Source organism: Podarcis gaigeae (assembly GCF_964106915.1).
Source record: "Podarcis gaigeae genome assembly, chromosome: 6".
NCBI lineage: Eukaryota > Metazoa > Chordata > Lepidosauria > Squamata > Lacertidae > Podarcis > Podarcis gaigeae.
The window spans coordinates 4,063,796-4,350,423 of record NC_139682.1 but is presented as its reverse complement, the minus strand read 5'-3'; the positions used below and the strand labels follow the sequence as shown (position 1 = coordinate 4,350,423).

General features: G+C 46.6%; 6 protein-coding genes across 19 annotated transcripts; 4 read left to right on the top strand and 2 right to left on the bottom strand.

The window, feature by feature from the left end:
* Positions 1 to 116,409: 116,409 nt before the first annotated feature.
* On the top strand, positions 116,410 to 136,841 carry PSMF1 (proteasome inhibitor subunit 1). The gene is made up of 8 exons (XM_083744641.1): positions 116,410 to 116,559; positions 121,871 to 122,028; positions 125,676 to 125,828; positions 127,515 to 127,597; positions 130,835 to 131,029; positions 133,160 to 133,213; positions 133,330 to 133,488; positions 134,432 to 136,841. The coding sequence occupies exons 1-8, from the start codon at positions 116,532 to 116,534 to the stop codon at positions 134,481 to 134,483; spliced, it is 882 nt and encodes a 293-aa protein (XP_083600767.1). The 5' UTR covers positions 116,410 to 116,531; the 3' UTR covers positions 134,484 to 136,841.
* A 2,441-nt stretch (positions 136,842 to 139,282) lies between these two features.
* On the bottom strand, positions 139,283 to 161,002 carry TMEM74B (transmembrane protein 74B). 5 transcript variants are annotated; one of them, XR_014565665.1, is made up of 3 exons: positions 159,793 to 160,376; positions 153,130 to 154,969; positions 139,283 to 141,537 (listed from the first exon to the last, which is right to left on the bottom strand). XR_014565665.1 is itself a non-coding variant. In XM_083744716.1 (2 exons), the coding sequence occupies exon 2, from the start codon at positions 154,933 to 154,935 to the stop codon at positions 154,228 to 154,230; it is 708 nt and encodes a 235-aa protein (XP_083600842.1). In that variant the 5' UTR covers positions 154,936 to 154,978; positions 160,693 to 161,002; the 3' UTR covers positions 152,269 to 154,227. The 5 variants fall into 5 exon arrangements, 4 of the variants coding, with proteins under 4 accessions (XP_083600842.1, XP_083600843.1, XP_083600841.1 ...); XM_083744716.1 differs by lacking the exons at positions 139,283 to 141,537; positions 159,793 to 160,376 and adding an exon at positions 160,693 to 161,002 and having other exon boundaries at positions 152,269 to 154,978; XM_083744717.1 differs by lacking the exons at positions 139,283 to 141,537; positions 159,793 to 160,376 and adding an exon at positions 160,693 to 161,002 and having other exon boundaries at positions 152,269 to 154,975.
* A 7,682-nt stretch (positions 161,003 to 168,684) lies between these two features.
* Positions 168,685 to 176,471, top strand: LOC310847212 (uncharacterized protein C20orf202). Its single transcript, XM_083744835.1, has 2 exons — positions 168,685 to 168,814; positions 174,951 to 176,471. Exons 1-2 carry the CDS (start codon positions 168,749 to 168,751, stop codon positions 175,170 to 175,172), a joined length of 288 nt encoding a protein of 95 aa, XP_083600961.1. The 5' UTR covers positions 168,685 to 168,748; the 3' UTR covers positions 175,173 to 176,471.
* Positions 176,472 to 184,448: 7,977 nt separating this feature from the next.
* On the top strand, positions 184,449 to 207,748 carry RAD21L1 (RAD21 cohesin complex component like 1). 6 transcript variants are annotated; one of them, XM_083744389.1, is made up of 15 exons: positions 184,449 to 184,867; positions 186,725 to 186,795; positions 187,961 to 188,136; positions 190,611 to 190,740; positions 191,787 to 191,886; positions 192,793 to 192,902; positions 193,978 to 194,163; positions 195,404 to 195,505; positions 197,299 to 197,403; positions 198,932 to 199,161; positions 200,118 to 200,199; positions 200,493 to 200,599; positions 202,643 to 202,738; positions 203,802 to 203,882; positions 206,551 to 207,748. In XM_083744389.1, the coding sequence occupies exons 3-15, from the start codon at positions 187,993 to 187,995 to the stop codon at positions 206,737 to 206,739; spliced, it is 1,662 nt and encodes a 553-aa protein (XP_083600515.1). In that variant the 5' UTR covers positions 184,449 to 184,867; positions 186,725 to 186,795; positions 187,961 to 187,992; the 3' UTR covers positions 206,740 to 207,748. The 6 variants fall into 6 exon arrangements, with proteins under 6 accessions (XP_083600515.1, XP_083600513.1, XP_083600512.1 ...); XM_083744387.1 differs by having other exon boundaries at positions 186,725 to 186,834; XM_083744386.1 differs by having other exon boundaries at positions 184,449 to 184,999; positions 186,725 to 186,834.
* Positions 207,749 to 216,884: 9,136 nt separating this feature from the next.
* On the top strand, positions 216,885 to 260,959 carry SNPH (syntaphilin). Of its 3 annotated transcripts, none has more exons than XM_083744392.1 (6): positions 216,885 to 217,030; positions 217,214 to 217,366; positions 246,263 to 246,353; positions 248,736 to 248,942; positions 256,412 to 256,561; positions 257,745 to 260,959. In XM_083744392.1, the coding sequence occupies exons 3-6, from the start codon at positions 246,304 to 246,306 to the stop codon at positions 259,006 to 259,008; spliced, it is 1,671 nt and encodes a 556-aa protein (XP_083600518.1). In that variant the 5' UTR covers positions 216,885 to 217,030; positions 217,214 to 217,366; positions 246,263 to 246,303; the 3' UTR covers positions 259,009 to 260,959. The 3 variants fall into 3 exon arrangements, with proteins under 3 accessions (XP_083600518.1, XP_083600519.1, XP_083600520.1); XM_083744393.1 differs by having other exon boundaries at positions 248,835 to 248,942; positions 257,745 to 260,958; XM_083744394.1 differs by lacking the exon at positions 248,736 to 248,942 and having other exon boundaries at positions 257,745 to 260,958.
* Positions 260,960 to 266,572: 5,613 nt separating this feature from the next.
* SDCBP2 (syndecan binding protein 2) lies at positions 266,573 to 282,787 on the bottom strand. Of its 3 annotated transcripts, none has more exons than XM_083744663.1 (9): positions 282,459 to 282,787; positions 279,356 to 279,424; positions 278,242 to 278,362; positions 276,616 to 276,725; positions 274,574 to 274,735; positions 273,891 to 274,066; positions 272,716 to 272,887; positions 270,436 to 270,527; positions 266,573 to 268,918 (listed from the first exon to the last, which is right to left on the bottom strand). In XM_083744663.1, the coding sequence occupies exons 2-9, from the start codon at positions 279,407 to 279,409 to the stop codon at positions 268,864 to 268,866; spliced, it is 942 nt and encodes a 313-aa protein (XP_083600789.1). In that variant the 5' UTR covers positions 279,410 to 279,424; positions 282,459 to 282,787; the 3' UTR covers positions 266,573 to 268,863. The 3 variants fall into 3 exon arrangements, with proteins under 3 accessions (XP_083600789.1, XP_083600788.1, XP_083600787.1); XM_083744662.1 differs by having other exon boundaries at positions 279,356 to 279,480; positions 282,459 to 282,786; XM_083744661.1 differs by lacking the exon at positions 282,459 to 282,787 and having other exon boundaries at positions 279,356 to 279,611.
* Between the last annotated feature and the right edge of the window lie 3,841 nt (positions 282,788 to 286,628).

Below are 286,628 nucleotides of genomic sequence, written 5' to 3'. Positions count from 1 at the left end.
AAAATCCAAAGCCACACTGGCCCTCCACATCTGGAATTCAGAATATAGACTGCCTTCGTACAAGGAAGTTCCATTTTGCTATGACAGCCAACAACCCCTGACATTTTGTTTTTATTTATGGAGCTAATCCATTTTCAAAGCCATCTGAGCAAATGCGTTCTGCCAGTTCTGTGAGGAAACACTTTCTCTTGTCAGTACTAAACCCAATGCGACTCATCTTGATGGAGTGGCCCTGAATTTTATGCTTTATTGTTATGAGAAAGAGAGAGAAAATGCCCTCTTCACTGCATCTCTCACATTTCATAAAACTCTGCTGTTGCAAAAATCTTTGGGCCGAAGGAAGACTCCATGCAGCAATGGAAACGGAAAGGTGTTTATTTACTGCTAGCTAGCAGAATGTCTCAGAGGAATTATTTCCAAGTCTGAGCCCAGAACACAGGGCTAAAATACCTTTTATTGTTCACTATGTATCAGTTGGGGACGCGGGTGGCGCTGTGGGTTAAACCACAGAGCCTAGGACTTGCTGATCGGAAGGTCGTCTGTTCGAATCCCCACGATGGGGTGAGCTCCCGTTGCTCAGTCCCTGCTCCTGCCAACCTAGCAGTTTGAAAGCACGTCAAAGTGCAAGTAGATAAATAGGTACCGCTCCGGCGGGAAGGTAAACAGCGTTTCCGTGCGCTGCTCTGGTTCGCCAGAAGCAGCTTAGTCATGCTGGCCACATGACCCGGAAGCTGTACGCCGGCTCCCTCGGCCAGTAAAGCGAGATGAGCGCCGCAACCCCAGAGTCGTCCGCAACTGGACGACTGGACCTAATGGTCAGGGGTCCCTTTACCTTCCCCAGAGTGGCTCGGGAAACCCAGCCAGATGGGCGGGGTATGTATGTATGTATGTATGTGTGTATGTATAAATAAATAAATAACCTTGCTGGTGGGGAGAAGGCCTGCCCTCTTCTGGAAGAAGCAGTGCTATTTTTCTAGAAAAAATGGTGCTGGAGCTCACCATGAGCTCACCTTTGTTCTCTGAGAATGGCAATGGCAGCCACCTGAGAGCTGTCAGAACCAAATACTGGTGAGTTCTCCTTTGTCAAGACCCATGTACTTGGCCAACTCTTTAGTTATAGAGGGAGAGGTTCCTAACTTAAGGTTACCAGATTTTTTTCAGTGAATCTAGGGGCTACCTACTAAATAGATGGATTTTGTCAGGGAACTGATTTGTAAATCTGGGGACTGTCCCTGGGAAACAGGAACGTCTGGTAACCTTTTCCTAACTGACTTGGCGAGGTCCATTAACCTAAAAAAGGGATTGGTTTCATCGTCTTCTACAGAAGCCCACAGGTTTGCACATGAACCCCAAAGATGACATACAAACAACTGCCCCACCCCAGTCCTGCAACAATATATTTGGATATTTGGCTTTAATAATAATAATAATAATAATAATAATAATAATAATAATAATAATGTATTACTTATAGTTAAAGCTATAGTTTAGTTAGCCGTATAGTTAAAGGTATGTTTTTCCCAGTAGTGATGTATGGAAGTGAGAGCTGGACCATAAAGAAGGCTGATGGCCGAAGAATGGATGCTTTTGAATTATGGTGCTGGAGGAGACTCTTGAGAGTCCCATGGACTGCAAGAAGATCAGACCTCTCCATTCTGAAGGAAATCAGCCCTGAGTGCTCACTGGAAGGACAGATCCTGAAGATGAGGCTCCGATACTTTGGCGCCCTCATGAGAAGAGAAGACTCCGTGGAAAAGACCCCGATGCTGGGAAAGATGGAGGGCACAAGGAGAAGGGGATGACAGAGATGGTGGGACAGTGTTCTCGAAGCTACCAACATGAGTTTGACCAAACTGCGGGAGGCAGTGGAAGACAGAAATCTCTGGCGTGCTCTGGTCCATTGGGTCACGAACAGTCGGACATGACTAAACGACTAAACAACAATTACTTATAGGCCCCCCATCTGACTTGTTTGCCCCTTCTGTGCAGCTTTCAAATGCAATATAAAAACAGAATGAGATAATGATGACAACAACAACAACAACAAATTATTATTTATACCCCGCCCATCTGGCTGGGTTTCCCCAGCCACTCTGGATGGACATCAAACATTAAAAACTTCCATATACAGGTCTGCCTTCAGGTGTCTTCTAAAGGTTGTATAGTTACTTATCTCCTTGACATCTGATGGGAGGGCGTTCCATGGGGGGGGCACCACCGAGAAGGCCCTCTGCCTGGTTCCCTGTAGCTTCACTTCTCGCAGGGAGGGAACCACCAGAAGGCCCTTGGAGCTGGACCTCAGTGTCCGGGCAGAACGATGGGGTAGTGATGCTCCTTCAGGTATACTGGGCTGAGACCACACAGACCTAAGAAGCCGAGGTTTAAAGTTTAGGGCTTTAGACCTAAGAGCCCAAGGCAGATTATAACTCAGAAGATGTATAAAATAGCCCTTAATGTTATCCAGTCACCAGTTTTTAACATACATGGAACGGTTCCATTCAAGGGTGTCACTCAGGTTTGGCCTAATCCTGCCGCCACTGTTGTGGTGCGACATTTTGGCAAAACCCAGAAGGAAGAAGGAGCAGCTGCACAAATCAGGAAGAGCCGTGGTATTGGACCTTTTAAAGCTTGCCTTAAAAATAATGTCAAATCTCTCTTCCCTCCCCACCCTGTCTTCCTTTTTTGTGCAATCCAGAATTCTTTCTTCTGGTTGCCATTAATAACGTGACATTTACTGGGGTTTCTCCAGATGTTTGCGCCAGCAATGTCCTTTCGAAGGAATTTCTGATTACTGAGGCTTTCATAAGGACGTCCACGTGGTCCTCTTTGCGGATGGAGACGTCGGGGGCGGAACGGAAGCGCTACCCGAAAGAGAGCCAGGAGCGAGCGCTAACCCTTCGTGACGCAGCTCATCCTCTGCTCCAGGTGACGCAGCTCTCCTGTCTGTTGGCAAGGGGTGGAAAGAAGGGAGAAGGTAGACCTTGGCTTCCCGGGTGACTCACAAAAAGAATTGCAAGGCAGTAGAGGAACAGCTGGAGCCGAGCTATTTAATAGCAACAATACCCCCGGTTCTTGGGAAAGAGACAGTGGAAATACACCACATGCGACCACAGGCATTTATAAATGAAATTCAGAAAATATGAATGAAAGCCCCTCTCTTCATTGGATAAGTATGTCTCGCATATTCAGCCCCAGTCAAAGGGAAGCGGGTTTTCTCTGATCTGCCATACAGATTTGGCCAGAGGTTCTCACTTCAACGCGTGCTCTTGTCCAAAAGCGGGGAAAGAAGAAAACACCAGGATCTTCAAAGTCAGAAGGCTGGGATTCTCAAAGATCTGCTTCATCCATTGCCTTCCAAAAGGGGTGTCTTTGGGAAGAGGGTCAAGTTCTTGTTATAAATCAGTCCGCATCTATTAACACCCACCGAGGTGTGAATTTGACACCAATTAACGCAGATTCTGTCCTCCTTAGCAGACTCCAACTATCCTTTTATGGGATTGCTTGTTAGGAATGCATCAATTTGTCCCAGGTTCCCCATCCATATTTATGGGTGTTTTTGCACAAATGTTTCCCCTCCTCTTTTAACACTGAGGCAACCAGAAGAAATGGGAATCTAATAAAATGGAGTTAACATGGGAAGCTTAAAGTCTGGGGCAGAGAACTTTCCCTACCAAATCACCCAACCCCAAACTCACCCTGAGTCTCACACCCACATCTCCTTCCTGCTCTCATCTACTAAAAATTATGTTAAAAGAAGAATTAAAACTAAGTTTTAAACCCCAGGTCATGAGCCCAATTTCCATCTCGGCCTAAGGACAATATGAGCCATTAGCCGGATCAAGCAGACTTTTCTTATGTTCTTAGAATGATGGAGAGAACTTTGTTGTTGTTGTTTAGTTGTTTAGTCATGTCTGACTCTTCGTGACCCCCTGGACCAGAGCACGCCAGGCACTCTTGTCTTCCACTGCCTCCCACAGTTTGGTCAAACTCATGTTAGTAGCTTCAAGAACACTGTCCAACCATCTGTCATCCCCTTCTCCTTGTGCCCTCAATCTTTCCCAACATCAGGGTCTTTTCCAGAGAGTCTTCTCTTCTCATGAGGTGGCCAAAGTCTTGGAGCCTCAGCTTCACGATCTGTCCTTCCAGTGAGCACTCAGGGCTGATTTCCTTCAGAAGGGAGAGGTTTGATCTTCTTGCAGTCCATGGGACTCTCAAGAGTTTCCTCCAGCACCAGAATTCAAAAGCATCAATTCTTCGGTGATCAGCTTTCTTTATGGTCCAGCTCTCACTTCCATACATCACTACTGGGAAAACCATAGCTTTAACTCTACGGACCTTTGTCGGCAAGGTGATTTCTTTCATTTGCTGCTGCACAATCAATGCAGACTCCCAGCCTTCTGGAAAGCCAGGTTTTTACAGCAGCACGACACAGATGAAGACATTGTGTGCAACACGAAAAACTGCAGCAGCAGAAGCTGGCCTGATGGGAAGTGGCGCATTTCCATCCCGTTTGGTGTGTGGCACATTCCTGGGGCAGACAGCTGCGCAAGGAGGCAAATGTCTTGAAGGAGAGATGGACAGCTTATTCAGAAACAGACACCGCAATGGGGCGATGTCGCAAGGAGGAAGGCCACAGGTCAATTTGCGCATGTTCAAACGTATGTGCTGAATAAATATAGGGACGTGTGAATCATCAGCTCAAGCCCACGGAAGCGCACAGTTGCTGACAATTGTACGGCAGTCTTTCGACAGCCCTTTAATGCTCTGTGAATGGTCAGCAGTCATCACCTCTTTGAGACCAGCCATTTGCAAATGCGCACTGATTAAGATTTTTGCTGGCATGTGGACTGTGTCAGAGACAGGACAGCTGGAGAACATGTTGCACCAGTTCCATTCCCGGGGAATGAACACCTCATCAGCAGTTCATGGTGTCAAAGTGAACTCACAGGGTGTTGCTGTCTGGTCCCTGTTCCTTCCAGCAAATGGTTTTTTTTAAAAATATATTATTAGGTAATTCAACAAAACATATTATCTTAAAACATATCATACTTAATTCCCCCCCTCATTTCCCTCCCCCCTCCCTCCCATAAACAACCTGCCCTCCCCACCCCCACCCCCCCACTTCACAATCTCTGGTTTCTCTATAAATGCTATTCTCTGCATGTTACAGAACTGTCCTTAGTTACCGTATTTTTTGCTCTATAAGACGCACTTTTTCCCCTCCAAAAATTAAGGGGAAATGTGTGTGCGTCTTATGGAGCGAATGCAGGCTCCAGCAAAAGCAATGCAAAACTCTCCTGGCTTCACTTCGCTGAAGGGGCGCTGCGCTGAGAGGGAGATAATTATTTTTTCTTGTTCTCCCCCTCTAAAACTAGGTGCGTCCTATGGTCGGGTGCGTCCCATAGAGCGGAAAATATGGTAATCTAACGAATTATTATCAATAAAAAAATTGTGAGTGTTTATTCAAAGCCTGCCAAGGAGTCCAATTCACTTTGTTGCGTCTTTAGGTACTTTGTAAAAGGTTCTCATTCCTCTTTAAAGTCACAGTTATCCTTGTCCCGTAGTTTATGTGTCAATTTCGCCAATTCCACATAGTCCATCAATTTCCCTTGCCATAGTTCTTTAGTCGGGATTTCCTCATTCTTCCATCCTTGTGCTATTAAGACTCTCGCCACTGTTGTCGCATACATGAAGATATTTTTCAACTTCCTTGGCAGGTCTTTTCCTACAATCTCAAACAGAAATGCTTCAGGTTTTTTAACAAATGTTAGATGGAACATTTTATTCAATTCATTCCAGCAAATGGTTTTAAGCACACACTTTGACCATGTGTCTCCAGGCACTGTTTGGCTGCCAGGGATTGCTGTCACCCTCCTCCTGGGTCAGTTTCCAACGCCAATTTCTGGTGGTTGTTTTCTATCATTCCCTTAGGGAAAGTGGGGCATTGTATATGCAGAGGTAGAATTTCGGCAAAGCTTCTTTTAAATCTCTTTATCCATTGCATTCATATCCCGGCTTTCCTCCAAGGAGCTCAAGGTAGCATAAAGGGCTCTCCTTCTCCTCATTTGAACCTCACAACAACCCTGTGAGGTTGGTTAGGCTGAGAACTATGAGCTGTTCTTTTTAAAGTTTCCAACTGACATCACAAAACCAAAACGCAGCAATTATTACCAGGTGCTTCTTTAAACCAGTCCAAGTTCAGATTGTATCAATTTGTTGCTCTGGTGATGGACATACTTTCCGCACTTCAGCAGATCACAGAATTAATATATAGGTTACGAAAAACCAGCTCCCTGATCCAGCTCTAATAGTGCATAGTTGTTGTTGTTTTGTTGTGTCCGCCTCTTCATGACCCCCTGGACCAGAGCACACCAGGCACTCCTGTCTTCCACTGCTTCCCGCAGTTTGGTCAAACTCATGCTGGTAGCTTCGAGAACACTGTCCCACCATCTCGTCCTCTGTCGTCCCCTTCTCCTTGTGCCCTCCATCTTTCCCAACATCAGGGTCTTTCCCAGGGAGTCTTCTCTTCTCATGAGGTGGCCAAAGTCTTGGAGCCTCAGCTTCATGATCTGTCCTTCCAGTGAGCACTCAGGGCTGATTTCCTTCAGAATGGAGAGGAAATCAGCCCTGAGTGCTCACTGGAAGGACAAATCATGAAGCTGAGGCTCCAATACTTAGTTACTCAGTTCTATTTAGCTGGTTGCAGTTTCTGGGAGCTCATGACCAGCACCTGTAAACAGGAACATTTGTAAGGGGTTTTTGAGGGGGTGGCCTGGAGCGCTGTCTCACGATGTACAAAGGACCAAGAGACAGGGACGGCGAGAGAGATGCTGCAGTCACCTGCAACATCTGTGCCATGTTTGTTTTCCTGCCTGAGAACCAAAACTACTCCTGCAGCAAGTGCAAGCTGGTTGCAAACCCTCCAAGTGTCTCTATTTTCCAGGGACATCCCTGATTTAGAGGAGCCCATTTCCGATTTGATCCCACTTTTCCTTAGAGTGTCCCCAGTTTCTCCTGGTATGCCCCGTGGAGGACCTTAAGGTCCACAAATGACAACACTTTGGAGGGTCCTAGCCTCAAGGTGGTTAGATTGGTCTCAACTAGGGCCAGGGCCTTTTCAGTACTGGCCCCAACTTGGTGGAACACTCTGTCACAAGAGACCAGGGCCCTGTGGGACTTGACATCTTTCCGCAGGGCCTGCAAGACAGAGCTGTTCCGCCTGGCCTTTGGTTTGGACTCAGTCTGACCCTTACGTTGCCCTCCCCTTATGGTTTGGATTTATAGGCTACTATTAAAACGAGGCTGCATTTTAAATTGCATTTTAACCCGTATTTTAATAAATTGGTTTTGTTTGTTTGTTTGTTTGTTTGTTTTTCCCTATTATGTTTTATTGTAATTTTATTGGTGTTAGCCGTCCCGAGCCCAGCTCTGGTGAGGTATAAATAAAAATTATTATTATTATTATTATTATTATTATTATTATTATTATTATTTCATTGGAGAAATGTTGGAGGGTATGGAGTTATCAAAACCCTTAGCCGTCTGAAGGCAATCCTGTCTAGGGAAGGTTTTTAAATGTTTTATTATGTTTTTGTATATGTTGGAAGGTGTCCCGAGTGCCTGGCGCAACCTAATAAGATGTGTGGGGTTTAAATAGTAAAATTATCATTAAGGAATGGGGCGTCCCTATCTTCATCAGAGAAATGTTGGATGGTATGTGGCTGTGTTGCTGAAATAGAAGGTACAGTAGGGGCCAGTAATAGAAGGTGGGGGCCAGTATCTTAAGGTCTGCCTATCCATACTTTGAGCTATTGTGCAAGGTAAGGAATTTCTCGATAGAGTAGACTGTCCCGGGACAGCGACACATGTGGGGGCCCCTAGTGAGGAGGAAAATCGCCCATTGCAGGGGACAAAAGGCTGGAGAAATGTGCCACGCAGACGCAAGACTGTCAGGAGCCAAGCTGGGCGACCAAAACTGCACACAGTTCGCCAAATGCATTCGCACCGCAGATTTGTAGAATGGCATTGGCATTCTGGAAGTTTTGTTTTCAATTCCTTTCCTAATCCCTTTCAACCATCAAGGGTGCATTTCTCCTGATATACACATTTCTTTGGATTCAGTTTTTTCCTAATATATACATTTCCCCCCAGGAATTTCTTTTATTTTCTAATAGCAGCCCTGTTTAACGAAGTTTTAAATGTGTGATGTTCTATTGCGTTTTTACTATTCTGCTGAGAGCCGCCCAGAGTGGCTGGGGAAACCCAGCCAGATGGGTGGCATGCAATTATTATTATTATTATTATTATTATTATTATTATTATTATTATTATTATTATCATTATCATCATCATCATCATTATCATTTGATTAGCATGTACACTTTTCACACTTGTTTGGGGTTGCAGAACTGCAAAGCACAGAGATGCAAATTTCAAATGCCGCTGTATTTCAGTTTGCAGATTGAATGGAATTCCTCCCCCTTTCCCTAAGTATACAGCAGGTCGCTATGTTCTTCCCTCCAAAGGAAGCTGAACCAGTGGCCATTGTGGGAACAGACCTCTGTACATGATGGACCACTGGCAATACAGTAAATCCAAAACTTACGTTGAAGTTATGTTCCAGAGATTGCGCCTAAAGCCAAAATCACATATAATCAAAACACAATGGGTGGAATTGCCAAAGTCTCCCCCCCCCCGCCCGACGCCTGCTCTCTTTCTGCCCTCTTATTAATTTATTTTTATTTTTTATTCTTGCCAAGTGGATAAAGCTGAATGCGCACAAATTAAATTCACGTCAGTTGCGGAATTACTGTGCAATTGTGCAACCCATTCTCATCACTTGGGGTAGCAGGGAGCAGTATACCTGCACAGAACAGTCTCTGCCATGTCCCAAAATAGTTCCCAGGCAAAGCAGAGTAATTGGGGGAAAGCTGCTGTTAATTAGCCAGGAGCCATAAATTGCCACGTCTGGGAAAGAACTGGTTAGCACAATTGCTGGTGCTCTGCTCTAATACAACCATCTATAGATTCATTTAGTTTTTTGTCCACTGTCTCATGTTTTATTGAAAAATCATATATAAACAAATAAAAACATAAATAAATGAGGACTATATATCTTCTTCTTTGGCGATCACTCGTAGCCGAGAGAAAGAGAGATGCAATGGACAGAGTGCTTATTTAAGAGTAGTAAAAAGAATAAGTACAGTGATACCTCGGGTTACAGACGCTTCAGGTTACAGACTCCGCAGGTTACAGACTCCGCTAACCCAGAAATACTTAGAACTTTGCTTCAGGATGAGAACAGAAATCATGCTCCGGCGGTGCGGCAGCGACAGCAGGAGGCCCCATTAGCTAAAGTGGTGCTTCAGGTTAAGAACAGTTTCAGGTTAAGAATGGACCTCCAGAACAAATTGTCAGGTGTGCGTGCAGGAGCCAGGCCCTGTGACCAGTGGCACAGTGTGGGGGGTGCAGGGGGGGCCGGCCGCACCGGGCGCAACATCTGGGGGTTAGGGTTAGGGGGTGCAAATCCACAGGTTTGGGGGCACAAACTACTTGCCTTGCCCCGGGTGCTGACAACCCACGCTACGCCACTGCCTGTGACTAATAGGACTCTGCAGGACTGGGGCCTTCCTAAGTTTGTTCTGAAGAGGCAAGGTGCAGCCGCACAGGTGAGGCCGATTGGTAACTCACAGCACCTGGTGGCAAGAGCCAGGAAGGGATATAAGGTCAGCATTTTCACTTCAGCTCTTTGCCACAGCAGCACTTTCCCTGCCTTGCTGTGTTTGACTTTGTGACTCCTTGATCCTCGGACCCCTGACTTTGTGACTCCTGGCTTCTCGATCCTCGGACCCCTGACTTTGTGACTCCTGGCTTCTTGATCCTCGGACCCCTGACTTCATGACTCCTTGCTTCTTGATCCTCGGACCCCTGACTTTGTGACTCCTGGCTTCTTGATGCTTAGACCCCTGACTTTGTGACTCCTTGCTTCTCGATCCTCGGACCCCTGACTTTGTGACTCCTGGCTTCTTGATCCTCAGACCCCTGACTTCGTGACTCCTTGCTTCTTGATCCTCGGACCCGTGACTTCTGGCTTTCTGACCCTCGGACTCTTGGCTTTCTCTTTCATTCTAAAATCAATTCAAAATCAATTATTATTATTATTATTATCTCCTGTTGCCAAAATTCACTATAACTGGAAGTACCAGGGGCTGAACCTGAGAGGACATCCTGGATGCAGAGCGAGTCTTTGACCACTGAGTGACGCTTCCCCCTTCTTTGAAGACCAGAGTCCTAGTTCCACCCTGAGGTGCTTCATGGAGCTTGTTCACCCAGCAGCTTTGCATCCTGATGGGCCAAAGGGAGCTGAGCCCCATCTGAGTGGGTGGGCTAGGCCAGGGAGGGGGAACTCAAGAGGGTCTGGTCCTTTGAGGGATTGACCAAGCAATTTGGGAAGCCCTGAATTAGAATTAAAAGATTAAAACAGTCCAGGGCACTTATTCCACTTTGTTTATGAAACAACCAAGGAGAGCCAGATGGTGAAATAAAGAAAGAAAAGCACTTCGTGGATCATTTTTTTTTAAACATTTATTTGACTTTGGCATTAAAACAAAAATAATCCCAGCCATTATTATTGCTTTCTGGGGGGCAGGGCACAAATGTTCCTGAAATGCTGCTACTGGGCTGACTTCAGAAATTAATGTTTTGTACAGGTATTCTGTTTTATTCAGAATAAACAAAAGTATTTCTTCACACGGCACAGAGTTAATCTCTGGAACTCACCGCCTGAGGAGGCAGGGATGGTGACCAAAGCAGATGGCTTTAAAAGAGGATAGGACCCTAGCATTCGAGGGACAAAGGAAGCAAAAGGAGGTGGATAACAATTAAGGATTTATTATGTTTTCTGAATGTAATGGAAAATTTATATAGAAAGGTTTATTGTTTTGTGTACATTCAGTTGTAAGATGAAACATATGCAATGGGACTTGACAGGAAGTCAAAATTGAAGAAAATATTTTTAAAGGTAAAAGGGGGAAAATATTTATTTTCATTATTTTCATTATTATTATTATTTTCAGTGTGTGTGTTTTGTATGGAATGTTTGGGAGGAAATAAGACAGTAAACAACAAATAGCAAACAAAACATTGATGTATGTAATTTTTATTTCTCAATTATATTTTGTGGTAATATGGTTGTAATGTTTTTTGTAACATAAAATAATTCAATAAAAATTATTTTAATAATAATAATTAAAAGAGGATGAGAAATTTCTAGTCGGAATTTCTGAATTTTGCAATGCAGTGGTGCAGCCTGGTAACATGTATATATATATATATATATATATATATTTGCTTTCGTAGATTTTCACGGGTACAGGAATGCAGGTTTTGGTGTCCTCGGGTGTCTTCCCGTGTAAAAGTTGGGGTGTCTAGGCGACGTTTCGACGAGGTCTCACTCGTCATCTTCAGGCTGGTGCTTTCGGCTTCTTGTTACTGGAACAGAGCGGGATCTCAATGTTTGAGTTCCTATAAATACTGTAGAGGGGGTGTGGTGTCTAGCCTCCAATGTTCTGGGCAGAGAGGAAGTTCCCAGGCTAGTGTGCCTTTTCTTCTTTTGTTCCTTAATTACTTGAGAGAGTAATTAAGGAACAAAAGAAGAAAAGGCACACTAGCCTGGGAACTTCCTCTCTGCCCAGAACATTGGAGGCTAGACACCACACCCCCTCTACAGTATTTATAGGAACTCAAACATTGAGATCCCGCTCTGTTCCAGTAACAAGAAGCCGAAAGCACCAGCCTGAAGATGACGAGTGAGACCTCGTCGAAACGTCGCCTAGACACCCCAACTTTTACACGGGAAGACACCCGAGGACACCAAAACCTGCATATATATATATATATATATATATATATATATATATATATACACACACACACACATATATATGTAAAGTATTTTAATGAAGGTGAAAGAGGAGAGTGTAAAATATGGTCTGAAGCTCAACATCAAAAAAAACTAAGATCATGGCCACTGGTCCCATGACCTCCTGGCAAATAGAAGGGGAATAAATGGAGGCAGTGAGAGATTTTACTTTCTTGGGCTCCATGATCACTGCAGATGGTGACAGCAGTCACAAAATTAAAAGACGCCTGCTTCTTGGGAGGAAAGCGATGACAAACCTAGACAGCATGCTAAAAAGCAGAGACATCACCTCGCTGACAAAGGTCCGTATAGTAGTTAAAGCCATGGTTTTCCCAGTAGTGATGTATGGAAGTGAGAGCTGGACCATAAAGAAGGCTGATCACCGAAGAATTGATGCTTTTGAATTCTGGTGCTGGAGAAGACTCTGGAGAGTCCCATGGACTGCAAGAAGATCAAACCTCTCCATTCTGAAGGAAATCAGCCCTGAGTACTCACTGGAAGGACAGATCCTGAAGCTGAGGCTCCAAGACTTTGGCCACCTGATGAGAAGAGAAGACTCCCTGGAAAAGACCCTGATGTTGGGAAAGATTGAGGGCACAAGGAGAAGGGGATGACAGAGGACGAGATGGTGGGACAGTGTTCTGGAAGCTACCAGCATGAGTTTGACCAAACTGTGGGAGGCAGTGGAAGACAGGAGTGCCTGGCGTGCTCTGGTCCAGGGGGTCACGAAGAGTCAGACATGACTAAATGACTAAACAACAAACGCCTAGGAGAAATTTACACTAAAATGCTGATAAAGTTGCATGGTGACTTTAAAAAAATAAATAAATCACAAACTGCTGTGGAAATGTGGAGGACCAAAATTAAGAATGGAAAAATGAGAAACTGAGATGCTCTGATCCCAGTTAACCAATTGGACACTGAGGAGTAAAAGTGTGAATTTCAGCAAGATGAGGACCCAAGTTGAGATGGAAAGGTCTAGGAAGAAATTGAGAAGGGGCCACCACAATGTATCACCAAAGGAATCATTTGGAGACAGAATTACTCAGATACAAATGCATCAAACAGGCAGAGATAGAGGAGAAATTCCTCCCCCCTTTTTTTCATTTATAGGCACACCTACCTAATTCAGAGTTTCCGAAACAACACGAGAACCAAAATACAGCCAGCCTTTGAAATTCACACCTATCTGAATTTTGCAACACCGTTCTCCAGCCAAGCAGGGGTCACACAAACATTTATATTAGGAGAAAAGGTGTATAAAGACGAATATATTAGTGAAAATAACATACAAAAATCCAGTCTATATCGGGAAATTGCTTACAAACATGAGTTTATTGGGAGAAATTCGCACTAAAATGCTTGACAAATTTTCATGAGGATTTTTTTAAAATTGCAAATTGACGCAGAAATATTGAGAAGTGAATTTAAGATTGAAAGAAATGAGAAGGAGGAAGGTCGTAAATTGTCAGAGGACAAAATTTGGCACTCCCTCTAAATATTTCTTATCTTTACCATAATTATTTTTGGTACAGCTGCTTTTTTATTGGATCTTTGCAATATTATTATTATTTTGTGTCAGTGTCCTGTGCAGGAGAACCACCAGCAGATCCCTAAATCTGGTGCAACAGCAACACACAGATGCTCCCCCCACAAACTTGGCTAAAACAACAGCAAATGACCCTATAATGAGACCCAAACCTTTGTTACTTACATTGGTGATGAAAGCAATTTACTTCATTATCATGAACCAAATAGCAAAATCTGTGATGAACACTCGTAACCTTTTAACGATGTTAGGCAATGTTTCTATAAATGCAAATGATTCAGCTTTCCTCTTTGGCTTCCATCCTGGAACACCAGGGTCAGCCGAAAGTTATCATTCTTCTCGCTCTCTTTGTTTTCAAGCGAAACTATAAAACAGAAGCAAGGCAATGGAGCGGCCGGTCTGTTTAAAAACAAAAACAGTTTAAGAGTGCCAGATCTTCAGATATCATCAACATCATCGAGGAATCGTGATCTGTGTGGTCACATGTGTAGCCAACACAGTCATAGGAGCCAGGAGGCCAAATGGATATTTCTGACACGTCCATGGACTTGCATGCTGCTGAGCTCCATTCCTGTTCATAGAATCACAGGGTAAAAGGTTAAAACAAAGAAGATAAAGACCTCTGGATAGTTAAGTCTAGCTGAATTTGACTATGGGAGTGCAGCACTCATCTCACTTTCGTGCAGAGGGAGCCGGTGTTTGTCCACAGACAGCTTTCTGGGTCATGTGGCCAGCATGGCTAAACCGCTTCTGTCACAACAGAACACTGTGACGGAAACCAGAGCGCATGGAAATGCCATTTACCTTCCCGCCACAGTGGTACCTATTTATCTACTTGGACTGGGGTGCTTTCAAACTGCTAGGTTGGCAGGAGCTGGGACAGAGCAACGGGAGCTCATTCCATTGCGGGGATTCAAACCGCCGACCTTCCAATAGGCAAGCCCAAGAGGCTCAGCGGTTTAGCCCACAGCGCCACCCGTGTCCCCCAATCACAGGGACTCCCAAAGGTCATGTAGTCCAACCCCCTGTAATGCAGGAATCACAACGAAAGAATCCATGGCAGATGGCCACCTGACCTCTGCTTAAAACCCTCCCACCTTCTGAGGGAATTGGTTCCACTGTTGAACATCTCTTGAAGGCTGACAGTGGGCAAAGGGTAGGTCTTTTGCTCTTTTAAAGCAGGAGGAGACATTTTTCAGCTTGAGGTTCAGTTTACCCCCAAGGAAACATCCAGAGACCATCTGGCAGTGGTGGGGGGAGCCAGAGGCAAACGTGCGCAAACCGACTGATGAGTCAGAAGAATCTTTATTTGCACCAGCCACTGTTGTTGTTGTTTAGTCGCTTAGTCGTGTCCGACTCTTCATGACCCCATGGACCAGAGCACGCCAGGCACTCCAGTCTTCCACTGCCTCCCGCAGTTTGGTCAAACTCATGCTGGTACCTTCAAGAACACTGTCCAACCACTTCGTCCTCTGTCATCCCCTTCTCCTTGTGCCCTCCATCTTTCCCAACATCAGGGTTTTTTCCAGGGAGTCTTCTCTTCTCATGAGGTGGCCAAAGTCTTGGAGCCTCAGCTTCAGGATCTGTCCTTCCAGTGAGCACTCAGGGCTGATTTCCTTCAGAATGGAGAGGTTTGATCTTCTTGCAGTCCATGGGACTCTCAAGAGTCTCCTCCAGCGCCAGAATTCAAAAGCATCCATTCTTCGGCGATCAGCACCGGCCACTAGCCATAGCAATAAAATAAAATAAACATTTGTGAAGATAGAGGTAAAAATTTAACTGTAAAACAGGGGTGGTCAACTCCCAAGAGACTGCGATCTACTTACAGAATTGAAAACTGGCAATCATCTACCCCGGTTGTTTTTTTGGGGGGGGCTTCAGGTCAAAGTTGTTGACGTTTTTTGCGAAGAAAAACCCTGTTTTTGGGGGGGAGGGTTGAGCTTTTTTTAGGGAGGAGAAAAGCCCCGTTTCTATGGGTTTGGGGGGAGAAAGAGGGACAGCCACTCGCCAACATCACTGGTGAAACAAGCAGCCTCACTGAGTAAACTCCATCTTTCATTCTGCAGATCTACCAAAACCTCCCGGGGATCTACCAGTAGATCGCAATCGACCTGTTGGACATCTCTGCTATAGAAAATACACCTTGGGGGTTTACATCAATCATCAAATAATAGATCTTATTCTAATTGCCCCCGCTAAAAACCCTGCAGGGTTGTTGTTTTTTTGCCACCTGATCATGATCTGTAAAAAGAAAGGACATACTAGCAATTGTTGAGTGACCCGGCATGGACAATAATAGAGAGGTAATAACCTCACTCCTCAAATCTTTATAAAGAGTGCAAGCACATGAGCCACTGACTCGATTCTGAGCAACTGTTGGAAATTTTACCTCTGCGCAGTAGGCTGGTTTCTCCACATACACAAACACACACCTTCTCTGCCCTCCATCATGAGAAAAAAGAGTTATCTGAAGAAGTGTGCATGCACATGAAAGCTTATACCAGAACAAACTTAGTTGGTCTATAAGGTGCTAGTAAAGTAAAGGGACCCCTGACCATTAGGTCCAGTCGTGGCCGACTCTGGGGTTGCGGCGCTCATCTCGCTTTATTGGCTGAGGGAGGCGGTGTACAGCTTCCAGGTCATAATAAAAACAACAATAAAAAAAAAAAATTATATCCCGCCCTCCCCAGCCGAAGCCGGGCTCAGAGCGGCTAACAACAGTAAAATGATACAACATTCTAAAATCCTTTCATTAGAAAATCAGTTCAAAATCATGTGGCCAGCATGACTACGCCGCTTCTGGCGAACCAGAGCAGCGCACGGAAACGCCGTTTACCTTCCCGCTGGAGCGGTACCTATTTATCTACTTGCACTTTGACGTGCTTTCAAACTGCTAGGTTGGCAGGAGCAACAGGAGCTCACCCCGTCACGGGGATTCAAACCGCGACCTTCTGATCGGCAAGTCCTAGGCTCTGTGGTTTAACCCACAGCGCCACCCACGTCCCTTATAAGGTGCTACTGGACAATTTTTTATTTTTCTTATTTTCATTTCGAGTGCGTCAGACCAACACGGCTACCTACCTGAATCAAGAAACAAAAGTGTCTTCAGAGTTCAAGGGCCCATTCCAGCCAGGCAAAAATATTTTCAAGGAGAATGCAAAGCAAGACCTGTAGGGGGCTATGGCCTGGAAAGAGTTTGGAAAGGCCAAATAGACAGGCTTGGGGGCCCTGAGGTCCCCCCCCCCCCGTCCTGCTTTAAAGCTTTCTGAAATGTCTGGATTTGAGAACTGCCAGAGACACGATACTGATCTCAATCGATGGGCAACCGTTCGCTCCCCAGCTGTTTCACACTTTTGTGGTCTTAGAAACATTCGCTTGCGATCTTTGGCATCGGGTAAAGAAAGAGCTTTGGCTACTTTTGAGTAAGGCAATGAAACCCTTCTATATCTTCCTAGGCTGTGTCACTCAGCCGCATGAAACAGAGGCTGGGGTTTGTGTCAGATCACCCCAGCTTTGACACGGATGGTTGAAAGCAAGGTTTGAGGAGTTTATCGCATCTCTCTCGGCTTGGCTGGACTCAGGAGTGGAAACCTTTGCTTTAAAATCCTGGCTCGCTCCCTCTCCGAAGGCCCATAAAGCTACCCAGTAAATAACATGCCTCTGACAATCTTAAGCCTGGAGAAAGCCGCCTCCAGAAACCCAGCCTTTATCTTCCTCTTCCCCCCCAGATCTGTGTCTTTTGTAACTCTAATTCAAACTGACAACAGATGCCTGAGAAACAAGAGGAACGTTGGATCTGAGAAAGAAAAAGAAGAAGCGTGTTTGTGCAAAGGGAGAATTGCCCGGGATGAAGTTTCACAAATCTAATTTGGCTTTGATATTTTTTCAAAAGTCGTTTTGAGCCCCTTCCGAGCCCAAGTCAGCTCTGCAATGTCCTTTGCTGGCAGGCAATTTGTCCCTGCATTCACTACAGCAGGAAAAGCATAGCAGAAGTATGTGTGTTTCTGTCCCCTTTGCTCTAAGGCATGCACAGAATCATTCCATGAAGAAACAAGTGGCTCATGACATTATTGTTTGTTTGTTCGTTTGTTTGTTTGTTTCATAAAATTTATGCACCATTTAACTGTATGTGGGGGACACACACCTCAAAGCAATTTACAAAAAAGAGGGATGCATTCTTGCCACCCCGCACCCAAAGAAAACCACACACACACCAGTATAGCTCCAAGGCTTCTACCAATCTTAATCTGATCTGGTTACTGCTTTCGTTTTTAAATGATTTTTGCTTAGGTGTTACTATTTTATTTTATTTTTACAGGTAAAATCATAAGGAAAAGCTTACATTCAGTATTCTTCCTAATTGCTCAGTTACATATCTATCTATATCTATCTATCTATCATCTATCTATCTGTCTGTCTGTCTATCTATCTGTCTACAGTGGTACCTCGCAAGACGAAATTAATTCGTTCTGCGAGTTTTTTCGTCTTGCGATTTTTTCGTCTTGCGAAGCACGGATTTTGGAAAAGCTTCAAAAATCACCAAAGTCTTCAAAAACCTCAAAAAAGGCTACCACACCGCGTGCTATGAGTTGCTCCTCAAAGTCAAGTCACAACTGCACCCCCTGAATGCACGGTTTTAAGAAAAAGGAAACAAACTTGCAATACAAAGGAAACAAACTTGCAAGACATTTTCGTCTTGCGAAGCAAGCCCATAGGGAAATTCGTCTTGCGAAGCAACTCAAAAAATGAAAAACTCTTTCGTCTTACAAGGCATTCGTCTTGCGAGGTACCACTCTATCTATCTATCTATCTATCATCTATCTATCTATCATCTATCTATCATCTATCTATCTATCTATCTATCTATCTATCTATCTATCATCTATCATCTATCTATCTATCATCTATCATCTATCTATCTATCTATCATCTATCTATCTATCTATCTATCTATCTATCTATCTATCTATCATCTATCTATCTATCTATCTATCTATCATCTATCTATCGATCTATATCTATCTATCTATCTATATCTATCTATCTATCTATCTATCTATCTATCTATCTATCTATCTATCATCTATTTATCTATCATCTATCATCTATCATCCATCATCTATCTATCTATCATCTATCTATCTCTATATCTATCTATCTATCTATCTATCTATCTATCTATCTATCTATCATCATCTATCTATATCTATCTATCTATCTATCTATCTATCTATCTATCTATCTATCTATATCTATCTATCTATCATCTATCTATCTATCTATCTATATCTATCATCTATCTATCTATCTAATCTATCTAATCTATCTATCATCTATCATCTATCTATCTCCACACAAACCTGCTCTCACTTTCCAATACTCTGCCCAAGATGAAGAACAGAGTTATTTAGTCCAGCCCATTGCAGGACAGGACTCACAGCTAATATATAATATATATTTTTCGCTCTATAGGACGCGCCTGACCATAAGACACACCTAGTTTTAGAGGAGAACAAGAAAAAACTTATTGTCTCCCTCTCTGCTCAGTCGCTCTCCAGCAAAGTGGAAGGAGAAACGGAAGGGGTTCCATTTCTCCTCCCACTTCACTGAAGGGGCCCTGCGCAGCTTTCCCTCTCGCAGCGCCACTCCAGCGAAGCGAAGCCAGGAGAGGAAGAGGGATCGGTGCGCACTGATCCCTCTTGCTCTCCTGACTTCAGCAAAAGCTGCACAGCCTGCATTTGCTCCATAAGACGCACAGACATTTCCCCATACTTTTTAGAAGGGGAAAAGTGCATCTTATAGAGCGAAAAATATGGTAACAGAATAACGGCTATGTTCTTAAGAATTTAATGGTTTTACAATTATTTGATTTCATACGCCTCTTTTTCAACACTGCATGGGATCGTTGCTCATGATGCAAACACTGGAACAGAGGAAGCTGCCTTATACTGAATCAAACCATGGGTCCATCTAGATCAGTATTGCCTGCACTGACTGGTAACATCTCTCCAGGTTTTCAGTCAGGGAACTCTGCCAGTCCTACCTGGAAATGCTTTTGGGGACTGAATCTGGGACCTTCTGCATGCAAGGCAGATGTCCTACCACTGAACTTTCCAGGTCTCCCTCACCACCTGGGAGCCAGGTTGGGCTGTGAAGCCGACAGAGCAAAAGAAAGTATATCTGAAGGAGTGTCTCCACCCCCATCGTTCAGCCCGGACACTGAGGTCCAGCGCCGAGGGCCTTCTGGCGATTCCCTCACTGCGAGAAGCCAAGTTACAGAGAACCAGGCAGAGGGCCTTCTCGGTGGTGGCCCCTGCCCTGTGGAACACCCTCCCAGCAGATGTCAAAGAGAACAACAACTACCAGACTTTTAGAAGACATCCGAAGGCAGCCCTGTTTAGGGAAGCTTTTAACGTTTGATATATTTGTTGTTTAGTCGTGTCCGACTCTTCGTGACCCCCTGGACCAGAGCATGCCTGGCACTCCTGTCTTCCACTGCCTCCCGCAGTTTGGTCAGACTCATGTTGGTAGCTTCGAGAACACTATCCAACCATCTCATCCTCCGTTGCCCCCTTCTCCTTGTGCCCTCCATCTTTCCCAGCATCAGGGTCTTTTCCAGGGAGTCTTCTCTTCTCATGAGGTGGCCAAAGTCTTGGAGCCTCAGCTTCACGATCTGTTCTTCCAGGGAGCACTCAGGGCTGATTTCCTTCAGAATGGAGAGGTTTGATCTTCTTGCAGTCCATGGGACTCTCAAGAGTCTCCTCCAGCACCATAATTCAAAAGCATCAATTCTTCGGTGATCAGCCTTCTTTATGGTCCAGCTCTCACTTCCATACATCACTACTGGGAAAACCATAGCTTTAACTATACGGACCTTTGTTGGTAAGGTGATATATTTGTTGGTAAGGTGATATATTTGTTGGCAGACCTTTGTTGGTAAGGTGATATAAGGTTTGATATATTATAGTATTTTAATATTTTTTGGAAGCTGCCCAGAGTGGCTGGGGAAGCCCAGCCACATGGGCGGGGTATAAATTATTATTATTATTATTATTATTATTATTATTATTATTATGAAACACACGAGGAAGATGTACCTGGGAGGCTACCTTCTGGCTTCTAAAGCCCCCCCCCCCCCAAGGAAGCAGGAAGTTGTCTGTACAACACAGCTGACTACTGGCTTGGCCACATTAAAAGATTCAGGGGCAGGAAGGCAGTTGCATCCGAAACAACAAATGTGGGTTTGATCACGGGAGTATTTGGGGTGGATAGTGGAGGATCAGAAAGAAAAATAGTCAGCATTCTTCCATCATTACAACCCCAGATGCCTTGGGTGGTGGCAGCAGCCCTGTTCCCCACAAGAATGGAAATTCACAGCTGTTGCCTTGCCAGTTTTGGCTAATGGAGGCTCATGAGTGTTTGTAGACATGCTACGCTCTTCATATGGAAATGTAAGGTTTTCAAAACTCACTTCTCGTTCCAACCGTTCGCTCTTGAGAAAGCAAACTGGAGAGCTGCAGAGCCCATGGCTGCAGCATTCAGGTTACGATTTCAAATGCACAATTATAATCTGGAGGATTATGAGATTCTCAGGGTTCAGGGCTCGTTTCTCGAAGCCACTGTCCAGCTCTCAATAACCACAGTTTCTGCAGCAGCCTGGCCAGGGGTGGCACACCTGTGGCTCTCTGGATTTTGCTGGACTACAACTCCCATCATCCTTGACCATTGGCCAGGCTGGCTTGGGATAGTGGCAACTGGATCCCCACAACATCTGGAAGACCAAAGGCCTAAGCCCAAAAGAGAGAAGTGCCAGTCAGCTGAACCCAGGATCAGCCACATGAGCCAAAATTGTGACGCGGCAGCTAAAAAAGCCAATGCAATTCTGGGCTGCATCAATAGGAGTATAGCATCTAGATCAAGGGAAGTAATAGTGCCACTGTATTCTGCTCTGGTCAGACCTCACCTGGAGTACTGTGTCCAGTTCTGGGCACCACAGTTCAAGAAGGACACTGACAAACTGGAACGTGTCCAGAGGAGGGCAACCAAAATGGTCAAAGGCCTGGAAACTATGCCTTATGAGGAACGGCTAAGGGAGCTGGGCATGTTTAGCCTGGAGAAGAGGAGGTTAAGGGGTGATAGGATAGCCATGTTCAAATATATAAAAGGATGTCACATAGAGGAGGGAGAAAGGTTGTTTTCTGCTGCTCCAGAGAAGCGGACACGGAGCAATGGCTCCAAACTACAAGAAAGAAAGAAGATTCCATTAGGAAGAACTTCCTGACAGTAAGAGCTGTTCGACAGTGAAATTTGCTGCCAAGGAGTGCGGTGGAGTCTCCTTCTTTGGAGGTCTTTAAGCAGAGGCTTGACAACCATATGTCAGGAGTGCTCTGATGGTGTTTCCTGCTTGGCAGGGGGTTGGACTCGATGGCCCTTGGGGTCTCTTCCAACTCTATGATTCTATGACATGTAGTGGGGCAACCCAGCCAGATGGGCGGGTATAAAATCATCATCATCATCTCTACCCCTGAGCTACGGCCGTTTTGCATTGAGTGTGGTTATCAGGTGACCATCAAATGATGTCCCAGCATATGTGAATCGTGTGGGATGCAAAAGTCAAGTACCACATTTTCCTGTTGCCTAGAGTGGACACAGAGGGGAATGTGGCTCTAGACAGAGAGGACTTCCTGTCACACCTGTTCTGGAGCCTCCTCCCCCTGTGTGTGACCATGTCAATGAGCATGACCCTAGCTGACCCTGCCAAAGGACTAGCCACAAAGCCATCTTCCCTTTTCAGACTTCTCTCTTGGACCTCCTCTTCTGGCTCCTAACCAGAACATGGCTCTCATCCTTAAGAGGATGGAAGCCACAGGTAGAAAATCTGAGGCAGACTTTCTTTTCTCTACAAATGTGACTGTAACCACAAGATAGAGCCTGCCTCCAGATTACTGCTGAGAACTGAATGTGAGCAAAACTTTATTCTTGCTTTTAAAGAAGACTGTCATGTTATTACAGTCATACCTCATGTTGCGAACACTGTGGGTTACGTCTTTTCAGGTTGCGTCCTGCGGCAACCTGGAAGTACCGGAAAGGGTACTTTGCCACTCGCGCATGTGCAGACGCGCAAAATGATGCCACACGCATGCGCAGAAGTGGTGAATCATGACCCGTGCATGCGCAGACGCGGGTTGCATTTCGTTCAGGTTGTGAACAGGGCTCCAGAAGGGATCCCGTTTGCAACCAGAGGTACCACTGTATTATTATTTTAAGAGGGAAATAAAGGGGAAACTGGGGCGCGGGTGGCGCTGTGGGTTAAACCACAGAGCCTAGGACTTGCCAATCAGAAGGTCGGCGGTTCGAATCCCCGCGACGGGGTGAGCTCCCGCTGCTCAGTCCCTGCTCCTGCCCACCTAGCAGTTCGGAAGCACGTCAAAGTGCAAGTAGATAAATAGGTACTGCTCCGGCGGGAAGGTAAACAGCGTTTCCGTGCGCTGCTCTGGTTCACCAGAAGCGGCTTAGTCATGCTGGCCACATGACCCAGAAGCTGTACGCCGGCTCCCTCAGCCAGTAAAGCGAGATGAGCGCCACAACCCCAGAGTCATCCGCGACTGGACCAAATGGCCAGGAGTCCTTTTACCTTTAAAGGGGAAACTTACCAGGAACAATCCAGACGGGACAAGCAAGACTGGATTGCTTAATTTAAAGGATTCTAACGAATCATCAACTTGCTTCCAAGAATGTGCTCTGCTGCTTGAGTGAGGAGGGATAATATTTAATCAATATATCCTCTCCTACCTTCCTCTACCTTCCCACAAATCGGCCCCTGGCAATGTAAGTCAAAGCCTGCATTGATTTGCTGACATGCTTCTTCATGTCTTTGCGACACTGCCTCCCTCATCTTTGTTTCCCACCAATATTTATTTCGGCTAGGTGGCCTTCAGAGGTCAGCCGGCTACGCCATGCAACAAACGAATTAAATCCCCCCCCTCCAGCTTCCCCCAAATGAGATGAGCCCAACTTGGCAGCTATTTGAAGGGAGCCGAGGATGGCTAACACCTGGAGATCAGCGCAGAGAGACCCCGACGCTCTCCCGTGGCCACAGACCAAAAAACCAAGAGATAATCAGAAGCAGAGCAGCACCTGGCAACCAGGGGGAGAGGGGAGAAGACTACAGAACCGTCCAGGTCTAATGCATCTTGGCAACCTGAAGTCACCAGCATCTCTGTGCATCGGCTCTTTTTAGAGATGGTGTGTGATGGCCTGGGAATCTGATTCTGAGGCAGAACCTGAGGAATCCCAGCCTGCACAGGAGTCCCCACCTCCAGGGCCGGCTGAGCAGGGGCAGGGGCTTGAACCTGAAGGGCCCTCACCTGTGCCGGATCCTCAGGAGCAGACACCAGATGAATCCACTCTGGCTCCAGAGGTGATCGAGGACCCATCGCCTGCAGGTGCTCCACTCTCAGCCCCATCAGGGGAAGGTGAGGTTGCCTCTGGGTCCAGTAACCCTCCAGCCTCTCCTGAGCTGGTAACCTGTTCTTGCCAGCACCCTGTCCTGCTCTTCCGGAGTTCCTGACCAGGCCCGGCTCCTTTCCTTGGACCCTGCTTCACCCTAGACAAACAGCCTCCATACCCTCGACCTAGGACCGGACTCAGACCACGCCGCACGGTGACACACACACACACCCCCCGGACCAGCACATGGTGTGTTAACTGTTCGTTTTGATGTGTGAGCAGGAGAAAGGGTTGTGGCTGAGTCGCAAAGTATGCTACACATACAGAAGGGTCAAGGTTCGATTTCTGACGTCTCCAGGTTGGTCTGAGTGGAGCCACTGTCTGAAAGCCCTGGAGAGCTGCTACCAGTCAGTGTTGACGATTCTGATTCTGATCTAGATGGACAATAAGTAATTTTAATGATTTTATAATTTAAAATGGACATGCGGTATGATGATAAATAATGGAACCAGGGAAAGGAAAAGGGGGAAGTCGACTCTATTTCCCCCCCCCCCCATGGTTAAATATGTATTGTTAATTTTTTTGTTGTTGTTTTTGGAAAATTAATAAAATTTATTAATTAATTAATATATGACAATTCTCTATTTGGGGAATTTTTCTTTCACTCATTCTTCCCGTCTTAATTTCCTTTCTCCATACTTCTGCAGCAACCCTCAGGAAAACCCATCAGCATTTTAGTGCAAAATCCTCCTAATAAACCCACCGTGGTCTGCAAGTTTCCTCACAAACTTCAAATGCACGTTTCCCCATATATTTATATTTCCCATGATAGGATGCATTTTCGTCCACACATCGCTCCTGCATATTCATTATTCCTTGGCTGGAGAACAGCCCCGCGAAATTTGGAGAAGTGCAATTTTCCACCGGTGGCCGTGTTTCAGTTTCCGTCTTGTTTTTGCAAAGTGTGCAGACAAGGTCCTTCAAATGCAAATGGAATGGGATTTCCTCCCCGTTGCTAACTGAGAGTGGATGCATTAAACACCTTGACTTCTGCGTTTTGGTGAGCAGCTGTGGGGCCCCCAGCTCTCCTATTTAGTGGATCGCTGACACATGTAGACATCGCCTTCCAATTTTCCGTGCAGCTGTCAAAATAGGAAGCACGGCAGCCGTTCACGGAGGGCAGGTTTTCAGGCCTGGGTGGCCTCCGCCAGCCGCCGGATCCTCGTGCGAATCCTGAAGCTCCACTAACCGGCCTGCATGGATGTGTCTGGTTTTAAGTGCCAATGGAAAAGCCCAAGACGCCTTTGTTGGGTTACAGACCAAGCGCGACAACTGCTGGCTGTCGGGGCTGCGATGCTACCCTGGAAGAGCCATGAAATGGGAAACTGCGTTGAAGACGTATTATCAAATTGGAATCAGGTGAGGCGCTTGGAAAACATATGGTTTTGCAAAGGGCTCCATGGCGTTCTCAAGTAACAGAGTTGGAACTGCCGTGAAGATCGACCTCCTGCTGGCATCAGGAATTTCACCTCAATATCTCTGTTTGGAAGTGGGGGAAATGGGACAGTGCTACCTCGGGTTACAGATGCTTCAGGTTACAGACGCTTCAGGTTACAGACTCTGCTAACCCAGAAATAGTACCTCGGGTTAAGAACTTTGCTTCAGGATCAGAACAGGAATCGTGCTCCGGTGGCACGGCAGCAGCTGGAGGCCCCATTAGCTAAAGTGGTGCTTCAGGTTAAGAACAGTTTCAGGTTACGTACGGACCTCCAGAACGTTTTAAGTACGTAACCAGAGGTACCACTGTATTGTGAAGCTGCCTTACAATGAGCTAGACTGTCTAGCCCAGAATTAGCGACTCTGCTTGGCAGAGACTAACCAGGGTTTGTTTCCTACCATAGAAAATAATAACAATAACAATAACAATAACAATAATAATAATAATTATACCCTGCCCATCTGACTGGGTTTCCCTAGCCACTCTGGGCAGCTCCCAACAGAATATTAAAAACACAATAAAACATCAAACATTAAAAACTTCTCTAAACAGGGCTGCCTTCAGATGTCTTCTAAAAGTCAGATAGTTGTTTATTTCCTTGACATCTGATGGGAGGGCGTTCCACAGGACAGGTGCCACCACCGAGAAGGCGCTCTGCCTGGTTCCCTGTAACTTGACTTCTCGCAGTGAGGGAACCGCCAGAAGGCCCTCGGTGCTGGACCTCAGTGTCCGGGCTGAGTCCAGGGTGGAGACGCTCCTTCAGATATACTGGGCTGAGGCCGTTTAGGGCTTTCAAGGTCAGCACCAACACTTTGAATTGTGCTCAGAAACGTACTGAGAGCCAATGTAGGTCTTTCAGGACTGGTGTTATACGGTCTTGGCGGCCGCTCCTAGTCACCAGTCTAGCTGCCGAATTGTAGCATTGGGAGGGACTCCAAAGGCCATCTAGCTCAACCCCCTGAAGGGAAATTTGGTCACATCCAGCAGGGTTCTTCTTAGATTCTCACACTTCTATAGGCATACCCATGATGCAAAGGGAGCCAAGAAAGTCAAATTCATTACGCAGATTAGTGTAATGGCTCCTAGCAGTAGCTCCCTCAGTAGAGGATGAGATCTCAGGGTGGTGGGTTTGAACCCCACGTTGGGCAAAAAATATTCCTTCATTGCAGGGGGTTGGATTAGATGACCCTCGCAATCCCTTCCAACCATAGCTGTCAACATTTCCCTTTTTTAAAGGGAAATTCCCTTATTGCGAATAGGATTTCTCGCAAGCAAAGGGAAAAGTTGACAGCTATGCTTCCAACTCTATGACTCTGTGGAGCTGCCAATCTAAACAATGTTCTTGACTGTTCAAAGCCTTTGCTCCTTGCATATCATGAAAGCAATCAAGTCTCCAGTCCTCATGGTGCATGTCATGTAACTATCCAGCTCTCTGGTGTGGATGGCAGCTTAAAAGGGTGTGGATGGCAGCTTAAAAGGGACCGAAACCAATCTAGGCTCAGTAGCGTTCTCACTCCTTCTTCGCAGTCTCACACCCGTCAACCACATACTTTAAAATCAGGTGGTAAGTCTGCTTGGAAGCCTAACTAGGAATAAACTGGAAACTGATGTGACGCTAAGCCTCCCTTCTCCAGCTTAACACGGGGGTCTGTTCCAGGCTTGTCGCTCAGGGATCCTCCTTCAAAAACCCTCTTGTTTACTATAGCACAGTAGCATATGGCTAAACAGCGAGATTCTTGTGAGCTTCTGGGCCAGGGTATAGTCAAAATAGCTCAGGAAGGCCTAATTAAAACAAGACTTCTCCTTTAAAGTGAAAATCAGATAAACATAAAAGAGGGAATTTGAAATAAATAGCTCGCTGATTACAGTGCGCCCTCCAAAAGCGCTTAAGCGAAGAGAACAAAAGCGGATTCCCTGGCAGAGGGCTGAGCTGCTGGTTTCCAAGGGTGTAAGTGTCAAATTTTCCAAGCAGGATCAACCAGGGAGACTTGGGTGGAAGCCTGCAGGCCTCCGAAGAGCTGGAGGGGAACTAAGGGGGCTGAGCCTGTCCGCAGCGAAGGGGGGACCAGATTCAGGAACTGGGACACTCTAAGAGGCCCAGATGTGGTCTTCCAGATGCTCGTGGGCTCCAGCTGCCATCATCCTTGACCAGTGGCCATGCTGGCTGGAGCGGATGGGACTTGAGAACTCAACAACAGCTGGGCTAGAATATACTGTCGCAAAAGTTGGGGGCCAGCCCCATTCTGTGCCAGATTCCAGTGGGTTCCTGGGATTCACCCGGGGTCTGGGTTCTTTGGAGACCTGAGACACAGTGGAGACTGCTGTTGCTTTAAGAAATATGGTTGATTCATCTATTTACACCTTCAGTCTGCATGGAGGGAAGCCAGATCTTACAGCATGGTCATTTCAAGAGGGGGTTGTCCCCCATAGCAGTGCATGAGTCCAAGGCATCTCTCCCAGCCAGCCTTCAGCCATCCTGCCCAAAATGGATCCCAGTCTTTCTTCTTCCCTCTGCTTCCCAGAACACCCTGCTAAAAACGCTCTTTTCCAGTCACCCCAAACCCAGTTACCCTGGCAACCCCCCAAATCCCCAGTCTCTGTTCACACTTCAGGGCAAAGGGGGGGGGGACACATTCTCTTGCATTGCCAATGTCCCTCCACGGCCCTGTTGTGTTTCATGATGGTCCTGGCTTGATCAAGTTGTTTTGCTAGCTCAGGCTGTATTTCTCCCTTCACATCCCAAATCATCAAAATCCTACCCTTTATTAATTTCTAGGGCTTAGGGTGCTCCCCCTGCCCCCCCAAATCTATAGTAATACTAACGGGGCACTGCTGTCACACTCCTTAACAACAGTCTCGGCAGATACAGGCAACAACCGATTTATGTGCATCCAATTGCTGCGCAACCACGCATGCGAACATCACAGCGACCCATAAGTGGCCCAAAAATGGGGTTGTATGTCATGCACAATGATCCAGAATACAACCCCAGCACAATTCAGGGGTTGCCTGTATATGGAATATGTGAAAAGGGTGTGATTCTGAAGGTTCATAAATAGCAACACCCTAGAGGTCCTGGGCCCCAAGGAAGTCAGATTAGCCCCAACCAGAGCCAGGGCCTTTTCAACACTGGCCCCGGCCGGTGGAACGCTCTGTCTCATGAGACCAGGGCCCTGCAGGATCTGATTTCTTTCCGCAGGGCCTGTATCACAGAATCATAGAATCATAGAATCATAGAGTTGGAAGAGACCACAAGGGCCATCGAGTCCAACCCCCTGCCAAGCAGGAAACACCATCAGAGCACTCCTGACATATGGTTGTCAAGCCTCTGCTTGAAGACCTCCAAAGGAGGAGACTCCACCACACTCCTTGGCAGCAAATTCCACTGTCAAACAGCTCTTACTGTCAGGAAGTTCCTCCTAATGTTTAGGTGGAATCTTCTTTCTTGTAGTTTGGATCCATTGCTCCGTGTCCGCTTCTCTGGAGCAGCAGAAAACAACCTTTCTCCCTCCTCTATGTGACATCCTTTTATGTATTTGAACATGGCTATCATATCACCCCTTAACCTCCTCTTCTCCAGGCTAAACATGCCCAGCTCCCTTAGCCATTCCTCATAAGGCATCGTTTCCAGGCCTTTGACCATTTTGCTTGCCCTCCTCTGGACACGTTCCAGTTTGTCAGTGTCCTTCTTGAACTGTGGTGCCCAGAACTGGACACAGTACTCCAGGTGAGGTCTGACCAGAGCAGAATACAGTGGCACTATTACTTCCCTTGATCTAGATGCTATACTCCTATTGATGCAGCCCAGAATTGCATTGGCTTTTTTAGCTGCCGCGTCACACTGTTGGCTCATAAGACAGAATTGCCTATAAGACAGAATTGTTCCACCTGGCCTTTGGCTTGGAATCTCATTTTGATTCCCTCCCCCTCTTTTGTTCACGTTGTCCTCTCTGTGTCACCAATATGCCAAAATGATGGTGTGGATCAACCTAACTCATTGGTCCTCAGACTTTTTCAGGATACTGCCCTCTTGGTTCCATCAACTTATCCCAATTGCCCCTTTCCCTATAAAAAGCATTACTCAGAATAGTGGTTTGCTTGGTCTGCTAAGGAATATAATAACAAAATTAAGACTTTTTTAAAAATAATATTTTATTAACAATTTCAACCTAACAAATTATCAAAACAAATCATCTTTATTTCCCCCCCATTTTTGCCTCCCACCTCCCCGACAAACCCTCCCTTCCTTTCCCCTAAGACTTCCCTCAACTCCTCTCTTTGATTTCTCAACCCATATTGGTATGGGTTGCATATTGTAAAATTGTCACAGTTGTCCTTACCTTGCAATTTGCATGTCAGTTTCGCCAGTTCTGCATAGTTCATCAATTTCTCTTGCCACTGTTCTTTTGTCAGGGTTTCCTCATTCTTCCATCCTTGTGCTATCAAGACTCTTGCCGCTGGTGTAGCATACATAAATAAATTCTTTATTTTCCTTGGCAGGTCCCTAACAAAAATGCTTCTGGGTTGTTGTTTTTTAAATAAATGTCATTTTAAACATTTTCTTCAACTCATTGTATATCATTTCCCAAAATGTTTTACTTTCTCTGCATTCCCACCACATATGGTAAAAGGTCCCTTCCTTTTCTCTACATTTCCAACATATGTTTGACCCAGTTTTATACATTTTTGCTATCTGTACTGGTGTTATATACCATCTATACATCATTTTCATGTAATTTTCTTTCAGAAGAGAACACTCTGTAAATTTTAAGTCTGTTTTCCACAGTTTTTCCCAATCTTCAAATTGTATGCTATGTCCTATATCCTGTGCCCATGTCATCATGACTGATTTCATAACAAAATAAAGCCTAAGGCAACAGCAATCATGTGTATTCAAAATCCATTTAAAACCATTTAGTTTAATTCATTCAGAAAAAAATGATGAGCTTGATCAATGAGACCAGTTTTTCATCATCTGGTTGTCATTTACAACTCCAACGTATCCTTGCCACCCCTTGCTCCTTAGCGACCCCCTTAGGTATGTACTGCCTACTTCGGAGATTGCTGTCCTAAACACTACAACAATCTGAGATAGAAAAGTCTCTCCGCCCACCTTGATAGTCAACCAGTTTTGGATGGGAAGCAGAGGAAATTGATTCTGCACCTTTCCCCCTCTAATTGTTTGCAGCTGTGGCCAAATATTTCATGAGACAGAGAGAGCGATTTAAAAGAAGAAGAACAGTGAGGTCAAATGTTATCTTCTCTCGTCAGCAGAGAGTCTGATATGTGAATTACTGCCTTGTTCAAAGGTGGGGTTGACTTGAGCCGACCTAATGGATGTCATTACAGAGGGAAACGTGCCTCAGCCCTTCCCCTTCCAACAGGCTGCAGAAAATATAATTTTGAAATCTGATAGCTGCTGGGAAAAGCAATTGCTGTGTACCTTAAGAAAACAAAATGTCCCTTTCAAGCAACAAGATCCATGCTCATGTGCTCATGTTTAACTAACTTTATGGGATATTCCCAGGGCTTTTTTCCAGCTCACTGGAACTGAGTTTTGCACCTCTCAGGTGGGCGCCATTGCTATTATAAGAGAATAAGGGAGGCGTTCTTGGTGAGTTCCGGCACCTCTTTTTCTAGAAAAAGATCACTGGATGAAACTCAACCGGAAAAAAGTCAACTAAGGAATCACTACAGGCAGGAGAAATATCAGCTTTAATATAAAGTGCATCTCTTTGTTCTAAGTAGGTTTGTTGGCAGGGTCTTTCCAGACCCTCCAAACATCCCTATTTTCCAGGGGCAGTCTCAGATTTACAGAAGGTGCTCCAGCTTATGAGTTGATCCTGGAATGTCTCACTTTTCCTTAGGACATCCGAAATATACTCGGTGTCGAGTGTGGATTTCATGCTCTTTATTCAACTCAGAGCAGTGAGGAATAGGAGTTCCCCCGAAATGTCTGCTTTATATACATTATTTACACAATGGGCCCCACGTGACTGGCTAATTCCGGGATTCACCTGTAGGCCAATCAGGTTGCGGATTCACTTCCACCTGGAGCTGGATTGGGTGGTTCCTGTGGACCAATCAGACTGCTGCATTCTGAATCCTATTGTTCTAGGACCAATCAGACTGCTGCATTTTGGATCCTATTCAACTCAGTACATAACAATATCCTTACTTTCATTGGAGAAATATTGGAAGGTATGGAGCTATGCAACCCCTGAGTCAAGTTGATATGTAACTATTCTTCTTCTTCTTCTATGGTGATCCCTCGTAGCTGAGTAAGATAGTCTTCCATAATCACAGTTTTAACAGCGAGTCTGTAGGTGACTGTGGAGGCCAATTCTGGACCCACACGTCCTTCCACAGTGGGGACATAAGTTTCCGGGTGGGAGTTGATCATGGGGAGGGTTTGCCAAGCGTGACTTCCTCTTAGCACGTTTCTCCCTTGCGTCCTGAGTTCGAGTGTCTTCAAAGCCCATGACACCTTTGGTAAAGGCTGTTCTCCAATTGGCACGCTTGCAGGCCAGTGTTTCCCAGTTGTCAGTGTTTATGCTACATTTTTGAAGATTTGCCTTGAGAGAGTCTTTGAACCTCTTTTGTTGACCACCGGTATTACGCTTTCCATTTTTACGTTGGAAGAGAGTAGTTGCTTTGGAAGACGATAACCAGGCATCCACACAACATGACCAGTCCAACGAAGTTGACGTTGAAGAATCATTGCTTCGACACAGGTGATCTTTGCTTCTTCCAGTACACTGACATTAGTTTGCCTGTCTTCCCAAGTGCTGTGTCAAATTTTTCGGAGACACCATTTAGGGAATATTTTGAGGAGCTGGAGATGGCGTTTATAAGTGGTCCACGTTTCACAAGCATATGGTAAGGTTGGTACAACCTTTAGAAGACATCTGTACAGCAGTACCTCTGGTTACGTACTTAATTCATTCCGGAGGTCTGTTCTTAACCTGAAACTGTTCTTAACCTGAAGCACCACTTTAGCTAATGGGGCCTCCCGCTGCTGCCGCGCCACCAGAGCACGATTTCTGTTCTCATCCTGAAGCAAAGTTCTTAACCCGTAATAATATTTCTGGGTTAGCGGAGTCTGTAACCTGAAGCGTATTTAACCTGAAGCGTATGTAACCCGAGGTACCACTGTATAAGGAAGTTTTTGAATGATTAATGTTTTACTATGGTTTCACATACTGTATGTTGGAAGCCGCCCAGAGTGGTTGGGGCAACCCAGTGCTACAGGCGGGGTATAAATAACAATGATGATGGAATAGGACATCCCTATTTTCATCAGAGAAATGTTGGAGGGTATGTCTTTCCTGTGCCCGACATAATACGCCTTTCACAACCCAGTTTGTTTGGGAAGCGTCTGGATCGAATTTCCATTTCAAGTTTCAGCTGCAAGGAACGAGGGCCTGCAGTTACCTTTCAGCTGGCTAAGGTATCTTGCAGAGCACATGAAAAGTTGCTTCAATAAATTACATCACAACGGAGGCCTCGGTTTGGCTCAGGCCCTGCACTGTAGCCTGTTTAGGATAGTGGCTAATCCCGCCTTGGCAAAGAGCAAAGACTGTCTCTGATGCTTTGCATATGGTTTGTAAGAGTGCCTTCTTAAGTCTTCTGCCAGATTGGAGCCTCGTCATAAACGGGATATATTTTTCAACGGGAAGCTGTGCTCAACCAAGGGTGTTCCATATCTTCCAAAGTCCGGTTGTTATTCCTGCTCCTTAATTAGCTGCGCATTTCTTCAAACAGCGGAAAACAAAACAAAGCAAAAAAAAAAAAAGTCTATTTCATTTATTTCTCTTTTTTTATGGTCTGAATAGCCAAGGTTCCCCCCCCCTCCTTCGTAGTATTGTTTGGGCTGCCAATTTAGCAAAGGAAAGTTTAATTAAAAATGGTTTCCAAAGGAAGCTTTAAAAAGAAAACATCTTATGGAAATATTTCCAGTGAGGCCCTTTCTTTATTTATTTAATAAAAGCTGTATTCTTACCATTGTTTTATTACTTTTTTCAGTCCTAAAATTAGCCCACAGTTTCTTTACTGCGGGGGCTGAAGATGCTTTTTTTAAAAAAAAATAGAAAACACTACATTCATATGCTTGAGTTTATTGCAACAGTGATGACTCGTTGGACATGTGCAGAACATACACAGATTTTTGCAATAGGAAGACATGTTTCATACTGAACTGGGGAAGAAGAAAAAATGCTTCCAGAAAATGATACAAAAACCTGCAAATTTTGTGTTCCAAAGGCAATAGTAGGATGTGGTGGATACATGGAATCAGAAGGCAATAGATGGTTGTTGTTGTTTAGCCGTTTAGTCGTGTCCAACTCTTCGTGACCCCCTGGACCAGAGCACGCCAGGCACTCCTGTTTTCCACTGCCTCCCGCAATTTGGTCAAACTCATGCTGGTAGCTTCGAGAACACTGTCCAACCATCTCATCCTCTGTCGTCCCCTTCTCCTTGTGCCCTCCATCTTTCCCAACATCAGGGTCTTTTCCAGGGAGTCTTCTCTTCTCATGAGGTGGCCAAAATCTTGGAGCCTCAGCTTCAGGATCTGTCTTTCCAGTGAGCACTCAGGGCTGATTTCCTTCAGAATGGATCGGTTGGATCTTCTTGCAGTCCATGGGACTCTCCAGAGTCTCCTTCAGCACCAGAATTCAAAAGCATCCATTCTTTGGCAATCAGCCTTCTTTATGGTCCAGCTCTCACTTCCATACATCACTACTGGGAAAACCATAGCTTGAACTATACGGTCCTTTGTTGGCAAGGTGATGTCTCTGCTTTTCTCCCAAGCAGCCGGTGTCTTTTAATTTTGTGGCTGCAGTGATCATGGAGCCCAAGAAACTGAAATCTCTCACTGCCTCCATTTCTTCCCCTTCTATTTGCCAGAGAACTTAAGCAGGTGTTTATCCAAATATGGACCTGAAATGCTGCATAGGAGAAGGAGAAAAAATCATGACATTTATCCTGGCCCTGATGTCCACACATTCAGTATGAATGCCTGCAGGGGGAAATTTCAAATTCCTCCCCTTCCTGGTTCCATTGTATATCAATGTATCACATGTCCATTTTAGCCATTTGAATTACTTATTGTCCATTCATAATAAAACTACAAGTAATCTTAAAACCATGCCAGTGTATTAACCTGTGCAGATTGCTTCTGTATACAGTGGAACCTCGGGTTACAGATGCTTCAGGTTACAGACTCCACTAACCCAGAAATAGTACCTTTGCTTCAGGATAAGAACAGAAATCGTGCTCTGGCGGCGCAGCAGCAGGAGGAGGCCCCATTAGCTAAAGTGGTACTTCAGGTTAAGAACAGTTTCAGGTTAAGAATGGACCTCCGGAATGAAATAAGTACTTAACCCGAGGTACCACTGTATACGCAGTAAAGTACTTCCATTCAGTGGCGGAGGAATAATAATAATAATAATAATATTTTATTTATATCCCGCCCTCCCCAGCCAAAGCCTGGCATGCGCGACGTCAGTACAGAGTGCACATGTGCGGCATCTCCTACGGAGTGCGCACGCTTAGCCGCCCATATGGTTGCCATGCGAGAGGCAGCCTGTATGGACACCACATGAGTGGCGCCCACACTGACTGTGCATGCTCCCGGCCACTCTACAGCTGGGGGGAGGCAGGGGCCATCCTGTAACACACCCCCAGAGTTGCACCTGGGGCAGACCCCCCCTCCGCCCCCCACTTTGTACACCCCCGCTTCCATTCTTCCTTAAATCCGTTGTCATCTCTTCCTCTTAATTTCAAAGTCAGTTTTGCCATTTCAGCATATTCCATTAATTTAACTTGCCAACCTTCCTTAGCTTTAACTTTCTTTTTTCCATACCAGTCTTGAGTTCTTAATACATACGAACCATAGATTCACATAGATTCACAGCTGACCAGTATATAATATGTGAAGTTATAACGAAATGGCAGGGAATGCTTTTTTTACAAGAATTATTTAGAAGATGCGTAACCCGCTCAGTCAAAGAGCTCTCACAGCACCGACTATTAAAACCGTACGTAAAACACAGCTAAAATCCACCGCAGAGCAATTAAAAGCAAACTGAGATGGAATCATCGTTTAAGACAGATCAATGAAACTTTCAAAAACCAATATAGGCAACTAAATTATATGCCTGGGTAGGGTTTGTGAAACAGAAACAAAAATTGTTCAGCAGGCATCTGAACCAATATAGGCGCCTGGCAGATTTCAATAACAGTGATTATCGCCATTCTTTTTTGCAAGCTAGAAAACACTTCTCCATTTCTCTGCCCCTTCCTTGCTGCGGGCGCTTTCAGAAACAGCAACGAAAAAGAATCTATCTCTCCCCCCCCCCCCCGCTTGCTTGTCTGATTTCCCCAACATATACTTATCAGGGAAATAAGATGATTAAATGGTTCCACTAACGATAAACATAGTCTTTTTCCCATTCCTTGCGGTAAAAAGAGCATTTCCCCCCTCCCTACTGGCTCACTTGGGTGGGGAATAGGTTGATTTCCTCCTCTGAAACCCCCACCCCAGTTTGGCCCAAAGCTACATCAATTGCACTTCTGTTGTCCAGCTATTCTGGGGAGGGGCTGGGGGGTTATTTTTATGTTATTTTTTGGTATTTATGGGGCATCAACGTGGTCAGATCTTTGATCCAATGTGTTTCATGAATCTGGAGATCTGAAACATATGTCCCGGCTGCAAGAAGATATGGGAAGTATCTAGGCCAGACCGTAACCCGTTTCACGCACCCGGTACGAGTCCATAAATTGTTTCTGCATAATGGAAACATAATGCTTTGACAAGCACGGCCGTATTCTGAACACAGCTCAGAACATGCCAGGCTAGTAATTGGGTTCATGCATGGTGTGATGGTTGGCATCCCATAGTGCCAGGGACTCTGGGTCCAGAGCCAGGAACATCACGATTTTAGCCTCAGGAGTCGGCCTGCTGAGTTTCTCAGAAAGCTGAGAGCTCACGCCGCAAAACCGTCTCCACACACATCAAGGAATATGGGTCTCCAATGCCAGGCAGTAAAAAGACTCTGGGCTATCCAGCCCTGCAATAAATGCTAAGGTCCTCTGTCTTTGCCTGGTCGGTCAACAGGAACTTCTGCCTACTGTTCTTCCCCAGCAATAGAAAATAAGGCCCGGGGGGAGCTCATCCTAGCTCCAGCTATCAAGACCTGGGCCTGGTACCTGTGGGAATGTTCAGGGATGCAGGAGAGGATATATGGTTTGATTATAGCCTTTCCAACTTGTGTTAACAAGTTCACAATTTAGCAGAGTAACATTCCCCCTTTTAAACTTGCAGCGGATGCGTTTGCTCAGGCTCGCTAAAGCCTCTATAATAACTGTTCTGGTATTCCCCCTTATTCCCTCATAAAAGGTAAGACATGACACAGTCTTCTCTAAAAGTATAAAAAGAGTTTACTCACATTCTGTTCACAATCGGATCCCAGAAGGCAGACTTAGCTTAGAACAGTTACATACATCAGGAAACTATCTCATTAGGAGATAAAGTTCCTTTGTCCTCTCTTGGCTGGAAGAGCATCTTTGGCTAAGCAGATGTTGCTTCTTCGATGCATGTAGTCAAAGAGAGAGAGATGGCTGCCCTGCCCTGTGCTTTTGTTATTACCTGCACAGGTGAGGCCACGCCCACCTCTAGTCACATGCAGAGGAAGTCTGTCCCAGAAGGAAACTGGAAGTTTACCTGCTGGCTGGACAAACATTCCTCCCCATGTGTAAACATTTTCACTCTAGGAATGTTGTACTTGACTGCTCTTGCGTTTCACAACCCACAGCACCTGGGTCCAATTCCAGGCCTTGAAGCAAGAGCTTCAAATTACAAGAAAGGAGATTCCGACTGAACATCAGGAAGAACTTTCTGAAGGTGGAGTCTCCTTCTTTGGAGGTCTTTAAGCAGACGCTTGACAGCCATATGTCAGGAGTGCTCTGATGCTGTTTCCTGCTTGGCAGGGGGTTGGACTCGATGGCCCTTGTGGTCTCTTCCAACTCTAGGATTCTATGATTCTATGACAATAAGAGATGTTTGACAGTGCAACAGTCTCCCTCAGGAGTTGGTGGACTCTCCTTCGTTGAAGGTTTTTAAGCAGAGGTTGGATGGCCCTCTGTCATGGATGCTTTAGCTGAGATTCCTGCATTGCAGGGGGTGGGACTAAATGGCTTTTGGCTGTCCCTTCCAACTCTACAATTCTATGGTTCTGTGATAGCCCTATCCTCCACGTATTTGTCTAATCCCCTTTTAAAGGCGTTTTAAAGCTACCCACCATCGTTCCATCTTGCAGGAGTGATATGTTTTGCTCCATAAGACACACCTGACCATAACACACACCTGGTTTTTAGAGGAGAAAAACAAGGGAAAAAAATATTCTGAACGAAACAGTGGATGTATGATTTTTGTGGTTCATGCTGTGGCCACAGACATGTGATCTGATGGTGAATTTGGGGTGACCCAATGCAAAAATTCTGAGGATCCATGTGGATCCATGCTTTGTAACCAGATTTGTGCACCATTGCAGCCCCTGGAAACAGTGGGTGCGTGATTTTTTTGGTGCAGGCTGTAGCCATGGAGATGCTATGTGATCTGATGGTGAATTTGGGGTGACCCAATGTAAAAATCCTGAGGATCCATGGGCTTTTACCTCCCCCCTCCCAGGCAGCCTCTGCTAGCGTCCCTTATCTCTCTTCCAATCCCACTGATCAGCTGCTTCCTTTCAACACTCCCTTCCCTCTTGTTTGCCTTACTGTTTTTTCCTTGGCTGGAGCAGTTTTTTGCTCCTCCTTTTCTTCTAATTTCTCTCCTTATTGCTTTAGTCTTCCTGTCTCCTCTCCTTGCAAGTTTGCTGTCTTTACCTCCCCCCTCCCGGGCAGCCTCCTTTATCTCTAGTGTCCCTTATCTCCCTCCCGATCGCTTGCCGATCAGCAGCTTTGTTTCAACACCTACTTCCCTCTTTCAAAAAAAAAAAAAAAAGGCATGATCTGCTTTTTGCCCCTGGGTAATTCGGCTCCAGGGACCATGCATTCACTCCATAAGACGCACAGACATTTCCCCTTACTTTTTGGAAGAAAAAGTGTGTCTTGTGGAGCGAAAAATACAGTAATTCTGTAGTTTTACTACGTGAGGCAGGCAGAAAGGAGATGAGGATCTGCTGGCAGATCCCAGAGTGATTTGCAGAATGAAAAGGCTCTCTACCTTTCTAAATTAGATTTCTGAGATGGTGAGGGAATGCAAGGCTGTGAGCTAAGTTTTGGTACTGAAAACTAATTCCTGCGTAATAATAATAATAATAATAATAATAATAATAATAATAATAATAATTTATTATGTATACCCCGCCCATCTGGCTGGGCCTCCCCAGCTTCCATAAAAACCAAAAATACAGTAAAATATCACACGTTAAAAACTTCCCTGAACAGGGCTGCCTTAAGATGTCTTCTGAATGTCAGGTAGTTGTTTATTGCTTTGACATCTGCTGGAAGGGCATTCCACAGGGTGGGCGCCACTACCGAGAAGGCCCTCTGCCTGGTTCCCTGTAGCTTTGCTTCTCGCAATGAGGGAACCGCCAGAAGGCCCTCGGTGCTGGACCTCAGCATCCGGGCAGAATGATGGGGGTGGAGACGCTCCTTCAGGTATACTTGACCGAGGCCGTTTAGGGCTTTAAAGGTCAGCACCAACACTTTGAATTGTGCTCGGAAACGTACTGGGAGCCAATGTAGGTCTTTCAAGACCGGTGTTATGTGGTCTTGGCGGCCGCTCCCAGTCACCAGTCTAGCTGCCGCATTCTGGATTAGTTGTAGTTTCCGAGTCACCTTCAAAGGTAACCCCACGTAGAGTGCATTGCAGTAATCCAAGCAGGAGATAACCAGAGCATGCACCACTCTGGCAAGACAGTCCGCAGGCAGGTAGGGTCTCATCCTGTGTACCAGATGGAGCTGGTAAACAGCTGCCCTGGACACAGATTTGATCTGTGCCTCCATGGACAGCTGTGAGTCCAAAATGACTCCCAGGCTGCGCACCTGGTCCTTCAGGGGCACAGTTACCCCATTCAGGTAGGGGACACACATTCACCGGTACCCTGGTACTTATTCTAAGGACCAGCAATTCTTTTGCACCTGGCTCTGGTTGGTGGACCTCAGGGATCTAGAATAATAGAATCATAGGGCTGTAGCGTCAAACAGCACCCAATGGATCCTCTAGTCCAACTCCCTGCAGTCGAGGAATCACAGCTCAAGAATTCCTGGCCGATGGCTTTCCAACCTTTGTTTAAAAACCTCCACCACCTTTCAGTGCAGTCCCTTCTATTGTCCAAGAGCCCTTACCATCAGACAGTTATTCCTAAATAAATAAGAAACAAGGCAGAAACGATTGGCTTGGGCTCCCTTGCACAGCCATCCCTGGACAACGCCTTCTTTGCAAGACCCAGAAAAAGAAATTGCCGCCGCAAGTTTCTTGTTTGGTAACAGTCTTGGGCTCGAGCGGAGATATTGCATGCAGACAACTTTAATAAAGCCTCTTGCCAAAAAATTTGCCTCGGAATTAATGAAACGAGAGAGACCTTCAATATCACCAGCAAAAAAACAAAGTGATAATTATTATTTGTGGAGATCCCATCCAACCCCAAAGCCCCAACAAATAGGAAACTGTCTCGTCCTTTTGCTGACGTCAAGGGGCGCCATAAAAAACCTGCGTGAATTTTGGAGGATAGATTGGTCTTGATTTTCTTCAAGGGAAAGGAATACATTCCCATGACCAAATACATTGAGTTACAACGGGGGAACTTGTTTGTTTTAATAATAATCCTTTTGAAAAGCTGTGAGATTTATTTTTATTTTTTGCCCTTGCTTTTCCTGTTTATTTGGCACAGAACTTTCCGTTTTAAAACTGTCAGCTTCTGTAACCACCAAGTTTAATAAAGGGGAGCGATGGTGACGCCCCTTTCCTCGGCTCTTCTAGCAATTTGGCCTTTAATGAAATTGCGGTGCCAAAGATTCTTCTTTTAACGATAGGGATGGCTGCAGATCCCTCGAGCTTACATTGTCGTTCTGACAGTGGCGCTGGCGAAAGGGAGGGTGCAAATGGACAGCTGTCAGATCTCTTTCAGCATCACTCCGGGAGGAATGGACCGATGCTCTCTGAAGTTTGTGTCTTGGATCGAAAAACCTGCAGTCTTGGCCACATCCAAGACGGCCCGCCAAATCCCTCTCCATCTGCCTCCTTGGATGCCACACAGCAATGCCCTGGGCTCCTGCCGCTTTTGAGCAGTGTTGAGTCATGTTGACTCACACATGATGCAGTCACTATGTGCCACAGAGTCTCTGGCCTTTGTTCCCCCACCCTCTTGGGGCTGACCTCACCTTTAGCTGATGGTTGTAGGTGGCTACGTAAACAATTATCCCCAAACTCGGCCCTCCAGATGTTTTGGGACTACAACTCCCATCATCCCTAACTAACAGGACCAGTGGTCAGGGATGATGGGAATTGTAGTCCCAAAACATCTGGAGGGCCGAGTTTGGGGATGCCAGCTCTAGCATTTCTGATACTCCAGGCCAGGCCTTTCCAAGCTGATGTCCTCCCCAGATGTCTTGGACTACAGATCTGGGGCTGGTGGGAGTTGTGGCTCAAAACGGGGGGTGGCAGTGGTTTGCAGGGACCAGGAACAGATAGGAGGCAAGAATCAAAGGCAGGGAAGAAAAGGAGGAACAGGAAGGCCAGGCCAGAGCTGGGTGTTTCCCTACCCTCTCCTGCACCACTGTCTCCCAGAACCAGGAGGGGACTGAAGAGGGATGAGCAGAGGACATTTCCATGCAGGCATAGTCTCTGGCTGTGTGTATGCAGCCCATTGGGGAAAGGTACATAAACTGGTGGAGGGGTGTGGTCCCCTGTTGCTGCAACTGCGCTATAGAGCACAGACCTGAGAATAGCTGCCTACTGGCTGGTTTGGTCTGCGTAGATATCCAGAGCTGTAGAAGCAACAATAAATAGTTAACTATCTACCATGTGCATTCCTTTGGCTGTGAAGCCCCCTTGAGACTTAGAGACTCCATTCCAGATTTGGGTAGTAATAATAATAATAACAACAACAACAACAACAATAATAATAATTTATTTATTTATACACCACCCATCTGGCTGGGTTTCCCCAGCCACTCTGGGTGGCTCCCAACAGAATATTAAAAACACAATAAAAGATCAAACATAGTTGTTTATTTCCTTGACATCTGATGGGAAGGCGTTCCACAAGGTGGGCACCACTACCGAGAAGGCCCTTTGCCTGGTTCACTGTAACCTCACTTCTCACAAGGAGGGAACCTCAGTTGAGCGATGGGGGTAGAGTCGCTCCTTCAGGCATACTGGACCGAGGCCGTTTAGGGCTTTCAAGGTCAGCACCAACACTTTGAATTGTGCTCGGAAATGTACTGGGAGCCAATGTAGGTCTTTCAAGGACTGGTGTTATATGGTCTCAGCAGGTCGGCTTCACTCCTTAGCCTGTTCTTCTCCTGAAGTTGTTCACAAAAGCAGGATTGTAGTTGAAGGATGAGCTTTAGTTTTTGCACCAAGACCAGTTTAAAAAAATCTCCCACCTTTTGCCTCTGCTTCTGCCCAACTCATTTTTGGCGACCCATCAGTGATGCAGCTTGCAACACACCTTGGAACTGCCTATTCACTTCCGGCCACTGAGTTCTCCTGGAAAGGGAAGGAGTATGAAAGCCCTTTGAGTCATTGGCTCAGCTCCTGGCTCCCGGATCCTGCCTCACCTCTGACAATAGCCCTCGGTTCCTTCGCTTTTCCTTCCTCCCCCAACTCACTATACAATCTCCCTTTCCCCGAAATTCCGTGAACTTCCAGCTCTGCGCTCCCATTGACCACAAAAGAAATAACGCTAAAATAAAATTTAACAGGCCTCCCCCCGCCCCCGACATGTTAAAGCAAACTGTGTTTCTTATTCCAACTCCTGAAAATTCAATTTGTTGTGGTATAAACAGGATATGCAATGCATTTTTTTTCCAAAAAAGAAAAAAAAAGCTCAGAGAGGATGATATTGCTCTCCCTGAAAGGCGAGGAGGCAGCAACCTGGGCGAATCGCAGCCCAACGCATTCCTATACGATATTAAAAACCCAGCAACTAATCACAAACAGATCTATGCTCCCACCCACCCATTTCCCCTACACACAGGGGTTTTTTTTGGGGGGGGGAGAAAATGAAAAGTCTCATTCAAGGAAGCGAACCTCAGTTTGAGCTCCAACAATGTGTCTCCAATATGCAGGTCAGACTGGGCCCAGTTGGATCAAAGAGGAGATTGGGCGGTCCTGAACCTAGGGGATCCTATGAGCAAAGGCTACATTTAGACCTTTTTAGCTTAGAGAAAAGGGTAAATAAGGAGGGAAAGATGACAGAGGTGTGTAAAATCATGTGCGGTGCAGGAGAGTAGATATAAATAGACATTTTTATCCCTCTCTCACAGTTCTAAGAAGCAGAATATAGTAGGAGATTTCAGGAGAAGGGAAGTCCACCCGGCAGTGTAATGATGACCAGGAACTTCAACAGCTACGCAAGCTGAAGGGCTCTCCTTCAACCTTTGTAGTTATTTGAATTTTGCAATGCCATTTTCCAACATACTTTTGTGTTTTTATATTCTAAACCACCCTTTGTCTTCAGATAAGGTAGGGTGTGCCATATTTCAAAAAGTTGAAAATCTGGACATAAAGGTTGTTGAGCTTTCTTGCCCAAAGATGTTGAGCCTTTTTAATTTTTGGAAAATCTCAAAGTTCTTGAGCCATTTTTAATGAAATTTGCCAAAATCTACATTTAAGAGATTTCTGCCCAGACACTGTTTCCGACGAAGTTAAATGTTCATGGACTGCAACTTCCATCAGTCCAAACCAGCATGTCAATGATCAAGGATGATGGGATTTGTAGTCCATGAACACCTGGAGAGCCACAATTTTCTCAGGGATTCCAAATGGCCTTAACAAATTGGAGAACTGGGCCCAAACTAACAGAATGAGCTTCAACAGGGGCAAATGTCGGGTTCTGCACTTAGGCAGGAAGAACCAGATGCACAGATATAAGATGGGAGATATCTGTCTCACCCATAGTGCATGTGAAAAGGATCTAGAAGTCTTAGAAGACCACAAGCTTAATGTGATTCAACAGGGTGATGCAGAAGCAAAAAAGAGTGGGAGTTATTCTAGGCTACATCAACAGAAGTATAGTGTCCAGGTCAAGGGAAATAATAAGGTAAAGGTAAAGGTACCCCTGCCCGTACGGGCCAGTCGTGTCCGACTCTAGGGTTGTGCGCCCATCTCACTTAAGAGGCCAGGGGCCAGCGCTGTCCGGAGACACTTCTGGGTCATGTGGCCAGCGTGACAAAGCTGCAACTGGCGAGCCAGCACCAGCGCAGCACACGGAAACGCCGTTTACCTTCCCGCTATAAAGCGGTACCTATTTATCTACTTGCACTTAGGGGTGCTTTCAAACTGCTAGGTGGGCAGGAACTGGGACCGAACGACGGGAGCTCACCCCGCCGCGGGGATTCGAACCGCCAACCATGCGATCGGCAAGGCCTAGGCGCTGAGGTTTTACCCACAGCACTACCCGTGTCCCTTTGCGGGAAATAATAGAACCACTCTATTCTGCCTTGGTTAGACCACACCTGGAATACTGTGTCCAATTCTGGGAGCCACAATTTAAGAAGGATGTTGATAAGTTGAAACGTGTGCAGAGGAAGGCAACCAAGATGATCAAGGGTATGGAAACCAAGCCTTATGAGGAGCAGTTGAAGGAGCTGGGTATGTTTAGCCTGGGAAAGAGGAGACTGAGAGGAGATAGTCATCTTCAAATATCTCAAGGGCTGTCACAGGGAAGAGGGAGCAAGCTTGTTTAATCCTGCCCTGAAAGGTAGGACTCAAACCAAGGACTCCAAGTTACAAGAGATTCCAACTAAACACCAGGAAGTACTTTCTGACAGTAAGAAGTGCTGAACAGTGGAATGGTCTCCCTTGGGAGGTTGTGGAATCTCCTTCCTTGGAGGTTTCTAAGCAGAAGTTGGGTTGCCATCTGTCATGGATGCTTTAGCTGAGATTCCTGCATGGTTGGGGCATTGTACTAGATGACCCTCAAGATCCCTTCAAACAAATTCTACCATTTTATGATGGAACTATAGGGAGATGAACCAAACTCATAGCAACAGTAGTCCAGAGAGTGGGAGCAGATACCCCAAACCTCTCTAAATAAGAATCTTATCATGTGCAAATCTGTACAGATTTAATTGATTGCTTGATCAAAGTGAATTAATCAGCTAAGGCTTCTTTGATGGATGGGTGGTGGATGAGAAGCCAACCCCCAACATTAAACTGCTGCATTATGGTGTGACAAATTGCCCCACCCTGGGACCTATTCCTTGGTCACGCCAGTGTGTGACGATGGAATGTTGGTAAACGGCTTTTCCAGGGGTGGGAAGCAGGGTTGTTGGCTACCCGGATGGTGCCCATATGTGAATTCCTTTGCTTGCTCACACATTCATTTTCTATGAGGAAATGAAGAGGGTTGTTGGGGGGGGGGGTGAGTGGGTGAAAAATGGTGACTTGTTCAAATACTATTGTGGAGATCTCCCCATATGCATGGTAGCCAGACTAGTGTCTGCTCATCTGCCTCGTTAGCTCTTGAAATGCGTCAACACTCCAAATCTGCAATTTGCAAATTTCCAAATGGATTCTTTCCTTTCCCCTCCCCCAAAACAACTACCCCCAAACTTTTCAAAATGGTACGTGGTTTTTTTTCTTCTTTTGGGGAACATCTGGCCACATCCTGCAGGACGCAAACTCTCATTTCAGCTTCGCTGCGATGGTTTCCGGCCAGAACTTCTTTCCTGAAGAGCAGTCTCCATGACGTCTCAAGGGCCCCCGATTTGGCAATCAGGATGTGAGCAGGGCTACCAAAAATTACTGACGGCGTTTAAAATAAACATAGAGACAGCTCCCACCCAGGACCCGCTGTGGGTCCAGGCAGTACGAGAAGCCAGGCAGATTGGTCCTGTAGCTACAGGCAATGTTTCCATTACCACTCGCTGGCCTTTGAGGCCAAAATGTCTTAATAGTGTAATGAAAGACTGGAGCGAAATGGTTCTAGGCAGAGGTCTCTTCTAAGTGGGCAGCAGAGATGATTAGAGGTTAGTAGTGCTCCGTCCCTTTTAATAATGTACTTTTCTAAGTCAAGGCACCCTAAGAAGACCACACAGCAGAAAGGAACTCTGTTTTTACATTCAGGACACCCACTCTAGAAGCCCCAGAAGGACATGTTCATTGTAGACATTCATGTCTGCAGCTGGCAGACGGTGTCACTCTATTCAGTCAATCCGATCGGTTTCCTTACCATCTTTCCCTCCTTCTGGCTCGAGGTGACCCCATCTAGCATGTTAACACATCCTTGTGCAGACCCTCCAAGTGTCCCTATTTTCCAGGGACAGTCCTAGATTTACAGAAGGTGTCCTGGTTTCTCATTTGATCCTGGAGTGCCCTGCTTTTTCTTAAAAGGTAAAGGTAAAGGGAACCCTGACCATTAGGTCCAGTCGCGGACGACTCTGGGGTTGCGGCGCTCATCTCGCTTTACTGGCCGAGGAAATCGGTGTACAGCTTCTGGGTCATGTGACCAGCATGACTAAGCCGCTTCTAGCAAACAAGAGCAGCGCTTGGAAACACCATTTACCTTCCTGCCGAAGTGGTGCCTGTTTATCTACTTGCACTTTGACGTGCTTTTAAACTGCTAGGTTGGCAGGAGCAGGGACCAAGCAACGGCAGCTCACCCTGTCGCGGGGATTCAAACCGCCAACCTTCTTATCAGCAAGTCCTAGGCTCTGTGGTTTAACCCACAGGGCCACCCATGTCCCTCTGTTGTTGTTTTTTAGGACGTCCCTATTTACCAGATGGATAGGGTTGACATTAGGAAGTCCCTATTTTCATTGTAGAAATGTTGGAGGATATGGATCTATGTGAACCCTGAGCCAAGGAGATAAGCAACTATACAACCTTTAGGAGAAATCTGAAGGCAGCCCTGAATAGGGAAGGTTTTGGGGTTTTTTAATGCTTAATGTGTTGTTATGTTTCTATATATGTTGGGAGCTACCCAGAGTGGCTCCAGCAACCCAGTCAGATGGGTGATGTATTATTATTATTATTATTATTAAGGCCATCCCTATTTTCATCTGAGAAATATTGGAAGATATGCTTGTGGAGTTCCAAAGTGTGAGGAAGAAAAAATCTGCAGTTCAGATGTATTTGTGGAGTTCAAATGGTTAGCATGTCTTATAAAATTACACCATATATATATGATCCAAGGGATCCAAGATGGCTAACACAAATTAAAATGACACAGATAAAATGCAGGAAGGCTTTAAAGCATGTCAGGGATAATCGCTGAAATGTAATTTAAACAATATAAAAACAAGATCTGCTAAAATAACAGCTCGTTAAAGCAGCACAGCAGTACAGTGGTACCTCGGGTTAAGAACTTAATTCATTCTGGAGGTCTGTTCTTAAGCTGAAACTGTTCTTAACCTGAAGCACCACTTCAGCTAATGGGGCCTCCCGCTGCTGCCGTCGCCACACGATTTCTGTTCTCATCCTGAAGCAAAGTTCTTAACCCGAGGTACTATTTCTGGGTTAGCGGAGTCTGTAACCTGAAGCGTATGTAACCCGAGGTACCACTGTATTTAAAAGCCCTTCCCATAAAAATATATAACAGCCAGTCCCAAAAAGCCTGCCAGAATACAACAGTCTTCACCTGCCAGGGAAAGACAGCAAGGAGGGAGGTGATCTGTCTTCTCTAAGGAAGGAGTTCTAGAGTCTGGGAGCAGCTACCAAGAAGCGCTTCTTCTGCATCCCCACCAAGGGTGCCTGTGAGCCATTCTTGAGTTAAGGGCAGGTGCAGAGGAAGGGGGGTGCGGTGGGGGTGGTGCGCCCCGGGTGTCATCACTGAGGGGGGTGACGTTTGGCACACCGCACGCCTGCGACTCCCATGACTACCCTGAGCCATCGGGGGAAGGGGCAGAGCTGTGCCGGCCTTCCCCCTTCATTTTGACAACTCGGGGGAGACTTGGGAGTTGCAGGTGGGCAGCGCGCTGTTGCCCCCCTCCTGGGCTGCTTCTGGGGGGGGGAGGGGGGCCTCCCTGTCGGGATTCACAGAATGCTGTGTGAGATAGTAAGCCTGCAGGCTTGAGTTTGCTAACTGATGCAACTGGCTGGTGCAATCAGCCTGCAATACTTTCTATGGAAGTTCTGAGTCAGAAAGACTCAGCAGTAATGTGCTGTCAGTTGATTGGCTGTCATCGGTTTCAAAGGGAAACCTGTAAATGTGGTGGTGCAGGAAAAGTGTGGTCAGAGAGAGAGAGAGAGAGAGAGAGAGAGAGAGAGAGGTAGAAAGGTCTTCCTGTTTGCCTTAAGGTGCAGCCAGGTACTCTGTTTGACTGTATGAACTGCTTGTGTATTATTGTAAGGTAAAGGGACCCCTGACCGTTAGGTCCAGTCGTGGACGACTCTGGGGTTGCGGCACTCATTTCGCTTTATTGGCCGAGGGAGCCGGCGTACAGCTTCCGGGTCATGTGGCCAGCATGACTAAGCGGCTTCTGGCGAACCAGAGCAGCGCACGGAAACACCGTTTATCTTCCTGCCAGAGCGGTACCTATTTATCAACTTGCATTTTGAGGTGCTTTTGAACTGCTAGGTTGGCAGGAGCTGGGACCGAGCAACGGGAGCTCACCCCGTCGCGGGGATTCGAACCACCGACCTTCTGATCGGCAAGTCCTAGGCTCTGTGGTTTAACCCACAGCGCCACCCGCGTCCCATTATAGCCTGTAGATTTTTGTGTATATAGCTCACAATAAATATACTGCACTGAAGAACCTGGAACTCTGAGCATTTCTGCTAAAGCGCCACGAAGAATTTGCAACACTCCCCTCAGCCAGTGGCGCAGCTTCATGCTCCAGCACGGGGGTGTGGTGAGCAGGCGGGGCTGGCATGCGTCCCGGGGGTGGGGCGCCCAGTGCGGGCAGGGGGACAGCCACGATGGAACCCCACTGGGTGCCCTTTAAACTTGGCCTGTGCACCAGGGTGAATGCTGACCAGTGACACAGCAATGCACTTATCAGGTTCACGTCTCCGAAGACCTTATAGCAAAGATAGGCTAGGCCCCTTCTCCTCGCTTAATTTCCCCCCCCGTGCGGAATTTTTAATTCATTTGATCATTCAATGGAGGATCATTCAACCACGTGAACTGCTAGTTGAGGTCAGAAGTGAGGGGTTCCAGGCACAGATTTTCTGCTGCCATGAGAAATAGGTATTGTTATTGGAGGTGAGCTTTTGCCAGGCTGGTGCCCTCCTGATACTGCTGGACCACAACTCCCATCATCCCTAGCTAGCATGACCAGAGGTCAGGGATGATGGGAGTTATCCAACAACATCTGAGGACCCATGTCAAAATAAATTAAAACAATTATTTAAAAAGATAATTTAAAAGACTCTTAAAAACCCAAAAACTCCCTTAAAAGAATCAAATCTTCCAAAAAGTTATTATGATCTAAGAAAGTCTTTAAAGGAATCCTTCCAAAAGAATTTAAAAATTATAAAGTAGCACTGTCATACAGTGGTTCCACTCCTTCCTCCTGGGCCGTGTTCAGAAAGTGGGGGGGGGGATGAGTGTTCAGACCCCTGGGCTCTCACTTGTGGGGTGCCTCAGGGTTCTGTCCTCTCCCCCATGCTTTTCAACATTTACATGCAAGTCACTGGGAGAGATCATCAGGAGGTTTGGGCTGGGTGTTCATCAGTATGCGGATGATACCCAGATCTACCTCTCTTTTAAATCTGAACCAGTGAAGGCGGTGAAGGTCCTGTGTGAGTGTCTGGAGGTGGTTGGAGGATGGATGGCGGCTAACAGATTGAGGTTGAATCCTGACAAGACAGAAGTACTGTTTTGGGGGGACAGGAGGCGGGCAGGTGTGGAGGATTCCCTGGTCCTGAATGGGGTAACTGTGCCCCTGAAGGACCAGGTGTGCAGCCTGGGAGTCATTTTGGACTCCCAGCTGTCCATGGAGGCACAGGTCAATTCTGTGTCCAGGGCAGCTGTCTACCAGCTCCACCTGGTACGCAGGATGAGGCAGCCCTGTTCAGGGAAGTTTTTAATGTGTGACATTTTAGTGTATTTTTCATCTTTTTTGGAAGCCGCCAAGAGTGGCTGGGGAAACCCAGCCAGATGGGTGGGGTACAAATAATAAATTATTATTATTATTATTATTATAAAGTGGGGAGGGAATGGGTGATTGGCTAATGGGTTTGAGGACCCATGTTTAAGGATGATTTTAGAGCATGCCTTGTACCAGGCCAAAGTGTTTCACCCATCTAGCCTGGTATTACTCTTTTCTTTCCCAATTGTCAGGGTCTTTCCAGGGTCCCAGATGTGGAAAAGTCCTTCCCATCACCTCCTGCCCAGTTCTTTTAACTGGAAATAGAGGCAGGCAAGAGATGAGCTCTCCACTGAGCTGTACTTCCTCAATGAATAGATGAATATGTCAATTCAAGTTTCTCTCGGATTCTCATTTTTCCAGTCCTGAGTTCAGTTCTCTACATTTCCACGTCACTGAATTTTTATTTTTAAACCCTCACCAAAATTCATTAATCTTTCAGTGCAAATTCCTCCTAATAGACGCATTATGTATGCAATTTGCACACACATCATTTGCAAAGCAATTTTCACCAACGTAATGCATTTAGGGGTGTGATCCCCCCCCCCCCCGTGTCTGAATGTATATCCACGTTATGGTTTGCACATTTATTTTTTGATACAGGTAACTTCCTTGGCTGGAGAGCTGCCTTGCAAAATTCAAAGAGCTGCAAACTTTGAAGAGCTTTTGTCCGCGTCTTGTTTCAGAAAATGTGAATTAAGTAAGCTCTCTTTCAAATGCAAACTGAATCTGATCTCTCCCGTATCCCTTAGCTCCCTCCCTTTAAAGAAAGACCAAGCTGGGCATGTTTCGGTGTTTCTCAGTCAACACTGACCTTCTTTTCTCCCATGGAATCCCTAAAATTTCTGAGATCCTGGCTGAAGGCCGCTATTCCAAGCCCCCTTGCCTGACGTCCCACCTTTGTCCTGATTCACCACCTTTGACTTCAGTCCTTGTTTTACAGCCGACCTCTCTCTGTATTAATAGGAAATCCAGTGGTGTAATTATTTTCCACATTAGCAGTTGGTCTGCAATCCCATCTGGATAGGATTTGACTCCATTCTCCACCAGGAGAAAGGGGGGGGTGGAATAGAAACCCCAAAGTACTCCCAGTTGTTTGAAAATCCAAACCTGCTGTCCAGAACTAGACTGCAACTCTCTTTCTCTCCCTCCCTCCCCTTCCTTTCTGAAAAACCCAAAGTCATAAGAACATATTTGCTGCCAGGTTGGGTCGGGTCAATAATCCATCAAACCTAGAACTAATTTGCAGAGTTGCCAACCTCGGAATCAAACACTATCTGGAGCAGCAGGGGGAATGAGCAGCCGGCATCAGGTTCAGTGGTTGTACAGGAATAAAAAGGTAAAGGGACCCCTGACCATTAGGTCCAGTCGCGGACGACTCTGGGGTTGCGGTGCTCATCTCACTTTCTTGGCCAAGGGAGCCGGCGTACAGCTTCCGGGTCATGTGACCAGCATGACTAACCCGCTTCTGGCGAACCAAAGCAGCACATGGAAACGCCGTTTACCTTCCCGCCGGAGCGGTACCTATTTATCTACTTGCACGTTGATGTGCTTTTGAACTGCTAGGTTGGCAGGAGCAGGGACCGATCAACGGGAGCTCACCCCGGCGCGGGGATTTGAACCGCCGACCTTCTGATCAGCAAGCCCTAGGCTCTGTGGTTTAACCCACAGCACCACCCGTGTCCCTCTGTAGAGGAATAGCATCATGTTATAAGCAATGTGGACTTTGCAGATGGTCCCCTTCTTGATATCTTACTTGCAGTCTCTCGGATCGCCCAAAAGATAGATTCTTAGTTGTTCCAGCCGCCCATCATATGCATAGGACCTCAGAGTCCTACTGGGCCAGACCAAAGAGCCATTCATTCTGCCATCTTGCTTCCCACAATGACCTTCCATGGGGAGCCCAAGCTGCACATGGGGCTCAAATCCTCTCCCTGCTGTTGCAAACCAGCAAATGGTGTTTCTTGCCCCTCAACCAGAGAATCTCACTTGCCACCTTGAGCTCCTTGGAGGAAAAGGCAGAATATAAATGCAATAATTAATAAAATATTTTTTTAAAAAAACAAAAAACATGTGCCATCTCAGCTTCAACATCACCCCTTTTTGTCCAATTAAGGCTCCCATAGCTCTTCCTTTCCGATTCCTATTAATGGAATAAAGAGGGCACATTTCGCCTGTTGCATCCCTCTTCGCCTGTCTTGCTTGCAGAGCACAGCCCACTTTGCCAATTTTACATTTTTCTTCCCTCCTCCCCCCTCCCCACGCTCCTTCCATCCCATCTCAATGTCACTGTTTCTCATTAAAGGGGACCCTGGGTAGTTTCATCTTTGCGAACATCACATTCCGCTCGCAGTTAATAGGTTCCAGTAGGGGAGGGGAAAAAGACTGTCCAGAATCAAACTGGCAGAAGGAGGGAGAGACAGACAGACAGACAGACAGACAGACAGACAGACAGACAGCACATCGGAGGGAGCGAAAGAGGAGCGAAGGGATGGTTTGGGAGGGCCTCTGGGGCATGAGGTCTGAAAAATGACAAGCACCTTTGGGTAAATAATAAACTGGGTTTATAAGCGGAGCCCGAGAGGGTGGCAGCCAGTGTTTGTTCACAAGGAAGGGTGGAAGACGACTGATGATGATAACAACAACAACAACAACAATTTATTATTTATACCCCGCCCATCTGGCTGGGCTTCCCCAGCCACTCTGGGCGGCTTCCAACAGAATATTAAAATACCACAATACATCAAACATTAAAAACTTCCCTAAACAGGGCTGCCTTCAGATGTCTTCTAAAAGTCTGGTAGTTGTTCTTATCTTTGACAACTGGTGGGAGGGCGTTCCACAGGGTGGGTGCCACCACCAAGAAGGCCCTCTTCCCATTTCCCTGTAACTTTGCTTCTTGCAGTGAGGGAAGTGACAGACGTCTCTTGGCAATGGACCTCAGTGTCCGGGTAGAATGATGGGGGTGGAGGCGCTCCTTCGGGTATACAGAACTGAGGCCGTTTAGGGCCCTAAAGCTCATCACCAACATTTTGAATTGTTCTCAGAAGCATACAGGGAGCCAATGCAGGTCCCTCAGGACTGGTGTTATGTGGTCTCGGTGGCCGCTCCTAGTCACCAGCCTAGCTGCCACATTCTGGATTAATTGTAGTTACCTTCAAAGGTAGCCCCACGTAGAACACATTGCATTAGTCCAAGCAGGAGATAACCAGAGCATGCACCACTCTGGTGAGACAGTCTGCGGGCAGAGAGGGTCTCATCCTGCGTACCAGATGGAGCTGATAAACAGATCTGGTGGGAGGGCATTCCACAAGGCGGGTGCCACCACCAAGAAGGCCCTCTGCCTGGTTTCTTACAGTGAGGGAACCACCAAAAGGCCCTTAGCACTGGACCTCAGTGTCTGGGCTGAATGATGGGGGTGGAGACGCTCCTTCGGGTATACTGGACCGAGGCTGTTTAGGGCTTTCAAGGTCAGCACCAACACTTTGAATTGTGCTCGGAAACGTACTGGGAGCCAATGCAGATCTCTCAGGACCGGTGTTATGTGGTCTCGGTGGCCGTTCCCAGTCCCCAGTCTAGCTGCCGCATTCTGGATTAATTCCAGTTTCCGGGTCACCTTCAAAGGTAGCCCCACATAGAGCGCATTGCAATAGTCCAAGCGGGAGATAACTAGAGCATGCACCACCCTGGCAAGACAGTCTGCGGACAAGTAGGGTCTCATCCTGCCTACCAGATGGAGCTGGTGGACAGCTGCCCTGAACACAGATTTGACCTGCGCCTCCATGGACAGCTGTGAGTCCAAAATGACTCCCAGGCTGCGCACGTGGTCCTTCAGGGGCACAGTTATCCCATTCAGGACCAGGGAGTCCTCCACACCCGCCCGCCTCCTGTCCCCCAAAAACAGTACTTCTATCTTGTCAGGATTCAACCTCAGTCCGTTAGCTGCCATCCATCCTCCAACCGCCTCCAGACACTCACACAGGACCTTCACTGCGCTCACTGGTTCCAATTCAGAAGAGAGGTGGAGCTGGGTAGACGGCTTCCTATGTTCCTCAGGCTTTCTAGGCGACAGGGAATAACTCTTACAGATCAGCTGGCTTGATATTCAGGCAGGCTAATATCGTGGCCTAGATGCCCTGCTTGATGGCCATATATCTGCCCATCAGGCTTTCATTCAGAGCAGAACAATTGTGGTACAATGGGTAAAGCACTATGGAGGTTAACACTTAGATGCCTCACAGTAACTTGCTTGGATAATTTGATCTGTGTGAATCAAAGAAGAAATCCTTTCAGGCTAACCTCCATCCTTTCTGGATCAGTCACCAACTTACAAGGAAATGCATCTGACTAAACACAATCCCACTTCTAACACCAGTGTTGTTTTTTAGTCGTTTAGTTGTGTTCGACTCTTTGTGACCCCCTGGACCAGAGCACGCCAGGCACTCCGGTCTTCCACTGCCTCCCTCAGTTTAGTCAAACTCATGCTGGTAGCTTCAAGAGCACTGTCCACCATCTCATCCTCTGTCGTCCCCTTCTCCTTGTGCCCGCCATCTTTCCCAGCATCAGGGTCTTTTCCAGGGAGTCTTCTCTTCTCATTAGTTGGCCAAAGTCTTGGAGCCTCAGCTTCAGGATCTGTCCTTCCAGTGAGTACTCAGGGCTGATTTCCTTCAGAATGGAGAGGTTTGATCTTCTTGCAGTCCATGGGACTCTCCAGAGTCTCCTCCAGCACAATAATTCAAAAGCATCAATTCTTTGGCGATCAGCCTTCTTGATGGTCCAGCTCTCACTTCCATACATCACTACTGGGAAAACCATAGCTTTAACTATACGGACCTTTGTCGGCAAGGTGATGTCTCTGCTTTTTAAGATGCTGTCCAATGTTTGTTTTTTTAAAGGTACCCCTGCCTGTACGGGCCAGTCGTGACCGACTCTGGGGTTGCACGCCCATCTCGCTTAAGAGGCCGGGGGCCAGCGCTGTCCGAAGACACTTCCGGGTCACGTGGCCAGCATGATGAATCTGCTCTGGTGAGCCTGCACCAGCGCAGCACACGGAAACACTGTTTACCTTCCCGCTATAAAGCGGTATCTATTTATCTACTTGCACTTAAGGGTGCTTTCAAACTGCTAGGTGGGCAGGAGCTGGGACTGAACGACGGGAGCTCACCCCGCTGAGGGGATTCGAACTGCCGACCATACGATCGGCAAGTCCTAGGCCTTGAGGTTTTACCCACAGCGCCACCCGCGTCCCAAGTTACACACACCCTAATTTTCAGAGTGTGTGTCCAATGTTACACACACCCTAATTTTCAGAACAAAAAAAATTCCTTCCAGTAGCACCTTAAAGACCAACTAAGTCAGTTCTTGGTATGAGCTTTCGTGTGCATGCACACTTCTTCAGATACTTCTTCATGCACACGAAAGCTCATACCAAGAACTGACTTAGTTGGTCTTTAAGGTCCTACTGGAAGGATTTTTTTTTGTTTTGACTATGGCAGACCAACACGGCTACCTAATTTTCAGAGTGGTGTAAAAGCCCCAGGGCACAGAATGAGCCCAGGTGTTGTTTCCTACGGAAGGAGGTCACTGGAGACTTACCAGCATGCTGTGATTTATAGTTTATTTACACATAGGTAGAGGTTGAGCCTAGGTGGAGTTTCACAGCACAGGCACCTTAAAATCCCCCGGAGCTCCATTCAGCTCTCTGCTCTGCCGCCTGCAGTCTCGTATCATTCTGACCCCCAGCTGCAACTCTTCAAGCGCTTCTTTCTTTGTTCACAGCTTAGAGAGACCATTGTACACTATTAGCACATTAAAGTGATTAAAACTAGCACATTGCACAGCTGGTGAGGAGGAAAGGGAAAGGTTAGCCCTCTTCTTACAGATGATTCCAGATAGAAAACCATCCCCAGAACCAGGGAAGGGACTCAGCCATTCAGCCAGAGCTACTGAGATTATCTCTGCCAGCACTACTGGTTCAGGAAGGGACCCTTGAGGTTATCCAGCTCAACCCACAATCCTGCTGCAATATTTTGAAAGGCTAGGCGGGGGAGGAACAGTTAACGGCAAGACCCATCTGCTAAGTAAAGAAGCATGGCTCTTTGACATTTATAAGCCCAGTGAACTGGCAATTTCTGAATGAAAAGGCCACTCACATTATTGAGTTTCACTGCTTCACGTTTCATTTCCTAGACACCATAGTGCTCAAACTGCTTTGTTGTTTCTCGTGCGTTCGTCCAGGAAGCCGTTGTGTTGTGGCTGCTCACTTAGATACCGTCCTCCACAAAACCTGCAGAGTCTGTGGCCGCAAATTGCCATTCACATCCATAAAGAAGGCTCTTGACACATAATAATGGCAGAAAATGTTCTGTTTCTTAAACTATAATTTATGGGATGTGCAAACAAACCCCAAATTAATCAGAATTAGCAAAATAAAAGAATAGTCAGAATTTCTTTAATGACGGCGTGCTCTATTTCGGGGTGAGCTCCCATTGCTGGGTCCCTGCTCCTGCCAACCTAGCAGTTCGAAACCAAGTCAAAGTGCAAGTAGATAAATAGGAAATACTCCGCCGGGAAGGTAAACGGCATTGCCGTGCGCTGCTCTGGTTTGCCAGAAGCGGCTTAGTCCTGCTGGCCACATGACCCGGAAGCTGTATGCCGGCTCCCTCGGCCAATAAAGCGAGATGAGCGCCGCAACCCCAGAGTCAGTCAAGACTGGACCTAACGGTCAGGGGTCCCTTTACCTTAACCTTTATGGGATGTGCAAACAAACCCCAAATTAATCAGAATTAGGAAAATAAAAGAATAGTCAGGAATTTCTTTAATGATGGCGGGATCTACTTCCTCCTGTCTCCTAGGGAATGTTTACAAGCACCCCCTGCAAAGTATTGCGAGGAAATTCCTTGGGATATGACCAAAGAGTGTCTTTAACCCTGGAAACTCCCTGACAATTGAGATCAGGCCCCTTCACCCTACTCATTTCAGCGCCTGATAAAAGAATTTTGCTTAGACAAGCCTATCCAGATGTTTATAAAGCTGATGTGCAATTTAATCTGTTTTCAGCCTGCTGCTATTTTAACTTAGCAAAAGTCTTAAATTTTTGGTGCTAATTCCTCTTATTGAATCTTGTATGGTTCACCTATTTTTGTAAACAGTGTTGACGTCAGTGCTTTTTTTCTAAAAAAAATATATGTTCAGGGGCACTCTCATTTTGCCTCAAGAAAATCACCATGTTATAGTTCAAATGGGTGGGGGGGGGATACAGTAAATGGACAAAAGTACAGAGATTCACAAAATGTTTAGGGGTATGCGTACCCCCAGGAAAAAAGCACTGGTTGACGTGTTTGGTGTGTCCCCCCAAAAAAATCAAGTGGTGCATAAACTTTATGAAATTAATTAATTAACCCTTTCTTAGCTTCTCCTTTTCTTGCCCGGACCAAGAGCCCATTAAATCAAATTCCAAAAGAACTCCCAAACGTGTGAAGTGGGAGAGAAAGAGGAGCCCTTCAAGGCCAATTGGGGGCTGCCCCCCCAAAAAAACTCTACTCAGCCCCCCAACAGGCAATTAGCAAGCCCCCCCCCCCGAAAAGGCAGGCAGGGATGGAGTGAGGCATAACAAAATAGAGTGGCAGGTTTCGGGCAGTGCCAATTTATAAGGTCTGAACATCTCCTCTTCCTGATTGGCCAGCTGACCATGCTGTGCCCACCCCCAGCTCCGCCCCTGGGTAAAACCACAAGTCTCTACCTTTCTTTCAAATCAGAACCAGAGAAGGCGGCGAAGGTCCTGTGTGAGTGTCTGGAGGCCGTTGGAGGATGGATGGCGGCTAATGGATTGAGGTGAATCCTGACAAGACAGAAGTACTGTTCTTGGGAGACAGGGGGCGGGCAGGTGTGGGGGATTCCCTGGTCCTGAATGAGGTAAGTGTGCTCCTGAAGGACCAGGTGCGCAGCCTGGGAGTCATTCTGGACTCACAGCTGTCCATGGAGGTGCAGGTCAATTCTGTATCCAGGGCAGCTGTCCACCAGCTCCATCTGGTAGGCAGGATGAGACCCTACTTGTCCGCAGACTGTCTTGCCAGGGTGGTGCATGCTCTAGTTATCTCCCGCTTGGACTATTGCAATGCACTCTACGTGGGGCTACCTTTGAAGGTGACCCAGAAACTACAACTAATCCAGAATGCGGCAGCTAGACTGGGGACTGGGAACGGCCACCGAGACCACATAATGTTAGGGACTTCAGAATACAGACCAGAAATGGAAAAACTCCAGGCAGCAATATTTCTTTAAGAAAAGATTTTTATTCAGTTTGATTTTGTCAGACAAAAGCAAAAAGGGGTGCATTCAGGAAGAAATGAGAGAATGCCCACGAGCACCAGGGGCATACAGTTTTTTATCCCCTCTGGCAAAACAATGGTTCAACCCCTTTAGCAATCCCTTCTATGCATATTCATTAAAGCTCTACCAATGAGAAAAATTGGTAGTGGCCTTTCGGTTCCAAACTGCTTTATCCATTAGGTGGCACTGATGGCTTAAAATCTATCTGACCTATTTACTAGTTCCAGTAAATACCACTTGACCCTCACCTGTGTCTGTGGTTTTAGCAGTTGCTAGGCTTAAGTCTGCTTTTAGAATTTTGTGGTGGGCTAGAAATCCTGCTTCTTGCTCTCTCCTCGGTGTTTACCAGAATTTTGGTCAGCAGCTAGCTATAGGTGCGAAGTGCTCTGACCACACTTGCTGCATTTGCAAAGAATGCTTTTGCAAACAGAAGAGAGATAGCTTTTAGCCTTTTTAGCTTGCTCCTTATAAAATGGCGTTTTTGGATTAGCTTGCTCTCTATAAAATGGCCTCAGTCTGGCTCTCTAGTATTACCAAGGTGGGGACTTCTGGTCTTCACTCCTTCAATAACACCGGTCCTGAGAGATCTGCATTGGCTCCCAGTACGTTTCCGAGCACAATTCAAAGTGTTGGTGCTGACCTTGAAAGCCCTAAACAGCCTCGGTCCAGTATACCTGAAGGAGCGTCTCCACCTCCATCATTCAGCCCAGACACTGAGGTCCAGTGCCAAGGGCCTTTTGGTGGTTCCCTCACTGTAAGAAACCAGGCAGAGGGCCTTCTTGGTGGTGGCACCCGCCTTGTGGAATGCCCTCCCACCAGATGTCAAAGAGAAAAACAACTACCAGACTTTTAGAAGACATCTGAAGGCAGCCCTGCTTAGGGAAGCTTTTAATGTTTAATAGGTTATTGTATTTTAATGTTCTGTTGGAAGCAGCCCAGAGTGGCTGGGGAAACCCAGCCAGATGGGTGGGGTATAAATAAATAACAGTAATAATAATAATAAATAATAATAATAATAAGGGAGAGGCAGAGTGTGGCCAAATCAACTCCAAGGATGAGAGTGGCCATCTCAGGGTTACCTAGCTTTCCTTCGAAATGTTTAGGGTGCTGGATCACAACATTATTTCATGCCTGATTTTTTCCATTTTTATTTTTAAGGGAGGCAAAAGGGAAAACAGAACAATAGAAGCAATTTCAACACAGCCTTAATTAGGACACTAAGTACTCATTTAGAACAGGATACCTGGACGTTTTCCAAGAGTCGCAGCTGGGCTCCTTGAGTGTGTTAACATTTAAGCGGCTTTAACATCTTTGCTGTCCCCCAAGGAACTCTGGGATGTGTAGTTCCCTGAGAAGGCATTGCAATCCCACGTGTGCAAGATGCCCTCTTTATCCTCTTCCACAGTTGATCCAGGATTATTACCTCCCACCAGCTCTGCATTCACAATTGCCATTATGGACTAGAGCATGGGTAGGCAAACTAAGGCCCGGAGGCTGAATCCAGCCCAATCGCCTTCCAGATCTGGCCTGTGGATGGTCCAGGAATCAGTGTGTTTTTACATGAGTAGAATGTGTGCTTTTATTTAAAACGCATCTCTGGGTTATTTGTGGGGCCTGCTTGGTGTTTTTACATGAGTAGAATGTATCTTCTTCTTCTTCTTCTTCTTCTTCTTCTTATTATTATTATTATTATTATTATGAACAACTTTTATTTATATCCCACCCTCCCCAGCAGAGGTTGGGCTCAGAGCGGCTAACATCCAATATATAACAAATATATAACATTGGTATAAATTCAAACAATAATTAAACTACCTCCTAAAAATGCATCTCTGGGTTACTTGTGGGGCCTGCCTGGTGTTTTTACATGAGTAGAATGTGTCCTTTTATTTAAAATGCATCTCTGGGTGGGACATAGGAATTCATTCATATATTTTTTTCCAAAATATAGTCCGGCCCCCACAAGGTCTGAGGGACAGTGGACCGGCCACCTGCTGAAAAAGTTTGCTGACCCTTGGGGTCTCCATGTGCCCTGCTCCACAGACAACAGTCCTCTAATGCAGTGTTTCCCAACCTTAGTTCTCCAGCTGTTTTTGGACTACAACTCCCACCATCCCTAGCTAGCAAGACCAGTGGTCAGGGATGATGGGAATTGTAGTCTGAAAACAGCTGGAGGCCCAGGGTTGGGAAACACTGCTCTAATGGAAGGTCAGTTGGAGAATACAATCTCCATGAAGGAGTCCTCTCTCTGAAGGACTGACCACTCTGACCACTCCGGTTCAAATATAAAGAATATTTCCTTGAGGGAAATTGCAATTTTCATGCAAAGCCTACTTTGGAGTGTTGTGGTCACCCAGCCATAGATTCCATGGGACTTATTCCCAAATAAATGATTGTTGCTGGCATTTGTCTGTCTCAGGAGACAATGGAGGAATGCACCTCCATGGAGGGTGAAGTCAAACTGTTGGAAAGTTGTGGCATTAGAGGCCGACATGGGAGAGACATGTTTGGTTGCAGCTGGGGCAGATGGAGGCATTTAGTTGTGCTGATGCAGATGCACCATGGCCTTTCTATATAACTTTAATGGACTAATATTAGGTCTCCTTTGGGAAGCAGGGCGGGATATAATATGAATGAATAAAACCACTTTGAAGTAGCTCAGTTGGTAGACCATGAGACTTTTAATCCCGGGGCTGCGGGTTCGAATCCCACGTTGGGTGAAAGATTCCTGCATTGCAGGGGGCTGGAGCTTCCTGCACTCAACCGGAAGCTGCGGAAGCCACGTCGGACGTTTGGCTTCCGGAAAAAATGTTTGCAAACCGCTCCACTCACTTCTGCGTTTGTGGCCAATTTGATTGGGAGCCAAGCTGTTCAACAACCAAGATACCACTGTATAAATGATACGAAATAAATTGAAGCAAACCAATAAATAAATAAATAAAATAGCAGCTCCCCCCCCCCATTTATTTATTATTTATTAAAGATTTTGTTGATTTCCAAAAGTGTGTGCAATGTCTTTGTCTTGTATTCCCCCCCCCCATGTAACATTTTTACAAATCAGTTTCATTTGTTGAGACATTAGGAAGAAAAGAGGGAAAGAGGTGGAGGGGGGGAAGATGGGTGGGGGTCGCGTTGGGTGGCGATGTTTCTATTTTACTTACTATATGTAGGGTTTGGTGTCATTGTTGTTTGTGCAGCTTCTCTGCTGTTCACTTGTGTTCCTTTGGTGGTGAGAGAGGTTGGGGTTGGCCGAGGGTGTGGTTGTTCATTTGTGGCTGGCTGTGGTGGTCTTTGTTTTCGTATGTGAGTGGGGTGGGTGGGTGGGTGTTTTGGATCAGGTTAGCCATATTGATTTGTATGCTGTTGGTACTTGGGACGCAGGTGGCGCTGTGGGTTAAAGCCTCAGTGCCTAGGACTTGCCGATCGAAAGGTTGGCGGTTCGAATCCCTGCGGCGGAGTGCGCTCCCGCTGCTCGGTCCCAGCGCCTGCCAACCTAGCAGTTCGAAAGCACCTCCGGGTGCAAGTAGATAAATAGGGACCGCTTACCAGCGGGAAGGTAAACGGCGTTTCCGTGTGCGGCTCTGGCTCGCCAGAGCAGCGATGTCACGCTGGCCACGTGACCCAGAAGTGTCTCCGGACAGCGCTGGCCCCTGGCCTCTTGAGTGAGATGGGCGCACAACCCCAGAGTCTGTCAAGACTGGCCCGTACGGGCAGGGGTACCTTTACCTTTACCTTTATGCTGTTGGTGGATTTTTGTCATTGTCTTGTTGGGCTGTGTATGTGATAAAGCGGAGCCATACCAGGGTGAAGGCGTCTTCTTCTATTTGTCCCCGTGTCAGTTTCAGTTTATTGGTTAATTTTTCTAGTAGGGCTGTTTCCCATGCTATTTGCTACCATTGGTCCATGCTTACTCCTGACAGGTCTCTCCAGTGTCTGGTTATGGTGTTTCTGGCTGCTGAAAGTAGGTGGGTTATGAGTTCTTTGTGGTGTAAGTGGTCATTATTGCCTTGGAAGCTTGGTAAGGCCAATTCTGGGGAGGTTTCTAATACTTGCTTGGTTAGTTTACTTATTTCTCACATGGTTGTTGTCCAGAATAGTTGGATTTTTGGGGCACTCCCACCACATGAAATAGCAGCTTTTCTGAGCCTGAGGCTTTCCAGACCTTGGGGACTACAAATCCCATCAGCCTCAGTCAATAAAAGGTTGTGCTAGCTGAGCCTGATGGGATTTGTATTCCGGAGTACCAGGCTGGCTGTGAACATCATTTGGCCTGCAAGCTGGAGCTCTGATTCAAGCCAGGAGGCAGTCCCCCCCCCCAAAAAAAAAGCTCCTGGGTGCAAACTAATGTGGGCAGCTCTTAGCTGACGTCAGGACAACATCTTCCTGCAATTAAGCAAGGAACCGCAATTACTCAATCGCTGACGACCCCACCACCTGCTGCCGTTTCTTCTGCGCATGATTTACAAGGCGGCAACAGCGCCAGCATCTGTTCCTGCTGGGAAGATACGAGTCTCCAGGTGCTACAAAATGAATCGCAGAAATTGAAACCAAACAAGGAGTGCGGAGCTGGTCCTCGCCAAACCCGCGTATACCGAGTGGCAGGGACAACTTGTCCATCACATTGAGTGCGGCAGGTTTCATGAGGTTTCCCTTTCGGCGCAGACAGTGCTCTATCAATAGGGCCTGAGTCAAAGGAATTAGGCTTAGGAGCAGCAAATTTGCTGTAATTTCTCTTTCGGAAATCGAAAAGGTGGGACAAAACTCACCCAAAACATTTCAATATAAAATTGTCTTCAGCTGGGGATGAAGAAAAGTCTCTTCTCTGCTCCAAATATGTATAGTTTCTCCCCCCCCCCCTTTTCAACTGATTTTTAATTTCAAGTAATGAAACAAACCCATGCAAGGAATACAAAGCTTAGCAGTTGTCCAAGAAGAAATAAAAATAGCAGCTGATGGTTGGAATTATTATTATTATTATTATTATTATTATTATTATTATTATTATTATTATTATTATTCAGCCCATCTGGCTGGGTTGCCCCGGCCACTCTGTGCAACTTCCAGCAAAATATGGAAATACAATAAAACATCAAACATTAAAAACTTCCCTATGCAGGGCTGCTATGACCAAACTGTGGGAGGCAGTGGAAGACAGGAGTGCCTGACGTGCTCTGGTCCAGGGGGTCACAAAGAGTCGGACACGACTAAATGACGAAACAACAACAAATGCAGGGCTGCCTTCAGGTGTCTTGTAAAAGTTGTGTGAGTCACCCTATATATTTGTTGTTTAGTCGTTCAGTCGTGTCCGCCTCTTCGTGACCCCCTGGACCAGAGCACGTCAGGCACTCCTTTCTTCCACTGCCTCCTGCAGTTTGGTCAAACCCATGCTGGTAGCTTCAAGAACACTGTCCAGCCATCTCGTCCTCTGTTGTCCCCTTCTCCTTGCACCCTCCATCTTTCCCAACATCAGGGTCTTTTCCAGGGAGTCTTCTCTCCTCATGAGGTGGCCAAAGTCTTGGAGCCTCAGCTTCAGGATCTGTCCTTCCAGTGAGCACTCAGGGCTGATTTCCTTAAGAATGGAGAGGTTTGATCTTCTTGCAGTCCATGGGACTCTCAAGAGTCTCCTCCAGCACCAGAATTCAAAAGCATCCATTCTTCGGCGATCAGCCTTCTTCATGGTCCAGCTCTCACTTCCATACATCACTACTGGGGAAACCATAGCTTTAACTATACGGACCTTGGTTCGCATATATAGAAATGAGTAAACCAGTGATATTTTAGGGAGCCAGCTAGCAGGCAGGGCTCATTACTTACATAATAAGAGCATACACAACACAAAACACTGTTGCTGTATGTAGGTTTTATTTTATTTTATTTTTTGTTTTGAAAATGTACATCCAGGTTTTTCCCCCCTTTAAATTTTTTTCGGGGGGCCAAGAGAGTGGGGCCCTAAGCTATAGCTTGTTTAGCTTATACGTAAATCTGGCACTGAATGGGCCTCTGAACCGCCACTGTGAGACCAGGATGACGGACTGGATGGGCCATTGGTAAAACTTCATAATGGTGTGAGGAAGACACAAGCAAGGACTCTACGAATACTGCACGAGGCTTCTTGCAGAGGCTCCCGGGTTTCCTTCTGCAGAACATTTCCTTTCCCACTCTGGGCTTGTGGGACACAGATGGGTCAGGGAGGGTCCCGTGCAAGGGACAGCCCCATTTGCAACGCATTAGAAGAGCCAATTGTGTAGCAATTCCAGAAGTCGTAACTTCTTACGTCTGCAGTTAATGAAACCTGGGGAGACAATCTAGCAGGCAGCCTCTTGCCACCAGTGGACATTTGTGATCTAAATCCCCTCACCGTCTTCCACGTCACTTTCAATCAGACTCCGCTTTCTGGGGAAATTGCCTAGGAAATGGCCTGATTTGGCACATGAAAGAGGGCTTTGCAGCAGAGTAATTTCTGTGTCAGCCCCTCTCACGCCGGCGCTGCGTAAAAGAAAACAGAGGGAGAAGGGGCAAGGAAGCCAGACAGGTAGAGCATTGTTTTCGATGTTTCAGGCATTCCTGCTTCTCCCCTGTTTGCAGCCTGAATCCTTGGATTAAGTTCAAGCTTTCTTGCCCCGGCTTTTAACAACCTGAGACTGAGGGGGGTGTCAGGATACCACCAGTGGAAACACAACCTTCCTACCTCCTTGGGATTTTCCCAGTCAAATATGTTCCAAATAAACAGAGGGGCTCTTTCATCTGGTTATTTCAGAGGCTTTTTCTAATGAATCTAATTTGGCCATTGCAAAACCAGATGGAAAAGATATTATCCCTCCATGGTATGGGGACGGAATTTCATCGTTCTATAGTCTCAAAGAGCTTGTGAAAAATGCTGCCGCTGGACCATCAGCCCGGATAGTCAACCCAGCACCCTCCAGATGCTGAAGACTACAAACACCATCAGCCCAGTGGTTGGGGATGATGGAGGTTGTAGTCTGGCAACATCTGGAGAGAACTATGTACAGTGGTACCTCGGGTTAAGAACTTAATTCGTTCTGGAGCTCCGTTTTTGACCTGAAACTGTTCTTAACCTGAAGCACCACTTTAGCTAATGGGGCCTCCTGCTGCCGCCACCGGATGATTTTTGTTCTCTTCCTGAAGCAAAGTTCTTAACCCAAGTGTTATGTCCTGAGTTGAATAGGATCCAAAATGCAGCAGTCTGATTGGTCCTAGAACAATAGGATCCAAAATGCAGCAGTCTGATTGGTCCTAGAACAATAGGATCCAAAATGCAGCAGTCTGATTGGTCCTAGAACAATAGGATCCAAAATGCAGCAGTCTGATTGGTCCTAGGACAATGCAGCAGTATGATTGGTCTGCAGGAGCCACCCAATCCAGCTCCAGATGGAAGTGAATCCACAACCTGATTGGCCTACAGGAGAATCCCGGAATTAGCGAATCATGTGGGGCCCATTGTGTAAGTAATGTATATAAAGCAGATACTTTAAGGGGACTTTCATTCCCCCTCTCACCACTATGAGCTGAATAAAGAGCATGAAATCCACTCTCGATTCTGAGTATATTTCACCAAGGTACTATTTCTGGGTTAGCGGACTCTGAAACCTGAAGCATCTGTAACCCAAGGTACCACTGTATACACTGCCTTCATCAAACTTTTTTTCTCTCTCTCCCCTTCCTCCACCCTCCATTCTCTCTCTCATGTTGGAACACCATACCTCGATCAGAGGTATATTCAAGGACTGACAAAAGATGTGCTTTTTCATGGAACTCCCATCAGCCTCAGTCAGCAAGGCTTGGCTGGCTGGGGCCCATGGATGTTGTAGTCCAGAACTTGTAGAGGGCACCGGGCTAGCTGTGTTAGAGTAAGCCTTATTTGGCCTGCAAAACTGGAGCTCTGATTCAAGCCAGGAAACATCTTTCCACAAAGTGGGCTCCGTTGCCAACTGATGTCAGCATCGCTGAGCATTGAGTCCGGAACTGATGGGTGTTGTAGTCAGCACCATGATGATGATGATGATGATGATGATTTATTGCTTGTACCCTGCCCAACTGACTGGGTTGCCCCAGCCACTCAGGGCAGCTTTCAAAAGAATATGAAAAACACATGATACAACAGACATTAAAAGCTTCCCGATATAGGGCTGCCTTCAGATGCCTACAGAAGTTCTTTGATGCACATAGTCAAAGGGAGGGAGAGATGGCTGACCTGCCCTGTGCTTTTGCCGTTACCTGCACAGGTGAGGCCACGCCCACCTCTAGTCACATGCAGAGGAAGTCTGTCCCAGCCCAGAAGGAAACAGGAAGTTTACCTGCTGGCTGGGCAAACATTCCTCCCCATGTGTAAACATGTTCACTCTAGGAATGTTGTACTTGACTGCTCTTGTGTTTCACATCCCACACTGAAGCTTTCAGGTTGCACACATAGATTTTCTAAATAATAATACAGTGGTGCCCCGCAAGACGAATGCCTCGCAAGACGGAAAACCTGCTAGATGAAAGGGTTTTCCGTTTTGGAGGTGCTTCGCAAAACAAATTTCCTATGGTCTTGCTTCGCAAGACTAAAATGTCTTGCGAATTCCTGCGGGGTTTTTTTCCTTTTTCTCCCCTTTTTCCCAAGCCGCTAAGCCGCTTATCAGCTGATCCGCTAAGCCACTTAACAGCTGATCCACTAAGCCGCTAAGCCGCTAAGCCGCTTATCAGCTGATCCGCTAAGTCGCTTAACAGCTGATCCGCTAAGCCGCTAAGCCACTTATCAGCTGATCCGCTAAGACGCTTATCAGCTGATCCGCTAAGCCGCTAATAGCACTACTCCGCTAAGCCGCTAATGGGCTTGCTTCGCAAGACGAAAAAACTGCAAGACGAAGAGACTCGCGGAACGGATTCCTTTCGTCTTGCGAGGCACCACTGTAATAAAAAACATTAAAAGAACTCTCATCCACTTGGAAATTCAAGCCCTCTCTCTGCCGAAGAACAGCTTGTCGTGGAGGCAAGCTTCCATCAGGATGCTCTGCACGTCTAATTCTGATGTAACCTCTAGGAAAAGGCAATTGGCAGCGCGTCAATTGGACATCAAGTCCAATTGGCTCAGCCCAGAAGCAGCACAGCCTTCGCCAGTTTTCTTTGCAACCTTTCAGGAGGGAAACACATTTGTGCCTTTAACAGCTTTTCATGTTAGCCCTTGATGGGCACCCTCAAGGGAGGAGGTGTTCAAATGGCCCTTTGCCTGTGTCCCATCTGATGAAGAGAGCCAGTGTGGAATAGTGGTTAGGAACCTAAGTAGAGCATGTTGGATCAGGCCAATGGACCACCTAGACCAGCATCCTGTTCTTACTAGTCGCGTGTTGAGGTCCCCAAGCCACCCCAAATAAAGCACAATTCACACTGAATTTTGGTTTAAGGGTTTTGACATAATTTTGGCCACAACTTTATTAAAATACAAAAAAATGTGAGTGGTTACTTAGGCATTGGTTGCGACTACCTGACCCCGCACGGGGACAGACAGACATTCGCACACCCGCAAAGTCCGAAAGGGAAAACATTTTGGGGAGAGAGATGAGAATGGGTACCACGCCCTCAACTCTCCCCAAATGCTCCCAGGGACTCTTGCATGGCCCTAGCCCCTTGACAGGGGTTTGGACAAAAGCATGGCGAACCCCTGGATTCCTTTAACGGAATACCCTTGCAGCAGCAGCATTGGAGGGGCAGGCACAGCCAATCCATACCCCTCCACCAACCAATTCGTAAAACCAATGCCTAACTGCAACCTTACAAGTTGTGACAATAGAGTTAATTGTATTAGAAAGAGGATTTTGGAGAACTGTTGCAAATGAGATACAATGAAATTCAGTTAGGGGGGAATCGAGGAAGTCAGACTACAATGAAAGTTAACATGGATTTTGGAAGTAATGACTGTTTATATTCTTTTTTCTTTTTATTTTTTCTTTTAGTATTGTAAGATGTTTTGTTTTGTGTTTTTTATATGTTATAATTGTTATTATTGTGGAAAATCAATAAAAAAAATTGAAGGGGGAAAAAAAGTTGTGACAATTTGCTGCGCAGTAGGCAAAAGCCAAATGGCACCAGCCAATCAGCCAAATGGACAAAATTCCTACCAGGCTCCTGCCACAAAAGCAGATGACCCCATGGTAGGCATAGCAAGGTGTGATGGGATAATGAGCTGCTTGTGCGTAAAAGCTGAATCCCTCAGAGCTTTGCATAGGTCTCAAAGCTCTGCCTTTACGGGAGCCCTCAAAGCATGACTCCCTCAATCGCTGGCAGAATCCGTCAGTGGACGCTTCCGGAATTTACTCCAACATAAGAGTTCCTTAACGGAAACTCTACTGGATTCTCTGCGTGACAGTTTCCTGCGCGGAGTGGGCGTCCCCAGCGGAGGTCCTGAGCCCTCCCTGCTGTTCTCACTGGAAGCATCTTGGAGCCATCCCTCCGCCTGAGTTTCTGCAGGAACTCTCCCTCTCCCCCTGCTGGCTCCTTCCTCAGCATCTGAGGGTCTCTTAGCCTCCTTGAGCCCTTCCACCACCTGACTCTCCGATGGCAGTTCCCTGACACAAGGTCAATGCGAACAACCCTAAAAATAGGGAGGGTAGACGGTGATCCAATGCGTGCAGCAAAAAGAGGAAGCTCAACGCTGCACGCAGGGAATATATAGGTTCTGGCTGTCAATCACAAAATGGTAACCTATAAATCTCCCTGACAACAAGAAGAGCCCAATCGTAATGGTGGCCAACACTTTCTTACCCACCCAGCAACAGTGGGGTGTGGGTGGCAGCAGAACATAGCCATTTGTAGCTGGGACCCATTGATAGCCTTTTAAAGCCATTGAACTCAGTGGCCATCTTGCAGGAGCTGATTCTGTAGTTTTACAGCAGAAAGTAGATGAGGATCTGATGGCAGGTCTCCAAGTGATCTGCAGTGGATCAGAACGAAACAGCTTTCTACCCACTTCAAAAATGGACTTCTGAGAAGTGAAATTTTTCCAGGCGCAATATTCGAAATTGATAAATCAAGAGGTGGAATGGAAAATTAAACAAATGAAACAAAGATCCTTTGAATCAACGAATAAGTGTGGGAAACTGCTAGCATGGCAGTTGAAAAAGAGACAAAAACTTAATACAGTTACAAATCTAGAGATTGAAGGGAGAATGGTTCAGAAACCATTGAAGTGTTCTCCTACTGGTTTCTCTGTCTTGTGATTCCTGATGTCCGATTTATGTCCGTTTATTCTTTGGCGTAAGGTCTGGCCTGTTTGTCCAATATAGAGAGCTGAAGGACATTGTGTATGCCATCAAATGCATCACAAGACAGAGAAACCAGTAGGAGAACACTTCAATCTCCCAGGACATTCTATACAAGATCTCAAAGTAGCTGTTTTACTACAAAGGAATTTCAGAAATAGACTGGAAAGAGAAGCTGCTGAATTACAACTTATCACCAAACTTAAAACCATTGAGAAACCTGGTCTGAACAAAGACCTTGGATTCTTATCTCATTATACATGACAAAGCCATTTTTCACCTTTTCACCCCTCGCTTCTTCCTGTAAGACCTATTGCAGTCGTTAAGAGTCATCAACAGGCTCATCACAGCTATCTGCCAATCACCCATTCCCACCACCCTTCTGAGTAATACCCCTCCCCACCTTCTCACTATATAGAAGGGTCTGGAAACTTCTGTTTCAGTGTATCTGAAGAAGTGTGCATGCACACGAAAGCTCATACCAAGAACTGACTTAGTTGGTCTTTAAGGTGCTACTGGAAGGAACTTTCTGTAACTATCCAATCACTGAACGTCACTTTCGATCCCTTATTTGCATATGTGGACCTGAACTATCTACAGTATCCCCCTGCTGGCCCAGGATGAGAACTTCAGTGCATAACAGTTCTGGAGGAGACTGTAGCCCCGTTGGTCTTGGGGAACGGTGTGCTTCAACTTGAAGTCCCTTCTAGATGGTACCATCCATTGGGTTCCTTCACGGAATGCAGCCTTGACGCAGCCTGTCCACAGATTTCAGACATCAGCAATATCAGATACATGGAACAGCGACTGCAGATAGCAAAGGAAAAGCTCTGGGATTTGAACAGCTTGGGGGAAAGTTCTATCAACAAGGCAGGAGGGGAAACTGGGGTCCCGGTCTCATGCGCCCCAACAGAAGAGTCTTTAATGGGTCCAATATGTGTGCATTTTGTCCAGGGGCAGAGTTGAAATTGGCACGGTGGTTTTGCTCTGCCCAGGAGAGCAATTTGAAAGATTACTACCAGGAAATTGTTTACAGGCTGGGCGGTTGCAGATATGCAGGCCAACGGCTTTTGTTTACCGAACGGGTTTTTCATGTCAGCAAAGGGAAAATTGCTATGTGTTAATGTGTGCGGCTTTGAGGAGATGGCGAGCGGGAAGTTCATGAATGGGGCTCTTTGGGGGTGCAAAGACGAGGGCCTCCTCTGCAAGGAGTTCCACGGAACCTAAGGCTCCCCTTTTCAGAACATGCCAACTGGTGTGCCCACTGAGCTCAAGGGTGGGTGGATAATTCAGTCATGTAGGTCTCCAGGGAAAATAACATGGGCTGGTAGGAGAAGGCTGTTTTGTAAACAATATACAGTGGTACCTCAGGTTACAGACTCCGCTAACCCTGAAATAGTACCTCGGGTTAAGAACTTTGCTTCAGGATGAGAACCGAAATCGCACGGTGGCAGCAGGAGGCCCCATTAGCTAAAGTGGTGTCTCAAGTTAAGAGCAGTTTTAGGTTAAGAACAGACCTCCAGAATGAATTAAGTTCTTAACCCGAGGTACTGCTATACCTTATTTTACCGTGTATAAAACTAAGTTTTTTTATTAAATAATTAAGCCAAAAAATTGGGGTCATCTTATACATGGATAGTGGAGAGGTTGGATGAGCGATTTGTGGCGGGTTTGGCTGTTGTGGTCCTGCAGTCCCAAAAAAGAGGGGGCGTCTTATACACGGGGGCGTCTTATATGTGGAAAAATACAGTTCATGACCTGTATTCCTGTGCCGAATATGGTGTTGATGAAGCTACTGGCATTGGTTAACAGAGCGGTTGTAAAACCATGTGAAGTAAGGCAGGGGAGCCTTAAACCAGAAAACACACGGAGAATGGAAAATACATAGGATTATATTGTAAATATGATACCATCTTAGCAGAACTGGAATGATACTTGTGAACAATACATAAATGAAATAAATATTACAGCGGAATGTAAGAAAAAAGATATGAAACAAAACTGTGCGATAACACCGTGACAACAGAAAAAGTATAACGAGAACAATTGGAAGTTTCTTGCAAAGAATTTTTATTTGATAGATATGATGATGTATAAATCTTTGGTTTTCTTTTCTCCCCCCCCCCCTTTTTCTTGTTTTTTCGAACCTTTTTGTATTTTGGGTTTTTTTACATCGTGAGGTTTTCTTTCTTTCTTTCCTTTCTTTTTTTATTTATTTCTGTATTTAACTTTCTGGTGCAACGAGACACCACGATGGAAACCAGAGCGCACGGAAACGCCATTTACCTTCCCGCCACAGTGGTACCTATTTATCTACTTGCACTGGCATGCTTTCAAACTGCTGGGTTGGCAGGAGCAGGGGCTGAGCAATGGGAGCTCACCCCATCGCGGGGATTCGAACTGCTGACCTTCTGATCGGCAAGCCCTAGGCTCGGTGGTTTAGCCCACAGTGCCACCCGCGTCCCTAGATGACCTGTGTGGTCCCTTCCAGCTCCACAATTTTATGATTCTTTTATTCTTGTGCTTGTGGGTTTCTCATACTGGGATTTGGCTGGCCACTGTGAGAACAGGATTGCTGACCAGATGGGCTCTTGGCCTAATCCAGCAGCTTCGTCTTACCTTCTTATGGTATAGTCTAAAATTGAAACCAAGAGGGATGGGGGCCCTGTGTCTCCCCAGTCTAAACTTCAGCCATCTGGCTAGACTAAGTTGGCCTGACGGAGCAAGCCCAGTTCTTCAGAAGTGGTGTTAAACAAAGGCCTGCATGTTGCCAGCAGTAAGAACTTGGTTCTTTACGGGAAAATAAGGCTTTGGGAAGCAGCGGAGGACTCTGAGGTCATGTGAGTTTCTGGGGCTTGGCAGGCAGGAAAGTTGACTTTCACACCACGCATTTAAAGCAGCATCGTAACACTTTAATTTTTTATTACACACACATACACACATTATTGGATTTTCAAAATTTACACAGAAAAAGGATAAATTAATTTTAAATTACATATTCTAAGATAAAAATAGATATTACAAAATACATAGTAGAAATATTTAAAGATCTGTCATAAATAGAATAACCTTGAAAAGAAAAAAGAGAAAAAACCGAAACTAAAAAAATACAAAAAATAATAATGCTTATCAAAAGCAAACATGAATTAGGATATTCAAACCAATACACAAAGTCCTTCATACTGGTTAATTTCACCGAAAAGGGAAAAATTTTCTTCCTGTTTGGACAAACAAACAAACAAATACAGAGTATTGAATTGCAATAGTTGAGTTGACGCCGCAAAGAGGTAGACAGAAGTCAACAAATCTGGAAGGAAAACAGTCCTGGCTTCCCCCGAAGGATTCTGGGAACTGCTGTTTGTTAGTTCCTAGGAGAAACCCCTCCATTCCCCTTCAAGAGCTGAAATTCCCAGAGTTCCCTGTGAAGAAGGATTGACTGTGTACCCACTCTAGGAAATGTTGCTCATATGACAGGCATTTACGAAATCATGCAAGGCATGGAGAAAGTGTACAGAGGAAGGTTTTGGTAATGCTAGAATTTGTGGGGATCCCATGAAGTTGAATGTTGGAGGATAAATGAAAGGACTTCTTCATGCAGCACTTTGTCAGACTGTGGAACTCCCTGCCACAAGAGGCAATGATGGCCACTGAAATATACTTGGAGTTGCATAGTGATTTCATGCTCTTTATTGCAGCTCGTAAAACAGTGAATGAATCCCCCCCCAAAAAAAATCAGGCTTTATATACATTATTTGCACAATGAGTCCCATCTGATTGGCTGATTCTGCTTCCCTGCTGGAGCCTGATTGGGCTGCTCCTGCGGGCCAATCAGTTGTTGCATTCTAGGATCCTACCAGCCTAATAGGCTGATTAACTTCCTCCTGGGGTCTGATTGGGCTGCTTCTGCCAGCCAATCAGGTTGTTGCATTCTAGGATCCTACCTGCCTGTTGTTCTAGGCTCCAAGCTTAGTACATAACAGCCACCAACATAGATGGCTTTTAAAGATGATTAAACCACCATATTTTTTCTTTGCGCAATACAATTCCCTCTCCCTCCCTCCAGCTTCTTAGTCGAAGTCAGACACAGGCTGGAGAGGCGAGGCAAGGCTGTGCCCAAAAAGTTTAATAACTTTAAAATACTGATTTCTTCGTTTCTTAATTTTGGGGTTGTGTTATATACATGGAAAAATACGGTAATTCGTGAAGGAGAGGGCAATCCATGACTACTAGACTTTTTGGCTCTGCTTTTACTCCACAGCTACAGTCAGCAACAATTCTGAATGCCAGTACAATATAAACTAATATAAACTAATGCAGATGACACAACCTTGATGGCAGAAAGTGAGGAGGAAATAAAGAACCTTTTAATGAGGCTGAAAGAGGAGAGCGCAAAATATGGTCTGAAGCTCAACATCAAAAAAAACTTAGATCATGGCCACTGGGCCCATCACCTCCTGGCATATAGAAGGGGAAGAAATGGAGGCAGTGAGAGATTTTACTTTCTTGGGCTCCATGATCACAGATGGTGACAGCAGTCACAAAATTAAAAGACGCCTGCTTCTTGGGAGAAAAGCAATGACAAACCTAGACAGCATCTTAAAAAGCAGAGACATCACCTTGCCAACAAAGGTCCGTATAGTTAAAGCTCTGGTTTTCCCAGTAGTGACGTATGGAAGTGAAAGCTGGCTCATAAAGAAGCATGATTGCCGAAGAATGGATGCTTTTGAATTCTGGTGCTGGAGGAGACTCTTGAGAGTCCCATGGACTGCAAGAAGATCAAACCTCTCCATTCTTAAGGAAATCAGCCCTGAGTGCTCACTGGAAGGACAGATCCTGAAGCTGAGGCTCCAAGACTTTGGCCACCTCATGAGAAGAGAAGACTCCCTGGAAAAGACTCTGATGTTGGGAAAGATGGAGGGCGCAAGGAGAAGGGGATGACAGAGGATGAGATGGTGGGACAGTGTTCTTGAAGCTACCAGCATGAGTTTGACCAAACTGCGGGAGGCAGTGGAAGACAGGAGTGCCTGGCGTGCTCTGGTCCACGGGGTCACGAATAGGCGGACACGACTAAACGACTAAACAACAAACAATATAAACTGAAGCTGGGGAGAGGCTCTCGTGTTTGAATCCTGCTTGTGGCTTTCCCAAGAAGCATATGACTGGCCACTGCAATGCTGGACAATATAGGCCACTCGCTTGCTCCGAAGTCTTATGTTCTCATGATTGGTCCATCAAGTTTGGTGTTGTCTACACTGACTGGCAACAACTCTCTGGGATTTCAGGCGACAGGAGCCATTTCCCAGACCTGTCTGGAGACAGCAGTGCTCAGACCTGAGACCTTTCTCCATGGAAAGCAGACAGAGAACCAGTGAGCTGCAAGAAGCTTGTGATTTTGCTGGAGCATTTTTGTCCAGGAGATGCCTGACTGTTGCCCCACCAAGCACCCTTGGGAGCCAGCCATGGCACTGGGGCGAGTGAGGACTCCATGAGAACAGGAGCTGGCACACAGCCTACTTCCATGCTCCCAGTTCCATGGATTGGGGCCTGATGAAGGGGGAAAAGCAGGTCAGGGAAGGGGAACCCTGTCCGTTCTCCTCCTCCAGTAGTAGCTGGCATGCTAAACTGGGTGGTTAGAATCCCGCCAACCCCTCGCCACATGTAAGCCATTAAGATCTGCTGAAAAGGCCTTTATTGTGATGCTTTGTTCTTTATTTCCTACAAATTAGATTTACTGAGGGAATATGTTTTGATTGGGAAATTATTTTGAAAATAGCTCCTTGGGGTTTTTTAATTTCCTTTGTATTAAAGTTTTACAACTTTTAAAAGATGACCACAAAGAAAAAGAGAGAGAGAGAGAGAGCTGGGGCAGGGGAATATCCACGCAGGACAAAAAACAATGGAGGGAGGGATAATATTTTCTTTCTTTAAGGAACATGAAGGACATAAAGGTAAAGGGACCCCTGACCATTAGGTCCCGTCGTGGCCGACTCTGGGGTTGCAGCGCTCATCTCGCTTTATTGGCCAAGGGAGCCGGCATACAGCTTCCGGGTCAAAACAACTGGGCCAAAACAAACAAGATGAATTTTAACAGGGAGAAATGTAAAGTATTGCACTTGGGCAAGAAAAATGAGAGGCACAAATACAAGATGGGTGACACCTGGCTTGAGAGCAGTACATGTGAAAAGGATCTAGGAGTCTTGGTTGACCACAAAGCTGACATGATCCAACAGTGTGACGCGGCAGCTAAAAAAGCCAATGCAATTCTGGGCTGCATCAATAGGAGTATAGCATCTAGATCAAGGGAAGTAATAGTGCCACTGTATTCTGCTCTGGTCAGACCTCACCTGGAGTACTGTGTCCAGTTCTGGGCACCACAGTTCAAGAAGGACACTGACAAACTGGAACGTGTCCAGTGGAGGGCAACCAAAATGGTCAAAGGCCTGGAAACGATGCCTTATGAGGAACGGCTAAGGGAGCTGGGCATGTTTAGCCTGGAGAAGAGGAGGTTAAGGGGTGATATGATAGCCATGTTCAAATATATAAAAGGATGTCACATAGAGGAGGGAGAAAGGTTGTTTTCTGCTGCTCCAGAGAAGCGGACACGGAGCAATGGATCCAAACTACAAGAAAGAAGATTCCACCTAAACATTAGGAAGAACTTCCTGACAGTCAGAGCTGTTCGACAGTGGAATTTGCTGCCAAGGAGCGTGGTGGAGTCTCCTTCTTTGGAGGTCTTCAAGCAGAGGCTTGACAACCATATGTCAGGAGTGCTCTGGTGGTGTTTCCTGCTTGGCAGGGGGTTGGACTTGATGGCCCTTGTGGTCTCTTCCAACTCTATGATTCTATGATTCTAAGCCCGCAGTTGTATTAAGGGAGAAAGAACGATTGTGTTTTGTTTTGCACATGAAGTGGGTGAAGTTCATTTCGCTCACAAGAGACACATAGCCAAGGTGCTTTGATGGTTTTTGAATGTGCCATATTCATCCTTCTCCTCCTCCTCCTCCTCCGTATCCCTTGCTTGGATGTCCTACTTCACAAAGGACGCCTGGTCCAAGTCCAGTTTAAAGATGCGAAACTATTAAACGGCGGGCAAGGAGGACCTCAAAGCTGCCCACCCCCCAATTCAAAGATCAAACCTCTCCATTCTGAAGGAAATCAGCCCTGAGTGCTCCCTGGAAGGACAGATCCTGAAGCTGAGGCTCCAATACTTTGGCCACCTCATGAGAAGAGAAGACTCCCTGGAAAAGACTCTGATGTTGGGAAAGATGGAGGGCACAAGGAGAAGGGGACAACAGAGGACGAGATGGTGGGACAGTGTTCGCGAAGCTACCAGCATGAGTTTGACCAAACTGCGGAAGGCAGTGGAAGACAGGAGTGCCTGGCGTGCTCTGGTCCATGGGGTGCCAAAGAGTCGGACACGACTAAATGACTAAACAACAACAACAGCAGATGGCGCACTGAGCAGACCTACCTGATCACAGCCTCCCTGTTAGGGTGAGAGAGGACATGTCTGTATAAATTATACTCATCATTTCCAGATTTGCACTTACGCATATCAGTTGTCATGTGGAAATTTTATGTGGAGCCTAAAAGAAAAAAATGTTCTCTTTTTGGGGGGGTGATGCACTGAATGGGTCACTCTGCTTGGCACCAACCAGAAAGAAGGAAGTGCTAGCATTGCTGCCTCTGACCATTGAGGCAGAGCGAGGAAAGTTAGATAGACCTCTCTGCCATGAATTTGTCTCTTTTAAAAGCACCCAGGTTGGCGGACATCACTGTGGGAGTGAGTTCCATAGTTTAACTATGAAAGACGTTGGCCGTGTGGAGGACTTTCTCTCTTCTATCCTGAATCTTCTAGCATTCAGCTTCATTGGGGTGGAGGCTGCATATAACAAATGCCGTGAAAATGCTTTTAAGAAACCGTTTTGAAAAATTTATTGAATTTGCCATAAGCTCACCATTGCCATCTAGTGTTGCATTTGCATAATGCACTTAAAACGTTATATTTGCAGGTGTGTAGCTCAGTTTTTGATGTTCTCACAGTCTAGTGTTATGAGAGAGGGAGAAAAACTGTTCTCACTCCACTTAATCCATGTCACATATCATTTTATAAACATCTATCATGTCATCATTTACTCACCTATTTCAACAACCTGTTTCCAGCAGACCCACCTGGTAAGCCCACCATAGGAGCCAACTCCTACAGGCCGAGGTCCCTTTGCCCCCTCCCCCATAAAATATTTGAGGTGGGCAAAGTTGATGGGCATTGCCATTCAAAAGGTGTGTGTATGCCATGTCATGTGATCATTTATGTGGGGTGGGGCTTACCTGGACCCTTCCAATCTTTTATTTAAGTTGGCAACCCTGAAGCCCACAAGATGGCCATAGGAAGCTGCCTTATACCGAATAAAATAATCTATACCAACACACACACACACAAATAAAGGAGCCCCCCCCCCTTGCTGGCACCTGGGCCAAAAGGAAGAAAATCAGCCAGGACTTCTCCACAAACACCTGGGTCAATTGGAGGACCCTGGGGATTATAAATTGTTTGCATTTGTTTTGGCAAATAGAGTGAAAAGAAATCTAAAAGAATTTATTCATCGTGACCAGGCTGGATTCCTTCCAAGCAGACAAATTAAAGATAATATCAGAAATGTACTGAATATTATAGAATACCTGGAAGTGAGAAATGAGGGGGGGAAAGCAGCATTAATGTTTATAGATGCTGAAAAAGCATTTGATAATGTTTCATGGAGCTTCATGAAGTGGGTGATGGAAGAGATGGGATTTGGAGTAAATTTCAACAGGGGAATGCAGGCTGTTTACTCAGACCAAAATGCAAAAATAATTGTAAATCGGGTGATTTACCTAATGGTGCCGAGTTCTGGTGCCGCCCCAAAAACTGGGAACAAGGATGTGATGACAACAGTGCGTCTGGGCAGCAGTATTGCTGCAGGGATCCACCTGCCTGCCTTTCAACTGCGCCACAAAATCAGAAAGTGATATTTTAAAAGACATCTGGCAACACCTCACTCTCCTGGGGTGATCTCACGGAGCATCCCTCACCCCATCTCCCCATCTTTGGTTAGGGGGAGACCACTGCTGGTCCCTTCCTGGGAGAGAGCAAAATTCAGACTCAGGACTCAGCCCACAAAGCAGGTGCCTGGCGATGTTGTGTCCCATAACCCTTGCTTTCTCCAAAATCCCTTCTCAGACCTGGTTCCCTTCAGTCCTCTTTCAAACACCTAGCTCTGCATTTGCAAGGCTTCTCTGAGCATTTCTTAACTAGCAAAGTGGAAAATATATTGATTGCTCCCTACCCCAAACGACAATGAATGGGACCTTCAAATACCCTTTGCGGTATATGATTGTTCAGTAGGTAAATGCCCCTTTAATAAAGGCCAGTAATATTTTCACACAGACCCCTCAGTCCTGTTTTAAGTGAAATTGTTTTTTTAAAAAAGAAAATCACCACTTTGCTGTGATTGCATTGCCTTGATGTTCCTCCTTCAAGTGGTCTGCAGGCTCCGAGGATGTGAGATTGTTTTTCCGATCTGACCACAGGGTGGTATTTCTCAAAGCCTGCGAATTTGGAGAGCCTTTTGCTGTGTAGCAGTTTTCTGGCTGATGTGAGAAGGCAAAGCTTTAAACTGAAGCAACTCCCCAAACCATTTCATAGCTTAGGGGAACCCACCCTTATGTTCTGAAGGGAAATTGCTTGTCAGAATTTTCCCGCAATTGCAACATTAATGGCGCCTGGGCTTGACAGGAAACAGCCTTTTGTCTCAAATGTGTGCCTGTCAACTTCTTAGATGTATAAAGCTGAAGACAAAATTGCCCCTCTACCCCCCATGTTTAAATTAAGGCATGGTAGGTGCTTTACGCCTCATAAAAGCAGAAATATTAAAATCCAGCCACATGATCAATTTTCCAGGAATTCCTGAAAGGGGGAAGGATTGTTCATTCACTCAAAGTGAGGGCAATGTTGACCCAAAAAGCATTGACCTCCCTCTCAGTTGGCTTCATTTGCCCTCAGTGATGTCATCAGCGACGCCATCAGGTCTGATAAGCTATGTAGATGTGAATGTCCTCATGGAGAAGACCTCCGTGCAAAATGGCTCTGCTCCCAAACAGCAACAGAGAAAAGAAATAACAGCAATCAGCAAAAATGAACAGGGATCAACTCCCCGCCCAAAAGCCATTGCAACATGTGTGAACATTCAGCAGAGCTCTACGTGAAACTAAAGTTGCCGTTGAAATTCCACTTAAAAAGGAATTTGAAGAAAATTATTCCCCAGATGAAGCGTCTGAGAAATTTCAAAAGAAGATGAGTGTTTCAGAAAGACTAAAAAAGTTTCTCAAGAGAGTTCTGGGCTTTCCTGGGATGCTTTGGAAACCAGAATTGAAAATCTGAGATATAAGCATTGTTGTCAGCTCTTGTCCCTCTAAACCTTAAAGTTTAAGAAATTAATTAAGGACAGAATTTGACTCATGTGGCTCTTCCCCAGCAAAGTGCAATAGACACTGTACCTAGAAGAATTCCACCTCGCCCCCTCATTGTATGCCTAACACAGTTGCACTGCACAGAATGTGGGCTGAAAATTTCTTCCTATATAAATAAGAATGTAGCATGTCGACACGTTCTGCAGTTTGCGTGGCCACCAACACAATGTGCTTCCATCTGGAGCTATTGATTAAAGCTTTTGTATTTCAGAGAATGATTGTAACCTCTAATTATTTGTATATAATGCTTATTGTCATTGGGTTACTGAGATTATACAGAATAATATATTTTAGAAATGGAATCCCTCCTCCGGGTTTTGCCTCTCAGGATCTGACGGCTGGGGACAAGTGGGGGTTGTGCACTGCAGGCGCTCAGCCAAGTGGCTAAGCTCAGCCCAGGAACAGCTGCTTAACAGAGTTGTCTTTACTAAGCCAACACCAACACACACTTTTTATACGTAAACACACTATTCACAGATGTTGCAAGTAGTCTTCACTCACTGAGCCCAGAGAGGGTTCCTTGCTTGCAAAGTCCTTGCCCTTCACTTCGTGGCTGTCTCAGTCGCTGGCAGAATCCATCAGTGGGCGTTTCTTGAATTTCTTCCAGCAAAGAAGTTCTTTGACGCCAAGTCTCCTCCTACTCTCCCTGCGCGGAAGTCTTCTGCGCAGGGAGGGTGTGGGCAGCGGAGGACCCGTGCTCTCCCCGCTGGTCTCCAGTGAAGAGTCCTGGAGCCTCCTCTCCGATTCCCCCATCTGCCCCCCTTCTACACTGGTGTTATGCTGATTTCTTTCCCCAGCAGAAGGGCTGCCTCTCTCCCTACTGGGACTCTCTCCGGCATCCCTCTGGAGCCTTCCCTCCGCCTCTAGCTCTGATGGCAGTTCCCTGACAAAAGTGCTCCACAGTCTCCACACTATCCCAAAGCAAAACAAATGAAATACCATGAAAATCGACTAGAAATATTATCTTGTGGAAATAAACTAAATAATAAAAATCAAAAAGTTTAAGAGAAAAAATTAGAAAAACCTAAAATTGAACAAAGCCTTAACGGGTTGCTGGCTACAAACCTCGTTTCACTTAATTATTCAGTTTCCTTTGCTTTACCTTGGTCAAACTAGGATTATAATACTTCAGAATTTTTTGGGGGGAGGGGTTCTACCCTTTTTTTAAATTTTGGTCATTTAAAGTTTATGATTTTTCTATTTCCTTCTGAGGAAACTGAATAATTCACTGAAATAATTCAGGCTTTGTTCAATTTTAGGTTTTTCTAATTTTTTCCCTTAAACTTTTTGATTTTTATTATTTAGTTTATTTCCACAAAATAATATTTCTAGTCAATTACTTCTTATTTCAGGATTTTTCACGGTATTTCATTTGTTTTGTGCAATTTCTCCAAAATTGATCGGCAGAACTCCAGGCAAATCCTGGATGCGCTTAGATACAGTGATGTCCAAACTTTTTTCAAGGAGGGCCAGATTTGGTGCCGTGAAGGGCCGTGGGGACCGACCAAAGTTGTTGAATTTTTTTTAGGATTTTACCCCCGGAAATAAACTGTCACAGGGGTAACAGACCGGCAAACCGGATTAGGCCTCCAAAACGAACGGACTTATGGACTTTGGACATGCCTGACTTAGAACACAATGCACCAAAGAACCTTCCAAAGGGTGGAGTGAAAGCTGGTTAAAAGCAGGAATTTGCTCAGAAAGACACATTCTGGCTGCAGGAGGCAAACTGCGCATGGTTGCGTCAGAAGTTCCAAAAAACGTGAGCACAGGCAAAGAGCCTGGCTACTGGATGAGGCCAAAGAAGAGAAGTAGCTGCCCTGAAAAAATGCTTTGAAGCTGCAGCTGGTGGAGATTGCTACAGCCAGTTTGCTGACCTTGGCCAGCTGCAAGAACCATGCCACTCCCCTTGTTAATTCAAGGGGACTCCACCGGCTACCGGTCCATTTCTAGGAACAATTCAAAGTGCTGGTTATGAACTACAAAGCATTTTTGCTAGGTTTGATGGGAAATGAGTTCTCGAAGGTGGATCAAAGACTGTTTATGTACGCCGCAGTTGCAGCAAGGACGTTGTTGGCCAAAAAATGGAAATTGTAAGAAGTACCTACCATTGCGGAGTGGCAGGCGAAGATGATGGACTTTGCAGAGTTGGCCAAACTGACTTGCAGGATGCGAAACCAGGACGGTCAGAAATTCCAAAGAGACTGGAGTAAATTTATTGCATATTTAAATGACAATTGTAAGAATTTAAAGACACTAGCAGGATTGAAATAAATCCTATAATTTAGACATAGGGTAAAGAGATAAATTGCAGGATTTGATATGGGATACCTGTTGAAGGGAGGGAGGGAAACCGTAGGCTCGGCAGAGCAAAAAGGGTTTTTTGTGTTGGTTATTGCATGGTTGGAAATGTTGTTTAATGGAAAACAATAAAATTATATGGTCATATCTCCCTTGACAAACCTGCCCAGGTGCTATGATCCTCAGGTGAGCATCTTCTCTTGATACCTTCAAGATCAGAGGCATAGTTAGTGGTAGGGAGGGAGGGAGGGAGGGAGGGAGGGAGGGAGGGAGGGAGAGAGAGAGAGAGAGAGAGAGAGAGAGAGAGAGAGAGAGACACTTTTCTGTGGCTGCTCCCATATTGCAGAAGTCCTTGCCCAGAGAGGAATTAGCCTGGCTCCCTCCTTGTTATCCTTCCACAGCCAAGCAAAGACCTAGATAGGCCTTTGGAAATTACGTGCAGGCAGTGTTGACCACTGAGCCATTTTTCAAGCAACTGGATATTTTAATGCTGGTTCGAAATGTGTTTTTTGTCCCTTCCAGCTCTGCAACTCTGTGAGATAGGGACCGAGAGAGGTCCATTTTGTCCGGCATCCAGCTTTCACAGTGACCAACCAGATGTCCTGATAGAAGATTCATAAACAGGACACAAGCATTTCGGCATTCCCCCCGCAAATGATCCCAAAAAACCCAGGTATTCTGAGGCAGGCTGCCTCTGGACATGCTTAGGTGTCATGGCTACTGCGCTTCTCCTTCAATATTGCCCCCAGATGTGGAGGCAGCGCATGGCTGTTTTGGCTGGTAGCTCAACTTCAGTTTTCCCAGAGGGAGGAAAAACCAAGTGAGAATGAATTATCCTCTTGGCCTCTGGCTCCCAGCCTTCCCCAGCAAACGTTGTCCCCAATACATCAAATCCTCTCTCTTCCTGGAGTCCTCAGAAATTGGGGTGGGGGTTGTGTGTCAACGAGACGCACATGTGCCGAAAAGGGGAGGTGGGGATTTTCCTACAGACCCAAAATTCAAACCATATTTGGAGACACAGTAGCGGGGGGGGGGGGGAGGAAACGGAAGGCAAGAGGAACATTCGGAGCAAGCCGCATAGCTTTCATCAGAAATGTTAAAAGCGAAGGCAATTAGCACTTCCAAACTCCCAGCATGCTTGAATTAAAGATTTGAAGCAGACATAAACGCTGGTTGGGTTGGGTTGCCAATAGGCTTTGGAAAACAATGAAGGCAGCGAAATCTCCGTTCTGTTCCTCTCTCTCTCTCTCTTTCTTTCTTCCCAGAACCGTGTCTTAAAGCTGTGGTCTGGTCTTGCTTGCCCTGAGCCCACCATGACTCATCAGATGGCTACATCCAAGAATGATTTGATTTTTGAGAAGGGTAAAACACTGGAGGCATCATTAGCTTCTTCCACATATCCTGGATTCCAACTGAGGTTAATAACCAGGGGGATTTACGGCACAAGCGATTTGGAACGGGGGACAAAACCGGGGGAGAGAGAGGGGTTGGTTTCCATCCAGATGTGCTCACCACTGTCTTCTTGACCAAACACAGCACCTTTTCAATCAAAAGCACATGTTGGAGCTTCACGGGACAGATTTATTAGAGAAAATTGTGGAGGGCTATCGATGGCTCCTGGCCACAGTGGCTCTACTCTGCTTCCACAGTCAGAGGAAGCGATGCTTCTGAAGACCAGATGCTGGAAACCACAGGAGGGGAGAAAGGTCTTGGGTTCAAATCCTGCTTTCAAGTTTCCCATTGAGGCGTCTGATTGGCCAGGATGCTGGACGAGGTGAGCCATGGGCCCGATCCAGCAGGCCCTTCTTACATTCTTATTTTTTGTTTCAAGAGTTGGTGAAGACTTTGTAGCAAAGGAGGAATTCGAAACACAAGAAAGATATAAGATCCCTATCGGATCAGACCAAAAACTGGGTCAAAATGATTTCCATTTCAGGCTCAGTTCATTTTCATCTGCAATTTTTTAAATCTTTCCTTCGATTCCAATTCAGGTGCTTCTGGGATAGCTCAGTCGGTAGAGAATGAGACTCTTAAATTCTGGGTTGTGGGTTCGAACCGCACACTGGGCAAAAGGTTCCTGCACTGCAGGGGTTGGACTAGATGTCCCTTGCGGTCCCGTTCAACTCTCCGTTTCTATGATTGTATGATTCAGGGCTGGGGGACCCTTGGCCCTCCAAATGTTGCTGGACCACAAATCCCATCATCCCTAACCCACTGGTTGTGTTGGCTGCAGGGGCTGATGGGTATTGGAGTCCAGCCACATTTGGAGGGTCCGGGGTCTGCAGCTGTGCTTTGAAGAGTGGTTTAGCAGCTGAATCAAGTACATCGCATATTATTGTTGTTGTTGTTGTTGTTTAGTCATTTAGTCGTGTCCAGCTCTTCATGACCCCTGCACGCCAGGCACTCCTGTCTTCTACTGCCTCCCCCAGTTTGGTCAAACTCATGCTGGTAGCTTCAAGAACACTGTCCAACCATCTCGTCCTCTGTCATCCCCTTCTTCTTGTGCCCTCCATCTTTCCCAACATCAGGGTCTGTTGTGACGTGGGGTTTGTGATTTCAGCTCTCTTGACATAATATGCTGGAGACAGTTCTCTAGTAACACTTCTTTATTAAAGCAAGCAAGACTAAGACTTGAGGAGGGGAGAGCTACATTTATAGGGACAGGGAACTAACTAGAAAGGATACATTTTGGAGGGAACAATCTCAGGTAATCACAGTCCTGCCTTTTGGAGGAAACCAATAAGACAGAGGATCCAAATACAGCAGCTTAAATGAACCAATAGTAGCTGTACCCTCTGGAACCAAAAGGCAGTTACTTTACCCTAATGCAATACAGACAATAATAATACAGATATAAAATCCTTTGACTCAATACACAACAGGGTCTTTTCCAGGGAGTCTTCTCTTCTCATGAGGAGGCCAAAGTATGGGGGCCTCAGCTTCAGGATCTGTCCTTCCAGTGAGCACTCAGGGCTGATTTCCTTCAGAATGGAGAGGTCTGATCTTCTTGCAGTCCATGGGACTCTCAAGAGTCTCCTTCAACACCAGAATTCAAAAACATTGCATATAAGCAGATGTAAAAAAACCCCCACAAAACCATTCCCTGCAGTTGTAATGAACATCAAGCAAGAGAGGGAGGAAAGGGAGAAAGACTTCTCACTAGCTGCTTTCTCAAGCCTGCCCCTGCTAGCTATTCCTGAAAGCAAAATTGCATACTCAAAAGCAACGCCTGGGAGCAACATCACGTGTACTTAGGGAGGAAGAACCTAAGAGCCTGTTGAACCGTAATCCTGTCAGAAGAAAAGTATTCTCAGTGGACATTTAAAGGCCACAAGGAAGCGCCATTCATTTGCCCCACCAATAGTGAAAAGGACTGTTGTTCAGGAAGCGTTCTTGAAAGCGTAACTCTTTAAAACGAACTTTATGGTACTCTCGGGAGGCTGAATTTCAAAGCAGCATTGAAGGAGTCTGCAATCTCCCACTGGGAAGGCTGCCTCGCTTCTGCCTCTGACGTCCCAAGTGATGACTCCTTCGCCTCAGGTGAAATTGAAGCAAATGTTGCAGAATCTCTCCAGCCAAAAAACTTGCGGGATTTTCAGGCAGGCCCAGAAGAGGTTCCTTAAGACTTGCAGTGTTTCTCAGAGAAGCCTCCCGTCGTCTCCCTCCTCAGAACTCAGAGGATGGGCCAGCTGAGCCAAATGGTTCGTGGTTTTTCATTTCCTTACTAAAATTGACACTTCCAGCGGATGGGATTTTTTAAAAAATCCATTAAAAAAAACTGCTACTCCATCTTTTACAGTAAAATGCAGTCGTGTGAATCTACATACTCTGATTTCAGGATGGTGTTACTCAGTGATACAGAACGCAACACCTCTGGGCTCTAGTAAATGTAGCCTGACAATCAAATCCTATAATAATTAAACTAGGGAATCTACTACCACAAAATTTAGCCATGGCCAATTTAAGATAATTATAAAAGGGAATTAGGCAGGTGGCGGTAGCCAATGGGTGTCAAACCGTTGATGAGTTAGGTATTTTCCCTGCATCCAAAGACAGGCTCCAGTGGATTGAGTGGACAAGATCAATAGAGGGTTCACTTTGCCAACAAAGGTCCGTATAGTTAAAGCTATGGTTTTCCCAATAGTGATGTATGGAAGTGAGAGCTGGACCATAAAGAAGGCTGATGGCTGAAGAATTGATGCTTTTCAATTATGGTGCTGGAGGAGACTCTTGAGAGTCCCATGGACTGCAAGAAGATCAAACCTCTCCATTCTGAAGGAAATCAGCCCTGAGTGCTCACTGGAAGGACAGATCGTGAAGCTGAGGCTCCAAGACTTTGGCCACCTCATGAGAAGAGAAGACTCCCTGGAAAAGACCCTGATGCTGGGAAAGATGGAGGGCGCAAGGAGAAGGGGACGACAGAGGACGAGATGGTGGGACAGTGTTCTCGAAGCTACCAGCATGAGTTTGACCAAACTGTGGGAGGCAGTGGAAGACAGGAGTGCCTGGCGTGTTCTGGTCCACGGGGTCACGAAGAGTCGGACACAACTAAACGACTAAACAACAACAACATGGCCAAGAAGGCTGTTTCTGCACGTGTTGTAGAGGGAAGTGAGGGGCAGATGGGGCTTGTCAATTTAGGAAGGGAGCCCATCTAAGAGAAGGAAAACTCTGGTCATAAACCTCTCCTGCCTTGCAGATACACTCATTTGTGAGAAAGGCTTCAGGAGTAAAGCTGAGGAACAACCCATTCCCCTCTGCCTTGCAGGACATTTTCAGGAGAAATAAAGGCTAAGGAGTCCCTAAGAGAGTTGGATGGCGCCTTGTCCGCCTCCTTCCAGCAACTCCCACAGCCAAGCTGTGGCCAAATATATTGCTCTGCTTTCCTTCAGACCACATCAGAGAGGCTGAGAGGGGGATCTTGAGAGCCAGTGTGGTGTAGTGGTGAAGAGCAGTAGAATCGTAATCTGGTGAACCTGGTTCGATTCCCTGCTCCTCCACATGCAGCTGCTGGGTGACCTTGGGCCAGTCACACTTCTTGAAGTCTCTCAGCCCCACTCACCTCACAGAGTGTTTGTTGTGGGGGAGGAAGGGAAAGGAGAATGTTAGCCGCTCTGAGACTCCTTCGGGTAGTGATAAAGCGGGATATCAAATCCAAACTCTTCTTCTTCATCATCTGGTAAGCCTAGGACCTCCATACAAACTGCCAGAAGAAGAAGAAGAAGAAGAGTTTGGATTTGATATCTCGCTTTATCACTACCCTAAAGAGTCTCAAAGCGACTAACATTCTCCTTTCCCTTCCTCCCCCACAACAAACACTCTGTGAGGTGAGTGGGGCTGAGAGACTTCAGAGAAGTGTGACTGGCCCAAGGTCACCCAGCAGCTGCATGTGGAGGAGCGGAGACGCGAACCCGGTTCCCAGGATTACAAGACTACCACTCTTAACCACTACACCACACTGGGTGGGAAGGCATGAGAAATGATTAAAGGTAAAGGGACCTCTAACTGTTAAGTCCAGTCGTGGCCGACTCTGGGGTTGCGAGACTCATCTTGCTTTATTGGCCGAGGGAGCCGGCGTACAGCTTCCGGGTCACATGGCCAGCATGACTAAGCTGCTTCTGGCGAACCAGAGCAGCGCACGGAAATGCCGTTTACCTTCCCACCAGAGGGGTACCTATTTATCTACTTGCACTTTGACGTGGACCGAGCAACGGGAGCTCACCCCGTCGCGGGGATTCGAACCGCCAACCTTCTGATCAGCGAGTCCTAGGCTCTGTGGTTTAACCCACAGCACCACCCATGTCCCTTGAGAAATGATTAGCAGAAAGGAAAACACAATCGTGTTACCTTCAGCCACCTCACAACGATTCCAGAGAGCTGTTGTTGCCAGGCTGAAAAAGCTGGGTTGCGTGGTAAATGGTGATGCCTTCATATATTCATCACGGAAAGACCATGACTCTTCAGGAAACGGGATGCAATTCAGACCAAGTGCCAGAGCTGATTACTGGCTGAAGATGTTTTGCTTTCCAGGCTCAGCTTCTCCTCCCCAGGAGGACCTCATAAGAAATTCCAGTTGCTGTGACTTTTGCAGAATCAGAGGCTCATCTGAGCACCGTTCCCAAACGTTCCTCACTGTGGTTCTTGGTCAGAATTACTTGGTGGTATGGAATGTTGGCTGTGCCGTTAAAGGATCACGGCGGCGTCACAGGAAGGTAAGAAATCCCTTCCTGCTTTGCCCTTTTCCACCCTTCCCAAAAATGCCCAGCTTTATAGGAAGCCACTTCTGAATAATCAGGCAGCAGCTGCTGTTGTTTTTCCATTGCCAATGCACAATCATTTCGGGCTGACCGGTGGATTGAGAAATCTGTTTTCTGTCCTCCTTGTTAAAGTCAGATATTGCTCCAGTGCCCTTCTGCGAGGAGCTGCGAGCCAAGGGAAAACTACGGAGGCCAAGGAGGAATGTGGTTTGCGTGACGGTGGTGGGGCAGTGTGCTAGCTTCTGTGGCCACTGACACATCATTCTGCTGGCTGTGTGCAGCTGCGCTCAACATCCTCCCATCATCAACTAAGCGCAAGGACGGGTCTCATTTGCCCAATCCTAATCATCCGAGCGTAACTAGAATGGGCCACCACCGGGTCAGGGGCACAAAAAATAGGCATCATAGAATTGTAGAGTTGGAAGGGAACCCCAAGGTCAATCTAGTCCAGCCCCCTGCAATGCAGGAATCTCAGCTAAAGCATCCCTGGCAGATGGCCATCCAACCTCTGCTTAGAAATGTCAAATGTGTGGGAATGTTCAGGGAGGCAGGAGAGGATATATTGTTTATTAATACCCTTCCTAACCTGCGCTAGCAAGTTCTTTTACTTAGCAGAGATTTACATTCCCCCTTTAAACATGCACAGCGGATAGCTGGTTGCAGGCTTGTGTAAGCCTCTCACTTTCATACAATTCAGTACAGTCATACCTTGGGTTACAGATGCTTCAGGTTGTGTTTTTTCGGGTTGTGGACCGCCAAAACATGGAAGTACCAGAACGGGCTACTTCCGGGTTTCAGCGGTCGTGCATGAGGAGAAGCGCTAAATCGAGCTTTGCACATGCGTACCGAATCGCAACCCGCGCGTGTGCAGATGCGCTGCTCTGGGTTGTGGATTGTGAACATGCATCCCGCACGGATCCCGTTCGCAACCTGAGCGTCCACTGTATTCAGTTGTATGTTCCTGGTAAGTTCCCTTTTTTTATCCCTCTTAAAAAGAATCAACACACAACAATCTTATTTCAAGTATACAAAAGAAGTTTACTCACATCAGTTCACAGATGGATCCCTGAAGGCAGACTTAGTTACAGAAATATACATGTGGATCTACCCCATATGGGGGAATGATCCCAGTGATTGCAATGCAGCAGTCACTCAAGCTGACATGATGAAACAAAGATGGAAGAGAGAGTGTGCTGTGTGCCCTGTCCTTTTGTTACCTGAACAGGTAAGGTCATGCCCACCTCTACTCGCATGCAAAGGAAGTATGTCCCAGCCAGGAGGAAGCAGGAAGTTTTCGACTGGCTGGACCAAACATTCCCCCACATGTCCACTCTAGGAAAACAAGGAATGTTGTATTTGACTGCTCCCAGTGGATTACATCCCACAAAATGGAGCAGAGTCCCCCACCTTCTGAGGTGATAGCAGTGCCAGTGATTAAAAATTTTGGATAACCAACATGGTATCCTCCTGACATTGACCAGCACTCCCATCATCCTTGACCGTTGGTCACACGGACTGCGGCTGATAAGACAGAAATCCAATTACATTTTCAGAGGGAAGCATTGGCTGTTCTTGAACGAGTTTTATTTTTTGTTTCTGCGTCTGGTTCAAACAGTTTAACATGTTTCCAGGGTGATGGGCAAGTGCAGAGAACCCAAGCAATGTCATAAGGAGTGTCAGACAGGATCAAAGCTCCATCTGTTGGTGTTGGTGCTGACCTTTAAAGCCCTAAACGGCCTCGGTCCAGTATACCTGAAGGAGTGTCTCCACCCCCATCGTTCTGCCCAGACACTGAGGTCCAGCTCCGAGGGCCTTCTGGCAGTTCCCTCATTGCGAGAAGCAAAGCTACAGGGAACCAAGCAGAGGGCCGTCTCGGTAGTGGCACCCACCCTGTGGAACGCCCTCCCATCAGATGGCAAAGAGATAAATAACTACCTGACATTTAGAAGACATCTGAAGGCAGCCCTGTTCAGGGAAGTTTTAATGTGTGACATTTTAATGTATTTTTAATCTTTGTTGGAAGCTGCCCAGAGTGGTTGGGGAAACCCAGCCAGATGGGTGGGGTACAAATAAATTATTATTATTATTATTATTATTATTATTATTATTATTATTATTATATCTGGTTCAGCCTCCTGTTCCCACGGTGGCTACCTAGACTCTTCCTGGTTTGGTCTCATCTCCTCTGTGACCTCCACTTCCTCTTCCTTTGCTGGTGCGGCAGATGTGCTTCCACAACAGAAGAAGGAAGGAGAGTGAAGGGGACAAATCCTCACAAATCCTGTCTTAAGGGCACCTTTAAGATACGAATAAGGTGTGAGCCTGTGACCTGGCTCAGGAACTAAGTATTAATCATTACAAAAGACTGGCCAGGCTCCCCAGGCAATCCAATCAAGTGACCATTAAACAGGTAACCTAGCAGACAGGAGGTCAACAAAGCACTCAGATTTCTGCTGTAGATCCGCCCTTTCTGTGATGTAGGTATGCTGTATCTGGGGGGGGGGGTCTTGAGCTACACCCCTTCTGTGATGTATGTATGATGTTTCTGGGGGTAATCTTGATCTAAAAGGTAAAGGGACCCCTGACCGTTAGGTCCAGTCGTGGCCGACTCTGGGGTTGCGGTGCTCATCTCACTTTATTGGCCGAGGAGGCCAGCGTATAGCTTCCGGGTCATGTGGCATGACTAAGCCGCTTCTGGCGAACCAGAGCAGCGCACGGAAACGCCGTTTACCTTCCCGCCAGAATGGTACCTATTGACGTGCTTTCGAACTGCTAGGTTGGCAGGAGCAGGGACCGAGCAACGGGAGCTCACCCTGTTGCAGGGATTTAAACCTTCTGATTGGCAAGTCCTAGGCTCTGTGGTTTAACCCACAGCGCCACCCGCATCCCAGGTCTTGATCTACAGGGTGGCAATTTCAAAAGTCTATATAAGGGCTTGCACACCATTGTTCTGGGTTCCTCCTCCCTCCTGCATGTGATGAGTGAGGACCCTGTTGCAACAGATCAATAAAGATCAGGCTTACTAGCTGCTTTGCTTCTCAGTATTCTCTGGTTGGCCAATGTTATTTTCTCCTACCAATAGGGAACCTACATAAGGGCTCTATATGGGCTCTTGGATACCGCCATAAGGGAAAGAAGGGCAGATTTTTGTTTACAACACCCTGCACCTTTTAAGCATCCAGCAATGCCCTCGAAGAATTCCTTTTCCTCCTTCTTGCTCTCCCTCTGACCGACCTGTCGATCAGCTTTTCCATTTTAGATGGTTGGTCTCTCCCGCTATCTGTGCAACGGGGACTCCATGCAAGGAGCTGTCTCACGCTGCCATAAACACCCTTTGCAGCTCTCACCAGCTAATTAATGGCTCCGTTCAAGTCGCCCACTGCGGTCTTCGTCGTTCAGTACCTCCCACAACGTTCCCCAGACCACAGCGATGTGAGAGGAGCTGGGCAGTTTCATGTGGCCTTTGGCTTCCATCGTAAAGAAGCCACAGCCCTCAACTCACAGGCTTATTGGAGAGGTTTGTGTGGCTCCCTCTGCTTGCTCCTTGGCCTGGAGGAAAACTGTGAGTTCAGCAGCATTCAAAACTCCTGGCTCCAGCGAACAGGTTGGCTGCTCAGCTGCTTGCACACTGAGTAAGGTAAAGGGAAAAGATAAAGGACAGAAGAAGAAGAGTTTGGATTTGATATCCCGCTTTATCACTACCCAAAGGAGTCTCAAAGCAGGTAACATTCTCCTTTCCCTTCCTCCCCCACAACAAACACTCTGTGAGGTGAGTGGGGGTGAGAGACTTCAAGAAGTGTGACTAGCCCAAGGTCACCCAGCAGCTGCATGTGGAGGAGCAGGGAAGCGAACCCGGTTCACCAGATTACGAGTCTACCACTCTTAACCACTACACTACACTGGCTCACAGTGGTGACAGCTAAGTCAGGTCGAATTTGACTAGGGGGGGGTACAGCGCTTATCTCATTTTCAGAGCGAGAGAGCATGCGTTTGTCCGCAGACAGCTTTTTCCAGGTCATGTGGCCATCATGAATAAACCGCTTCTGGCACAACGGGACACCGTGACGAATGCTAGAGCGCACGGAAACTCCATTTACCTTCCTGCCGCAGCGGTACCTATTTATCTACTTGCGCTGGTGTGATTTTGAACTGCTAGGTCAGCAGGAGCTGGGACAGAGCAATGGGAGCTCACCCTATTGCGGGGATTCGAACCGCCGACCTTCCGATTGGCAAGCTCAAGAGGCTCAGTGGTTTAGCCCACAGCTCCACCTGCGTCTTTTTACCTTACTTTTACACTAGGTCTGGCTCCAGAGGGCTCAGGCTGGTCTCATCATTGGCGTTTGGAAACTGTGAACGCACACTTAAAAGGTCTGAGAGCCAGTGTGGAGTAGTGGTTAGAGCGCTGAACTAGGATGTGGGAGACCAGGGTTCAAATCCTCACTCAGCCATGTGTGATAATAATTCTTCAGGAATTATTCTTAATTCTAAGGAGACGCTCCTTCAGGTATACTGGACCGAGGCCATTTAGGGCTTTCAAGGTCAGCACCAACACTTTGAATTGTACTTGGAAACATACTGGTAGCCAGTGTAGGTCTTTCAAGACCGGTGTTATATTGTTTCGGTGGCCTCTCACAGTCACCAGTCTAGCTGCCGCATTCTGGATTAGTTGTAGTTTCCAGGTCACCTTCAAAAGTAGCCCCACACAGAGTGCATTGCAATAGTCCAAGAGGGAGATAACCAGAGCATGCACCACTCTGGCAAGACAGTCCGTGGGCAGGTAGGGTCTCATCCTGCGTACCAGATGGAGCTGGTAGACAGCTGCCCTGGACACAGAATTGACCTGTGCCTCCATGGACAGCTGCGAATCCAAAATGACTCCCAGGCTGCGCACCTGTTCCTTCAGGGGCACAGTTACCCCATTCAGGACCAGGGAGTCCTCCACACCTGCCCGCCCCCTGTCCCCCAAAAACAGTACTTCTGTCTTGTCAGGATTCAACCTCAGTCTGTTACCTGATATCCATGATGATGATGATGATGATGATGATGATGATGATTATTATGTTCCTGATCTCAACCTGGCTGCTGCTGGCTGCACTAGCCGTAGTTTCTGCATCGGATACGAGGGCAGCCCCACATAAAGAGCTCTACAGTAGTCAAGCCTTGAGGCTGCCAGTGCAGGGCCTCCGACCATCAGGTCAAGTGGAAGCAATTAAATGGACAGAATGGAACATTGCTTTTCTTCCACTGCTGATGACGCACGACAGCCCAACGCAAGCACAGCCATAAATCCAACAGGACTATTTTATTAAAAGATAATATAGTTGTTCTGTTTCCCCCTCTGCCTTACGTACTACACTGGGGCAGCTGCCTCAGACGCGGGTTGCCAACAAACAAAGCAGGATTGCAAACATATTTTTTTCCAACACACACACACACCCAATTGACTCGGCTTACGTTCCTCACATGGGTCACTGCCTCCGAGAGCTTGCCATGCATTTGCCAGAGCATCTTTCGGATGAGGGAGTTGGGTTTGCAATAGCCTGGTGAAGACTGAGAGGTGATTTCCTAGCCATCTTTTTTATATATATAATTCTTCATTAAACATTCAACACATATTTCCCCAACAATTTGCCACATTACAGTTTATGCACGAACACGACACAAGAAAAAGAAAAAGTACAACAATAAATAAATAAAAAGGAAAAGGAAATAAAAAATGAAAGTAAGAAGGATAAAATAAACTTCTGATTGTTCTCAGAAAACTAAGTCTTTTTTGTTATTTTTTTCACAGCATTATACTTTGTTTCCTTAATTTCCTTCAGAGAAATATTCTTTAGTTTGTCTATACATTACAAGAATCGTTTAAGGTCTGCCAGGATGTTTTTGCTATCAATAATAGGTTTTCAAATATTCTTTAAATACTATCCATTCTTTATTCGCCTTCTGCATTGAGTACCCTCTAACTCTCCCTGTCATTATTGACAATTGGGATGTATTCTGTCAATTTCACCTGCCATTCTGACTTTGTGGGTGTAATTTCACTCTTCCAATTCATCGCGACCAGAATCCTGGCAGCAGATGTTGCATACATAAAAAGTGGTCTTACTTCTTTCTTGATTTCAGTTGACATTATCCCTAATAAAAAGAAGGCCCCTGGTCTTTTTGTGAATGTGAATTTGAATATCTTTTTTTTATTCGTTGTATGTTGTTGTTTAGTCGTTTAGTTGTGTCCGACACTTCGTGACCCCCTGGACCAGAGCACGCCAGGCACTCCTATCTTCCACTGCCTCCAGCAGGTTGGTCAAACTCATGCTTGTAGCTTCGAGAACACCGTCCCATCACCTCGTCCTCTGTCGTCCCCTTCTCCTTGTGTCCTCAATCTTTCCAACATCGGGGTCTTTTCCAGGGAGTCTTCTCTTCTCCTGAGGTGGCCAAAGTCTTGGAGTCTCAGCTTCAGGATCTGTCCTTCCAGTGAGCACTCAGGGCTGATTTCCTTCAGAATGGAGAGGTTTGATCTTCTTGCAGTCCATGGGACTCTCAAGTGTCTCCTCCAGCACCAGAATTCAAAAGCATCAATTCTTTGGCGATCAGCCTTCTTTATGGTCCAGCTCTCACTTCCATACATCACTACTGGGAAAACCAAAGCTTTAACTATACAGACCATTGTTGGCAAGGTGATTTCTCTCCTTTTTAAGATGCTGTCTAGGTATTCGTTGTATACAGTGTCCCAAAACTCTTTGACTTTTATTTTATTTTTGCATTCACACCACATATGCATATATGAACCTCTCCCCTTTTTACCTCTCCAACAAGTTTCAGATCTTCAAATATCTGAAGGGCTGTCACATGGAAGGGGGAGCAAGGTTGTTTTTTGTTGCTCCACAGGGGAGTAAACATGAATTAATGGCTTCAAATGTCAAGGAAAGAGATTCCAATGAAACTTTGACAGTAAGAGCTGTTCGGTGGTGGAACGGTCTCCCTCAGAAGATGGTGGACTTTCCTTCATGGGAGGTTGGGTGGTCTGAGATTCTTTAGCTGTGGTTCCCGCATTGCAGGAGGTTGGTCCAGATGAGGCTTGGACTCTCCTTCGAACACGACACTTCAATGATTCTATGAGTGGTTAAGGAAAGAAGTTGATGCACAAAGAGGCAGCCTTAGAGACCTTGACTCATGTCATTCAGGAAAGCCAGAGTAAATTTGTGAGTCGAGGACCCGCCACCAGCATAGGAATATAATAAAACACAAGGACACATTATTTTGGGTTAATGGGCAAGATTAGGCCACAACTTTTATTGGTTACAGCATGTGAGTAGTATTGGCTTAGGCATTGGATGAAACAGCAATACAAGACCCCACCCCACACCGCCGGGAGTCATCTCAGGGTTAACAATCAGTGGGAGGAGCTTGCTGATGCAAATACAACTGGAAGCTCCCCCATGACATCACAGGGAGTCGTGCCATGGCCCCAGCCACCGGCAGGGCATCGGACAGGATCATAGCTGTCAATTTTCAGATTTGAAAATAAGGGATCAGCGGCCTCACCTGTCTCGGAGACAGTCTACAGGATATCTAACAATCCAGGACAGCAGCAGGAAGCAGCAGGAAACGGCACTGAAATAAGGGAATTTCCTGCAAAAAAAGAGAAGGTTGACAGCTATGGACAGGATCCAGATTCCTTTAATGGAATACCCAAAAGAGGAGGGGTAGATGATGGCCCATACCCAATCCTCCAACACAGCACACATATTCCAATGCCTAACTGCCAATACCAGAAAGTTGTGACGAATTGCTATGAGGTAGGCGAAATAATAATAATAATAATAATAATAATAATAATAATTTATTATTTATACCCCGCCCATCTGGCTGGGCCTCCCCAGCCACTCTGGGCGGCTTCCAAAAGAATATTAAAATACTATGATACATCAAACATTAAAAGCATCCCTAAACAGGGCTGCCTTCAGATGTCTTCTAAAAGTCTGGTAGTTGTTGTTCTCTTTGACATCTGGTGGGAGGGCGTTCCACAGGGCGGGTGCCACTACTGAGAAGGCCCTCTGCCAAATGGATAAAAAAGTTCTACCAGGCCCCTTGGGCAACCAAGGCAACCAACCGAAGTCCATAGCAAGGTCAATACGCAAAAAGAAGCTGACCTAAGAGGGAGGGCGGGAGATCTGAAGAAAGCAGGAACCGACTGGGAGCAGAGCGCTGCCGCGGCCGCTTAAGTGCGGCTAGCCCCGCCCACCAGCCAGCCCTATTGGTCGGTTGGAATGCTTGGCCGCAGAAGCAATCAGGAGCAGTGAGCTGAGCAGGCCTCCCTGCCCCAGCAGGGAGCTGCTCCCGCTCACAACTCGCCCCCTCTGGGAGGAAGAGAGGCCTTGCCATCTTTTCTGAAATGACAGAGTCCCAAGTCATTATCTGCATATCAACGGAGCAACGTCCAGAATTCCTCTGTGCACGACAAAGGAAGCTCTACGCTCTGTCCAGGATTGCCATGAAATCGCCAATATTTTTAAAAAGAGTTCACTGATTTTTAGCAATTAAACAGGTATAATATTTTTAAAAAGAAACAAAGATTTATTCATACAGTGGCACAACAAAACATCAGTTCAACAAATGTAATAAATATTTGCAAAAATATTTATAGACTGCCATTTCATTTATAAAAAAAAAAAAATCAAAGTGGTTGACAACAGTACTACATCAACAGTAAATTAATAGTACATCAAACCATATAGTACAAGCTGTACAAACCACATAAAAGGCTAAAATGAGTTATCAATTAACTGCTGCAGAAAAATGCATTCTGAATTGCCAACATTGTCGGCATCCGTCTGTCTGGAGAGACTATGGAGTGTGCCTCCGGTATTCTTATTTTAAGCGACCAAATTAGAGACACTTCTCTCCTGAGCCAACTTGCTGCTATTGCCTGCATCTGCCTAGCAGAACAGACATAGGCGTAGATTAGAATCTTTATTTGCATCAGCCACAAGGCATGGCAGAATAGAAAAGTTCCCAGCAAGACATTGGCCCAGAAGGTGCCGGCTGAATGTCTAGCAGCAGAGCATTCCAATGGGCTAATGACACAAAAGGTGTTGGTTTCTTGCTGTTATCGAATGATCCCTAAAGTCTGTTGGGATCTCTTCTCTCTGATTTTTTTGATGAGCTTGTGAAATTGTTGTGTAAGTTCAATTCCACCCACTTTGAAGATTTCAGCAGGTATCCCATCAGGTCCACTGGCTTTGTTGTTTTTCATTTGGTTAATAGCTGTACACAACTCTCCCAGATTTGGAGATACTGCAAGCTCATCTCTAACTTTGTGAGAGGACCTCTGCAGCCACAGGGGAGTTGCGGTTAAGGAGATGTTGGTAATGTTCTTTCCAGCACAGCACAATAGCTTCTTTATCTTTTAGAAGTGTGGTACTGTCTGTTGGGGACGCGGGTGGCACAGTGGGTTAAACCACAGAGTCTAGGACTTGCCGATCAGAAGGTCGGTGGTTCAAATCCCCACGATGGGGTGAGCTCCCGTTGCTCGGTCCCAGCTCCTGCGCACCTAGCAGTTCGAAAGCACGTCAAAGTGCAAGTAGATAAATAGGTACCGCTCTGGCGGGAAGGTAAACCGCGTTTCCGTGCGCTGCTCTGGTTCGCCAGAAGCGGCTTAGTCATGCTGGCCACATGACCCGGAAGCTGTACGCCAGCTCCCTCGGCCAATAAAGCGGGATGAACGCCGCAACCCCAGAGTCGGTCATGACTGGACCTAATGGTCAGGGGTCCCTTTACCTTTACTGTCTGTTGAGCATAGGGGACATACGCTCCAGTTGGAGAACAGCCTTTACCAAATGTGTCATGGGCTTTGAAGACACTCAAACTCAGGACGCAAGGGAGAAATGTGCTAAGAGGAAGGCACGCTTGGCAAATCCACACCAGGAACCAATGTCCCCACTGTGGAAGGACGTGTGGATCCTGAATTGGCCTCCACAGTTGCTTACGGACTCACTGTTAAAACAGTGTTTATGGAAGACAATCTTACTTGGCCACAAGGGATCGCCAAAGAAGAAAGAAGAAGAAACAAATTCACAGCTTGTATTGCCTTGAAAGAGACTATGATGAAAATGATGTATAGATGGTATATTACACCTGTGAAATTAGCCAAAATGTATAAGACAAATAATAAATGTTGGAAGTGTAAAGAAAAAGAAGGAACATTTTATCATATCATAAGAAAGTAAAAAAACTTCTGGGAAATGATATCTAATGAAATGAAAAAGATGTTGAAATACACATTTCTTAAAAAAAACCAGAAGCATTTTTACTGAGCATTATAGGTGAGGATGTAAAATTAATAGACAGGATGTAAAATTGTTTTTATATGCAACAACAGCGGCAAGAGTATTGTTGGCTTAGAAATGGAAGCAAGAAGAAATTCCGACGAAAGAAGAATGGCAGACAAAATTACTGGACTACACAGAATTGGACAAAATGGACAGGAAGGATTCGAAACCTGCGGGACCAGAGATTTACAGAAGATTGGAAGAAATATACAAATTATTTAAAGAGCAACTGTAATCAACAAATTACGCTAGTAGGACTACAAGAAGTTTTGTAAGGAGAACTATATGAAATATTGCAAAGAAGGGAAAGAAAAGAGATATTAGTAATGAGATTTAAAAGTAATAGTGAAAATAAGAAATGTAAATTAAGTGAATAGATTGGAAAATTTTCAGAGGTGATTGACAGAAGTCAAAAAAACTATGTAAGATGTAAAATTACGTTTAATTACTGTTGAAAATGATATGTTTAGAAACTAATAAAAAATTATATATAAAAAAGAAAGAAGAAGAAGTTATCGAATGAACCTTGCCAACCTGGGGAACAACCAGAGATGCTCCTGTAGATGATCTCCGTGATCGAATTGAGGTATAACTGTTCAGGTGGTCCCTGAAGTAGCCTGGGCCTAAGCTGTCCAGCACTTCATAAATTAATGCAAGGACCTTGCACCTCGCTTCTGCCCCCTAGCATGTTTTCTGTCCCTGCCTTTTGGTCTGACTCTGACCTCCAAACCTGGTTGCCCTTTGATCCTGGCTTCCAGTCCCTGCTTCCTGACTCTCTCTAGACTGCTGGGCATTATCCAACCCTGGGCTTGAGCCATAAACCACATCCATCCCGATTTAGGCAACATCTACACTTCAGTTTATTCCAGGATTTCTAGTCGGGGGTCAGGGAGGTTGGGGGGGGGGTTGTTCTCAGGAAAACAGCACCCTTAACAAACTACAGCTCCCAGAATTCTTTGTGGGAGGCCATGATGGTTAGAAGAGGAAGAAATGGAGGCAGTGAGAGATTTTACTTTCTTGGGCTCCATGATCACTGCAGATGGTGACAGCAGCCACAAAATTAAAAGACGCCTGCTTCTTGGGAGAAAAGCAATTACAAACCTAGACAGCATCTTAAAAAGCAGAGACATCACCGTGCCGACAAAGGTCCGTATAGTTAAAGCTATGGTTTTCCCAGTAGTGATGTATGGAAGTGAGAGCTGGACCATAAAGAAGGCTGATCGCCGAAGAATAGATGCTTTTGAATTATGGTGCTGGAGGAGACTCTTGAGAGTCCCATGGACTGCAAGAAAATCAAACCGATGCATTTTGAGGGAAATCAGCCCTGAGTGCTTACTGGAAGGACAGATCCTGAAGCTGAGGCTCCAAGACTTTGGCCACCTCAGAAGAAGAGAAGACTCCCTGGAAAAGACCCTGATGTTGGGAAAGATGGAGGGGACAAGGAGAAGGGGACGACAGAGGACGAGATGGTGGGACAGTGTTCTCGAAGCTACCAGCATGAGTTTGACCAAACTGTGGGATGCAGTGGAAGACAGGAGTGCCTGGCGTGCTCTGGTCCAGGGGGTCACAAAGAGGCGGACACGACTCAACGACTAAACAACAGCAACAATGATGGTTAGATAATAATCTGATCCTATACAGAAAGTCATAATAAAGCATAACTTTAAAATGGAACAACTAATATCAAATAAAGTAATATTCAATATTCTATTAGAATATAACAGTACACAATTAAATTAACTCTCAAAACATCAGCAAATAATAATTAAACAGAAATTCACTCTTAACAATACATAAAATACCACAATGCGTACAAACTGATGTAAAAGGTTTAAATTGAAAAACAAAGACACGCAACTTATAATTATTATTTTTAATGGGGTCTCAACTGGCAGCGACTCTCCAGCAAAGAGATCTTGGGGTCATGGTGAATAAAGTTTGTTTTTATTTATTTTGTAAAATCTGCGCAGAACAATCTCTAAGCAGCTTGCCAGAAGTATTAAGACCATCAAGAAAAAGCAGGTAAAAATGTATGAAAACAACTGAGATTTACGGTAAAAGGGATTAAAGCACATCAACATGCATGCGCCTTGATTGGGTTGGCGAGACAAAAATGACTCAAATGGAAAACTTGCATCTATTTCCAGCGGGAAAGCAGATCAATTCTGTCGTAGGAATTATTAGGAATTATGAGGAAAGCGAAGGAAATTGAAAACAACTTGCATCGTAATGATCCGACATAAATCTATGGTGACGGCTAGATTTGGAAGATCGCGCATGGTGTCGGTTGCTTCATCTCAAAAAGGGTATTTTCGAGCTAGGAAAACATGTGTTTAGCGGGAACATGGAGCACTTTCCCAAGAAGGGTGCGCTTCATCAACTGGGCGCCTTCCAGCTGGGGCCGGCGGGAGTTATAGTCCAAAACATCTGGAGGGCACCCGGTTGCCAAAGGCTGAACAAAACCATTGCAAAGTTTTTAATTTTGGGTGGTGCGGGGGGAGAACTAAGAGGGAAATAGGAATCAGCTTCACAAAATCAATTATGTCTAGCGTGGAGAAAGTGGACAAGTTTTCCCTTCTTTTCTCATTATTCACGCCAGAGAATCATAGAATTGTACGGCTGGGAGGGACCATTGGGGTCTAATCCAGCCCCCTGCAATGCAGGAATATTTTGCCCAACGTGGAACTCAAACCCACAACCTTTCATGCTCTACCAGCTGAGCTATGAATCACTTGCTAGATAGCATCCAGAAGCGATTTTCCAACCCAGTAATAACGCTGGGCTGGATGAATCCCTAGCTGGAATGAAGATTGCCGGAAGAAATATCAACAACCTCAGATATGCAGATGACACAACCTTGATGACAGAAAGTGAGGAGGAATTAAAGAACCTTTCAATGAGGGTGAAAGAGGAGAGTGCAAAATATGGTCTGAAGCTCAACATCAAAAACGAAGATCATGGCCACTGGACCCATCACCTGTTGGCAAACAGAAGGGGAAGAAATGGAGGCAGTGAGAGATTTTACTTTCTTGGGCTCCATGATCACTGCAGATGGTGACAGCAGTCACAAAATTAAAAGACGCCTGCTTCTTGGGAGGAAAGCAATGACAAACCTAGACAGCATCTTAAAAAGGAGAGACATCACCTTGCCAACAAAGGTCCATATAGTTAAAGCCATGGTTTTCCCAGTAGTGATGTATGGAAGTGAGAGCTGGACCATAAAGAAGGCTGATGCTTTTGAATTATGGTGCTGGAGGAGACTCTTGAGAGTCCCGTGGACTGCAAGAAGATCAAACCTCTCCATTCTTAAGGAAATCAGCCCTGAGTGCTCACTGGAAGGACACATCCTGAAGCTGAGGCTCCAAGACTTTGGCCACCTCATGAGAAGAGAAGACTCCTTGGAAAAGACCCTGATGTTGGGAAAGATGGAGGGCACAAGGAGAAGGGGGCAACAGAGGACAAGATGGTTGGACAGTGTTCTCGAAGCTACCAGCGTGAGTTTGGCCAAACTGTGGGAGGCAGTGAAAGACAGGAGTGCCTGGCGTGCTCTGGTCCAGGGGGTCACGAAGAGGCGGACACGACTCAACGACTCAACAACAACAAATATAGAACCGATCACCAATATAAAAACACGGCTGTGTATATACAACAAAATTTTATTGATTACCGTATTTTTCCGTGTGTAAGACTAGTTTGTTTTCCCTAAAAAATTATGTCCAAAATTTGGGGGCGTCTTATAGACGGATAGATTCCCCCCCTTTTCTTAAATCGGAGTCCCCCAAAATAGAAGGCCTCCTATAGATGCAGGCGTCTTACAGACAGAAAAATACTGTAAATAGACTGCCTTTAAGTGTCAAAACCATCCCAAGGCAGTGTTTGGCAAAACATGGAAGTGGAAGTGCAGAATTTTATAAATGTCTATCATTTCACCTTTTACTTGCCTTTCCTTCAAACTAAGAAGTCCCAAACGCTGCAAACTTTCTTCATAAAGGATTCGCTTCATCCCCTCGATCATTTTCTGAACCTTTTCCAACTCCACAATATTCAATAAGTTTTTCCAACACTACAATATAGAGAGAGAAAGCCACACTAAAACACTGATTTTTTTATGATGGTTTAAGGCACACAAACACACACAAACGTGATGTGGAAATCTGGCAAAGGGAACTCAAGCATGGGATAATGAAAAAGTGAGAGAAAGCAAAATTGACAGATCCCTCTCATCTGCCCCAGAACCATTCCCAGGACTCTGTTGGAGAGTTCTCGTAAACCTCCTTGGGATTACTCCATGGCAAAGCGATTCGAGAACCAAATGCCTTCTGGAAACTGAGACAATACGTCAGCCCCAACACCTCTGGCTGACTTCGCCCAGCTGTCTCGTACAAATTGTTTCAAAACCTTGCAACAAGCTGTTTCGGGGAATCGTGGAATTTAAAAGTTGGAAGGGACCCCAAGGGCCAATTTGTCCAATCCCCTACAGTGCAGGAATCTCAACAAAAGCATCCATGACAGATGTCCATCCAAACTCTGCTCAAAAACCTGCAAGGAAGGAGAGTCCACAACCTCCCAAGGGAGACAGTTCCACTGTTGAGCGCCTCTTGCTGTCAGAAAGTTCTTTCCAATCTTTAGTTTTGAATCTCCATTCTTGTAACACGAAGCCATCGGTTCGAGTCCTACCCTTGATTCACCAAGCTTGTAACTCTGCAGAGAAAAAAGGGGGAAAAGAGATTAATTTGGTTTGACTTGTTTTTGAGAAACCCATGCTGGGTCTTAGTAATCACAACATCCTTTTCTAAGAGCTCACAGACCGTTGAATTATCAGATAGCTGAATTAACAACTATCTGACATTTAGAAGACATCTGAAGGCAGCCCTGTTTAGGGAAGTTTTTAATGACTGATGTTTTAATGTTGTTGTCCATGGAGGCGCAGATCAATTCTGTGTCCAGGGCAGCTGTCTACCAGCTCCATCTGGTACACAGGATGAGACCCTCCCTGCCCGCAGACTGTCTCACCAGAGTGGTGCATGCTCTGGTTATCTCTCGCTTGGACAACTGCAATGCACTCTACGTGGGGCTACCTTTGAAGGTGACCCGGAAACTACAACTAATCCAGAATGCGGCAGCTGGACTGGTCACTGGGAGCAGCCGCCGAGACCATATAACACCAGTCTTGAAAGACCTACATTGGCTCCCAGTACGTTTCCAAGCACAATTCAAAGTCTTGGTGCTGACCTTTAAAGCCCTAAACGGCCTCGGTCCAGTATACCTGAAGGAGCATCTCTATCCCCATCGTTCTGCCCGGACACTGAGATCCAACGCTGAGGGCCTTCTAGCGGTTCCCTCATTGCAAGAAGTGAGGTTACAGTGAACCAGGCAGAGGGCCTTCTCGATGGTGGCACTCGAAATGTGGAATGCATTGGCTATCCCTGCCATAGGGAACACCTGGAATTTATTATTAGTATTTGCCTTATTTACCCACTTTTCATCCTAAGATCCTTAGGCAGTGAAATAGGTGTTAGGATATTTCCATTCCACCTTAAAAGGGAGCAGGCTTTGTGAGTCACAGAGTCTGTGTATTTCCTGTTCACATGATGTTTCTATTGTGTCTATGCTTTTCGTTTCTCTCTGTGTGTGCCTGAGCATACCGAAGCAGGCAGTCATGTTTTTCTTTGTTCTGTCCAACGCTGAATAAAGTTCTAAATGATACTCTCCTGCGTGCAACTTTCGCTGTGCGAATTCTGCTGCTAGAGCGTGCATCAGTTCTGGAATGTGGCAAGCTGTTTTCTGGAGCTCGTGTCGCTAATTGCTGATACTGTATCAACGGGAGATCGATGGACGTCCGGAGACGACGTGGGGGCCATGATGGGCCATATCTCCCTGGCAGTATCCCAACAATAGGATGGGCCACTCCCAAAGACCAAGGCAGTCTCAATTCCATGAGCAGGCCTGAAGCCGGACTGGATTTCAGCTGCTCTCCCAGGGGAAGTGTAGTTTTATGGAAGAGGTCGGGCTGCAAGAGAGCATTTTTCCCATTTTCAGAAAATGGGAAGCCAGGATAGTAGAACTCAAGTAGGGCAAAAATGCCCATGGATTCCTTTCCCTGTCTGCTCAACACATGAAAGACCGCGACGGCGATGGTCAAGGTACATATCATTTAGTTTTAGCAGGATGAGTGGTTCCCTTTGCTTAGCTGAACAGCAGATATACCTGCTCTGTTTTAAATTAAAACAGGCTTTCAAGTAGGCTGACTCAGGATGCTGGCTAACCATCCGAGATTTAACAAAGCAAATCCGAATCAATTTGCAAAGAATCTGCTGTGAGCAGAGAGAGAACAATTTGCAGGTATTGCAGAGCAAAAAAAGGAGATGGCTTGCAAAGTGTTTGTCGCAACCAAGCTCTCTTCTGGGTGTTTACCACGCTCGGGAATATTCTTTTGGAAAGTCCTGAGGAAATTTAGCAGAACAAAACTGAAAGGTGTAATAGTTTTGAGAGTGGGAGGCTGGGTGATCAACCGTAGAACTGGTTGCTTCTGGGTACCCAAAGGTGGTGGTTTGGAGGAGCTGCATTTTGTTAGGAGGGCTAATAGAATAAAAACAAAGGCTGAGATAGAGTCTGCTTTGCTAAAGAGCTGGGATAAAGAACAGAAATGCCATCAAAGCCCATTAGCTAAAGACTCAACCTGGCAGCCATGCTGGGAATTTCCAGAACCCAGAAACATCCCAAAAACATTTTGCGTGCCGAATTCCTGCCCCCCCCCTTCAGAAATAAAGACACAAGACACAAGAATTCAATTTAATGGGTCAAATTAGGCCACAACTTTATTGATTACAGGAATTGAGTGGTACTGGCTTAGGCATTGGTCCTATCAACTAACCGGCTTCAGCCCGCTTGCTTGAAGACCGGTAAGGGTTAACCAGCATTGGGGGGGAGCCCTACTGAGGCACATCAACTAGGAACTCCCCCCGGAGTTACCGCTTGGGGGCGTGCCATGGTCCCACACCTCCATAGGCTTAGGACAAGGCCATGCCCCCCCCCCCGAATCCTTTACCGGATTACCCTTTGTTTTGGGGGAAGGTGATGGCGCTTCCTCCCCCCCTCATCTGCATAACAATAGAACAATTCCCCTACCAATGCCTATCCTCCAATACTGAGGAGTTGTGATGGATTGCTACGAGGTAGGTGAAAACCAAGTGGCTGGAGCCAATCTGCCAAATGGAAAAATTCCTACCAGGCCCCTTGACGGCGACCAGCAGAGTCCATAGCAATGTCAGAGAGCCTAGCCTAACGGGTGGGTGGGAAGGGGAAAAAACCCTAGCTGGCTGCAGCATGGAAAAGAGGGAGACCCTCGGCCGCGCTAGCCTAAATACAGCAAGGCCACGCCCCCTGGCCCAGCCGATTGGCTGGGGCCGGGAATGACATGTCCGAGGATTCCCTGCTATCGCTGTTTTTGGGGGGCAGGAGGTGGGCAGGTGTGGAGGATTCCCTGGTCCTGAATGGGGTAACAGTGCCCCTGAAGGACTAGGTGCGCAGCCTGGGAGTCATTTTGGACTCACAGCTGTCCATGGAGGCACAGGTCAAATCTGTGTCCAGGGCAGCTGTTTACCAGCTCCATCTGCCCGCAGACTGTCTCGCCAGAGTGGTGCATGCTCTAGTTATCTCTCGCTTGGACTACTGCCATGCACTCTACGTGGGGCTACCTTTGAAGATGACTCGGAAACTACAACTAATCCAGAATGCGGCAGCTAGACTGGTGACTGGGAGCGGCCGCCGAGACCATATAACACCGGTCTTGAAAGACCTACATTGGCTTCCAGTATGTTTCCGAGCACAATTCAAAGTGTTGATGCTGACCTTTAAAGCCCTAAACGGCCTCAGTCCAGTATACCTGAAGGAGCATCTCCACCCCCATCATTCTGCTCGGACGCTGAGGTCCAGCGCCGAGGGCCTTCTGGCGGTTCCCTCATTGCGAGAAGCAAAGCTACAGGGAACCAGGCAGAAGGCCTTCTCGGTAGTGGCGCCCGCCCTGTGGAACGCCCTTCCAGCAGATGTCAAAGCGATAAACAACTACCTGACATTCAGAAGACATCTTAAGGCAGCCCTGTTCAGGGAAGTTTTTAACGTGTGATATTTTACTGTATTTTTGGTTTCTAAGGAAGCCGCCCAGAGTGGCTGGGGAAGCCCAGCCAGATGGGCGGGGTATAAATAAATAAATTTATTATTATTATTATTATTATTATTATTATTATTATTATTATTACTATTATTACTATTACTATTATTACTATTATTATTATTAATATCGCGGGGGCTGGAGTAAGTGTGGGGAGGGGCGTGAGCCCGCAACCCCACCTCCTCCCTAGCTCGGAAGTGGCTTTATGCCTAAAGAGCCGTGCTGAGTCTTCTAAGAACAGGACGCGGGACTGGATGGGCCTGATCCTGCAAGACCCTTCCTATGTTTTTACTTCAAGGATTCGAGGCATTTTGTGTATGTTGATTTACACGCACTGAATTTAAGCTAACTTTCAGGGTTGGCGTGAGGGCATAATCTGGCTCTTCCTCTTCAGGGGTCTCGGTTGCAAGAGGATTTTCTGGGCCCGATACAACGCACAGGGACTGAACCCACCCACCCACAATGTACTGGCAAGAACGGCTGCTTATGTACATATTAAACCTGAAACAAGTCTGTACAACAGCCAACACGACTTCTCCTTTACACACACATAATCCCTTCTGCACCTCATCCAACTATGGCAAATCCTTGCAAGCTCCTAATCACAAGTCAATAACATTTGCACACTAACAATTGGCAGGAGGGGGGAAGAGGCAGGAGATCTGGAGCCGGGCATTAATGGCCGAGGGCCACTAGGCTGCCCAATAACAAGGTCCCTGCTTTGTGATGGCTTCTCTGGAACACCCCCAATGGCTTCGGGGAAGAGGGAGAAATCCACACGTTTTCTTGTTGGCATCTGTTTCTCTTGAGAGACAACGGAGTAGGCCTCCAGGGGTGAAGTCAAACTGCTGTGTTAGCAGCACCAAAGTAACCTTTCCAGGATGCAACCCTGGGAAGCGTGGATGGAGGTCCTGGGCTGCCCAGGCAAGACCCCCCTCTCGACCTCACGGATGGGGTCCAAAGGAAAGTAGAGCAAGACGTTTGGAGATGGCTGCTGCAGTTGCCGGAAGAAGAAGAAGAAGAAGAAGAAGAAGAAGAAGAAGAAGAAGAGGAGGAGGAGGAGGAGGAGGAGGAGTTTGGATTTGATATCCCGCCTTTCACTCCCTTTAAGGAGTCTCAAAGCGGCTAACATTCTCCTTTCCCTTCCTCCCCCACAACAAACACTCTGTGAGGTGAGTGGGGCTGAGAGACTTCAGAGAAGTGTGACTGGCCCAAGGTCACCCAGCAGCTGCTGGTGGAGGAGCGGAGACGCGAACCCGGTTCACCAGATTACGAGTCCACCGCTCTTAACCACTACACCACACTGGCTCTCAAGCCGCCATCCAACTGTCTTAGGTATTGCACTCTGGATTTTTGTAGTATTTATTCCTTAGCCCATTATTATTATTATTATTATTATTAATTATAATTTATACCCCACCCATCTGGCTAGGTTTCCCCAGCCACTCTGGGCTGCTTCCAACAGAAGATTAAAAATACCGTATTTTTTGCTCTATAAGACTCACTTTTTCCCTCCTAAAAAGTAAGGGGGAAAGTGTGTGTGTCTTGTGGAGCGCATGCAGGCTGCGCAGCTATCCCGGAAGCCAGAACAGCAAGAGGGATTGCTGCTTTCACTGTGCCCTCTTGCTGTTCTGGCTTCTGAGATTCAGAATATTATTTTCTTGTTTTCCTCCTCCGAAAACTAGGTGCATCTTGTGGTCTGGTGCATCTTATAGAGCGAAAAATGCGGTACATTAAAACATCAGTCATTAAAAACTTCCCTGATTTTAACAGAAGATTAAAAATACACTAAAACATCAGTCGTTAAAAACTTCCCATAACAGGGCTGCCTTCAGATGTCTTCTAAACGTCATATAGTTGTTTATTTCTTTGACATCTGATGGGAGAGCGTTCCACAGGGCGAGCACCACTACTGAGAAGGCCTTTCTTCTGCTGAAGATGTCCTACAAGGCAACAGAAGTTTAGGATCAGTGTTTTCCTCCTCCTAGATGGGCTCCTGTGATTGCCTGGGAATCCGATTCAGAGGCTGAACCGGAGGAATCCCAGCCTGCACAGGAGTCCCCGCCTCCAGGACCGGCTGAACTGGGGCAGGGCCTTGATTCTGAAGCGCCTGCACCTGTGCCGGATCCTCGGGAGCAGGTACCAGGTGAATCCACTCTGGCCCCGGAGGTGGTTGAGGACTCAGTGCCTACAGGTGAGTCTCCCCCTGGGCCCAGTAACCCTTCAGCCTCTCCTGAACTGCAGAGGCTCAGGGCAGAGAGGCGAAGGGAACTGGTTTCTCCCAGGAGGAGTGCTCGCCTTAAGGCCAGAAGAGGCGGGTCTCCTGGGGGCCGGGACCGCCCCTGGCCTCAGAGAAGATAAAGGCCAGTCAGCCCGGTCCCAGGTTGCGGGAGCAACGTCGTTGATGAGCTGTTTCGGCCAGCATCCAGTCCTGTTCCCCCAGAGTTCCTGTCCTTGCCCGGCTTCTCTCTGTGGACCCCGCTTCACCCGAGGAGGACTGTCTGCCGACCCTCAACTCAGGTCCTGGACCTCGCCCCACGGTAACCTCCCCCCTGGACCAGCACAGCTCCCTTCCCAGGTTGACAACTCCCATCTGCCCATGACTTCCCTCTGAATCATGGGCAGAAACCACCTTCTTGACCGCTGGACCCATTCTTGGTCTCGTCCGTCCAATCTGCTGGAGCCTGAATTCCCATGTGGGGGAAGCCCCTAACTCACCAAGGGATTGAGAACCATTGGCTTCCAATGAGGAAATCCCAACAAAAGAACAGTGCCAAGAAAAAATTATGAGCTATGCAGAGTTGGCTAAATTGACATACAAATTGCGAGACAAGGACAACTGTGACTTTAAGGAAGAATGCGAGCTTTTTACAACTTATCTAAAAAGACAACAAAATGAATTGGACTCCTTAGCAGGTTCTGAATAAACATAGTCATACCTCGAGTTGAATGTGCTTCAGGTTGAGCGCTTTCGGGTTGCGCTCTGCAGCAACCCAGAAGTAACGGAGCACGTTACTTCTGGGTTTCGCTGCTCGCGCATGTGCTCAAAATGATGTCACATGCATGCGCAGAAGCGGCAAAATGCGATCCACGCACGCGCAGACGCACTGTCGCGTCTTACATTCCATTCAGGATGCGAATGGGGTTCCAGAACAGATTCCGTTCGCATCTCGAGGTACCACTGTACACAAATTTTTTAATTGATAACATGGTAGATAGATAATGTAAGGACATGTATAATTTTATAACATGCAGAGAGTAGTATGCACTGAGAAATCAGAGAAAGGAGCTTGGGGGGGAGAGGGTTTGAAGGGGGGAAGGGGGGAAATAATGAATATGATATGTTTTGACAATTTGTTATGTGGAGTTTGTTAATAAAAACATTTTTTTTAAAAGAGAACCATCGGCTTCCCTCACCCGGTTGAGCCAGGCAGTCGAAGCAGTTTTCCAGGGTATGACCGCTGCCCATGCTGACAGCTGTGGGAGCCACAGATGAGAGCAGAGTGCAGGGTGGGGACCAAAGGTGGACAAACGACCCCAGGAGCACCTGCACCGCGCCAGAGGTTCTACTCCTCCTCTAACACCCTATAAGGACCCCTGGACGGTTAAGTCCAGTCAAAGGCGACTATGGGGTTGTGGCACTCATCTCGCTTTCAGGCCGAGGGAGCCAGCGTTTGTCCACAGACAGCTTTCTGGGTCTTGTGGCCAGCAGGACCAAACTGCTTCTGGCGCACCGTGATGGAAACCAGAGCACATGGAAACACCGTTTCCCTTCCCGCCACAGCAGTACCTATTTATCTACTTGCATTGGTGTGCTTTCAAACTGCTAGGTTGGCAGGAGCTGGGACACAGCAACGGCAGCTCACCCCGTTGCGGGGATTCAAACAGCCAACTTCCTGAATAGCAAGCCCAAGAGTGGTTTAGACCACAGCGCCACCCACGTCCCATTAACACCCCATCCCACCCCCCAGCAATACAAAAGGAAAAAAGGAATTGGGTGTGTCGTGTATGGAGGCGAAATGAATGTGGTTCATAATCCGGACTGTGTTGTGTGTGTGTGTGTGTGTGTTTTCTGGTATGGGTGCCATATAAAAATGGAAGAGAAAAATTATTCTGGCTCGCTTCTGCAAATAAGGTCCTGCTGGCACACAGGATCATCTTTTATTTCTGCTTCAAAGTCAATTCCACTCTGGTTTTTCTCCTTCATGCGCTGGCAGAAGCAGCCGAGATTGAGAAGGGTCCGCAGGGGAGCTCACAGCTCAATTCCTTGAGAACCCATTCCCACCCAAGCCCTCGGGACGGGGTTGAACTAGACGTTTAAATAAAGGCAGCCTCGTATAGAGGAGGGGGTGGGAGAGCCAACGCCAACTTTAAAATTAAAAAAAGTGCTGGGGAATATTACGGAATCGAACAATTCATAGCGATCTTCTTTGAATGTATAGTCCACCCAGTCTCTAAGGGCAAGAAGAGGGCAAGAGGAGAGAAAACTGGACCACGCTGCAAATATTCCAATATTCTCCACCCTATTTATGGGGTTGATAAATGAGATGCCAAATTTCTCCAAGGGGAGGGGGAACAATAGTGCTCCTCGTGAGCAGGGAGGAGAACACAGCTTCTTCCTCCCTCCCCACGTTGAAGATGCTGCTACAAGTAAGCAACATACTGTATTTTTTGCTCTATAAGACTCACGTTTTCCCTCCTAAAAAGTAAGGGGAAATGTGTGTGCATCTTATGGAGCGAATGCAGGCTGCACAGCTATCCCAGAAGCCAGAACAGCAAGAGGGATTTCACTGTGCAGCGATCCCTCTAGCTGTTCTGGCTTCTGAGATTCAGGGGAAAAAATTTCTTGTTTTCCTCCTCCAAAAACTAGGTGCGTCTTGTGGTCTGGTGCGTCTTATAGAGCGAAAAATACGGTAAGTGGTGGGAATGCACGGCCGTTAAAGAATTTTGGAATAACATCTACAATGAATTAAAAAAAAACAATTTAAGTTTTCATTTAAGAAAAAACCTGAAACCTTTCTCCTGGGAATAATGTCACCAGATATCAAAAAAAAAGAAAATAGACCATTTTTTATGTGTACAGTAGCAGCCAAGATCTTAATCGCAAAAAAACTGGAAAAGTGGCAAAACACCTACGATAAATGAATGGCAGGTCCAAATGATAGAATATCTACAGACCGCCATGATGGCAGGGAGAATTAGAGGGTATCCAAAACAGAAAGTACAGAAAGAATGGAAAATCTTTATTTGGAAAAGTATTACAATAACAAACATCTCCTGGCAGAAAAAGATCCTTGTAAAACAACAAATATGTTTCTTGATATCTGATGAAAACAAAGAAATACAATAATTTGGAACTATGTGAAAAAGCTAGAAATAATAATACAATGAGTCTAATCGGAAGTCAAATATGTTTGTTTTGCTTTGTTTTTTCCCTCCTCTTTTCTTTTTTACCCTTCCCTTCACACACACACCTCTTTTTCTTCTTCTTCTTTTTCTTTATTTCTTTTTGTGTTTCCTTTTTTGGTATTTCTTGATATGTTAAGAAAAAGATAAAGAGACAAAAGTGTATTGTGGAAACCTCAGTAAGTTAAAAGGGATTTCTTTATTAGGTAAAGGTAAAGGGACCCCTGACCATTAAGTCCAGTCGTGGCCGACTCTGGGGTTGTGGCGCTCATCTCGCTTTACTGGCCGAGGGAGCCGGCGTACAGCTTCCGGGTCATGTGGCCAGCATGACCAGGCTGCTTCTGGCGAACCAGAGCAGCACACGGAAACGCCGTTTACCTTCCCGCCAGAGTGGTACCTATTTATCTACTTGCACTTTGAGGTGCTTTTGAACTGCTAGGTGGGCAGGAGCTGGGACTGAGCAACGGGAGCTCACCCCGTTGCAGGGATTTGAACCGCCGGCCTTCTGATCGGCAAGTCCTAGGCTCTGTGGTTTAACCCACAGCGCCACCCGCGTCCCGATTTCTTTATTAGTATTTGTAAAATGTTAAAACTGGTTAATTGTAATGATTTGATGTAACAACTACTATGGTCCCCCCCTTTGTTATTGTCAAATTCTAAATAATGTTTTATCACCAAACAAAAAAACAAGTTAGCAACATAAAGATAGCTTTAGCAGGATCAGGCCAATGGCCCAACCAGAAACAAGTTTTCTTTTTTCCTAAATTTCCACGACACATGATAAAAGGTGCCTTCTTTTTCCTTACATTTCCAATATACATTTGACCCTGTCAGAAACTGGTTTTCAAAGGCACAGCACCTCCAAGAGTGGATTAAAAATAAAAATATTTTTCAACATTTAAATATTTTTATTTAAAATATGTCTATATCACCACTCATTACAATGATCCCAGGGAGGTTGGCAGCAATAGGATGCATGCCTTCCGTATCTATATATGGAATGTTGTTGTTCTTAGTAGCTAACAAGAAAAAAGAAAGAAGAAAACTATTGAAAACTGGTCATATTAGGGTGAATTTCATCTGCACATGGGGGAAAACACTATAAATAAGTCAGAAATTGTTATAACAAGGGGGTGGGACACTATGTAAAAACACATAGGAATGTTTTCTGCTCTACAGCACCATCTGGTGTCATATGTTTATAACACATTCAAAATGCTGTTTTTTTTACTAATATAGCTGAGTCCCTAGTCCAACTCCCTGCATTGCAGAAAGAGCGTGGGTGCTTATGGGCATGTGTGCAAATAGTTTTCTGCAATAAAATGCTTTTTCAATGTTATTTTGCACTGATACATGCATTTTTGTATGCAATGGTTGAAGTATCGCACCACAAAATTCAGAGAAGTGTGGATATGAATAGCTATATTAGGCAGTTCCTCGTTAAAATACAAACAAAGCTGAATTCCTCCCTGCTCCCTTCCAGGAACAATGCCCCCCAAGATCTGAGCCAATGTGGGCTTTGGTTTTTGTCTGGGAGAAAGTTTAAAAGAACTATTTTTTATAATGACTGTTTTAAGAGACAAGTTAAGGAAGTCAAAGCTGTGCAAGTCTGGGAGTTGGGGGGAAATAACACATGCCAGCAGGTGCATTTGATTGAAATCAAATTGATTTAAAACATGATTGAAACCACTAGTCAGTAAGAATTTAAATCATTTTTTTACAGACTCATTCTTGCTGGTTTAATCTTAATATTTACAACCAGATGAAGGTTTCATTTCTGGAAGAAAGTTTCACCCGAAGGTGAGCACTCCTGCTGCAAGTACTCAGGTCTCTCCTTCTCTCCGACCTGAGTCTCTGCAGCTCGGGAGACGTCGGTGGGTGACTAGACCCAGAGGCCGCCTCAGCCTCCCCTGACCCAACCGGTAGTGGAGCTGCTGTAAGCGATGGCCCAGCTGAAGGCAACGAGGGAATCCCTGCATCTGGAGCCAGGGCAGGCTCAGGCCCCTGACTCAGCCCAGCGGGGGTTTGTTGCAGGGGAACCTGTGCAGACTGGGATTCTTCAGGATCAGGCCCCAGACTTGGTCCAGATGACACCTGTGGCAAAGGATCCAGTGCGGACTGAGACTCCTCTGGTTCCGAGTCCGAGTCCCAGGCCATCACACACACTATATAGGGGTCTGGTGACTTCTGTCTCAGTGTATCTGAAGAAGTGTGCATGCACACAAAAGCTCAAACTTAAGGTAAAGGGACCCCTGACCATTAGGTCCAGTCGTGGACGACTCTGGGGTTGGGGCGCTCATCTCACTTTACTGGTACAGCTTCCGGGTCATGTGGCCAGCATGAGTAAGCCGCTTCTGGCGAACCAGAGCAGCGCACAGAAACGCCGTTTACCTTCCCGCCGGAGTGGTACCTATTTATCTACTTGCACTGTGATGTGCTTTCGAACTGCTAGGTTGGCAGGAGCTGGGACCGAGCAATGGGAGCTCACCCTGTTGCGGGGATTTGAACTGCCAACCTTCTGATCGGCAAGTCCTAGGCTCTGTGGTTTAACCCACAGTGCCACCCGAGTCCCCAGAACAAACTTTTTTGGTCTCTAAGATGCTACTGGACAATTTATTAATTCTATTTATTTATTCAGACCCTCCCAATTTGTGATATATTTGTGATGTATGCATGATGTAATTCTAGGGGTGTTGTGGGTATCTTTGTAAAACTAATAAAAGTGGGAGCCATCCTTTGTTCTGGGCTTCTTCCTGCTTCTCCCATGTGGTGGGTGGAAGTCCTGTTGCAAGCGTCCTTAAAAAATAAAAGACCAGGCCTGCTGGCTGCTGTTTCGCTCCTATATTCCTGGCTGACGTCTTTGCTTGGCAATCCAAGTGAGCCCAAGGATTTTCCCATAACAGGTTTGAGAAACACACGTCTTATATCTGCACTCAGGGAAATAGGTGCCATTAACTGTTCATAGAAACAAAAGCACAGAATCATAAGAAACGCAGAGTAAAGCCACAAGCTATTAATAGAGGTAGTTGCACCCCCAAATACAGTTCAGGTACCTTTGCAGTTTCCAACGATTACAGGTGTGGGTTTGAAAAAGCCATTTTGGCGTTGCTGTCTCCCCGTTCCTCCAGCGATGGAAGCCTCTCCGTCTCCCGACCCAAACACACAACAGAGAAGGGAGCGAAAGCATGAAATTGAAATCTCAGAAAGGTGGCTTTAGAAAGGGTGGGGCGCCCTCCAGTGGCCCTTCTGAGATCGCCAGGCAACTTCTCTTTGATACCATTGGAGGTTAACTCAAGACCAGGGATCAGCAAACTTTTTCAGCAGGGGGCCGGTCCACTGTCCCTCAGACCTTGTGGGGGGCCGGACTACATTTTTTTTTTGGGGGGGGGGGGAATGAACAAATTCCTATGCTCCACAAACAACCCAGAGATGCATATTAAATAAAAGCACATTCTATTCATGAAAAAAACCACTCTGATTCCCAGAACATCTGCAGGCCGGATTTAGAAGGCGATTGGGACGGATCCGACCCCCGGGCTGTAAGTTTGCCTACCCATGCTCAAGACCTCTGAAGGAACCATGCTTGTTTATCACATATACAGTGGCACCTTGGTTCTCAAGCTTAATCCGTTCTGGAAGTCCGTTCCAAAAGCAAAGCGTTCCAAAACCAAGGTGCACTTTCCCACAGAAAGTTACAGGTAGGTAGCCGTGTTGGTTTGCCATAGTCAGACCAACATGGAAGGATTTTTGTTTGTTTGTTTTGTTTCCCATAGAAAGTAATGCAAAATGGATTAATCCATTCCAGGCTTTGAAAAACAACCCCTAAAACAACAATTTAACATGAATTTTACCATTGATCCATAAAATGAAAGCAATAATCAATGTACAGTACTATAAAATAAGACAGTATTGTAAATGATAAATATTTGTAAAAAAAATATGGAGTTATTTGTACAATATTATTATTATGGATCTGCTGTAATAAAGCATCGCTCCCTTACTCCCGAGTCAGAGGGGCGAGCCAGGAGGCAAGAAAGACCAGCATCGCAAGCTCACTTAGCAGCAATGATTCAGGCCCAATCCTGGTGACCTGCACTCTTCCTCTCTGCCCTGATCCTAAGTGGCTTGGGAGTCTCCTGCAAGAGTGGGCGCATGGAACATGGAACCCTGGGGGTCTCCGTTGCATGGCAACCGGGCAAGTTGGCAAAGCAAAGCTGGAGGCCATGTTATCGCCCCAGCCTCTGCCCCTCTTCTTCTGTGCCCTTTGGACCATGTGGGGCAGGTGGCAGTAGCCATGGCGGAGAGAGCCCGGAAAACACATGGTCAGTAGTAAAGCATGGGAAGGGTTGGAGGGAGTGCGAGGGGGGGTAGCCTGGCTATAGGGGGCTTCCCCAGTGGGAAGAGATCAGCCTGGGGAGAACAGAGGTAGCTAGGCACAGGCTTTGTGGTTGTTGTTCAGTTGTTTAGTCGTGTCCGACACTGGTTTCAAATCCGGGTACTTTAGGATCTTCCCAATGCATAGAGGATGCAATTCAGAGATTCTCCTGAGTCCTTTTAATTTCAGATTTCTGGAAAGTTAGGAAGCCCCAACATTCCTTAGATTGTTGTTTAGTCGTTTAGTCGTGTCCGACTCTTCATGACCCCATGGACCAGAGCACCCCAGTCTTCCACTGCCTCCTGCAGTTTGGTCAAACACATGCTGGTAGCTTCAAGAACACTGTCCCACCATCTCCTCCTCTGTCATCCCCTTCTCCTTGTGCCCTCCATCTTTCCCAGCATCAGGGTCTTTTCCAGGGAGTCTTCTCTTCTCATGAGGTGGCCAAAGTATTGGAGCCTCAGCTTCAGGATCTGTCCTTCCAGTGAGCACTCAGGGCTGATTTCCTTAAGAATGGAGAGGTTTGATCTTCTTGCAGTCCATGGAACTCTCAAGAGTCTCCTCCAGCACCAGAATTCAAAAGCATCCATTCTTCGGCGATCAGCCTTCTTTATGGTCCAGCTCTCACTTCCATACATCACTACCGGGAAAACCAGTAGGCACAGGCTAGTATAATCTAAACCCTTTTATTTGTTTATATTTATTTCATAAAAATTTAAATACAGTGGTACCTCGGGTTAAGTACTTAATTCGTTCCGCAGGTCCATTCTTAAGCTGAAACTGTTCTTAACCTGAAGCACCACTTTAGCTAATGGGGCCTCCTGCTGCCGCTGCGCCACCGGAGCATGATTTCTGTTCTCATCCTGAAGCAAAGTTCTTTACCCGAGGTACGATTTCTGGGTTAGCGGAGTCTGTAACCTGAAGCATCTGTAACCTGAGGTACCACTGTACCTGACTATAAAACAAACAAACCTCAAAGCAGTTCACCAAAAGAATAAAACAACAAAATTATTAGTAAAAAAACAAAACAAACCCAGTTATTATCATTATGCATTTATTTATACCCCACACCTTTTTCCATGTTGGGGTTTACAGATTAAAACATTCCATAAACTGAAAATATCCATGAACTGTATAAAAACAGGAGCATTCTAGATATCTGGGAAGGCTGGTCTAAACAAAGTTCTTTTTAGCAGAAAAGGCTGCAGTGAAGGCTCCTGCTTAGGACACCGTCCCTTGAAATCAGGCCTGTTTGGCAAAGCCAAAAATGCTTCAATCCGAAAGGAAAGAAAAGGTAAAAAACCTTTTTTCAATCCAAAAGGAAAGAAAGGGTAGTTCGTTAAAGGACTCCGGGGGGCGTCGCCTCGTCCGAAACCTACGGAGGCTGGGCCTAAAGCGCGCTCCCGAGCGGTAACCCCTGGGGGAGCGCCTAGGGATGTGCATCTCGGGGGCTCCCCCTGTTGGTGCTTAACCCTTCCCGGTTAGACCGGATAGTCTGTTAGGGCCAATGCCTAAAGCCAATACCACTCTTACCTGTAATCAATAAAGTTGTGGCCATTTTCGCCCATTAACCTAAATTCTGGTGTCTGGTGTCTTTATTTACTCCTTCTGTGGTAAGGGGCGGGAATTGCCACGCAATCGCCAGTGTTTGGGGTCCAGTTTGGGGCAGTGGTTAGAGTGCTGGGCTAGAATCTGGGCGACCAAAATTCAAATCCCAACTTCAGCCATGAAACTCACCTGGTGGGCCTTGGCCCACTCAGAGTCTCTCAGACTCCCAGATGCTTAGTCTTATGTACTGAGTTGAATAGGATCCAAAAGGCAGCAGTCTGATTGGTCCTAGAACAATAGGATTCAAAATGCAGCAGTCTGATTGGTCCACAGGAGCCACCCAATCCAGCAACAGGTGGAAGTGAATCCGCAGCCTGATTGGCCTACAGGTGAATCCCGGAATTAGCCAATCACGTGGGGCCCATTGTGTAAATAATGTATATAAAGTAGGCATTCTGGGGGAACTTCCATTCCTCCTCACCACTATGAGCTGAATTGTTGTTTAGTCGTTTAGTCGTGTCCGCCTCTTCGTGACCCCCTGGACCAGAGCACGCCAGGCACTCCTGTCTTCCACTGCCTCCCACAGTTTGGTCAGACTCATGTTTGTAGCTTTGAGAACACTGTCCAACCATCTCGTCCTCTGTCGCCCCCTTCTCCTTGTGCCCTCCATCTTTCCCAGCTTCAGGGTCTTTTCCAGGGAGTCTTCTCTTCTCATGAGGTGGCCAAAGTATTGGAGCCTCAGCTTCACGATCTGTCCTTCCAGTGAGCACTCAGGGCTGATTTCCTTAAGAATGGATACATTTGATCTTCTTGCAGTCCATGGGACTCTCAAGGGTCTCCTCCAGGACCATGATTCAAAAGCATCAATTCTTCGGCGATCAGCCTTCTTTATGGTCCAGCTCTCACTTCCATACATCATTACTGGGAAAACCATGGCTTTAACTATGCGGACCTTTGTTGGTAAGGTGATGTCTCTGCTTTTTAAGATGCTGTCTAGGTTTGCCATTGCCTTTCTCCCAAGGAGCAGGCATCTTTTAATTTCGTGACTGCTGTCACCATTTGCAGTGATCATGAGCTGAATAAAGAGCATGAAATCCACTCTCAACTCCGAGTATATTTCACTTAGAAAGCTGAAACAAGTTTTAATCCATTTTTAGTCTCTATGCACCAACCCAGACCCAGTGACCATCATCTGAGGGGGGGGGGGGCTCGTAAAAGGGCTAGACAAACTCAGGGGGAGAGAGATCAGGTGTGTTTGAGTTATTGCACTAGGCCAATGGAACCTGCTTCTGCAGAGTCTACCAGAGTGGCAGTCAGGTGGGTGGGGTAATAATAATAATAATAATAATAATAATAATTATTATTATTATTATCATTATTATTATTATTATTATTTATGCCCCGCCCTCCCCAGCCAAGGCTGGGCTCAGGGCGGCTAACACCAGGTATAAAAACAATTGATTGAAATACATCTTAAAAAACAAGATTAAAAAAATGCAGCCTCATTTCAGTAAAAACTCAAATCAAAAACTTTTGGGGGGATGAAAACGTTAAGTCTTCACCAAGGCCAACTATCCAGACTGGTCCTACGTGGGCCAGAAAAAAGCCAGGGAAGTCCCCAAATAGGAGTTCCATCACAGGAGGAGAAACGACAATAACAACAGTTATTGTTATTAATATTATTGTTGAATAGGACGTCACTATTTTCATCGCAGCATGGGCATAGCCAAGAGAGGGACAGGGAGGCAGCTGCTCCCCTTAAACCCTCAAAAAGTATTGAAAAGCATTAACTGAGGGTCTGCCCCTCCCCCAACAGAAGACTGTCCCCCTAACAAAAGCCTGCCCCTCACAATGTCCTCTTTCGGGCGGAAGGATTTTTACCTGTGATCTCCCAACAAAAAGATCAACAACCTTTTGTACCCCCCCCCCATAAAAATCCTGGCTGCGCCCATGCGCCGGAGAAATGTTGGAGGATATGAACTTGAATGCTAACTCAACAATGGGATCGTGCATTCGATTTCACACCTTGCTGCTGCATCGAGAACCCCAGGGATTAGGATTTGGGCATCCCACAGACTGACCACCCTGAACTCACAACGATACTTGTGAGTGTCTGAAGGCAGTTGGAGGATGGATGGCGACTAACAGATTGAGGTTGAATCCTGACAAGACAGAAGTACGGTTTTGGGGGGACAGGAGGCGTGCAGGTGTGGAGGACTCCATGGTCCTGAATGGGGTAACTGTGCCCCTGAAGGACCACGTGCGCAGCCTGGGAGTCATTTTGGACTCACAGCTGTCCATGGAGGTGAAGGTCAATTCTGTGTCCAAGGCAGCTGTCTACCAGCTCCATCTGGTACGCAGGATGAGACCCTACCTGCCTGCAGACTGTCTTGCCAGAGTGGTGCATGCTCTGGTTATCTCCCCCTTGGACTACTGCAATGCGCTCTACGTGGGGCTACCTTTGAAGGTGACCCGGAAACTACAACTAATCCAGAATGCGGCAGTTAGACTGGTGACTGGGAGTGGCCGCCGAGACTACATAACACTGGTCCTGAGAGATCTTCATTGGCTTCCAGTACGTTTCCGAGCACAATTCAAAGTGTTGGTGCTGACCTTTCAAGCCCTAAACGGCCTCGGACCAGTATACCTGAAGGAGTGTCTCCACCCCCATCGTTCTGCCCGGACACCGAGGTCCAGAGCCAAGGGCCTTCTGGAGGGTCCTTCGCTGCGAGAAGCCAAGTTAAAGGGAACCAGGCAGAGGGCCTTCTCGGTAGTGGCACCTGCCCTGTGGAACGCCTTTCCACCAGATGTCAAAGAGAAAAACAACTACCAGACTTTTAGAAGATATCTGAAGGCAGCCCTGTTTAGGGAAGCTTTTAATGTTTGATGCATTACGGTATTTTAATATTTTGTTGGAAGCTGCCCAGAGTGGCTGGCGAAGCCCAGCCAGATGGGTGGAGTATAAATAAGAAATTATAATAATATTATTATTATTACTTTCAGAGCAGCGTGTTTGCATTCCTCCTCCTCCCCACTTTCCGTTTGCGGCCTTGCTTTTTCTCCCCCCCCCCATTTTTTTTTAATGCTTTATTAATTGAGAAGTGCATAACAGAATACTCAGTAAATGCAAACAGAAAAAATGGTAGCAAATAATCTACACCCCTTTGTGCCTCCATTATTTGCCTTTTATCTTATTTGCGATTAAATGCCAGCGTGACCTCCGACCTTCCCTTTTCTGTTTCCAAATTATATTTCTTAAATGCACCTCTGACTTGGTTGCGGCCTTGCTTTTCCCCCGGCGCAAAACCACCCCGAACCCGGAGCCCGTTTCCGTCCTTCCCGTGCGTGCGCCCTGGCGCATAAAAGCACCAGCGCGCACGCCAACTTGGCGCACGCGATGCTCCCCTTGTGCGCGTTTTCCCGTCGCCGTCGGAACCCCAACGCCCGTCTCCGCGTTGGCTGCCGGGCTTGTGAGTGCAGAGAGCCGGGGACTCTAACCGGGGAAAGGCTTCCTCCTCCCTCTTTTCCCTTTGCGCGCGCGCGCGGGGGAGGCTGCTTCCCGGTCGCCACTTTCGCTTTCGCAGCGCGCCTAACCGGAGAGGGACCTTCCTGCGCCGGCGGCTGGTTTTGTGTGCGAGGCCCTTTCTCTTTCTCCTCCTCCTCCTCCTAATCCTTCCTCCTTCCTTCTCTCCTTCCTTCCCCACGTGCAGGCGGCGGCGGCGGCGGCCGGGACGGCGCCATGGCCGGGCTGGAGCTCCTCTACCACTCGGTCTCCCCGGACATCTCCAGCCCGCAGGACGCCTTGATCTGCTACCTGCACTGGAAGCTCATCACGCAAGGCTTCCGCTGCCTCGGCGCCGGCGACGAGGTGAGAGCAGAAGGGAAGGAGGGTTGCCAACGCTCTCCCCCCTCTCGGCGCCTCTGCCCAGGTGCGGCGCGGCGAAGGGGGCGTGAGATGGTCTGGGCAGCTGCGTCGTGGCGGCGGGCTGCGGGAAGGGCAGGGGTTAAGGTTGGCGTTGCTTACCAGGCCGGAAAAGCGGGGGGGGGAGGTTGCCAACTCTTGCCCCCCCCTCTCGGTGCCTCTGCCCAGGTGCGGCGCGGCGAAGGGGGCGTGAGATCGTCTGGGCAGCTGCGTCGTGGCGGCGGGCGGCGGGAAGGGCAGGGGTTAAGGTTGGCGCTGCTTACCAGGCCGGAAAAGGGAGGGGGGTTGCCAACTCTTGCCCCCTCTCTCGGTGCCTCTGTTCAGCTGCGTCATCGTGCCAGGGGGCGTGGTCCCCACTGGGTAGCTGCGTAGTGGCGGCCTCCCCTTTGGCAGGCTGTGAAAAGGGCGAAGGAGTAGGCAAAGTTTTTCAGCAGGGGGCCGGTCCACTGTCCCTCAGACCTTGTGGGGGGCCGGACTATAGGGGGGGGTGAACGAATTCCTATGCCCCACAATAACCCAGAGATGCAGCCCTGTTCAGGGAAGTTTTTAATGTGTGACATTTTAATGTTAAGTTGGAAGCTGCCCAGAGTGGCTGGGGAGACCCAGCCAGATGGGCGGGGTACAAATAATAAATTATTATTATATTATTATTTTAAATAAAAGCAGACATTCTACTGATGTAAAAACACGCTGATTCCCAGACCTTCCGCAAGCTGGATTTAGAAGGCGATTGGGCCGGATCCGGCCCCTAATTTGCCAACCCATGGAGTAGGCTGTCTCCTCTTAACTAACTGCGGCGAAAAAGGAGGGGGGGTTGCCAACTCCTTCCTCGTCTCTGGACGCCTCAGGCCACCTGCATCACAGGGCCTCCCAGTCAGAAGCAGTGGTCACCAGCCTGGCAGGATGTGGTATTTGTATAACAATAACAACAACAATAATAATAAATTATAATAATAATTTATTATTTATACTTCGCCCATCCAGCTGGGCTTCCCCAGCCACTCTGGGCGGCTTCCAACAAAATATTAAAATACAGTAACGCATCAAATATTAAAAGCTTCCCTAAAGAGGGCTGCCTTCAGATGTCTTCTAAAAGTCTGGTAGTTGTTCTTCTCTTTGACACCGAGAAGGCCCTCTGCCTGGCTCCCTGTAACTTGGCTCCTCGCAGTGAGGGAACCGCCAGAAGGCCCTCAGCGCTGGACCTCAGTGTCTGGGCAGAATGATGGGGGTGGAGACGCTCCATCAGATATACAGGACCGAGGCCGTTTAGGGTTTTCAAGGTCAGCACCAACACTTTGAATTGTGCTCGGAAATGTACTGGGAGCCAGTGTAGGTCTTTCAAGACCGGTGTTATGTGGTCTCGGCGGCCGCTCCCAGTCACCAGTCTAGCTGCCGCATTCTGGATTAATTGCAGTTTCCGGGTCACCTCCAAAGGTAGCCCCACGTAGAGCGCATTGCAGTAGTCCAAGCGGGAGATAACCAGAGCATGCACCACTCTGGCGAGACAGTCTGTGGGCAGGGAGGGTCTCAGCCTACGTACCAGATGGAGCTGGTAGACAGCTCCCTGGACACAGAATCTTACATGTTGTGCTTTTCCCCATAACTTACCTTCCTCCCCCACTCCTCAAAAGCCCCAGGTGGGAGGTGCTGCGCTCTCCTTCCTTGGGGGTTTTTAAGCAGAGATTCAATGGCCGTCTGTCATGCGTGATCTCGTTGAGGTTCTGCATTGCAGAGGGTTGGACTGGGTGACCCCCCCTGGATCCCTTCAGTTCTATGATTCTGTTTTAATTTTGGCTTCCTTTTCCGGTTCTATTATATCTCTCTCTCTTTTAAGAGTGTGGCAACCAGAACTGTAAGCAGCTGCTTGCTTTGGTTTTAATTTTTTTAAAATATAATTTTAATTAAATTTTCACTTTAAACAATAATTTCAAATATTCATCTACAACTCTCATTCCCTACCGCTCTGGCGAGCTTATGACTTCCCTCTATGCCACCAACAGGCTTTCCCTTTTCAAATCTACAGCTGAAACTCAAAAAATTAGAATATCATGGAAAAGTTCATTTATTTCAGTAATTCAACTTAAAAGTTGAAACTAATATATGAGATGACTCATGACATGCAAAGCGAGGTATGTCAAGCCTTTGTTATAATTGTGATGATTATGGTGTACAGCTGATGAAAGCCCCAAATTAACGATCTCAGAAAATTAGAATATTGTGAAAAGGTGCAGTAGCTACTCAATCCATAACACCTGCAATGGGCTCCTGAGCCTTTAAATGGTCTCTCAGTTAATACCTCCAAAGGTGATATCCACATGGTGTTTTCCTCTCCAACAGGTTTTTATTCCTTTCCCAAACCTCATACATAGATCTTATCACATGATTTGTAAAACCTCTATGTACTTTGACTTTATCATACCAAAAATAAGAATGCCAATGCTTTGGTTTTAATTTTTATTGATCTCTGTATCATAAAAACTACCCAGAGAACTTGGCTGGATATATAGCTTGCAAATGTCGTTCTTCCTGCACATGTTGTTGTTGTTGTTGTTGTTGTTGTTGTTGTTTACCTGCCCTTCCCCCTAAGATATAAATTATTATTATTTTATTATTATTATTATAAGGTCCTATGGCGCATTGCAGCATTAAAATGTCAGAGTTGCTTGTGTATATTTATTTGTATGACCTACCTTATTTTTATGATTGCATGCTGTTTTGAACTGTTTTTATACTGTGCTTTAATATTGTGACCTGCCCTGGGACCTTAGGGGGAAGGGAAAGTTGTTGTTGTTTTTAATATACAGTGGTACCTCAGGTTAAATATGCTTCAGGTTACATACGTTTCAGGTTACAGACTCCACTAACCCAGAAATAGTGCTTCAGGTTAAGAACAGAAATTGGGCTCCGGCAGCAGGAGACCCCATTAGCTAAAGTGGTGCTTCAGGTTAAGAACAGTTTCAGGTTAAGAACGGACCTCCGGAACAAATTAAGTACTTAACCTGAGGTATCACTGTACATTTTTATTGGTTTTTTTAACACATCATTTCCAACAATCATTTACTTCTTATCTTATACAATAATTTAGACTTCCGCCAACAACTTCTGAAGATTTTCCATTCTTTATCGCTTGTTCTGCATTTCTTAATTTCTCTATTACTTTTAATTGTCCTTAACTAATAATTCTCATCATAGTCTTTCTCGCAATGTTTCAAATAGTCCTCCTTACTGAACTTCTTGCAATCCTACGAGCGTAATCTGTTTATTACAATTGCTTTCCGAATAGTTCCAGGCCACATTTAAGGACTAGCACCAGACTCAAGAAAGTGTTTGTACTCTTCCTCCTCCCTCCCCAACCCATTTTCCTTTCATGTCATCTCTTTAACCTGTGAATCCGCTGGTAAGGAATGGAGGGTTTTTTAAAAAATTGAGCCCCCCTGGGTGCCTTTTCAGCTGAAGAGGAAGGTAAAAATGCTTTAAATAGCTAGAATAGTGCCCAAAGTCCACCCAAAGCACCTTCCATCAGAGGTCAAAGAGATGCAGTCCAGTGAATTTTCAAAAGTTTCACCTTTCTCTTCTGGGGTGTCATTGCACAGCCAGGCGCCAACGAGAGGAAATCTGAGATGCTGCCAGCTGGGTGGAACGCAGACAGCGACCTCTTCACCCTCCGCTACAGGATGAAGGACGACTCCCGCGACCTCCTGCTGAAGGGAATCATGATGGATGGCAGCATTATCCTCAATGCCATGGTGAGACGGCTCTGCAGGCAGCTGATAAATAATAATAATAATAATAATAATTTATTATTTATACCCCACCCATCTGGCTGGGTTTCCCCAGCCACTCTGGGCGGCTTCCAACAGAACACTAAAATACAATAACCTATTAAACATTAAAAGCTTCCCTAAACAGGGCTGCCTTCAGATGTCTTCTAAAAGTCTGGTAGTTGTTGTTCTCCTTGACATCTGGTGGGAGGGTGTTCCACAGGGTGGGCGCCACCACCGAGAAGGCCCTCTGCCTGGTTCCCTGTAACTTGGCTTCCCGCAGTGAGGGAACCGCCAGAAGGCCCTCGGTGCTGGACCTCAGTGTCCAGGCAGAATGATGGGGGTGGAGACGCTCCTTCAGGTATACTGGGCTGAGGCCGTTTAGGGCTTTCAAGGTCAGCACCAACACTTTGAAATGTGCTCAGAAATGCACTGGGAGCCAATGCAGGTCTTTCAAGACCGGTGTTATGTGGTCTCGGCGGCCGCTCCCGGTCACCAGTCTAGCTGCCACATTCTGGATTAATTGCAGTTTCTGGGTCACCTTCAAAGGTAGCCCCACATAGAGCGCATTGCAGTAGTCCAAGCGGGAGATAACCAGAGCATGCACCACTCTGGCAAGACAGTCTGCAGGCAGGAAGGGTCTCATCCTGCGCACCAGATGGAGCTAGTAAACAGCTGCCCTGGACACAGAACTGACCTGCGCCTCCATGGACAGCTGTGAGTCCAAAATGACTCCCAGGCTGCGCACCTGGTCCTTCAGGGGCACAGTTACCCCATTCAGGACCAGGGAGTCTCCCACACCCACCCGCCCCCTGTCTCCCAAAAACAGTACTTCTGTCTTGTCAGGATTAGAGCAGATAAGACAAGGAAATGTTTGGAATAGCTTTTTTAAAAAGACCAGAGGCATTTCTGTTATGCACTGTTTGCAGGGACATCCCATTCTGGATTAATTGCAGTTTCTGGGTCACCTTCAAAGGTAGCCCCACATAGAGCGCATTGCAGTAGTCCAAGGGGGAGATAACCAGAGCATGCACCACTCTGGCAAGACAGTCCGCGGGCAGGTAGGGTCTCATCCTGCGTACCAGATGGAGCTGATAAACAGCTGCCGTGGACATGGGAAGCTGCCTTATTTAGTCTGCTGGGCCCATCCGGACCAGTATTGTCTCCACTGGCTGGCAGCAGCTGTCCAGGATTTCAAACCCTACCTAGAGTTGGTGCCCTTGGGTCCTTCTGCACGCAAGGAAGATGCTCTGCTCATGACTTGCGGCCCTTTTCCAGCAGCAGAAAGGTCTTTGCTAGAGCAGGAAACTCTTCATCTCAAGGTCAAGGGTTCGAGCCCCACTTTGGGCTGAAAATATTCCTGCACTGCAGGGAGTTGGACTTTCTTGTTTCGTTCAATTGTACTTTTTTAATGTGAGCACTGGAATCCGTTTTTTCAGTACCTGGGATCAAACCTGCCGTAGGAGGATAATTGGAGAAGAGTGCCTCTGACCATGCGCAGAGTGAGATTTCTCCCCATCTCCTTTAATCCCACACGAGGCGGTACAACTTTCAGGAGGGAGATCTTCCTTGCCCCCCCCCACTCAATAGGGGGTGGGTTCGTACTCTTCCCGCTTTTCCACCTCCGTCCTTCCCAAACTCAGCTCTGTCTCTTTTCTGTTTTCCCTCTAGGAACCCAAGTTACAGAAAGTGACAGCTTTGACCTTGAAAGTGTCCGACTTCGTCAACCCGGAACACCTGGCTGATTTTGACAAGTAATTGCAGCTCTTTGTAACGGTCTCGGGTGCATTCGGAAGAAGAGCGATGTCTGTTTGCGAAGGGGCCCTTGGGTTAGGGGAAGATATACGTGGCCTTTCCACAGCCGTGGGAAGATAAGCCGAGAACCCTAGCCAGATCAGACATGCATGGGGAAAACTAATCATTTTATGTTCAATAGTGGGCAAGCCAAACACACATGTATATTTTTCGCTCCATAAGACGCACCTAGTTTTTAGAGGAGGAAAACAAGAAAAAAAATATTCTGAATGAAACAGTGGATGTATGATTTTTGTGGTTCATGTTGTGGCCACAGACATGTGATTTGACGGTGAATTTGGGGTAGCCCAGTGCAAAAATCCTGAGGATCCATGTGGACCCGTGCTTTGTAACCATGTTTTTGTGCCATTGCGGCCCCACGAAACAGTGGATGTGTGATTTTTTTGCGTGTGCAGGCTGTAGCCATGGACATGCTATGTGATCTGATGGTGAATTTGGGGTGACCCAGTGCAAAAATCCTGAGGATCCATGGGCTTTTACCTCCCCCTTCCCAGGCAGCCTCCTTTATCGCTAGCCTCCCTTATCTCCCGATCGCTTGCCGATCAGCTGTTTCCTTTCAACACTCCCTTCCCTCTTTCAAAAAAAAAGCATGATCTGCTTTTCACACCTGGGCAATTCGGCTCCGGGGACCACACATTCGTTCTTTAAGACGCACAGACATTTCCCCTTACTTTTTAGGAAGAAAACAGTGCGTCTTATGAAGTGAAAAATACGGTACATCATTTTATTTGCATGCTGTCTTTCCATAGTTCAGACCATGCTCAAAGTCAGCTTGCAACATGGAAAAGTTCACCATTGCAAACAAAACAAAAGGAGTCACAAAGAAGAAAGATAACACATAGTGTTGGAAGGGACCTGAGGGTCATCTAGCCCAACCCCCTGCCATGCAGGAATCTCAGTTTGAGCAGGAATCTCAACATCAAAAAGTACACGGCCAAATTGGACATTTTCCCACTGATGCATTTATGACTTATATTCCACCTTTTCTCCAAGGAGCTCAAGGTGGAATGCACTGTTCTCCTCGTTCCATCCCCCTAACAACCCTGTGAGGTAGGCCAGGCTGAGAGGAGCAACTGGCCAGGCTTTTTCGGGAGACGTTGAGTGACAGAGCCTGAAACCTCTTGTGGGCTTGTTCTCTGCCAGCAGTTAGATACCTTAGTAGCCCTTTTTTAAACAAACACAATGGGGTCCAGTATATTCTAAATATTATTTTTTGTTGTAGAATAATAATAATAATTGTCAGAGCTGCCCGAGGTCCCAGCTCACAAAGGACCAACGCCAGTTCGTTGTTATATACAAAAGTCTTTATTGAAGTTCAGTTTCGATTTCAAAGCCGCAGCGTGGAGCTCTACGTCTCGAACTCTAGACCGCTGAAGCTCCGTCTGAATCTCCTCCCCCCATACACCAGTTTAAGACTCTAGCCCTGCTCCACCTCTTCCTTTGCTCTTTCCTCCTCTGGGCCCGCCTGTCCGCTGGGGTCTTGCCCTTTCTAGACTCTTCTGACGCTGAGTCCCCTGAGTCTTCCCCCTGCCTCCGGCGGGCTTTAGGACCTGGTTCCCAATCCGGGATTTCTGCTGTCCTGCGCGCCTGTACATTCGAACTTGGCGCCCGCGCCCAGCCGGCAACCTTCCTCTTGACCGTTACACTGCTCCTGTCACTGCTTCCCCCTTCGGGGGGGCTAGCTGGACCTGACCTCCCCTCCGTTCCCTCACTCTCCGATAGAGGCGTGGTCAGCCCTGACTCATCTTCTCTCCCTGCTGGAGGAGACGCTGGCCCTGATACATGGGACTCTTCCCCCCCACTACGCTCTGGTGGGGGAGCTGGTCCTGATCTCCCGCTTCTGCTTTGGGAGTCCCCGCTGGCCCCTTGCTTCTGGTGCGTCCCCCCTGGGACCCCCCTTGCCCTGGCCATCGGCGCCCCCTTCTGGGAATCTTCTGATTCGCTGGAGAAGCTCATGGAATCTCTCGGGCCGCTGTCATACTCCCCTACGCTGCCCTCAGATTCTTCCCCTTCGCTCTCCATTTCCTCTCTCCCCTGTGCCTCTGCTCCTGAGCCCCTGACAATAATATACCAGGAAAGGTCCTAGAACAGGCCTACTCAACCTCGGCCCTCCACATGTTTTTAGCCTACAACTCCCATGATCCCTAGCTAGCAGGACCAGTGGTCAGGGATGCTGGGAATTGTAGTCTCAAACATCTGGAGGGCCTAGAACAAAATAAATAAATATTTCTACCCCGCCCATCTGGCTGGGTTTCGCCAGTCACTCTGGGCAGCTTCCAACAAAAGATTAAAATCCAGTGGTACCTCAGGTTACAGACGCTTCAGGTTACAGACGCTTCAGGTTACAGACTCCTTTAACCCAGAAATAGTTCTTCAGGTTAAGAACTTTGCTTCAGGATAAGAACAGAAAATTGTGCTCCAGTGGCAGCGGGAGGCCCATTAGCTAAAGTGGTCTTCAGGTTAAGAACAGTTTCAGGTTAAGAACGGACCTCCGGAACGAATTAAGTTCTTAACCCGAGGCACCACTGCATTAAACCATCAGACATTGAACACTTCCCTAAACAGTGCAGATGTCTTCTAAAAGTCAGATAGTTGTTTATTTCCTTGACATCTGATGGGAGGGCATTCCACAGGGCGGGCGCCACTTCCAAGAAGGCCCTCTGTCTGGTTCCCTGTAACCTCACTTCTTGCAGGGAGGGAACCGCCAGAAGGCCCTCGGCGCTGGACCTCAGTGTCCGAACCGAACGATGGGGGTGGAGACGCTCCTTCATATATACTGGACCGAGGCCGTTTAGGGCTTTAAAGGTCAGCACCAACACTTTGAATTGTGCTCACAGACGTACTAGTACAGTGGTACCTCGGGTTACATACACTTCAGGTTACAGACTCTGCTAACCCAGAAATAGTACCTCGGGTTAAGAACTTTGCTTCAGGATGAGAACAGAAATCGTGCTCCGGCAACCGCAGGAGGCTCCATTAGCTAAAGTGATGCTTCAGGTCAAGAACAGTTTCAGGTTAAGAACGGACTTCCAGAACGAATTAAGTACTTAACCCGAGGTACCACTGTATGGGCCTCAATGTAAGGTCCAGAGACACCCTTGTTATAGCAGTTAAAACAGTTTCCCACTGTGTGGTCGAAACGGAGATCTCTAATTCTGCTTTCTCTCCTGCCTCAGAGTGTACCAGAACACAGAGGAGCTGCAGGCACAGGTCACGGCCCACATCATCTCTCCCTTTGAGGCGGCCAAAGAGAGGAGCGTGGCTAAGGAGGAGCCGCGGCGTGAGCGGAACCCGTCTCCTCCCAACCCTCCCGACCACGACCCGCTGTGGATCCCGCCTCGCCATCCCCACGGCAGCCGGCAGCCCAACTGGTAAAGCCCCTTGTAATGCGGCAGAGAGTGGGGAGGGGCTGGCTTTGGTCCAGAGGTTGCCCCAGGGATGCTCCTAGCATAGCTGTCAACGTTTCCCCTTTTTTAAGGGAAATTCCCTCATTCCGAATAGGATTCCTTGCAAGAAAAGGGGAAAGTTGACAGCTGTGGCTCCTAGGTTCACATGTGCAAGGCTGGATCCTGGCACTGAGCTGAGCGTTGCTTAGATTTCTTTGTCTTCTCTCTTTTTTTAAAAAAATGCATTTTATTTATTCGTTAACCTTCTTATATTACATCGATAAACGTTGTCATATTATATTACATTACAGGACTTACTATAATATAATTTCCAACACGAATACATAAATTATATACAAATTTTATATACCTAGAAAGAAAATGAAACAAAAAGAAAGAAAGAACAAAGAGAAAAACAAATCCCCCCCCAAAAAAAATCATATACGTATCAACACACTAGACTTCTTGTCTTTCCTGTTGTATATTCCTTTTTTTACAAATGAATGTACTCTTATTATTGTATATTTCTTTACATATTATCTAATATGTTCCTATATCAATATGTGCTCTAGTCTTATTTCTCAACTCAGTCTCACTCCAACATTAATCAAATGCTAGCATAGATAGCGAACCTTTACAGTGGGACCTCGGGTGTCATATGCTTCAGGTTACAGACTCCGCTAACCCAGAAATAGTGCTTCAGGTTAAGAACTTTGCTTCAGGATAAGAACAGAAATCGTGCTCCGGCAGCAGCAGGAGGCCCCATTAGCTAAAGTGGTGCTTCAGGTTAAGAACAGTTTCAGGTTAAGAACGGACTTCCGGAACGAATTAAGTACTTAACCTGAGGTACCACTGTACTGTATTTTTGAACATACGTTTTATATCTATCTCACTTTTCCATAAATTTTTGTTTGGAATTGGCTCTCAAGGTATTGGTTAACTGCGCCATTTCAGCAAATTCTTGTAGCCTGCAATGCCAGTGCATTATTGTCGATGTTCTTGTTCTTTCCACCCCTTTGCCACCAAAGTCCGAGCTGCGGCCGTTGCATAGAAGAATACCTCCCTAAAGGCTTTTGGGATGTCCCTGCAAACAGTGCATAACAGAAATGCCTCTGGTCTTTTTAAAAAAGCAATTCCAACCATTTCCTTGTCTTCTCTGCTCTAATCCTGACAAGACAGAAGTACTGTTTTTGGGAGACAGGGGGCGGGCGGGTGTGGGAGACTCCCTGGTCCTGAATGGGGTAACTGTGCCCCTGAAGGACCAGGTGCACAGCCTGGGAGTCATTTTGGACTCACAGCTGTCCATGGAGGCGCAGGTCAATTCTGTGTCCAGGGCAGCTGTTTACTAGCTCCATCTAGTACGCAGGATGAGACCCTTCCTGCCTGCAGACTGTCTTGCCAGAGTGGTGCATGCTCTGGTTATCTCCCGCTTGGACTACTGCAATGCGCTCTATGTGGGGCTACCTTTGAAGGTGACCCGGAAACTGCAGTTAATCCAGAATGCGGCAGCTAGACTGGTGACTGGGAGCGGCCGCCAAGACCACATAACACCGGTCCTGAGAGATCTGCATTGGCTCCCAGTATGTTTCCAAGCACAATTCAAAGTGTTGGTGCTGACCTTTAAAGCCCTAAACGGCCTCGGTCCAGTAGACCTGAAGGAGCATCTCCACCCCCATCGTTCAGCCCGGACACTGAGGTCCAGCGCTGAGGGCCTTCTGGCGGTTCCCTCGCTGCAAGAAGCCAAGTTACAGGGAACTAGGCAGAGGGCCTTCTCGGTAGTGGCACCCGCCCTGTGGAATGCCCTGCCCTCCCTTCAGATGTGAAGGAAATAAGCAGCTATCCTATCGTTAAAGATGTCCTTTTGTACTTAAGGGGAACAGAATCCAGAGTGGGCTAGTAAGGACAGGCAGCCCTGTTTAGGGAAGTTTTTAATATTTAATGCTGTGTTGTTCTTAACATTCGATTGGGAGCCGCCCAGAGTGGCGGGGGAAACTCAGCCAGATGGGCGGGGTATAAATAAATTATTATTATTATTATTATTATTATTACTATTATTATTATTATTACTACTATTATTATTCTCGGCCGAGAGTGAAAACGCCATTTCCGTTTCAGGCCAGACCCCATGGGGCCCTTCGCTGTTGGAGGAGAAGACCTGAACCCCTTTGGGTAAGTCAGTCCTCTTTACTTGAAAGGCTGTTTTTTTAAAAATAAATAAATAAGAGGTTTACAGCTCATGTTCCCCCATGGATCTTCTCCAATCTCCCCAAATTCTTCTTGCTCAGGAGCCGGAGCGGTGGGATGATCATGGATCCGCTGCGTTCAGGGTTTCCAAATCCCATTCTCGACCCGTCTTCAGGACTCCCCAACAGGCTGCCTCCAGGATCTGTGCCTCCCGGTGCCAGATTCGACCCCTTTGGACCCCCTGGGGCAAACCGGAGTGGGTAAGTAGGGGGGCAAGTTTGCCGGGAGGGACAGGGACAGGCACCGGCCTAGGATTTCAGCATTGAAAACGTTGCTGAGTTCGAGACATTTTCATGCCAGGGGCGGGAAATCCAAACAGCTGCTCACCTTTCATTAACTGAACCAATAATTAATTCAGGCCATACCCAGCGGAAAGAATAGCATCCTGCCATCTGCAGGAGCTGCAGAGATTTAGCTAGGTTTTAAGAATTAATAACAATAACAATAACAATAAATTTTATTTGTACCCCAGCCAAGACCGGGCTCAGGGCGACTAACACCAGGTATAAAAACAATTGATTGAAATACAACTTAAAAAACAAGATTAAAATACAACATTAAAATGCAGCCTCATTTCAGTAGGAACTCAAATCAAAAACTTTTGGGGGGACGGAATCATCAAGTCTTCACCAAGGCCAACTATATAGACTAGTCCTACGTGGGCCAGAAAAAAACCAGGGAAGACCCCATATAGGAGTTCCATCACAGAAGGAGAAAGGAAGAAGGAAAGAGGGGAAGGGGATCAAGTTGATTCCAAGCCAAAGGCCAGGCAGAACAACTCTGTCTTACAGGCCCTGTGGAAAGAAATCAGATCCTGCAGGGCCCTGGTCTCATGAGGCAGAGTGTTCCACCAGGCCGGGGCCAGTGTTGAAAAGGCCCTGGCTCTGGTTGAGGCTAGTCTGACTTTCTTAGAGCCGTCCTAGCTCTAGGGTGTTGCTGTTTATGAACCTTAAGGTCCTCCGTGGGGCATATTGGGAGAGGCAGTCCTGTAGGTACAAGGGTCCTAGGCCATGAAGGTGATTGGGCCGGATCCGTCCCCCGGGCCGTAGTTTGCCTACCCATGCTGTAGACGTAATGGGTAACATTTTATTCTTGCTCACCCTAGAATATGCTCTTTGTTGATGCTCTTTGTTCACCTTCCAGGCCAAACCCCGACCACCTGCCGCCTCCCAACTACGACGACATGTTCATGTGAGGACTGCTGAGGACCTCCTCCCCTTGGGTTGATCAGCACTCGTCTCTGACCCCCAAGCGTTTGGGGCACAGGCTTCTGTCTGCAAGGAGGCCGCCACCCTGTCTCCTGCTTTGATTTCTCACCACATAAACCGGAAGAGGAAGGCGTGTGCATAGAAATGTGTATATGTATATATATATTTTCCCCCTCTCTCTTCTCCTGCTGCCCCAAACTCTTTAGGTTGACTTCCCCGTCGCCCTGAAACGGCAAGCGCCCGTGAAAAAGGACGGCCGTGCTCTTAACATCTGCTGGGGGGTTGGTTTTCGAAGGATGCGACGGGGCCAGGGAGGAATTGCCCCGTTCCAAAACCTGGGTGTGCCCAGCAACCCAGTTGGCCACTGCTGGTTTCTGACGCCAATCATAGCAGGGGCAGGTAGGGAAGAGTTGGACCAATCGAAAGCCCGCCCTCCAAAATGCCTCCACCCTCCCCAGCTTGTCACTCAAAACAGTTTCCAACTTAAAAACCCCTTTTTTCCTTTAAAGCCCATTCCCACCCACCTCTAATTTTCCTAGCTTCTGATGAAACCAACTGGCTACCTGGCAAGGAAAAAAAACCACCCACAAAAAGGGCTTTTTCTCTTCCCAGGTGGCACACTTGGGTTGGCACAGAGTGGGCTAGTAAGAAGCTGAAATAGCAGCAGGGTGATTGGGTTTTAGTGGCAGGCGAATTGAGTTGGCATCGTTGGTCTGGGCAGAACCAGCGTTTTGCCGCTTGCATCCCTGTCTTGTGATGATGTGTTTTGCTTTTTAGAGGGTATCTCTTGCATGCTGGCTCGAGAACAGGCTTCCCAAACTGGAATTCCCTCCAGAAGGCTAGGACTACAATCCCCATCAGGCTCAGCTTGTGGGGGGAGACAGCTGGGTCCCCAGAACTGCCTCTGAAAGCACAGTAACTGTGGTTCCCCTTCTTCCGTTGCCACACACACACAGCCGTTCCCAGCAAAGTAGGCCCAGATCAACCTCTTTGTGTTGCATGCATGGACCTGGACTTGCTTGGCGGGCTCTGTGCCTTTTGAACTGCAGGCTGGCAGCAGAAATTCAACAGGTGAAGTTTCCTCCTCTTATACTAAGGAACAGCATCCCTCTCGCTCGGCTGCTGTTAAGGGAACAGATCCATTAAGAAAAACACACACACACAAAATAATATTGGATAGCCTACATGCAAAAAAAGGTCAATTGTTTATATCTGTCTCTGCCACTTGCGGACTTGGATTCTGTTCCCCTTAAGTACAAAAGGGCTTTTTATGCTGCCTGGCTGCTGTTTTGGCTTCTCTGGGGACTAGGGCTTGAAGCGGAGGCGAACATATTCTACCCTCTCCATTCAGGGTAGAGACTGGCTGGCCAACACTGCAGGGCTGTGTGGAAAAGGCTTGCCCTCTCTCTCTCTCTTGGGCCAGAAATGGCGTTCTCTGCCTTATCTTCCAGGCGCTGCCAAAGAGCGTTTCTCACAGAAGGGGAACCTGTGACCCTCCGGTCATCTGATTCCCATCAGCCCTGAGCATCCGCCATGCTACCTGCAAGGGCTGATGGGAGTCCATCAGCATCCGTAGAGCATCAGCCTCTCTGTCTCTGATGCGGCTGAAAGACTTGCCAGTATACTCCGCCTTAGAGCAAGTTCCCGCAATCCTTTTTCAGCACGGTGGTCACAGTGGCCTTCGAGTTAGCTTTGTGTGTCTGTGAAAGAGAAAGGACAGTTTTCTTCCTCTACTTGGCGAGTTTCTATTATTCCGCCCTGTCTATGCCTGCAAAGAGGAGGCACTGCTGTGATTTTTCAGGTCAGCTGATATTATCGGATTGTTTTTTCCTGCAAGGCTTGCAGCCGCCACAAGATGGCTTATATATATATATATATATATATATATATATATATATATATATATATTGAAATGGCGTGATTCTCTGAGTGCTGCAGCTGCTTTGCTCTTCACCACGTCACTAGGAGGTCTTGGGAACCGCCTGCCACCAGAGATGGCAACATTTCTGCTTGGAGCAGTTACCATACCAGGCAGGGGGCTGTTGGGTGTGGACTGGCAGCACATGACTTCTGAAAGCCATCTAAGCTCTTAAGCACAGGGAGTAAACCTGGAGTGTTCGTTTCCCCTTGGGGCTTTTCAGTGGCTTTGAGACTTCCAAACTGCTGCATTTTCTACTTGCTTGAGAACAAAAAGTGAACGGTCCCTGCTCCGCAGGGACGTCGTCTCTACAGACAGGCTGTGATTTGATATAATAAGGACTGTGTGTATTGTCATAGGGGTGACCCGAGTAGGTGTGTTGCAAGTTAACCCCTTTAAAGTAATAATAAAAGTTCATGCTCTTTCACGCGGTGGTTGTTGATTCTTTGGGCTACGGCACTCAAGACGACTACCATAGATCCATAGTCCAGCCCCCTGCAATGCAGGACTCACAGCTGGGTTGTGTGGAGGTGCGCTCTCTGTGTCACCAGGACTTAAATACTGGCGAGAAGCACAATGTCAGAAGTATAATGCATGTCCTTGCTGAAGAGAACAGGCTTCTAATCCCTAGTCTGTGCTTTTCCCCCAAAGCCCCATCAGGAAGGCATTGGGTTAAATAAAGAAAAAAAATTCAAATAGCTGAATCAGAAGCTAAGGGCAATGGATAACAAACCATTAGGCCAGCCCCCACCATAAGGTAAAGGTAAAGGGACCCCTGACCATGAAGTTCAGTTGTGGCCGACTCTGGGGTTCCGGTGCTCATCTCCCTTTACTGGCCAAGGGAGCCGGCGTACAGCTTCTGGGTCATGTGGCCAGCATGACTAAGCCGCTTGTGGCGAACCAGAGCAGCGCACGGAAACGCCGTTTACCTTCCCGCCGGAGCGGTACCTGTTTATCTACTTGCACTTTGACGTGCTTTCGAACTGCTAGGCGGGCAGGAGCAGGGCCGAGCAACGGGAGCTCACCCCGTCGTGGGGATTCGAACCACCGACCTTCTGATCGGCAAGTCCTAGGCTCTGTGGTTTAACCCACAGCGCCACCCGCGTCCCTTCACCCCCACCCTACTGGACTACAACTCCCAGCCAGCACGACCAATACCCAAGGATGATGGGATATGTAGTCAGCCTTTGTCGGGGGCACACATTCCCCGTTCCTAGTGTAAAAGCAAACTCGCAAAATAAACTCCAGAACTGTAGCTGTCTGCCTCTGGTCCTTTTTGCCAGCTGATGTGCGCAGTGTGTGAATTGAATCAATTCCACCCCATTTGAGAAATACTTATCTCTGTTATCCTAGCGGACTGTTATTTGATTAAAATAATTGCCACTCGCTTAATTGTTTGCCTTCAGATAAGACTGGCTGGCTAATCAATTGAAATAAACGAGCCTGTTGCTGAAATTTCAGTACAGTCATACCTCATGTTACGTTTGCTTCAGGTTGCGTCCCGCGGCGACCCGGAAGTAATGGAACGGGTTACTTCTGGGTTTTGCCGCATGCGCAGATGCACAGAATGACAACATGCACAGAAGCGGCGAATTGTGGCACACACAGACGCGGGTTGCGTTCTTTTCAGGTTGCGAATGGGCCTCCGGAACAAATCCCGTTCGCAACCAGAGGTATCACTGTAGATGTGCCTTTCGAGATACGAAATGAATGGAAAAACAATTTAGTAGAGGGGGGAAAGTACAGTGGACGCTCGGATTGTGAATGTGATCCGTGCGGGAGGCACGTTCATAACCCACAGCATTCGCAACCTTCGTCTGCGAATTCGTGAGTTGCGGTTCAGCGCTTTGTGCATGGGCAAAGTGCGATTTAGCATTTCTGCGCATGCGCGACTGCCTAAACCCGGAAGTAACGTGTTCCGGTACTTCTGGGTTTCAGCGGTCCACAACCTGAAGCGGCTGTATCCTGAGGTATGACTGTATCAGCAATGGAAGGGAGGGTCATCTCAACGCCAATACATTTAAGTCTCCCTGTGAGGATGTGGCTAGAATTACCCTACTAGCACATAAGACAGAAGTGCAGCTGGCAGACTAGTTAACTCCCAAGATGTGAGCAATCGTAAAAAAGAGAAAAAACTGCAGCAGGGAGTCCCGCAAGTAGTCTTAAAGTAACTCAGTGGGATGTTGAGAGGTGCACGCTGGAACAGGAACATGGATCTATGTATAAAGGGTAGGAAAAAACCATCTTTCTGTCTGGTTGGGTCACTTTTGTCCCAGGAAAATGCAGGGAAACAGCTTGTTGGCGTGAATCTGGAAGAGTGTGTTTCTGGTAGGGGTCAGTGGAGGAACTAAAGAATTTAATGCAACTGGGATTAAGCACACAGGATTTTGCTCATGGACCATGGGCTGCTGTACAAGTGAGAGAGGAATGGAGTGGCTGAAGCTCTGGACAGAAGCACACTGCGCTGCAACACTTAGTTGCAGGCTCGAGTCGGTCGTTGCTGATTTCTTCTGTAGCAGCAACACACCGGAAACAAAGTAGCTGCAAAGAACAAGTGTCCCTTTAAATATATGCCCCTCTTATTAAATGATTGTGAATTTAACCCTTTACCAGGATTAATTTACCAAAGCGCTACTGTGACTGCTTTTGGCAGCAAGCTTTGTAGCGATATTTTGACCAAAGAACTGGGAATGGGTGGCCCAAAGAACATTGGTTTTTGGTGTAGCTACCTGGCTCACTTCAGGCAGGTATGTTCCCCTCCCCCAACCTCCACCTTTGGGTACTTGTGTGTTTTCCGTTCACCTGTTCCAAAAACGCCGTGAGCAGCGTGTGACCCCAAGAGCCCTCTGAAAGAACGGCAGAGAGATGTTCAGTATTACAGGATCAACTTTTAATTTGATGGAGGAACACAGTGGGGGATGGGGGAAGAAATATTGACAAATACATCATTGGGGGGAACATTTCTTAAAACACCCTCAGTCACCTATTGGGTGTTGCTGACTGTGACTATGAATGGTGGAAACACAGAACTGCAGTTTTGTTCCCCGGAGTTGGCAAAAAAAGACCCTCTGTCCTTTGAAATCTCTAGAGCAGTCTCCACCAACCTGGTTTCCTGATCCTGCCAGGTTTTGGGCTACAACTTCCATCGGACCCATCCAGCAGGGCCTCACTACTGTTAGCCCCATCATCGTACAGCTGTGTTCCCTAGCGATGGTGGGAGTTGAAGCCCGAAACCTCTGGAAGGCTGAGAGCCACAGAAGCTGTTTCAGCCTCCCTCCTTGGGGAGGTCAGGGTTTGGGGTCTGTAAGGCAGGAGGGGCTGGTTGCCCTTTGGCTAATATCCCACAGCTACCCTACCTACCACAGCTACCTGGCTAGTAAGGGAGAGTCCCTATAACTCAGTGGCAGAGCATCTCCTTTGAGGTCCAAGACTCAGTCCCTGGCTTCTCCACTTTCAAGGATACTGGGGAAGAAGCCTAGGAGAGGTGGTCCTCAAAGACCCAAAGGAGATGTGAAATTTGGCGATAGATGATGCTTGGCTAGGTGGACCAATGGTCTGGTCGAAAATAAGGCCACTTGGTGGATGTCCCTACTAAAGAGGGCCTCTTCTGCTCTTCGCTTGGCTGAATGAACGAAGAACGACTGCTGGTCCTATTAGTACTGTCCGTTTTTGCAACAGCTCCACCCAAGTGTCAGGCGTGGTACGGAAAGTGGAAGCGATTTGGTCGCTACCAAGAGCTTAGCTGGGGTGGCTCTCCAAACTTCAACTCCCATCAGCCAGCACGGCCGATGCTCAGGGATGATGGGAACTTGAGCGCAGAAAGATCTAGAGAGCCACAGGATCCCTATTCCCTCTCTTAGGGCTTCCGCTTGACCCATATTTCGGTCATATTGATTTCTGATCAGTTCCCCCGGGTCTGAGAGCTTTTCTCGTCGTTCCACCACCGTGCTTTGAGAAAATCCAGTCTTGCCCACTGAATTGAAACCCTGCTAAGCATAATCTGATGGGGGAAGGAGTACAAACTGACTTGGGGAAGCCTGGCTGAGTTATATAGCAAAGGCGCCATTTTTACTGAAGTCCAGTAGTTGCATTTTATGAGTGCTGAGCCTTAATTTTACAAAAAGAAGACCTGTTACAGAGACTGGCTTAGTCATCTCCCCAGCTCAGTTCTCTCCATCTTTGAGTGTTAGTTGAAGGTGCAAGGCACAGCTCGTAATTGTAGGTTAGGTTAAAGGCTTGTTGTGATCAGTGTTGCTCAGATGACAACTGCAATCTGAGCAGGGACCAGAATAAGCTGTAGGGATGGGTCTAAAAAGGTTGGGCTGCTGGTGTAGGCGATGCTGAGCTGGGCAGACCAGGGGTCCGACTCAGGAGATGGCAGCGTCATAAGCGTCACAATCTCCCTGTTCCAGATACACAGACTGGCCTCATCACTAAGAAGCAGCTCAATGCCAGGGCCTCCTCTTTACACTAAGGCCTTGACCGTGGTGGCCCCCAGGAATCCCTGCACCCTTCCTTGTGATCTCTTTGTGTGCAACAACCAAGGGCCGGCCCAATACATTTTGCTGTGCGAGGCAAACCAGAAAATGATGTCCCCCCTGGGAAGTGTAGTTAGATATGGGGATAGGGACGCCACCCCCTATGCCTCTCCATCAAAGCTAAATGCACCTCCTACTTTGCAGCTGACTTGAGTCTCTCTGATGGACTGAAATATGCCTTTGGGTGGAGAGAAGGTACTGTGGTGGTTGGAGAGCGCCAGGCCAATTCTGCGCCCAAAAGATGTCTGCAAACCCATCGGCTGGGAATCGCTTGCAGACGACCGCAGTGCCTGGAGACAGATGGTCCTGCCATACGTCCACAGCAGTGGCCAGAGAAGGAATGACCGCTGGGAGGAGTGCAGAGAGAGGAAAAGCCTGGCGCATCTGCAGCAGCACAACCGGACGCCTTCACTTGCCCAAGCTGCAACGAAACGTCTCTCCCTCATCGGTCTCCACAGCCACAGCAGGCGCTGCAACTGCCCAATGGTTTGACTTCACTCTTCCAGTGTCTCCCAAGACAGACGGATGCCAAGCAACCAACCAGTGGCTGAAGGGTGCTCATCTCACAGCCACCACCACCCTTACCTGAATGGAGGATAAAAAGGGATGTGCACGTATGAATAGACTACACCAGGAAGGAGAATGGAGCAGGAAGGGAAGCAGGTGTGCCACTCAGATCCAAATCTGCCATTCCTCCCAGAGTGCTGTTGGAGGCGGCTGCTTCAGGAAACCTCATAGTAGTGTTGGCCCTGCTCCAACCACAATGCACAGGTTCCAGCTTCCAGCTCGGGTTAGCTGGACGGTTCGCCAGGGTTGCATCCTGCAAAGAGTCACCGGACCGGCTGACCAAGCTCATGCCAAGCCCAGAGACATTTTTAGGTCAACGCTGGTGAGTAACTGCTGCCAGCCGTGGAGGCCGCCATGGAGGAGAAAGAGGAGAGGAGGGATGTGGCTCTGCTATCCAGCAGAGAACAGCTCTTTGTGATCTCTGACCATCGCAAGAAGCTCGCCTCTGCCCTCGCCAGTCCTGGAAGGATCCTTTTAAAAAGTCCCATATGCTCAGCGACTTTGCGCTTGTTCATTGGGGGTTATAGGAAGCCCAGAGCACTTGTTCTTTAGATGTCCCTTTTACGAAGAGGCACGTAGTGAGACTATTGATCCCCTGCTGGTGAGGCTCGCTGACCTCCCGGAAAAGCAAAAAATTGACCTTTTCCTGTTAGGCAAAGATCATAAGACAACCCGGATGGTCGCCAGATTCTGTATAGGCGCAGACCATCCCCCGACCCAAACTAGTTCGTTAAGAAAATCCCCAAACTCGGTTCCATGGGTGACTCTGGGTCATCTCCCTGCGGTAGCTTATCTTAAAGTTTTAAGTGTCTATACGCTTATCGCATTTCTAAATTTTAAACTTATTGTTGTACATTGTTTTAAGTGTTTGCTTTCCTTCTGGGATTGTGCCCCCAAGTGTGTTTTATAAGCTGGTCTCCGACCGTAATAAATTTATCTATCTCCGACCATCTCTTGGTGGGTGCTCCTCGTGGCATCTTTTCCACTTGTCCCTAGAGGTGAACTTGTCTCTGAGTGAAGACGCTCTTCTGTGCAGGTATAGGGCTGGTTGACAGGTCTCCTGAAGTTTTAGCGGCACAGCTTCCTTTTCAGAACTTTGTGTGGAAGGAGCAAGATTCAAAATGGTTGGAAGGCTCAGGGCAGATTTTCAAAAGCCGTTCTTCATGCAGCACTTAGTTAAACTATAGAACTCGCTCCCTTGGGAGGCAGTGATAGCCACCAAAAATTTGGATGGCTTTCGAAGAGGATTAGAGAAATTCAGGGATGAGAGGGTTATGGGAGGGGAGAAGGCTCTTGTTCTCAGGTCGTGCTTGTTGGTTTCCCACAGGCATCTGGTTGGCCATTGTGAGAACAGAATGCTGGACTAGATGGGTTATTGGCCTGATCCCGCAGGCTTTATTTACGTTCTGAAGTTCTTAAAATCTCAGGGCAAGGAGCCAGAGTCAAGGGGGAAGGCTACGTTCTGTTTGAATAGCAAAATTTGCCTGTTAAAGGTAAAAGGTAAAGGACCCCTGGACGGTTAAGTCCAGTCAAAGGCGACTATGGGGTTGCGGCGCTCATCTCGCTTTCAGGCCAAGGGAGCCGGCATTTGTCCACAGACAGCTTTCCAGGTCATGTGGCCAGCAGGACTAAACCGCTTCTGGTGCACTGGAAAACTGTGGTGGAAGCCAGAGCACATGGAAACACCGTTTACCTTCCCGCCACAGTGGTACCTATTTATCTACTTGCACTGGTGTGCTTTAAAACTGCTAAGTGGGCAGGAGCAGGGACCGAGCAACGGGAGCAAACTCCGTCACGGGGATTTGAACCACCAACCTTCCAATCGGCAAACCCAAGAAGCTCTGTGGTTTAGACCACAGCGCCGCCACCCGCGTCCCTACTTTGCCTGTTAGCCCTGTTTCACCAGACCACAGCCAGGTATTTTCTAGATCAGTGGTGGCCAGACTTGGCCCTCCAGCTGTTTTGGGACTACAATTCCCATCATCCCTGTCCACTGGTCCTGTTAGCTAAGGGTGATGGGAGTTGTAGTCCAAAAACAGCTGGAGGGCCAAGTTTGGCCACCACTGCTCTAGATGTTTTGGATCACAAGACTTGACATCTTTCCGCAGGGCCGGCAAGACAGAGCTGTTCCACCTGGCCTTTGGTTTGGACTCAGTCTGACCCTTATGTTTTCCCTCCCCTTACGGTTTTGATCTATGGGCTACTTTTAAAATGAGGCTGCATTTTAAATTGCATTCTAACCTGTATTTTAAATTGGTTTCCCCCCCCCCCCATTATGTTTTTATTGTAATTTTACTGGTGTTAGCCACCCTGAGCCTGGCTCTTGTTAGCCACAGGGCAAAGGCTCTTGTCTTTGACATCTCTTCACCCTCGCAGAATCACAGACTCATACAGCTGCAAGGGACCCCATGGGGTCATCTATTCCAACCCCCTGCAACACAGGAATTAAAGCTAAAGCTAAAGAATCCCTGGCAGGTGAACACCCAACCTCTGCTTTAAAAACCTCCAACGAAAGAGGGTCCCACCACCTCCCCAGTGGTCTTGACACCCACTTCTGCCACAGTATGTATTCTTGTCATGTCCCCATAAAAAGGAAAAGGGACCCCTGACCATTAGGTCCAGTCGTGGCCGACTCTGGGGTTGCGGTGCTCATCTCCCTTTACTGGCCAAGGGAGCCGCCGTACAGCTTCCGGGTCATGTGGCCAGCATGACTAAGCCGCTTCTGGCGAATCAGAGCAGCGCATGGAAATGCCGTTTACCTTCCCGCCGGAGCGGTACCTATTTATCTACTTTCACTTTGACATGCTTTCGAACTGCTAGGTTGGCAGGAGCAGGGACCGAGCAACGGGAGCTCACCCCGTCGTGGGGATTCGAACCGCCGACCTTCTGATTGGCAAGTCCTAGGCTCTGTGGTTTAACCCACAGCGCCACCCGCGTCCCCATGTCCCCATATATGATGCTTTGTACAGTCACATTCCCGTGCTGTCTGGTACTCTATATCCTCCCCACCCCACCCCAGATTCTCTCATGCTCTGTTATCTATCTATCATCTATCTATCTCTAAATCTACAGTCATTTAAGCTTGCTGTCTCTAGCATTAAGCCCACTTTATTTCCAGGGGCACGGCACAATCGCCACCACCCCTGCCTCCGTCCCCTTTGGAAAATTAGCAGGGCTTCACAAACCTCACAATCACCCAGGACTCAGCGGTTCTCAACCTGTGGGTCCCCAGATATTGTTGGACTACAACACCCATCATCCCTGAGCTCTGGCCTTGCTAGCTAGAGGTGATGGGAGTTGTGGTTCAACAATGTCTGGGGACCCACAGGTTGAGAAAGGCTGAATGAGGTTAGCCCCTGCAGCAACCCTAATCCCGAGTGCAATATTTTGCAGGGAGGCGAAACCAATCCTAGGGACCTAGGTCTTGGTGCGGCAAAATCTGCCCTGTCTCTCCTGCTACACACATTTTTAACAAGCAATTTCTCCTCTCTCTTTCTCTCTCTTTGCAAACCGATTGCCCCTAATATGTGCATTTTTCATCAAGTTACCATATTTTTCGCTCTATAAGACGCACCAGACCACAAGATGCACCTAGTTTTTGGAGGAGGAAAACAAGAAAAAAAATATTCTGAATCTCAGAAGTCAGAACAGCAAGAGGGATCGCTGCGCAGTGAAAGCAGCAATCCCTCTTGCTGTTCTGGCTTCTGGGATAGCTGTGCAGCCTGCATTCGCTCCATAAGACGCACATACATTTCCCCTTACTTTTTAGGAGGGAAAAAGTGAGTCTTATAGAGTAAAAAATATGGTACTTGGCTGGAGAAGTGCAAAGTTCAGAGCAGTGCGAGTTTTGCGGTATGTCTGAGTTTGGGTTCGCATCTTTCTTTGGAAACGGAGATTTGGGCAAGTCCCCCTTTAAAGGTGTACTGCATCCGGTTTTTCACCCCTTCCTAACTTGCCACCCTGTCCTGCGGTCTGCTCTCTTGACCTAAGGGAATTCCCATCAGCATCAGCCAGAGGCTGGGACTGGGGAGCTACATAGTCCGGCTGCATCTACGGGGCACTACATTGACTACCCCAGGTGCAGCCAATCAAGGGCAATCCAGTGACATACATGCTTGTGTGATGAACAGACTTTAAAACTCCTGCCATGCAGCCATGTGCACAGAGACCCTCTGGAAAGCTCTCTAGTGCAGGCTGCCTTGAGATCTGTCCCAGAAACTCCAGCGGGTGCAGAATGCTGCAGCGAGGCTCCTCACGGGGTCCCTGCCATGGGAGCATATTCACCCAGTGCTTTACCAGTTGCACTGGCTCCCGGTGGAGTATCAGGTCAGATTTAAGGTGCTGGTTTTGACCTTTAAAGCCCTTTGTGGCTTAGGGCCCTCGTATTTACAGGACCGCCTCTCCTGGTCTGCCCTGCAGAGGACCTTAAGGTCCATGAATAACCATAGTTTAGAGGTTCCAGGCCCTAAGGAAGTCATATTATCCTCCTCCAGGGCCAGGGCCTTCTCAGTGATGGCTCCCACCTGGTGGAATGCTTTGTCCCAGGAGACCAGGGCCCTGCAGGATTTAACTTCCTTCCGCAGGGCCTGTAAGACAGAGCTATTCCGCTTGGCTTTCAATTTGAACTTAGCCTGATCTTTTATTACCCTTCCTTCCCTCCCCCTCCCCTTTTTATGAAGATTCCCCGCTCTGGGATCCCACAGCTGGTAATTCTCCCCTGGTCTCCTTGCTGGCCCAAATAGAACTAACTTAGCCAGTTAGCCCTGGTGATCATCTAATGATCATTGGATGGATTTCCCCCCTAAATTGATTTTTGAATTCTGAATTTATCATTATTCACGTTTTATACTGTATTTTATGCTGTTTTTTGTTGCATCAATAAGTGTTTTAAATTTGTTGTTAGCCGCCCTGAGCCCGGTTTTCTGAACCAGGAAGGGCGGAGTATAAATAAAAAATTATTATTATTATTAATGCAGCTTACAGATTGCTCATTTTGCATTGAAGCAGAATCTTTCCGCTTTGGCCACGGAGAGGATCCGCCCCACTTCCCTACCCTGGGGAAGGGCTGTAGACCAGTGGGAGAGCCATCTGCCTTCATGAAGACTGTCCCAAATTCAGTCCCCAGCATCTCCAGGTAAGATTCGGAGAGACTCCCTGCCGGAAATGTTTGAGAGCTGCTGATAATCAGTGTAGACCAGTGGGGGTCAGTGGGATTGCCACGGTGAGGGCGCTAAGAGGGCTGGGTGCAGCAGGCCAGGGTGCTGGAGGTATAAATGACCGTCAGGCTCTGAAAAGTTGGCATCACGGAATCAAGTTTTGCTGAATCAATTAAACCAAATGGCTTTAGCTGGATTTTGAATAAATATGCAATTAATCGTTACTGCTTGAATTTGATGCCGGGGACTGGCTTGGGGACAAGGAATGGGGGGGGGCGCCTTGCCAGGGAAACCCACCTCCAAGGGAAACCCCCAGAGGAGGAAGGCTCAGAGCGCAGGGATTGGTGGTGGGACGCTGAGGAGAGGTCAGAGGGGGAAGATTGGGGTGGTGTTCAAGATGCTGAAGGAGCAACAGGGTTTAGTGAGCAGGGAGAGCCGGTGACAGAGAGCAGTTCAGACTCTGAGGCTGAAGCAGAGGGGGGCGGAGATCAAGAGGCTGCTGAAGAACCCAGGGAGTCTCCCTCGCCTGCTGCAACCAGCTCCCCTCCCCTCTGGCCTCCAAGAACGGGCAGAGTATTGAGGAGAGCAGAACAGAGGTGGGCAGGCACAGTTTGAGACTGCTGGGGAAAACATCTGGGAGACGGGGAGCCTTAGAAGGGCTGGAAGGCAGGGACCTTCAGTCCTGGCCACTGCTCCATAGGGGCAAGACCTGCTGTCAAATGTTGCTGAATTGCCTGCCATTTCCCTGAATAAAGAGTTACCGTATTTTTCGCTCCATAAGATGCACCTGACCATAAGACGCACCTAGTTTTTAGAGGAGGAAAACAAGAAAAAAAATATTCTGAACGAAACGGTGGATGTATGATTTTTGTGGTTCATGCTGTGGCCACAGACATGTGATTTGACTGTGAGTTTGGGGTAGCCCAATGCAAAAATCCTGAGGATCCATGTGGATCCGTGCTTTGTAACCACGTTTTTGTGCCATTGTGGCGTCCCTTATCTCTCTCCCCGATCACTTGCCAATCAGCTGCTTCCTTTCAACACTCCCTTCCCTCTTGTTTGCCTTAGTGTCTTTTCCTTAGCTGGACCAGTTTTTTGCTCCTCCTTTTCTTCTAATTTCTCTCCTCATTGCTTTAGTATTCCTATCTCCTCTCCTTGCAAGTTCCCTGTCTTTACCTCCCCCCTCCCAGGCAGCCCCCTTTATCACTAGAGTCCCTTATCTCCCTCCCGATCGCTTGCCGATTAGCTGCTCAGCAGCTTCCTTTCAACACCCCCTTCCCTCTTTCTAAAAAAAAAAAAGAGCATGATCTGCTTTTTGCCCCTGGGCAATTCGGCTCCAGGGACCACACATTTGCTCCATAAGACGCACAGACATTTCCCCTTACTTTTTAGGAGGAAAAAAGTACTTCTTATTGAGTGAAAAATACAGTAACTTGACAGACACCTGACTGTTCCTTTGTGCTGGCCTGCATCTGACTCCAGCCTTGACCATTTCTATCATTTTTAGTGGGTCGTGCAAACTGCCATTCTGAATAATTGCCTTTTATAGGGTAGGAGGCACTGAAGATGAGTTTATGGAGTCAAGGAGCAGTGATTCCCCCCCAGTTGAGGAACTGCTGGTGTTTCCTGAGCTCAACAGATCAGCGTTCTGAATCACCATAAAGCAGCTTCTTTTGTTCCAGTGTTCACCCCTTAGGAGAATTTTCCAGGGTCGACACAAGATCTACCCACCCGGGAAGAATGGCAGATGAAGATGATGGACTATATGGAACTGGCAGAAAAGACTGGCAGAATCCGAGACCAGGGAGAAGAGTCGGTGGATGAAGATTGGAAGAAATTTAAAGACTATTTACAGAAACATTGCAAAATTAATGAATTTTAATAATGTTGTTGAAATGAATTTATGTGATTTTAGCAGAAATGTTACAAAGATTTAGGAAAGAACAGACTGCTAATTGGTGAAAGGAGGGAAAGTAAAGTCATATTAATATCAAGATAAATTACAGGGCAAAAATTTGAAAAGAGGGAAAGGATTTGCTGAAATGGATAATTGACCTAGAATACAAAAAAGGGAGGTGTGAGGAGGTCAGGGAAATAAGCTAATGGAAGATAAGTAATGGGAAGATTTGTTGTATTTTTCTTTGTTTTTTCTTTTTGCTTAATGGATTTTAATTCTCTGCTCTTTCTTTTTTTTTTTTTTTTTTCCTTTTTGTATTTTATTTTATTGTTGTTTAAAATGGTGTTTTTTATTTTCTCTTTTTGTATCTCTAAAAATTTTAATAAATATCTTATATAAAAAAGAGAGAGAGAATTTTCCAGGGTCTCCTTAAGGAACGGCACAGCAGCAGCAAGACAGTGCCCACGTAATTCCATTATAGTCTCATGCGAAACAGCCTTTACTTTATAATGCAAATCCGAGCCTGTCTCCCTCGCCAATAAACCAGGGCCTTCTGCAGATTTAATCTCTTTAACGGGCTGATCGCTCTTAAAGGGCATTTAATCTTATTGAGAGCGAAAGCAATTGATGTTCGCTCAGCGAGTTTGCTCTTCGGCGGTGACCTGATGGATGGCGGCCTGGCAGGCCTGCCAGGGGCGGAGCAGGGGGAGGGATGCCTTTTAATCCATCTTGGATTATTATTCCAAAAAGAACAAGGCAGGTGCTGCGATTTCTGTCAAAGGGCGGCTCATACGACTCTGCTGGCAGTATCAGTACATTTAAATAAGGACCCATTACTTGGTTCGATATCATGCGAAAGGCTGGGCTGGATGAATCCGAAGCCGGAATTAAGATTGCCGGAAGAAATATCAACAACCTCAGATATGCAGATGACACAACCTTGATGGCCGAAAGTGAGGAGGAATTAAAGAACCTTTTATTGAGGGTGAAAGAGGAGAGCGCAAAATATGGTCTGAAGCTCAACATCAAAAAAGCGAAGATCATGGCCACTGCTCCCATCACCTCCTGGCAAATAGAAGGAGAAGAAATGGAGGCAGTGAGAGATTTTACTTTCTTGGGCTCCATGATCACTGCAGATGGTGACAGCAGCCACGAAATTAAGAGACGCCTGCTTCTTGGGAGGAAAGCAATGACAAACCTAGACAGCATCTTAAAAAGTAGAGACATCACCTTGCCAACAAAGGTCCGTATAGTAAAAGCTATGGTTTTCCCAGTAGTGATGTATGGAAGTGAGAGCTGGACCATAAAGAAGGCTGATTGCCGAAGAATGGATGCTTTTGAATTCTGGTGCTGGAGGAGACTCTTGAGAGTCCCATGGACTGCAAGAAGATCCAACCTCTCCATTCTGAAGGAAATCAGCCCTGAGCGCTCACTGGAAGGACAGATCGTGAAGCTGAGGCTCCAAGACTTTGGCCACCTCATGAGAAGAGAAGACTCCCTGGAAAAGTCCCTGATGTTGGGAAAGATGGAGGGCACAAGGAGAAGGGGACGACAGAGGATGAGATGGTGGGACAGTGTTCTCGAAGCTACAAACATGAGTCTGACCAAACTGCGGGAGGCAGTGGAAGACAGGAGTGCCTGGCGTGCTCTGGTCTAGGGGGTCACAAAGAGTCGGACACGAATAAACGACTAAACAACAACAACAACTTGGTTCGATTCCCGTATGGGACAGCTGCATATTCCTGCATTGCAGGGGGTTGGACTAGATGATCCTCAGGGTCCCTTCCAACTCGACAATTCTATGATCCAATGTTGTTCTCCAATATTAATTTAAAGACATAGGAAACTGCATTATACTGCGTCAGAGCACTGGTCTATCTAGCCCAGTATTGTCTACACTGACCAGCAGCGACTCTCCAGGGTGTCAATCAGGTTGTTTCTCCCAGCCCTCCCTGCAGATGTCGGAGATGGAACCCTTCCTTCGGCATGCCAAACAGCTGCTCTACCTCTGAGCTGCAGCCCTTTCTGCCAAAACACAGGCAGATATCCACCAGGTCAGTGTGCAAAAGCAAACCTTTTTGGTGAACCTTGCAGGATACGGGTGATATTGGAGGCACAATATCTGAATGGCAGCCGGCTGGAGAAGGCAGGCTTAGCTGGTTTAGTGCCCAGCCGTCCAAACTGGCCAGTGGCATAAATCGAATCGATTCACATGCAAGCATGATCCCTAAAGCTCTTAGTGTGCAATGCTAGGCGTGTGCTGACTCTGAAGTACAGCTGCCCTCTCCAACAAGGTGCCTTCCAGACAGTTTAGACTATAATTGCTATCTATTATTAGAGCAGGCATAGGCAAACTCTGGCCCTCCAGATGTTTGGGACTACAATTCCCATCATCCCTAGCTAACAGGACCGGTGGTCAGGGATGATGGGAATTGTAGTTTCAAAACATCTGGAGGGCTAGAGTTTGCCTATGCCTGTATTAGAGCCTTAGCCTTCATTGGGGATGGGCTGTAGCCCATGCTCTATTCAGAAGGTCCTGGGTTCAGTTCTCGGCATTTCTTTGGCCAGTGACTGTTTCTCAGCCTAGCCTACCTCACAGGGTTGTTGTGATGTTAAAAAAAAACCCAAGGCAGGAGGAGAAGTATGTACGCCACCTTCGGCTACTCTTCGGTGAAAGGTGGGATATAAATGTGATACTAAATGATATTATTTCTGAAGGGAAGTGGGTGACTACTCCTGACACCAAGGAATCCACATACTGGTGTAATTTCATGGTGCCATTAGTTTCCAATCCATTAGTGCCCCTGCTGGAGGGAATCATCTTAGGTCATGCAGCCCAAAGAGCAGGAGTCAGACACTGAGAGAGAAAGACCACGGCCTCAGAATTAGATAAGATGACAGGAAGTATTCGAAACCTGCCGGACCAGAGATTTTCAGAGGACTGGAATAAATATGTGAACTATTTGAAAAGCAATTGTAATCAACAGATTACAATAAGTTTTGTAAGGAGGAATATAAGAAATATTGCAAGGACGATTATGAAGAGAGTTATTAGTTATGATAATTAAAAGTAATGGTGAAATTAAGAAATGTAAATTAAGTGGCAAAGATTGGAAAATTTTCAGATGTGATTGACGGAAGTCAAAAAATTGTATAAGGTATGAAATTGTGTTAAATGATTGCTGAAAATGATATGTTAAAAATTAATTATATATATATAGAGAGAGAGAGAGAGAGACCGACCATGGCTTCCTTCTTCTCTGGTCTTTGCTTTGATCTGCATCCTGGATTTCTGAATGGAGAGGGCAGGAAAGGGATGCTAGGTGCCTTCTTATCAGCACACAAGCGACCTCCTCAAAGCATTCAGACTCTGCCAGTGCTGGATCTAGAAACACCATTCTGTACTGGTTTTAAATTCTCACTTTGAGGGGGGGGAATATATGAAAAGGTTGAATTTTTAAAAATAACAATCAAATTTTGAATATTAAAATTCAATTGAGCCAGATACTTTTAAGCCACTAGATAGAGGTGTTGTGAAGAAATTCAGATTAGGAAACCATCAGGAGAAGAAATAACAGCGCTTGGACAAGGAGAATCAAACTAGACTGCTGCAAATTTTTGCAAGCAAGCACAAGAGGGAATAATTTTCCTGAGATTTCTTTTTCTAATTTTTTTTTTTTAATCATTTGCATCTCTAGATCTTGATGCAGTAGGGAGAGATGGTACGGTCCTGTGAAGGCAAAACAGACTGTACCAGTTTATGATGCAGTTGGAGAACCACATTTCTGAGTGTGTGTGTGTAAGAGTTGTGTGTGATTTTTAAAGACAAGCACAAAACGGAGTTGGCTGGGCTGCAGCCTATCTCCCAGATGTGCTTATTTTCGCTCTGCAGTGACTCTTTTAAAAACGAGTGACTATTCCAAAAATGTGAACAAACCCCCCCCATGTGTGGTACAGTCCACCCTCCCATCTTCTGCTGCTGTGCTTGTAGATTCAACCCTTGGCTAGTTTAACTCCTGCTTAGAGGCCTTTTCTTGTATTCCCAGTTTTAAAACAATTACCATATTTTTTGCTCTATAAGACTCACTTTTTCCCTCCTAAAAAGTAAGGGGAAATGTGTGTGCGTCTTATGGAGCGAATGCAGGCTGCGCAGCTATCCCAGAAGCCAGAACAGCAAGAGGGATTGCTGCTTTCACTGCGCAGCGCTCCCTCTTGCTGTTCTGGCTTCTGAGATTCAGAATATTTTTTTTCTTGTTTTCCTCCTCCAAAAACTAGGGGCGTCTTGTGGTCTGGTGCGTCTTATAGAGCAAAAAATACGGTGCTTTTTTCCCTCCTGCTTCCAGTTATAAGCAATTATAGGAATTTCTGGGAGCAACAAATGGACCAGATTTGATGGGCGAGTGATGGCGCAGCATTCAAAACAACACTTCCCCTCAGTTTCTCATGATTTCAATACTGAGTGATACACATTTCCTGGGATGTGGCTGCACATTTTATATTTAGCTGAGAGTGGCACTTTAAAAAATATTAGGAGGGGGGATTTACCGGCAGCTGTACCTTTTAGAGGTCACCTTTCGTTTGCCCACTTCTGAGCGATATCCATTTTTAAACTTCCTGCTGACACATTTTCATTTGCATTGCCCACATGCCGGCCTTCATTAATGTTTCATGCTTTGCATTTGAGACGTAATTGTATCTCCCGACTGCAGCGAGTGCCTCCCTGCATCCCAGGCTGGCGACTTGGCGGGCGAACCCATTGACGAGGAAGCAGAACCATGGAAGGTTCTTTGAAAGCGCTGCTCCCTTCTCGCTTTCCACGAACAACTCAGAAACAGTTTGGACATGGTGTTATTTTCCCAGCGTGGCCGGGGAAATGGGTTTGCTGGTGTGGCAAGGCGGTGTGTTTGTGAGTCAGGCTGTGTGGCTGCGTGTGAAGGTGTTGCTTCGACAGACCGAGCATGTCGCAAGTGCAAAAGTTGCAGCAAGGTCTTGGGAGCTCTAGAAAACTCATACAAACCATGGAGCAGTTGGGTGTGTTCTGAACTTTTGCTGGGAGCGGCGACAGTTGCACACGTCTTCCAGATGGAACTATTGCTAAGAGTGTTTGCTGCAGGGAGGGGTGGAACGAAGGAACCCAGCTCCAAAGTACAGGCCTTAAACTGTGCTTGGTAGTATACAAAGAATTCCAAAGAGGGCCTCTGAAATGTGGCTTTGGCTCTGTGTCTTCAGCATAGGCGATTTTGTTGTGCGACAGTTTTTTCAATAAAAAAAGTTGTGGGTTTTTTTTAACCACAGCAGTGGTGCAGTACGTAGCACAGAACAATTTCAGAGGCGGGCCGTGAGTCTTCTTGGAAATCTTTTCTTGGAGAGAAGTTCCCAAAATATAAGCAACATTTAGCTTCCCAAAGTTCATCCTCATCCTTTCGTGTGTAAGTGAAAGAGGCATTTAAACAAGAGGTGACATTTACTCTACTGTTCCCCATTGAGGTGCAAAGCTATACTTAAATATGAATGCTGAACCTTTCCCCTCCCACAACCCCCCAACAAATCCTCCTCTGAGCTCAGTGCTTTTAACTTGTAGAATAGAATCACAGATTTGTAGCATTGGAAGAGAACCCTTCATCTAGTTCAACTTACATCACCTACAAAGAAACGTCAGCAGCTCTGGCTGGTATTTGTGACTTCGGTCATCTGAATGACCTCGTTCTCGACCAAAGTCTGCCCCCCGTCTCCATTCAGCTGCCTCATCCTCAGGTTTATAGACCCGTAAGTCTTCCGGGGAGCCCTGGAAGCCGGGAACGACCTCCTCCGGTAGAGCTCCCCTTTGTAGATGGAGACCATCAGGAGGATGGAGAGCTGCATCCCGCCCAAAGTCAAGAGCCCCAACCCTGCGATGATGCACTTGTCCAGGTGGGAGCCCAGGTGGGCGTAATACATCTCCAGCCTCTCCATCTCCCGGGCGGACACAGAATCCGGGTCGACTCGCGCCTCCCGCGGGATGCTGTAGGCGACAATCACCAGCAAAATCCCGCTGACCAAGAAGACTAAAGCCAAGATGAAGCCATAGTCCACTGAGTTGCCTGCTGCGTCCGGCAAAGGGACATCCTCAGACCGTGGGGAGAGGTCTCCCCTAGGGGGTGCTGTGTGCTCCCTGAGGCTGCTTCCTGTGCCTTGACGGTTCCGGAAGGAAGTTTCTGCCTCTTCCTCTTCCTCTTCCTCTTCTTCCTCCCCCTGGTAAGAGGCGTTCTCAATGCCCAAGCCAGGAGCTGTCCGTGGTGCTGAAGGTCCCCCTTCTGGGACTCCCCGGCTGGGCCCAGGTACATTCCCCAAGACTGTCAGTTCCAGGGGCTGCGAGGACGCCATTGGGATGCAGTCGCCTTGCTCATCCCTCTCAGCACTTCAGCTGCTGGGGCAGAAGAACGGAGAGGAGGAATCAATGAGAACCATTTGCACCCTGGCCTTCATTCACTGAATGCTCTGGTTATCTCCCGCTTGGACTACTGCAATGCGCTCTACGTGGGGCTACCTTTGAAGGTGACCCGGAAACTACAACTAATCCAGAATGCGCCAACTAGACTGGTAACTGGGAGTGGCTGCCAATACCACATAATACCGGTCTTGAAAGACCTACATTGGCTCCCAGTACATTTCCGAGCACAATTCAAAGTGTTGGTGCTGACCTTTAAAGCCCTAAATGGCCTCAGTCCAGTATATCTGAAGGTGCGTCTCCACCCCCAACATCCAGCCTGGACACTGAGGTCCAGCGCCGAGGGCCTTCTGGCGATTCCCGCATTGTGAGAAGCAAAGCTACAGGGAACCAGGCAGAGGGCCTTCTAGGTAGTGGCACCTGCCCTGTGGAACGCCCTCCCAGCAGATGTCAAAGAGATAAACAACTACCTGACATTTAGAAGACATCTGTTCAGGGAAGTTTTTAATGTGTGACATTTTAATGTATTTTTCAGCCTTGTTGGAGGCCGCCCAGAGTGGCTGGGGAGGCCCAGCCAGATGGGTGGGTTACAAATAATAAATTATTATTATTATTATTATCAAATCACTGACCCACCACACCTCTCAGGGACCTCAGGGGACCTTCCTGACATGAAGCCAATTCCTCCAGGGTTCGCTTCCAGTCCACTACCAGTGAATGGGGGAGAGCTCTCCTAGGTTCAATCCCTGAAGGCATCTTCAGGTAGGACTTGGTGGGAGGGTCTCCTGCCTGAAACCCTGGGCAGCCTCTGCCAGTCAGTGCAGACCATACTGAGCTAGATGCATCAATGGCCCAACCTTGTATAAGGCATCTTCTGTGTTCTCATGCCCTCTTCTAGGTGCCGATTGAACACATGGAAGGCAGCATGAAAGCGGCTGGAAGGGACCTTGCATCAAAATTGGTGGTGGTGGGGAAGCATCAGAATCTCCCAGGGTTCCTATACAGCTTTCTGTGTTCCTATGCAAAACCGAATAGGGCCAATGCATTTTTTAAGAGAGGGTGCAGGGGTATGCATACTCCTACACATTTTGTGAATCTTTGTACTTTTGTCCATTTACTATATTTATTTTTGAACGATAAAAAATAAACTATATTTTTGATAAACTATATTTTAGAACTATAAAAAATAAACTATCTGAACTATAAAATGGTGATTTTCTTGAGTCAAAATGAGAGTACCCCTAACCTTTTTTTTTTTAAAGGAAAAAAGCACTGAATAGGGCACTCCATCCTGCAACATTTTGTTGAAGGCAGCACACACATTCACCACCTTTCATCTTCAGTGAGGCATGCATATTCTGCGCTTTCTATTCTTAGTCAGGCAGAGGGCCAATAGAGAGCAACTGGGGCAAGGTTGCCCACCAAGCCCCATTGACCAGACAGGGATTGGGAACATGGAACTCCTTGGTCAAAGTCCAACGTTCTATGCACTACATAAAGAAGGCAAGAAGAGCTGGCCACTGGATCCGGCCCACAGCCCATCTAGTCCAGCATCCTGTTCTCACAGTGGCCAAGCAGATGTCCCAAAGGGAAACTGATAAACAGGATCCGTGCACAGCAGCACTCCTGCAGTTTCCATCATCTGGGATTCAGCCTCTAGCTATGGAGGCAGACCACAGCCATTATGGCTAGTAGCCATTGATGGCTACATCCTTGTCCTCCTTTAAAGCCATCCAAGTCGGTGACCATCGCTGCTTCCTGTGGCAGGGAGTTCCATAGTTTAGCTGAGCCCTGCTATCTTAAGTTATCCCCAGGGATACAGGATCATCCCTGGAATTCCTTGCAGAGGAGGTTATTATTATTATTATTATTATTATTATTATTATTATTATTATTTTATTTATACCCCGCCCTCCCCAGCCAAGACCGGGCTCAGGGTGGCTAGCACCCGATATAAAAACAAATTTATTGAAATGCAACATAAAAACAAGATTAAAATACAATATTTAAACATTATAATACAGCCTCATTTCAATGGAAACTCAAATCAAAAACTTTGGGGGGGATGAAAGCGTCATGTCTTCACCAAGGCCAACTATCCAGACTGGTCCTACGTGGTCCAGAAAAAAGCCAGGGAAGTCCCCAGATAGGAGTTCCATCACAGGAGGAGAAAGGGAAAAAGAAGAGAGGGAGGGAATCAGAATACAATCAAGTGGTGTGCGATTTTTGTTAATGAAGTGTGTCTCTTGAGCCTGGTGAGGTGGGTCTTGATCTTGCCCGCACCCTGTGTGACCAAGCGGCTGATATCCTGACTTTGCTGCAGCCTGCTGGCAGGGCAAAAGCTCTGCCTGAGGCACCTCCTTGCAGGGAAAGTGCAGCTGAGTAGACACCTCTTGCAAGTAGAAGAAGCAATGTAAAGATCAGCAGAAAAGGAGGTGTGCAGGAGTCCGCCAGTCTTACACACACACATACACTTGGGATTTTTAAATTTCTTTTAATCCACAGAAGTTCTACACAAAGCACCTTCGTGGTAAGAGTGCCGGACTAGGATCTGGAAGTAAAGGTAAAGGGACCCCTGACCGTTAGGTCCAGTCGTGACCAACTCTGGGGTTGCGGCGCTCATCTCGCTTTATTGGCCAAGGGAGCCGACGTACAGCTTCTGGGTCATGTGGCCAGCATGACTAAGCCGCTTCTGGCGAACCAGAGCAGCGCACGGAAACACCGTTTACCTTACCGCCAGAGTGGTACCTATTTATCTACTTGCACTTTGACGTGCTTTCAACCTGCTAGGTTGGCAGGAGCAGGGACTGAGCAACAGGAGCTCACCCTGTCACGGGGATTCGAACCGCCAACCTTCTGATCGGGAAGTCCTAGGCTCTATGGTTTAACCCACAGCGCCACCCGCGTCCCTAGGATCTGGGAGACCAGGGTTCAAATCCTTACCAAGCCAGGAAGCGCATTGGGTGACCTTAGGCCAGTCCCAGTCTCTTAGCCTAACCTACCTCACAGGGTTGTTTTGAGGGTAAAATCGAGGCCAGAAAGAACCATGCATGCCACCTTGAGCTCCCTGGATATGAATGAGATATAAATGCAATCAGCAGCAGCAGCAGCAAGCAAACCAATAGCCACTGGGCAGGCATTGCTGACTTTGGACACATTTGCAAATCTGGGATATTGTTGTGTGTCACCACACAAAAACACACCATGGCCAATCACACACCACAACCTGTTTCATCGCCTATAGCAGAATGATTTTTTCTGCTGGCATGGGGAAGGGGGCACTCTTGTGGGGTCAGACCTAAACCCAGTGGGACCTCTGAATAAGCATGTATAGGAACTGGGCCGTCAGACCCATTGACCATCAATGAAGGAGACAAACCCATAACTTCATTTTGCTGCATCATGTGCATCCTTGGACACTTTGCCCACTTTTGTGGCTTGCCGTGGCTGCTACCTAGCATGACACGCCCCCCCCATCGCTATGCGCCATGCCATTTATTTCCCTACTCTCTCCCTCTCATACGTGCACATTTTCTGTGTCTTTTCAACCCTGTAGGGAATAGTCTGGGATTCCCCTGGTGAGGTTGCAGTGCAGCAGGTGTGATTCTGATCAGCACCAGTATGTGGGCCCCACATTGGAGCACTCTGAAAATGAGAGGCAAGAGAGGAGTTGTAAAATATCAATCAGCGCCAGCGAAGAGCAACTTCGTTCTCACACCCACCCAAGCTGTGAGAGGATAGTAGGATAGATCCATGGCTGCTCAGAACACACCCTTCACTCAGGCATAATAATAATTATTATTATTATAATTTATTATTTATACCCCGCCCATCTGGCTGGGCTTCCCCAGCCACTCTGGGTGGCTTCCAACAAAATATTAAAATACCGTAATGCATCAAACATTAAAAGCTTCCCTAAACAGGGCTGCCTTCAGATGTCTTCTAAAAGTCTGGTAGTTGTTGTTCTCTTTGACATCTGGTGGGAGGGAGTTCCACAGGGCAGGTGCCACTACCAAGAAGGCCCTCTGCCTGGTTCCCTATAACTTGGCTTCTCGCAGTGAGGGACCCTCCAGAAGGCCCTCGGCGCTGGACCTCAGTGTCTTGGCTGGATGGTGGGGGTGGAGATGCTCCTTCAGGTATACTGGACTGAGGCCACTTAGGGCTTTAAAGGTCAGCACCAACACTTTGAATTGTGCTCGGAAACCAACTGAACAAATTACTCTAGGGCAGCCTTCTTCAATCGAAGTGCTCTCCAAATGTTGGGGAAGACTGCTCTAGGACAACCCGCCTTCCTCTTCCGCACCCTACACAGTTACCGTAGGGAATAGCACCAGAGTGGCCTATCTAGCCCAGCATCCTGTTCCCACAGTGGCCTGTGGAAAACCCACAAACGGGATTCGAATACAAGAGCAACTCTCCCTGCGGTTTCCAGCAGTTCAGAAGCACTGCTGCCTCCAGCCGTGGAGCCACCGTGGCTAATAGTGATGCTGTCCTCCGTGAATTTGTCTAATATTTGGGCTCACGCATCCTGGTCTTTGGTGCCAGCATTGAAGGATGACTTAATAGCTGCTCCCTCCCCCTCTCCCGCGCGTCCCCAATCCCTTCCACCCAGATTACAACCTCTTATCATTTAGGAATAATCTTCCCCCACGCCCTGCCGCTGTCTCAGACACGCATGCAGCAATGCTCTCCGCCTCCCCGGCAATGGAAGCCCCGAGGAATAAGCGGGTGGGCGCGCACGGCTGCCTACCTCCCCACCCCACTCCACCCCACTTCCAGCTGCCCTGTCCTACCTGTCCTTGCCCGGCCTGCCTGCCTGGCTGCCGCGGGGCGCATGCTGCCTGTCTGGGGACATCCAGCAGGTCCTCCTAGCTGGGGGTCAGCGCTGCAAGCGACCATGGATGCTGCCGCTGTCTGCCGTGGGCTCCTCCTCCTGCGATGGTCGTTGCTCGGCCAGCCTGGAGCGAGGGAGTGGAGTGGAGGCTGGGCGTAGGGGCGGGGGAGAGAGAGATGGGCTGCTGGCTCGGTTTAGAAGGCGTTTTAAACCGGAGTGAAGGGGGGGGCGGGAGAAAAAGAGACAATGCCAAAATCCTGCAGCGGCGCCCCCTGGCGACGGCCTCGGGCGCCGCAACTCGGCTCGCGCAAGGCGTGGCTGGCCGGCGGTCGCTGTCCGTTCAGCACCACGGCGCCGCAGTCGGCGCGCCGGTCCTGCTCCTTGCGAGTAGGCGGGGGGCGTGCAGGAAAGGGAACCGACGGTCCGCTTTCTCGCCCTCCTCTTCACCGTCCCCCCCTTCCTCCCCACAAACTGATCTTTCCAGCACTCTTTCTCTCCGTGCAATGCAAGCTTCCTCTGTCTCTTTCTCTCTAACCGGAAAATGGAGCCCCCCCCACACCCCACACCCAGGGCTCTGGCTGTGCTAGGATCGCTCTACAAATCGCGCACCACCACCACCCGGCACCAGCGCACGGGAGAAGGGAAACGGGGCCAACCCGTGGCCCGAGGCTGCGACGCAATCGCCCGATGGCACCTCCAGCTCCGCAATAAGCTGCTGCGCGGGCCCCCTTCCTCCTGCCCTAGAGGCCTCTGGGGGTGGGGGAGAGCCGGGGGGAGGAGCTGCCTGTTGCGGAGTCTCCAGCCTGTAGCCTCCTGGGGGCCAGAGAGAGGGAGGGGCGCGGGGAGAGTCGCTTCTTACCTCTCCCACGGCGGCGGTTGCTGCAGGCAAAGGTGGGGTCCTTTCCGCCGCCAGGGACCCTCCCCCACTCATCCGCCCCCCCAGCCAGCAAAGGGAAGGGTGGGAAGGGCATTCCCTTCCCCACTACCACCGCAGCTTCGTGCCAGCTGGCTCCAGGAAGGCCAGAGGATGGGTAGGGCCCCTCGACGCAGTCCCGGGCTTACGAGAGAGGAGCCGCGGGGGGCATGCGGGCAAAAGGCGGGCGAGGGAACGGGCAGAATTGGGCATCCCGGATTGGGGAGGGGGTGCAATGGCTGCTGCCAGGAAGGATATGCAAACTCCCACCTTGATCTCCAGGAGGTTGCAGGGACCCCTGCGGAAGCGCCGGCTGTGCCTGCATTTGTTTATTGTTTATTTGTGCGTGTGTGCCTGCATTTGTTTATTTGTGGGTTTATACGAGGCACCCTCCAAAATAAGCTTTAACGGTCTTCGATCTGCACCGCTAGCGCTGTTACAAGATGCCACACAATGCTCGTTTTGCATTTATAAGAGCAGGATCTTTTAGTGCGGCAGCATTTACCCTCTGGAACTCCCTGCCTATTGACTTCAGCCAGGCGCGTTCTTTCCCGCACTTGCTAAAAACGTTTTTGTTCAGGCAGGCCTACCCAGGCACGCTCATGGATCTGTTTTTAGTTTATCCTGATTTTGTATGATTTAAAAGAGTTGGGTTTTTCTTTACTTATAATTGCACTGCGTTATTCTCTTTGTAAACCGCTTTGAGGGTGTGGGTGGGTGTTTTAAAACAATCAAATGGAAGAGGGTAAGGATTTGCTGATTTGAATATTTTAATGGGAATACAAAAAGGGGAGGTGTGAGGAAGTCAAAGAAATAAGCTAATGAGTTTAAAGTTATAAAAAACGGATTTGTTTTTTAACTTTCTTCTTTCTATTTTTCTTGTTTTTTGTACCTTGTATTTTTGTTTGAGAGTTTTCTCCTTTTTTCTTGTTTTACTATGCATTTTTGTACTTATGATTTTGTAAAATCTTAATAAATATTCTTTAAAAAAATAAAAATAAAACAATCAAATGGTGCATAAATATTATGAAATAAATTACAACGTGAATAAATAATAGGAAAAATACTGTGGCATGTTGTTACTTTAAGAGGAATGTAGGTGAAGGTCTTGTTATGAGTTTGGTGGGGTCAGTTTGGATGACCATCTGTCACGGATGCCTTAGCTGAGATTCCTGCATCGCAGCGGGTTAGACTAAAGAATCCTTGCGGGTCTCTACCATTCTATGATGCCCTATGTACTTTCCAAACCTGTGCACCTCAGATGATGATTGCACGGTCTGGGTCAGTGGCGTTGCAATGGGGAGGCAGTGCGCTCCAGGTTCCATGTCTGCAGGGGTGACAAGAAGTTACCCCACGGGGGCTTGCGGCAGGGCAAGCAGCTATCGAGCCGCCGCAGCCGCATGTGGAGGATCCTCCGTTCGCGGCTGCAGCCACAAGCAAATGATCCCGGCACTGGAAGCAAACCACTATGTACAGAGCATGTGCGGCATCGCACACATGCACTGTACGTAGCGATACCGCACATGTGCTGCATAGTGGTTTGGCGGCGGCAGCGCTCCAGTGCTGTACGGACAGTGCCAGGGTCCTCCATTCACAGCTGTAGCGGCAATGGATCCCAGCACCGTCCGTATGGCACTGGAGCGGTGGCGCCAGCAAACCACTAAGTACAGCGCATGTGTGGCGTCACTACGTATGCTGCATGCGTTGTACATAGCGACGCCACACATGTGCCCTACATAGCAACGTCTGCCCCAGGTGTCACAACCCCTTCCTTCGCCCCTGGTCTGGGTCGGTTCAGATGCAGAGAGGCAGCCCATGAGGTACTGTGGTCCTAAGGCATTTATTATTATTATTATTATTATTATTATTATTATTATTATTACTCGGGTTACAGACGCTTCAGGTTACAGCAATTCAGGTTTCAGACTCCATTAATCCAGAAATTGTACCTCAGGTTAAGAATTTTGCTTCAGGACAAGAACAGAAATTGCGCGGCGGCGGTACGGCTAAAGTGGTACCTCAGGTTAAGAAGGAGGAGTAGTTTGGATTTAATATCCTGCTTTATCACTACCCGAAGGAGTCTCAAAGCGGCTAACGTTCTCCTTTCCCTTCCTCCCCCACAACAAGCACTCTGTGGGGTGAGTGGGGCTGAGAGACTTCAGAGAAGTGTGACTGGCCCAAGGTCACCCAGCAGCTGCAGGTGGAGGAGCGGGGAAGCAAACCTGGTTCACCAGATTACGAGTCTACTGCTCTTAACCACTACGCCACACTGGCTCAGATTTCAGTTTAAGAATGGACCTCCAGAACGAATTAAGTTCTTAACCCGAGGTACCACTGTAATTTATTTATTTATTTATTTATTTATTTATTTATTTATTTATTTAAATATTTAAAGACCACAGCAACTCCCCCCTCCCTGACCCTCAAGTCTGCCCTGTTGCTATGCCGAGTATCCAGATGCGCACAGGTGGGTGAGACCATCTCTGCCATGCTCACCCACCCAGGCCCCAGTGATCCAGACAAGAGCAGTCTCCTCATCCACAAGCAAATCATGGATGGCGGAGGCCTTCCTCTGAGCTGACCTGGTGTTCAGCAACTGCAGCCATAGACCCAAGAGCTGCCTGATAGGACAACTGCAGTTCCCCAGATTGGAGGAGGGGCTGGCCTATGGCACAGTCACCAACTGCCTGTGGCCTGTGCCCCTTACCAGGCCTCTCCTACCCCCCACAACATAACTCCCCTTACCCAGTTACAGATAGGTAGCCATGTTGGTCTGCCATAGTCAAAACAAAAAAAAATCCTTCCAGTAGCACCTTAAAGACCAACTAAGTTAGTTCTTGGTATGAGCTTTCGTGTGCATGCACACTTCTTCAGATACACTGAAACAGAAGTTACCAGACCCTTCTATATAGTGAGAAGGTGGGGAGGGGTATTACTCAGAAGGGTGGTGGGAATGGGTGACTGGCAGATAGCTGTGATGAGCCTGTTGACGACTCTTAACAACTGCAATAGGTCTTACAGGAAAAAGCAAGGGGCTCATCACAGCTATCTGCCAATCACCCATTCCCACCACCCTTCAGTGTATCTGAAGAAGTGTGCATGCACACGAAAACTCATCCCAAGAACTAACTTAGTTGGTCTTTAAGGTGCTACTGGAAGGAATTTTTTTTTGTTTTTCCCCTTACCCAGAACCACTGTGATTGGCGGAAGGGGGGGAGCTTGCTTTTCCTCCAGCTCCTCTCTTCCCAGGCACATCTCCCCTCCAACAACAACAAATTAAAAAACAGGTTTTTTATATGCTTTTTATTGAGTTTTCTGTAACATATTCAAACAAAATAAATACTCTATAAAGTTCAGCAATCATATGTCTACTTATTTACTACCCACTCTATTGCGCACGGACTTCCCTCCCTTCAACAGGCTTTCGTATTAAATTTTCTCTTTCACAGGTTCTTATTTGCATTCTATACACATCACAAGATTTTTTTTAATCCTGCTACAGTCTTTAAACTTCTACAGTTATTACCTATATACTCCACAAATTTACTCCATTCCTTTTTGAACTTTGTTTCATTTTCGGTTACGGATCCTGTGGGTCAGTTTTGCTAATTCTACATATTTGACCATTTTTGTCTGCCATTCCATTTATGTTGGTATTTCCTGAGTTTTCCATTTTTGAGCTACTAAGATTCTGGCGGCAGTCGTAGCGTACATAAATAGTCTATGGTCTGCTTTTCTTAATTCATCACCTATCATCCCCAGCAAAAAAGCTTCTGGTTTCAAATTAAAAAACAGTTAAAGCAATTGTAGCAATTGTCTCTGCCTTGCAGCTGGCATTGAACTAGGAGATTTAGACTGGTTGCAGGTGCAGAGGTCATGAGACCCCCCCCACTCTCAGCTGCTGGGGCAGGCATGCCTGATGGCGAGAGGGGTTAGAGCAGGCTTCTTCAACCTTGGCCCTCCAGATGTTTTTGGCCTACAAGTCCCATGATCCCTAGCTAGGGATTGAGAGCCAGTGTGGTGTAGTGGTTAAGAGCGATAGACTCGTAATCTGGTGAACCGGGTTCACGTCTCCGCTCCTCCACATGCAGCTGCTGGGTGACCTTGGGCCAGTCACACTTCTCTGAAGTCTCTCAGCCCCACTCGCCTCACAGAGTGTTTGTTGTGGGGGAGGAAGGGAAAGGAGAATGTGAGCCGCTTTGAGACTCCTTTGGGTAGTGATAAAGCAGGATATCAAATCCAAACTCCTCTTCTTCTTCTAGCTAGCAGGACCAGTGGTCAGGGATGATGGGAACTGTAGTCCCAAAACATCTGGAGGGCCGAGGTTGAGGAAGCCTGGGTTAGAGGATCGAAGTCTCTCCCTTACCCTCTCTCCCTCCTGTTCACTGCCTTGCTAAAAACAGCAGTCCCTTGCACCAGGTATGCTCTCTGTGCTGCTTGAGAAGCTCCTATTATTGTGCCCCACGCACTGGGTATTCTACCCCACATGGAAGTGGGGCAGGACGCAGCTTTGTGGAACAGCTTCTGCCGCATCGAAAGACTCAAACCTCATGGGCTCCCTCCTGTAATTGCTGGTGCAATTAACAAACGAAGCCTGAGAACGCCAGCTCAGCTATCCCCAGATAGCTTTTTGCCTGTTTCATTACAACTTGTTCACATGGTTAACTATCTCACCCCCAGTCCAAACTTAGGAAGCTGTATAACGCAGAGCCACACCCTTGGTTCATGCGTTCTGCCTCAGCAAGGACTCTGAGACATTCTAAGAAACAGGCAAATATGTAATGAATAAGCAAAGAATAAACCACTGAACCTAGGGCTTGCCAATTGGAAGGTCGGCGGTTTGAATCCCCACAACGGGTTGAGCTCCCATTGCTCAGTCCCAGCCCCTGCCAACCTAGCAGTTTGAAAGCACATCAAAGCCAGTGTGGTGTAGTGGTTAAGAGCAGTGGACTCGTAATCTGGGAAACCGGGTTCACGTCTCCGCTCCTCCACATGCAGCTGCTGGGTGACCTTGGGCTAGTCACACTTCTCTGAAGTCTCTCAGCCCCACTCACCTCACAGAGTGTTTGTTGTGGGGGAGGAAGGGAAAGGAGAATGTGAGCCGCTTTGAGACTCCTTCGGATAGTGATAAAGTGGGGTATCAAATCCAAACTCCTCCTCCACTTCCTCCTCCTCCTCTTCTTCTTCTTCAAAGTGCAAGTAGATAAATAGGTATCACTCCGGCGGGAAGGTAAAAGGCGTTTCCGTGTGCTGCTCTGTTTCGCCAGAAGCGGCTTAGTCATGCTGGCCACATGACCCGGAAGCTGTACGCTGGCTCCCTCGGCCAGTAAAGCGAGATGAGCGCCGCAACCCCCGAGTCGTCGGCGACTGGACCTAATGGTCAGGGGTCCCTTTACCTTTACCTAATTGATGATCATGTGAACACAAGGAGGGACCTGTTTGATCAGAACATGAGCCCAAGAAACTCAGCATCCTGTTTCTCACAGCGGCCAGACAGATGACCCCAAGCAGGGTTGGATTGTCTTCCATAAAAACAATTTCAACAGTGAGTCTGTAAATGACTGTGGAGGCCATCTCTGGATCCACACATCCTTCCACAGTGGGGGACATTGGTTTCCAGGCGGGAGTTGATCATGGTGAGGGTTTGCCAAGCGTGCCTTCCTCTTAACATGTTTCTCCCTTGCGTCCTGAGTTCGAGTGTCTTCAAAGTTCATGACACCTTTGATAAAGGCTGTTCTCTAACTGGAGCGCTCACAGGCAAGTGTTTCCCAATTGTTGGTGTTGGTCTTTTTTTAGATTTGCCTTGAGACAGTCTTTAAACCTCTTTTGTTGACCACCAGCATTACGCTTTCCCTTTTTAAGTTTGGAATAGAGTAGTTGCTTTGGAAGACGATCATCAGGCATCCACACAACATGACCAGTCCAGTGAAGTTGATGTTGAAGAATCATTGCTTCAACACTGGTGATCTTTGCTTCTTCCAGTACACTGGTGTTAGAGAAGAGTGATAATAGTTTAGTGATTCTTTATTGTAATTGATAAGTGTAAACTGTTTAATTATTGTTTGCTGATGTTCAATTTTACTGTTTACTATTATACTCTAATGGATTATTGAATATTGCTTTATTTGATGTAAGTTGTTTATTTTAAAATTATTGCGACTTTTGTATTGGATCAGATTGTTATTACATGGTTTCTTCATCTTGTAAGCCTCCCTGTGTGTAGTAATATAGAAAGGCGGTATACAAATTAAAAGTGAAATGGGGAAAAATGTTGCCCAAACACCTCAAAATAAAGTGAAGAGATAGGATTTGGTGTCTCAAAAAGTTTTGAAGTTGTGCATCCTGCGAAAGCCTCCGAGAGATTTGTCCCATTGCTCACACCCTCGCCTAGAAGAGAGCGATTCCCCTGCCAGCCCAAGATGTGCTGCGCCAAGGAAGGGGATCCCTTGCCACTGCTAGTTCCTCCTTTCCCCAGATTTACTCATTCAGAAACATTCTGTCCTTGCTGTTCCTCTTGACAAAGCCAAGCCGGAGCCTGAAAAAGCTGGAACTGTGTCACATACAAACAAATGAAAAGGCGTCGCATCGTGACTGAGGTCTCCTTGGAAACGCATCTCCAAGGCTGGCGACAGGTCACCGGAGCCTGCAGAAATGTGCAAGGCCATTTTCTCCTCGGTGCTGCGAAAATACAGTTGCAGCAGCTGCCTTGGGAAAAGGCAGGTTTATTTCTCCATTTTGTCCCATGTTGGGGAAGGGCATTGGCTCAGTGGAGAACATTTGAACGTCCCCACTTGGCAGTTCAATACCCAATGGCATCTCCAGATAATACTGGGAATGCCCAGGATCTGAAACCCCGGAAAGCAGCTGCCAGTCAGTGTAGACATTACTGGGCTAGATAGACCGGTGGTTTGATTTAGTATAATCAATCAATAGCAGATTCCTATGTCCCCGCTGATTAGCAGAGCCTCTCTGGCACACCCCTTTCTCCCCATCACCCGCTATTTAACTGGAGACCCTAGATGTTATACCATGGGGACTGTATGCTGCTTTTCCAGAGGGCAGCTACACTTTGATCAGTTCCAGCAAGGTCTATAGGTAGCAAGAAGGTTAGATGTGCCATTGTCCTGATCAACAGACAAGCCATTCTTAAACCGCCTACAGTGGTACCTCGGGCTAAGAACATAATTCGTTCTGGAGGTCTGTTCTTAACCTGAAACTGTTCTTAACCTGAAGCACCACTTTAGCTAATGGGGCCTCCCGCTGCCGCTGCACTGCCGGAGCACGATTTCTGTTCTCATCCTGAAGCAAAGTTCTTAACCTGAGGTGCTATTTCTGGGTTAGCGGAGTCTGTAACCTGAAGTGTATGTAACCCGAGGTACCACTGTATTCTCGGCTTACGTTCTCTCGGGACACATGTGGTTTACAGGCTGCCACAGAATTGGGCATGATCCGTTTGCCCCTCGCAGCCGCCAGAGCCTTGTGTTCCCCTGGCAGAGCAGACAAAAATGCCAGTCTCTGCCTTGCTCAGCTATTCTTGATTCCACCTTCTCTGATCCAAGAAAGGAACCTTTTTTGACTTGATGACTCCCCCTCCTTCTGTCTGCCTGTCTGTCTGTCTGTCTGCCTGCCTGCCTGCCTGCCTGCCTGCCTGTCCTCTCTCTCTAACACACACACAAACACACATATCAGGTGGTGCTTGGCATGGCATAGAGGAGCTCCTGACCAGCCCTGCTCAGAGTGTGCTGCAGAAAGATGGAATTGGGCGAGAGAGAAACACCCACACTCCCACCCAGGCACACATGTTCCAAGCCGAGTCACCAGTTGCTTCTGTTCTGCTGGCTGCAGAGTGCCACTGCAACTGCGTAGAGGCTTGGGGGGGGGGCCTTCAGTTCGGCTGGAAGAGGCGGCGGCAAGCAGTGGGAGAGGGAGAGAGATTGGAAGGCCCATTGCTGCTCCCTCAGCGGGCAGAGCCTGGCGCTGCCTGAACGCCCACGTTTCCAGCATGCAGCTGGAAGAAGAGAGAAAGCTGCGTATCGAACAGGCGCTGGCGTGGCTGAGGAGAGAACTGGTAAGGCAAAGCCCAACTCCCTTTGTGCAGGTCCTCCCCAGGCAGAGAGGGGGAGAGAGGTAAGGCTCCCTGGGCGCTCGCAAGAGCAGGCAGGAGTTCGGCAGGTGAAGCTTTTCAGAGCTGCTGGAATGCAAAAGGCTTCACCCGCATGATTTGTGCCAGTCACCTAATAATAATCATAATAATAGTAATAATAATAGTAATAACAACAACAACAACAATAATTTATTATTTATACCCCGCCCATCTGGCTGGGCTTCCCCAGCCACTCTGGGCGGCTCCCAATCAAGTGTTAAAAACAATACAGCATTAAATATTAAAAACTTCCCTGAACAGGGCTGCCTTCAGATGTCTTTTAAAGATAGGATAGCTGCTTATTTCCTTCACATCTGAAGGGAGGGTGTTCCACAGGGTGGGCGCCACTACCAAGAAGGCCCTGTCTGGTTCCCTGTAGCTTTGTAACCTCACTTCTTGCAGTGAGGGAACCGTCAGAAGGCCCTCAGCACTGGACCTCAGTGTCCGGGCAGAATGATGGGGGTGGAGATGCTCCTTCAGGTATCCTGGACCAAGGCCGTTTAGGGCTTTAAAGGTCAGCACCAACACTTTGAATTGTGCTCGGAAACGTACTGGGAGCCAGTGTAGGTCTTTCAAGACTGGTGTTATATGGTCTTGGCGGTCACTCCCAGTCACCAGTCTAGCTGCCGCATTCTGGATTAATTGCAGTTTCCGGGTCAACTTCAAAGGTAGCCCCACGTAGAGCGCATTGCAGTAGTCCAAATGTTGAAAAGTGCAGGGGTGGGGTGAGGAAGCTGCCAGGTATCCACAGAGCAAACCTTCCATTTCAGCTCTTGAGCTTCTTCAGGTGGCACAGAAGTTTGACCCTCCTTTTCTATGCTGTTTGCAGAGCCACAGGTACCCTCCTAAGTGATTCCTTGCATTTGCCTTCCTACCTTTTCTGCGAGATGCTTTGTGCAACATAAGGATCTCATTTGATCCACACGACAGGTTAGTCCTTGAGATGGCAATTGACCCAACTGGCCTCTCAGTAAGCTGATTGGGGACTGCAGGCAAGACAGAGAGAGACTCGGACTGCTTTGGCACGGAATTTATTTTGGAACGAAAGCTTCTTGTGACATGCCAGTCACAACGGCTATGTTCTAACTCTGCTGGGAATCACAGAGTGCTCTTGCTTAAACTGCTCTAGGAAGGGAGTTCCCAATCCTGGGAGCAGCCACCAAGAAGGCCCTGTCCTCTAGGGCAGCTGGATGAAAGCCAGCTGGCTACTCCTGAATTTTAAGTGAGCAGTGACAGCGTTCTTCACACACCAGCTTATTCATCCCAGGGAGATCTGCTGGAACTTGTTCTTTCCATATTCCTTTCTTCCATTTTCCAAGATGAGCAGTTGGCGCTCCCTGCTCCGAAAGCCTGGCAATCTTCAGAAGGTGGGCACTTTGCTTACCACTGCTGCAACCAGCTTTCCTGCTTCCCAGAATTGCCACACTGTCAAATGCTGCTGCCGCCGTTCTGTGGGTGGTAGGCAAACAGCACACAATTCCCTTGATTTTTAAACAAAACACCATAGTGTGCCACCAACTTGGGTAGCTTTTAAAAGAGCATTTGAAAACCCATTGAGAACCAAGTTGTGAATGGCTACTGGCCATGATGGCTGCTACCTACCCCTACTGCCAGAAGATGCCTGCCTCTAAATGCCATTTTCTGGAAACCGCAGAAGGGGAGAGTGACCTTCTTTCTGTAGCCCCTTAAAAGGTAAAGGGACCCCTGACCGTTAGGTCTAGTTGCCAACGACTCTGGGGTTGCGGCGCTCATCTCGCTTTATTGGCCGAGGGAGCCGGCGTACAGCTTCCGGGTCATGTGGCCAGCATGACTGAGCCACTTCTGGCGAACCAGAGCAGCGCACGGAAACGCCGTTTACCTTCCCGCCGGAGCGATACCTATTGATCTACTTGCACTTTGAGGTGTTTTCGAACTCCTAGGTTGGCAGGAGAAGGGACCGAGCAACGGGAGATCAGCCAGTTGCGGGGATTTGAACCGCCAACCTTCTGATCAGCAAGTCCTAGGCTCTGTGGTTTAACCCACAGCACCACCCACGTCCCTCTGTAGCTCCTTAGAGGGGTGCAAAAGAATAATGGATCTTTTCAGTGGTGGTTCCCTCTCCCCAGGGGGGCATGCCTGGAGCCACCATTATTTTTAGGCAACAGGTGAAGACTTTCTTTTCGCCAGGGGTTTTGGCACCTAAATAATAATAATAAAATAATAATAATAATAATAATAATAATAATAATAATAATAATAATAATAATAATAATTTTTTATTTATATCCCGCTCTCCCCAGCTGAAGCCGGGCTCAGGGCAGCTAACAACAATAAAATTTGTAAGAAAGAGGCGTGAAACAAAAATGAACGTCTTACAAATGGAAAGAGAAAGAGAGGAGGAATTGGGAAGGGGGAAGAGGAAATAGCCAGAAAAATCACAAATTCTGGAAGCTGGCAAAAAAATGTGATTTACACCCATGAGGGCAAATGCACCCAGAATGCTTGTTCCCCAGGCAGCAGACAGATTGTCTCTCTCTTGCTCAGCCGAGATGGAAAGGGTACAGTTTCACTCCTTCCACCTTAGTATTCATAGCTTTGCACAGCAGACCGAACACCCAGAGACTAAACGCTGATCAAGGTGACTCAAAGGTCGAGACGGGACGATGAGCCGGATGGTGGGAGGAGGTGAATATCAGAGTGTTTCTGCTGTGAGCTCATTGGCACAGGGCTGATTTGTTTCTGAAACTGGAAGTGTCAGAACTTAGATATGAAGGCAGCCATGCCTCCGAGGATTTGGCCAATGCTGACATCACTCAGCCGGGAGGGAAAGTCCCTTTGCGCATGCTCAATGACACTCTGCTTTAAGGTTACGTCACATTTCCAGGGCCTTGAAAGCACATTATCAATCTTAACACAGCCCTCAAATTATATCCAGTATGTGCCCTTTTAGAGAGAGCAATATTGTCCACACTTTCTCTGAATAAGGGGGACATTTGTCATTTCAGCTGCTGCCAAAATTGTCGTGGGATTTGGGGAGAGGCAGCGTTGCAACAATTCGGAATGGAACCTTTTCTGATTTTCTCTGAAATTTTGTTCATTTAAACTTATCTTCACCTTGCTATTCTGCTCACAATGAGCATCCAGAGTTGCTTATAACAATATCACAGTTCACAAATAATACCCAGGCGGTAGCAAACTAATCTCCCAAGAACCTCAAAAACAAAACAAACTCACTGAGAAACTAGGAAGGAGGGGTGAAGCTTGCCTCCCAGGGGAGGGAGAGAATTCCAGAGCCCAGACACAATGGCAGACCCTCCAAATGTCCCTATTTTCCAGGGACATCCCTAATATAGAGAAGCCGTCCCTGTTTCAGATTTGATCCCAGAATGTCCCCACTCCACGTGGGGCTGCCCTTGAGACTGACCCAGAAACTCCAGCGGGTGCAGAATGTCGCGGCGAGACTCCTTACGGGGTCCTCACTTCGGGATCACATTCATACCAACTGCACTGGCTCCCGGTGGGGTACAGGATCAGGTTCAAGGTGCTGGTTGTAACCTTTAAAGCCCTATACGGCCTAGGACCCTCGTACCTACGGGACCACCTCTCCTGGTATGTCCCACGGAGGACATTTAACGCTGCATTTAACACTGCACCTTATGGTTTTCAAACAAAAACATCTTGGAGATCCTGGGCCACAGGGAGGTTAGGCTGGCCTCAACCAGAGCTAGGGCTTTTTCAGCCGTGGCCCCGATCTGGTGGAACGCTCTGTCCCAAGAGACTAGGGCCCTGTGAGACTTGACATTTTTCCGCAGGGACTGCAAGACGGAGCTGTTCCACCAGGCCTTTGGTCAGGGCACAGCCTGATCCCCTCCTTTGGTAACCCTCACAGAACTCTAGCCCAATGGTTGCCATTAATTTAATTTTGAATTGATTTTAAAATGAATTGATTTTAGAATGCTGTGTTACTTTTATTGTTGTTAGCCGCTCTGAGCCCGGCTTCAGCTGGGGAGGGTGAGATATAAATAAAAATTTATTATTATTATTATTATTATTATTATTATTATTATTATTATCCTTAGGATGTCCCTATTTTCATTGGAGAAATGTTGGAGGGTATGGAGTTATCCGACCCCCTGTCTGAAGGCAACCCTGTATAGGGAAGGTTTTTTTAAAAAATGTTTAATGTTTTGTTACGTTTTTCTATATGTTGGAAGCTACCCAGAGTGGCTGGGGCAACCCGGTAAGATGTGTGGGGTATAAATAGTAAAATTAACATTATGGAATGGGACGTCCCTATTTTCATAGAAGCGTTGGAGGGTTTGCGATGGTGAAGAATGTCTGGCAAACGTTCCAAAAGAGATAAGATGCAGAGTGCAGGCAGGATCATAAGGTACTGGAAAAGATACTTAGCCCTCAAGCTCTTTCCTTACTCCAATTTATTAGTGATTTGATTTAATTTATACCCCACCTTTCCTCTAAGGAGTTCAGGCGGCATATAAACATGGTTCTCCTCTCCATTTTTTATTCTCACAACCACCCTTTGAGGTAGGTTAGGCTGAGGCAATGGCTGGTCCAAGCTCGCCCAGAGAACTTCCTGGCTGAGTGGCAATTTGAACCCTGGTCTTCTAGGTCCTCGTCTGGGACTCTAACTACTATACCACACTGCCTCTCCACTTTACCTTATGAAATATACTCAGAGTCGCAAAGTGATTTCATGCTCTTTATTCAGCTCATAGTGGTGAGGAGGAATGAATGAAAGTCCCCTCAAAGTATCTGCTTTATATACATTATTTACACAATGGGCTGCACATGATGGGCTAATTCCAGAATTCTACTGTAAGCCAATCAGGTTGTGGATTCACTTCTATCTGGAGCATGATTGGGTGGTTCCTGCCAACCAATCATACTGCTGCATTGTTCTACGACCAATCAGACTGCTGCCTTTTGGATCCTATTGTTCTAGGACCAATCAGACTGCTGCAGTTTGGATCCTATTCAACTCAGTACATAACACCTTAGCACACCCCAGCAGTACTGCTCTAAGGTATATCGGAAAGGAAGTCACCTGTTCTACTGTAATCCCATGCCTAAATCCTCCAGTGTCATCAGCTAGGATGCTTTAACACTGGCAGGTCAAGAAACTCATTAACCAGAAAGTCAAACTCGTTCCAGTGTGACGTAACAGGTATCTTTGCATTTAAGATGCAGGATTGTTATTATTTTAATGCAAATTGCCTTAGCTCTGGGATGGGGAGCAGAGATCACGGGGAATTTCCTCCCAACGCAAAATGAGCATCACAGGGAAAAGTTTCCTCAGAGCAGCAGGAGGGAAGGGCTGAATCCTCTTTTCCATGCCTGCTGTGATGCTGATAAAAACTTACTTCACCCTCTGGTGCTATTTGCATTTTTGAAATCCAGGGCTGTCTTTACCCAGGGGTGCAAGAGGTGCGGGCGCTGAATTCTGCGGGGCGCCAGGCGCCCGCCGCTGAAGTCACCTAAGCTCTTAACTATCTACCTGTTATGAAATAATAAATAATTTTGATCAAGCTAGAAAAACAAAATACATATATACCTAGGTATTACCGAAATGTATACCTACTGTTTCACTAAAGGACTTTCGACTTTGTGCGCTTATTTAGCAAAGACGTGCTGTGCCAGCGGTGGAGCTTGTCATTCACAACGGCGCTGGGGCTAAACTAAATTTGTGGGCGCTGCCTTTTAACACTGCATTTAACACTGCATTTAACACTGCACCAAGTTTGTTCCTGAGACCCAAGAGAACATTAAGCATTCCCACGTAAGGCTTCCCAGTAACTCTGTAGTGTGGACCACTTTTACGATCTTCACATTTTAGGTGTGGGACAGAGAATGTAGTTTCACTTTGACCATGTGTGGCCCAATCCTTTGCCTGTTTACTCAGAAGGAAACCCTGCAATGTTCCACAGGGCTTACTCCCAAGTACACGTGCAAAGAACTGCAAGTAAGATGTGACTGGGAGACCTCCCGCGAAACACTTGTCGAAGCTACCATGCTACAGAATCACTCAAATAGTTCTCCCTTTCTCGCTTCTTTCCTCTTCTAGTTAGAAATGCAACTCCAGGACCAAGAGCTGCTGGAGAAGTTGTTGCAGCTGCACAGCACCTTACGGGAGCTGAAAGCAGAGTGTGCAGACTGGGAGAGCTCCGATCCAAACAGGGATGTGTTTGGGGCCAGAGCCCGTTCGTGTTCAGAGGACATGGGAACCCCAGTCCTGTCAAGAAGGTCCCTCAGACTCGGAGCGAACAGGAGAAACTCCCTCCCATGACAAATCGAGGGTGGATGCAAGGGCAGAGGGTCATTGGTCGGTGCAAACAGCTTCTTTGGCATTCCAGTGAAAAGTTTCCGGACTGTGTTGGTGCATTCAGAGGTGGAGAACATTGTGTTACGTTTTCCTGATCATAACGCTGGAGCTTATGTCCTGTTTTCTGATGTTCCTGCAACACCTGGTGGAATCATGAAACAGTGGCTTCTTGACCGATATAGGACCAGCATCTCGCGCTAAATTTCATTCACACCAGTGGAACAACAAGAAACATTACATTACTACCCTCCCACTCTTTCTGTACTTGCATTCTTCTGCTCCTCTGTGAAAACAGCAGGAAAGAACTATATGTTGGATACGGCCCCAAATTTCATCACTTTACTCCTGAAATTTACTGGGCTAAGGATGCTGCAAATTGATTTTTTTTCTGCAATCACATAACATGGAAATGAACACTAAACATGCACGACATGCTGTTCATTTTACCAGATGTGGCTTCTATGTGGTGTGAAAGCTCAAATGTAATGCAGAAATTAACTGCAGTTAAGGAAACATTGGGGAAACAGAATAAACTGCAGCTTGTGTGTGCCAGCTAAACCCTCAAATATGAAAGGGGGGGGGGAATCAAAATCTAATTCTGTGACCGGGAAGCAGACTATATTACTATTGAAATCAAGTGTTTGCATAATTAAGATATGTGTGCTTGCATTTTGTCATGATTCCGCAGTCATGACTTGGCTTTTCAAATGATTCATCTTTGCATTTTTTTTTTGCAGGGTGGCAGGAGGTGGGAGATGATGCCATTGCAGGCAGATGGAGGAAATCCTAAACTGTTTCATCATCATCCCAACAGCAATGGCATCAATATGGATAGTTATATAGTGCCAAAAATTACTGGGTCTATACAGTTACATTTTTAAAAAAATATATAATTCATTGCCTCTGTAAACCAGTATTTTTTTCCTATCTTCAAATCCAGATATTACAAGTTCATTAATAAATTACAAGTTCATTAATAAATTAATAATAAATTACAAGTTCATTAATAAATTAATAATAAATTACAAGTTCATTAATAAATTAATAAATGTCAGTAATGGTTTTTCTCTAATTAAACAAGTTAACTTTGCCACCTCAGCCAAGTCCAATAGTTTTACCAGCCATTCCTCTAGACTGTATCTTTCCATCTTTGTGCATAGAGCAATCTCACCGCTGCCATCATAAATTGGATTAATCTCCCATCATCCTTTTCCAGTTGTGTATCCATTAACCCTGAAAGAAAGAGTTCTGCCTTCAATTGAATATGAACTTTTAAAATTTGCTGTATCAATGTATGTACATACGTGTATCCAATATTTTTTAGCCCTTTCATTTTTTAGCCAAGCATTATAAAATATCCCTTTGTGTTCTTGGCATTTCCAGCAAACATTTGAAACACCTTTATACATTCTGAATAGTTTCTCAGGTTGGATCTTAATGAGTGAATACTATAGCTAGCTGCAAGACAGAGAACCTGAAGTATTTTTTATCTTTCTTTAATCTTGTCCAGATGACAAGCCCCCCCCCCCCTGCCCCGCTCTCAGCCTCACTGATGAGGTCCAAAGGAAAGCAGAGCAATAGGTTTGCCACAAGCTTGGCTGCTGAAGTTGCTGGAAGCAGCCACACAAGGCACCCTCCAACCACCTTAGGGACTCCATTCTGGATTTCTGTAGGGTTTACTCCTCAGCCTTTTCTTCTCCCAAAGATGTCCCGCAAGGCAGCAGAGATTTAGGATCAGAGTTTTCCTTCTCCTAGATGGGCTGCCATGCCAGGTTGATGAGCCCCACCTGCCCCTTAATAGTGTATTACTGGTAGATAGATTTAGACTCGCTATCCACAGGTGGTGCTGTGGGTTAAACCACAGAGCCTAGGACTTGCCGATCAGAAGGTCGGTGGTACGAATCCCCGCAACAGGGTGAGCTCCCATTGCTCGGTCCCTGCTCCTGCCAACCTAGCAGTTCAAAAGCACCTCAAAATGCAAGTAGATAAATAGGTACCGCTCCGGTGGAAAGGTAAACGGCGTTTCCGTGCGCTGCTCTGGTTCATCAGAAGCGGCTTAGTCATGCTGGCCAAATGATCTGGAAGCTGTACGTCGGCTCCCTTGGCCAGTAAAGCGAGATGAGTGCCACAACCCCAGAGTTGGCCATGACTGGACCTAAAGGTCAGGGGTCCCTTTACCTTTACCTTATCCACAGATCTAGTGATGTATGGAAGTGAGAGCTGAACCATAAAGAAGGCTGATCGCCGAATAATTGATGTATTTGAATTATGGTGCTGGGGGAGACTCTTGAGAGTCCCATGAACTGCAAGAAGATCAAACCTCTCCATTCTGAAGGAAATCAGCCCTGAGTGCTCACTGGAAGGACAGATCCTGAAGCTGAGACTCCAATACTTTGGCCACCTCATGAGAAGAGAAGACTCCCTGGAAAAGATCCTGATGTTGGGAAAGTGAATACTATGGAGGGCGCAAGGAGAAGGGGGCGACAGAGGATGAGATGGTTGAACAGTGTTCTCGAAGCTACAAGCATGAGTTTGACCAAACTGCGGGAGGCAGTGGAAGACAGGAGTGCCTGGCGTGCTGTGGTCCAGGGGGCCACGAAGAGTTGGACAAGACTAAACAACAACAACATCCACAGATCATTCTGCTCTATTAGTTGTTCTGCTATGCATCTCCAATGTTGCTGCATTTTTGCTCTCTGGATGGGCACCCCTGCACTACAGCACAATGAAAGCAAGACAAAAATAAATCAACCTGGAACATTTGAAGAACAGAAAGTTACAGGATTTCAGCGGGATGTTACAGGGCATGCATCAACTGGAAACACAGCAGTTTGCCTGCGCCAAAACTTTCTGAGTCTAAACAGTGTTGAAAGCAGGGTTGTGTATAACTGCCCTGATGCCATCAGGAGAACAAATGCACAATAAAAGGGGCACCTGGGGGAACCCTATCTGTCGGGGGGTGGTAGGGAATACACACATAAAACTGGGTATCAGAAGGATGGGACAGAATCACTCCACCCTGAAACATTTTGTTGCAGATCCCACTTTTGGCTTCTAAATCCAAAGCCACAACAGCAGAAATGTTTATAGAAGGAAACGTACTGATGTTGCTGAACCCCCAACTTCCCTCAGCTACAGCAAGCATGGCAAATGACCAGGGATGATGGGAGTTGTAGTTCAGCAATATTGGGAGTGGGGGGCAAATGCCCTGCATATCTGCTGTACCCCAACAGCTTCCACACATCTCTTGGGGCTGTCTGTCACAAAGGTCCACCACTACTACTGAGCATCACTCACCAGGAGGGGCATACCATGTGTTGCTGGTGTCCGGCGAAGGGCAAATGTTGCACCCCCCTGGTGGACTGGGCATCTGGGGTGGGGGCCGTGCAGGGAGCCTGCACAGCGGGCGAATGGAGCCCACCTCCAACAGGCTCCTCACCAGCTGCCTCCATCCATCCACCTGCTCACTATACTAACCCACCCGCTGCTGCGCCTCAGCTGCGAGGGCTCTGTGCCTGTCGTGGGGGCGCCTGACTGTACCCGCTTTAAAATGTGTCCCAGGAGTCATGGCCCCGCCGCTATTCCTTTATATAACCAGTAACCAAAAGAAAGGTCCATATTTGTCAGTTGAAAAATCTTATTACCAACAATATGACATGGAGAACTGTAGAAGAACTACACAGCTTTTAGAAGACATCTGAAGGCAGCCCTGTATCTGGAAGTTTTTAATGTTTGGTGTTTTATTATGTTTTATATGTGCTGATCGCTGAAGAATTGATGCTTTTGAATCATGGTGCTGGAGGAGACTCTTGAGAGTCCCACGGACTGCAAGAAGATCAAACGTATCCATTCTGAAGGAAATCAGCCCTTAGTGCTCACTGGATGGACAGATCCTGAAGCTGAGGCTCCAATACTTTGGCCACCTCATGAGAAGAGAAGACTCCCTGGAAAAGACCGTGATGTTGGGAAAGATGGAGGGCACAAGAAGGGGATGGCAGAGGACGAGATGGTTGGGAGGTGTTCTCGAAGCTACCAGCATGAGTTTGACCAAACTGCGGGAGGCAGTGGAAGACAGGAGGGCCTGGCATGCTCTGGTCCAGGGGGTTACGGAGAGTTGGACATGACTAAACGACTAAACAACAACAAAAGCTGTCCAGAGTTGCTGGGGAAACCCAACCAGGTGGGCAGGGTGTAAATAAAATAACAGTAATAGTAATATCCCACCCACATAGCTGGGTTTCCCAAGCCACTTCTTCTTCTTCTTCTTCTTGTCTCTAGTACTCTCTTTGAACAGCAATTCTGGATCACAACTAGGGTGGTCCTCAGTATCATTTTGCAAAGGTATTTTTTTTTATTTGCATAATATGGATACTATGCTATACTACACTGAAATGTTTAGATGTTTCTTTGATGGTCCTTGAATCTTCCTGCCGTGCTTGCCTCCTCTCCTGCCACACCAGTTTGGCACATCACACCCTTTGAGAACCACTCCTCTAACCACAACACTACACTGCTCTCGCTCTCTCCCCATTCTAATTTGCTGGAGAGCAGCCCAGGCAGAGGCCTGTTTTATAAACCCCTCAACAATAGTTTTATTGCTTGCTGACCGCCCTCTCTTCCCAAACAGGCAGCCGCCGCCTCTAGAAGCTTTCCAACCCCTCCTCTGGGAATCTGCTCATACTGCAAGCTCTGGGAGTAAATAAACAGGCTGGTGTTATTTTGGAAACTTGCCAAGATCGGGGCGCGGGGGGGGGGGAGAGAGAGAACGCAAACTCTCCTCAGCAAAGCACATAAAGCACATGGTTCTGAGGGGTTTTACAAGCAACCAGGGTGCTGTTTTCAGCCCTCCTGAGCACACCAGGATTTCCCTTGTTGCTAGGCAGCGGTGTCTTCCAGCTGCTCTAAAACCTGAAATTACAGAGGCAGTGGCAAGTCATCGTTTAGCTGGGGACTTTAAGATGCCATGTACGGTCCCTGAAGACAGGTGGCGCTTTCTGCAGTTATATTTCGCAATATGCCACCAACACAGTAATAAGCACATTAGTGATGGATTTATGTTGATCTGTTCGCACATTATTCTACTCTGTTGCTTGTTCTATGATGCTTCCCCAATGTTACCACATTATTGCCATCTGGAATAGAAACACAAAACTGTAGAGCTGCGAGGGACCCTAGGGTTCATCTAGTCTAACCCCCTGCGATGCACTCTCTCAACACTACAGCGCAACAATAGCAAGCCAACAAACTCTGGGTTGTATTTTAAAGAGTGCTTTGGGAAAGCAGAACAACTTCGCCTTGCACAACACGAGTTTCCTCCCATCTCCAACCTCCACATGCCATTTAAATCTGTTTGGGAGCCTCTTCTTAACTTCTTTGCTGTAACTAATTCAGAGATACAGCAGAATTAACTTCCCCCAGTAGAGACTGATTAGGACAGGCTTCCTCAACCTCAGTCCTCCAGATGTTTTGAGACTACAATTCCTATTGAGTTGAATAGGATCCAAATTGCAGCAGTCTGATTGGTCCTGGAACAATAGGATTCAGAATGCAGCAGTCTGATTGGTCCTAGAACAATAGCATTCAGAATGCAGCAGTCTGATTGGCCCTAGAACAATAGGATTCAGAATGCAGCAGTCTGATTGGTCCTAGAACAATAGGATCCAGAATGCAGCAGTCTGATTGGTCCGCAGGAGCCACCCAATCCAACTCCAGGTGGAAGTGAATCCGCAACCTGATTGGCCTACAGGAGAATCCTGGAATTAGCTAATCACCTGGGGCCCATTCTGTAAATAATGTATATAAAGAAGACTCCTTACGGGGTCTTCGCTTAGAGATCACATTCATCCGGTGCTATATAAGCTGCACTGGCTCCCGGTGGAGTACAGGATCAGGTTTAAGGTGCTGGTTTTAACCTTCAAAGCCCTATACGGCCTAGGGCCCTCGTACCTACGGGACCGCCTCTCCTGGTATGCCCCACAGAGGAACTTACGGTCTTCAAATAAAAACACCTTGAAGGTCCCAAGCCACAGAGAGGTTAGGCTGGCCTCAACTAGAGCCAGGGCTTTTTCGGCTGCGGCTCCAACCTGGTGGAACGCTCTGTCACAAGAGACAAGGGCCCTGCAGGACTTGACATCTTTCCGCAGGGCCTGCAAGACAGAGCTGTTCCACCTGGCCTTTGGTCAGGGCGCAGCCTGACTCCCTCCTTTGGCAATCTTTACAAGACTTTAATTTATGGTTGCCATTAATTTTGATTTTAATTTATTTTTATAATGTTTTATAATGTTGTACTGTTTTAGTGTTGTTAGCCGCCCTGAGCCCGGCTTCGGCTGGGGAGGGTGGGATATAAATAAAATTTATTTTTATTATTATTATTATTAAAGCAGACATTTCGGGGGAACTTCCATTCTTCCTCACTACTATGAGCAGAATAAAGAGCATGAAATCCACACTCGACTCCGAGTGTATTTCAGTTCCCATCATCCCTGACCACTGGTCCTGCTAGCTAGGGATCATGGGAGTTATAGGCCAAAAACATCTGGAGGGCCGAGGTTGAGGAAGCCAGCCTGGATTAGGAGGCAAGACCTGAGTGGTGAATTGTGCAACTTGTGCAGAGATGCAACGGGCACATGAGGCTCATAGGAGATTTTAATTTAAAGTCATATCTCATGGCACCTTAGGATTATACAAGTATATCCAGACACACAGTGTAGAAATTACAGTACTGAGAAAATCTTCTGTTTACCTCCTGCTAATATGGTATATAGCTCTTCTATGCTACAACTTTGCTTTCCCTGAAAATACAGCACCACCTGCTGTCCAGATGTGATTAGTTCATTTTTGCAGTGTCCTGGGTAGGGGACTGATGATCAAATTTATAGAGTACAATTCTATAAAGACTATATGGGTGACGCAGTTGAGCCACGTCTGGACTCATGAGTGCCAAGTCTAATTAGGCCAGCCTGCAGCTAACTCATCAGACAATGAAGAGTTAGGAAAACTGCGTCTCCTCCCCCATCGTTCTGCCCGGACACTGAGGTCCAGCTCCGAGGGCCTTCTGGCGGTTCCCTCACTGCGAGAGGCCAAGTTACAGGGAACCAGGCAGAGGGCCTTCTCGGTAGTGGCGCCCGCCCTGTGGAACTCCCTCCCATCAGATGTCAAAGCGATAAACAACTACCTGACATTCAGAAGACATCTGAAGGCAGCCCTGTTCAGGGAAGTTTTTAATATGTGACATTTTAGTGTATTTTTCATCTCTGTTGGAAGCCGCCCAGAGTGGCTGGGGAAACCCAGCCAGATGGGCGGGGTACAAATATTATTATTATTATTATTATTATTATTATTATTATTATTATTATTAACAGTTATATGCACATGTCACTGTGAGGAGAACCTGAGCTTACAGGGTTAAACAGCTCAGAGTGTACGCCCTGCCTACAATGCTGAACAAACTACTTCATTTAGTGTGGCAATTATTTTTTTTAAAGTTACGAAAATAATGAAATATTAACACCCACCTTAAAATGCACAAGGAAGCAGTCCAAATAAAACAATGCAGGAATGAAACAGGAGGTTCCAGTGTAACAGCTAATTCCTCTAACTATTCATTGTTATAACACCAAGAGGTCCGGAAGGCGGCAACATGAGAATGGGCCTTTTCGGTGGTGACTCCTCACTTGTGGAATGCTCTCCCCAGGCAAGCTTGCTGGGTGCCTGTGAGGGGAGAGACTCCATCAGGCAAGGCCTCTTTCCACCTGCCTTGCTCTACCCATTGCTTCTCAATGTGTATTGTATTGTATTATGTACTGTGGCTTGCCATTGTTTTATTGATTATAGTTTAGATATTATTGTAACTGTTGAGTGGATTTCTGGTTAACTTTTATATGTTGATATTATTTTATACTATTCTAATTGATTGTTGAATGTTACTTTTTTGATGCAGGCTGCCTATTTTAAAGTTACGTTTTATTATCACATTTTTGTATTGCATTAGATTGTTATAAGATGTACATTTTTTGTTTCTTCAGCTGAGTATTTTAAGATAGAAAGGCGGTATAAAAATTAAAAATGATGATGGTGATGATGCCTGTGTTACTTATCTTTAAGGCACCAGGTAAAAACCATTCCTCTTATCTCAGACCTTTGGTGAAATATTGGGAAATTTTTAATGTCCAATGTTTTACGTGCTGTAAGCCCCCCAGAGTGGCTGGGGAAACCCAGCCAGATGGGCGGGGTATAAATAATAAAATTATTATTATTATTATTATTATTAATCATTTAAACTTTGTGGGGGGGTACCATGGGTGTAGCCAAGGAGGGGGGCAGCTGCCCCCAAATCCTCAAAAGGAATTGACACAAAAAAATACTCAGTTAACCGAGGTTCTGCCCCTCCCACAACAAAAGCTGCTCCCCGTAATGTCCTCTTTGGGGGGGGGGATTTTTAACCTGTGATCTCCCCCCAAAAAGTGGGACAACTTTTCGGGTGATCTAGGGGAAGGGTACTGCATTTGTTATTACTATGTTATGTATTTTTTTGTGTTTTTATATTGTAAACCACCCTGTGATCTTCGGATGAAGGGCAGTATATAAATAGTAAATAATAATAATAATAATAATAATAATAATAATAAACCACTATTCCAAGATCCAGCCACCATAGGCCACTCCCACATGTGCTCATGTTGTTGTTCTTGTTTAGTCGTTTAGTGTCCGCCTCTTCGTGACCCCCCTGAACCAGAGCATGCCAGGCACTCCTGTCTTCCACTGCCTCCCGCAGTTTGGTCAAACTCAGGCTGGTAGCTTCGAGAACCCTGTCCCACCATCTCGTCCTCTGTCATCCCCTTCTCCTTGGGCCCTCCATCTTTCCCAACATCAGGGTCTTTTCCAGGGAGTCTTCTCTTCTCATGAGGTGGCCAAAGTATTGGAGCCTCAGCTTCAGGATCTGTCCTTCCAGTGAGCACTCAGGGCTGGTTTCCTTCAGAATGGAGAGGTTTGATCTTCTTGCAGTCCATGGGACTCTCCAGAGTCTCCTCCACCACCAGAATTCAAAAGCATCCATTCTTCGGCCATCAGCCTTCTTTATGGTCCAGCTCTCACTTCCATACATCACTACTGGGGAAACCATAGCTTTAACTACACGGACCTTTGTTGGCAAGGTGATGTCTCTGCTTTTTAAGATGCTGTCTAGGTTTGTCATTGCTTTTCTGACATGTGCTTATACCAATGATAATTTGCTAATTTGGAAAGGGCTGGTGCAATTCCTCTGCAGGTACCAGGGCTAAGCTCTGCAGCGCCTGGATGTCGTCTTCCTCCTCCGCCTCGCCTTGAAACATCCACCATAGTCTCTCCATCACTCTGGCACGACCTACCAGGGACCAGCGCACCTTATACGAGCTGCGCGTGCGCAGCTGGGCGAGGGAGGTGATAAGAGGAGAGAAGAACCTCTCATGACACGCATGCGCAGCCCTCGGAAGGTCCTTTCTCCCTCGGCCGGGAAAAGACCTTGGAGGGGGCGGGGTCCGATACCGGGGAGAGCGCATGCGTGTCGGGCTCCCCAAGATACCCGCGAAGCCCCGCCCCTTTTCACACAAACGCCTCAGAAAAAGGCGCCAAAATCTCTTATTTTAAAAAATTTCTGACCGGTTTCCTGAACAGTCTGACTTGTTAGCGCACTCCCTCATACAATACCTCTTTTACATTCTTTTCCCGACTCCTCATATTCGCCTCACTTAAAACCCTTAAAAAAAATAAACACCTCAAGTCCGGAATCGGCAGCCCCCTCAGCGCCGACACGTGTAGGGGAAAGAAACACGCGACGGGAGACTCACACGAGACCCGCTCGCCCTCGAGGAGAGGCGGGTGTTTCCCTTCCGGACTCAACCCTGATAGGAATCTAGGGCTTGGGGGAAGGGGCGGGCTTTTTCCCTTCACGGGTTAAGGAAAGGTTGGATGGTCTTAAGGGGTCCCTTCCAAATCAGCGACTCAATAATAATAATAATAATGAGGAGAAATAAATGCTGATATTAACCTGCAACGTGGGGTCCACGTTTAATCATGAGCTTCCCAAACCCTCCTCCTTCCACTCCTTTCTCTTGAGCCAATAATAATAATAATAATAATTTCCTTCTCCTCAGGGGCCTTAATAAGCCTCCCAGTCTCCCGCAGCTCCTCCTCCTCACGCCACTTCTGTGGTAATTGAACGCAGCCGTCTCCATTTCCTCTCTTAAAGCAGCCTCACTCCGAATCAAGGCTGCCCCCTCCGTGTGCACGCGCCTTGCTGCCCTTTGCTTCAAACCCGGGCCTCTCTCTCAGTTCGTGTCTGAATTCACTGGGAAGGTTGGTTGGAAACCGCTTGAAGCAGAAGTTGGGTGGGCGACGGTCGGGGATTCTTCCTCTGCGATTCCCGCATCGCAGCGGCGGGTTGGGATGGATGACCTTCGGGGGTCCCTCGCAGCTTCTGCGATTCTGATCATACAGCCGGGGAAAGGTGCCTTGTGTCCATTCATGGGAAGCGAGGTCTCTCTGGAAGCATTTTAGAACCAGTGCTTTTATTCTAAAAAAATAAAAATAATAAAAATTAAAAAATGTTTAGGGGTATATTCTCATTTTGACTCCAGAAAATCACCATTTTATAGTTGGAATCGGGAAAAATGAATGCAGCAAATGGTTACAAAGATTGACAATGTTTGGGGGGGTGCAGGGCCAGATTTAGGTTTGATGCGGCCCTAAGTTACTGAAGGTAATGGGGCCCTTTATATGTCCAGCTGTCCATTGTCAACAAATTGTTGTTGTTTTTTGTATTGAATATATGATAATTGATGGACCTAACAAGTATCTAAAGTCATTTCACATAACTTATTTGTTTTTTATCTTATATTTTGGGAAAATCCAGGTTTTTTCCTCTTTAAATTTTTTTGGGGGCCCCTAATAGAGCTGTAGGTTGTTTAGCTTATACATAAATCTGGCACTGGTATACGTACCCCCATAAAAAAGCACCAATCTGTTGGCTTCTAACCTAATATTGCCATTTCTATGGAGGCACACAATTGCCTTCTTTGCAGTTCTTCACTTAATGGTGATTTGCGGTGGCCAGTATGAATCGTGTGCTGTGCCTTTAAAACACATGGCTTCCCTCACAGTGAACCTGGGGATCTGTAGATGCAGGACGCTGACCCTTACAATTTAGTAAATTGTTCTTTTTTTTCATTCTTTCTCGCTCTCTTCCGTGTTTTGCCCTAATCTTTTTTGTTCTACTATTGCACAAGAACTTCTGGTACGTACTCTAGTACTTCTCAAAAATGCATATGGTGTTTTTGTTTCTCTTGTTTCATTTCTTCTGCTGTTCTGGGTTTTTAGTCTGTTTTTTGTGATTCCTAAAAACAAAACACTGAGCCCAAAACTACATCTACTGGTTGTTGTTGTTGTTTTTTTTGTGTGTGTAGGGAGCCAGCCAGAGTGGCTGGGGCAACACAGCCAGATGGGTGGGGTATAAATAATAAAATTATTATTTTATTTTGTAGGAATGTCCCAAGCTTCAACTACAATCTTAGACACTTCACCTGCAAGTTAATCTCTCTGGACTTACTTTTGAGTAGGTGCATATAGGTTTGTTCAGTGCTGCAATTTCCAGGTGAATATGCTTAGAAATATTGTAGCCTTGGCAAGTTTATTGATTTACATTCTATAAAACTCATGTTTTATTGTTTTCGAATAAGCATAAAAATTGTTTACCATCATACTCTTAAGTAGACCCACTGAATTTAATGGATATGAGTAACTTTTCTCTTGATTTAAATGGGTCTATTGTGAGTGTGCCTTTGTTGGATACCAAACTTGATGTTTCAGAAAATTCACATATGTGTTTTTCTGATGTACTGTAGTCATTTTCTTTTGGGTGGTTATTTGTTGCAATTGTTATGAGTTTGAGGCTGCCTGATTCCTCTAACTTCCTGGCTGCAGTGTTAGACTATAATCAAGGCTTGGGGGTGTTAAACTGGGGGTCAGACCCATTCTAACCCCTGGACCCAACAAATGTTAAAATACAAGCCAGGCTGTAGTCCTGTGTTCAGGTGATGAGCCATTAAGCTAACAAAGGAGGGGGGCTCTATGCCAAATGGCAAATGGGTGGGGGCCCTTCTCCAGCTCTTAGTTAGGACAAAGCTGGAGTTTGATGTGGCCCAGAACTCCAGCTGCAGACTGGAAAGCCAGAGATTCAGAGCACAATGTTTGATTTCTGCTGAATCCAAGGCTGTTGTTATGAGATTTAAAAAAGACCCTTTTGTAATGTTGATGCTCTTGAAGCTCAGGTTGTAAATATGTGTAAAGGAACCATTTATCATAGCGACACCATAGTCTCTGCTGTGCCTCATTCCCAAATGGAAGCATAAACCCTGGTTTAAGTGCCTGGAACCCCTGGAATCTCTCATCGCTCTGAGATTGAGGTGACGTGCAACAGTCTTGCATGGAGATTGATACGAAATATGTACAAATGATATTATGTACAGAAGTAGCTAATCAACCTTATTTGTTTTTGTAAAACTACCTAGCTTTTGTACACAGCCATTTGTTTAAAACATTTTGCAAGCCTGCAGAGGTTGGAAATCTTAAGCAAAAACAGCGCCCCTCCCTTCCAAATCATTTACTGCAAATCAAGGTTGTTGGTTGTTGGTTTTTGTTTTTGCTTAATAGCTTTGAAAATGATACAAAAATGACACATTCAGCATTTAATATATGTTGTTCTGTTTCCCCCCCTTCAGCTCATCAAGTTAAAGAACACAGTCTTGGCAAAATGTTCTACACGCAGCTGCTTATGAATAACCGTGGGCCTTTGGCCAAGATATGGTTGGCTGCTCACTGGGATAAGAAACTCAAAAAATCTCATATATTTGAATGCAATTTAGAGAAGACTATTGAAAATATTCTCTGCCCAAAGGTTTGATCCTCACTGAGATGTCTCATAAAAATCTGCTGTAGAAATGTCCCTAAGGTTTTACCCATCGTTATGCGGTATTTGTCACTGCACCCTTTGTTGATTACTAAAATATAAAAAGAACAATAAAAAGGGTAGGAAGACAGTTACTTCTTGGGACACCTCAGAAGGTGAAATTTTCTCATTACCTGGGAGTTACCTGGTTTGTAGCATTCTAAAGGAGTACATTTTGAATCCCCGCGACGGGTTGAGCTCCCGTTGCTCGGTCCCTGCTCCTGCCAACCTAGCAGTTCGAAAGCACACCAGTGCAAGTAGATAAATAGGTACCGCTCCGGTGGGAAGGTAAACAGCATTTCTGTGCATTGCTCTGGTTCGCCAGAAGTGGCTTAGTCATGCTGGCCACACGACCCGGAAGCTGTACGCCGCCTCTCTCGGCCAATAAAGTGAGATGAGCGCTGCAACCCCAGAGTCGTCCGCAACTGGACTTAATGGTCAGGGGTCCCTTTACCTTTAAAGGAGTACCATCAGCCAGATGCACATTTATTATATTAAGATGTTTCAGCATTTCTGTGCATTGCTCTGGTTCGCCAGAAGTGGCTTAGTCATGCTGGCCACACGACCCGGAAGCTGTACGCCGCCTCTCTCGGCCAATAAAGTGAGATGAGCGCTGCAACCCCAGAGTCGTCCGCAACTGGACTTAATGGTCAGGGGTCCCTTTACCTTTAAAGGAGTACCATCAGCCAGATGCACATTTATTATATTAAGATGTTTGCTCCTGTTTGTAGCAGTCCAAATAGAAGATACTGCCTATCACCTGTGGTGAGGTGTGCAAATATTCTTGGACCACATCTTCCTTCAGGGGCGCCGACTTATAAAAAATATTGGGGGGGCGGGGGCCCATACCGACTTATAAAAAATATTGGGGGGGCCCAAGACCTCCAAACCGCTGCTGCTGGGGGAACGAAAGGGGCGAGCCCCGGGCTGCCCCGACCTTAAGTGAACCTGTGAGGGCCCGCCCTTTGCGGCAGCCGATTGGCTGCCGCCATGGGCGGTGAATATTAATGAGCTAGGGGGAATCCCCGCTTCTCGCTGGGCTGACGCCAGCCCCGAGAGATTGTTGATGGGTCGAGAGCCCGCAACCCCACCCCCTCTCTAGATCAGGAGTTTTAACTCATTACTGAATGTATTTTAAAAGGTAACTATCTCCAAACAAGGAAAATAAAAAATACCAACATAATTTTGTGATTTTACAAAGCATAATATAACTAATAATTTTCTTAAATTATTGGGGGGCAGAGCCCCCCCAAACGAATTTTTGAGGGGGCTCGGGCCCCCTCAGGCCCCATGGAGTCGGCGCCTATGTCTTCCTTCATCCCTGAACATTGGCAGTACTTATAGGAGTTGTAGTTCAAAACAACTAGAGGGCATATTGTTGGCATCCTGTTGGCTGCCTCTATCATTCCTGTCAACTTGTTACATCTGTTTACTGTTTTTCCATTATTGTTGTTTTTTTAAATAGCTACAAGGCTTATCTAACTAGTTAATTACTGAGATGCAACAGAAGCTTAAAGTGTTTAGGGCTTGTTGAGAAAACGGACAACAAAGGGCAGACATAATAGCAGTTCGTAAAATTAAGCATGGTGAGGGAAAAATAAAGATAATTTTTCCTCTTATCCCATGATTCTCGAACTTGGGGGAATCCAGTGCTACTGATTGGCAGTGGATTCAGGATAGACAAAAGAAGAGGGTAATCCATATTGCAAAGCATAATTCATATATCAAAATCATAGCTGCAGAATGTAATCATGGCCACTAGCTTAAAAAGGTAAGGGACCCCTGACCGTTAGGTCCAGTCATGGCCAACTCTGGGGTTGCGGCGCTCATCTCACTTTATTGGCTGAGGGAGCCGGCATACAGCTTCCGGATCATGTGGCCAGCATGACTAAGCCGCTTCTGGCGAAGCAGAGCAGCGCACGGAAACGCCGTTTACCTTCCTGCCGGAGCGATACCTATTTATCTACTTGCACTTTGAGGTGCTTTCAAACTGCTAGGTTGGCAGGAGCAGGGACCGAGGAACGGGAGCTCACCCCGTTGCGGGGATTCAAACCGCTCACCTTCTGATTGGTTTAACCCACAGCGCCATCCACGTCCCTGGCCACTAGCTTAGATGGCTTTAAAAGTGGGGTGGAGGGAGAGGGTAGTGAAATTCATGGTGGATATGTCTGTCAGTAACTGAACCAAGGTGGTTCAGAAGCAATATGTCATTGAATACCAGTTTCTGGGGGTCGGGTGGGAGAAACTATTCCTCTTCATGTCCTGTTTTATGGGCTTCCCAGAAGCATCTGGGGGACCCCTGTAAGAAGACAGATGCTGAACTAAATGACCTTTGGTCAGATTCAGCAGGTCTCTTATGTTCTTATGTATCGTGTTCTTTCCCACAAACATCAGTATTAAATAATGTAAACATTTCTTCCAAGTTTAAACTTGCCCTGCGAACCTCAGGACACCTCTTGTTAGGAGTGGTGCGGATCTACCACAGGAAAACCAAGTACCTCTTGTCCGACTGCAATGAAGCTCTACTTAAAATGCAGTCAGCCTTTCGTCCAGGTATGCTTGCATCCACTGTTCACCTGGGGTTTCCTGTGCATTACTACATACCGTAGGAGCAGTTAGATTTCTTTGCATCCTCTGGCAAATTATATCTTTTTGTGGACTCCAAAAGGTATTAGTAACTTGGCTATTCATAGCTGTTCTTTCAGAACAAGGAATGGTCTGCAGCACCAATTATCCGTGGGTGTTCCAGTTCAAGTAAGACTAGAGGATTAGAAAGAATTTTTATATTGATGATGCAGGTTACACTCCCATACTCAGTAAGCCCCATTGAACTGAAATGGACTTACCTCTGAGTGGACAGGTATAAAATTGTTCTCTAAGTGGCCACTTATCCACTGAAAACCATTGGAGAGCCTGCTGAAGATTATTGACATGAATGACGGTTATGTTTCATCCCAGTCTGGAGATTCCTTGTACGACTGGAGCTTTCAGTGTTCACCTGCATTTTCATATTCAGTAGAATGGATTGTTCCTCTTATTCTTTTGCTTAATTAATGCTTATCAATCCTTTGTTACCTTGAATAGGAAATGACACACAAATGAGAATGACACTGCCCCAGCTTTGTTTTTAGCATATTTTATGCCATTGGGACACGGGTGGCGCTGTGGGTTAAACCACAGAGCCTAGGACCTGCCAATCGGAAGGTCGAATCCCCGCAATGGGGTGAGCGCCTGTTGCTCAGTCCCTGCTCCTGCCAACCTAGCAGTTCGAAATCACATCAAAGTGCAAGTAGATAAATAGGTACCGCTCCAGCGGGAAGGTAAATAGTGTTTCCGTTTGCTGCTCTGGTTTGCCAGAAGTGGCTTAGTCATGCTGGCCACATGACCCGGAAGCTGTACACCGGCTCTCTCGGCCTGTAAAGCGAGATGAGCGCCACAACCCCAGAGTCGGCCACCACTGGACCTAATGGTCAGGGGTCCCTTTACCTTTATGCCCTTGGACAATTACTTGTACCTTTATATCCTGCAGGATACATATACAGTATAATAAATACAATTTCAGCATGCCACAATTAATCCTGTGCTGTATCTCTCTTTAGGACTTGTTGATCTCCCAGAAGGGAACTCAGAATTGAATTATGATGCCATCACATTGCCTGAAGTATTTGATGATTTTGACACACAACTCCCTGAGGTGAAGTACGTGCTTTTCTGTTTGCTTATTTTTTGAAGCTTCCTTGGGATGCATCTATGGTTGGCAGTTTTTCACATGGATGACTCATCCTCATGGGAGAAAGATGTGGGTCCATGATTGTTTCCAAATATCTGTCACTTTGTGCATTTTGCATGATTTATCTGGACAGAAGAATTTAATTTTTTTTTTATAGTAAGCATGATTATTACTGCCAGAGCAAAACACTAGAGCAGTCCAATATCACTATGTTCATAATATGTGTATTATAGAAACCCCCAATGAATGAAAATAGTAATAAAAGCAGTGCTGCATTTACTGAGTGTTTTTCTCCTGGAGTGCTTTGACAGAAAGACAGTGTTATGTTTATGATTGCAAATTGTAGTTCATAACAGCTGGAGGGCACTAGGTTGGCAAAGTCTGTGGTAAGGATATGAACAGGGGCGTCTTACCCATAGAGGCTAGTGGCGCGGGGCGCCAGGGAAGAGGCAGAGGCTGGACGCTGCTCCTCCTGGCATCAGCTCGCCGCCCTCACCAGCCTCTGCCATACCACGCCAAAGCAGCGCCGCTCCCAGAGCCTCCGTCTGCCATGGCCACCGTGGCCCGAAGCTGCCAGCTGAGCCGGGAGGCACCACGTCCATCCTCCGCCTTTTCCCTGCCAGAGGAGCTGCCCTCCAGCCGCTGACCGCCGCCTCCAGCCCCGCTGGCAGCGGGGAACTCTGGGAAACGGGCTTTGCACCACGGCGCTGGATATGCTTAAGACGGCCCTGGATACGAATAATACAATATATAAAATCTTAGTTCATTGGATGTTAGGAGTTGTAAGCAAAATATGCCCCTGTTATATAACACATACAAGCACACTTTTCAGTTGAATCCCTTCTTTCCAGATAAAGTCACATTTTTCTCCTTAGTGCCATTGATGTTGCTGAACATTTTACACTGAACCAGAGCAGAGCTGAGGACATCACTCTGCTGGAAGAGGATTATAGACGGGATCTACTTCTCCATGGTGGTAGTTTTGGTGAGGCGGCTGTTCTTCAAAAGTCTGAATATGAATGCTCACTTGGTTGGGGCGTAGTGCTGATAACACCAAGGTTGCAGGTTCAATCCCCGTATGGGACAGCTACATATCCCTGCATTTCAGGGGGTTGGACTAGATGATCCTCAGGGTCCCTTCTAACTACAGAATTCTATGATTCTGTGTTAGGTTCTAATTGGCCCATTTTCAATATAAAGGCCTCGTCTAGAATCACTGTTGCTGATGACTGAAAATTATGAACTGAGTACCACACCAAAGAATGGATCTGTTTTTTAATCAGGCAGCCTGCATGCCTTTTGCACTAAAGAATTATATCAGCTTGAGCAGGAGGCAAATTTCTGCTTGGCTGATTTTAACCTTTGATATTGATGAAAATCCCACTCAGATTTTGTACACCTTCAGAGAGAAGATGCCACTGTCACTAATGGCAGCATCTCATCCAGAACCAATAGTGATTTTCATTGGAATCTTCCTCTGCCTTTACTGTAGTCCTGATTCCCCCAGACCCATGCCTGGTACATGGGCATAGCCAGGATTTTTGTTAACAGGGGCAGGACTTCGTTAAGGGGGACAGAACCAATGTGATTGATCAGTTAGTTAAGTATTTCTGTTGTTTTACTTGGATGGGGGTGGGCAGTTGCCATTCTGCCTCCCTCTTGGCTACGCTCATGGCATGGTATTTTTAAAATGAAAATAGGATGCCAGATATGTGATTGTGCATTTCACATCTTGTTTTAGGCCCTCAATGTGTTTAATATATGGTGATGATTCAGTCTTAACTTTCAGAGGTTACATGTAGGTTTAATTTTTTTTTTTTTTTTGCATTTGATTGATTTCTTTTCAAAACTGTTTTTTTAAAAGACGTTTTAAAGAAAATTATAGTGAAATTAAAGGTCAATATTAAACTTAAAATGTTGGTTTTTATCCATCCTGCTATATGCCGTATGTCTTGTGTGTATCTGTATCCATATTTATATACACTTGAAACCACACACTCACTTGCAGGGTAGAGGGAGAGGGAGAAGTTACTACTAGCCCTTCATATGTGCTTTTTCAGGTGAAGAAATTGAAATACCAAGGCAGCAAAGCTTTCTCAATGACAGCATATTGGCTAGTTCTGGTGGCCTCTTGACTGATCACAGTTTTTTGAGCTTCACTGAAGACAAAACTGCATTTGCTGAAGATGCCAATTCATTCAAGTATGATGGGTTTGGAGATGAAGGAACTGCAGGCGATATGATTGGTACGTATGAACAAAATCCAATAGGCACAAGTAACTGGGAGCGTTTCCTGAATTTCCCACCCTGAAAGGAAATTAACGTGACTTAAGCATGAGCCACTGGCCAGTCCTGCACTTCAGAAATTATGATCTGACATTTCTACACTACCTCCTAAATATGGGGCAGTTAACAATACAAAGGCACCCCCCCCCGTAAAATTATACAGTGGTACCTCAGGTTAAGTACTTAATTTGTTCCGGAGGTCTGTACTTAACCTGAAACTGTTCCTAACCTGAAGCACCACTTTAGCTAATGGGGCCTGCTGCTGCCGCGCCACTGGAGCACAATTTCTGTTCTCATCCTGAAGCAAAGTTCTTAACCTGAAGCACTATTTCTAGGTTAGTGCAGGCTGTAACCTGAAGCGTATGTAACCTGAAGCGTATGTAACCCGAGGTACCACTGTACATTATAAAAGATTTTGAATACATGTATGTACTTAGTAAAATACAGAATGGACTTATGATTGTGTGGGTTTAGGGTGTGGTGAACACATCTTTGTGTGAGGGGGTGATACCTGCTGCATTTAATTAGGTAATCGTGAGGCTGGGGTGGGGGGTGGCTAATGCCTTTTTGCCCGCCTTCCCTGCTTTGTTGAAATCTTTTTCCAGGGCAGCTAGTGATAGATTACCCTGCAGGAGGAAGAACCATTCTAGCTGGAAATAGGAGTTGGTGCCTGGTGTTATTGTTATGTACTGAGTTGAATAGGATCCAAACTGCAGCAGTCTGATTGGTCCTAGAACAATAGGATCCAAAAGGCAGCAGTCTGATTGGTCATAGAACAATAGGATTCAGAATGCAGCAGTCTGATTGGTCTTAGAACAATGCAGCAGTATGATTGGTTGGCAGGAACCACCCAATCATGCTCCAGATAGAAGTGAATCCACAACCTGATTGGCTTACAGTAGAATTCCAGAATTAGCCAATCATGTGCAGCCCATTGTGTAAATAATGTATATAAAGCAGATACTTTGAGGGAACATTCATTCATTCCTCCTCACCACTATGAGCTGAATAAAGAGCATGAAATCACTTTGCAACTCGTGAGTATATTTCAGTTATCCAGCCTGCCTGCTTGCCTTGTTTTCCTGGAATCTTTCTCCCAGATAAGCCCTAACACAGCTGTCTGGTAAATCCCCACACCCACCCCAATGTATAAAGTAATAGTATCTTGTAAACCAATTGTTAAGTCCATTTTTCCTTAAGATGCTGTTCTTGGAGATGAGCCGAATGACCACGTTCTTACGGACCTCAACATGGAGGAAGAATTTTCTTTACTCCAAGAGCTTCCGACTGGTAATACAGCAGGTTAGTTATTTCCAGAGATGGCTCTGTGAGTCTAACAGCGTGGTTGTTGGATGAACAAGTTTTTTGTGGCATCTTCTTTGGCAATCACTTGTAGCTGAGCAGTGGCGTAGCGTGGGTTGTCAGCACCCGGGGCAAGGCAAGTAATTTGCGCCCCCTAACCCGTGGATTTGCGCACCCTAACCCTAACCCCCAGATGTTGCGCCCGGTGCGGCCGCCCCCCCCTGCACCCCCCACGCTACGCCACTGTATCTGAGTAAGATTGTCTTCCGAGAACATGGTCTTAACAGTGAGTCCATAAGTAAGTCCGTTATTATGGCATAAGCTCTCATTGACTAGAGTCTTCACCAGATGCATGAAGTGTTGTCATGAGTACATGGATATAGAGGGAGTAAAAACTGTAAAGAGTGAGATGGAATAGAAATGAAATGCAAATAAAATAAACTAGAGTCTGACAATTTTGTGGAGTACTTGAGAAGCAAAGAGACCATTCACAGTGGCAGTAATGCTAAGTGGCAGTGGCTAAGTTAATAAACAGCAGTGGTGGGAGAGGAAATCATGAACTTGTTTCAGGCCTAAATGGATAGAATCGCAGTTCTTGATAAGTTCCAATTCAGCAGCCTCTTTTGTAGGAGATGGAGACTTATTTATTTATGCTTATAGACTGCTTTTCAAAGCGTCTTGCAGTAAAAACAATATGGAAAACCACTGCAACATTAAAATACCAGATAATAAAATATTAACAATTAATTATGAAAATTCATCTGAAAATCACTTAGAGCAGAAGACTATTTCAGGCAAAAGTAGAGTGTTTTGGCCAAACAAGTAGAGCAGCAGACCAATAATAGAGAGCAAGAACAACAGACAACTATGCAGGACAGAAAGTCTGGGTAAATACAGTGGTACCTCAGGTTAAGAACTTAATTCGTTCTGGAAGTCCATTCTTAACCTGAAACTGTTCTTAACCTGAAGCACCACTTTAGCTAATGGGGCCTCCTGCTGCCGCTGCTGCACGATTTCTGTTCTCATCCTGAAGCAAAGTTCTTAACCCGAGGTACTATCTCTGGATTAGCGGAGTCTGTAGCCTGAAGCGTCTGTAACCCGAGGTACCGCTGTAAAGCCATCTTTTACATCCTGATGAAAACCTGTTTTCTGTAGGCAGTATGAATTTGTTCTGCATCCTAGATGCTGCTACTGAAAAGGACCTGTTTGCAGTCACACAGGTTTGAGAAATTCAACTCCATGCATTTAGGCTTGAATCAGGATAATGGTTTCCCGTTAATATCTGTTGCAGCTTTTGTGAATGGTCACTTGGTTTATGTCGTAATATCTGCCTTTAAGCTGCCACAGGCTTCTTTATTGTTTTAGAAATTAAACTTGTGCAAGTGAAGTCAGAAAGTCCTCTGGTCCCCTTTTGCCCTGTTTGAGCCAATTGTAAATGCTAATGCAGGAGCATAACATAACTATTGAATGCACATTTTAATTAGCACAGTTTCTGCCCTTAAAAAAACAACAACAACACTAGTGTAGGTTTTAAATTTGCTTTATAGGGTAAGACTGCAGTTTTATACACACTTGCCTGGGAGTAATTTCCCATTGAATTGTTGATTACATGCAATAAAATACAAGAATGCTATACAGTATGCAAAACATTAAGTGGCAAGATATTCCTCAGGCACATGTACAAAAATAACTAATTTAAAAAATGGAATCCTTCCATATAATGTACCATTCAGCCTTTCATTATTTACCATTGTGGAATAATTCTATACTGGTTATGGATTGGTGTTTTACAGACCATCTTAGATCTGAGCAGGAAGCAAGAAGTTGCCCAATTAATGAAACCACCTTGCTGCTCAGTGAGGAAGAAGAATTTGTACTTGAACCACTTGACAATACAGGTTAGATTGGTCGCATTTTGCTCTTGACTGAAAACATAAAACCTGGGAGTCCTCAACACCACCTCCAATGCCAACTCTGTCAGCTCAGGCAAGGAAACTGCTGGGCAACTAGGTGGGCAGTAAACTAGCAGAATCTCTAATTGTCCCGATTACCCAGGAACCCCCACACAACTGGACAGAGAGCCTGAGAAGAGAGAGATGGGATTTCTATAGGTAAAGGTAATGGGTCCAGTCGTCCAGTTGCGGACGACTCTGGGGTTGCGGCGCTCATCTCGCTTTACAGGCCAAGGGAGCCGGCGTACAGCTTCCGGGTCATGTGGCCAGCATGACTAAGCCGCTTCTGGCGAAACAGAGCAGCGCACGGAAACGCCGTTTACCTTCCTGCTGGAGTGGTATCTATTTATCTACTTGCACTTTGATGTGCTTTCGAACTGCTAGGTTGGCAGGAGCAGGGACTGAGCAATGGTAGCTCACCCCATCGCAGGGATTTGAACCGCCAACCTTCTGATCAGCAAGTCCTAGGCTCTGTGGTTTAACCCACAGCGCCACCTGCATCCTGGGATTTCTATAGACCGCAACAACTGCCCCTCCCTGACCCCATAGTCTGCCCTGATGCTGCACCATGTGCCCAAGTAGGACAGCTGGATAAGACCAGCTCCAGCCTGCTCTCTCTCACACACCAAAGTCTTAGTGAAGCAAACCAGACCAGCCTTCTCATCCACAATCAGATCATGGATGAGGGAGATGTTATTCAGAGCCATTCTGTTATTAAACAGCAGCAGCGCAGACTAAGGGTTGAGCGATAGGAGAAACACAATTCCCCAGGTTGGGGGGGGGGGTTTGGGCTGGCACATAAAACAGTCACTAACTGCCTTTGCTGTGTGCCTCACCTCCAACACCATCCCTACTCATACCCAGAACCACTGTGATTCCCCGTTCTTCCGAACTCCTCTCCTCCTAGACCACTGTTTCCCAAACTTGGGTCTCCAGCTCCCTTTGGACTACAATTCCCATTATCCCTTGCTAGCCACGGGTGATGGGAGTTGTAGTCCAAAAACAGCTGGAGACCCAGGTTTGGGCAACAATGTCCTAGACACATCTTCTCTCTCTTCCACTCAAGAATTAAAATAAACATAAAAATAATTGGGACAAGGCCAGTCCCACAGCAGATGATGTTAAGGGGGGCAGTCTTGCACCTGCTCCAAAGTTACCACCAAACTAAGGTTGCCATATGTCCAGAATTTCCCAGACATATCCGGAATACTGCTGTGTCTATCAGTGTCAGGGCAGAAATCAGTAAATGTCCAGGAAAATCCGGATGTATGGCAGTCCAGGTTGGCAGTACCGTTTTTCCATTTAAAAAAACTCCAAAATGGCTTTTTATGATTTTGCCAAACAACTTTTCTATCTGGATTTTCTCCATTTGAAATACGGCAGCGCTACCCCAAAGGCAAAAAACTGATCCTTTGCTACCATATTCCTTGGGTTGACTTGCAATATTTCACTTGTGAATGTGCCTTTTATCTAGTTCTCACAAGGAAACAAAGAAGGAAAAAGAAAAGAAAGTTACTTGTTGATTATGTGAATCAGCTAAGCAGAAAAGCTATGCAAAACCAGCTTATGAACTATGAAGACACATTAACTGCATTAGATATTGCACCCCCTACAAGAAGGCTGATGATTTTACAGGACTTGGGGAGTGCGGATAAACTTCTGGGCAGACCTACCCAGACTACAATTAATGAAGATTTGCAAAAGGTAACAGTTTGTTATTTTGGGTGCTTCCAGACAACCTATTTGTTAAGTAGTCTTTGTGATTTCTTTGCAGGGAGATAAGATGATGTTGACTATTTAGTGCGCATTCATTCTGATGTGTTTGTGGGGAGTTTCCTATGCTTTCCAGGATATTTTCCAATCACTTTCCTTCTTGCAAAAAGTCTGATCTTTGGGGGAAGTGTGTTTGCTGCACAAGACCTCCCAGCAACAGTCAAGTGTAATTTTGCAACCTGAATTTGGCAATTTGTAATTGAATCCCACCTGAAAATCACAACAATCTGGAAGAACACCATATATGCTCCTGCATTGTTGCCATATTTATGTATATATCTTGAAATATTGTGTGTTCAGAACTGCTCCATCCAATATATTTTCACAGATTTTAATGTCTGGGGTATTGCAAAGATCACAGAGCAAGTACGAGATTATCAGAATTATCCATATGTTCTGCAGATCCAATAGTCAGCTATTAAAGCTGCTTCTGTTGCTAAGCATTTAAAAACAATAAAAACCTACTACAAGGATACAAATAAAAATAGCTAAACAAAATGACAGGACTACAGGTCCTGGCAACCCTCCCTCTTAGATGTTTGTTAGGTTTCTTTAGTGTGTTCCCAAGTAATCTGATTTGTTCCTGAATCACCTGGTCTTGGAAATGAAGGTCTCTTGGAAGGTCTACTAGGTGCACTACAGTTAATGGAGATTTCCTAGGGGAAGAGGTGGCTTAGGGCTCAAGTTTGCCTACATCCCAAGGGAATATATTTAATAGTGAGTTAGGCATTTCTAAATATCTACAGAAGCTTTCTTTATCAATGAAAAGGTTAAGCAAGTCAAGAGCTGTCATATTAGTTGTCACTTATTTAATTTTTGATTCATTAATATGAAACTTGAATTCCAGAATTGCAGAGAAAAAATATATATGAATATTGTTTTTACAGCTCTTTGCTAAAAGTCTCAGGTATGGAAGAAAAAGGTTGCAAGAGCTTGCAGTTGAAAGAAGCAAGGAACAAGATGTCCAAGGCAAGATTTTAGAATTATGTCTATTTTCAAATAGTTGTTATAGCTTCTCCATCTGTAGTTTTTGGGGGAATTCACCACATTCAGCAAGTGTACCCTAAAGAAGAGCTTGCTTAAATTCAGAAGTTGCAGATCTGTGTTAGTACATATTCCAGTAATGGAAAAGTCATTTATCAGCTGAGCCATGAAATAGCTGTATAACTGGGCCCTGTCACTCAATGGTGGTGTGGTTAGACTGGTGCAATGGTCAAGAAGTTAAGTGTGATTATCTTATTGCTATTTTATTGTCAATTCAGAATTGCCAACAGCAGAGATTCCAAAAGCTATGCAAGACACAACTTACCAGTTTGTGTCACAAAGTAGCAGAGAAGAAATGGGAAATAAAGAAATTATTGAGCCTATGGTAAGTACTTTCAGTGCAAAGTCATATTACTGTGCACTTAAGTTTTCCATGGCTCCATGAAAAGCCGGAAACTACTTCCCTTCCAACCAGGGGGTGGGGGAGAGGAGAGAGATTAGGGTCTGTACTCTACACATCACTCCTTCTCTTTCCCAGAGTATCATGCAGCTCCACCACACACTAGGAATCTGGAAGCTCAGCCTTGCTCAATGCACTACTGTCAGACAGCCATGCTTTTGTAAGGGTCTTGTCTTGGTTCCTTACTGCTTAACAAAATGAGTTTTGGTAGGTTTTTCCTAAAGTCTGAGATATTAATGATACACCATAACTGGGTACTTTAGCTGAAATTGCAGTCCATACTATAAAAGTCATGAGTCTGAACAAACTGTGGGAGGCAGTGGAAGACAGAAGTGCCTGGCGTGCTCTGGTCCATGGAGTCACGAAGAGTCGGACACGACTAAACAACAACAACTATAAAAGTATAGTCTTCTTTGGCGATCCCTCGTAGCCAAGTAAGATTGTCTTCCATAAACACGGTTTGAACAATGAGTCCGTAAGTGACTGTGGAGGCCAATTCTAGATCCACACGTCCTTCCACAGTGGGGACATTGGTTTCCAGGCGGGAATTGATCACGGTGTGGATTTGCCAATTGTGCCTTCCTCTTAGCACGTTTCTCCCTTGCGTCCTGAGTTCGAGTGTTTTCAAAGCCCGTGACACCTTTGGTAAAGGCTGTTCTCCAACTGGAGCGCTCGCAGGCCAGTGTTTCCCAGTTGTTGGTGTTTATACTACATTTTTTTAGATTTGCCTTGGGAGTGTCTTTGAACCTCTTTTGTTGACCACCAGCATTACGCCTTCCATTTTAAAGTTCGGAATAGAGTAGTTGCTTTGGAAGATGATCATCAGGCATCCACACAACATGACCAGTCCAACGAAGTTGATGTTGAAGAATCATTGTAGTGTCATCCTGCAGACTATAATTCCATTGGGAGCTTATTTTCCTCTTTTCGGTTTTCTTCTCTTCCAGTCTCACTCTCTTATTAATGTTTCTTTTTTTGAGTTGTCCTTTTAGAACAGGAAGCCTCCTCATCACCCCAATACCTAAGCCATGCTGTCATATCCATATTCTGCTACAAGTGGAGTTAGTGACAGCCCCCCCCCCCCCTGTAAGACTACAGTCATAAGTACACTTGCCTTAGAATCATAGAATTGTAGAGTTGCAAGGGACCCTGAGGATCGAGTTCAACCACAGCAATGCAGGAATATGCAGCTGTCCCATACAGGGATAAAGCCTGCGACCTTGGTGTTTTCAGCACCATGCTCTAACCAGCTGAGCTAGTAAGTGAACTTAGTGGAGCTGACTTCTGAGTCAACTGTTGGGATTCGCAGGATACTGAGTAAGTCTGCAGGCTTCAACAGGCTGATGCAATACTCTGTGAAGTGCTGGGTCAGAGTGACTCAGCAGGAATGTGATTAATGTGATTGGCTATCACCTGTTTTAAAAAGGAAAGCCTGTTCAACAGTGGTTGTGGTGTGGTTGTGCTGTAGTGTGGTGGTGCTGTGGTGGAGAGTATTCATTTGCCTTAAGGAGCAGGTACTCTGTATGGACTGTTTTTGTAAATACTTGTATATAGCTCACATTAAAAAGACTGCACTGAAAAGAAACCTGGGACTCTGAGCGTTTTGCTAAAAAGCGACGTGAGGAATTCGCGACATCAACATGTGTGAGATTGCAGTGTGAAAAACAGTCTTGGAGTAGAGCAAAGAAAGACTACACATCCAGTTATATTATGGGGAAAACTATGCTTTCAACAGAATTGGGGCCTTGTTCTTAGGTGAAATTCTAATAGATCCAGCTATTTAGATTCTACATCTCACATTTAGTCCAAAAAAAGGAACCATAAAACTCAGCACAGAAGCTCTGTCTAGCCTGAAATATTCATCTGCTACTGAGTAATGAACATATGCTCAAAAAGAACATTACTGTGAAGTAAATTTTGTTTGCTAAGAGACTGATCACTCCCCCCCTTCCAAACTTGTAATATCAGGAAAGTGTTAGTGGAGTGTCTGCTACGTCTGATGGTTCTTTCCAAGAGACTTCTGTAAGACTAGAGGTTGAGGGTAAGCAGGCTGCAGTGGAAAAGGTATGTTTTATGATTTGTTCCAAGTTTCATCTGTCACCCAATAAATAAGAATGTTTAGGTCTGGTATAACTGGATCCAATGTTATCCACGGACTTTTAGGGTCATTCTTGAGGATATGATTAAGAGCTGCTTTCAGATTTCACATTTGTTGTGAGCCATGCAGAGGATTTCACCCTACCCCGTGCTGTTTTCCCAGTGAAACAAAACAGTAACACACCACCACCACAAACACATTTAAAAAGCTGTAGAATATTAATCAGCCCCAGGCCTGCTGCCTAAAAGAATACCCTCCACAAGAAGGCCAATCTTAGCTCCTATCCTGAGATCCTTCAAGGTCCAAATTAAAAAACCTGACTCTTCAGAAAGGCTAGTGATAAGAGTATCAATCTCTATCAATTTCAGGGCTGGGAGAGCTGGAGAGCTATCCCAAGTCAATTTAGAAAATACTGATCTAGATGGACCTGTGAGCTTCTTTCTGTTCCTGCTGCTATGTTTTATGAGATTTCAGCTGAAAATGTAATACAAATTATAATTGTATTTGCACTGTTTGTTGGTTGATTTTTGCATGTTTAGCGTCTTGGTTTTTGTTGAAAACTTATTTGGTTTAAGCTGGGGTGATGGCCAACTTGTGGCCCGACTCCAGCTCCCATCAACCCTGCGGTCAATGGTCATGGAAGATGGGAGCTGTAGTCCAACAACATCTTGAGGGCCATAAGTTAGCCACCCTGGTTTAAACCTTTAAGCCTTAAAGAAAAATAGGATTTTTAAAAAAATACTTTAAAAATAAATGTGTAAGTAATAACTGAGACAGTTTTGTCACTTTAAGTGTACTGTACAGTTGTACCGACACTTTTCAGTAGCTAAGATACTAGTCTAACCATATGACCATGTTTGCAAAATGAACTTGACTGAGTAATTCCTTGGTAAATTTCTATGAGACCACAAATGTGCAGCACAATTCTGGGGAAATCTGTGAATTTTTTCACACTTTTAAGGAGCATAATCATCCATCATTTACCCTTTGAGTAGCTGTTATAAGTCCTTGCATTGCTTTATAATGTAGGGAAATGAAGACAATGCTCCAGATAATGAAGAAGAAAAAGAAAAGGATAAAAGAGCTGTAGATTTGCTGAATACTTTCCGGGTAAGTTGCTTTTTAAACACAGATGACATTCAAACATAATGCTGAACCATGGTTTAGTGAGTGCTACGTGAATGGGCCTAAGTTCATATGCTGCCGCTTCCTCTCCTCTTCCCACACAGCTGCTAGGAGTGTTTGAGAAGCTTTTACTTTCTTTCGGCTTAACCATGGCCTTTTATTTTGTCCAAATTTAAAATTGTAGATTAGCACAGTGCTTAGTTTCAACAAGGCTGCTTCATAACCCATGGTTCAAAGCTAGCACTTTGCTTTTATAAAACACATTGTAGGTGTTAAGCTAGTTTGGAAGAAACAAGCTGTGGTTAAGTGAAAGTGAAAACTTATTGAATCCTTCTGAACGTGCAGTAGAAGAGGAGGGAACAGGTAGGAAAAGGCTAGGCTCATTCATGTAGTGCTAAACCATGGTTCACAATTACATATTAACATGGCCACAATATCTGCCTAGTCTATGTGAGTTGTTGTGCCCTGATTATAATAAAATAGCTGCACATAAAAATAAATGAAATCAAATGCAAATATGTTTTTACTATGAGGAAAAATTATCAAAATGTCCCTAAGTCTAAACTCTGTAACTCTTAGAGTAGGCTTCCTCAAACATGGCCCTCCAGATGTTTTGAGACTACAATTCCCATCATCCCTAACCACTGGTCCTGCTAGCCAGGGATCATGGGAGTTGCAGGCCAAAAATATCTGGAGGGCTGAGTTTGAGGAAGCCTGTCTTAGAGGTATATCCTGTTTATCAATGGCAATTTCTGGCCTCTTTCTTTTGGCTGTGCTGTCTTCTCGATGCACACAGCCCTTACTCTTTCCTGTCTGCAATCTTGAAATAAAAGCGAAGAGAAGCACTCTTTCCAAATTCCCTGTCAGCAACACCACTGTCACAGGCTAACAAAGCAAAGTTATTAGTGGGGGCAAAGGATGCTTCCTTCCCTTAATGTGGCTCAGCCTCTATCTCCTGTGAGAGCTGTTTGCAAAGAACTGCAGGCTGCGTGAAGCCATCATGAGTCATTCACACATGACTTGGGTGCAAAGCCTAGAGCCCTCTCGCATTGTTCCCCTGCAACTGATGTTAAGAGGCATGCTGCCTCTGATTCTAGAGGTACCAATACTCATCATGACTAGAAACCATGTGTACCCTTGTCCTCCCTTAATTTGTCAACTTCATTCCCCTTTCAACCGATATCTTCTTGACCATACCTTGTGATAGTGAATTCAAGTAGCCATGTGTTTCCTTTAGAACTTCCTTTTGCTTGTCCTAAATCTCACACCCTCAGCTTCATCGGATGGAAATGCTGGGTTAGATAGGCCTTTGCTCTATTTTTGCAGGGGTCTTTTGATAGTGCTATGCCATGGGTAGGCAAACTAAGGCCCAAGGGCCGGATCTGGCCCAATCACTTTCTCAATTCGTCCCGCGGACAGTCCAGGAATCAGCGTGTTTTTACATGAGTAGAATGTGCCCTTTTATTTAAAATGCATCTCTGGGTTATTTGTGGGGCATAGGAATTAGTTCAGTGTGGTGTAGTGGTTAAGAGCGGTAGTCTCGTAATCCTGGGGAACCAGGTTCGCGTCTCCGCTCCTCCACATGCAGCTGCTGGGTGACCTTGGGCCAGTCACACTTCCTTGAAGTCTCTCAGCCCCACTCACCTCACAGAGTGTTTGTTGTGGGGGAGGAAGGGAAAGGAGAATGTTAGCCGCTTTGAGACTCCTTAAAGGGAGTGAAAGGCGGGATATCAAATCCAAACTCTTCTTCTTCTTCTTCTTCATTCCCCCCCCCCCAAAAAATACAGTGGTACCTCGGGTTACATATGCTTCAGGTTACAGATGCTTCAGGTTACAGACTCCGTTAACCCAGAAATAGTACCTCGGGTTAAGAACTTTGCTTCAGGATGAGAACAGAAATCGTGCTCCGGCAGCGCGGTAGCAGCAGGAGGAGGCCCCATTAGCTAAAGTGGTGCTTCAGGTTAAGAACAGTTTCAGGTTAAGAACGGACCTCCGGAACGAATTAAGTACTTAACCCGAGGTACCACTGTATAGTCCAGCCCCCACAAGGTCTGAGGGACAGTGGACCGGCCTTCTGAAAAGGTTTGCTGACCCCTGTCTATGCTCTGACAAGCAGCGGGCTTGAATGCTTCCTGATGCAGGGCTGGGGAATCTGTTCGACTGCAGTTTATTTCATCCCTAATCATTGGCCACTGCGGCTCAAGCTGACAGGAAGTCCAATGACTTCTGGAGAGCTGCAGGTTTCTCATCGCTGACATACAACATAGTGTGTATGTGAGAGTAACATGGGCATAGCCAAGGTGGGGCAGGGAGAGGCAGCTGCCCCCCCCCCCAGATCAATAAAAATATAAAATCAAAAATACATTGGTAACTGAGGTTCTCCCCCCCCCCCAAAGTCCAGGCTATGCCCACGGAGAGTAGTGAATGGTTATGTATTTATATATGAAGTGAGAAATATGGGGCTAAATAGGAAGTAGAAGAGCAATCTGTAAGACCCTTTCACCAAAGCCCAATTCCTTCCATCAACAAACGTTGTGATGAATATAATACTGAATAGTGCAGCATCTATCACACAGCTGCTCACCAATCATTTTCATGTGTAAAACTGAACTTCACCTCGTTGGTTTATTCCTTTGTTTTGTTCCCTATGCAGGACATGTACCAGACAGGAGCAAAGTCTTTCAGTTTTCTGACCCTCTGTAAAAACAAGACCAAAAAAGAAGTTGCAGAGAAATTCTTTAGCTTGCTTGTTCTAAAGAAAGAACGAGCTATTGAGGTGACCCAGGCTGCTCCCTATGCTGACATTGTGGTGACGGTGGGTCCAAACTTCCATACTCTCTGAAGAGTAGAGTGGTCTCCTTTTAACCATTAGTTGCTATGGTTGAAAACTGTACTCTGCATTCTATGAAAGTTGTAAAGATACACCTTACAGCATACCTAGATCTTTGGAATAGACAGTGTCCTCCACTGCATAGATGTGCACATGCACTTAAGAACAAGAGCTAATAGACTATGTGCGGAAATATTATATTGTTAAAAAGAAAAAAAAGAAACACAATGCCTTTGTTTAATTAGCACATCCAGAGTTCAAGCTGTATGTTAGGAGGAACACAGCTGCTGCTGCTGCTGCTGTTGGTTTTAAAAAACATTAAAGTATAATTTACATAGGTTACCTGTTTTTTTGTTTTCCATATGAAGTAAAAACAGGGTTAGCTATGTTTGAGTCTGTATGCAAAACTGGCTGATTGTTAGCTATCAAAATGCGGATATTGGCACGTAGCAATAATGGGAATTCTGTACAGCTGTGGTCTTCTTGACCGACATTTGTAGTATTTAACATTTTTAGTTACTGCACACTGTATGGAACATTGTAATAATTTCATTAAGGCAAACGTGATGCTTGTTCTGTATGTTGCCTGTTTCAGGAACTGTATGCATTTCTGCTGTGCATCCAAGACACCACACACTGGGTACTTGAGTTTGCACTTCGCAGACACTTGAAGTATAGTGGCAATGGTGGCTTTGGATTGGTGACACAGGAGTGTTCCAAAAGGAATGCTACCTGCCTCCTCATCCTACTCTTTGCTTTGCAGTATTGAAGTTTGAGGATAGTACCATCCAGGGACACCCTTAGGCTGCAGAAAGGGACCCCCCCCAGAAAGTGATGAGACAGACCTATTGCTCACTATGGTGTAGCCCCAAAATATGGATGCTGGAACTCTTATAAAATAGTTGTATATATGTATGTGTTCTCCTATATATTCCTGTGTCGTTAAATACAGTGCTTTGATTTTTTCCCCCCTCTCCTGAAACTTTTGACTCATTAAGTAAATGCATTTTTGAACCTGAAACATCTTTAAAATTGTATAATTTAATGCACTGTGTACGGGGGTGGGAAGCTTAGCAAAAATGTTGTCAAACTTAGAACAGTACCAAGAGCCAAACTAGACTTGATGGCTACACGGTAGTTTGCTTAAACCTTAAGCTAGTTACTCAAACCTTAAACCATACACAAACCAGGGACAAAAGGGGTCTGATTCCTGGAGCAAAAGCAGCATGGAGATGCTAAATCCTTCCTTGTCCACAGCTGATGTGCTTCGTAGCCTGTGTCCATCAACAATTGAAGTGAAATCGTCCTCAAAAAAGCTTGAGAGGATGGGTATAGGGAAATAAGCTGTGGATATATGGGGAGGGTTTTGCACCTCATATTTGTGTCCCTATTAGGAATATTATTTGATATATTATACCTGTTCATGGTTCACTGGCTCTTCATTGGATCTCAGTCCGTAGCTGTTTGGATTCTTGGCTTTGCAGCGACTTCATTCCAGTTTGGAAAACTTTGCAGCCTTAGAAAGCTGATTTGCCCATGTTGGAGGCCTCCTCTCTCTCTCTCTCTCTCTCTCTCTCTCTCTCTCTCTCTCTCTCTCTCTCTGCCCTCCCCTCCCCTCCCCAGTGCCACAGAAGATGCAGGGGAGTCTGAGAGTCAGCTGGAGAGCAGTATGCCATCCAGTCACCCATGGAGACAAACGTGATTTTTTGGGGGAAGGTTTTAAGCTTACTTTTGCAAACTTTGACATCATTCCTAGTCCCTGTTGTCTAAAAACTGTACACACAACACACACACACACCCTTCACGTGTGATTCGGACATACCTTTGCAAGTCTTGGCCCATGCAGCTGGTGCACACATTGAGTTGTATCAAAAAGCCCCACCACCCCACACAAGTGGCGCTGGGGGTTTCCCTAAGCTTTCAAAGTAAGTTTGGTAGTGTTAAATAGTGGGTAGACATAGCAGACGACGCAGTAATTTCTCCAAAGCAGCTCTTTATTTGTAAGCTGGAACAGAACTGAACGGCAAACAGCTCAGCCGGCCTGCTTTTATAGGCAGCCGGCTGTCAACATTGTAGCAACAACCACCCAGGGTTTCCTGCCTAAAGTAACTGACACTGACCTGAGTGAAAACTATATACACAATACTCCTGGTAGCCAGGGTGAGAACTTCAGTACATAACAGGTAGGAGTGTAGTGGAGCATGGGGGGGAGAAGAGTGAGAAGTTCCACTGCATGAGTAGAAGTCATTTGCACAATGACTTCAATTGGCTTCAATCCTTCATGTTCATTTGTTTTGTTTTTAAGAAAGGCAAAGAAACAGCCTGCACATACATACCTACATGCATGCATGCACACAGACAGACACACGGACAGAGAGCAGAGCTATTACCCACTGCAACAAGGCTCTTACCACTCAGCCCCACCAGTTGCACAGAGATTGGCAGAATATTTGGGACTGACACTCAATAGACTTCTGCTCAGGAATGTGTGAAAACTGTCTGCCATCTCATCATCTAGCTATGGTTTGCTGCTGAAACATCTTGGTGTATGGCTCTTTAGAGACTGCATCTGGCGGGAGGATGTAAGCTTTTCTTCCCATTACTTACCTGGCCACCTAATGTATTGGAACAGATAATAATAATAATAATAATAATAATAATAATAATAATAACAATAACAACCATAATAATAATTATTTATACCCCGCCCATCCGGCTAGGTTTCCCCAGCCACTCTGGGAGGCTTCCAACAAAATATTAAAATACAATAACCTGTTCAACATTAACAGCTTCCCTAAACAGGGCTGCCTTCAGATGTCTTCTAAATGTTTGGTAGTTATTTTTCTCTTTGACATCTGGTGGGAGGGCGTTCTACAGGGAGGGTGCCACTACCGAGAAGGCCCTCTTCCTGATTCCCTGTAACTTGGCTTCTTGCAGCAAGGGAACCGCCAAAAGGCCCTTGGTGCTTGACCTCAGTGTCCGGGCAGAATGATGGGGGTGGAGACGCTCCTTCTACTGAGTCACACCAATGGCCCATCTAGCTTGATACTGTCTACATCTACTGGCAGTGGATTTCCAAGGTTTCAGACCTCTGAGCTGTCTCTGTGAAATATTAACAAAAAATATAGTTGGTGATACAGCAGTACCCACTACAAAGGCTTTAGTGAATGTGTGCTGAGCTGGACTAAGTTTGCCTGCCTGATTTTCATGGCTCATGTCAAGAGTAGCACTAAGGGCATCTACATTGCACTTACACTCCTCATTTGTTCTTCTGAAAAGTCTGAGAAAAGGGAGAGAAACCACAGGGAAATGCAGAATGACGATGATTTGTTGACAGCATTGTATAGAAGCCCCTATAAAAAGTGAGTGGATGAAACATGGTAATTGATTCATCCAGACGGAAAGCATCTACAGGGATAATGCAGTTGCAAAATTAGTGCCTTCATTCTTTCTTGGAATGAAGACTTCATTGCTTGCCAGCTATATACAGCACGCAAAAGCATACCTAACAGCCAATTTACATAACCTGAGATGCACTGTAGAATATGGGCTGACTGTTTCAGTTTGTGCAAAAAAAAAAAAAAAAAATCGGCTCACAAAGTGTTGAGGGCAAGGCATATTTGGCAAACATTTAGGGTTGTAGGAACTGGACACAAATTTGAAACACGTCAGCAAAAATGAGTATGTAGCATACTCAACTTTTTACAAATCAAGCAAACAAAATAATCTCTTGCTTAGGCTCTTCATTAATGCTTTTTACAAATTGTAATTTGCACTTCTGGTAGCCCCGGCCTGGTTTGTTATTGCCCTTATGTCATTTCACTCTGGAAGCAAGAGGGTTCTTCTGTTCTAACAGGTTACTTTTCTATTCACTTCAAGAGTCTTCATGAAATTGCTGGTAAGTATTCCTCAGTCTTGACTGGAACCCAATTTCATATGCCTCTGAGAGTGAACTGTAGTTACTGGGTGAGTCGTGAGTGTATGAGGAAGGATGTGGGGGAATTTATGGAAAGCAACCCAAAATTAAATCTTCTGTGTTTCACCCTTTCCCACTAATAGGTAGAGAATGATGATGCTGTATGTGAACAATTGGGTTGCACTTGGTATTTTCCTGGGAGGCTGGTGCTAATAGGATGTGTTGCTGATTTGTGGAGGATGTGTCTGCAGAATGGAGGTAAGAATCATAGAATCGTAGAGTTGGAAGGGACCAGAGAGTCATCTAGTCCAGCCCCTCTGCAATGCAGGAAGATGCAGGTGGCCCACATGGGGTTCAAACACGTAACGATACGATATGATACGATAATCTTTATTGTCATTGTCCCATACAGAACAACGAAATTGGGGGGGGGGGATCTATGTAAGACATTCAAAACCAACAAGCCCGCTATCCCAGCTATCCCCAACTGGTTAGCCCCCTAAAAACTCTGATACCCCATTTTTAAAATACAATGTACTTCCATAGAGACTACCTTACACTGCGTTTAAAACCAAAATCGCATTTGGATAGAAACTGTTTCTCAGGCTGCTAGTCCTAGTCTTTATAACCCTGCACCTTCTTCCAGAAGGCAAAAGCTGAAAGAGATCATTTCCGGGGTGTGCACCCAAAAACCTGGATAAGGAACTCTTTAAGAAGGCAATAGAACATTTTTTTCAGTGTTAGAATAGAGCAGGCATGCCCAACAGGTCAATCACGATCACAGGGTGTTCCTGGTCGATCTTTGGATCCTTAGTGATCTCTACCCTCAACAACTCTGGCTCCTTTGATGACAATGGGTTGATCACGGCCAGTTTTTATACTGTGAGTAGATCGTAGTCTCTTGGGAGTTGTACATATCTGGAATAGAGCAAAGGCTGTGGTTAAAATAATTGTGTTTGGTAGTATGGTGTAGCTAGGGCTGCCATACGTCCGGATTTTCCCGGATATTCCTTTACCTGTAGATCCCAGGGCAGTTTCTTTGGGAGGAAATGTGGACTAGAGATAACAACAACAACCACACTTGGCTACCATTATTTGAGTGTCCTTTGTTTTTCCCCCACCGGTGTGGTAGCAGAGCTGAAAGTCTGCTCAACGAGATCAGAACAGTGCAGGAGAGGATAGCACAGTATGGGATGCACACAAAAAAGTATCAGGCAGTGACATGGGGCTGGGGCGGGAAGGAATTGAGTGTCATCAGTGTTAGGAGATGAAGACCAGCAGGGGGCTTGCCCGCAAGGGGAAGGAAAATGCCCTTGAACTCTGCAGTAGCTGGAACAATACAGTAGCATAAAATGAAACACTGGCAAGTTGTACTGCTGGAAACTGCACAAAAGGAAAAATAAGCGTGCAGGCTGATTTGTTGCTTTCATAATGCCGTTGTGTTTTGCTCTCTCTCTTGTAGGGTTTTCCGTTTGATCCTTAGCTACAAATTATCCTGAGTTCTCACAGTGTGATGCTGGCTCGCTGAAAAATCACAGGCAGCTTCTGGCGTATGTGTTAGGTGATGGTTTTCTGAAGGTGCCGGGTGGGGGGGAGGAGACGGGATACTATTCTGTTGCATCACAAGGGGGTGTCATACACCAGAAAATGAGGATAAACACATTTGAAAAGGGAGGGGGACGCCTGGTGGGTTGCAGTTTTGAGCAGAGAAATGGCAGGGAGGCGGCGGAAACATTCACTGCTGCCTCCTCCGCTTCTATTCTCCAAGTCTCTCCTTTTGCCTACAGCTTTTCTTCCTCCCCACAAAAGCCATTTAGTGGTGGATTGGGAGAAATTGTGGGGAAAAGGAATTAAATTTACAGCATGTAATGTATTAAGAGAAAATTTGATGAAAATGATGTACGGATGGTATTTAACACCAGTGAAGTTAGCAAAAATGTATCATAAGATAAAGGTAAAGGGACCCCTGGCCATTAGGTCCAGTCATGGCTGACTCTGGGGTTGCGGTGCTCATCTCGCTTTGTTGGCCGAGGGAGCCGGCGTACAGCTTCCGGGTCATGTGGCCTGGTGGCATCATGCGCACAAATAAATACAAATGCACAATTTTAAAAAGGATCCCTGGAAGGGTCTGAATGCTGGGGGTGGAGTCTCTAACTTCTGTTCCACTATAGTGCCTCCAGACAGTAGTACTGTGGGGAAGTAACGCAGAATAATGGATGGAAGAAAATAAACCCATCACTAATACACTAGTCTTGTGCCAACAACATGCTGCAGAATATCCCCAGTACAAAAGACCAACCTGGAGAGGCCCTGAGAGAATGCCAGTGATACAGCGATTAAGAGCAGGGGTTGGGTACTGGGCAGCCTTCCCTCTGCCTGGGTTTCACTTCTACTTGGAGAAATGCAAACTTTAGCAAAACACGATTAACCTGCATATCCGACAACAGCATGTAACTAATTTCAAAGAATCAGCAGGTCTACTGAATTCAGTTTTTGTAGCTACCTGGCCCAGAAATGCATACAATTTTAAAAAAATAAATTCTATTACTACTTTTGGGGACTTGTGGTATTAATTGTGGACTACATAAGATTGAAAAATGGTGTGAGGGTCTGAGAGGAGAATGCTGTGTGGTTATTGGATCTAATTAACAGTATGTAAATAATAAAATTATTATCATTCAAGGCAGCCCTGTTAAGGGAAGTTTTTAAAGGCTGGTGTTTTACTGTGTTTTTAATATTTTGTTGGGAGCTGCCCAAAGTGGCTGGAGAAACCCAGTCAGATAGGCGGCATATAAATAATAAAATTACAGATATAGTACATGCCTACTTAAAGTAACACCCACTAAGTACAAAGGGGCTTATAGCTAGGCAGGTAAGTATAAGATTGCAACTGACCAAATATGTTATCAATGAGTAGGCACCATTATCGTCTCAGACCTAATCAAACACATTTTTTAAAAGTATCCTTAGCTGTTTTTTCTAATGCTTATTGTGACATGTATTTTCGACAGATACCCAGACAGCTGCAGAATATGCAGTGAGGGAATCATGGGTATAGCGGGGGGGGCAGGGGGGTAGCTGCCCCCCATCAAGTAAAACAATAGAAATAACTAACTAATCAATCAATCAATCGCGGAGTTTCTGCCCCCCTAACAAAAGTCCTGCATCCCTCCACAAAAATCCTGGCTATTGAATTCCATGGAGGGAATTCAAACACAATTGTCAGCTGTGAGTTCATTGCGTTGCTGCATCTTTTCCTTAGCAAATAAAATGTAATTGACCTTCTGCCTTATGCATACTGCATTATAAATATCACCATCAATTTCATTTACATGGCTCCCTGACTTTGTGGCATAATGGAGCAGCTATTAAATGATAACAAAGCCCCATTACCTTGTATGTTAAAACCATTTTACAGAGAAAATGAGAAAGGAAGGGTGGGGAAAAGTTATATTTCCCTGCCCTGCCCTTGTCTCTCTCTCATATATTTAGAGAGAGTTGTAGATCACTCTTCATCCCAGAGGATTCAAAGGTGGTGTACAAGAGGCAATATATATATATTTGTATATATTCTTACTAAATACAATAAAATAGCATTCATTAGCAAATGAGAGGCAGCAATAAACCTAATATAAAACTGTAGGGCACATTGAGGCAGCCAACCCTTGGGGACATAAATAATAGATCATTTAATTTAAAATTTCCGGAGTCCATTTGTTTGAACAATCAAAATATGACAAAATAACGTGCAGGTTTTAAAGCTCTTTAGAGCACAGGGAAGAATTTTCTCTCTGAAATCTTCAAAGATGAGTCCTGTCAAGAGGCTTTTCTATATGTCTTGACCACCTAATCCTAGCCAGAGTTGAGCATGTCTAAACCCATTGATTTCAGCGGGCTTACGCCAGCCTATCTCTGTATAGGATCCGCTTGCCAGACTTTACAGAAGTTCTGTGCTTTGTGCACTAACTGCTTAGTGCAAATTCCTATAAGGAACAGGAATTGTGAAGGACGCTTTAAAAACCTGTGTGTGTACACGTGTGTTTCTGAGTCCTTATTGGACAAAGCTCCCAGGGCACACTGGTTTAAGGATGTGGTGGTGTCTGTTGTTCACAGTGGGAAACACTGATGATGTTCTGGTGTTGCTGTACCCATTATAGTTGTTGCACAAAGTGTGGTGGCACCGCTCTTGTCCAGAAAACCAGAATAGGGCTGCCATTGTTTTAAATTTCGCAAAACAACAACAACAAACCTATGGTTACATGGAACATTCTCAATAAACACACAAAACGTAACCGGCTGTACTTTTGAATAAATAAGGTATACAGTGGCACCTCAGGTTAAGTACCTAATTTGTTCCGGAGGTCCGTTCTTAACCTGAAACTGTTCTTAACCTGAAGCACCACTTTAGCTAATGGGGGCCTCCCGCTGCTGCCGCGCCGCCGGAGCACAATTTCTGTTCTCCTCCTGAAGCAAAGTTCTTAACCTGAAGCACTATTTCTGGGTTAGCAGAGTCTGTAACCTGAAGCATATGTAACCCGAGGTACCACTGTACTATTGATTGTATCAATTTGTAGATTTCAACAGAAGTCTCATAAAGTTTGACGGGAAAAGCAGAAGACCCAGTGGATCAGTTCATTCTCTAGTCCGTTCATGCCTAAGGTCCATACATGTATAAGTATCTATTCCACCTGTCTGTTCAAAGAGTCCAATAATCCACGTGAAGGGTTGTTACAGCTCCACAGAATCCTTTCACAGAGTCTAAGGCAAGGATTTCCCGAATATTAGCTTTGTTTCGCCATCCTAGGTTTCAACAGTAGAACAGCCTCATATGTAGTATTATAGGATGGTGGATCTTATAGCATAGTATATGAGCCTGTTCTACTGTAACAACCCTTCACGTGGATTATTGGGCTCTTTGAACAGACAGGTGGAATAGATACTTATACATGTATGGACCTTATGCATGAACTGACTAGAGAATGAACTGATCCACTGGGTCTTCTGCTTTTTTCGTTGAACTTTATGAGACTTCTGTTGAAATCTACAAACTGATACAATCAATTGCATACCTTATTTATTCAAAAGTACAGTGGTGCCTCGCTAGACGAAATTAATCCGTTCCGCGATTCTCTTCGTCTAGCGGTTTTTTCGTCTTGCGAAGCAAGCCCATTGACAGCTTAGCGGATTAGTGCTAGAGCTGTCAAGCGGCTTCCAGTGATCAGCTGTTAAGCGGCTTATCAGCGGAACAGCTGATAAGCGGCTTAGCGGCTTAGAAAAAGGGCAAAAAAAGCAAAAAAAAAAACCCGCTGGGGGACGCAAGATTTTTTCGTCTTGTGAAGCAACCCCATAGGGAAATTCGTTTTGCGAAGCGCCTCCAAAACAGAAAAACCCTTTCGTCTAGCGGGTTTTTCGTCTTGCGAGGCGTTGGTCTTGCAGGGCACCACTGTACAGCCGGTTACGTCTTGTGTGTATATTGCTTTAAATTTGCCTCTACTGTTGTGGCTCTAACAGCAGCCTCTTGACCTGCAGAAATTACACACGTGAAGCTTTTTTTTTTTTTCCTGGCATGCAGATGAAGTTATGGAAAAGCACTCTCGCTTGATTGATTGCAGTGGCGTAGCGTGGGGGGTGCAGGGGGGCCGGCCGCACCTGGCGCAACATCTGGGGGTTAGGGTTAGGGGGCGCAAATCCACGGGTTAAAAGGTAAAGGTACCCCTGCCCGTACGGGCCAGTCTTGACAGACTCTGGGGTTGTGCGCCCATCTCACTCAAGAGGCCAGGGGCCAGCGCTGTCCGGAGACACTTCCGGGTCACGTGGCCAGCGTGACATCGCTGCTCTGGCAAGCCAGAGCCGCACACGGAAACACCGTTTACCTTCCCGCTGGTAAGCGGTCCCTATTTATCTACTTGCACCCGGAGGTGCTTTCGAACTGCTAGGTTGGCAGGCGCTGGGACAGAGCAGCGGGAGCGCACCCCGCCGCAGGGATTCGAACCGCCGACCTTTTGATCGGCAAGTCCTAGGCACTGAGGCTTTAACCCACAGCGCCACCTGCGTCCCAATCCACGGGTTAGGGGGTGCAAATTACTTGCCTTGCCCCGGGTGCTGACAACCCACGCTACGCCACTGGTTAATTGCGCCCAGAAGCAAGGCAGGGTGACAATTCTCCCGAGCTAGCCCTGCGCGCCTCCAGCTGGTTTTTCACGATGCTGTCTCTTTAAGGAGGAAGTGCGGAGACAACCGCAAAGTACGCAGCTGCCTGGGCAGCTCAGCCGCCCTCCCCTCCCATCGGCCCCAGCCGGAGAGAACAGCTCAGCCCAGCCGCCTCTCCCACAAGCCCTGCAAGGGAGAGCATCAAGCCGAACAGCATGGAAGAAGAAATACGCACAGGTGATGATGCAGGGAGTTGCAGACGTTATCATTTGGTTTTCTTTATTTTTTGCAAAGGGTAGGGGGCATATTTGGGGTCTGGGAGGAATCTAAGGGAATCTAATCTCCTTGGGACCAAAGATCCAGCTGGAACGCTTGGCTCTTATCTGCTCCCTGTTTTCTGTTTTCCTTGGCCGGTGGCAGGTCGCTGATCCAGCCAGCTAGCTGGCTTCCTTATGCAAGTACCGCATTGGGGCTGCGCCCTCATCCACCCTCCCCTCCCCAAGGTGTCACCAAGAAGAGGTTTGCTTTTGGAAATTACCCCGACTGCCCCACCCCACGACTGAGCTGTCTCGGGTAAGTACCACGGAGAGATAACATCTTTGCATCCTTCCTGGGAGGGATAAAGTGCGGGGCTGTTGGTTTTTGCAAATGTGCAAGGGATGGGGAGCAAGGCTGTGAATTTAGGGCATTCAGCCGTCACACATGTGCACCTCTTGTGCATGGAAAAGGGTTGAGCATGCCTTCCCCACCCCCACCCCCTTTTTTTGCTGAAAACTTAAAAAGATGATCCATGAAGATGCTTTGCAGAGAGAGCGGCTGCATTCCTGCAAGAGCCGGAAGGTGCTTCTCAGTGTCTGTCATTCTTTTTTCTCCTTTTCTCCTCCCCCTCCATTAAGGGCAGGTAGGGAGAGTCTGCTCTGGATCAGACACACCCGTTGGCAAATGCATCTGTTCAGACAGACCCTGGCACCTCTCGCAGCACAGTGTAAATCTATTGTAGTTTTTCAAAAAATAAAAATAAAAATGTTATCCATCGTCATTGTTGCAGTCTCTTTGAGGTGACAGTGAAACACATGAATTGGGCTGGCCCTGCAGGGTGTGTGGTGCCTTTTTGGTTTCTGTGTCCCCCCCCCCCCCCGCTCCATTCAAGGTCATTGCTAGAACTCCTCCCTCACATAATTACCCTGTTTCTTTTTGATGGAAGATTTCCCCCCTTAAAAAAAGATAGAATAGCACATGCCTGAAGGTTTTTCTCAGATCCCCAAGCTTCTCCATCTTGATCTAAAAAGAGACTTACCGGTACCTTTGCAGCCTGGGCCTGTACCAAATCAAGGGCTCTGTACTAGGTAACATGCCTCTCTGCTTCCTTCCCCCCCCCCCCCGCCCTTTTATTATTTTTTTGCTCCCTAGTGCTAGAATAGGATATGCACTTGTGATCTCTACAAAGCATTATGCATCTTGATTTATGATATCTGATCTCCTGGGATCTCTCTCTCTGCGCCCCCCCACCCACCCACAATTCGGTTTGGAAATGTAATTTCACCCGGCCAGCCTGCTAGCCTTTGTTTCAAAGGCGTATGTCATCCTTTCCCCCATGTAATGTGGCATTTTTCCTTCTGTAAACAGCAGTTTTCCACTGCCTGTTATCTCTGAGCCACCAGCTCTCCTTGGACCTCCCTTAAGAGGCTAGGTCCTTTAAAACACCCCGGTAATTAATATCACAGGTGCACAGAGCATTCCCTTCCTACACATCTGCCAAAGAATAAACCCTTCAGCAAATCAGTGTTTTATGATAGCAATAGCAAGGGTGAGTTGTTATATGATAGGAGCACCAAGCTTGATGTAGCCTAGTAGCCACCTACGGCTAGCCCAGAGGAGCTCACTTGTTTAGTCGTTTAGTCGTGTCCGCCTATTCGTGACCCCCTGGACCAGAGCACGCCAGGCACTCCTGTCTTCCACTGCCTCCCGCAGTTTGGTCAAACTCATGCTGGTAGCTTCGAGAACACTGTCCCGCCATCTCGTCCTCTGTCATCCCCTTCTCCTTGTGCCCTCCATCTTTCCCAACATCTGGGTCTTTTCCAGGGAGTCTTCTCATGAGGTGGCCAAAGTCTTGGAGCCTCAGCTTCACGATCTGATTTCCTTCAGAATGGATCGGTTTGATCTTCTTGCAGTCCATGGGACTCTCCAGAGTCTCCTCCAGCACCACAATTCAAAAGCATCCATTCTTCTGCGATCAACCTTCTTTATGGTCCAGCTCTCACTTCCTTTTTTTGGATAGCAAAGACAGGGGTTTGGTTGTCCCATGGCAGGCCACAACACAAACTATTGAGTTGTACTTTGCTGGCAGGGTCTCACGTTGTCCTAAATCACTGATAAAAATTTTTTTTCAAAGAAGGATTGGTGCAGTTGTGCTACATTTAGTTTGGATAAAGAGGAGGAAACTTCCTTTTTCTTACACTTCCCATCTCTTCCTAACCCATTTCCCCTCAAATCCTGCCTCAGTTTTCACTAGAAAGAGGTGCAGCTGCAATTATTATTTATTACCGTGTTCCTTTCATCTCCTTATTTCAATCATTCTTATCTTTTTCTTTTTCTTTTTTGCAATGGCATAAGTTCACAAAATAAATTGAATTTAGTAAAGAGATGAGAGCAATTGTGTGACTGCTGTTAGAATTTTGCAGGGAACAAAACTGGGTAGCTTGAAAGACACCTCAAATGTTGTGGTTCAGCTCTTATACTGTCCCTCTCTTTTATGATCTGTGAGTCAGTGCTTCAGCTGCACCAAACAACAGCATTATTTTCCTTCCAGTAGCACCTTAAAGACCAACTAAGTTAGTTCTTGGTATGAGCTTTTGTGTGCATGCACACTTCTTCAGATACACTGAAACAGAAGTTACCAGACCCTTCTATATAGTGAGAAGGTGGGGAGGGGTATTACTCAGAAGGGTGGTGGGAATGGGTGATTGGCAGATAGCTGTGATGAGCCTGTTGACGACTCTTAACGACTGCAATAGGTCTTACAGGAAAAAGCAAGGGGTGAGAAGGTGAAAAATGGCTTTGTCATGTATAATGAGATAAGAATCCAATGTCTTTGTTCAGACCAGGTCTCTCCATGGTTTTAAGTTTGGTAATAAGTTGCAATTCAGCAACTTATTACCAAACCACCACCCTTCTGAGTAATACCCCTCCCCACCTTCTCACTATATAGAAGGGTCTGGTAACTTATGTTAGGGGAAGATGTAGACCTACATGCATTCAGGGAGCAAATAACTTTCTAAAAAGTTCCACAGAGTTGGTGGAATGGCAGGACCTTGGCTAGGATGGGAAACATTGCAAGAGCTGTTGTTGTGGTTTAGTCGTTTAGTCGTGTCCACCTCTTCGTGACCCCATGGACCAGAGCCAACCAGGCACTCCTGTCTTCCACTGCCTCCCACAGTTTGGTCAAACTCACGCTGGTAGCTTCGAGAACACTGTCCCGCCATCTCGTCCTCTGTCGTCCCCTTCTCCTTGTGCCCTCCATCTTCCCCAACATCAGGGTCTTTTCCAGGGAGTCTTCTCTTCTCATGAGGTGGCCAAAGTCTTGGAGCCTCAGCTTCAGGATCTGTCCTTCCAGTGAGCACTCAGGGCTGATTTCCTTCAGACTGGATCAGTTTGATCTTGCAGATTTTCTTCTCTCAAGAGTCTCCTCTAGCACCACAATTCAAAAGCATCAATTCTTCGGCCATCAGCCTTCTTTATGGTCCAGCTCTCACTTCCATACATCACTACTGGGGAAACCATGGCTTTAACTATATGGACCTTTGTTGGCAAGGTGATTGATGTCTCTGCTAGGGATGTTTCATGGTTTCCATGCAACCAAGCAAAGTGGACATTGCATAAAGGTTGGAAACATAAACTCAGTTTATCAAGGGAAGAGGGCAAAAGCTGAAGGATTGGAAGGAAGGGGTGGCCTTAAGGGAAGAAAGGGAAGTAGAAAGGCTGAGAGGGGAAGGAAGAGAATATGGGAAGAGATTAGAGGTGTGCATCACCCTTCTAGGATGCTGTCGCTCCTAGCTGGGGTTCATATATTGCTTTGAAATAACCAACCAGACCTTTGGCTTCATCAGATCTTCATAATTATCATGGTGGATGATTTAGAACTTGTGGCAAACTCCAAAACCCTTGTTTCAAACAAACTCTGGTCCAAAATTCCCTCCAAATAGAAATCTGAGGACACAGTGGTCACATTAGGTGCGTCAGTGATGTCAGCCTTTCTCTTAAAAGGGCCCTGTTGAAAACTTGGCCCAGAATGGATCTTTCTAAGCTCTCCATTAGCTATGTTGGCTTCTGTTAAGCAGTTTCCTGCCCTCAAATTGTCCAGGGAACTGCTCTTCAGCTGACATCTGTGAATAAGTCTGGTGCACAACAGCTAAGGAAGAAATCAGAAAGCTGGTGTTGGGCCTTCACAGAGGAGAAGCCCAGGCTTGAGCCAACTTAAATGGGCCATGCTTAAAACCATAGACCTGGATTGCTGTCCTTATTGAAATGTCATAAAGTAAGAACAGGCTATATAAATGTCATTGATCCAATAACAGCTCTCTTACACAGAGTCAGATCATTGATCTATCTAGCTATGTGTTGTCTATTCTGAACAGAAGCGATTCTCCAACGCTCAGTCCTGGTATCTGACACCCATATTTAACTGGAAATGTCAGGGATTGATTTTGGGACCACTTTGCATTCACAACATGCTGAACTGGTACGATGTAACTATTCTGAAACTAAATTTCCCTGTTCATTAACTATGGAATGTCAAGAAATGACTTTTGTGCTTAACGATGCCTGTTATACAATAATGACATTTCATACCTGTACAAAAATACATTTAAAGGTGAAAATACAATAAGATGTTTGTGATTTGTGCATAAATTGTATTGTTTTATATTGATAGTAGATGCATTATCTTTCATAATGATAGAATCATAAAATTAGCTTACCTACTTTAACTTCTGTTTTAAGATTGGAATTTGGACCTAAAGTGTTCTTAGGAGATGCCAGAGCAAATTAAAAAAAAAAAAAGATTTGAGCAGCATCTGAAGAAACCATTTTTCAGTAGATCTGACACCCTGCCTAAGCAGATTACTCTGTCACTGGTCGTCTCTTACAATAATTAGGATGTTTTTCTTAATCCTAACTCTGTTGCTAGCAGCTCAAGCCCATTGCTCTCTGCCACAACTGGTCTGAGCACTGGTGGCATTAGAATAGTTTCTGTTATGATCACTCCATGGGTGGGTTCAGAGTGCCATCCTGTGTTTGAACAGCAGCAATTTAGCATCCTTAAACTGAGGGGATTGACTTGTTTCCCCCCAAGCTATTCAGGATATATGTGGGACGTGGGTGGCGCTGTGGTCTAAACCACTGAGCCTAGGGCTTGCTGTTTGGAAGGTCAGCGGTTCGAATTCCTGCGACGGGGTGCGCTCCTGTTGCTCAGTCCCAGCTCCTGCCAACCTAGCAGTTCAAAAGCACATCAAAGTGCAAGTAGATAAATAGGTACCGCTCCAGCGGGAAGGTAAATGGTATTTCTGTGCGCTGCTCTGGTTTGCCAGAAGCGGCTTAGTTATGCTGGCCACATGATCCGGAAGCTGTACGCCGGCTCCCTCGGCCAGTAAAGCGAGATGAGCGCCACAACCCCAGAGTCGGCCACAACTGGACCTAACGGTCAGGGGTCCCTTTACCTTTACCTTATTCAGGATATAGCTGAAGAGCCTATGGGGTGGGTGGATTTTTTCCCTCTCATAATTCTGGAATCTGGGATAATCTAATGCATCATTGGATTACAGAGTTAGAAGGGACCTTGGAGGTTATTTAGTTCAACCCCCTGCCCCATTCAGGATCTGCAGTGCAGGGTGAAACTATAGCTGATCAGTCTCTGCTTAAATATCTGAGGTGGAAGAGAGACCACGCCTCCCAAGACAGCCTGTTCCCTGCCAAATAGATTTTGCAGTCGGAAAAAGCCCAAGTCTGCTTCCCAGCAGTTTCCATCCATTGGTTCTGGTTCTGTCCTCTGTAACAGCAAAGTTTATCCCGTCTTCTGCATGCCAGCCCTTCATATATATGTGAAGATGGGGAGGGCAGGATATAAATAAAATTTATTATTATTATTATCTCCTCCACCCCCATGAACTCTTTGTCAGGCTAAATGTACTTAGCTCTTTCAACTGATCCTCATACGACTTGGTTTCAAGACCTCTGATTGATGAGACATTTAGGGCCCCTCCAGACAACCTATTTAATTGAGTATTCATCCTGTTTTGCTTATACAAGAGTTACTGTACATGGTAAGATTATATCTAGCCTTTATTGAGCATTCATTTTGATCTGTTTATGGGCCAGTTATGTGACAATTAGCAGTCATTCTGATTCGCTTGCAGGATGTTTACACATCTTCCCTTTAGTCATTCATTCATCCCTCCCACAAGTACATTACCACATCACTTTTCAAACTACAGAAATCATTTTCTAGTGGATTTTTTGTACTAGGGGAAGCAGGGGGACCAGACTCTGAGGTGTGTGTTGTTGTTTTTAAGTCTAAAAATGAAGCAAAGGCCTCCACACTTGACCTCCTGGGTTCTCTAGAAGAGAAGAAGGGAGCAGGGAGTGTGAGAGTCTGAGGCTCACATGTGAACAAGGCCTGCGTAAAGCTCTAAAAGTCTGGTTTTGCTTGGCTGGGACAATCTTTGGTGCAGTGTCTACTATTTTGTTTGTTTACTATGCATTTAATATTATTTATTTATACCCATCCCATCTGACTGGGTTGCCCCAGCCACTCTGGGCGGCTTCCAACATAATATTAAAAATAGAATCAAACATTAAAAACTTCCCTAAACAGGGCTGCCTTCAGATGTCTTCTAAAAGTTGTGTTTTTCTTCTCATGGGAGGTTGTTCCGCAGGGCAGGCGCCACCACTGAGAAGGCCCTCTGCCTGCTTCCCTGTAACCTCACTTCTCACAGTGAGGGAACCACCAGAAAACCCTCGGTGCTGGACCTCAGAGTCTGGGCTGGAGCTCCTTCAGTTGTACTGGTCCAAGGCTGTTTAAGGCTTTAAAGGTCAGCACCAACACTTGGAATTGTGCTCAGAAATGTACTGGGAGCCAATGTAGATCTTTCAGAACCGGTGTGATATGGTCTCAGCAGCTGCTCCCAGTCACCAGTCTAGCTCTCGCATTCTGGATTAATTGTAGTTTCCAAGTCACCTTCAAAGGTAGCCCCATGTAGAGCACATTGCAGTAGCCCAAGCGGGAGATAACCAGAGCATGTATCATCACCCTGGCGAGACAGTGTGCAGCAGACAGAGTCACAGCTAGCATACTAGATGGAGCTGGTAGACAGCTGCCCTGGACACAGAATTAACCTGTGCCTCCATGGACAGCTGTGAGTCCAAAATGACTCCCAAGCTGCTCACCTGGTCCTTCATATTTACCCCATTCAGAACCAGGGAGTCCCCCACACCTGCCCACCCCCTGTCCCCTAGAAACAGTATTTCTCTCTTGTCAGAATTCAACTTCAGTCCATCCATCTGCCATCCATCCATCCATCCATCCATCCTCCAACTGTCCTCGCACAGGATATTCACCACCTTCACTGGTTCTGATGTAAAAGAGAGGTAGTGCTGTGTATCATTCACATACTGGTGAACATCCAGCCCAACCCCTCTGATCATTTCTCCCAGCGGCTTCATATTGATGTTAAAAAGCATGGGGGAGAGGACGGAGCCCTGAGGCACCCCACAAGTGAGAGCCCAGGGGTCTGAACACTCATCCCTCACCACCACTTTCTGGGCACCTCTTAAAATATAACCAAATTTTGCTTGATTGCTCCTGAGATTAAGGAGCATCTGTGTTTGGATACTGTTGGCTGCCATTTTGAATCAAGGTCATCCACATCATTTTATCTGTATGCTGCCTTTCCATAGTTGAAACCGTGCCGAAAGGGGAATGAACCTTCCAAAACTGTACTTTAATCACTGATTTCAAAACTACACTGATTTTTGTTTTGTTTTATTTATTTCTTAGCATTCCCTAGCAGTGTTGGGCATGAAGCTGCTATTATGTTTATAAAGGACAACTTTACTAGAGTCTTCTTTCTTGTGAAAATTGTGGCAGCAGTACAGTGGTACCTCGGGTTAAGAACTTAATTCATTCTGGAGGTCCGTTCTTAACCTGAAACTGTTCTTAACCTGAGGCACCACTTTAGCTAATGGGGCCTCCCGCCGCCGTGCGATTTCTGTTCTCACCCTGAAGCAAAGTTCCTAACCCGAGTTACTATTTCTGGGTTAGCAAAGTCTGTAACCTGAAACATCTGTAACCCAAGGTACCACTGTACAAGCAAAATGTCCCACCTTTATGTCTTCTTTCAGAGGCATTAATCCATCAGGTTTTACACTGTCTTCATTCATATATAATCCATCAGTTTGCTTTTGCTGGAACTGCCTTAATGTTATCCTGCCGCTTGAACCTTAGAGAACAATGTTGAACAAGAGGTTCTGCTTGTATTCCACACCAGCCCATTCCACCAGTAAAAGTGGCAACGTTTCCAGGGCCTTGGACTTTTGAGGATTGAGTCTGGGACCTGCAGCGTGCAGCCCTTCCCTGGTTATCTGCTTATTCCTGCCTTTAATTGGGCTTCAGGCAAGAAGGGTCCCGCACCCATAAACACGCTAACCTGCTCCTCTTTGTTGTCGTCATCATCACTGTTCTGGTGAGGGAAGAACCCGGCTCAGATACAGTCGCCACCCCCAGGCCTGGAAGCTGTGAATTGCTACTCATTGCTTAACTCCCTGCAGGTTCCTTCTGCCAAGGAGAGCTCCACTGCTCCACTGCTCCCTGACTCACGCCTCATCAAGCCAGACAGGCCTGCAATGGGAGCATCTGCTCCCAAATTAACGGTTTAGCAGCAGATCCTCTGGATCCACGTGATTCTGGATGCATCCGCAAAGATTCTCCCACGCTGCGCTTGGCTGCAATGTCGGTGTGCCCTAGCCTACACTTCCCTGCTCGTTCATCCTCCTCTGTTTCAAACCATCCTTGTTCCCCAAATACTGACTTGATTTAGAAACAAAGATTCTGCTATTAATAAATGTGTCTTCAGCTACAGCTGTGTCTCCCATATGGAAGGAATATCAACTTTTAAACGACCTTATTATGTATTTTACTATTTGGATTCGCTGGTCAGAATATCTGAACGGATTTTTTTAACCTGTTATGTACTGAGTTGAATAGGATTCAGAATGCAGCAGTCTGACTGGTCCTAGAACAATAGGATTCAGAATGCAGCAGTCTGATTGGTCCACAGGAGCCACCCAATCCAGCTCCAGGTGGAAGTGAATCCACAACCTGATTGGCCTACAGGAGAATTCCGGAATTAGCCAATCACGTGGGGCCCATTGTGTAAATAATGTATATAAAGCAGACATTCTGGGGGAACTTCCATTCCTCCTCACCACTATGAGCTGAATAAAGAGCATGAAATCCACTCTGACCTCCGAGTATATTTCAAACCTTTTCTGTAAAATGTGATCCTAAGTGTTTTGATGCAGATGGGAGAAGAAATAAGATGTTTGGTAGATTGATCATATGTCCTACTTTACAGAGGGCACACTTCTTTTGAAAGGGCTGTCGTCTTCTTCTTCTTCTTCTTCTTCTTCCTTTCTTTCATTCTTTCATTCTTTCATTTTATATACCGCCCTTTATCAGAAGATTCCAGGATGATGGCAACATCCAACTGGAAGATAAATAACTATAAGATTGGGGAGAGGGGAGCTTGAAGTTGCCCACCCACAGTTATCAGCACCTGGAGAGGAGACAGGTCACCTTGTCAGTCTACCTAGAGATATTTAAACAGATGCATTTCTGTTTAAACAATAGTAATTGTTTTAAAACGTGCATCTAGACATACTCGTTAGGAAATGCCAATCTTTTCCCTCTTTTGCCTTCTTTTTGGCCGTGAGTGGCCAACATTCAGATCATATAACTGCTTGATCTCTGCACCTCTGATTATTCTCCCCCCCCCACCCAAAAAAAAATATACACCTCTCAGATTTTGAACCTGGCAGTGTTTTTTTGTGCAGTCGTCTCAGTGTGCCTTAGCCAAACTGTGCTGGTCCAGGGGGGAGGTTACCTTGGGGCGAGGTCCAGGACCTGAGGGTCGGCAGACAGTCCTCCTCGGGCGAAGCGGGGTCCACAGCGGGAAGCCGGGCAAGGACAGGAACTCTGGGGGAAACAGGACTGGATGCTGGCCGAAACAGCTCATCAACGACGTTGCTCCCGCAACCTGGGACCCGGCTGACTGGCCTTTATCTTCCTCCTGGGAGAAACCAGTTCCCTTCGCCTCTCTGCCCTGAGCCTCTGCAGTTCAGGAGAGGCTGAAGGGTTACTGGGCCCAGGGGGAGACTCACCTGTAGGCACTGAGTCCTCAACCACCTCTGGAGCCAGAGTGGATTCACCTGGTGCCTGCTCCTGAGGATCCGGCACAGGTGCAGGCGCTTCAGAATCAAGGCCCTGCCCCAGCTCAGCCGGCCCTGGAGGCGGGGACTCCTGTGCAGGCTGGGATTCCTCCGGTTCAGCCTCTGAATCAGATTCCCAGGCCATCACACCAACCAAGCAACCAAGTCGTCTCCAACTGGAGACTATGCATGTTACTTTAAGTCTTAGCCCAAAGTCTGTAAGGGCACTTTTCATTCTGTACCTGCATCTCCCCTCCCTACAGCCCCACTGCTGCAGAGTGCAGTCATAATCCTGCATATGAGAATGTGCGAGAGAGAAAGGAGAGCTAAGAAACTGCTGAGAGACAGGTGGGAAGGCATTGCAGTTATACTGTTATGTACTGAAGTTCTCACCCTGGGCCAGCAGGGGGATACTGTAGATAGCTATGCAAATAAGGGATCTAAAGTGACGTTCAGTGATTGGATAGTTTTAGAAAAGTGTTACAGTTACGTTGTACTGGAGCCTCTATATAAGCAGGCTGACTGAACCCTTCAGTTCAGTTCTGTTCTGGCCTGTGAATAAACAAGAATCGCTGTGTTTGAAGAATCGCTGTGTCGTCTGATATGTTCACCCACAACTTAACATATACCGGTACATTCTGCCATGGTGTCTGAACTCTTTTTTTAAAAAAATAGTTTTTATTAAGTTTCATACAAATATAACACATACTACAACAAAAAAGAAAGAAACAGTCACAAATATAAACCAAAAAGAAAATAGAAAAAAGGAAAAAAGAAAGAAAGAATACATGTCAGCAAACACCTAGACAATACAAATTAATTGGTTATTTAAACTTCTAACATCATAAACATGTGTTAGACTTCTTCTGAGCCCTCCCATCTGAATTTCCTTGTATTTAAATGTAGCAGTTTTCTAATATCATTATTAAAACACAGTATTCAAATTAAAATAAAATTTCTTTACTTTTCTTGAGGTTCTAAATCTCAATTATTTAACTAACTCTTAATTTCATCCTAGGCTTATTTAGTACTTTCCAGTAATTTCTAATTTTTTATGTTGCATTATTTATTCAAATAGTCTTTAAATTTATTCCTCTCTTCTTGATATTCCTCTTCTTTCTGGTCGCAGATTCTTCCAGTAAGGTCAGCCAACTCCATATAGTCCATCATTTTCACCTGCCATTCTTCCACAGTTGGTAGTTCTTGTGTCTTCCATTTCTTGGCTATAAGAATTCGAGCAGCAGTTGTGGCATACAAAAAAATAACTTTACATCTTTCTTGGGTAATTCAGAACCTATTATTCCAAGGAGAAAGGCCTCTGGTTTCTTAATGAATGTATATTTCATCATTTTTTAAAATTCATTATAAATCTTTTCCCAGAAGTCTCTCACATGGTGTCTGAACTCCTAAGCTGAGTCTTTGGATTGGGAAAGGGCAACATTAGAAACAATATGAAGTTAATATCTTGACAAATCAGGGACGAAGCCATTAGATGCCTGCGATATGTGATGTTGCCATCACCAGACTCCAAAGAGCTTCTATACCTTTGCATGGAATGGAGAATTCTGCCAGGTTAACTTTGGAGCAGTGTCTCAGCTGTGTTCTGCACAATTAACTTTTGCTGCAGAGAAATCTTGAATGGATGCCCTTTGGTCAGAATTTTCTATTAGCTTCCATCCACAATTTCCCCCTCTTTCTCATTTAATGCACTCTCCTGAGAATTAAAGCCTGTGTGTTTAGATTTCCCCATGGTCCATTGTGAGCTGTCTTCTGCTTCAAGGCATGGATTACGGTCTCATTCTGAAATATATTCGTTTTCAAAAATGCCGGTGAGTGTGTTGGCCACTTCATAGTATCTATGTAGAAAATTCCTCTTGTGTAAAGCGGGACTTAGTCTGGAACTGGAACTCAGGCCAGTCAGACAACTTCACTAAAGGCGAAACCATTCTACTTCAAATATATGTATTAAGGGAGCCTGGCAAACAATTTCCCCAAAGGCTCCCAGGCAGAATGCAAGGGACTGAAATTTGGACCTTCAGCATGTGACCTCTCTGTCTTTAGCTGCCTACCCTGCTTCTGAAGACAAGGAAGGGTCTGCATCCATCTCCATGCACACAGCTATCTCTCCTTGTTAAGTTGTGGGTGAACATATCAGACGACACAGCGATTCTTCAAACAGCTCTTGTTTATTCACAGGCCAGAACAGAACTGAAGGGTTCAGCCAACCTGCTTATATAGAGCTCAACTACAAAGCAACAGTAACAACTTTCTGTAACTATCCAATCACTGAACGTCACTTTCAATTCCTTATTTGCATATGCGGACCTGAGTGAAAACTATCTACAGTATATAGTGGTAATCACTTAATCTCCTTGTGTGGTTTCTGGGCAGTTGGTCTGAGAAACTGAGATGCAACAAAGGTGTCCATGGGCAAGCAAACTGCAGACAAAAATGTCCAGAGGCTTTTGTGTTAGACACCTTTTGCTTTTGGAGTGGAAAGAATGAAGAATGAAGTGATTTGCTTTCTGGCTAAAGCAATTCTGCATCACAGATCCTCTTTTGCCTCTGACCAATCCAAATCACTCCAAGGTGTCTCCTGTCACCTCTGGATTCAGGATTTGTCTGAGTCCAATGCACACTCCTAAGCGTTTCATGCTGAATATGCTTATTAATGGTGTGACGTGGCTTTTGGTCAATTTAATAAAAGGTAGGCATTGGCCTTGTGTCAAAACCCACTAGTAGGAATCCTTGAATTTATTAAGGTAATTGATACAGAACTGCCAGTTCAACACATCTAAGCTTTGCTTCATTGTAAAAGGGAGGGGAGAGTAGGTAGAAATGCCTAAGACAAGTACGTAGCAAGCCAAAGGCAATAAAGCAAACTTCAGTACAACAGCATTTGCCTGTAAGTCAAAGGGACCCCTGACCATTAGGTCCAGTCATGGCCAACTCTGGGGTTGCGGTGCTCATCTCGCTTTACTGTCCGAGGGAGCTGGCGTACAGCTTCTGGGTCATGTGGCCAGCATGACTAAGCCTCTTCTGGCAAACCAGAGCAGCACACGGAAACGCCGTTTCCCTTCCCGCTGGAGTGGTATCTATTTATCTACTTGCACTTTGACGTGCTTTTGAACTGCTAGGTTGGCAGGAGCAGGGACCAAGCAACGGGAGCTCACCCCGTCGCGGGGATTCGAACCGCCGACCTTCTGATCGGCAAGTCCTAGGCTCTGTGGTTTCACCCACAGCGCCACCTGCATTTGCCTGACCTACAGTTAAATCCTTTGCTTGCTTACTCACTTTCTTGATATAGGCTTTGAGGGTGATAAAGGAGAGGGCCTTTTCAGTTGTAGCACCCCATTTGTAGAACACCCTCCCTAGAGAAGTCTGCCAGGGACCTTCGCTGACATTTTTTCTCGTGTCAAGAAACAGCTTACCTCTTATTACAGGCTTTTGATGGACTATGATGATGTTGTCTGCTGTTAATGTGCTGCCAGAACTTTCTACCGCTTCTCATGATGGTGGGGAAAAGCAGGGTTTTTTTGTGTATTTTTTAGTATTACATGCATTTTCATTTGAAAGATTTTATGAAAATGTGTTTATATTATACTGTGTTTTCACTTACACTTTAAATACGTTGTCAGGCACTTGAAGACCTTCTGGGTAAGGATTGACTAACAAGTTGAACTGCTGAGTTCAGTGGTACTTGGTCCCAAGCAAGTGTGAATAAGGCTGCAGTGTCAGCAATTAAAATAAAGATCTTGCTTCCATTAATGTAAATGTCATTTAAGCACACTTTCTAGGGCTGCTAACCACGGCACTCTTCGCCTGCTTCTTTTGCTTGGGATGAATTGGTTGTTTAGCATGCAGATAAGTCCAAGAATCCCTGCGACGGGGTGAGCTCCCATTGCTCGGTCCCTGCTCCTGCCAACCTAGCAGTTCGAAAGCATGTCAGAGTGCAAGTAGATAAATAGGTACCACTCCGGTGGGAAGGTAAACGGTGTTTCCGTGCACTGCTCTGGTTCGCCAGAAGCGGCTTAGTCATGCTGGCCACATGACCCGGAAGCTGTACGCCGGCTCCCTCGGCCAATAAAGCGAGATGAGCGCCGCAACCCCAGAGTCGGCCACAACTGGACCTAATGGCCAGGGGTCCCTTTACCTAAGTCCAAGATGAGGGCAGAGATTGGCATAGTGGGTGCTGATGTCACAAACCAGGGGGAACTATTGCTACTGCCCAGTGCATCTTCCAAGGCAGGAAAAGTCTTCATAGAGGGTGGAGAACACAGCACATGATATCATGGGCTGTCCCCTGAGCCCGCTAGATGAATCGCAAGGGATCATTGCCGTAGGAGAGCGAGAAAAATTCTCAGGGACGAGTCACACCCTGGCCAGCACCTCTTTAATCTTCTACCCTGGGACAGGAGATCTAGAAGTATAATCAATTGTACCAACAGGCTAGAAACAGTTTCTATCCGTGGGCTGTGAGGCTGCTGAACGGAAAATAATATAGTGCAACTGACTTTCGGGGTTGGTGTGTTGTGCGACAAGCATACAGAGTGCAGTGAGATTGAGTGTTTGTGGAGGGGGTGAGGCTCAGTTAATTTCATTGTATACAGGTTGAACATTGACCATAAAGGTATTATTATTATTAAGGGAGGAGAGAGCATTTGGGCTGCTCTTTTCCCAGGTGAAGAAAGCAGTCTCTGCAATCCTTCAACTCAGACCTTTTAGCTTCCTCTCTCTTTCAGACAGTACCTGCATTGGCAAAGTTACTGATTAGGGGAAGGCAGGCATATAGAAGTGTGTGATTTTGTAGAATATTGTATGGTTGATTGAATCAGATTCAAAAACCAAGCTGTTCAGATCAGGTATTTGATTTCATCTCTCTTGGTGCTTTGATCCAGAGAAGCCCTGCCTTAAATCTGTATCCATACTGCTGTCTTGTTTCCTAGATCTAGTGTCTTCAAAGTCCTCCAAGGCTTTAGTAGTTTTTGAAACATAATAAAATTACATGTCTAGCTAGACTTGCCTAAACAACCACTTTTAGAAGGCACTGAAAATAATACAGCAAGGGTGCTTGCCCAATCTTCATGGACAGGGAGTTCCAAACTTGCAAATGTGGAATGAATGTTATTTGGCATGTGTAAAAGTGTCAGCCCTGCAAATTAAAGGGGTAGAGTAGGCACATATTGCATAAAGCAATCCTTCAGCTGAACTGGTTCCCTCCTCCTCCTCCTGCTGCTGCTGCTGCTGCTGCTGATGATGATGATGATGACTTTATCTTCTTCTTTGGCAATCACTCATAGCTGAGTGTCATCCATAACCACGGTTTTAACAATAAGTCCGTAAGTCACTGTGGAGGCCAATTCTGGACCCACACATCCTTCCACAGTGGGGACATTGGTTTCTGGGCAGGAGTTGATCATGGTGAGGGTTTGCCAAGCGTGCCTTCCTCTTAGCACGTTTCTCCCTTGTGTCCTGAGTTCAAGCGTCTTCAAAGCCCAGGACACCTTTGGTAAAGGCTGTTCTCCAACTGGAGCGCTCACAGGCCAGTGTTTCCCAGTTATCAGTGTTTTTACCACATTTTTTTAAGATTTGCCTTGAGACAGTCTTCATACCTCTTTTGTTGACCACCAGCATTATGCTTTCCATTTTTAAGTTCGGAATAGAGTAGTTGCCTTGGAAGACGATCATCAGGCATCCACACAACATGACCAGTCCAGTGAAGTTGATGTTGAAGAATCATTTCTTCAACACTGGTGATCTTTGCTTCTTCCAGTACACTGATATTAGTTCACCTATCTTCCCAAGTGATGTGTAAAATTTTTTGGAGGCACCGTTGATGGAATCTTTCATGGAGTTGGAGATGGCGTTTATAAGTGGTCCATGTTTCACAAGCATATAGTAAGGTTGGTAGTACAGTAGCTTTGTAAACAAGCATTTTGGTTTCCCTGCAAATGTTGCAGTCCTCTAACACTCTGCACTTCAGTCGGGAGAAAGCTGCACTCGCAGAGCTCAGGCGATGCTGGATTTTGGCATCAATGTTGGCCCTTGTGCACCAAAGTCCTTTCCACAAAGGACTTTATATACTAACAGTAACACACTGACATTACCAGTCCCTATATCCAGAAACATCCTTTCTCTAGCTCCACCACCTTTCACTGTCCATAAGTCTTCTGCCCCCTTTCCTCTCTTGCTGCCTCCGTCCTTTCCTTGGAACTGTCTCGCACAGTCCACCTTCATGCTCAGATATGTAGTTTTTATTATGTTGCATTTATGTTTTTATTTGCAAGCTAGTACAAAAATGCTTTGAGGCATGGTTGAAATACATTTCCTGCTGTTTTCAGCTTTCATCTGAGCTCGAAACAGCTGGCCATTTTCTGGGGGGTTGAACATACTTTTTTGTCCCTTTATAATACACGATTTCCATTGGGGTAGCCACGTTAATACGTTGCAGAGAAAATAAAGAGCCCTGTGGCTGATTATGTTATTGTGACCTGAGCTTCCGTGGGCTATCTCCATACAGCTGAAGAAGTTGGTTGTATTCCATGAAAGCTTCTGCCACAATAAAAATTGTTAGTTTTTAGGGTGCCACAAGTCTCTTTGTTATAAAATCAACTTAAAAGGAACACTCATCCCATAGTGATAGCTGGTGTTTTCTTCCTGTAGCACCATAGTTACAAAAAGATATCTTTTTCAGAGCATCCACAAAAACATCTGATAATACTTCAGTGTGAAACTGATTAATTGAACTATCAGGTTTCTGCTCAATTGGCTGTTTTAGTCCAGCTCTGTGTCATTTTGCACGGGAATTTCACTGCTGAGAAAGCATTTAGTACAATGAAACTGGTGTCCGGAGGGTGGGGGGGAAACGGTGGGGGACTGCAAGGGGGAAAGGGCATGCATGTGACAAGTTAATTCCCCAACCCCTCCTGCTACTTCATTGCCAGTCACCCACTCCTGACTTTATTCAGCTAACACATCCCATCAGCATAAGGATTTTTGCTTGCATAATGGGGTTTCCTCCCATCTCTCCCCCGCCCCCCCCCCATGTTCCAGAGGATTCATTGAACTCTTAGAACAGATGTAGGGGATGCACGGGAGGGAGGGAGGAGAGGGGGGTAGTTTCATGGTGCAAAAAGAAATCCTTGCACTGATGAAATGATTCATTTACTTTGGACACAACCTTTTGGACACACAAAGTAGAAGTAGCAGCAGCAGCTTTCAAACTGAAATGCTTCTGCTGAAAAATGACATTCAGCTGTTAATATGTGCCACATCACCTGCTGTGAACCATAACACATAATATTTGTCAGGCACTGGATGTAGGAGCAGGCATGCATTCTGTAAACGGACCTCTGACCATTAGGTCCAGTGGTGGCCGACTCTGGGGTTGCGGCGCTCATCTCGCTTTACTGGCCAAGGGAGCCGGCGCACAGCTTCCGGGTCATGTGGCCAGCATGACTAAGCCGCTTCTGGCGAACCAGAGCAGCGCACGGAAACGCCGTTTACCTTCCCACCAGAGTGGTACCTACTTATCTACTTGCACTTTGACGTGCTTTCGAACTGCTAGGTGGGCAGGAGCTGGGACTGAGCAACGGGAGCTCACCCCGTCGTGGGGATTTGAACCGCTGACCTTCTGATCGGCAAGTCCTAGGCTCTGTGGTTTAGACCACAGCGCGTCCCATATGCATTCTGTAACTTGTGCTTAATGCAAGCATACCTCTTTAGACACCTGGGATTAATCTTGATGGCCCCATGCCAGTCCCTCTGAAAATTGTCACTTGGTTTTAAACCGTTTCTTAAATAATATAATTCCTTGCTACCCTTCCCCCATTCCTTATCTTCACTGTCCTATAAATAGATAAACACTTCATTGCCCTAAGGTTGCAGTCTGAGCGTACCGCAATGTTGGGTGATTCTTAAATGTGATGGGTTGTGAATAAATGCTTCCTGTCTGCTCATAGCCCAGCTAGCACTCGCTGTGGAAGATAATTATTCATTGTTGAACCAAAAGCTGAACATCAGCTGAGGAGCATGCCGGCTGGAGTTTGGGTTTTTGTCCTGTCCACGGCAGCATCCAGTGATCTCCTAAGCCCTTCCCTTGTTGCCATGACAACTCTTTGCATGGGTTGAAACAATCAGGGATGCCTCATCACAGTTCTGTGTAGTGCTAGGAAGCTGGGGGTGTGTGCTTTGGGGAGCAGGGAAGGAGATCAAGGATGTGGTTGTGCACCAAATCTGCAGCTCGGGTGGTTGTGCTGAGCAAACGACTTATGAAAAGATGCTTGTATTTGATCATTGAATTTTTGCTAAGAAGCTTCTCATGTTTGGAAAATGTTATGTCTGAACCAGCTCAGTGACATTCCAAGAATCCCTTGTACTTTTGAAGTGAGAGATGAACCCAGGGCTTCCGAAAATATATACTGAATTATTTGATTGTAATCCAAGGAATGTTGGGGCTTCCTAACTTTCCAGAAATCTGAAATTAAAAGGACTCAGCAGACTCTCTCAATTGCATCCTATATGCATTGGGAAGATCTTAAAAACCAGATTTGAAACCAGTGTCATCCCCGTGTAGGCTTCTGTAATCGTGCATTCATGCCACTAGCATAGCAGCATATCCACAGGGTTGCCATCAAAGTGTGGAATTGCATATTAGTGCAAAATCTTACCATTTTTTAATTTCTATTTTTGACACGTTTCTGGTCCTTAAGTCTGGAATGCAGATTTGAAAATGCGCTCACGGTGCCTTGTGATATCACAGAAGTTGTGCTGAGGAGCAGAGGAAGTCTGAACAGGGAATCCACTGGCCAGCAGCTGCCTCTTAAATGCCCTTCTGCATAATAGAGAAGGAAAATGAGTTATGCAAAATACATAAAGTGTGTGTTGATTTCTAGGCACAGGGTTGCAATAATGTTTTTCAGTGGCTTTTCTAGATTGGCGGTTGTGGTGATAAATAACAGTCAGCCAACACTGTCATCTTCTGTGCCTTCAGTTCTGCAAATCCTGAAATTACTTTTCCCCTCCTTGCTTGCAGCTGCAGTGTTGATGGCTTTACACTGCTGAGTCACTGCTCTGCCAGAGATCTCTTATAATTCCCCTGCCTTTCATAGCAGTCGGAATGCTTGGAGTGTTATTAGCAGTTTCTTCCCTCCACCCCTTTTCCTCACTCCCACATTTGTCCATTTTTATTTCCCTAGGCAGAATTAGTGATGTGTTTGCGTCTCGTTGATCAAAATGCTGGGATAGAGAAGGGCTTTTGAACTTCTTAAATTCTTATTATCAGGCTGGTGGTAGAGGAAAGCCTGTATGTTGCAGACCTCTAGCCTCAGGGTCTGGAGGCCAGAAACGGATTCTCACATGCATACATACCCACAGCTGTGTCCCAAATCACTGCCAAATTAACCTTCTCCCATAGTATTTAATGGGAGCCGTTGAGAACTGAGCCCAGTTGCATTGCCTGACCTGGATTCACTTCCTTTGCCAACTCAGAGCAAGGATAGTCAATTGGTTCTCTCCAGCCATTGCTGAACTACAACTTCCATTACCCATGACCATTGGCTATGCCATCTGGGGCACATGGGAATGGAGGTTCAGCGACATCTGGATAGCATCATACTGGCTACACGCAGGAGCCAGTCAGGCGCAGAGAAGAAATGGCAGGGACAGAGAAGGAAAGGGGACAGAGCTCACTCTCTGGTGAACCGGGTTCAATTCCCTGCTCCTCCACCTGCAGCTGCTGGGTGACCTTGGGCCAGTCACACTTCTCTGAAGTCTCTCAGCCTCACTCACCTCACAGACTATTTGTTGTGGGGGGGAGGAAGGGAAAGGAGAATGTTAGCCGCTTTGAGACTCCTTTGGGTAGTGATAAAGCGGGATATCAAATCCAAACTACTACTACTACTCTTCTTCTTCTTCTTCTTCTTCTTCTTCTTCTTCTTCTTCTTCTTCTTCTTCTTCTTCTTCTTCTTCTCCTCCTCCTCTCTTATGCCTTCACCTGAGCCAGACCATTGGTCCGCCTAGTTCACGGGTAGGCACACTAAGGCCCGAGGGCCAGATCAGGCCCAGTCGCCTTCTAAATCCGGCCCTTGGACGGTCTGGGAATCAGCGTGTTTTTACACGAGTAGAATGTGTGCTTTCATTTAAAATGCATCTCTGGGTTATTTGTGGGGCATAGGTATTCGTTCATTCCTCCCCTCCCCCCCAAAAAAAATATAGTCGGGCCCCCCACAAGGTCTGAGGGAGAGTGGGCCGGCCCCCTGCTTTAAAAGTTTGCTGGTCCCTGGCCCTAGTTAGTAGCTCATTACTCTGGCAAGAACTCTCCATGGTCCTAGGAAGATATGATGAAATGTACAGCCCTAGGTCTATGTGATGTGATCTGCGGGGGCTCCCCATTTGTGGAATGCTCTGCCCCAAGTAGGCCCGCTTTCATTACATATCTTTAGGCACTAGGCAAAAAACACTCCTCTGCTCCCAGGCCTTTGGCTAATTAAACAATTTATGGGCTTTGTGGGTGGGGTGTTGTTTGTTAATATACTATGTATTTTTGTGTTCTCCTATTGTAAACTGACCTGTGATCCTCAAATGAATGGTGGCATGGAAACTTAATAAATAGAATAAATGAATATTCTGCAGTGTGTCTGCTCTCAAGAGACACCTATGAATTCAGCATTTGAACATACCGGTTTGCTTTGCAGAGGGAAGTATGTGGGTGTTTCTACGTCGGAGGTGCCCTGCCCCTCTTTCTCTGCGCGGTTCCTTCGTCATTGCTTTAACCTTGACATGACAATTTTGTGTTCCAAGTTTTCTGTGGCTTCTTTCCCCAGTCCTCCCACATCATTCGTCACCATGGAGAACCGAACTCTTCCAGAAGCCTTTATTCTTTTCTTGCTACTTTTTTAAAGGAGCAATTAGTAGGTTGGAAGGACTATTTTTTGTTGGCGGGGGAGTTCTGCCTCCCCCAATCCTCTAGAATTCACTGAGCAGTGAATTCAGGGTGACGCCCCACATATATGTTCATTGCTTGAGAATGGCCAAATGGGTTCAGCTGTGTATCTTGGATAGCATTGCTCCAAAGTTGGCTTTGGGTAATATGCAAAGTCTTTCTGCAGTAATCTTATTGTTATGAGTTTAGGGGAGAGGAAATAGGATGCATGTGATACCTTTCTAACCCATGAATCCAGCAATTAAAATATAAGCCAGGCTAGCTTCTTGTGTGGAGGTGACCATCTGGGTGATGGGCCATTAAGAGATGAAAGGAAAGGGGGCTCTATGCAAGACAACAAATGGATCTCCTCAATTCAGAGATACTGCAGTTAGAAGGACAAAGCCTGAGTTTGGAGTTGAAAGTGGCAGCGGTTTGTCCCAGCTCCTGCCATCCTAGCAGTTCGAAAGCACACCAGTGCAAGTAGATAAATAGGTACTGCTCTGGTGGGAAGGTAAACGGCGTTTCCGTGTGCTGCTCTGGTTCGCTAGAAGCGGCTTAGTCATGCTGGCCACATGACCCAGAAGTTGTACGCCGGCTCCCTCGGCCAGTAAAGCGAGATGAGCGCCGCAACCCCAGAGTCGGCCACGACTGGACCTAATGGTCAGGGGTCCCTTTACTTTTACCATTAAAGCAGCCAGCTGCAGAGAGAGTCAGAGCAACATTTGAGAGCGGTGTTTGATTTCTGTTTGAATCAAAGGCAGTGGCTATGGGAGAAACATGCCCCAATTGGGGTGCTAATGCTGTGAACCCCTCTATCATAGGCTCAAGTTGTATATAGGTGTGAATAAACCATATATCATGAAAACACCACACTCTGCTGTGCCTTATTCCCAAAGGAAACACGAGCCCTAAGTGTGCCTGGAACCTCTAGAATCTTGCACTGTTCAGAGATTGGGGTGATATGAAACAATATTCAGTGGCTCACTTCATTCTGTTGTTTTGCAGTCCCAGCAAATGGTCCTGGTATTGTATAAATAATATAATTTATTATTTATACCCCACCCATCTGGCTGGGTTTCCCCAGCCACACTGTGCGGCTTCCAACAAAGTATTAAAATACAGTGGTCTGTTAGACATTAAAAGCTTCCCTAAACAGGGCTGCTTTTAGATGTCTTCTAAAAGTCTGGTAGTTGTTCTTCTCTTTGACATCTGGTGGGAGGGTGTTCCACAGGGCGGGTGCCACTACCGAGAAGGCCCTCTGCCTGGTTCCCTGTAGCTTTGCTTCTTGCAATGAGGGAACCGCCAGAAGGCCCTTGCCGCTGGACCTCAGTGTCCGGGCAGAATGATGGGGGTGGAGACGCTCCTTCAGGTATACTGGGCCGAGGCCGTTTAGGGCTTTAAAGGTCAGCACCAACACTTTGAATTGTGCTCGGAAACGTATTGACTTTGGGTCTGGAGTACATGAAGGCGAGACATCTCCCCTATACTTCTCTTATCCCTAAAGGTTTTCCTTGATAACTGATAGAGGCTACCTAAACAAGGGATGCGAGTAGCACTGTGGTTTAAACCACTGAGCCTCCTGGGCTTGCCAATCAGAAGGCTGGTGATTCGAATCCCCATGATGAGGTGAGCTCCCGTTGCTCTGTCCCAGCTCCTGCCAACCTAACAGTTCGAAAGCATGCCAGTGCAAGTAGATAAATAGGTACCACTGTGGCGAGAAGGTGAACAATGTTTCTGTGCACTCTGGTTTCTGTCACAGTGTTCTGTTGTGCCAGAATCAGTTTAGTCCTGCTGGCCACATGACCTGGAAAGCTGTCTGTGGACAAACGCCAGCTCCCTCGGCCTGAAAGCGATATGAGCGCCGCAACCCCATAGTCATCTTCGACTGGACTTAACCATCCAGGGATCCTTTTCCTTTACCTTTATCTTTACCTTACTTCAAAAAGAAGAGTTAATATAGCACAGTGACCAAGAGTCTGAGGCTATTTCTGTCATGGATGGTTTAACTGAGATTCCTGCATTGCAGGGTTTACTCTAGATCAGTGTTTCCCAACCTTGTGCCTCCAGATGTTTTTGGCCTACAACTCCCATCATCCCTAGCTAGCAAGACCAGTGGTCAGGGATGATGGGAGTTGTAGGCCAAAAACATCTGGAGGCACAAGGTTGGGAAACACTGCTCTAGATGACCCTGAAATTCCCTTTCAACTCTACAGTTATATGATTTTATGTAAACCCTACCCCTGTGCACTCTCACTGCTCTCCCACTGGTTTGATCCAAATTTTGACAATAGAACAACCTCCCTGCATTTTAAGATGATAATGTGTTTTCAGCCTGAGCTTTTAATCAGGAAGGTTGTGATTGAAGTGGCATTTTTGCTATGAACTCAATAGGCGGAAATACTGACTTACATAACAGGGCGGTTATTGACATTTCTTTAGTGTCTTGCTAAGTGCTCAAGGCCTTAACAGTGCTGGCACCCTCACGGTGGAACTCACTTTCAAAAGAAGCTGCCCTCCTGGGTTTTAGGAAGTGCTGTGTATCAGAACTCTTTTAAGAATGGTATGGGCTGTTGAGATGATGTGTGTGCCTTGGAGGAGTGAAGATACTGATTGACACTGTTCAGTTGGGATTGGGGGCTAGCCCACAGACCAGGGGTCAGCAACCTAAGGCCCATGGGCCACAAGCGGGTGGCGCTGTGGGTTAAACCACAGAGCCTAGGACTTAGAATCATAGAGTTGGAAGAGACCACAAGGGCCATCGAGTCCAACCCCCTGCCAAGCAGGAAACACCATCAGACTTGCTGATCAGAAGGTCGGCGGTTCGAATCCCTGCGACGGGGTGAGCTCCCGTTGCTCGGTCCCTGCTCCTGCCAACCTAGCAGTTCGAAAGCATGTCAAAGTGCAAGTAGATAAATAGGTGGGAAGGTAAACGGTGTTTCTGTGTGTTGCTCTGGTTTGCCAGAAGCGGCTTAGTCATGCTGACCACATGACCCAGAAGCTTTACGCCGGCTCCCTCGGCCAGTAAAGCGAGATGAGCGCCACAACCCCAGAGTCAGCCACGACTGGACCTAATGGTCAGGGGTCCCTTTACCTTTACATTTTTAAAATAAATCAATAAATCAATAAATCCTTAAATAGCAGCCCAGGGGTATGATCAGGGCTGAGCCTGTAGTGAAGAGGGAGGATCTGTAGTTTGGCTCTGTATATAAGAATTTGTTCATGCAAACAACTTTCTTGATATTACAGTGATAAACAAGTATGTGTGAAATTATGCTTAGCTGCAGGGCTTGCAGGTACCCTAAACCAGTGTATAAGCCTTTAAATGTGCTTTGTAAAGCTGCCTTCTGGCTGTGTCCTCAGTCAACTCCAAAAGTGGTGTTGGTTCAGTGTATTTTTATTTATTTATTTAAGTATTTATAGACTAAGCTTCCATAAAAATACAGCGTGGCAGTATGCAGCACATAAAGTTGCAATAAGGTCAATAAAAAACATCAATAAAACCTTAATAAAAGCATCAGTAAAAACAAAAAGAGATCCTAGTTTGTAAAATCAGACTCACGTGGCAAAGGCCTGTCTGAATTAACAATAAGTTTTAGGGCACAGCTTCTGTCCATTCCCAAGAGCCACCAGAGAGGCTAAAGTGCAAAAACGTTCTTGTAGCCTAGTCCTATAAATGTTTGCTTAGATGAAGGGTCCATCAAGTTCAGTGGAGCTTTCTCCTGAGTAACTGCACCTAGCACAAAAGCTTTGGGGGTTGCTTGTGGAATCAGCCTGTTTTATGTCTATACTGTTTCACAAGCACAGCCCCTGCTGTTTTCTGCATCCCAGCCCCTCTAAGCTTTTGTCTAGCCAAAATGCCCCCCCTAAATTCCTTTCCTTTGCCACTCTCTGGTGCAGCCAGGGTGATGGGTTTTTCCTGGCTCAGTGCTGCAGTCAGCAGGCTTCACTCGCAGCATGCAAGCAAGCCGGGTGATGACTAATCGTGGCGCATTAGCAAAAACTCCTGCAGCTTTGCATCTTGGGGAGGAAGACTCCATCGATTGGGGAGCTTTTATCCAGAAAGGCAGCCTGCGTTGCACACAGCTGGAGACTCCCGCCCCCCAGCGTCTCCCCACTTCCCTTCCTCTCCGGAGTGAAGGGATAAAACACAGATTGCAAAGTTTAGCGGAACCTACTGTCTAACTCCCCCTTTGTGAAACTCAGGACAGTTTCTTCTGAAGATTTGTGGTGTCTTTGTGTAAAATCAAAACTGGTTGCTTACAGGATAAAAGAGTTCTTGGGACCTAAATGATTAAGGCCCAAAATATCTTAAAAGACAACAATATGTTAAGACAAACACCATCCTGTGTGTTAAGATCAGCAAAGATGTTCAGGTGGTAGTGGGGTGTAAGAGGACATTCTCTGCAGCAGCCCCACAAGTGTGGGGTTCTCTTCCTGTAGAGGTGCATCTGATGTCCTCGTTGTAGGGCTATCCCTGTATGCTGACGACCTAACCCTTTACCCATCCTTTCTGAGTTAGATATTTTAGAGATTACCTTTATTCTCTGCTTCTAAATTGCATTTCAGGTGTTGTGTTATATGTCACCTTTAACTGATCTTCAGTTGTAGCATCTCGGAGCTGTTCTAACCTGCCCTAGGATCTTATGGTGAAGAGTGGATAACATATCCTACAAATAAATAAACAAACACAGTTCAGGGACACATTCCAGCCAGGCAAAGGTGCTCAATGAAAGCCTGGAGCAGGGCCAGTGACCTGTGGAAGAGACAGGACCTAAGGAAAGTCCCAGGGGCCAGATAGAGCTCTGGAGGGCCACATTTGACTCTTGAGAAGTAGTGGACCATTAGAAGAGCAGGCCAGTGGACCATCTAGTCCAGCATCCTTTAAAAACAACAACAACAACAATTTATTATTTATAGCCTGCCCATCGTGCTGGGCTTCCCCAGCCACTCTGGGCAGCTTCCAACAAAAGATTAAAATACAGTAGTCCATCAAACATTAAAAGCTTCCCTAAACAGGCCTGCCTTCAGATGTCTTCTAAAAGTCTGGTAGTTGTTTTTCTCTTTGACATCTGATGGGAGGGCGTTCCACAGGGAGGGTGCCACCACCGAGAAGGCCCTCTGCCTGGTTCCCTGTAACTTGACTTCTCGCAGGGTGGGAACCACCAGAAGGCCCTCGGCGCTGGACCTCAGTGTCCAGACAGAACGATGGGGGTGGAGATGCTCCTTCAGGTATACAGGACCGAGGCCGTTTAGGGCTTTAAAGGTCACTTTGAATTGTGCTCGGAAACGTACTGGGAGCCAATGTAGATCTCTCAGGACCGGTGTTATTTTTTTTAAAAAAAATATAATATTTTATTAAGTTTTAAGAGTAACAACATACAGAAAAAAGAAAAAAACACAAGAAAAACACAAAAAATACACAAAAAGAAAAAAGAAAAATCCCTCTTTTTAGATTCTCATCTTTGATTCACTTATTTTCCTGACTTCCTCATGCCTCCCTTTTTTGTATCCCTTTTTAAAAAATTGTTCAGCAAATTCATATCCAATTAATTTATCTGTTATCAATCCAATCTTATTTTTTACCTTGTTGCTAGAACCCCTTCAGTTCATTTCAATGTCATCAACATTCAATTCTCAGGACCGGTGTTATGTGGTCTCGGCAGCAGCTCCCAGTCACCAGTCTGGCTGCTGCATTCTGGATTAGTTGCAGTTTCCGGGTCACCTTCAAAGGTAGCCCCACGTAGAGCGCATTGCAGTAGTCCAAGCGAGAGATAACCAGTGGCCAACCAGATGTCTATGAGAAGCCTGCAAGCAGCACCCAAACACAAGAGCCCTCTCCCCACTTCAGATTCCCAGCACCTGGTGTTCAGAAGCATACTGCATCTAACTGTGTAGGAAAGAGCACTGCCACTGATAGACTTAAAGGTAAAGGGACCCCTGACCATTAGGTCCAGTCGTGGCCGGGGTTGCGGCACTCATCTCGCTTTATTGGCCGAGGGGGCCGGCATACAGCTTCCGGGTCATGTGACCAGCATGACTAAGCCGCTTCTGGCGAACCAGAGCAGCGCACGGAAACGCCGTTTACCTTCCTGCCGGAGCGGTACCTATTTATCTACTTGCACTCTGACGTGCTTTTGAACTGCTAGGTTGGCAGGAGCAGTGACCGAGCAACGGGAGCTCACCCCGTCGCCGGGATTTGAACCGCCAACCTTCTGATTGGCAAGCCCTAGGCTCTGTGGTTTAACCCACAGCGTCACCCACATCCCTACTTAGCCTCCCTGAATTTGCCCAGTCCTCTTTTAAAGCTATCTAAGTAGGTGGTCATTACTGCGTCCTGCAGGAGCCAGTTCCACAGGTTAACTCCGCAGCACTGCATGTAGAAGTACTTTCTCCTGTGCGAATTGTAGAAGCTTGGCACAAAACTGCAGAGGCATTCTGGGGCAATTTGCCTGCCACGCGGTTCCATTTGCTCTGCTCCCTTTCGCCCCTTCTCCTTGCTCATTCTCATCCCTGAGCGCAATTCAGAATTATTATCTGATCGTTCATTGATTCGTTAATGGCTGTGACAGTTGTTCCCTGTCTCTCTGAATAGGGCTGGGAGGAGATTTCGGTGTATCCATTTTGTATGTGGAATTTGTCATTCTCCAAAAGATGACCAGCTGCTATAACCCAAAGTCTAGTTCAGGCCCAAAAACAGGACCAGGCTGGAGAGAGGGAGATGAGTTTTATGGGGCCGTGGGGATGAAGGCCAGCCAGCTGGGACAAAAGAAAGCATTTTTAAAAAATCTGTTCCTTTTTAAGATGTATAAACCGTGCTTTCGTCCACATATGGATTCCAGGGTGGCCTACATAAAAATAGAAATATCCCTACTTAGAAATATTTCACATCCCTGAACAGGAAGATGAAATCCATCAGCCCTAAATAAAAGGGGGGAGTCATGTTCTGATCCTGCCATACATACCCCATTGTTAGACCTTGTTATCCATTGTGTTCACACCACACCTTGTCCTTTCCACCTTTATGGGCTCACCCAAGGAACAAGTTAGGAGCCCATCTTTGAAGGAGGCTGTGCCTGGAGGAAGAACTGTGAGGGAAAAGACTCCACGTGGCAAGGCCTCCTTCCTCCTGCCTTGCTCCACCCTCTAGTCTCTGCTTCTCAATTTGTATTTTATTATTTCATGTACTGTGGCTTGCCGATGTTTTACTGATTATAGTTTAGAAATTATTTATCGTAACTGTTAAGGGTGAATTTCTGCAACTTTTATATGCTGTTATTATTTTACACTACTCTAATGATTGTTGAATGTTACTTTTTGATGTAGGTTGCTTGTTTTAAAGTTTTGCATTATTATCACGTTTTTGTACTGCATTACATTGTTATAAGATGTACATTTTTTGTTTCTTCAGCTTGTAAACCGCCTTGAGTATTGTAAGATAGAAAGATGGTATACAATTTTTAAAAAAATGTTGATGCAATATTAAAACCAAATAATGAATTATTGAATATTAAACCAGAGGCTATACAAGCACCTGAAACAAGTCTCTGCAAATAAAAGCATCTTAAGGTAAAGGTAAAGGTACCCCTGCCTGTACGGGCCAGTCTTGCCAGACTCTAGGGTTGTGCGCTCATCTCACTCTAGAGGCCGGGAGCCAGCGCTGTCCGCAGACACTTCCAGGTCACGTGGCCAGCGCGACAAGCTGCATCTGGCGAGCCAGCGCAGCACACGGAACGCCGTTTACCTTCCCCGCTGGTAAGCGGTCCCTATTTATCTACTTGCACCCGGGGGTGCTTTCGAACTGCTAGGTTGGCAGGCGCTGGGACCGAACGACGGGAGCGCACCCCACCGCAGGGATTCGAACCGCCGACCATGAGATTGGCAAGTCCTAGGCGCTGAGGTTTTACCCACAGTGCCACCTGCGTCCCTACAAAAGCATCTTACCAAGTAGGAAAAGCTTTATGGTTTGAAATCTAGGCATCCCCAAATGCCCCTTGCTATAACCCATGTTTGTTCTAACCCCAAAATCCTTTCCCTCCCCCTTTTTATATCTCTCGCTCTTTCCCCAGCTGGAGTGACAGCCAACGTCACCGCCAAGACCTGCGGTTCCATGGCTATGTCCCTGCCAGGGAGCAGAAGACCCTCAACGGGATCCCGGAGGTGAATATCACGAACCCTTCCCCTCTACATTGCGGAATGGGACTTCCGGCAGCATCCCTGCTGGTTCACAGCAAAGGAACAGTCCTCGCCCCCACCCCAGCCTTGCCCATGCTGCTTTCCTAGAGCGAAGAGAGAGCCTGGGTGCTCTCCAGCAATATGGAAGGAGCCCCTTCTCCTTCCATGTGCTTCGCAAATGTACCGGATTATGAATGCTGCACAGTGCCTTGTGGGGACTGCAGAGCTGCTAGCAAGGAGGGACAGGTTGTTTCTTGCGGCTGCTGTAATCCAAAGTTGCATGCCTGTTGATCACACCTTGGCACAACATTTGCATGCCTCCTCACCTGTTGTGCATGTGTGAACTGCTCCATCACAATAACTGAAGCTGGAATCAGCACTTCAGTTCTGGGTAGCCAAAGGCAGTCTTTGGGGCAGCTGCTTCCTCAGGAGCTGGGGGGTGGTCTGTTGGCGCTGGCGGTTTGCCCTTTGCTGAGTTTCTTCCTGTCCCTTAGTGTGTTTTCATACATCGGAGGTCCCTGCCATTCCCATTTGCGAAGGCACCTCCTGAGAACAGGGCTGCCGGGCTCTTCGATAGGCTCTGCTCCTGTGCCTTTAAGGCAAGCCTGCGAAGTTTGCGATGAGCCAAGCCAAGCACAACTCTCCTGTCACGCTCAGTGACCTGTCAGGTCCTGCCAGCCACAAGAGCAACACTTGTTGTTGTTGTTTGAAAATGCCAGCCCTGTCCGGGGAGAGCAGAGCAATGCTGAGCTGTTGTCAGACGCCTGAGTTCCCTGCATGTGTGTTAATACGGATGGGAGCAAGGAGAGGGTGTGCCGACCATTTTCACCTGCTGAAAAGGACTAGGAATGGTTCACCCCTGGGCAAGATGCCATGGATCTAAAGTACAAGGAGACAGATTTAGGCGAAACGTGTTAGTAAGCTGCCTGTGGTGCTGTGGAATGTCAAAACAGAGACATGTCAAGCACTTAGTACCTAGCGCACTCAGATAGGAGTGTCCTTTCCAACCCTTTGATTATATGACTCCTTATCAGAGTTTTAATTTTTATTTACAGTGTTTCTATACAGTGGACGCTCGGGTTGCGAACGTGATTTGTGCAGGTTGCACATTCGCAATCCGCAGCGTTCGCAACCTGCAGCGACGCATCTGTGCTTCTGCGCATGTGCAAAGTGCAATTGAGCGTTTCTGTGCATGTGCAACCTCCAAACCCAGAAGTAACTTGTTCTGGTACTTCCGGGTTTCGGAGCGTCCGTAACCTGAAAAAACGCAGCCTGAAGTGTCTGAAACCTGAGGTATGACTGTACTATCCATGAGCAATAAATTCCCTGGGTACATTACAACTTTAAAGATGTAGAATCATGAGATTGTAGACTTGGAAGGGGTCCCAGGGGTCATCTGGCCTAACCCCCTTCAATGCACGAATAGATGTACCGGTTCAGATGTAGAAATACAGCACAAGGGTAAAGTCAAAAGCAAATTAAGACAACGTTATTATATATACAATGGAATCTCAGTTTTCGAACGTAATCCGTTCTGGAAATCCATTCGACTTCCAAAAGATTCGGAAACCGAGGACCAATGGTCTGTCAGCAAGTTCAATGGGGAAAATTGAGAAACACACACCTCAGAAACCGTTCAACTTCTGAGATGCATTCGAAAACGGAAGCATTCCCTTCCGGGTTTTTGGCGTTCGGCTTCCGAAACATTCGGCAGCCGAGACATTCGAAAACCGAGGTTTGACTGTGTGTGTATAAAGTCAATTAATACATGTTCCCTTGCAAGCTTCTCTCCTACCTTTTCCTATCCATCTATCTAGAATGTTGCTTAAAGGGTCTCTGCCGCCTCTTGTCATCTCAAAGGCAGCCTTGGCCTAAGAATGATACTGTATTTTTCCGTGTATAAGACTAGGTTTTTTTTCCTTTTTAAAATGTCAAAAATTAGGGGGCGTCTTTTACACGGATAGTGCCACAAGGGTGGGTTGGCGAGTGGTGAGTCCCCCCAAATAGGGGGTGTCTTATACATGGAGGCGTCTTATAGACGGAAAAATACGGTACTTTCCAGCACTTCCCCTCTAGCGCTTATGATCAGATGCTTTTTCCTGGGCTCTGAGCTCCATGAAAGTGATGGGGTGCTCCTGCTGGGGTGCTGGGGAGTGGTGCTGGGGGCTTGCAGCGCCCTCCTCAGGCCCGCCTTTGCTACTGCTTCACTAACCTGTTTGCAGAGAGAGCTTTTGCCACGTTCCATTTTGAACCCCGCCTGTTTGTTCTTGTCGTTTGTTTTGTTCTGTTCTGTCCTGTTTCGTTTTTTTCTTCTTCCTGTATTCGTGTTTTCCTTTGGTGGTGTTTTTTTTTTTTCTTCGTTTTAAGCTGTGAGTTTTACGGAAGGAGTGGCTTTGCCTCGTTCTTTAAGTCTGCAACGGCCCCTGCCACTCCGACTGAGAAACAGCCTCTTCTTCCTGCCTCCAGGCGTCCCTCTCCGCCAGTGAGCATGCGGGACACCTACGGCACCTCCTCGCTCAGCAGCAGCAGCAACTCCGGCTCCTGCAAGGGCAGCGACAGCAGCCCCACCCCAAGGTAACCCTTGGCTCCTGGAAGGGCAGCACACACAAACACACAACACACCACAAGCGTCCAACATAAGAGAGAGAATTGCCTTGCCAACCCAACAGTGGCCTGCTAGATGATGATGATGATGATGATTGTTATGTACTGAGTCGAATAGGATCCAAACTGCAGCAGTCTGATTGGTCCTAGAACAATAGGATCCAAAAGGCAGCAGTCTGATTGGTCCTAGAACAATAGGATTCAGAATGCAGCAGTCTGATTGGTCCTAGAACAATGCAGCAGTATGATTGGTTGACAGGAACCACCCAATCATGCCTCAGATTGAAGTGAATCCACAACCTGATTGGTTTACAGTAGAATTCCGGAATTAGCCAATCATGTGCAGCCCATTGTGTAAATAAGGTATATAAAGCAGATACTTTGAGGGGACTTTCATTCATTCCTCCTCACCACTATGAGCTGAATAAAGAGCATGAAATCACTTTGCGACTCTGAGTCTATTTCAATGATGATGATGATGATGATTTATTTATACCCCACCCATCTGGCTGAGTATCCCCAGCAACTCTGGGCAGCTCCCAATCAAGTGTTAAAAACAATACAGCACCAAACATTAAAAGCTTCCCCAAACAGGGCTGCCTTCAGATGTCTTCTAAAAGTCAGAGAGTTGTTTATTTCCTTGACATCTGGTGCGAGGGCATTCCACAGGGCGGGCACCACCATCGAGAAGGCCCTCTACCTGGTTCCCTGTAACATGGCTTCTCACAGTGAGGGAACTGCCAGAAGGCCCTCGGAGATGGACCTCAGTGTCCGGCAGAACGATGGGGGTGGAGACGCTCCTTTAGGTATACTGGACCGAGGCTGTTTAGGGCTTTAAAGGTCAGCACCAACACTTTGAATTGGTGATATGTGGTCCTGGCGGCCGCTCCCAGTCACCAGTCTAGCTGCTGCATTCTGGATTAATTGCAGTTTCCGGGTCACCTGCAAAGGTAGCCCCACGTAGAGCGCATTGCAGTAGTCCAAGCGGGAGATAACCAGAGCATGCACCACTCTGGCAAGACAGTTCACAGGCAGGTAGAGTCTCATCCTGCGTACCAGATGGAGCTGGTAGACAGCTGCCCTGAACACAGAATTGACCTGCGCCTCCATGGACAGCTGTGAGTCCAAAATGACTCCCAGGCTGCGCACCTGGTCCTTCAGGGGCACAGTTACCCCATTCAGGACCAGGGAGTCCTCCACACCAGCCCGCCTCCTGTCCCCCAAAAACAGTACTTCTGTTTTTAATCATAATCATAATCATAATTTATTTATACCCCACCCTTCCCGGTTCAGAAAACCGGGCTCAGGTTGGCTAACAACAAATTTAAAACACTTATTTATACAACAAGAAAACAGCATAAAATACAGTATAAAAGTGTGAATAACAATAAATTTCAAAGTTCTAAAATCAATTTAATGGAAAATCCACGCAATAAACATTAGATGATCACCAGAGCTAGCTGGCTAAATTAGTCCTCTTTGGGCCAGCAAGGAGGCCAGGGGAGAATTAGCCTCTGGGATAGCTGCAGGCTGAGCACGATAAAGGCGCATTAGTCCACAGCACCTGGTAGTCTGGGAGTATGCCGCCTCTGAATATGGAGGGTTCTGCTCAGCTTGGTCTTTGCCAACCTGGCAGCCTCCACATGTTTTGAACTACAACTCCCATCAGCCTAGGCTGATGGGAGTTGTAGTCCCAAAGGATGATCAAGGGTCTGGAAACCAAGCCGTATGAGGAACGGTTGAAGGATCTGGATATGCCTAGCCTGGAAAAGAGGAGAGATGGGATAGCCATCTCCAAACACCTGTGAAGGTCTGTCGCGTGGATGCTGGAGCAAACAGGTTTTCTACTGCTCTGGAGGGTAGCACTGAAATCAATGGATTCAAGTTGCAAGAAAGTAGATTCTGACTAAACATCAGGAAGATAGATAGATAAGATAAAACTTTATTCGCATTAGCCAATGGCCATACCAACAGTAAAACATTACAGTATACACAGAAAAGGAAGTTTGATATAAGAGCACAATTTAAAGTCCTGAATCAGCAGTCAGTTAGTGGCCCTTATTCTGATTGCCCCTGCTGTGAACCTAGCCACCTTTGCTGTTATCTGCTCATTTTGATCTGATAGAAGAAAAGACATTGTGGCAGTGGCTGAGCGCCCTGGGATGGTTAGTACGAGTGGGGTGAGGATCTCGTTCCTCAGGTCTTTGTAGAGAGTACAAGACAGGAGGATGTGTGCAGCGGTTTCGGTGCTGCCATCTCCACAGGGGCAAAGACGTTTCTCAGGCAGGATATTTTGGAATCGACCCTCAAGTACCGCAGATGGCAAAACATCCAGTCTTGCAAGTGTAAAAGCACATCTGTATTTTGGGATCATAAGTTTGTGCAGATATGGGGCCAGAAAATCAAAATGGAGAGGTGGAAAATGAACATACCAAGGGCAGAATTTCCTTATAGTGGCCAGGTTTTTCTGAAACATCAAGAAGAACTTTCTGGCAGTAAGAGCTGTTCAACCGTGGAATGGAGTCCTTCATAAGATTCACTGGAGGTTTTCAAGCAGAGGTTGTATTGCAGGGGGTTGGACTAGATGGCCTTTGGGGTCCCTTCCAACTGTGATTCTATGAAAACATTTGAAGGGCACCCAGCTGGCAAAGGCTAATTTAGCCATTCTGGCTAATAGCCATCACCTAACCTCAACATAGGCGCTGTGGGTTAAACCACAGAGCCTAGGACTTGCTGATCAGAAGGTCAGCGGTTCGAATCCCTGTGACGGGGTGAGCTCCCGTTGCTTGGTCCCTGCTCCTGCCCACCTAGCAGTTCAAAAGCACATCAAAGTGCAAGTAGATAAATAGGTACCACTCTGTTGGGAAGGTAAACGGCGTTTCCATGCGCTGCTCTGGTTCGCCAGAAGCAGCTTAGTCATGCTGGCCACATGACCCGGAAGCTGTACACCAGCTCCCCTGGCCAATAAAGCGAGATGAGCGCCACAACCCCAGAGTCGGTTACAACTGGACCTCATGGTCAGGGGTCCCTTTACCTTTACCTTTAACCTCAACATGTCCAATATAACTGGGGAAATGTAATTGATTAGTCCAATCCTAACCTGGCACCAGTGATCCAGGTGGACTGCCAAATAATGGCAGATTTAACCCCTAATGCAGGTTCACTCAGGGTGTCCTGCAGCACAGAAGAGTAGCTGGGAAGCAACTGGAAGGTAATCTGCCTGTACTCTTTTATTGAACTACATGGCTAACTATATTTGTAAGCAACCGTGAATATGAATTCAGCTGCTGATAATAAGGCTGGACCTGTGAATGAACTCCAATAAATAAATAAACCCCATAAAAAGGGGTTGGATTCTGTCTTTAAAAGTAGCTGTTTCAAAAGAGCAGTACTGCAGTATGTGCAGACTAATTCTGAACTCAGTTGAAATGAGGGCAGTTACACGCCGCTAAAACTGGGGCATAACGTATGTCCCTTGATACAGAGTTTCAGAAGTGATCAAATTCACCATTAGGGCGGAAAGGCAGGAAAGTTGCCAACAGATTCCATATATCTATATCTAGATAGATAGATAGATAGATAGATAGATAGATAGATAGATATCACAATTGCTCTTATGCACCTGTCCTTTGCATACAACCCATGTATTGACCTGGAATTAAAAGATAAATAAATATGGATTGTATTTCAGGAACCCTAAAAATTAAGTCTAATGTTGCAATAGGAAAAAGGAAAGGAAAGGAAAAAGCTCCATTCAACAGAAACTTTGTGAAGGTCCCCAGTTATTGCAGCTGCAAATGGAATAGTGCTCTAAGGATGTATTTTCACGTTACATATTTTTGGCAGTGTTCCTGTTCTCAGCTCCTGCTTCTCCCATCTATAACATCCAGCCCAGCCTACCTGTCGTCATGATGATGTGTGTGTCCTCCCTGCTATCACATTCCCTGCTCCGCATCACTGGCAGGACCAGGGAGCCACGCATAAGCATATATATCGTATTTTTCGCTCTATAGGACGCACCTTTCCCCCTCCAAAAATTAAGGGGAAATGTGTGTGTGTCTTATGGAGCGAATGCAGGCTCCTTGGCTTCAGCGATAGCAAAGCGAAGCCTCCAAAGTGCAGAGGGAGCGCTCCCTCTGCACTCCGGAGGCTTCGCATTGCTTTCGCTGAAGCCAGGAGAGTCTATCCCTGAAGCCTGGAGAGTGAGAGGAGTCGGTGCGCACCGACCCCTCTCGTTTTCCAGGCTTCAGCAAAAGGAACCCGAAGCCTGTGGCCTCGGGTTCCTTTTGCTGAAGCCGGGAGAACAAGACTCTCCTGGCTTCAGCAGAGAGCGAGAGCTATGCGGCGCCCCTTCAGCGAAGCGGGAGGAGAAATGGAAGGAGCTCCGTTTCTCCTGCCGCTTCGCTGAAGGGGCGCTGAGCAGAGAGGGGGAGAGGTTTTTTTCCTTGTTCTCCCCCTCTAAAGCAAGGTGCGTCCTATGGTCGGGTGTGCCCTATAGAGTGAAAAATACAGTGGTGCCCCGCAAGACGAACGCCTCGCAAGACAGAAAACCCGCTAGACGAAAGGGTTTTCCGTTTTGGAGGCGCTTCGCTAAACGAATTTCTCTATGGGGTCGCTTCGCAAGACGAAAAAATCTTGCGAGTTCCCGCGGGTTTTTTTCGCTCCCCCCCCCCTTTTCCTAAGCTGCTAAGCCGCTTAACAGCTGATCCACTGATAAGCCGCTTAACAGCTGATCGCTAAAAGCCGCTAGACCGCTAATAGCGCTAATCCGCTAAACTGTCAATGGGCTTGCTTCGCAAGACAAAAAAACCGCTAGACGAAGAGAATCGTGGAACGGATTCTTTTCGTCTTGCGAGGCACCGCTGTACGGTATATATTTTTATAAGCCTGCATTCTTTGTAACATATATTTCCACTGCAAGTTCGTAACATTGGACTTGATCCCATTTAATAATAATAATAATAATAATAATAATAATAATAATAATAACCACCTTTAATATTGAATCAAATTCAGTAGTACTGGGGCTGTCCTCCTTGGGAGTCTGGGTCTCATTCCCAGTACAGTTCTGAAAGGCTAAAGTCTCATCTTACCAAAAGGGTCCTCTGCTGCCATTACATTTAAAGGCAATTCTTTTGAGCTCTCTGGGAAGGAAGGAGGAGGTGTGAACTGGCATAGAGATGGACCAAATTAAGGAAGACAGGCCAGGTCCCAGATTCCTAACTCTACACTCAGGATTGCACATAGACTTTCCCAGGTTTTGTAGTGGGAAGAGGATGGCAGAGACTTGCGCTGCTTTCCTAATTTCTCTTTTTTTATCAATGTAGACACTGAGCATTTAGGAAGCAAGTATAAATGTGGACAGGAAATCTAGAGACAGCATCAGTCCCGCACTCCAATGTTCTTGAAAGCTGCCGATCAGCCAGGAAACTTTTAGCCACCTGTTCAAACCAGGCTTAAACTCATACTCTTCCCTTTCACTGGCTGTATTCCAAACTGTCAGGACACTGCCAGGCAGCAAGACACTGGCTTCAACCCTGACAGTAGCAGATAGATGAGGTCCACAGTCCAACATCCCTATTAAGCAAGCCCTTTTGAATAATTAAGGAATGCGGGTGGTGCTGTGGGTTAAACCACAGAGCCTAGGACTTGCCGATCAGAAGGTCGGCGGTTCAAATCCCCGCAACGGGGTGAGCTCCCATTGCTCGGTCCCTGCTCCTGCCAACCTAGCAGTTCGAAAGCACATCAAAGTGCAAGTAGATAAATAGGTACTGCTCTGGCGGGAAGGTAAACGGCGTTTCCGTGCGCTGCTCTGGTTTTCGTCATGCTTCGTCATGCTGGCCACATGACCCGGAAGCTGTACACCGGCTCCCTCGGCCAATAAACAAGATGAGCACCGCAACCCCAGAGTCGGCCACGACTGGACCTAATGGTCAGGGGTCCCTTTACCTTTACCTTTGAATAATTAAGCTGCACAAAACCCCACTTAATTATTTACTTTAGTCATTTCTAATGTGCCCTGGGGGGAAAGATTCTTTGAAGGGTGGAGGTAGAAATGTCTAAAATAAACCAATTAAAATGTAGGCTTTTCTACAGCTTGACAGCTAAAGTACACATCATGGAATCAATATATATGTAATAAAGCAACATACAATTCAAAAATCAACAGTAGTCTAATGCTGTTTACTGTTTAAAAAAAATCAAGGATATAAAACATCATGCTTAAAAAGCCAGGGCAAGGTGGGGAGATATAGGAAACAGACACACTTCCCTGGGCAAAGCATTTTAACACTGGAAAAAAGAAACTTCCCCTCATTGACACTGATAGGATCAGGGCCCCTGCCACAGCCTGAGCTCGGGAGAGCTGTTTTTTTGTGAGGGTTTTCTACAGCAGAATATTACTGTGCAACAAATTTATTTTTAAACTTATTTTAGCTATGTATTTATGACCCCCCATTGCTCCCCAAAGGCAGAAAACTAGCCAAGGTCAATGGTTATTGATAAATACAGAAAGGGTGCAAAGTACAAGGGTTTGGCAAATCGACACAATGTCAAGGGTCTTGCAAGCGTAAAGAAGCGTCTTTTGTCTTAAATGTCTGTCTGATTTCCCCCTCTGCTGCAGCTCTTCTCTGTTTCTTCATTTGCTACAGTCATTAGTCTGCTATAGCTCCACATTACCCCATCCTGGGCAAGAGCCAGCACTAAAGCATCCTTTGCACGGGGTCATTGTTCTCCTCTGTTCTTGCTTGGCTTTGGAAGAAAAATCTGGAGAAAGGAGCAGAAAAATCTGAGCTCGAAACGTGCATACTTACCGTATTTTTTGCTCCATAAGACGCACTTTTTCCCTCTTAAAATCTAAGGGGAAATGTCTGTGCGTCTTATGGAGTGAATGTGTGGTCCCTGGGGCTGGGGGGGGGGGGACCCGGGCTTCCCCTGCCAGCCCCGACCTGTTCTTTGGGGCTGGTGGTGGTGGGGAAATGCTTCTGGGGTAGCCCACGAAGCCTCCGCAGGACAGCGGGAAGCCTTCATCCCGCTGCCCTGGGGAGGCCTCACGTGCCTATCCTTGGCTTTTGCGGGAGGTGGGGGAAGGGACAGAGCGAGGCTCTCTCACTTCCCCCACCTCCCGCAAAAGCCCCCAAGAGCCGCGTATTTTTTTTCATGAATTCCCCCCCCCCCAAAAAAAAAGTAGGTGCGCCTTATGGAGCGAACAATACGGTAACTTAGCAATGTCAACATAGGCAGCACTGTCCGGAGTTTCTGAAGCTTAAAAGGTGAGCCCCAAGGTGCCTGCAGTCTAATTTTCAGCCATGGGAGAGAGAACAAGAACGTGAGTGTGAGAAAGTGAGGAGATGCAATCAAGTGCTCTGAACCTTCCCTGGACCAGGAAGGGAAATCTCCCTTTAGACCATAGGCACTGATGAACTTTCCTGTCTTTTCAGGCGCCCAGTCAAGTACTTGCTGTGCAGTGACAACCATGGGATCAAGCCCCCAACCCCAGAGCAGTACCTTACGCCTCTCCAGCAGAAGGAGGTCTGCATTCGACACCTCAGGGCCAGGCTGAAAGACACACATGAGAGGCTGCAGGACAGGTCAGTATTTGGGGGGCTCTTCCACCTGGGGTGGGGGAATTTGAGGCTCGGCATTCCCCTGAACATACTAGGCCAGGCAAGCAGCAGTCAGCCTTGCAGGCCGCTCAGAACTGTGTCAGGTGGAACTTTTCAGGTGCTAATGATTGATAGATTACAATAGCTGGCTTCATGGGAACGACGCACCTTCCTGATATTTGCTGTGGAAGTGGCTCCTTGCCAGTGCTGAAGATTCAGCTGCAAATTTAGCCAGCTTCGTGCGCTTCACCTCAGGCAGCAAACCCTAAACCTTACTCACAGGTAAGTGTGCATAGGATTGCTGTCCAAGAGAAGCAGATAAAGGTAACTTTGCTGAATTTGTACAGTCTACTCACAGAATTTAACTTTCACTCTATACCAGGGGTAGTCAACCTTTTTATACCTACCACCCACTAATGCATCTTTCTTGATGGTACAATTTCCTTACCACCCACCAGTGCTCGATGGAAGGAGGATTCAGCTTAGCCGTAGGATAGAATAGAATAGAATAGAATAGAATAGAATAGAATAGAATAGAATAGAATTTATTATTTATACTCCACCCATCTGGCTGGGTTTCCCCAGCCACTCTGTATTAAAATACAGTAGTCTGTTAAACATTAAAAGCTTCCCTAATCAGGGCTGCCTTCAGATGTCTTCTAAAAGTCTGGTGGTAGTTCTTCTCTTTGACATCTGGTGGGAGGGCATTCCACAGGGCGGGTGCCACTACCGAGAAGGCCCTCTGCCTGGTTCCCTGTAACTTGGCTTCTTGCAGTGAGGGAACCGCCAGAAGGCCCTCAGCACTGGACCTCAGTGTCCGGGCTGAACGATGGGGGTGGAGACGCTCCTTCAGATATACTGGACCGAGGCCATTTAGGGCTTTAAAGGTCAGCACCAACACTTTGAATTGTGCTTGGAAACGTGCTGGGAGCCAATGTAGGTCTTTCAAGACCGGTGTTATGTGGTGTCGGCGTCCACTCCCAGTCACCAGTCTAGCTGCCGCATTCTGGATTAGTTGTAGTTTCTGGGTCACCTTCAAAGGTAGTCCCACATAGAGCACATTGCAGTAGTCCAAGCGGGAGATAACCAGAGCATGCGCCACTCTGGCGAGACAGTCTGTTGCAGAGCTAGCAAGGACAGTGACCGTCTGCTTGTCCGTCTGCTCCAGGGATGCCGAGATCGATGACCTGAAGACGCAGCTCTCCAGGATGCAGGAGGACTGGATCGAGGAGGAGTGCCACCGCGTGGAGGCCCAGCTGGCGCTGAAGGAGGCCCGGAAGGAGATCAAGCAGCTGAAGCAGGTCATCGACACCGTCAAGAACAACCTGATGGAGAAAGACAAAGGGCTCCAAAAGTATTTTGTGGACATCAACATTCAGAACAAGAAGCTGGAGACCTTGCTGCACTGCATGGAGGTTGCCCAGGACGGGACGGTCAAAGAAGAGGGGGCTGCCGAGTCCGCGGGGGGCTCTCCGGCCCGCTCCCTCACCCGCAGCTCCACCTACACCAAGCTGAGCGACCAAGGAGCCGCCGACAGGAACCTGGGCGGCTCCCAGATCTCAGTGGAAGAAGCGGCCTGTGACAGCGGCTTTGTGGCCGCAGACGACTCCTTGAGCCGGACGGACTTGCTGGACCAGAGCAGCCTCCTGTCCTCTGGGGTGGAGTGCGGCACAGACGACACCTCCCTGCAGACCAACTTCACCCTGGGGTCCCGGGTGCCCACCAGCTCCACGTATGAGAAGCTGATGGGGTCTCAGCACAGCGTCGAGGCGGCGGTGCAAGCCAGCTGCATGCAGGAGCAAGCCATACAGACGGACTTTGTGCAGTACCAGCCGGATCTCGATACCATCCTAGAGAAGGTGATGAAATCCCAGGCTTGCAGCCTGGCCAGCCCCACCTCCGTGTGGGTGTCTGAAATGGAGGGTGCAGCTGAACCGCGTAGCTTGGAGATCCAGGGCCAGAGCCTTCCTGGGGGGGCCATGGACATGGCAGCTGCTGATCCCAGCTCAGCTGTGTTGATCAGCGCAGTAGAGGAGAGAGAGAACGCTACTGAGCAAGCAGCTTTGCCAAGCCCAGTGGCCAACAGCCCAACCGTGCGCCAGCCTTCTTGCGCCAGCCAGTCGGTGAGCGTCATGTGCGCCCCAGAAGAAGAAGAAGAAGAAGAAGCTGAGCCAAGCCAGGAGCTCGTAGCAGCAGCGACAGCGGAGCCTCAAACTTACTGGAGCCGCCACTTCATCGTGGATCTCCTGGCTGTGGTGGTGCCGGCAGTGCCTACGGTGGCCTGGCTGTGCCGCTCACAGAGGAGGCAGGGCCAGCCCATCTACAACATTAGCTCGCTCCTGCGGGGCTGCTGCACGGTCGCCCTGCACTCTATCCGCAAGATCAGCTGCCGCTCCGTCACCAACACCAGCAGCTCCTGCTCCCAGCCATGACCTCCTTCCCCCGCCCAGCCCGTTGCGCCGCACACATGCTTCGCCCAGAGAGAGCCAGTTCATGGAAACGACCATAATTTAGCTGACCACTGATTGTACATTTCATCCACGCACTGAGACTTTTTATTTATTTTGGTATTTATTTGGGGGGGGCGCACCTGGGTGACAGTTCTGACCTGCTGCATCTCGATTTATACAAATGACTTGGGGGAGTTAGCGTTGCCCCTCTTTCTGCAACCCTGGAGGAATTGCTTAAGGAGCTGGGATTGGGCAGCCGGCCTCCCTGCTGAAAGACCCTTGCGCCGTAGGTGCTGTAGCTTGCGGAAGTTTGCCTGTCATTCCACTTCAGGGAAGTTACGAGACTTTTTCCCAATCTCTCTCCTTTCCATAGTAGGCTCTTTTTGCGATACGCTGAAAAAGCTCTCTGATAACTTGTTCCTTTCTCTTCTGCTTTTTCTAAGGCTACTCTAGAAACCACCAGTGTCCCTAATCCTCACTAGGCCCCCACCCGCCACCCACTTTTGCTCGTGTTCCCTCACTTACAGGATTTTGCAGCAGTAACTACAGATCCTGCCTGAGCCTTTTGCCGGCTCCCGATGGGAAGAGAAGGGGCACATCACAGTTGCCTTGCAGTGACGAGATGTATTCTCACCCACTACCAGGTTGACTCAGAAGTGAGGAAGGAGTGGATTTCATAGCTCAGCAATCGATCACCTGCTTTGCATGCATTCCCCAGCACCTCCAGGTGGGACTGGGAGAGACCTCTGCCAGTCAGTGTAGGCAGCACTGGCCTAGATGGACCAGTTATCTGACTCCACATGAGATAGCTTCATATGGTCCATGGACCCAGAGACATCACTTTCCTCCTTTCATCCAGTGACAGGCAAAGGGACCATCATCTTTCTTTCATGGGGCACAAAAAATAAAGCAGAACCCTTTCTCCATCTAATGACACAACGCCCGTCACCTTCCTGACAGTTTAAAATGGCAAATTCCTTCCTTCGAAATGGGTTACCATTTCCCCAGTCTTACTAAAGCAGTCGGCGCTTGCATTTTCAAGCTCAGTTCACAGTTTGTGTTTCTTCTTCTTCCCAAACAAAAAAAATGACTTTACCAATTTATAATCCCGCATTCCAACCCTCTCCTGTCGCCCTTTCTGTGCCATTGGTGCCAGTCATTTTGGCACCTTAAGTATGCTGCCTTCCAATCCACCAGGGGCAGTAGCAGGGCTACTGTTCAGTAGTAGCTTCTGCAGGCAGAGAGGGCAGCGCACATGTGCTGTGCATGCGCCCTGGTCCTGGTTCAATACAATGCTACCTTGGTTTGCATACGTTTTGGATTACAAACACGTCAAACCCAGAAGTGCATGTCCCAGTTTGCAAACTTATTTTGGATTACAACCCATTTTTTTTTTTTTTTTTGGATTACGAACAATTTGGGGGGGGAGGTCCCATTGGTGAAAGCGCGCCTTGGGTTACAACCTGTTTTGGTTTACAAACGGACCTCCAGAACGGATTATGGTTGTAAACCAAGGTACCACTGTATTAGGCGTCTCCTGTTTGTTCTTAATGTTTTCAATACTGCCTGCCTTAGGCGCAAGTCAATGGACATGATCATGGGGGGAGGGGTAAGAGACCCTGGATAAATCACTGCTGGTCAGGATAGATAATGCCATGTTGGGTGGCCTGGTGGTCCGAATAAGGAAACTGCCCAACGCTATCCCATGTCCCTGTGGCTTCATCCTGCTCTGCTCTTTCCCCTGCCCCCACTTGCCAGACAGTGATGCCCAATAAATAGTCTGTTATTCTGGACGCGGGTGGCACTGTGGGTTAAACCACAGAGCCTAGGGCTTGCCGATCAGAAGGTCGGCGGTTTGAATCCCCATGACGGGGTGAGCTCCCATTGCTCGGTCCCTGCTCCTGCCAACCTAGCAGTTTGAAAGCACGTCAAAGTGCAAGTAGATAAATAGGTCCCGCTCTGGCAGGAATGTAAACGGCGTTTCCGTGCGTTGCTCTGGTTTGCCAGAAGCGGCTTAGTCATGCTGGCCACATGACCCGGAAGCTGTACGCAGGCTCCCTCGGCCAATAAAGCAAGATGAGCGCCGCAACCCCAGAGTCGGCAACGACTGGACCTAATGGTCAGGGGTCCCTTTACCTTTTATGCTGGAGTCATGCAATACAACTCCCTTCCCAACTCAATTTTCTTCTTATTCACCCGCTTCCTTCAGATTTTATGCCCACGAATCCCCTAAGAAAAACAGATGCTTTCATCTGGAGGCTCCTTTGGCAAACTTCGTAAGGGGTTGATCCAAACCAGTATTCTTTAGTCCAGTAGTCTTCAGTCTTTTCACACCCAGGACCCACCTTTGACCCAAACATTCCCCATTATTATTATTTTACCATAGTGCAACTGCTGCTGTTGTGATCCATCATAGATCAAGCCGTGGCCCAGAAGTCAGTCCCAACCCACCTGTTGAAAAACCAGTGCTTTAACCAACCTCAAACAAATGATGCTGCTCACACCACTAAGATGTGCTGTGCCCCCCTTTTCTCTCAAATCCAGCAACCTGTTTCATGAGCCCACAACTTCTCATTCCTGCCACTGGTGTTCCAATTACCCACTATGCTTTTTCAAAGCAACTGCGAAGGAACAATGCACACAGACTGCTGCTTTTTTTGTCCCATTAGTGACGACTCTCCACACTCCAAGGAAAAACCAGTAGGAAGAGAGCTCACATGGGATGGAATGAATGAATGCCTAGATGTATGATTGTTTTAAGACTCAACATATATCTCCTCTAGGTGGTGTAGGAGCCCCAGGGATGACACACTGTGTAGTACGTATAAACTGGATTTTTATTGTTAGGATTTAAGACTCAGGCCTGTCTTGAAGTCATGCCCTCTGCTTTGGGTTTTCCTTTTCCTTAATCCCCAGAGTTGGTTGTGGCTACTCAGGGGGAAGGGAAAGGCACTTTGCACTTTCTCAGAGACACTTCATTCGTTCACATTTCCCAGGGCTAACGCTTGGGGAGCTTTGTCTCACGTCAAGCCCTGATCACTAGCACCTAATGCACCAAATGGTGCTCTACCATGTTCAAAAGTTTGGTTCTCTAACTTGGAAAGCAAGAACTAAACAGGCCAGGCCGGGGAAGCAGACATTTCAAATTTGAGCCTGGGCTCACTTTCGCCTATTTACCCCCCAAAGTGTTGCAGAATTATGGAGAGAAATCCCAGCCCTTCTGCCTCCCTCCCCCCCCCCCACTTGAGAATGTTAACAGAACGTAGTGGATCACGAATGTTGCGCGAAAACTTCACTTTTGACGACCGCGTTATTGTCACTTCTCCCCATCACGTTCATGACGAGACTTTTCGAACTCTCTTTGGCTCTGACTCCCCCAGCTGGGAACTGAATTGTACGTCGTCCACTTCTTGGAAGCGGCTGCTGGCCGAGATGCAGAAGAGCCAGATAATATACCTCGCGTAGAGCAACTGGCCGCCCCCTCGCTTGGGGCAGTAATTAAGGAGTCCTTAATTCGGTTTTTGTCTTGCTTTGCACTATGTTCACTTTTGGCAAACTTGAACCCCACCATGCAAAGGTTATCGGCTGACAGCTTCAGGCGGTTGGTTTCCTGTCCCGCTAACCAGCTCTCCGCCGTGCTGCTGGAAAAGCCCATTTTTCGGAACTGAAGAGGTGAAGGAAGCCGGGATACGGTTCTCCTACCCGGTTGCTTCTTCCATAATTAGTATGAGCTTTGAGAGAAGAAATATATGCCACAGGTGGCTCAATGGGTCCTTTTGTCTTATTTGAGCTTAAGCTTATGGATGTACGGGTGGCGCTGTGGGTAAAAGCCTCAGCGCCTAGGGCTTGCCGATCAAAAGGTCAGCGGTTCGAATCCCCGTGGCGGGGTGCGCTCCCGTTGCTCGGTCCCAGCGCCTGCCAACCTAGCAGTTCGAAAGCACCTCCGGGTGCAAGTAGATAAATAGGGACCGCTTACCAGCGGGAAGGTAAACGGCGTTTCCGTGTGCAGCTCTGGCTCACCAGAGCAGTGATGTCACGCTGGCCACGTGACCCGGAAGTGTCTCCGGACAGCGCTGGCCCCCGGCCTCTTGAGTGAGATGGGCGCACAACCCCAGAGTCTGGCAAGACTGGCCCGTATGGGCAGGGGTACCTTTACCTTTACCTTTTATGGATGTTTGGGTGATGCTGTTGGAGGGAGAAGGGAGCTGCACTTCCAGTTCCAGTTCTGGACTACTGGGATGCCACTGGGTGGGTTGGTTTAACGGGATTGGTGCGAGCAGAGGCCAGGGGAAGTATTTAGTGAAAAGACTGAGCTCCCTTCTCCTCCTCGCATGGAGACTTTCCCCTTCAGTGCTTGAGGGTCAGTTTCATACAGCCTTAAATTCTATGACTGCTATTTACTCTGTATTAGCAAAACGTCTGTCGTCAGGATAGGTGGGAGGGAGGGCTTGTATACTGCAGATCTCTTTGGGGAGGGCACTCCCGTACAAGATCCCTAATTGGGGGGCGGGGGGACAACAGGTAAGTTCCGCCCTCCCCACAAAGCATCCCTCAAATGCAATGTGATATGTTTCCTTGTAGGAGTGAGCGACAACCATTTATTCATCTGGGAGAAAGAAAGTACTGGGTGCATTCATTGGCGACGGAGCTTAAGATGTTCCTAGTGACCACCAGGCACTAAAGAAAGCCTTCCCTGGCTTGCATGGCCCCTTCCTGTGTTTCTGTTTTTCAGTCCTACTAGAGTATCCAAGAATCATAGAAGTTTAGAGCTGGAAAAGGGAGCCCAAGACTCATCCAGGGAAGTTTTCAATGTCTGAGGTTTTATTGTATTTTCAATATTTTGCTGGGAGCCGCCCAAACCGATTGGGGCAATGCACTCAGATGGGTGGCATAATAATAATAATAATAATAATAATAATAATAATAATAATAATAATAATAATAATTTATTTATATATCCCGCCCTCCCCAGCCAAAGCTGGGCTCAGGGCGGCTAACACCAGTAAAATTACAGTAAAAACATAGTAGGGAGGGGAAAAAACCAATTTAAAATACAGGTTAAAATGCAATTTAAATAATTAAATTAATTTAAAATTATTACTGTTATTATCATTAAAGCATAAGATGATGGGAAGAAATAAAAATATGAATGGACAAAAAGAAATTTTGTATTTTCCTTCAGGTTTTTAGGCAGAGGCTGGGTGGCTGTCTGTGAGGGATTCTTTAGCTGAGATTCCTGCATTGCAGGGAGTTGAACTACATGGCCCTTGAGGTCCCTGCCAGCTCTACAGTTCTATGATTCTATTTTTTTAGAATGGCCCTGTCCATTTCTTGAAACCGTCCATCCTACAAGAGATCAAGTTGTCGCAAGCCGTTGCAAGGCCACAGGACTGGGCGGGGGGGGGGGGGGGGAACAGCCAAGCAAACATCGCTGCAAGCTTGGCTGTCCCAGCATTGCTGGGTCTCTGGGCGAGGAGATGAAGGCAATGGCAAGAGCCCCTCAGCAGGCCCTGTGGCTCCTTGCTCTTGGGGCACTGCTTGCCCTTCCCTCTGGGTCCAGTCTGGACAACTGCCCACAGGGGGGACAAAAGGCGGTGGAGGAAATGGCCGTGTCTTATCCCTCGTCAGGACTTGTGTGCTCAGAGAGGGCAGGTGAACAGGGAAGGAGAAGGAGGGCTGCAAAGCTCAAAGGGTAGCTGGGGGTCACCTTGTAAAGACGTGGGCCTCGGAGGATGCTCAGCAATGCCAATCGCCAATGCCAGCCCTATGGCACAGAGAGAGCCTCAGCTATAGAAGCCACAGCCATGGAACCGAGAAATTGCACAAAACAAATGAAATGCCACGAAAATCCCTGAAACAAGAAGTAATCGACTAGAAATATTATCTTGTGGGAATCAACTAGAAATATTACCAACTAGAAATATTAATATATTATTAATATTATAAATATTATAAACTAGAAATATTATTAATATGTGGAAATCAGCTAGAAATATTATCGTGTGGACATCAAATCAGTCTTTAACATCAGCAGTCACATCTAGACCATGGGAGCGTTTCAGCCCTGTTCTTGAGTTTGTTCAAAACCTAAAACAGCTTTATCTTGTATTCCTTTCTTTGAACTTGTGCCATTTAGGTTTTTAAACCTTTTTGTAAAAGCAGCACCGGAATTTTCATAGTTGAGCCTTCAATCCCTTATTATTGTGCTTTGCCTTCTTCAAGTTGGGCTTTAAAACTTGCTATTTAGGTTTTCAAACCTTTTTTGTAAATTCCGTATTAGAAACTCTACTTTTGAGTCTTCAATCCTTTATTACTGCGTTTTGCTTTACCTAGGTTGAGCAAGGATTATAATACGTCAGAATTTTTAGGATTCAACCCTTGTTTGAATATTTTGGTCATTTAAAGTTTACATTTTTCTATTTCCTTCTGAGGAAACGGAATACTTCAGTGAAACGAGGTTTGTAGTCGGCATCCCGTTAAGGCTTTGTTCTATTTTAGGTTTTCCCTTAAGTTTTTTTTAATTTTTATTATTTAGTTGATTTCTGCAAGATAATATTTCTAGCCGATTACTTCTCGTTTAAGATATTTTCACGGTATTTCATGTGTTTTGTGCAATTGAAGGTACAAGAGCTGGGCTTACGTTTGGATTTAATGGGGACTCTGTTGCATGCAGAGCCAATGCTAGCAAGCACATGGTCCCATCCCACCCCGCTTAGTGCCAGTGTCACAGTTTGCGCCCCAGGTCTTCAGCTGCCCTGACCAGAAGGCTCGCATTTGTGACCGGGGTGCCTTCACGAGCCGCTCAGTCGGCCTGTGCTTCTTTCCCCTTCAGGCTCACGACGTAGCAGCAAGGGCAAACAGGTTGGGCGTGCCGTGTGTCGCAAGCCCAGGCCCAGAGTTTCACGAGCCTCCTGAAGCCAGTTGAGCATGGCGGCCGCAGCATCTGTGTCTGTGCCTGTGCCAAACAAACAGCCCATGTGATTCAGCTGCCGCAAGGATTTGAAAGAGTCGAGGGTAGGTTGAATACCGTAGATTCCAGCATATTAGGCGACTGGGCGTATAAGACAACCCCCCAAATTGGCAGTGCCAATTTGGGGTTTCGTCTTATAAGCCCAGCCTTATATGCTGGGCAGGAGAAAGCCGCCCAGCGCGACGCGAAGCCCGCCGTCCGCTGCTGCCTCGGAGGTAGTACCCGGCGTATAAGATGACCCCCAACTTTTTAACCTCTTTTCCGGGGTTAAAAAGTCGTCTTAGACACCGGAATCTATGATAACCCTCGGTTTGCTTGGGTGACAGAAAGGGGCAAGGGTTAGGGGAAACATAGAAGGCAGATTTTCCAAATGAGCTAGCCAGTGGGAGGCAGGTTTTGCCTCTGTTTTAACTGTAAAGTGAAGTATTTGGGTAGGGAAGGAGAGCGCGAAAGAGTGGATTTTGGTGAAAGGGTGGCAAACATGGCTGGTGGTGCGCTACGAGGAAAGCCGCCCATGTGATGTACTTGTGGATATGTGTACACATCTGTTAGACTATCCAAAGCTCTGCAGAGAAATAAATGTATGACTATATTTGAAAGAGAAGAAAAAAATCTATATAATATATTTTTAAATACAGAACTTAAAAGCTGTATACTCTTCTTGGGTTTTGATTTCCACTGTCCTGTAACCTTCGTCTGTTTGGTGGCTGTAATAAAATGTCGTTTCGGTCTCCAAAGGCGTCTTGCTTTCCATGATTGGTCTAGGCTGAAACCGGGAGGGGGAGAAGGAGGCAGACTTCGCTTCCACACTGGCTTCCTCTGCAGAGGGGCAGCAGAACCAAACCAAGGGCCAAGTTGCCCCATGAGCATAGCTGTCAACCGTCCCTTATTTGGTGGGAAACTCCCTTATCCCAGCACCGTGTCCCCCTGCTGTCCCTTACTGATGATGTCCCTTAAATTTCCCGGGTTTCATGCTCGCCCGGCTCGGGCGAGAAGCAGCGTCTTGGGGTCCTCCACCTCGAGACAGTGTGCGCACAAGCTGCCGCGTCTCGGTCTCTCCCTTTTCCTCCTCAGAGGTGCGTCATGAGGAGACTGGTGGTGGCGGGCACTGCCAGGGGAAGCTGGAGGCGGTGGCAGCAGCGGCTGAGGAGGCAGCCTGAGAGAGGAGGAAGAGGAGGGGATGGGGAGGGACGCACAAGGGTGGTGCTTCTGCGGCCGCCGCGGCACCACAATCACCTTGGGGGTGGCGTGGGCGAGAGTCTCTCTCCCTCCCTCCCTCCCTCCCTCTCTCTCTCTTGAGCGGGGAAGGGCCAATGGAACTCCTGGCGCCAGGACGACAGCAGCCCCGATGTACTGCTTAGCATACCCTCCAACCAGTGCAGCATCTTAATGTAGTGATTTCCCCCTTTGGATCCCTTTCATAACTATATTTTTATAAATCATTTGTCCATCCATTGTTCAAATTTTTACTACAAGTTTTCTGTCAATCCGACCAATGTATGCAACTCTTTACAATAGCTTTTCATATAAATTATAAACGTTCCCCATGCTTTATTAAAGAGGTCCTCTTCCTGGTTTCTAATTCTGCCTGTAAGCTTTGACGTCGTTCATCAGTTTTGTCTGCCCCTCTTCTTTGGTTGGAAATGTAGACCCTTAGGATCATCTAGTCCAACCCCCTGCAAAACACAGTCAGTGGCAGCAAAAGCAACATGGCTCCATCAGTGGCAGATGTCTGTATAAGCTAAGCAAAATCCCTTTTTTTGGCTGCTGATCCCTTATTTTTGAAGCTGCTGGTCCCTTATTTTCAAATCTGTAAGTTGACAGCTATGCCCATGAGCAGCTATCATTGCTCAATATCCTGCAGCAAACATGCAGCAAAAAGCACAGGAGCACTTGGAAGTAGCAAACCCTCCTTCTGTACACAGCCAAGACTCAGAAAGGAAGGGTGGAAGGTAAGACTGCAATCCACCGGTGGACCACTGGCCAGGTTCTGGCCTGCTAACTCCTAGGATTCATCCAAAGTATGTTAGCTTTGACTGCAGGGAAGCTGTACAACAACAATCATTCATCCTGGTTTGCTTGCAGGGTGTGGATACATCTTCCCATTGATCACCAATTCATCTCACACTTTTTTCAGTGCATTGCCCCATCGCTCTGTTAATCACAACCAGTCCTTTCTTAAGTAGATTTGTTGCAGCAGAGCACTTTAATCTACTTTAATTGTGCAAACCTTAATTTCCAGTACATGCTCAAATCCCTGCAAAGGAATGACTTTAGTGCATTTATATCCCTGCTCTCTTTCTGACATGGCATTCAATGCAGGCACTCTTTCATTCTGGCACCGATCGAGGTGGCCCTGCAATCATGTCCAATGTGCTTAAACAAGAGCGCACCATTGGCATCACTTAACACAGGCTAGTGTTTCCCTAAGAGAGTCAGGCTGTTTGCTTTGTAAATTTGGAACACATTGCTGGACCACAGTGGTTCTGGTGTTAAAGCTATGCAAGCCCGAGGCTGGCTATTCTGCTAAATAGGAGGCACCCAGGTCTGATTGGGTTGTCTGAATAGGCAGCAGAAGGGCAGGTTGGGTTTCTTCGGTTTACATTTAAGCTATGAAGATCGGAGAATCGGCTGCTTCACTTCCTCATGGAGATAAGAATCACCCAGGAATGCAATAAACTCAACTATGTCCCCATCAAATCTCTGGAGACCTCACAGTCCTTAAGGAATAGCTGAAAGCTTCAAGGAATTGATTGATCTTTCTGCTTCTCTGAGTATTCTCCAACAAGACTGAAAGGGTTTTGGAGGAGTCATCTGTGGTGTATTTCATCCCGGAAGAGAGAGGCAGTGGAAAGTCTTGAGCAATTTTAAACATCAGGAACTGAGCGGTCCATGGAAGATTTTGCCAGCCCACTCGAAAGCCTAAGGAGACAGAAGGAACAGGAATCAGCCTGAGTGTCGCAAAAGCCCTTTAAAAGGGGTCAAAATACTCTGCAAAATTCAGTTTTACAGCTAAGGCCACAAAAGTTTTTTCCTCCTCTCCCACCCGAGGAATACTAGAAGTTAAAGTCACTTAGTTAAATTGACTAGCGATGGGAGAGCCAGAAGGAAGTATTATTTTTCATAACACATTATTAGATTGCATTGCTTCCTGCCACTGATATGGTGCCTGCCATTACCTTAAAAGGTAAAGGGACCCCTGACCATTAGGTCCAGTCGCGGACAACTCTGGGGCTGCACCACTCATCTCGCTTTATTGGCCAAGGGAGCCGGCATACAACTTCCGGGTCATGTGGCCAGCATGACTAAGCCGCTTCTGGCGAACTAGAGCAGCGCACGGAAACACCATTTACCTTCCCGCTGGAGCAGTACCTATTTATCGACTTGCACTTTGATGTGCTTTCAAACTGCTAGGTTGGCAGGAGCAGGGACCGAGCAACAGGAGCTCACCCCGTCGCAGGGATTCGAACTGCCAACCTTCTGATCGGCAAGTCCTAGGCTCTGTGGTTTAACCCACAGCGCCACCAGCGTCCCTGACTTAGGTGACACTTTAAAGAAGAACAGACAAATTCATGGTAGTTAGGCCCTTCAGCCATTCTATATAAATGGAGCCTCCAGTTTCAGAGGCAGTCTATCTCGGAATGCCATTTGCTAAGGGTCAAAAATGGATGAGTGTTGCCTTCAGGCCCTGCTTCTGAACTTTCCAAAGGCCTCTGGCTGACTGCTGTTGGGAACAGAATGCTGGACTACATTGACCCTTGGTCTGGGCTCTCCTTGTGTTCTTATATTTATGTTCAAGGTAGACAACAGAGACTGGGAGCTTATGTGACTTGTCTAGCACAGGACTGGGGGAATCTGTGGCCCCCTGGAGGTTGCTGGACTCCAACTCACATCAAACCCCAGCCATGGTGGCCAACATTCAGAGATGATGGAAGCTTGGACTCCAACAATGTCCCGGAACATTCAGAGCAGATAAAGCAATACTTCATGTGGTGCATGATTAGACTATGGAACTCCCACCCACAGGAAGAAGCCATCAACTTGGATGGCTTTAAAAGAGGGTTGGGCAAGTTCATGGAGGGGGAGAGGGCTATCAGTTGCTACTGGCCATTATGGCTTGGCTCAGACTCCATAGACAGAGGCAGCAACGCTTCTGAATGCCAGTGCCTGGAAAACCACAGGAGATGCTCTTGTGCCCATGTCCTGCTTCCTAGTTTCCCAAAGGTATTGGGCTGGCCACTGTGAGAACAGGATCCTGGACTTGATGGGTCTGGTCCAGCAAACCCTTCTGATGTTCTCAAAATCTAAAGCCACAGGTTCTTCATCTCTGTGGCAGCGAGTTCCCAGCTGGGGTGAGCTACGGATTGGGTGGCCATTTCTCAGCTCGCTCACTTAGCCGTTCTGCTCACCACCACCACCCCCAACCCATGGCTACTCACTTTTTGACCATGTGTTCGTAGATCACGGCAGGGACAATGGTCAGAGTGATGATGTTGCCGGCGTTGGTGAGGACCTCTGTGATCTCCTTGTCCTTGAGAAGGAAGAGTTCAAGAAGAAGGTTGCTCAAAGATGGAATAACAGGTTTGGAATTGCCCAAGAAAGATGTTAGACTGTTTTTGTATGCCACAACTGCAGCTAGAATTTTGTTAGCTAAGAATCGGAAAACACAAGAAGTCCCAACAGTGGAGGAATGACAGATGAAGATGATGGACTTTTCAGAGCTAGCCGACCTGACTGGAAGAGTCCCCGACCAGAAGGAGGAGGAGTACCAGAAAGAATGGATGAAATTTAAAGAATATGCTAAGATAACTTAACTGGAAAAACTTGCAAATACCAGATAGGCTTAGGATTTAAATATGTAATGTTAGAGAATAACATGTTTAAAGTTAAAATGAAAAGAAAGAAAGATGTTAAGTGATTAAGTGAATTTTATGAGAAAATTGGTTTTGGAAAACTGTTACAATGATATACACTGAAATTCAGCCAGGGGGATTTGAGGAAGTCACTTAACAATGTTACTAAGATTGGATTAAGTACAATTAAGATGTATGTTTGTTTAATTTTTTTTTGGAAAATCAATTGAAAAAATTGAAAAAAACAAAAAACAAAGATGGGTCGAGGTGCCACTTTACTGAGTCCCCCCCCCTTCCTGTACCCATTAAAAAACGACATTTTTTCTTGTGCCCCCCTGTTGTCTGGGTCCCCTGACAGCTGCCTGGGGGAAAGAGAGCAAAGCTAGGAGATCCCAACACTATCTGAAGGAGGATCTTGGATCGTAGAATTGGAAAGTTGGGAAGGGCCACGAGGGTCATCTAGTCCAACCCCCTGCAATGCAGGAATCTTTTTGGCCCAACGTGGTGATTGAACCCACAACCCTGAGAGTCAGAGTCTCACGCTCTACCCACTGAGCTATCCATGCTTGCCCCCCCTTTTACCTTTCTCCCCTCATAGCCCAGTATGTTCTGTCCTGTGCCACCCAAACTCCACTAAGCCTTGCCCGTCCAGAATGTCCCCAAGTACCTCAAATCGGGAGGGGGGGGACAGGATCTAGCTGGTGGGCCAGATTCCCATCTCTCTCTCTCTCCCCATGAACTCCCAGAGGCCACTTCTGACAATCAGGCAGGCTCAACCTGCCCACCTGTCAATCACCCGATGTCACCATGATGTCGGGCGACCCAACGTCAAAGGGAAGAATTGGCAGCACACCCCACGTCAGAGCTTTCCAAACTGTGTGTCATGACACGTTAGTGTGTCGGCTGCAGTGTGTAGCTACACCGCACAAATTCTCCCTGCGCTTTTCCTGGGGCTGGAAAGGGGTTAGTTTAACCTCCAGTTTGATAGTAAAACTGAATGACTGTGTCATGAAATGATGCAAAACTGAATGACTGTGTCGCAAATGATGCATGTCTCAAAAGTGCGCCACCAACGTGAAAAGTTTGGAAAGCTCTGCTCTAAGTGTGGCTCGGGTGTGGAAAGCTTTGTGAGGCAGACTCGAACCCGTGCCAGAGATTTCCTTTGCTTACCCTAAATGGACCCCTCTTTCTCGCTGACCCACATGCCTGGACACCCCCCAGAAAAGAACCACCATATTTTTCGCTCTATAAGACGCACCAGACCACAAGACGCACCTAGTTTTTGGAGGAGGAAAACAAGGGGGAAGAAATTCTGAATCTCAGAAGCCAGAACAGCAAGAGGGATCGCTGCGCAGTGAAAGCAGCAATCCCTCTTGCTGTTCTGGCTTCTGGGATAGCTGCACAGCCTGCATTCGCTCCACAAGACGCACACACATTTCCCCTTACTTTTTAGGAGGGGGAAAAAATATGGTATTTTATGCCAGCCAACACTTTCTCCCTGCTCTTGAAATCTCTCCTCCAAACCCTCCTCTAACCCATCCATTCCAAACAAAACCAGGCAGAAGGTGTGGACTTGTATAGGTGCCCAAAGAATGCTAGATGCTGCGCATAACAGAGGACTTGCAAATAAACGTAATAATATTGACGCAGTCACAGTAGAGCACTGAGAGAAATGGGCATGGCTGCATCTGGATTTGGGGACTGGGTGCAGAAGACAGCTTGGATCTTTTGATTGAGTTGTTTTGGTTTTTTAAAAGCAAGTTTCCAGCTTTTAAGGATTTGAACGCAGCCCGAAATTTCTGTGGCTCCACAGAGCTCTCCGCAGCGTCCTTTGCTCCACTGCCCCTTTCACACGAGAGTCCTTACCCTCAGGCCAATGACATTCTGCCCGTTCACTTCACAGATGTAATGGTTGATGAGGAGCCCGTTCCGAGCCGCAGAGCTGCCTTTGGCCAGCGAGTTGACTTGACCCCTTTTGACAATGAAGCCCACGTGGCCCATGCTGTCCTTGTGCATTGTCACCGTGCGCTGGAAAGGCCTAGCGAGCAAAGATTATAATGTTAATTTTTTTTATAAGATATTTATTAAAGTTTTCAATATTAATACAATAAAAAGAAAATCAAAAAGAAAAAAGAAAAATATAACAAAAATACAAAACAGAAAAAACTTAAAAACACACAAAATTTCAATAACTTATTTTTCATTAACTTATTTCCCCCCTATTTTTGGGAACTCCAAATCAAGAAAATGGGGAGGATTGCCCAGAGTCATTGATTGCCGAAAACCACTCACCCGCCATTGACAATTGCACATGTTGCTGAAGACATTGCCGTAGCGGCAGCCAATCACCTGCAGCCCTTCTCACAGCCACCAATCACCCACAATATCGCCGCTGAGAATCTCCCACTTGCCGCTGCGACCAATCGCCCATCCCATCTCTGCACTACCCATGTATAAGGTAAAGTTAAAGGGACCCCTGACCATTAGGTCCAGTCATGGCCGACTCTGGGGTTGCGGCGCTCATCTTGCTTTATTGGCCAAGGGAGCCAACGTACAGCTTCTGGGTCATGTGGCCAGCATGACTAAGCTGCTTCTAGCGAACCAGAGCAGCACACGGAAATGCCGTTTACCTTCCCGCTGGAGCGGTACCTATTTATCTACTTGCACTCTGATGTGCTTTCGAACTGCTAGGTTGGCAGGAGCAGGGACCAAGCAATGGAGCTCACCCCATCATGGGGATTCAAACTGCCGACCTTCTGATCAGCAAGTCCTAGGTTCTGTGGTTTAACCCACAGCGCCACCCGCGTCCCTACCCATGTATAAGACAAGGGATAATTTTAAAGCTAATTTTTAATTAAAAATCCTCATCTTATGGATGGAAAAGTATGGTATTCCTGAAAAGGCAAGCAGAGGAGAAGCGCCTGCAACTTGAATTTTATGAGCATCCTTAATATTGCAGGCATTTCTATGGTTCTTAGGAAAGGGAGCCCTTCGGGGTGATAAAACGACTCAGATAACCACAGCCACTTCCTGCTCCTCACCTGTCCCGGACCACCATGACGATTTTCTCCGGAGAGGCTTTCTTCAGCGCCCGCTTAGCCTTGTCCGTGTTCCAGCCTGCGCAATCCTTCCCGTCGATCTGCAGGATCTGATCTCCAAAGCGCAGGCCCACCAGAGAAGCCGGGGAGTTGGCCTTGACCAGCTGCACAAACAAGCCCTGCAGAAGACACTGGGCTGGTGAAAACCGACATACTTGATTTCTAAAACGAGACCAGCAAGGAAAGAGCCACGTCCGCCTAGAGCCCAGAGGAAGGCATCCCTGAGCAGCAGGTGAGATGGGATTTCGGGGAAGCCAGTCCCACACCCAAGGCAGTCTTGGCCACCTCATGAGAAGAGAAGACTCCCTGGAAAAGACCCTGATGTTGGGAAAGATGGAGGGTGCAAGGAGAAGGGGACAACAGAGGACAAGATGGTGGGACAGTGTTCTTGAAGCTACCAGCATGAGTTGGACCAAACTGCGGGAGGCAGTGGAAGACAGGAGGGCCTGGCGTGCTCTGGTCCAGGGGGTCACGAAGAGGCAGACATGACTAAACAACAACAAAGAACGCTGACCCAGACACGGCCACTGTAAAAACCGCAAGGCTGGATTAGATGGGCCTTCGGCTTCATCCAGTAGCACTCTCTGGCTCTTCCTGCCTCAGAAAGTCCTAACCTCAGAACTCACCTTATCAATGTTCCTCAGCTTCAGTCCCGTCTTCCCGCGCTCGTCCTTGCAGAGGTGAACCTCCCGCAAGCCGGGCTTGATCTCCGCCCGACGAATCCCCAGGTCACTTCCTGTCACGGGGGCAACCACCAAGCCCGATGCGGTGGGCGCTGAGGTCACAGCCTGCCAAAGAACCCAAGTTGTGGAACAGTCAATTTAATTTTCACACACACACACACACTGGATAATGCGGCTGGTTCATTCTCCACATTATGTTTTGAGACTACAATTCCCATCATCCCTGACCACTGGTCCTGCTAGCTAGGGATCATGGGAGTTGTAGGCCAAAAAAACATCTGGAGGGCCGAAGTTGAGGAAGCCTGTCCTATGTGGTAGGGACATTCCTGATAAAGTTTCCTGAAGTCCAGGGCTATCCTGAAATCTCCAGGTTGGCCGGCCTGCCTCCTGGTGGCAGACAGAGGGCTTGAATATCCATTCAATGCGTGAAGCCTGCAAGCTTTAGCTCGGGCGTCTATCCTCCTCCCATCTCCCAATTAACCTCCATCTCCAAGGCTCAGCGGTGGGAGGTAGCACAGAAGGAGAATCACCAAAGGTCACTTCTAGGTCACTGAAATCTCAAGGTCTGCAATGCTCCTGACCTGGCTATCCTAGTTCACTGGGTCACTGTACAAATTTGCATTCCTAGAAAAGCAGCATGGCTCAGTGGTTAGAGCACCCGCTTTGCATGCAGAAAGGCCCTTGTTTAATTCCCAGCATCTCCCCATAGGGTTGGGGATCTCTGAAAACCTGGAGAGCTGCTGCGAGTCCAAGTAGACCAGTGTTTCCCAACCTTTGGTCTCTAGCTGTTTTTGGACTACACTTCCCATCATCCCTAACCACTGGTCTTGCTCGCTAAGTATGATGGGAGTTGTAGTCCAAAAACAGCTGGAGACCCAAGGTTGGGAAACACTGGAGTAGACAATACTGAGCTAAGTGGACCAGCGGTCCAGACTCAGCAGAAGGCAGCTTTCTATCTTCCTCCGACTGACTCAGCAAGATAATGTCATGGTGGGAAATCAAGGAACCACCAGGATCTGAGGCCACCGTTAAAGGTCACCCAATGAGTTTCGGGACGGAGCAGGGATTTGAACCCAGGTCTCCCTGGTCCTAGGCCAACACTCTAACCACTATGCAACACTGCTATGATTCCCATTCATTGCTCCACTCACTTTTGACTCTGTTCCCACCCACCCTTGGCATGTGGCCCTGCCAAGGTTACACAGAGGGGGATGTGGCCTTTGGTGGAGAAGGTTCTCCACCCCAGAGTTAGTGTGGAGTATGGTGGTTATAGGGTTAACCTCCAGTGGTGTCCTGTATCTGGGAGGAGCTACCACGTGAAGCTGTGCATCACAGTTCTTTGTCTGTGAGTTACCGTATTTTTCGCTCTATAAGACGCACCAGACCACAAGATGCACCTAGTTTTTGGAGGAGGAAAACAAGAAAAAAAATATTCTGAATCTCAGAAGCCAGAACAGCAAGAGGGATCACTGCGCAGTGAAAGCAGCGATCCCTCTTGCTGTTCTGGCTTCTGGGATAGCTGCGCAGCCTGCATTCGCTCCATAAGACGCACACACATTTCCCCTTACTTTTTAGGAGGGAAAAAGTGAGCCTTATAGAGCAAAAAATACGGTACTTTCAGTTTAGGCTGAGACGCTGAGATACACAGAGCGTGTCTTTTGTGCTCCGGCACTGAGAGAATGTCTCCAAGTTGTGATGGTTTTTGTGGACTGATTTATGGCTGTAAATAAACACTTTTAGAGATAGAAGAAACAGTCTCTGGACTTTTTACTTCTTCTTCTCACACGGAAGGCAATCGCTGCGACTCTGCACCTCTGCCTAGGTCGTTTTCCACAGAGTTTGGCCCAGGGGAAACGCGCTGGACGGCAGATTTATCCAAGAGTTAGAGATAGGCAGGTCCTGGCAGAATGCCCCTGCACACAGGGATTCTGCAAATGCAACCGACAGATGAAAAGCTGTTGCAGATGACCCTCAGAAATGCTTACGTTTCCGCCTGCCGGGGCAAGTCCCAGATTCTTTTGGACCTCCTCACTGGAGAGGGAGAGGCCCATGTAATCATTTAAGTCCGTGAGGTTCGGGTACAAAACTGGCAGGGCTGGAGAGGAAAGAGAGAGGGAGAAGTGAATTCAGAGCGTAAGCTGCACAATAATGCACTCTGCGCGTTTTCTCGTGTGTCAGCTGCGGAGAATGCAAAACAAAACACAAAAATCAAGTCTCTAGATCTCATGATGTGTTTGCACATGTTGACAATAAGGGCTAGCCCTCCGTCTAATCACCGCCTCCTGTGGGAGTGAGGTCCATAGTTCGATTCTGTGCGGTGTGAGTTTCTTTTATCAGACCTGAATCTTCCAACGTTCAGCTTCCCATGAATTCTAGCGTTATGAGAGAGGAAGGAAAGCTTTCCTCTCTCCCCTTTCTCCATGCCCTACATGATTTTGTAAACTTTCTATCATGTCTTCTTTTCCTCGCCTTTTCTGCAAGCTAAAAACTCCCAGACACTGTAACTGTTCTTCTTAGAGGTCCATCCCGTTTTCTGAACCTCCTCCAACTCTACAATCTCTCTCTACATAATAATAATAAAAAAAAATTATTTATATCCCGCCCTTCCTGGCTCAAAAACCAGGCTCAGGGCAGCTAACAACAAATTTAAAACACTTAATTATAAAAGCAGCATAAAATACAGTATAAAAACATGAATAACAATCAAAATTAAAAATCAATTAGATAATCTCCAGGGCTAGCTGGCTGAATTGGTCCTACTTGGGCCAGGGGAGAATTAGCTGTGGGGTCTCAGAGTGGGTGATCTTCATAAAAGGGGAAGAAAAGGGAAATAAAAGATCAGGCTGAATTCAGATTAAAGGCCAGGTGGAATAGCTCTGTCTTCCAGGCCTGATGCAAGGAGGTTAAATCCTGCAGGGCCCTGGTGTCATGGGACAGAGCATTCCACCAGGTCGGAGCCATCACTGAAAAGGCCCTGGCCCTGGTGGAGGATAGTCTGACTTCTTTAGGGACCTCTAAACTATGGTTATTCATGGACCTTAAGGTTATTCATGGACCTTAAGGAACGGCTAAGGGAGCTGGGCATGTTTAGCCTGGAGAAGAGGAGGTTAAGGGGTGATATGATAGCCATGTTCAAATATATAAAAGGATGTCACATAGAGGAGGGAGAAAGGTTGTTTTCTGCTGCTCCAGAGAAGCGGACACGGAGCAATGGTTCCAAACTACAAGAAAGAAGATTCCACCTAAACATTAGGAAGAACTTCCTGACAGTAAGAGCTGTTTGACAGTGGAATTTGCTGCCAAAGAGTGTGGTGGAGTCTCCTTCTTTGGAGGTCTTTAAGCAGAGGCTTGACAACCATATGTCAGGAGTGCTCTGATGGTGTTTCCTGCTTGGCAGGGGGTTGGACTCGATGGCCCTTGTGGTCTCTTCCAACTCTATGATTCTATGATTCTATGATTCCTCTGCGGGGAGAGGCGGTCCCGTAGATACGAGGACCCTAAGCCACAAAGCTACATGACATCTCGGCACTGTTGAAGCTTGTATTGTTGAAGCTTGTATTGCGAGCCTCTGGTGCCACTGAAGGCTTTTTGTCACCTCTGGATTGTGTTACCTGCTGGCTTAGGTGGCTCGGCCTTCTCTGCAGGAGAAGCTGGAGGAGCTGATGGCACAACGAGGGCAGGGAGCGGAGCAGGGATGGAGGCTGGTGCCTTGGGGCCTGCGTCTGCCTGGGCCTGCGGAGGCAAGAAGGGCAAGTGATTAGGTTGGCATCTCCAGGGTCTTCTCCTCCCCAGCGGACCCCAAAGATCCTGCTTTCCAGGAGGAGCGATTTGAACCAGGACTGAGCCGATGCATGAAGGTCCCGTGTGCTGTTTGTATGCTTCCATAAAGGAATCCTTTCCCAGGAAACACCTCGAAGCAATTGGCCAATTAAAGACACAAGCAATTAAGAACGATCTCGTTTATAGGAACAACAGCGTCAAGACCTGCATTTAAAAGGCTTGTTGGAAAGGGAAGGTCTTCAGTGGGTGGCAAAAAGGCGTGAGTGAATTTTATTACTACGGTCACAGACGAGTTCCGGCTCACTTACAATATCAGGAAAATCATAAAACACAACAGGGATACATTGAATTGCAATGGGTATAACAGAGACAATTCAGATATAGCGGCAGTTAAATATATATATATTAAATCTTGATCATTAAAATATAACCTAAAATGGTCATTTAAAACCTTACTCATTTTGGTAGTACAGCTTGTTCCCTGAGTTTTATGGCAATTGCACAGAATTTGGCCACCCTTAGTGTGATCTCTAGATGCTTGTCCTCTACCAGGAGTTTTAGACATTGAAGTTCGGACCCATTTGGAGATTTTTGTATAACAGGAGTGATGAATACCAACGGTATATCTCCGTAGAAACGGCAGCGTAACAAGGCATGAGAGACAGTTTCTACCTCCATCAAGCTGCAGGGGCAGACTCGTTCCATGTATGGTTTACCCTCGAATCTGCCCTGCAATAAGACAGATGTGGCGAAAAGGCAACAGAAGTGATGTCCGCCTGGTGTGTTTGTTTGTTTGCTTGTTTTGTTTGTTATGCCACCCTTCATCCAGGGATCTCAGGGTGGTTTACAGCATAGAAACGCAAAATCAAAACACAAAACACATAATTAAAACGAAAAATGAAAGGAAGGGCAACAGGAAGCCCAAGGGAAGGACCAGTCTCTTACCTTCAGAACGTGGTCCACTTTCATGTCCTCGAGAGATGGGTACAACGTCGCCATGTTTGCTGCTTCTTTCTGGGGGGTGAAGCACACAGAGGAAGATGCCAAGGTGAGGCTACAGCTCTAGGTTGCTGAATACGCAGGAGAACATCAGTGTTTCCTCAATGTTCTACTTTTGGGGAGGTACTGTCACTTTGTGGGGGAAACAGTCACTGATTTTTTAATTTAAAAAACACAGTGGACGCTTGGGTTGCGAACGTGGTCCGTGTGGGATGTGCGTTCGCAACCCGCAGCACTCGCAACCTGCATCTGCGCATGCGCGGGTTGCGCTTCTGCGCATAGCACAATTTAGCGCTTCTGCGCATGCGCGGCCGCTGAAACCCGGAAGTAACCCGTTCTGGTACTTCCAGGTTTCGGCGGTCCGCAACCTGAAGCAGTTGTAACCCGAGGTATGACTGTATATTAATTGAGTAGCCATATGCAATCAGATTTGAATAAATCCACACCAGCTAGTTTGACCCTCAGGTTTTAAAAAGAACTTGGATACACACACAAGGATTAAAAGCAAACCAACCACTGCCATTCTATGAATCAGGATAATTATCATTATAAAATTTATCGCCAGCCCTTCACCCAAAGGTACCCGGTGACACCTGTCGCTGGCTAGAAGTTCCTTTAACACATTTATCTAATTGTCTTAACAGATTAATGCAGCAGCTATTTTCTAAAAAACGGTTGGGAACTACGCAATGCAGTTGCTCAATCACTTGAAAAAGATTGTCCCGTGATGATGACTTGCTAGGTGTTATCGTGCCCGGCTAATTGATGCCATGGGAGGCAGGATCACAGGTTACTTGCAACACACACAGGAGTGATCACCGGATCATAAAAAGTTAGTCATAGGGAAACACAGGATTTTCCAGGACAATGCAATGATTGCATTTCTCCATTTGGCATGTGTGCCACAGGGGTGGGCGGCTTTAAAATTAGATCTTGGAAGAACTTGATTTGCAGCCTGGCAGTTCTCCACGGGTGGCACCAGCACTGCCCCTCCAGCCAGCAGGAATGCCATCATTGTAACAACCTGGGCAAAGAGGGAATATCCAGTGTCGGGTTTACGTATTACGGGAATTTAAGGAGCATAGGGGGTCACTGCCATAGTGGGAGTCCCTCATCAACCCTCTTTGTCCTCAGGGTTCACATGTGGATGTTGAAAATATTAATGAAATAAAATTGCAAGATTTGCTACCCTAATCTTAATGGTATGACCAACTTATAATAACAATAATAATAAAATTTTATTTATATCCTGCCCTCCCCAGCCGAAGCCGGGCTCAGGGCGGTTAACAAGAGTAAAAGTAACACAGTTTACATAAAATCACAATCAATTAATAGAAATACATTCTAAAATCAATTCATTCTAAAATCAATTCAGAATCAAATTAATGGCAACCGTTGGGCTAGAGTTCTGTGAGGAGTACCATGACCAGTTTACACAGCACCTTCCTTCCCAACCACATAACTCTTTTCTTCTGGTTTGTGATAAGGTTTTCTCGTTTTCTTAAGTACAAGAATTGCTTTGGGATTTTGTTTTTACACCTTTCTCTCTCTTTTGTAATTGTTATATATTGGAAATCAATAAAACTACTTATTAAAGGAGAATAATTGCTTTGTTGAAGGAATCCTTCTGTGTTTTTTAAAAATAAAAAATTGAGCCTTTATTCTGAGAACAAACTTACCAAAAATAAAAATAAAAATAGATCTCTTGATGTTAAACCAAATGTAGTAAAGCTATCATCAGGTTTCAAAATGTTCAATAATAATGCTTTAAGAATACAATGTGAACAAATTTATCGCATCTGCAATAATTCCAAATATCTTCTGTTGTCGTACATAGTCTTGCAGCTTAATATTCCAACACATTATAAAAATGGAACAATTTAAAATCAATGAGTGTTCAATGCTAGTCCTACTCAGAGTTGAAGAAAATGGCGATGGGTAACTTAGGTTTGGGGACACGGGTGGCGCTGTGGGTAAAAGCCTCAGCACCTAAGGCTTGCCGATCGAAAGGTCGGCGGTTCGAATCCCCGCGGCGGGGTGCGCTCCCGTTGCTCGGTCCCAGCGCCTGCCAACCTAGCAGTTCGAAAGCACCCTTGGGTGCAAGTAGATAAATAGGGACCGCTTTCTAGCAGGAAGGTAAACGCCGTTTCCGTGTGCAGCTCTGGCTCGCCAGATGCAGCTTTGTCACGCTGGCCACGTGACCCAGAAGTGTCTCTGGACAGCGCTGGCCCCTGGCCTCTTGAGTGAGATGGGCGCACAACCCCAGAGTCTGGCAAGACTGGCCCGTACGGGCAGGGGTACCTTTACCTTTACCTTTAACTTAGGTTTATTAGTATTAGTGGGTCTACTCTGATACACAAATAATGTCGACTCTCATATCAACACCCAATCCACTTAGAGCAGATTCTTCCTTTCTTAATTCATTTCTTAATTACTGCCAAGATGAGAACCATTTCCATATCTTTCTGTGTAAACTCCTTGATCTTACAAAACAAAATGTCACGAAAGGGTTTAAAGACAGTAGGTCCAAAAGCCTCTTTCGTCCTCAAGAATTCTCCTCCAAAATAACTTTAAGAAATTCAGTAAATATGGTCAGGACATCGGCAGCCGCCTTGCAGGCTTGCGAAATCAGCTTCTAACAGAAGTTCGTAAAAGCTGAACATCCTGGGACTGCGAGGAGAAAGTCCCTGGTGAGGGAGTCCAGGAGAACACAAAATGCTGGAAAGAGAGCGCTTATTAACTAACTGGCGGCTAATTAACAGCAACCACAAGCAGCATATGGAGCAGGGAATCAGTGGCTCTCCCAACAGTTCGGTCCCTGCCCTTTGACCAGGATGGGAATTGGAGTCCAGCGAAATCTGGGGAGCAGCAAGTAAAACCACCCTTTTTGCTTCCCAACAAAAGCAAATTCAGGGTGGCAAATGCAGAGCCACTTTTCCAAACAGCCGTCTGGGTTTTACAGTCCAAGGTGGGAGCGTAGATTTTATCCAAACAGATGCCTTCGCTCTCCCTTCCCCCTTCCACACACAAAACAGATCGGCGCTCTTACCTGTCTGCTGCCTCTGGCAAGAATTCTGCTCTTGGCTTCCGTGCTCCCAGCCTGCCTTCGACTTTATAGCGACGGCCAGGGCTGAGCCTGGGCTGGGCGGGGGCATCAGCTGACTAGGAAGCGAAACTCAGGTGGCAGAAGAGAGAACCAGGTCAGTGCACCTGGATGACGTCAGGGATGGAGGCGGCTCAGATTAGAGAGGCACTGGTTCTGCCATGTGTTGCAATGAAGCAGAGGAACGTCAGGTGACAGACTTCAGCCAGCCGGCCCAGTGCAAGTGGAATTTGCAGCAGTGTAGGGTGGAACCCTGAACAGGAGCACCTGGCCAGCCAGGCCCTCTTCCAGGAAACTCCATTCTGTCCTCCTCTTTTTTTTTCCTCCAAAGGTCAGCCTGCAGCTGAATATATTCAGTCCACAGCAGGTGCACAACATCTTGCTGAGCTTTGCTTCGGAACTCATTAGCAAGGCTGGCGGGGGGGGGGGGGGGTCTTGTCGCCTGGGCAGCTGAAGACCTCCAGGCACACTGCCAAGGCTTGCGTCCCGAGGAAGGTCACTTCAGCACTGCTAATGTCTGGAGGCGGTTGGAGGATGGATGGCGGCTAACAGATTGAGGGTGAATCCTGACAAGACGGAAGTACTGTTTTGGGGGGGCAGGGGGCGGGCAGGTGTGGGGGACTCCCTGGTCCTGAATGGGGTAACTGTGCCCCAGAAGGACCAGGTGCACAGCCTGGGAGTCATTTTGGACTCACAGCTGTCCATGGAGGCACAGGTCAATTCTGTGTCCAGGGCAGCTGTCTACCAGCTCCATCTGGTACGTAGGCTGAGACCCTCCCTGCCCACAGACTGTCTCGCCAGAGTGGTGCATGCTCTGGTTATCTCCCGCTTGGACTACTGCATTGCACTCTATGTGGGGCTACCTTTGAAGGTGACACGGAAACTACAACTAATCCAGAATGAGGCAGCTAGACTGGTGACTGGGAGCAGCCGCCAAGACTGGTAGTTGTTTTTCTCTTTGACATCTGCTGGAAGGGCGTTCCACAGGGCGGGTGCCACTACCGAGAAGGCCCTCTGCCTGGTTGCCTGTAACTTGGCTTCTCGCAGGGAGGGAACCGTCAGAAGGCCCTCAGCACTGGACCTCAGTGTGCAGGCAAAACGATGGGGCTGGAGACGCTCCTTCAGGTATAATGGACCGAGGCTGTTTAGGGTTTTAAAGGTCAGCACCAACACTTTGAATTGTGCTTGGAAACGTACTGGGAGCCAACGTACTGGGAACCAACGTACTGGTGTTATGTGGTCTCGGCGGCTGCTCCCAGTCCCCAGTCTAGCTGCCGCATTCTGGATTAGTTGCAGTTTCCCGGTCACCTTCAAATGTAGCCCCACATAGAGCGCATTGCAGTAGTCCAAGCGAGAGATAACCTGGTCTCACTCAGCAAGGCAATCCGGAAGTTCTTGCGAGTGAATGTGTCACAGATTCTGCTCATCAGAGGCCATACCTCTCCATGCTCGAATTTGCAAGGGCAACCTGTACACCCTTCAGCAGATTCAGTAGCTGATAAATCAAGGAAGCTGTCTAAAGTATAATTACCTGCAGCGCTGCCTAGTAGACAGGTCAGCCCTGGAGACAAATGGCGAAGTCATTAACTAACCTGCTGTTATCACATCCATTTCCGGTGACAACTCTCCATGCTTCACTGGGTTGCCATGACGGAGGTGTCCTCAGGAGCCTGTGCTATTCATTACATGAACATCTTGCACTCTTTGAAGGTCTTGTGCCCATTTCACAGAGGGAGATTGTTACCGGTTGTCCGTGTTGTGAGTCAACAGCAGAGATGGAAAGAGAACTCGAACGGTATGAAGTCTCCACGCTCAGTTTAGATCTTAAAGTAACAGGGGGACAGTCCATCGGGAAGTTCTACTGCACAGACCCCACTGGAAAAAATGGGAGCTGCAGAGACTTTTAAATATATATCCAAATGCTCCTTTACCTGAGTTTATTTGTTCACAACATAGAACCTTGTTTTTTTTTGTTCCAGGCTTTTTTAAAAAAGCGCCCCCTAACCAAAATCCTGGTTATGCCCATGGGGTAGGACAAGACAGGTGGAAAAGACATTACCTGCAGAAAGTCTCTCTCCCCTCAGTTCTATTCATTAACTACATGAAAACTCTATGAAACCTATTTGGTATGTGCTTGAATTCCTCCTGCAAAATAGTGAATCCAGAATGCAGCAGCCAGACTGGTGACAGGGAGCGGCCTCCAAGACCACATAACACCAGTCTTGAAAGACCTACATTGGCTCCCAGTACATTTCCGAGCACAATTCAAAGGGTTGGTGCTAACCTTTAAAACCCTAAACGGCCTCGGCCCAGTATAACTGAAGGAGCGTCTCCACCCCCATCATTCTGCCCAGAGACTGAGGTCCAGCGCTGAGGGCCTTCTGACGGTTCCCTCACTGCGAGAAGTGAAGTTACAGGGAACCAGGCAAAGGGCCTTCTCGGTGGTGGCGCCCGCCCTGTGGAACGCCCTCCCACCAGATATCAAGGAAATAAACAGATATCTGACTTTTAGAAGACATCTGAAGGCAGCCCTGTTTAGGGAAGCTTTTAATGTTTAATAGACTATTGTAATATTTTGCTGGAAGCCGCCCAAAGTGGCTGGGGAAACCCAGCCAGATGGGCGGGGTATAAATAAGAAATTGTTGTTGTTGTTGTTGTTGAAGTATTTATCTCTGTCCTGATTCTTCCAACTGAATCAGCTTTGCTGGACGTTCATGAGTTCATGTTTTGAGAGAAGTTGGCCGAGGAGGACCAGAACCACCACAAAGTGGTGGTGGTGGTGAAACACAAAGGGAAGGCCATGGCTCAGTGGCAGACCATCTGCTCTGCATGCCGCAGGCCCTGGGTTCAATAGCCAATGGTATCTCCAGGATGGAGACTGTGGTTGATGGCCCTGAAAGCTGCTGAGAGATCGAGCAGAATCAACGGAATCGCAGGCTGCTTTTGCAACTCACTGCTTTGCACCACCCAAACCGAAGTTCACGAAAGCCGACGCCTGAATAAAAGCCTTTGTTTTTAAGGTGCCACAAGACTTTGTTGTTTTTGCTGCAGGAGAACAAGCCCTCTGGAAATGGAAACTTTATGTAATGGAACCCAAGGGAGGAGGAGGAGGAGGAGGAGGAGCAGCAGCAGCAGCAACAACCATCGCAATTCAGGAATGCTCTTTGCAAACTCTGTGTCAACCCTTTGTCTCCCCTCTTTGTGCCACCAGGGGGCACTCCTGCTGTGGATGTTGGGCCCTCAGAATCTCCACCAGCTGTGAAGGCATCAGACTACAATTCCCATCAGCACTCTGCCCCTCCAGGTGTTTTCTGACTACAACTCCCACCAGTCCCATCCAGCCTGCCGATGGGCATTGTAGTCCGACAGCATCTGAAGAGCACCAGGTCGCCGAAATCCAGCCTAAGCTTCTCTTAGCTGGATTTAACACACAATTAACATTTTAGTCAAATGTTATACAGGTGAAACTCGAAAAATTAGAATATCGTGGAAAAGTTCATTTATTTCAGTAATTCAACTTAAAAGGTGAAACTAATATATGAGATAGACTCATGACATGCAAAGCGAGATATGTCAAGCCTTTATTTGTTATATTTGTGATGATTAAGGCATGCAGCTGATGAAACCCCCAAATTAACCATCTCAGAAAATTAGAATTTTAAATGAAATCAGAAAAACAAGGACTGCAAATAGAGCAATATTGGACCTCTGAGAAGTAGAAGCATGCATATGTACTCAGTTTGGGCCCCTTTTGCCTCAATTACTGCCTCAATGCGGTGTGGCATGGATGCTATCAGCCTGTGGCATTGATGAGGTGTTATGGAGGACCAGGATTCTTCAATAGCAGCCTTCAGCTCTTCTGCATTGCTCAGTCTCTTTTAAGTTGAATTACTGAAATAAATGAACTTTTCCACGATATTCTAATTTTTCGAGTTTCACCTGTATATTTGTGCTGGGGGGACAATTTCTGATAGGAGTTTTTACTGAAACTTTTTGACGTGCCATCCAATGAAAACTAAACTAATCTAAATAAAAAATTAGTTTTCTCCCAGCCTCCCACCCTGGGAGATCTTCCCTTCCCTGCCTCAAATGTCAGTGTTGGGATGGGGATATTTT

Excerpts from the sequence above, each read along its gene's own strand:
- PSMF1 (XM_083744641.1), top strand. The coding sequence starts at position 116,532 with ATGGCGGAGAGAGCCCGGAAAACACATG. Across the intron at positions 127,598-130,834 it reads CACCTGGCTGATTTTGACAA|AGTGTACCAGAACACAGAGG; the intron begins GTAATTGCAGCT and ends CTCCTGCCTCAG. Across the intron at positions 133,214-133,329 it reads GAAGACCTGAACCCCTTTGG|GAGCCGGAGCGGTGGGATGA; the intron begins GTAAGTCAGTCC and ends CTTCTTGCTCAG.
- TMEM74B (XM_083744715.1), bottom strand. The coding sequence starts at position 159,854 with ATGTCCCCAGACAGGCAGCATGCGCCCCGCGGCAGCCAGGCAGGCAGG. Across the intron at positions 154,970-159,792 it reads GGCAGGCCGGGCAAGGACAG|TGCTGAGAGGGATGAGCAAG; the intron begins GTAGGACAGGGC and ends CAGCAGCTGAAG.
- LOC310847212 (XM_083744835.1), top strand. The coding sequence starts at position 168,749 with ATGCAGCTGGAAGAAGAGAGAAAGCTGCGTATCGAACAGGCGCTGGCG. Across the intron at positions 168,815-174,950 it reads CGTGGCTGAGGAGAGAACTG|TTAGAAATGCAACTCCAGGA; the intron begins GTAAGGCAAAGC and ends TTCCTCTTCTAG.
- RAD21L1 (XM_083744385.1), top strand. The coding sequence starts at position 190,392 with ATGTCATTGAATACCAGTTTCTGGGGGTCGGGTGGGAGAAACTATTCC. Across the intron at positions 191,887-192,792 it reads ACACAACTCCCTGAGGTGAA|TGCCATTGATGTTGCTGAAC; the intron begins GTACGTGCTTTT and ends TTTTCTCCTTAG. Across the intron at positions 192,903-193,977 it reads TCTCCATGGTGGTAGTTTTG|GTGAAGAAATTGAAATACCA; the intron begins GTGAGGCGGCTG and ends GTGCTTTTTCAG.
- SNPH (XM_083744392.1), top strand. The coding sequence starts at position 246,304 with ATGGCTATGTCCCTGCCAGGGAGCAGAAGACCCTCAACGGGATCCCGG. Across the intron at positions 246,354-248,735 it reads CCCTCAACGGGATCCCGGAG|CTGTGAGTTTTACGGAAGGA; the intron begins GTGAATATCACG and ends CTTCGTTTTAAG. Across the intron at positions 248,943-256,411 it reads GACAGCAGCCCCACCCCAAG|GCGCCCAGTCAAGTACTTGC; the intron begins GTAACCCTTGGC and ends CTGTCTTTTCAG.
- SDCBP2 (XM_083744663.1), bottom strand. The coding sequence starts at position 279,409 with ATGGCGACGTTGTACCCATCTCTCGAGGACATGAAAGTGGACCACGTT. Across the intron at positions 274,067-274,573 it reads AGCTGAGGAACATTGATAAG|GGCTTGTTTGTGCAGCTGGT; the intron begins GTGAGTTCTGAG and ends TGTCTTCTGCAG. Across the intron at positions 272,888-273,890 it reads GTCATGGTGGTCCGGGACAG|GCCTTTCCAGCGCACGGTGA; the intron begins GTGAGGAGCAGG and ends TTTGCTCGCTAG.